General features: G+C 44.4%; 18 protein-coding genes and 1 pseudogene across 42 annotated transcripts in view; 15 read left to right on the top strand and 4 right to left on the bottom strand.

Moving 5' to 3' along the window:
* The window catches only part of psmd3 (proteasome 26S subunit, non-ATPase 3), a 5483-nt gene extending 3100 nt beyond the window's left edge, over positions 1–2383 (top strand). Inside the window, exons 9-12 of the mRNA XM_029158634.3 lie at positions 27–130; positions 1055–1210; positions 1595–1645; positions 2147–2383. Coding sequence (XP_029014467.1) covers positions 27–130; positions 1055–1210; positions 1595–1645; positions 2147–2224 — 389 coding nt within the window. The 3' untranslated portion in view covers positions 2225–2383. The remainder of the gene's footprint in view (positions 1–26; positions 131–1054; positions 1211–1594; positions 1646–2146) is intronic.
* A 4279-nt stretch (positions 2384–6662) lies between these two features.
* Positions 6663–9278, top strand: LOC114859856 (uncharacterized). 2 transcript variants are annotated; one of them, XM_029157894.3, is made up of 5 exons: positions 6664–6901; positions 7276–7415; positions 7489–7599; positions 7842–7973; positions 8045–9278. In XM_029157894.3, exons 1-5 carry the CDS (start codon positions 6886–6888, stop codon positions 8246–8248), a joined length of 603 nt encoding a protein of 200 aa, XP_029013727.1. In that variant the 5' UTR covers positions 6664–6885; the 3' UTR covers positions 8249–9278. The 2 variants fall into 2 exon arrangements, with proteins under 2 accessions (XP_029013725.1, XP_029013727.1); XM_029157892.3 differs by having other exon boundaries at positions 6663–7415.
* A 258-nt stretch (positions 9279–9536) lies between these two features.
* On the bottom strand, positions 9537–16438 carry samd14 (sterile alpha motif domain containing 14). 2 transcript variants are annotated; one of them, XM_029157890.3, is made up of 11 exons: positions 16168–16436; positions 14236–14279; positions 13348–13505; positions 13155–13271; positions 12890–13076; positions 11254–11353; positions 11096–11164; positions 10865–11018; positions 10604–10723; positions 10374–10529; positions 9537–10284 (listed from the first exon to the last, which is right to left on the bottom strand). In XM_029157890.3, exons 2-11 carry the CDS (start codon positions 14264–14266, stop codon positions 10129–10131), a joined length of 1248 nt encoding a protein of 415 aa, XP_029013723.1. In that variant the 5' UTR covers positions 14267–14279; positions 16168–16436; the 3' UTR covers positions 9537–10128. The 2 variants fall into 2 exon arrangements, with proteins under 2 accessions (XP_029013723.1, XP_055367030.1); XM_055511055.1 differs by having other exon boundaries at positions 10126–10284; positions 10374–10551; positions 16168–16438.
* On the top strand, positions 13505–21937 carry LOC129604510 (uncharacterized). Of its 3 annotated transcripts, none has more exons than XM_055511059.1 (4): positions 13505–14003; positions 18088–18190; positions 18271–20157; positions 21003–21937. In XM_055511059.1, exons 2-3 carry the CDS (start codon positions 18156–18158, stop codon positions 19109–19111), a joined length of 876 nt encoding a protein of 291 aa, XP_055367034.1. In that variant the 5' UTR covers positions 13505–14003; positions 18088–18155; the 3' UTR covers positions 19112–20157; positions 21003–21937. The 3 variants fall into 3 exon arrangements, with proteins under 3 accessions (XP_055367034.1, XP_055367033.1, XP_055367031.1); XM_055511058.1 differs by lacking the exon at positions 13505–14003 and adding an exon at positions 17011–17637; XM_055511056.1 differs by lacking the exons at positions 13505–14003; positions 18088–18190 and having other exon boundaries at positions 18233–20157.
* Positions 21001–37270, top strand: LOC114859852 (rho GTPase-activating protein 27-like). Its single transcript, XM_055511053.1, has 22 exons — positions 21001–21134; positions 25575–25656; positions 25944–26932; positions 28730–28948; positions 30551–30706; positions 30861–30992; positions 31147–31212; positions 31291–31356; positions 31534–31626; positions 31704–31781; positions 31871–31936; positions 32811–32878; positions 32959–33046; positions 33126–33227; positions 33309–33407; positions 33488–33554; positions 33799–33918; positions 34126–34224; positions 34297–34374; positions 34765–34899; positions 35021–35126; positions 35502–37270. The coding sequence occupies exons 2-22, from the start codon at positions 25626–25628 to the stop codon at positions 35677–35679; spliced, it is 3036 nt and encodes a 1011-aa protein (XP_055367028.1). The 5' UTR covers positions 21001–21134; positions 25575–25625; the 3' UTR covers positions 35680–37270.
* A 484-nt stretch (positions 37271–37754) lies between these two features.
* Positions 37755–38689, top strand: ccdc103 (coiled-coil domain containing 103). 3 transcript variants are annotated; one of them, XM_029157896.3, is made up of 3 exons: positions 37755–37903; positions 38149–38307; positions 38454–38689. In XM_029157896.3, exons 2-3 carry the CDS (start codon positions 38159–38161, stop codon positions 38554–38556), a joined length of 252 nt encoding a protein of 83 aa, XP_029013729.1. In that variant the 5' UTR covers positions 37755–37903; positions 38149–38158; the 3' UTR covers positions 38557–38689. The 3 variants fall into 3 exon arrangements, with proteins under 3 accessions (XP_029013729.1, XP_029013728.1, XP_029013730.1); XM_029157895.3 differs by having other exon boundaries at positions 37793–37916; XM_029157897.3 differs by having other exon boundaries at positions 37817–37888.
* A 146-nt stretch (positions 38690–38835) lies between these two features.
* abi3a (ABI family, member 3a) lies at positions 38836–44973 on the top strand. Of its 3 annotated transcripts, XM_029157887.3 has the most exons (12): positions 38836–39383; positions 39598–39738; positions 39821–39991; positions 40211–40393; positions 41164–41222; positions 41298–41351; positions 41537–41853; positions 41942–42076; positions 42349–42483; positions 43118–43258; positions 43373–43501; positions 43744–44973. In XM_029157887.3, the coding sequence occupies exons 2-12, from the start codon at positions 39607–39609 to the stop codon at positions 43905–43907; spliced, it is 1620 nt and encodes a 539-aa protein (XP_029013720.1). In that variant the 5' UTR covers positions 38836–39383; positions 39598–39606; the 3' UTR covers positions 43908–44973. The 3 variants fall into 3 exon arrangements, with proteins under 3 accessions (XP_029013720.1, XP_029013721.1, XP_029013722.1); XM_029157888.3 differs by lacking the exon at positions 43118–43258; XM_029157889.3 differs by lacking the exons at positions 42349–42483; positions 43118–43258.
* A 141-nt stretch (positions 44974–45114) lies between these two features.
* LOC114860627 (phospholipid transfer protein-like) lies at positions 45115–50925 on the top strand. The gene is made up of 14 exons (XM_029159343.3): positions 45115–46461; positions 47414–47533; positions 47691–47787; positions 47874–48020; positions 48219–48371; positions 48457–48508; positions 48579–48764; positions 48838–49008; positions 49221–49343; positions 49437–49504; positions 49722–49761; positions 49926–49977; positions 50115–50191; positions 50307–50925. Exons 2-14 carry the CDS (start codon positions 47422–47424, stop codon positions 50349–50351), a joined length of 1323 nt encoding a protein of 440 aa, XP_029015176.1. The 5' UTR covers positions 45115–46461; positions 47414–47421; the 3' UTR covers positions 50352–50925.
* A 3647-nt stretch (positions 50926–54572) lies between these two features.
* On the top strand, positions 54573–56330 carry LOC114860678 (DELTA-actitoxin-Aeq1c-like). The gene is made up of 3 exons (XM_029159440.2): positions 54573–54717; positions 54899–55006; positions 55724–56330. Exons 2-3 carry the CDS (start codon positions 54930–54932, stop codon positions 56139–56141), a joined length of 495 nt encoding a protein of 164 aa, XP_029015273.1. The 5' UTR covers positions 54573–54717; positions 54899–54929; the 3' UTR covers positions 56142–56330.
* Positions 56331–56469: 139 nt separating this feature from the next.
* On the bottom strand, positions 56470–58723 carry LOC114860679 (interferon a3-like; annotated as a pseudogene).
* Positions 58724–59389: 666 nt separating this feature from the next.
* On the top strand, positions 59390–63724 carry rdm1 (RAD52 motif containing 1). Of its 5 annotated transcripts, none has more exons than XM_029159439.3 (8): positions 59728–59881; positions 60396–60499; positions 60697–60747; positions 60817–60876; positions 61250–61375; positions 61451–61619; positions 61791–61889; positions 62531–63724. In XM_029159439.3, exons 2-8 carry the CDS (start codon positions 60401–60403, stop codon positions 62716–62718), a joined length of 792 nt encoding a protein of 263 aa, XP_029015272.1. In that variant the 5' UTR covers positions 59728–59881; positions 60396–60400; the 3' UTR covers positions 62719–63724. The 5 variants fall into 5 exon arrangements, with proteins under 5 accessions (XP_029015269.1, XP_055367036.1, XP_029015272.1 ...); XM_029159438.3 differs by having other exon boundaries at positions 59729–59881; positions 60697–60876; positions 62531–62607; positions 63008–63724; XM_029159436.3 differs by lacking the exon at positions 59728–59881 and adding an exon at positions 59390–59528 and having other exon boundaries at positions 60697–60876.
* Positions 63725–63876: 152 nt separating this feature from the next.
* LOC114860676 (macrophage mannose receptor 1-like) lies at positions 63877–66693 on the top strand. The gene is made up of 6 exons (XM_029159434.3): positions 63877–64097; positions 64339–64403; positions 64475–64855; positions 65388–65720; positions 65815–65909; positions 66367–66693. The coding sequence occupies exons 2-6, from the start codon at positions 64367–64369 to the stop codon at positions 66460–66462; spliced, it is 942 nt and encodes a 313-aa protein (XP_029015267.1). The 5' UTR covers positions 63877–64097; positions 64339–64366; the 3' UTR covers positions 66463–66693.
* A 297-nt stretch (positions 66694–66990) lies between these two features.
* Positions 66991–89510, bottom strand: LOC114860765 (integrin alpha-3-like). 8 transcript variants are annotated; one of them, XM_055511049.1, is made up of 29 exons: positions 89366–89510; positions 88415–88582; positions 85896–86023; positions 85399–85484; positions 85117–85256; positions 84363–84469; positions 84184–84279; positions 83979–84038; positions 83739–83892; positions 83418–83611; positions 83245–83333; positions 83002–83135; positions 82770–82847; positions 82198–82265; positions 81200–81336; positions 79971–80114; positions 76725–76822; positions 75997–76204; positions 73710–73796; positions 73543–73619; positions 73382–73459; positions 73210–73312; positions 72968–73141; positions 69486–69608; positions 69124–69234; positions 68643–68741; positions 68176–68301; positions 67904–68027; positions 67504–67646 (listed from the first exon to the last, which is right to left on the bottom strand). In XM_055511049.1, exons 2-28 carry the CDS (start codon positions 88570–88572, stop codon positions 67917–67919), a joined length of 3168 nt encoding a protein of 1055 aa, XP_055367024.1. In that variant the 5' UTR covers positions 88573–88582; positions 89366–89510; the 3' UTR covers positions 67504–67646; positions 67904–67916. The 8 variants fall into 8 exon arrangements, with proteins under 8 accessions (XP_029015436.1, XP_055367023.1, XP_029015438.1 ...); XM_029159608.3 differs by having other exon boundaries at positions 69486–69605; positions 76036–76204; XM_029159603.3 differs by lacking the exon at positions 67904–68027 and having other exon boundaries at positions 66991–67646.
* Positions 89511–101716: 12206 nt separating this feature from the next.
* LOC114860876 (globoside alpha-1,3-N-acetylgalactosaminyltransferase 1-like) lies at positions 101717–109457 on the bottom strand. Its single transcript, XM_029159788.3, has 10 exons — positions 109296–109457; positions 107679–107711; positions 107372–107410; positions 106506–106640; positions 105974–106006; positions 105759–105893; positions 105543–105675; positions 105264–105459; positions 104312–104531; positions 101717–102172 (listed from the first exon to the last, which is right to left on the bottom strand). Exons 1-10 carry the CDS (start codon positions 109349–109351, stop codon positions 102031–102033), a joined length of 1122 nt encoding a protein of 373 aa, XP_029015621.1. The 5' UTR covers positions 109352–109457; the 3' UTR covers positions 101717–102030.
* Positions 109458–122579: 13122 nt separating this feature from the next.
* Positions 122580–125907, top strand: ifnphi2 (interferon phi 2). Its single transcript, XM_029159316.3, has 7 exons — positions 122580–123312; positions 124073–124152; positions 124226–124388; positions 124536–124628; positions 124712–124873; positions 124948–125016; positions 125093–125907. The coding sequence occupies exons 1-7, from the start codon at positions 123211–123213 to the stop codon at positions 125198–125200; spliced, it is 777 nt and encodes a 258-aa protein (XP_029015149.3). The 5' UTR covers positions 122580–123210; the 3' UTR covers positions 125201–125907.
* Positions 125908–155324: 29417 nt separating this feature from the next.
* Positions 155325–194411, top strand: crhr1 (corticotropin releasing hormone receptor 1). 6 transcript variants are annotated; one of them, XM_055511087.1, is made up of 15 exons: positions 155331–155612; positions 162515–162605; positions 162711–162761; positions 162834–162988; positions 164436–164539; positions 164848–164930; positions 167045–167151; positions 184055–184175; positions 184362–184515; positions 184607–184667; positions 184786–184858; positions 184934–185019; positions 185283–185421; positions 192449–192490; positions 192580–194411. In XM_055511087.1, exons 7-15 carry the CDS (start codon positions 167141–167143, stop codon positions 192718–192720), a joined length of 828 nt encoding a protein of 275 aa, XP_055367062.1. In that variant the 5' UTR covers positions 155331–155612; positions 162515–162605; positions 162711–162761; positions 162834–162988; positions 164436–164539; positions 164848–164930; positions 167045–167140; the 3' UTR covers positions 192721–194411. The 6 variants fall into 6 exon arrangements, with proteins under 6 accessions (XP_055367061.1, XP_055367062.1, XP_055367063.1 ...); XM_055511086.1 differs by lacking the exon at positions 164436–164539 and having other exon boundaries at positions 155325–155647; positions 162834–162953; XM_055511088.1 differs by lacking the exon at positions 164436–164539.
* An 18247-nt stretch (positions 194412–212658) lies between these two features.
* scn4ab (sodium channel, voltage-gated, type IV, alpha, b) lies at positions 212659–251635 on the top strand. The gene is given in 32 exon segments (XM_029159222.3): positions 212659–212814; positions 216557–216743; positions 217130–217267; positions 225503–225621; positions 225834–225923; positions 226244–226372; positions 228131–228222; positions 228308–228571; positions 228646–228709; positions 228778–228919; positions 229246–229261; positions 229334–229446; positions 229522–229624; positions 230116–230354; positions 243490–243561; positions 243646–243747; positions 243859–244215; positions 244400–244598; positions 244845–245092; positions 245306–245417; positions 245683–245837; positions 246251–246424; positions 246521–246643; positions 246725–247009; positions 247155–247208; positions 247399–247536; positions 247625–247729; positions 247822–248092; positions 248298–248919; positions 249010–249154; positions 249242–249319; positions 249584–251635. Coding segments are annotated over 31 exon segments (5259 nt in total). The 5' UTR covers positions 212659–212814; positions 216557–216608; the 3' UTR covers positions 249959–251635.
* A 1344-nt stretch (positions 251636–252979) lies between these two features.
* On the top strand, positions 252980–254847 carry gh1 (growth hormone 1). Its single transcript, XM_029160044.3, has 6 exons — positions 252980–253131; positions 253387–253520; positions 253858–253974; positions 254182–254325; positions 254402–254548; positions 254625–254847. The coding sequence occupies exons 1-6, from the start codon at positions 253122–253124 to the stop codon at positions 254685–254687; spliced, it is 615 nt and encodes a 204-aa protein (XP_029015877.1). The 5' UTR covers positions 252980–253121; the 3' UTR covers positions 254688–254847.
* A 2662-nt stretch (positions 254848–257509) lies between these two features.
* cdc27 (cell division cycle 27) lies at positions 257510–272004 on the top strand. The gene is made up of 20 exons (XM_029159403.3): positions 257510–257685; positions 259980–260055; positions 260222–260369; positions 260608–260733; positions 260849–260946; positions 261025–261170; positions 261272–261489; positions 261964–262063; positions 264722–264831; positions 264904–265003; positions 265090–265270; positions 266921–267093; positions 267686–267838; positions 267944–268024; positions 268112–268239; positions 268314–268431; positions 268542–268670; positions 268915–268989; positions 269389–269518; positions 271693–272004. Exons 1-20 carry the CDS (start codon positions 257659–257661, stop codon positions 271782–271784), a joined length of 2409 nt encoding a protein of 802 aa, XP_029015236.1. The 5' UTR covers positions 257510–257658; the 3' UTR covers positions 271785–272004.
* Positions 272005–283364: the final 11360 nt, after the last annotated feature.

Below are 283364 nucleotides of genomic sequence, written 5' to 3'. Positions count from 1 at the left end.
GTTAAATACCTCATGTTTGTGTTTAGGTGTACGTATGATCAGCCTGTCTTACTCTCGTATCTCTCTGGCGGACATCGCTCAGAAGCTGCAACTCGACAGCCCAGAGGATGCAGAGTTCATTGTTGCCAAGGTAACCATAAAACCGCTATTTAGTTGTATGAACAACTCGCTCGCTTCTAGACTCAGTGCTGATTTAAGAATCTGATCGGTCACAATTTGACAGCTGTTGAAGGTTTGAAGTAGTTGGTTATCAGCTTCACTGTTAAGATAACAATAATTTACTTTGTCCAAAGTTAGAGCAGGAGCTTATCAGTAGATGCCACTGTGACTGTATGAGATGTTTGGAAATGCTGAATGGATTTCAGCATTCAATAGTTATTGTAGGAAAAATTCAAGAATAAAAAGGATCAAGCTCTCTTTGTTCTGGTCTGAAGACAGAGCCCAGAACACTGGTAACTCAGTCCGTGCTGCTTCTGTCTGTCAGTTGGTGATTGATGGTCTCCATTAATACGCTTCAGTCTTATAGACACTCTGTGATTGACAGCTCACTTTCACTGGTTCTACTGTGACTGTGTTTCCTTTTTCGCATTCTCTGAGAAAACTTGTTTTAAACCCAAAAACAATTGCAGCTCAGTGTGGTTAACTGAGCCCTTGAGTTGTTCAAAGACCAGTTTTACAGGTTGTTCATTTAGAACATGTGCTGAGTGCCCGATTAATAGACAAGTAATGGTTTATATGAAATCTGTGCACAGATTAAGCACAGCATGAAATCTGTGTGCTCAGATCATTACGTCACAGCTGTCTAAGGTGCTGTTGACCAAGTATAAAACCAATATTTGTTGCTGTGCACTGACGCGGGGCTCCTCTTGATAAATCTGTGTTGTCTGGCTGCTTCTCCCAGCCCAATTCCAGTTGTTGGGAGGGTAGCACACATGTACAACATGCTCACAAAGGCTGCACACAAACATTTACTAGTGTTGAAATGACACAAGAAGCAAGATACAGTGTGAGGTGGTGTTGACCCGTTACTTGAAGAAGCGTGTGTGTGCTTCAGGCAATCCGCGACGGAGTGATCGAGGCCAGCATCAACCACGAGAAGGGCTTCGTCCAGTCCAAGGAGACCATGGACATCTATGGGACTAGAGAGCCCCAGCTGGCTTTTCACCAGAGAATCTCCTTCTGCCTGGACATACACAACATGTCCGTCAAGGTACCAGCTTTCGTGTGACCTGGTGATAAATACTGCTGTCCGAACCGAGACATTTCCTTGTTAAAAGGGGGTGAAGCACTTGAATAAAGAGTTTAGAGGTAACTGATTTGGTTCAGAGTTGGAGGAAACGTCTTTTACATTAAATAATCATTTCATGTTAATCCAATTCTGTTCAATTCAGTTTTTTTACGTTGCACCAGATCCCCCTTAAACACTTAAGCCCTTACACAAATAATACACAACTAATTCTAGATAGATAATTAATGATAAATTGCTAGGTGTTTATAGTGGAGAAGCAAAAGTCCTTTTTTATAAAGGAATGAACCAGGCTCCACATGGGCAACCTTTAATCTCAGTCTCATGTCTGTCTGTTTCGTTCTACAGGCCATGAGGTTCCCTCCTAAAGCCTACAACAAAGACCTGGAGTCAGCAGAGGTAAAACGCATCAAAGTGGCCTGATGCTGTGATCAGTTGTGATGGCAACGTGTCCTTATCCAGGCAGGGCAGCTTGTTCACTCACAAGATCAATTGTGACACAATACTGAATGTATTAAAAGTGAAGGTTAGTGTTGAGCAGCTGTTCAGTGATGTGTAACTGCATCTGAAGCAAAGGGACAGTAGGTGTCAGTTGTGGTTGGAGCTCAGTTACTGAACCTCTGATTTCTAGAGAACCGTGTTGCATGTTGCACAGCATTAAGCTACATTGCATGGCATTGTTTCTGTGGGAAGCTTCCATCATTGGAATGGGAGATGTGACAAAGCTCAGCATTCAAACGTATTATTTTGATGCATCACTATTTTTTCAGGATTCAAGCTCCAACAGGAACAGTGTTTGATTAGATATCTAATGCAACCATTCTACTGGCGATATGTCACTTTCCCATCGCTGTGAACTCTGATCTCTTTTTATTTTCTTTGTTTGTGTGATGCGTCCAGGAACGCCGTGAACGTGAGCAACAGGATTTGGAATTTGCCAAAGAAATGGCTGAAGATGATGACGACAGCTTCCCATGATCCTCTCGCTGACTTCTCGTGTGCTCATCTTCACTGTGCTGTTAATAGATCAGTTATTACCCATAATCCCGCTCCCCCCAGTTGTTCATCTCTGCTGTGTAATCCCTGCAGATCTCTTAACTGTCACTCACAGGCCAATAAACTCAAACTTTGTTTATACACACTTGTTTCTGTGGGTTTCTGGGTAATGTAGTCTGAGGCACACAGGCCTGACTCCAAACCTCACCCATGTTTTGTGATAGACAAAGTCTTTCTGGGAAGCTCCTTGCTTTGGAACTATGTGAAACAGGTCTGGAGAAGTATAAGAGGAGGTGACTGAGTAAAGGTTTGACTGCTCTAGTAGTTAGGCTAGAAGCTGTGGAGCCTTTAGGCTGTACTTTCTTTGCTGTGCCAGGTTCAAGTCTTTGAGTTGTTTTTGTCAAAAGGCCTTAGCAAACTTAAGACAACAGCTCAGCAGCACTCTCTGACTTTTTGGGTTGCATGGGCGGTAAATTGGTCTTGGTCTCATTCAAAAATAAGGTAAACTTTATTTATCCCACAGAGGGAAATTACCAAAGTCTAATTTCACCAAGTGTGTCTTTGAGTAAAACAATTTGTTGAAAACCTCCTTACTATGGGACTAATAAGAATGTACTTCCGTTTCCTCACAGTACAGTTCATAAAATGTCTGTAAACTGCATTTAAACTGCAGATTCAGTGGATGAGAGAGATTGTCCACAATGGATGTCAGCTTGGTCAACATCCTCCTCCAGAGTCCAGTGGACAGTCGGGGACAGAGTTGGCATTCCTCACCAGCTGGTTCAGTTTTTTCCTGCGTCCACCTCTGCAGACCACAGCGTAGTGGATAACAGCCTACCACTACTTCGTAGAAAATGCTTAACATGGGCGTGCACACTGAAAGGACACCAGTCTTCTCAAAAGGTGGAGGCGTCTATCAGTGTAGTCAGTCCAGTCCAGTTTAAGGTTCAGGTAAACACTCAGGTACTTAGAACTGTGCACATGAAACCATCGCAGCTGTTGTTGTGCTTGCAGGCTCTTTATTGCCACCAGGACTCAACTCCTGTCTTCCTTGGGTGTAGTTTTTGATGCTGCGTAAAGACAATGCAGAGTTCAATCAAAGAAGCAGACCCCAGTCCTTACCCCGAAAATACAAGGTTTAGCTTTACCTCAAGCTCTGTTCAAACAGTAACAGTTCTTTACTGTCACATGTACAAGTTTAGAAAATCCACGCTCATCGTTTGGTCCTGAAGCAGCAGCTGTTTCTTGCGGTTTGATGACATCGCTGTTGTGATCCAGCTGATGTTACTGTTGAGTTAAACATGCGGAGGAAGGACAACACAGCTGCTGCTTTAGGTTTACAAACACACAGACCACGACCCTCCCATAAACCACAGAACCAGAGGCTCATGGAACACCATCGCATGTTGGGGTGTGGAGGCTTCAAAGCCAAGTCCAAGGCGGTTTCCAGGACAACGGTGTCATTAAATACAAAGAGGTCCTGCTTCACACGCGAATGACCTTTGGCAGATGTAAATTCCTCTATTTTTCATTGGCTCCCCTCTAAATGAGCCCTGTGTCATTGTTTGCCAGCAGCCTCTTCTTCCTGAGCTCATCCATCTGGAAACACGTCACTGTGTGAGCCGAGAAGTGATCGGCTGCAAAGAATTCAGTGGAAAAGCACAGAATAATGTAAAGTCGATGTTTAAGGTTTTCTCCTCCATCAGGGGCTGAAACCTGTTTATATACGACACAAAGCAAAAATGAGCTTTGACCAAGTACATTCTGGGAAGGCTTTGTATTAAAATAAGATTTCATTCATACGTTTCTTTTATTCATAACATTCATAACTATTGTTTTGTTGATCTGTGAAGCTGGAGGTGTGTTTGGTTGTTCCTTTCCTGTGCTCCTCACTCCCTCCCCCCCACACACCTCCCAATTAGCAGATGTTGTAGAAAAAGCCACAATGTCAGCACAGAGTCATCAGTAAATATGACAATGGCTTATCCACACCTCATTTGATGACATATACAAGACTCAGTATTGCATAGTATTCATTTGTTGTACTGAAAACTAGTTAGTATGTGAGGCTGGGGAAGCTTTTCTCTGATTCCCGGACCATCAGCATCGGATCCCCCCAAGGCTGTGTTCTTTCTCCCGTTATTCTCCCTGTATATAAACTTCTGCACATCTGGACACCGGTCTGTCAAACTCCTGAAGTTTGCTGACGACACCACCCTCGTCGGCTTCATCTCTAATGGAGATGAGTCGACCTAGTGAGATAGCCAGTCTGGTGTCATGGTACGGCGCTAACAACCTGGAGCTCAATGCTCTGAAGACAGTGAAGATGACAGTGGACTTCAGGAAGGACCCAGCCCCCATCCTTGCTTCTGTCCAGTCTCTGGTCCAACCATCCCGCCTGTGTTCAGTCCCTGGTCCAACCATCCTGTCTGTGTCCAGTCTCTGGTCCAACCATCCTGCCGGGTGTCCAGTCCCTGGTCCAACCACCCTGTCTGTGTCCAGTCTCTGGTCCAATCATCCTGTGTCCAGCCCCTGATTCAACCATCCTGTCTGTGGCCAGTCTCTGGTCCAACTATCCCTTCAGAACTAGGAATAATGAGCTTACCTGCTCTGGTTCATTGCGTTTTATACTTGTTCATAATGAGCCAATCCATCATTCTCCCACCGTAGTAAATGTTGTTGCCATGACAACTTCATTTTACTAATTTATTCACTTCCATCTCACTTAAAGCCATGTCGGATCCGTCTGACAACAGCACAACCTTCCAGGAGGTTGACTTTTACTTTTGATGTTACTGTAACTTTAGTTAAATACCTTTAGTATTTCTTTATTTTATATATTGTAAAACATGGTAATTAAGTTGCTTGGCATTGTCATTTGTTCACAACATTAGTTCCTACATTACCTTGTTGACAGGGGAGACAGGTTAGGTGTGATACGCCTGATGTTGAAGTGTACTGTGTTTGACTGTCTTGCCGTGTTGGATAATTAAGTTCCACAACTAAAGAAACTTGTAGCCCACTTCATATGCAGCCAGAAAAGATAGAGAGTGCTATTAACAGCGCTAAATAAGGGTTACATTACTCTGAACTTGGCATTTTTCTTTTGTTTTACACCAGTTGTGATCTCTTTTGCTTCCTCCGAAATTTTTGTTTTTTTTATTATTACTATGTAACTATTTATTGTCACGTTTCAACGAGTATTAATCCCAGAGGGAGATAACTGTGATTACTCTCACAGATAGAAAGGGAACTAATGAGAACCACAACAAAACAACAGAAAGACGACTGTGTGTGTACTGTATTACATAATGTTACACAGATACACAGTATAGATAAGTTATATTATGCAAGTGTATAAAGAATTGTCCTAGGTGGATTGGCTACTGATTTACTCCAGTGGATCAGCAGGTCGACCCGTACAGAGGGGGAAGAAATTGTACAATTTATTTACAAAATGCACTGAGAAGCTTAGTCACATAAAACTGACTCATCTCTTCTGTTCTGCCAGTAGATCATCTGTAGAAACGTTAACAGTTCAATCAGCGCTCATTTATTTCCTCAATTGTGTTTTTTTTTATTGTACATAGACTGATGAGATTTGACCATCAGCACAGAACCCAATTACTCAGTTACCTCTGAGGAAGTAAATCACAGCGTGTTTTTTTCTGACTCACACTTTTCCAAGATTTCTTAAAGGGAACAAGAGACTGAAACCTGACAACACATAGAAAAGAGGAAGGAAGAGGTGGTGGATGATTAACACACGCTGTTTCTTTCTGTCAATAGCCATTAGCCTGGGAACGTCAACACCGAGCTTTACATGGGAAATGTGTCACAAAAATGAGGCAACAATAATGAAATGTAATGACAATAGATTTTTAAAATAGTATATATATTACCTCTCCGGGTTCTCCGGCTTCCTCCCACAGTCCAAAGACGTGCATTAGGTTGATTGGCCTCTCTCCATTGCCCGTAGGTGTGAGTGTGTGAGTGAATGGTTGTCTGTCTATGTGTTGCCCTGCGATGGACTTGCGACCTGTCCAGGGTGGACCCTGCCTCTCGCCCGTAGCCAGCTGGGATAGGCTCCAGCACCCCCGTGACCCCACACTAGGGAGTAAGCGGTTAAGAAAATGGATGGATGGATGGATATATATATTACACACACACACACACACACACACACACACACACACACACACACACACACACACACACACACACACACACACACACACACACACACACACACACACGTGTAATCGAGTTCTATTTATATACACACATATAGTATGTATATATGTACATATAGATATATTTGTATGTGTTGGTCTGTGTAATGGGAGCTGAGGAAGTCGCGCGCTCGTTGTTGCGCTTCCGCAGTCTCGGCGTCACGTGGCTCACCGGCCCAGGTGACCCTGCAGGTCTTCGCATGTCAGCTCCGCCGTGTGATGCAACGAGCTTTTCCCGAGCTTCGTCACTCAGGATGACTCTGAGCTTGATTTGTGTTTCGTAAACGGGAATTACCCACAGGAGCCACATAAATATTCCAACGTGCTGTAAATGGAAGCCCAAAGCGACCGCAGCGAGTTGACCGGCGGACGGACCCCGACCCAGAGAGACGCGCAGCCGCCTTGACAGACATGAACCCTCTGCCCGGTAAGAGCTCCACGGCTTAGGTCTGCAGGAACGAACCCGCAGCTGGACCCACCTGGCGCTGGTCAGCTGTGGGGGTCAGGTGCCGCCAGAGACACGGACATTCGGCTCACTGCTGCCAAAACTAAGCTCAGCTGAGCGCTGCAGATTCACAATGAACATACTGTAACTATACTGTAATAATATGAGAAGCAGCAAGTAGCTACACTGGCGGCCTTTGGTTACACTGGATCACACTAACTTCATGATCTGGAAAGAGAGAAAGAGTCTATCATTCATTCACGTTTTTGTTCAGGTGTTAATCATGTCAATGAACAAATCCATGTCTTTAATGTTTCCTGGCAGAGTCACTGAGTTTCTGTTTGTTGTCCCTCCAGTCTTAGTTCTGTTCAACTGGTTCTTGCCAGCGTTGGTTCTAACAGCACCGGCTTCCCCCCAGAATCAGGGCCTCAAAAAGGCCGTGGAGCAAACCAAGATGGTGCTGGACAAAGTCCTGGAGACCACCGCCACCATTCCAGTAAAGCTCCTGTCTGATCTGCTGTCTGTCATCGTCTTCTTCACGTGTTTTCACAGCTTCCTGTTTTTCCCAGGGTTTGACCCTCACCCCCCCCAGTCAGAGCACAGACCTGGACAGGATGCGGAAGGAGTTGGACATTCCCAACCCGCCCACCATCGAACCGCTGTCACCCAACTTCACACTGGTTAGATCACATGCAGAAGGGGCCCATGGGTAACCTGGAGGTGGGGGGTTAATCTAGAGGGGGGGTCACCTAGGTGCTGCACATGGAGATACTCTGTAATCTGGAGGAGAAGGGTAACCTGGTGGGGGGGGGGGGGGTATGGGGGTTAACCTGGGGGGATTAATTTGGAGTAGGAGGGTACTTTGAAGCGGGTCTGACTTTGACTCTTCAGTTGGGACATGTTTGTGTGTCACCCCCTGCAGGACATGTGTATGAGTCATATGTTGGCTGGAATCCAGCTGCATCAGAGTCTGGTCTCGGTTCTGTCGGGAAAACTCAGTGGGCTCAGCAACTTGAACAGCGACCTCAGAGACCTGAAGCTACGCATCGACAAGGTAACATCCTGTCGCTGCTGAGCTGCTACTGATTGCTCGTGTTGCTTTGCTTACTGGTGACTGGGTTTCAGATGAAGGAGGCGGCACATCTTAGTGATACCAGTGGCTTGGATCAGAACTCTAGCTCCGACCTTGTCAGTCATCTTGATACTGACTACAATGTCCAGGTGGCGGTTCACCTGACGCTGACGCAGCTCCAGACCTTATGCCAAGACATGATCCGCAGCCTCAGAAACATCAACAGCTACTACAGGCTTGGAGCAGCGTTGCACTAAGCCCGAATCAGCGCTGCATTCAGGGACATACATGTGGATGTGAAACAGACTGAACCATGTGGAGGCGTGGACGCTCAGACGGCTGTACTGTTAGAACGCAGCACTGAACATAATTAGTTCTTTATATTTATTTATTTATATTCTATTTATTCTATTTATTCCGATACAGTTGATGCTAACAGAGCGATGAGCTGAGTCGACTGCAACGTCCAGCAACAGAATAAGCACAAAAGCCAGTGGAGACAAACATTAATCTAAAAAAATGTATTTAGAACTTTTATTCAGTTGGAATCTGAAGAGAAACATTTGTTTCTGTGAAACGCAAACATTTTATACCTGGTTTTGACATGACAAGATGCCTTTTATGGAACCAGAGCCCAAGACATACCTGTGTGCTCTTACAGGTTTACATTAGTCGGAACTATATATCTAAGACCAGATTCAAATAGAGCATCTACTCTGACCTCGTTCAGCCTGAGGATCAGGGACTCGTCTGGAAAACAAGCAGCAGGCAAAACCCCAACATGCAAGTCTGAACGTGCTGCTGTCGTCTCTTCACTTGCTGCATAATGTTCAGGAACATTGTTCAACGGGTCTATGTTAAAATGCTCTTATCAATAATATTATTACTCTTATTAATTCAGTATTTATTTGGGAGCTTTGCTCTAAACAGCTTTGCTCTAATAACATTAGTTTTTTCACTTGTTAATTTGCTCATGTGTAGCTTTGTGAATGTTGTTAGAGTGAGGTTGACAATAAAGAGAGAGAGAGAGCTGCTGATTAACTCGAGGTTTGATCAACAGCAACAATGATAACGAACATTTGACTTTAAGTCATGACGTCAAGTTGTTATTTACTGAAATGTGTGAAACCTGATACTTTATTACTTATACTTTATTTATACTAAATGTTTCTCTGCTATTTTTATAATGAAATTTCTATTTTTATATTTCATTTTTTATATGCTCACAGTCTGTTTTGTGTCACAGTCTTTGTTCATTCATTTTCCAAATAAAGATAATTCACTTTGCCTCATTTAGTCGTCATTTTAACAAGCTGTTAATGTAGTGAGCATCACAACACCCCCTGATCTGCAGCCATGTGATTGAGGCTGTTCCCAGCTTCAGCTGCAGGACTTTTCCTTTAGATTTAGTTTCAAACACACTGAAGCTCTGAAACTTTGAAATGTAAACGTAATATTTAAAGCACGTGTTTCTGGTCTCCTCATGGTTCAGTAGAGTATTCAGGGACCAAAGGTGGGACTCATGATGAAAACAAATCAGACAGGTGCTTTTCACAGTCTTTTAATGTCCTCACATGGACAGCGATTCATATTCAGTAGAGGATGGATTCCAGTTTACTTCAGCCTCTCACCAACCCACGTTTCTGACACACTTCCCCTGGAGGCACCATCTCCCGGCTGCTGGGGATGGTGACACCCGAAGTCTTGTTTTTAGAAATTAAATTTAAAGCCAAAACACACTTGTTTCTCAACGGAAGTTTTCTTTAAATATTTTCTCATCTCATTAGATGATGGTGTTAAAGTTTTTTTTCAACAGGTTGGATGTTTATTTTTTATCTTAAAAAGTAATTACTTAATGTGTGTAATGTAGGTTTTGAGTTTCAAAAGATAAATAATTGATTAAATATTAATAAATAAAAACCTAATGTGAATGTACGTCTATTGTGATTAATCTGACTCCAGGTTTTGTTCATTAAGAACCTGAAACATGTCATCATGTCAACTTTATTTTTTATCAGCCGCTTTTTTGAGAATTCTTCTTTTGTGGTGCTGCTTTGAACTGGATTTCCAGAATATTTTTTGGGTTTTCCAGGTTTTTCAGGTCTGTAAACCAGTGTCAGACTTTCCAGGATGGGCTTCAGTTCCTACGCTGCTCCTGGTCTTTCCTTCGCTGCTTTTCTTTTTGTTTCTCCAATTTGTCCAAAGCTTTTCTTTCTTTCTCTGCTGCACTTTGAATTTCCTTGATGCGACGCTTCAACGTGCTGCGGTCCGACGAACTAAACACGCCCAGGCCCTGCAACGGCATCCACAACTGATGTGTGTCTGTACCAAAGAATAATGTAAAGACAAGTAAATATGAGCCTCCAGGAAGCTCCTCCTCACCTTCAGCTTGCTGCCGTCCAGCTGCAGCAGTTGTTCCCCATCCACATCTCTTGCACTGAATTCTGGGATGTACTGCTCCATGTTGAGGCCTCGCAGCCACTGACAGACCTGCTGGGTCGTCCATGACGACACAATGCAGGTGGGTTCGTCGCAAGGCTAGAGGAGGGGAGACAGTCACCTGTTGCCTTTAGTTAAGCATAGCGGCCTTTTTGTCAGGTGCGTGTCGTTACCTCGTCCGAGGACTGGGACAGGGTGTGATATGGATGGGAGGATGTGGAGGACGAGTCAATCGGAGGAGAGGTGGAGGAGGAAGTGTGAGCAGGAGAAAACTCCTCGCTGAGCACAGACTCCTGCAGGACACAAGCACACTGTGTGAGTCCTGTTTTTTAGCATTCTCTGATTTTTTTTATTTTGGTGGCAAATCATTTGATTGGCTGACTACATACGCTGCCATCATAGCACAGGCATGATGAGCTGCGTTAGTTCCATACCTGGGAGTGGGACTTGCGAGGTCTTGGCGAGCCCAGTGGGGGGATTTTGGGGGAGCAGGGGGGAGTCCCAGAGGAGGAGAATCCCCGTCCCTCATTGAACCAGGAGAATGGGACAAAGGATCCAGAGGAGCGAGACGGACTGTCAGATGGTTCTCTGATGACACAGGAGAACACAGGTTGGTGCTGGTGAGATGTTATATGCTGAACCTGCTAAATGAAGAGCTCACCCACCTGCTGCCTACAGACAGCCTGTTCGATTTGTCCTTCCTCACCCTGATGTATGAACGTCTAAGAGTCACCCTGAGACATAGAGACATCACTTCAGAAGACAACTCTAAGTACAGTAACCTCAAACTAATTGAAAGATGCTACAGCAGGTTGTGTCTCACCCCAGGTCCAGGAAGCGTCTCTTGGTTTTCTTGTCAAATATGACGGTCGGACTTCTGGGATCTGCTGGACTGGTATCACGGCTCATATCAGACACCAGCACTGAAACACACACAATCACACATTAACACGAGATGATGGTGTCAGCTGTTCAGAGAACAAGCGTGAGTGTGTCTGTCAGGGTTTAAATATGTCAGGATCCTGGGCTGGCTCTGCCAGCCATTCTGTTTGTTTGTTTTTTCACCCTGGACCACGCCTTCTCCCTCACTATGCCACGCCTCAGCTCTGGACCATTCCCACTCCCTCTCCTTCCCTCTGTAGACATAGTAATCAGTTCAACTTGCCACACCTGCACTTGCCCTCTGGATCCCTTCAAAGACTCCTGCAGCACAGCACTCTGTGCTGGGTCATTGTCATACGTCACTCTGTCCTTGTTTACCCATTGCACCATGCCATTCGTGTCAGGTTGGTCCATGTGTTAGTTCATTGTTGTTGCCATGCCATGTATTAGTTAGTCTTGTTGCCATGTCTTAGTTAGCCTTATTGCCATGCATTAGTTAGCCTTGTCACCATGTCTGAGTTAGCCTTGTCACCCTGCCATGTATTAGTTAGTCTTGTTGCCATGTCTTAGTTAGCCTTATTGCCATGCATTAGTTAGCCTTGTCACCATGTCTGAGTTAGCCTTGTCACCCTGCCATGTATTAGTTAGTCTTGTTGCCATGTGTTAGTTAGCCTTGTTGCCATGCCATTTGTCAGTTCGCCTTGTTGCCTTGCCATGTTTTAGCTCAGTCATGTTCATGCCAGGTATTAGTTCCTCGTTCTTGCTGTGTGTGTTTTGCTAGCTTGTTAAGTTTACCATGTTGCTAGCTCGTTAAGGTTGCCAAGTGGCTAGCTTGCTATGTTTGCTTGTTGCTAGTTCTGTTAAGTTTGCCTTGTGTATTGGTTTAGCCTCCTGTTATATTTTGTTTTTCTAAAGGAGTGTTTTGTGTTTCTGCGTGTTGGGTGTTTAACATAAATAAACGGTTTAAAATGTATTCCTGGTCATCACGGCTCTTTGACTTGGCCCAGACCGACTTCCATGATCTGCCATCTTGCGTGGCGGACCATGACAAAATATGGTTAGGTGTTATCAGGCATACTACATTAATGTTATCAGGTATATTACAGGAGATGCATGTTATCACTTGTGTTACAGGCATGTTACAAGCATGTTGTCAGGTGTGTTAAATGAATGTTACGAGCATGTTATCAGGTGGGTTACAGACATGATACAGGGATGTTACAAGCATGTTTTCAGGTGTATTACAGGTGTTAGAAGCATGTTTTCAGGTGTGTTACATGCATGTTACAGGTGTGAAACAGGCATGTTACAAGCATGTTTTCAGGTGTGTTAGAGGCATGTTTCAAGCATGCTATCATGTGTATTACTGTACATGCATGTTACAAGCATCTTTTCAGGTATGTTACAGGCATGTTACGAGCATGTTATCAGGTGGGTTACAGGCGTGTTACAGGCATTTTGCAAGCATATTATCACATGTGTTACAGGCATGTTTTCAGGTGTGTTACAGGCATGTTATGAGCATGTTACCAGGTGTGTGACAGGAATGTTTTCAGGTGTGTTACAGGCATGTGTACCTTCGCTATCTGGCCTCCTGTTCCTCCTCATGTACACTGGTGAGCAGTCAGAGGAGGGACAGGACTTGGAGGGTGAGCTGGTGGGCGTCACCAGAGTTTCCTGTGATGTGGCATTGGTCAGCTGGCGGTACCGCCCCCTTGGAGGAGCAGTCAATGATGTGCCTCCATCCTCTGGAGAGCGTCGCACCTGAGGAGTCAAATACTACTTTTTCAGATTTGTTTTGTAGTGATGTTCCCACCTGTCTTGATCTGAGATTGGCCTCACAAGTGAAGTGTCAAAGGTGAATCCAGGGCTTCGGACCAACAGCAATGTATCAGGGGAGGGGGAGGAACCTCGCATGGTCAAGTGAAGAGGTGAGCGAGCAGATTGTGTTATACTGTCCTGAAAACACACACACAGGCTGATGGAAACAAGTCTGTTCCCCCTGCTCCACACGTGACCTTAAACAATCCCCCACCTTTCTGTCGAGACTGTCATCTCCCTCTGTGGAGCTCACGCTGTCACGATAATGAGACCTGGAGGGTCGGTGCCGCCTGGTCTTGACGGACAGTTGAGCTCTGCCCTTCTGGATGCTGTTATCCAGCAGCTCAGTCTCTGGTACCGCCTCGTTCAGGTCTGAAAGTCACACAAACTTTTACTTTTATTGCAGCAGATTAAAGAGGAATAAACTTTGACCCTGTAGGTGAATAATACACATGGATCGATAAGGTGAGAGCTCCTCCTTTGTTGTGTAACTGAAGAGAAACTATGGAACCTATGGTAATGGACACTTCTCTCTAGTCTGCCAGACAAAAGTTGTCATTATAGCGGTTTTACAGTAATTGTTTCAGGTAAGATTACTTCAGAGTTTCAGTTCTTTACGGGATTTATTCGCTTTACATTTGGATGACAGACCAATGGATGTAGGTCCTTTACTGGATACCAGATGCAACTTAAACACAGTGAAAGTGGAACGTGTATCATAATGGTTAAATGTACAGTACAAATATCTAAGTTTGATTTATTCCCCTAATTTATTCCCCTTTTTTATTTCTCTCTACAGTTGGGGTCAAAGGCCTGAAGGAGGAGGAGAGACGGAAGTTGGGTGGAAGAGGAGGAGGAAGGGTGGCACAGGTCAGATATTGCCTGGTTCTGGCTTCTGAGGCTTAACCTGACCTCTGACCAGGTTCATGTGTAGTTCATCTGTTCTCTGTCTTATTGGAACCAGCAGAGTGGATGTCTCAATAGGTTCTGGTGCTCAGTAGAATCTCTGCTATTCCAATTACTTAGTTTTTTTCATGAGGTGTTAACACTTCAGATTTGTCCTTATTTGTGTCAGTGTACTTGTGATTTGTCAAACACTCACCAAACACGTCGCCATCATCGAGGCCTGACATGCTTCTTCAGTTACTGCAGAGACACAAATTGTTGCATTAAACCTCACATTTGGATGAGGTCTGGTTATAACACAAACAGTCCCAGCACCAAATTTATGAAGTTCATTTCCAACAGCCATCCATTCAGGAAGGAGCTCTTAGCTCCTGATGTTCACACACACAAAACATTTACTTCTGAACCAAAATCAACGATAGTTAAATCTTTTTGTCACTGATGATGCTTGATCTGCTGTTTTGAAGTGTTCTGGTTGTGTGTTGCTTACGTTAATACTGCTACTATTAGTGCTACGTGTGGGGGGAGCTCTTGTTTTGGTTTTCTCCACATCCTTGGTTTTGTTTCCTTTTCTGTTTGTAGTTTAATGTGCACCTGTGGAGTCTGGTATTTAAGTCCTGCTTTTGTTTTCAGTCGTTGCTTGTGTGGTATAAGCTTGTAAGCTATGCCGTAAAGTTACCTATAGATTGTATTAATTTAGAAAGTTTAGTTAATTTGTTCTTCTCCTGCTAGGCATCAATAGGTTTTAAGTTTGCTTTTGCTTGCCCAAGCAAATAATTTGTTTGATTATTACTTACCTGTGTTTTATTATCGTTCCTATTTTTTTTTTTTTTTTTTTTTTGTTTATTTAATAAGTCATTTTGAGTTAACTCTTCCTGTATGTTGGGTCGTGCGATTTGAGTCATTCCCTCCTTGCGGATGCAGCCAGGGAAATGTGTAAGGTTTAGATTAAACAGAGTTCTACTAACGCGACGCAGTCGCAGCTGTGTGAGTGCACTTAGGCCACAGCGTCGTTATTCCTCCGCTCAGTTGTGGGCGTCGTATTCAAGCTCTGAGAGCAGTAGTTCTCCGCTCGGAGCGAGCGTAAAGTATTGTCACTCACTCCTCTGCATCTCCTCTCCTGTGCCATGTCAAGCCCCGCCGATTGGGAACCGATGGGGGGAGTTCATAACAAGGGCCAAGCCTCAGTAGGGGGAGCCCAGCCCCCCCGCTGGTTCCGCTGAACCACTTTACAGGGGCCTTCTGCTGCTGGCTTGGGTTTGCTTCGACCAGCCGAAGCAGTCATCATCATGTCGTCATCATGCCTCAGCATAACTGGAACAATTCACTTGTTCAATTTAAAATATGAAATCCTGTTTAAAATCTGAATGCATCCATATGTTTTCTACCACTTAGTCCCATGCAGGGGTACTGGACCCTATCCCAGCTATCTATGGGCGAGAGGCAGGGTACACCCTGGAACACAGAAAGGCAACCGGTTCGCCTTGGGAATCGAACCCAGGACCTGTGTGCTACCCTACTGTGCCGCCCTAAACTCAGAATCCAAGCTGTAAAACAGAATAAAAGGAAGCAGACTAGAATTGTGGCTGAGGTGGCAGGTGGCCCAGGAGAGAGGCCATCTGCTGCTCACTGGGTCAGCCAGTGTTTGGGTTCATATCATGCTGAGTCTGCTCACGTCTTTGTCTTCTGCTTGTTTCATTCTGTCACATCCGATTGTGGCTGCGGTGTTAGTTCCTGTGATGTCATGTTGTTTGTGCTGCATTTTTCTGTCTATGCTGTTGATGAGGTTGAAATGTGTGATGGTGTCCACCCAGTCTGTGGAGGTAGACACATCTACGCACACACGCATGCACACACGCACACATGCACCTAATCAGACAAACACTCTCAACACAGCTCCATTTGTTCCCAAGAGAGCAGCAAGAAAATGCAGCATCAGACCGATGAGGAGCATGTTGGACACAGGGACAGACAAGAGAAGATGGAGGATGGAAAAGATAATAAATCAGGGACGAAAGAGAGACAGATGGGGAGATCTGTTGACAACCACGTTGTGAAAGATGAAATCAGAGAGAGAGCGCGGCTGAAATATCAGGAAGGCAAACACGACACAAAGTGATAAACTCACCTTTCTCTCCCTCTAATGCTTGTCATGACACGTCACCCTGTGCCTGTCTCTGGCTAGTGGTGGATGCTGAGACAGTTAGTGAGGACCGCGACTCCCAAGGTTCCACAGGACGCCAGTCTAGGCCAGTCAACAGTCTGAGCTCAGCAGGAGGATTATGGAGGCTGTAGTTCTCACTTCAGGACTCACAGGCAAATGCTGGCTCACTGCTACTCAGCAGAATACTGCAGCCTCCATCTGAAGCACAGCGATGGCTGAGACAGACTGAGGAGGAGTAGGACGGAAGGGGAGGGAGTGAATGTGCAGGGAGGAGAGAGAGGAAGAGACGAGGGATGAAGGGAAACAAAAGCAAACTGTGTTTACTACCCTGGATGCCACTAATACCTGATGCTCTTATTTGTGGAGGTGACGAAGGGCTGTCTGATGCATGATTGCAGCAGTCAGCAGACGTGAAACATTGTCAGGCTTTTTTTTTAGCTTCACTGATTATTTATGAGCTTACCAAATCCAACCAGATGGACTCGGCTTTGACTCAAGGTTTCATGGTTGTGCTATGTTGTTGTCATGTTGTTGGCAATTGGTAGTATGTTGCCAGTAGCTGCTGTGGAACACAAACATCTCATTACTATGTCACTTCTGCAGTGGACAGGTCCTAAGACTTTACAGGTGAAACCTGTGAATCAGATGTTTAACAAACAAGCCTCTGGACAGGAGAGAAACGTCTTCATATGCCACCAAACCAAACCTAGAACCTTGTATCAAACACCAGATGGCAGCAGAGGTCCAGGTGTGTGACACACGTGCAAAAAGAATGTAAAGGCAGATCTACTGATATATATGATTTTGTGTGATAGAAACCAAAATTGATTATGTTTGTATTGATACATTTGTTTGCATCTTGCAAACCCCAATCTCCATTTCAACAACTAAACAGGTTTTCGGGGGAACTGCTGCTCAGGCGAGAAGCTCCGGGTCCCACCAGTTCCCAGCAGGTCTAGCAGTAGACCGACCTACTGGGCCTCCCCGAGGTTTGTGCGCCTTCAACCAGGGCGCCGCTCGCCTGCCTGGGGGGGGGGGTTTCGAGTGAAGAGACCTCAGTGGGGTTGTTGGAGGTGACACACTGGGGATAACGGCTGCCATTCGTGCGGTGAAAGCTGGTGGTAGGGCAGCATCACGCTGCCCATTGATGTAGGGCTCAGGCGGGACTTGTCTCTACCTGAGCATCAACATACCACCCAAGGAACAGCAGAACCTGTTCAGCCACATGTTTCTGATCTGTCAGTGGAGCTTCCTCATTCTGCTCTGTGAGGCCGGATGGCGTTGCAGTTTGTGTCATGTGCCGGTTGATCCATCTGGAACATTCCAGTAGCAGCTTCTCTGTCAGACCTGGTTCTGAATGAGCCATAGAACAACCGGAGCTGGGGTCAGGGCACTGATTAATGCTACAGCTGAACATAATCTGATCTGGAGGAGGTGAGTGACACTGATCAGGTTTCTAAATTTATGGAGAAAGTAGTTGTTGTACTGTGGCCTGTAGCAAGAAGGACATGGGCTAAAGTGCCGCCTAAGTGCCAGGTGTTTTCTGAATCACCATGTTATTTTGTGGAAGCCGTCGTTCTCTGCTACCTCATTGTGCCCAGGCAGTGATGAAAGAAAACACTGTGTTGACAATCAAGGTTCTCATCGTCCAGTCGAGGTTGTCTAGAACATTTCACTACCATTCTATGTTCTTCCTGCATCAATTGAGAAACATTGGCTTTAGACCATACATTTACTGTATCCTCCAGGTTGATTTCACTTCACACCTGAAAAAAATGACTATAATGTGAATTATTTAAAAGGAAATAATTCTGCTTCATGTGTATTTGCATACATTGTGTTACTGGAGAATAATCAGGTTCTGACAGTTACACTGTGCTGCAGGAAGCCGACCTGGACCTGATTCTCACCAGTAAAGTCAGACTGAAGACAAGTGGAGGTCTGCTGAGATCATGGCTGCTTCAGAAGAAGACACTAAAACATTTGCGTGAGTTTCTGAAAATGAACAAACTGATACGACAAGTCTGAAATGCTGACAGTGATTATTTATGATTTTCACTCTTTCAGTCCTTCTAACAAAACCGTCTTACAGAGGTTGAACATTAGTGAAAACAGCCGCAGGAGTCTGGACATAAGAATGTCATTAATAGGGAAAGCAACAGAAAACTGTCAATGCAAAACTGTTCATCAGTGGCTGAGGGACAACTCCCAGTCTGACTCTTTCTCCAGACTGGTGGACATGGTCGATTTTCTGCAAAAACACATCCATGAGGCAGAGAGGAAGAGCCATGGTGCCTGCGTTGACATCACCTTTTGGGCTCATGGGTCTATAGGACTCCCTCTGATCCCAGCCAGCTGCCTGATGCCTCTGCCCACCGTCAGGGACGTGGTGTTGTACGCTCCCTGGAACTGTATCACGATCACTGATGTAACGTACGGTGTCGCTACAGGAAGAATTCAGCCTCAGCGCAGAGTGTTTTACTGTAGGGACCACGACAAGTGTCCAGTTCCTGATGGAAAGCACCGACCCACCAACCTGCCAGATCGCTGGAACTCGTTGAAGGAAGCTGATGGATGGAAAATCCCCACCATTGTGGTCAGTCCTTTAGAGCATGAGGATGGTGCATGGAACAGGTTGAAGCACCTCATTAAACAACATGGATCAGTAGGAAGGAACCGCATCCTCATCCCGTTCATCCTCCCAGGTCAAAGTGGCGTCACTGTCCCGTTCCCTGTGGTCACCCTGGCCCTGTCTCTGGTTCTGCTTTCCTCCAGGTTCAAAGCCACCATCCATCTGGCTGCTTGCCTGAGAGATCCAACTGGAGAACTGACAGGGTATCAAGAATATCTGAAGCGGCAGTACGCCTACGCTACGGACAACACAGGAATGGAAGTGGTTTTCAGTTGAACCCTGATGTCGGGGCCTCTTTGTGAACAGGGTTCTGGACCTGCCAGTTGATAAAACATGTCACTGTATGTCAATCAAGATGAGAGCTTCTTCCCAAGGGCTGTGTCTTGCAATTCCTCGCTTGTCCTGTGCAAACCTGGCGAATAAAGCTGACTTTGACTTTAACACAATCATGAGCGGACGGAAGAGACAAAAACTCACCATGCATTTATCAGAAACTTAATCACAGATGAGTTTAGTCACTGATTAAACTCGGGTACAGATCATAAACAACAATGAAACAACTGTGAACGTCAACACACCTTGTTTTGTCATAACCCTCTGCTGTAGTGTCTTTCAGTCACCAGCAGGGGTCAGTCTGTGACCACACTTTGGTGCCAAGAACACCAGCAAACACTCAAACTCGAACTCATAGTCCTGTAGAAGGGTAGGACTCGCCTCAACAGCCTCCAGTGTGTCCAACCTCATTCCATTCAGCGAATGAGTCTGTTGCATCCCTCTGTTTTATGCTGTCTCCCCAGCGTGCAGCATCAAACAGACAGGTTGCTACATGCCACAGAGGGCCTGGTGCTCTGTAGGGGGCTGGGTTGGATCTTATCAGGCATCTGTTCTCCTCTTCCTGCCCATTTCTGAAGCATTCAACATTCACAGTATCGTCAGGGTACACTGGAATGTGGCAGAACTCAGGAGTTGTATACTGCTGTGTTTAAGACTGGAGCCTGGTCCCTGTGCTGCTTGGGGTTCTGTCCAGTTATCCAGTTCCAGTCCCATCTAGTTAAACTCTAAAAATGATTGGTTGGATGGGGTTGAATGCTCTCATGCCAATGTGAAACACGTGCAGAACAGCATCTTGTTCAGGTGGACACTGGAACCATTGGGAACAAATGCAGGCATGTAATTGGTCACATCTGGTGCCAAGGGGAAGAAACCCCGCTATGCTATTGGCTGATATTGGAACAGCCCCTGAAGTTTGGCGTCGGGTCGGAAACAGCTGATCAAGCTGCCCTGGACTCAATCAGTCACAATGTGGTTGAAGCTACACAAAGGTAATTGTCTCAATGTTACTGAAGCTCACTTACGAGCTCCTCTGCAGTTTTAGATCATGGTTGTTTCATACTACGAGGTTCTTTTTTTTACTTTTATAAAACTTAAATTCAAAAGTTGAAAATTGTCGGACACCTTTTGAGGTCACGTGTCCAGGGCCTGCACAGGTTGCACAGCCCTAAAGTTGACCGAGATGTGTTCCTTCTCCTGGCATTCATTATGCATAGTTTTTTTTCCTTGGTGCTGTATAATATCAGCAGCCCAAAATCGCCAAATGTAGTAATCAAACCAGAATTCTGTTCATCTAAGTTGTCTGTTGTTGGTAATGATGGTAGTTGTGATCAGCTAGGTGGTAAAATTAAATGGAAATCTGAGTGTGTGTGTGAAATGGCCAGCTTTTTATATTAACGGTACGTTATAAACAAAAACACACACACGTAACGACCCCCGTTGTAAAGTAGCTAGCTGGCTAGCTTCAGCTTTAGCGTACTAATGTTAGCGCCACCATCTTTCTAAACACAGACGTTCTGTTAGAATGTTGACCTAAAATCAAGCTAACTCGCGTGTTATCTACACGTTACCGAATACAAAGCAAGCTGACGCATAGATCGTTTAAAAATAGAAACGAATGTGACCTTGTTTCTACGTTAAGACCTGCGCTACTAATTACAGGAGAGGTTACAGGAGAAGAGCTGGGAAGCAGCCTCGGCTTTTTCTTTCCTCATACGGTTCATTGATCGTTTGATACACGTCTTTTTGGGCTGCGGTGCTGCACCACCGGCAGACACCGGCCAGGGGCGTCTTTGAGCAGCGGGCGGTGCTCACCCGCCTCTGATCCGTTCAACAGGATGTAAACGGGAGAAGGGGCAAGTCGAGGCAGGCACGTCGGGGAGAGAGAGCCGGGGCCACGGACCCGGAGCAACCTGTTTGTGTGATTTGGACTCAAGAACAGGATGGTCGGACCAGACTTTAACTGCAGGTACAAGTAGCTGTCGGTTTTGGATTGATTCTCATTGAAGCGTGTCCCTTTTTTTGTTTTTTTTTCTAATTTCTTTTTTGTGTTTTGTTGGTTTGCACTTTGGACTCTACTGTAAAAGTGTTTGTTAAGCCAAAGTTGCAGCGTGCTGCATCTCAGACTCTGGTTTAGGACTCAACGTTTGGCTTTATGTTGTTGTTTTGCTGAGTTCTTGGCTCCAGTGTGTCGCTGGCTGTGACAGAGACTGGGCCCTGATTGCAGACACTTGTGAACAATGCAGGTTTTGCAAAATGACAAGAATGCGAGAGTGTGAACGTATTTTTGTGTTTGCTGTATTTAAAACCTGGGGACATTCATGAGCAGTGAAACCGGTGGGGATCAGCATGCGTTCGAGGTGTTGTTTAAAACTAGAATCTGTCATTAAGCCAGAAATATTTAAAAAATGGTGGACCAGAGGAATTGTCTTAGCTACTGAACATTTGCATCAAATATAAAAGCTTTAGATATGGTCATTAGCAGTAAATATGTTACACGTTGGAATCTACAGTTCACTTTCAATTTGCTTTTTAAACCACTTAGTGTTTTGTTCTTTGTACTATAAGACAGTCAGTTTAATTTTTATGTCCTAATACGTCCCTAAGAAAAAAACCCTACTGTTTATTACTTGATGGTCAATCACAGACCAGGACTAACATCAACATTTCTGAATGTTGAAGATCTGATATAGTTGGTATACAGCTCATGTGTTGCTCACATGTCCTGCCTTGAATTGCCCCTTGAGAATAAATAAAGTTTCTTTGATTTGATTTATTGATTGATATTGTTTTGTTTACTTGCAGGCTAGATTAGAGATAAGTTACTTTAGTTTTGACAGTTGAGGAAGAAGCTGGAGGTTCTAGAACTAGTTACCCTAACTGGAAATCGAAATCCTTGTGGTCTGAGAGTTCAGCTTTTGGCACAATACAAAAGTGCTGCTTGATGTCTAATTGAAACTGGGAATGTGATAAAATGCTGAGTTTGGTTCGATTGGTTAGGATGGTCAGGTTTGTTAAAGATTATAGTTTGGCCTGAAATTACTACTAACAGACCATTTAGGTATGTCTAGTGACATCATGGTTAACTGTTCTAGGTCCAAACAACCGATGAAGTTATATTTTGCATTTATATCATCTAAATCGTGGCTGACAAGATCTTTTAAAGAGCTGCGGATGTTAGGAATGACACCACTGAGCCAGCAGGAAGGTTCTTCAGAGGAGGATCTGGGGAACCTTGAGATTGAGGAGGTGCTGAATGGGAGGGGTGTCTCTGAGCAGGCCCAGTTTTGGAGAAGGTTTCAGGCTACTTTAGAAGATTCTAGAGGTGATACATGATGTTGCACTTGTTCCTTGCAAGGTTGTCCAGATACCTGGTGCCAGATCCTTGACTTTCTCAAGCTTGTTCGGTCACAGTGTCATTGGATACAATCTGAAGGTCCTTGATTTGGGTGAAGAAATCATTAAGGGATTTTTTTCAGACCTTGTACTCAGGTTGGAGAGGTGTGACCTTCACAGAACCTGTAGAGAAAGTGGAGCTTTGTGTGTGGGGATACCAGAACCAGGTTCTTGAATAGATTTTACAGGTCTTCAAAAAGATGAAAGCAGCTTTTGATCAATTTGCAGGTAGATCCAGAAGTTGCTGAGGACTTTACTGAGCCAATAGAACTTTGACCATGACCTTTTTTACAGAACATGTACAGTTCATTATGCTTCATGATACCAGTCAATGCAGAAATGTATAGAGTCGATAATCACTTTACACTTTACATTCCTAAGTCTGTTTGGCTTTCCAAGCCCTGCGAAGGCAGGATCAGCTGATGGCAGTTGCAGTTATTCGTGTGTAGTGCTTCCTCTGATTGCTCACACAGAGGCTAAAGGTTTACTTGGTTCAGATCTAATTCAGCTGTGATTGGATGGTGGTTTGTGATGTCACTTAAGCAGTTTGTGCCTCTGTTTTAAAGTTGGATCCTTTCACCCAGAGATGTTTCCTACTGGAATTTGTCTTTACGATCTTCCTGGCATCTGATTGGTTGCTGGGGCGTGTCCTGCAACAAACCCCAGTCCTTTGGTTGATGATTGACAGCTCTGTTTGAGTCTTCAGTCCTGCGGTTGCAGGGTGTGTGCACATTTCTGTAGCTTCATGTTTTTATGTGAACAAACGTTTTATCACCAGTAGGAGGACCTTTACTGGGCTGAGTGGTGCTTCAGGCTGGGTTTTAAAGAGCTCTAAGCCGTGGGGTTAATGTTAAAGCCGGGAACGCCTTATTTTAAGGAATGTCCCAGCAGCTAGAGCAGCACAAGCCTGTGGGGGTGGGGCGCCCTTGTTACACACCTGACGCGGTTTACCTGAGCACAGTCTGTGTGTTTGTGTGTGAACAGATCTGCTGATGATGATAATAATAAATATTAAAGCCATATAACAATAAAGCTTCAGTTCATTGTAGAGCAGCTTTATCAGTAATACTGATTAAATGGCTCCTCCCTTTACTAACCTATTTTGCATGGTTGATAAACCCTGATGCTCATGTCCAGTTGGGCCATAAAACATGTACCTGCTGACATAGTAAATCTTCTGTTTTGCCCTATGCTGAGGTTAGACCCAACTTCCCGGAGGAGGTCTCTGGTATCGAGCATCATGATTTGCTCGATGAAGTTTGTGACCATGTCAGATGAGCCGTCATAGGAATGGGCCCTTACTAGCGAAACTCTGGCTGTTGTTTCTGTTGGGGAACTAGAGACGTGGAGTTTGGATGAGTGTGACAAACCGTGAACATCCAGCTTCACTCAGACGTATCAACTGCAGACTCACTATTGTTTCTGCACAAAGGCAGGAAACGCGGTGACGTGGCTGAGGGGCGGGTCTACACTGCTGTGAGGCGGGATTAATGTTCACAGGAAGAGGTGACACTTCCCTGTGTAAACAGAACAGGCCTGGGACCAGCTCTTTCAATTGTTTGTGGGGGTGGGGGTGGTGACTTCCTTACTCACAGATTATTTTTTTAAATGATGGACTTTTATTTAATTTTTTTTCAGTGACTGGATCAATATCAGGTTCTGATGTTTTGACCTGTATAGTGATTACGTAGCTGGTTCCTCACAGGCAGACAGAGCTGGCTTAATATCCTTAGTATCCTTACACCCACCGGGAACCTTTCTTTGTTATTTGTGAACGGTTGATCTACAGCTCTTTGCTAGAAAGATTCCTCCGTATAAAAACATGCAAAGCATTCGTTCCCTATCTCCTGGCTCAAAACCACAGCTTGCTTATGTAAATGGGTTACTTGATAGTTTGTACCATTCAATAAAGGTGAGTCAGGTGATGTTTGACTGCTCTGTAGCATCACGGTCGTCCTGAAGGCTCAGCCCCATCTCTAAGCGCCTGTGCCTTCAGCTCCACTTCTAGCAATAAGAGGTTTCACTGTCTCAGCAATGCACTGGTCAAATAAGCTGCGTTTGTAGCCATGAAAAGAGCAGCAGGCCCTTAGAGCCGTAACAATAAGCATCACTTCACTCACCACTGTAAGTACTTGTCTCACAGCTAAAAGTACCCAGTAAACACTGCAGCAGGTGTTGTGCTTCTTCAAGAAGCGTCAAGAAGAGTCAAGTGGGACAAAGAGAAAACATGCGAACAATAAATGAGATAAAAAATGAAAATGAATTGCCGCTGATAGTGGGAGGTCCCACTGTGGGACAAGGGACACAATGGAGCATCTCTGATGCCAAGAAGAGAAAGAGAAGAAGTTCTGTAAGCCTGCGCACATGAAGGTAAGGACACACCAAAGCTGGGTGTTCCTGGTCCCAGAGAAGCTTACTGATGGTTTTATCTTAAAGGGAACGTGGCAGAGCAGATCTTTGAGATGTCCGGTACAAAGCTGCTGCTCAAAAAGTTAATATGAATGCAAAGGTTGTGATTTGGTCGCAGACCACAAGGGGGCGACGCCTAAAAGGTGTTTGCCAACAGCAGAAGCAGGGCAGGGTGTGGTTTACAGGTCCGATCACATTCCAGCACCCTTCCCTGGAAGAAACACAGATCGGTGCAAGAACAGTTTTAGCCGAAGGTTGAGCTCAACAGAAGGGTGAGTTCAGCTCATCTGGAACATGCTGTAACTCCAGTTGTGGGTTAGGTCTGGACTTCCTGGATGCTGGTCGTGTAGCACAGGAGAGGAAACCAACTCTGAGCAGGAGGCTCAGAGTCCAGATCCGATCTTGGGATGTGTTCTGACACGACCCATGTAACAGTTGTTCCTGTGTGAGCTGCACTTGTTATTATGTGATCACCCAGAACCCAAATGCCTGTCTAGCTTTTGTTAGGGATCCAGACTGTGGGTTCCTGTTCTGAAGCTCAGATCATTTTGTTGTGCACCTCAGAAAATGATGTTTGTTTGATTTAACCTGCGTTTACTCTCAGGGAGCTGATGAGCTGGTGTGACCTCTGACCTCCATCATCAGGGTCATCACCATGGCCAAGACCCCATCCCTGCTTGGTGGAGGTGAGTTCAGCTTTTGGACACAAGTGTAATACATTTTAAAATTCTGGCTCTGTTGAACCATTTTAAGTTAAGTAACTTTCACAATAAACTTAACTAATGTAACTTCATCTAAATATGGAGCAGTGTTTATGAATGTAAGCAGTTATTTTATTTGTGTCTTCTGTCCTGACATGAATACTGAGCTGACAGTTACTAGGAGGTGACAGAAGTTTGCATCAGCAGTGCAGTGGAAGTTTGAGTTTCACCTGGTTTCTAAAGAAAAAACTCTAAAAACCTTCCCTTTGTAGGCCTGGGCCTGGTTTTGGTAGAGTTTCAGTACGAGTACGAAGATCGGGATGGAACACTGGTCTCTATTAAACCCAACGAGCGATATGTCCTGCTGGCTAAGACCAACAGCCACTGGTGGCAGGTCCGGAGTGACCACGTTTCTAAGCCTTTCTACATTCCAGCAAAATATGTCAAGGAGCTGCCCACTGACTTACCTTTGCCCCTGGACTTTGCTGATTCACACATTACTGAGCCTGTACTGGTTCCTCTGGCTGTTCCAGTCCCTGTTCCTGTTCCAAAGACTCTGGAGGAGCCCACTGGAACCCGGATCAAAGCAGGGGATGAGATGACAATACGGCTTAGACCAGATGGGCAGCGCAAGACTGAGAACCGTATGTCAACATTTGGTGTCCCTCTAGACTTTCACGACCTGTCCCATCTAGCTCTGCCTGCACCACGGCACCCTGCCAACTCTCTTGCTGGTTCTGTGGACACCGGCACAGCACTAACATGCAGGACTGCAAACATGGCTGATGCTGGGCTAAGTAAAAAGCAGCCATGTCTGCCAGGGGTCCTAGACAACGGCAAGGACTCTGGGAAAGCCAGACTTCCCAATTTCAGTGCTTCTAACCCGCATTCGATGCACCGGTCTCAGACCCAACCCATCCCAGTGGTGGCCCCTGCTGCTCCTGTAGGACCAGTGTGCCCTGTAACCCTGGCAGCCCCTGTGAAACCAGCAGCTCCTGTTGTTTCAAATGTAAATGTGGAGATGCACGACACATCTGGATCCAAGGGTTGCAATGAGACCATATCCCCTGTTGGGCTAGAGGAGGAGGACTTGCTGGAAGAGATGAGTGTGGAGGAAAGTGATGAAGAGGAGGCACATTCCCTGAAAGATGAAGATTCAACCCACATCTATGAATCCATTCAGGACCTGAACCTGGACCTGGAAGCTCTGGCTGGAGGACGAGGGAGTCCAGGATTACCACCTGCACCGCCCCCCACAAAGGTAAGACACCCAGAGCCTTTTAAAGTCAGTTGCTGCAGAGAAGGTTTCACATGCAGAATCTCTGTGTGGATCAGAACATGTCCTAACAGCCGCTGCATTGTTTGTCATGAGTGAGACCGAACTTTGAACAAATGCAAGCAAAAAAAATTTTATTGTAATGAATTTCTCCTGAACTGATTCCAGTGTTTTCATATTAACAATTCAGGATCTTGTCTTTGGACTAACTTCTGTTAGATGCCAGAGATGTGAAGGTGTGTCATCTCAGGTTGACGTGTGGTGGGAAATACAAATCCACTGACAGTTTAACGTCTGGTGACTGTTGGATATGCTCTAGAGGTTTATAATGAAGTTATGTTCCAGTTATTCGCGTGTGTGTGTGAGTGACGCCAGGCCTTTTTATAAAATAAAAGCCTTCTGCAGAATGTCTGGACAAAGGAAGCTCAGCAGAGTAAAAGCTGTTAGCTATTTTTGTGATCAGAGACGACCGGGAACCTCTCAGTAAACTGATCCTAGATCATCATATTCAAGTAAAGTAAAAGCTGCCATTTGAACCTGCACCATATTTTCATGTTCATATATAGTTTCTGGGGTCGGAGAGGATGTTAAGGTCCTGTGAGGTGATGTCACAGCAGGATATGATGTCAGGAGGATGTAGTGGTGTCGCAGCCTGCAGGATGCATTCAAGGACAGACAGGAAACTGTGAGGCTGCAGCGACGTCTGCAGGACAAGGCAGGAAATGCCTCCACAACCAGCTGACACCTGAGATGGAGGGAACTGGTCTGACTGGTTTGAAACTGAGCCTGAACCCGTCTCACATACTGTAACAGCTCTGACAGCACAGAAATAAAAACAGCACAGTGAATGTCTTAATGTAGCACAGTGTATGAAGGTGAGAACTGTTGACTTGATGTTATGTTCAGTGTTTCCTCCAGGCTTTGACAGAAATGTATTGTTGGACTGGTTTGTGTTGATGCTTCATCTGTTTCTTTGCTTCCTGATCCCAGTTCAGTTCTGTTTTCTCTTTGGCTAAGAAACACGTTGGTTTGTTTTTTTCTGTGTCCAGTAGTTTCTCTAGTTGAAGGTGCATTTTGCACAAACACGCTTAAATTCTCAACTTGCTTTTTATGTTGTAGAAGAGTCCAGAGTTTCCAGGAGTCCTAAAAAGGTGTTGAGAATCTCAGTAAAAATGTTATGTAAACTTAAGAAGGTTTATGAGCAGGATGCTTGAGTTGTAGAGTCCCGCAGGTGTTCATGGCAGACGAGTAATTCAGAATGAGATGATGATGATGAGGAGGAGAAATTATTGTTGTTAGAACTGTATGAAGTTAAGCAACCATTGAGTCTGTAGAGCAGGGGTGTGAAACTGCAGTCCTCGAGGGCTGGTGTCCCTGCTGGTTTTCCAACTCTTACTGCTGATCACCTTGAACAGGTGTATTAGTTGGCTCATCCAGCTGCTGATTGACTTAACACACCTGATCAAGGTAATGAGCTGGCTCTGCGGAAGGGAGAGTTGGAAACCAGCAAGGGACTGGTTTGGGGTTGACACACCTGCTGTAGAGCATCACTGGGAACTTCCTCTGCCGGGAGGGGATGGGGCCACAGCTTGCCGGGGTCTGCACACCTACCACGATGACAAGACTTGTCCTGCTCATTCATGTGACATTTAGAATATCAGCTTGATATTTTATCAGGCTAAGAGACAAAGTCTTTAATGTGTTAACCAAACTACTGGTACAGACATTTAGAGAGAGGCTAAACTAAAGCCAAAGCTAACAGCCTGTCCATGTGGTTGGTAGAACCACAGCTCTCCAGGTCCAGTCGCTGCCATCTATGCCAACGTCTCCAGCCTGAAGAAAAGCTCGCTCCCTCAGCTCTCTGTCTCCAGCCCCATCTCTCCACCTCCTCCACCTTCAGAGCCAGCACCTTCACCTCCACACCACAACCCCTCTTCCTCAGTGTCCTCCTCCAGCATGATGGGCCCCGCCTCCCCCCTGAGCCCACAGGATGGGTGGCAGGTAGGATGACCTCTGATAGGCCTGCATTGCAGCTGATGGTGAAACAATCGAAAATATGTCCTATTCTAGACCACCTTTTGCCTTGATTACTGCTTTGCACACTCTTTGCATTCTCTTGATGAGCTTCAAGAGGTCGTCACCTGAAATAGTCTTCCAACAGTCTTGAAGGAGTTCCCAGAGATGCTTAGCACCTTTTGCCTTCATTCTGCGGTCCAGCTCACCCCAAACCATCTCTTGGTTCAGGTCCGGTGACTGTGGAGGCCAGGTCATCTGGCGCAACACCCTATCAATCTCCTTGGTCAAGTAGCCCTTACACAGACTGGAGGTGTGTTTGTGGTTATTGTCCTGGTGAAAAATAATGATGGTCCAACTAAACGCAAACCGGATGGAATAGCATGCCGTTGCTACAGTTGTTCTAGAGATGTGTCTGCTGCTAGAACTCTGTCGCATTGACCTGGTGATTTCTTAAAGTAATGATGGCCACTACTTTCTTTACTTGGCTGTGTTTTTCTTGCCATAATACAAATTCTAACAGTCTATTCAGAAGGACTATCAGCCCGGTATCTACCTGACTTCTGCACAACACAACTGATGGTCCCAACCCCCTTTTATAAGGCAAGAAATCCCACTTTTTAAATCTGACAGGGCACACCTGTGAAGTGACAGTGTCTTGAAGTTCATCAAGAGAATGCCAAGAGTGTGCAAAGCAGTAATCAAAACAAAAGGTGGCCTAGAATATGACATTTTCAGTTGTTTCACACTTTTTTATGTATTTAATTCCGCATGTGTTAATTCTTAATTTTGATGGCCTCTGTGTATCTACAATTTTCCTTCTCATTCAAAGTGCTACTGTATTATTAAATTAGACCCTAAAGCTCTGATAAATTAAAAAAAAATAAAAATAAATTTTAGAACTATACTTAAAAGCATCCATAGTCTGTGGCCCTCAATGGAATTGGTTTGCAGCTGAGCAAAAAGCCAAATCTCCCATAGCATGAAGCTTGGTCTTTAAAGGTTTTAAAAGATGTGCTGACACAGAGCGAAGATTGCGAGCATCACCTTAAATGGACTGGTGGGTAAGAAGGACAACCTTGCGTCCACTCGTTAGGATTCTAGCAGCACTTTTTTGATTAGACTGCAGCTTTTGGAGGGTTCTCCCAGTAGTCTGATAAGGAGTGCGCTGCAGAAATCCAGCTTGGAGGAGACAAACGCAGGCTAACTTTTCTGCATCTGCAAAAGTGCTTATAGGACTTTGCAATGTTCCTGAGGTGGAAATTAGACATCTTACACAGATTTTTGACTTCAGCCTCATACTTCAAATGAACCCTCGGAACCGTCCACTGTTCACCTCGGGAAATGGGGAGAGCACCACCCGTCACATTTATTGGACTTTACCTTGGAGGTTTGTGGGACCTCATGAGATCTGCTTGTGTTGTGCTCCAGCTGACGCTGCTCATTAACATTTAATCGGACCCGGTCAGGTTTCAATGACACCTCACAGCTGAAAGCAGAAGCATACTGTTTTACCACAAACTGAAGGCACCATCAGAACTGACCTACAGAAAGTAGAACTGGACTTTACTGTGCTGTCTCCTTGTTCAGGTGCACACGGACCAGGACAGTGGGAAGATGTTTTATTACAATCCTGGAACCAACCAAACCACCTGGTCCGACCCACACGGCCCCCCGGCACCTCCTGGAGAACCAGACCAGTGCGGGGGGGGGGGAGGCTCCTATCTGTGCTCCACCTCCTCCCAGGTATCAGTGTTTGTTCATTTAACATAAAATCATTTTACGGCTGCAACCAAATCTTTTTATTAGGAAATCCAGAATCTGTCCCGTCCTGTAATCCAAACTTCTGTATGAAAGATGAATGTGACCATAACCTTGTCTGACCCAACCTTCTCCTTAGGGATCCTGTGACTGGGAGCAGCTGGTGGATGAAGTGTCAGGAAGAGTTTACTATCACAACCGCAACACCAGAGACACATCATGGACTTCACCAGAGTCCCTCTCAGCAAACACCAAGCAGGAGCACAGCCCGGTACCATAACGCATACTGACATGAGTCTGTTTAAACACTGCTTGTAGGTCAAAGACAGGACAGAACATTTTGAAAGTCTCTCAACTTACTGTGGGTTTAAACAATGTAAATCCAAATTGCATTACAAATAAATTAAGCATTGGTTTTACTGCAGCCGCCGCTGCCAGAGGAGGATTATCCTGTAGATGGGCCCAGCGACAACGATGCTGTCTTCACAATGGTACCACACACACGCGCAACACACCTGAATCCCTTGATGTTTCTGCCCTTGAATCTATTTCTGCTGTATTTCTCTCAGCAGCATGTGGGTGTGATTCCCAGACCACCTGCAGACCTGAAAGAAGGAAAGAGGCAGCTGCAGGAGGTACGGTAGGAGTTGGTCTGGCTCTGGATCAGGAAGCTTCTAGATCAGCATTATTGCTGAGCTCACACTTTTTTTTTTAACCCTTGCTGTGTCAGGGCTGCTTTTGTTGCTGCAGCTTGTTGCTGTTCTTTGCTTGACTGGACACATTTTTTTGTTTTATTTTATTCTTTCCTCCAGGTCCCACATTTGCCTCAAAGATCGATGGGAAATGGCCTTTCTGAGGAGGGAACGCTACCACTGAAGAACTGGAGGCACAGTGTGGCTGAAGATGTGCGTCATACCGACGTGATCTGTGCAAACGGATAAGAACCATGTCTAAAACCCTGGTGTTTAAAAATGTTTTGCAGACGTTTGCTCTGGGCCACAGGCGAAACGTGTCCGACCTCACAGAGGTGACCAGAAGGCACTCCCCTGACAGCCCTCAGGTAAGAACATCTGGGTCACTGCTTCACCTCCACCCATCCCAGTCCTTCAGCTGTTCATTTGTGACGTCATCCTATTTTCCTGCATTAAGTTCTACGATAGGCACAAACTGAAGAGGAACTTGTCTAATCGGAGCACAGGCTTCCATCAGGTACACGTAGGTCCTCCACTCTGAATGGCTACTGAGTTGGGTGCGCTGTCTGATCTGTGGTTGTTTCCGTGGCGGTAACATTCGAGGTTCTTCAGTTGCCTGGGAAACGAGATAGAGTGCACAGAAATCAAACTCCAGGTTCTAGTGGGAACAATGTCCTGGTGCACATTAAATCTGTGGGTGTGAGCTGCCCAGCGGGTTGCCTGGTGTTTTTCCACTAACTCCACTGTCACTGTCTGTGCTGCTGAGGAACTTATGGTCAGTTTGTGAACATTTCAATGTTGATATTTGGGTTGTAGGTGTTGGCTGTCCTCTAACATGGAAATTACTAGTCTAATTTTTTATTAGAAGAAAACTACCTACATGGGACCCCAACTGTGGCTTTTGTCCTTTTTTAATTGGTGCTTAATGGTCCAGGTTGGTTCATCAGGAAGGACTGGGGGTTTTAAAGGATAGGTGAACTTTATCAGGTTGTCAGGGATGTTCAGGTCAGATCTAAAATTATTTTAAGTCTACCTAAAAGACGCTGTATGAGCTCTTACTTGTGTTGATTACCTGAACATCATAAGGGAGTACCTGCAGTGACACTCTAACAGCTGATCATGCTGAGGGTTTGACATTTCAGTAGCTGGAACCCTCGGCTGGAACCTTCATCAGGTTTCAGGGTTCTTAGAACCTAAAAAGGCTTCAGTCAATCAGAAAGTTTTTAGGTCGTTTCTCCCTGAGAATGTTTTAAATGACAACAGTGCATGTGTCAGCTTGTCGTCTGCGGAGTATGTGCCTGCAGGGAAGTAAAACGGGAGCTGGACTGTACACACCACACCCATGTTTACACAGGAGCTGGAGCTTTAAGAAGTGTCTCACCTGTGTGTCTATGCAGGGCCATCTGCTGGAGAAAGCAGGAATAATCAACAAGACCAAAGTAGCAGATCACGGTAAAAAGATGAGGTGCGTGTTGAGATGCCACTTTTCTGTTCCCTGTATTTTTCAGCCCTGTCATGATAATCTGTGTCTCTGTTGCTGGACAGAAAGAACTGGGGCCAGTCCTGGACCGTTCTCCATGGAGGGATCCTCACCTTCCACAAAGATCCTAAATCTGCTCCAGCTGGGACTACTGTAAGATCAGCAAGGGTGTCATTTCAATGTCAACAGACTGTGGTTAGTGGAGAGACAATAGTGCATCCTTCTTCCACAGATGAAGTCTTCACAGATTGTTCCAGAATACACTGTGGAGCTGAAGGGAGCTTCAGTCAGTTGGGCCTCAAAAGACAAGTCCTCCAAGAAGAACGTTCTTGAGGTTAGTTATGAACAGTCTGGTTTAGAGGTTCCACCTGTGACCAACAGAGCGTCTTCCTGACTTCCTGTTGGTGTCTCGCAGCTGAAGACCCGTCAGGCCTGTGAGTACCTGTTGCAGTATGACACCGAGAGCGTCATCGCTGACTGGCACAGAGTGATCCAGGATGCCATCAAACAGCTGGTAACTATCACAAACACGTCAGTAGGATTTCCCAGGGAAATGGGAGAAGCTGCTGAGATGTTTGCTCTAAACCCTTCCAGGAATATGATCATCTTACAGAGGATGAGGATGAAGAGTTCTCGGAAAAAGAGGGCAGGAAGAAGACACGTGAGTTAACCATGACAGATTAACACATTCTCTATAAAATGAGGGTCCCACAATGACTCATCTTATTTAATTAAGCCAAGCTGTGTTTCACATCACTAGATCAATCCCAGTTTTTGTTCTGGTTTTAGACCAGCGGTCTGCACCAGCACCAAACCAACTCCTGAACTGTTTTTGGTACAACACCGTCTGTTACGTCTGGGGAACCTCTTGAGAACTTCTAACACCTTCTTTATTCCTAATTTAGCAAATGCAGCTTCATCAGGTTCAGCTGATTCTGAGCAGAGACAGGTCCGGACCAAACTAAGACGATTCCTGCAGCGCAGACCAACACTGCAGAATGTTAAAGACAAAGGCTACATCAGAGGTGACACACTGGCAGAAACAAGACACATTCCTGAAATATTAATGGTTCATATTTTAGGGAGGTAAAAGTATTTTGCTAAATAAATACACTAAAAGATAAAATAACTATTAAGAGAGTAGGAGAGCCTGAACAGGTAGGTTTTAAGATTTGAGGCCATTTTACTTGAAGGTAGACCACTGTTTACATGTAACCCTGTCCTCACTGCAGATAACATCTTTGGGTGTCACCTGGACACACTCTGTCATAGAGAGAACACCACTGTCCCCAAATTTGTGGAGAAGTGTATCCGATCAGTGGAGAGGAGAGGTAACGGCAATGAATCGTCTTAACCTAATGCGAGAGTCTGCTGTGAGCTTTAACGCAACTCTGTGTCTGTAGGTCTGGATGCTGATGGGATTTACAGAGTGAATGGAAATCTGGCCGTCATCCAGAAGCTACGATACAAAGTGGATCGCGGTAATGAGCTGTTAAATCCTCTGTCTCTAAACACTTCAGTTTGTTACCAAGAGGAAAACTACAAGTATTCTTAATTTAAAAAAGCATGATTTTGCATGAATGAATGCATTATTGAAAAGATTTAATGAAATATAAACGTGATCATTAGCCAGAGTACAAGCTGATACTTCAGTATCTAATATGCTTGGATCAGGTGCTTCCTTCTCACCATGGCTTGAGTCCTGGTGCTCATGGTCTCCTCTGCACTCACCTTCCGTCACCTGATGTTGGGTCAAATGCTCCTAACTGAACTAGTCAACCTTGACCTTAGTTTGAGGCAAAACGTCAAATTTGTATGAGGACTTGCATAAAATAAGTGGGGGTTAGGTGATGTGCTTTTCATCTTTGCAGAGGAGCAGCTGGACCTGGAGGATGGACAGTGGGAGGAGATCCACGTGGTAACTGGAGCTCTGAAGCTTTTCCTGCGTGAACTTCCAGAACCGCTGTTTCCCTTCAGCTTCTTCGACAAGTTCATCGCTGCCATTCGTCAGTACTCAGTTGAACACGCTTCATCTCCAGTTTGAGCTAATGGAACATCTTTCCATTAGAACATTTCAGTGTTAAATAATCTTCATTTCGACAACTGACATCTTTTATTTCCATGCAGAGGTTGCAAACTACAACCTGAGAGTTTCCTACATGAAGGACCTGGTTCGCTCTCTGCCTCTGCCAAACCACGACACCATGGAGGTTCTCTTCAAACACCTGCGCAGGTGAGGTTTCCTCAGCCTGAACCAGGCTGTAGACGACCAGTCGGCTGGACTCAAGCATCACACTGCAAACAGGAGCCCAGCTTAAAAACTATACAAAGCTTCTCCTGATACCAACTAAGCAGCTCCTCACGTGATATGACAGCTGCTTCAAGTCTTAATGCGGTTCCTACCTGGTGGGATTTATGTTTTAGACCTGTCAGCCACGATTTCACAGGAATAAAGTTGGAACAATCATAAATAATTAAGTTACACATGAATTAATACCAAAGCTTTAAACTTGAGTGGTTGTTTCGTGCAGTGAAGCCTTGTGTCTGTGGCTTCGGTAATGATAACATGCTGAAGGGAATCTTATCATGTCAATGTCTCTGTCCCCAGGGTTATTGAGCACAAGGACTCCAACAGAATGTCGGTTCAAAGTGTGGCTATTGTGTTCGGACCCACATTGCTTCGGCCTGAGACCGAATCTGCTGACATGACTATCCACATGGTTTTCCAGAGCCAGATAGTAGAGCTCATACTCAAGGAGTTTCAGAACATCTTCTCTCAGACGTAGGGGTATGGAGATACCGACGCTGCTCTGGAGCTCAGCACTTTCTGAGAACTGCCAAAACGCCTTCATGCTGGACATTTACAGGACGTTAACCTTTAGTACTGCACACTGGAGATGTTTGGAACTTTGACATCTCAAATCACAGAACACAGAGACACAGTAGTGCAACACAACAGACCTGGACATCCAGCTGACTGGGCCCCTCGAGTGCTGCTGTATATAGGTCTGATCCTCCTGTTCTCCGTTTGAGCACTAGTCTTGATCAGCGCCACTTAAGACCAGCTCCCTTACTTTTAATCTAAACCCTGTTTTGTTGGTCAGTTCCTTTTTTATTTTAGCCAGGATTTTTAAAATTACTGTTAATCAAATTACTGCAAATTGTTAAAAAGACCAAATAATGAAAATGTTTACAAGAAAAACTCAATGGTGTGAAACAGTAACACCAGGATGTGTTGCATTCACTGATGGCAGGAACAGAAGTCCTTTTGAGTTAGTTTATGTCCAAGTGTTAACCATAAGATCAAAATAGAGTGTTGCCCATGTACAGTATGAAACAAAAGGGACAGATATTTGAGTGTTTATTCCCAAAGTGGACATACTTTGATCATGCATTGCTTCTAGAGCATCGACCACATTGGCTCCTGTCCAGAGCTAAGCTAGGCAAATAGACGGAACAAAATAATAATCTAATGCAGTGTTTATGTACGTTCCATGTTTTGGAACGTCTTTGGGACTGTTTCCTGATGGACTCCATCTTGTTAAAAATGGACCTGGAATTTAACTCTACATTCTACATGATGAATTCTAGAAATTATAATGAGTTTATACGTAGTATAGACACAGAACAACTAAGATAACAAACATCCTGTGTACATAAGAAGGTATTTTACTATAATAGAAATAAAACTGTTCTATATATGACAGTGTTGAGGTGCAATTTGTTATGCTTAACAAGAAAACCCAGACAATCTAAATCCCTAATTCACTAATGCACCTTTTTATAAAGAACCTATAAAGATGTCTTTATGGAATCACTCCAGGCCTAGAATTGTAGAAATGAACGATGTCACGAACATCTGAGATCTATGCCTGCAAGGTTCACTCCAACTTGTTTGTGTGTGTGTTTGCAGCTGTTTATTTTAGGACCAATCATCTAAAGGGAGGAGTGTGTGACACGTCAGGTGTTTGAAACATGCCACGAAAAAACAATGAAGTGCGTCTAATGGACAGGAACTCGAAATGTAGTCAGGACATATTCTGTCAACTTTTGCTTAGGAGAATAGTAAAAAAAATCTTAATGAGTTGTGATTTAAATATTTGAATTAAAATGTATTGCCTGTTCAAGTGGGACTTGTTGGGTTTTCTATATAGTTGTTAGGTCTTTGTAAAGTGCCTTGAGCAGGCAGAGTGTTTTGTTTGGCTGACATTATATCAGCACAATGTTCAGAGTCCTACTGTTTTTGCATCCCAGTCAAACAAGAATCAAGAGAATCCAAGACTTTCTATCCTGTTTCTGTTGTTTTGTTCAGTGTTGTACTGCTGCTGCAAACAAAAGAATTTCCCCATTGTGGGATTAATAAATACTTATCAAATATATGATGTACTGTCATATTTGGGGGTTGGAACCTTTACTTTGAAAAGTTTTAGCTAGTACTAGAAGAAAAGAAGTAATTTGTAATTTGTCACGTTGCTGTCCTCTGCATCTGACCCATCCTCGTGGGGAGGCAGCGGGCGGCGCGTGCGTCGCCGTCTCCCTCTAGTGGTGGTGACGTGTCCGGGCTGAAGGTTTGAGCGTGTCGACTTCTTGTGCTGCAGTCATGCCGACCAGTGTTTAGGTAGTCGGACTTCGGGTTTAGGGCCTTGAACAGCACATCAAGGTTTCACGGGTGGGTTCTGTACCCTAGTGCTCTGCAAATAGTTTAGATCCTATGTACAATTAAACGTTTTTTTTTCAGTTGGCTTGCAATTTAATCGTGTCCTTATCAATAAATAAATGTTGAACATAGACTAGTTCAGAGTTGCTGAGTGTAGTAATGCTAATGTTTTACTCCCTTTTAGTAACTAGGGCAGAGAACACGACGTAAACACTCACTTTTGACAGCTCGTGGCTCACTTTTGACAGTCTCTATGACGACTGTCCGCGCCTGCGCGGACAGTCGTCATAGAGACGGTTAGTTGATCGGATACAAACAACAGAGAAGCACGAGGATTTGTGAGTGCATCTAAGGTCCTGAAAAAAGGTTGTACTAGAAGTCTCAATAGTGGTTGTAGTTTGGATATCAGTAGTAGTAGCAACAGTAACAATATTAGTAGCTTTTGTTTTTTTCATTAACTGACAGATTTAATGTTTTTCTTTTCTGTTGCAATTAAACTATTGAAGTGAGATTAATTTTCAATTGACAACTGGCTTGATTCTGTTCAAATTGTTCATCAGACTGTTTGACATTTTTCCATAATGTGTGATGTCATCAGCCAATGGCAGATGGCGACATCACAGCATGATGTCATTGACTTTCCTGCTTTGGAGCAAGAGCTGCAGGCAGCGCTGGAGTTGGAGCGAAAGTACGTCCGTGAGAATGAGGCCAAACTGAGGGCTGTCAGTCAGAGGGTTGGCTCCTACAGCGAGTTCAGGTAAGGTCCAGGTCCTGGAAACTCCTCCAGGAGTCTGTAGACGAGTCACAGCTCCTGGAAACTCCCCTAGGTGTTTTTAGACCGGTCTGAACTTTGGGAAACTAACCAAAATGTTTAGTTAAAGTCTGTTTGCGGCCTCTCCTCAGAGACCTGATCCTTACGTGTCACCTGAAGCCAATGGGGAAGAAGGACAAGGGCGGAACTATATGGAAACAACCTTGGAACCCTGTTGTCCCAAGCGATAAGTGATGCTGAGTTGTCATAGCAATGCAACCATGCAAACCTGTGGCTGTATTGGTTTTGAAATGTGATGTTTTGAGCTGTTTCACAGTGGATACAATTTAGGTGACACGATGGGAATAAAATAGCTTCTGTATTTGTAGTTTGAGTTCTTCTTTAAAACACGATCCTGGTTTTTGTGCGTCAGTGATCCAAACAGCTGCAGTGACCTGCTGTCACCAGCAGGTGGAGCTAAATTCTGAGCTCTGACTTGGCTTGGTGTCTTTTGACTGCAGACATTAAAACATGAGAAACCAATGCTAAATATTCAAAACGTCATGCAATTCCATTCAGTTTCACCATACAGCGCTCAGATGGAAGCAGAGCCACAGAAACATACTAACACCGCTTTAACTCTTCTGATGTACAGGGTTAATTTTGGTAGTGTTTAAGTCGAGTCTGCTGAATAATTGTATTTAGTTTGTAACAAACACTGATGTGAAAGAGGAAGTGGTCTAAGCTGAGCAGGTTCACAGCAGAGGAGGATCCACAGACAGGAGGTGTCACTCTCATCCTACAGTGTTCAATAAAGCCCATCATTCTATCTGCCTGTTGAATGTTGTTAATCCTGCATCAGAAACAAAGCAGCTGCTTCAGGAAGGGGGTTGTGTCTCTTCAGTACAGTCGTGGGTCTGACAGTTTTTCTGGAAGCCTCTGAGGTCCAGTTTTGTTATTTGTGAGGAGTGAGTGCTCTGGAGTGCAGAGAAGATCTTTAGCTACAGAAAAAACACCATCAGAGCTGCAAAACTCCCTACTGTCCTGTTCCTGGGCTTTCATCAGTTCTTCTGCAGCTCCTGGTGAGTTCTCACACTTTCACTTAGTTTCTTCTTTAGATTCTTTGATTTGATTTCAGATTCAGAGTGTTTTCAGACAAGTTCAGCTTTATGTCGTCATGTGGGAGGAAGTACCCGGACTCCTGCACTCAGCAGTTTTTGAATACATTTATTTCTAAAATCACAGTATGAAATGAAGCTGTATCACAATAAACTGTTATGTCTTTGATGAACGCAGCTTGTAATCATGAAGCATCAGAATCACAAAGACAAGGTCATAAAGATTCTGGAAGAGGCTCCGAACGCCAGGAAAGCTCTGCTGGAGAACTACACCAACCTGCTGCAGGTGTCTGAGTACTGCCAGGAGAACTACCTAAAGGTTGGTTTGAAGTCAAACAACGGGTTCTTGCGTCCAAGATGCTTTCAATCTGCTAAACTAACCTAAACGCGGTGTGCCTCAGGCAGGCAATGACAGCACCCAGGCCCTGGAGGCAACCAAGAAGTTCACCACTCAGTCCCTGGCCAGCGTCACCTACCAGATCAGCAGCCTGGCCAGCAGCGTGCTGAGTCTGCTGGACGCTCAGACCAACCAGCTACGTCACGTGGAGGCTTCCATCAACGTGATCGCGCAGGTGAGGCCTGGACCGTTCATGTTACTTTTAAAAAAGGTTCACTGTGAAACTGCTGCCCAGAGACCACGAAAACATGAGGGGCTGCTTTGAGTGACTCGGAGTAAAACTGTTGAGCAGTTGATGAGGAGCACATCCAGCCTCATCATGGGTGGAGCCTCTGGGCCCAGTGTGCTGGTGCAGATTCTTTCTCTGTTGTAATGCAGCTGTTGTGTCTCTCAGACGGTGGAGATGCACAAAGAGAAAGTGTCTCGGCGAGAGATTGGTGTCTTCACAACCGTTAGACGGGTCCCACGCAGCCACAAGATCATCTCCCCTCAGCCTGCAAATGCACAGGCCCGGCCTCCCTACAGCCGCCGACCCATCAGCTACCAGCAGCTGGACGGACTGGGCCATGGCGTGAAGGTACTGTTCAGCCTGTTCCAGCTCTGTTTCCTCTGGGCTGCTTTCACCAGAACAAGCTGAGGTGACGCTGCAGGAAGCATTGGTGGCTGCGCTGAACCACAGAAGCAGAAGTGACGCTGTAGTAAAACTTCCTGATTCTGGTGCTGGAGGCAGACGCTCCGACTCAATTATCAGCTTCATTTCCTCCCGTGACTCTGTGAGCAGCAAAATGAGTGCAGTCCAGGAGCTGCTTCCCGGACTTAACAGGCAGCACTGCTGTCTATACTGTAGTATTGCTCACTATGCTGCAGTCAGTTCTGCCTCTTGTTGTAGTGAAATAGTTTCAAAAGTAGTTTCCTGTGAACCGGTGCAGACCTCTGCTCTACACAGTTTAAAGTTTATTGTCACAATCCAACCTGTGCTTCACCTTGTGGTACTACAGAACCACAGTAGTTGATAGCAGCTGCCATCACTGGTTCTGTAGAACCATGAGCTGAATCTCAGCATCTCTGTGTGAGGTCGGTTTAGAATTAGCTTCTTTTGTTTGTTTGTTGACTTCATTCTGAGGTTCGGCCCTTGTGAAGGACCGCTGCATAAGGTTTCCAGGTGGTTTATAAAGCAAGTAAACCCAGTTCAGCTGCAGCAGAATGTGGTGTGAGGCGGTTCGGTGTCAGTGAAGTAGTGGCTTTAAACACTGGGTCTTTGTTGAGCGTGGGAAACTGTTCAGACACTCATTAATGCTGCTGAGGCCCAAGAGGCTCTATTGATGCTCCCCCTCTCCCCCTTCACAGGTCTCTGGGAAACAGTCGGACAGGACAGGAACCATCCGAAAACACGGTGCCTCTGTCAGGTTTGTTGGATTCTACTGGTTCTACTTCCTCCTCTTTTCCAGCGACATGACTCACTGAAGTTCCATGTGTTTTAGGTCCAACAAGCCTCCAGAACCAGTCCAGTGCCCAGTGCCCCCTCCTGTCAGCGGGTAACACTCCTGAATGAGGACTCAGGTTCCTCACCTCATCTTCATGTCCCCGGTTCTGTAGGCCCTCAGAGTCACAGGATGTTTTGTGGCTCAGTAATCCAACATGCCACGAATCGTGTGATGGACGATGACTTTTAGATGTTGCTGTTGAATTGAGCTTTAAATCACTGATTTTCTTCTTTCAGTTCCAGTTTTGGAAAAAATGTTGCTCCGCCCACCATCCCCTCCTCCTGGCAGGCCGCATCTGAGTGTGACATCATCACTGCACTCCTGGAGGACGCCCCGCCTCCACAGGCTAGTGAGGCCCAGGCCCAGAATGATGAGGTCATGACTGATTCTCTCCCACCACCTGATGTGTCTGCAGAGATGGTGGCGCCCCAGCCCCTGCCTCCTCCTCCTCCTCCTCCTCCTCCTCCTCTTCCTCCTCTTTCTGATCCACCTTTAAAAGTGGTGACTAATGCTCCAGCCCCATCCTTGCCTCCACCAGTCAGCCTAGAGACAGGTGAAGATGGATAGGTCTACTCATCTTAAATTGGTTAAAGCACTCGTGTCTGTTTGAACTATGTGATATAAGTGATGTTTGTCTGCAGTGGTTGAGGAGAACAGCCTGCCCCCTCCGCCCCCTCCTCCTCCCTCTGATGATGACCTCCTCCCTTGTTTGGCCAATGACAGCTCAGATCTGCCAGCACCGCCCCCTCCACCTCCAACCATTCAGGAAGTAGACGGTACCACAAGCTCCATTGCAACTGACCTTTTGATGCTGTGATGATTTATTATCTACATTCTATAGGTCTATAGTTCTAAAGACCAGACTGTTTAGTTTCACCATAGCACATAGAACATAGAGAACACAACATATAGAACAGCTCGGCTCTCAGCCACAGTCAGAGACATCCAGGTCTAGGGGGACTGTCAAACGCTACTGCTTGGTCTGGCTCTACCACAGCTTGATGACATAATTGCTGCATCTGCTTGCTAATTGGTCTTGTGTCTGCAGTGACCCTCCCACCTCAGAGGAGTCGCCGCCACCGCTCGCCCCCTGCCAGTCGCTCTCTCTCGCTGAGGGTCCGCTCAGGCCCCGCTTCCCGCGCCCGCTACACTCGCTCTGTCTTTCTGCCTGCTGTCCAGTCATGTAAGCAGAGCAGAACCTCATCCAGCTGCTTCGTAACTCACTAGTTAGAGGCTGCTGGAGTCAGGAAGGTAGACAAATGTTGAAAGTTTGGGGAATTTGGGGATGAAGGCTTGAGCGGTAGTTGAAGATGTTTAGATGGCCTTAGGGTAAAACCTAGTCCAGGATCCTTAATCAATCCAATCCAGGGTCTGCTTCATTTGAAAAGCAGAAGCCAGCTCTGTCTGCACAGGAGTTTTGAGTAAACGAGGTTTAGCCAGGAGGCCGGATCCAAATGTTTGAAGCCTCGTCGCTGGTTCTGACAGTATTGATGGCAAATGTACGCGCTGAAACCGACTGGGAGAATCTGGGCATCAGATCCTAGTCTGCCTTAGAGATCAGGAAGCGCAGCTTTTAGACTTTCTGAGCGATTTTCTTTCATAACTGCTCTTAATCTTCACAAATTTTTCTGCTCCGTCCATGTTTGTTCTGAAAACAGAGGAGTTTCTGTGCATCTTGGAAGGTGTCAACCTTTTTTTGTGCTTTAAAAGAGGTTGTTTTTGTTCCATTTCTACATGACATGTACGTCCTGAGGGTCCAATCAGGAGGTTCCTGCTTTTAAACAGTGTTTGTCTCTGCTTCTGTGTGTGTGTGTCAGTAACGGTCCCCCCTCCTCCCCCATACCCTCCCCCCTGTGCCCCTACCTCCCCTCTCTCTCCTTCCTTATTTTCCCTACTCCCCTGCTACGCCTCCTCTTCCTCATCTCGACTTTGCTTACCTGCTCGTCTTCAACATCTAGGTAAGAAAGCCAGTAGTAGGCGTAGTGAATACATTGCTGTACTGTCCATAGAGCTGCAGCGATACTATGCACACGCATAGCTTCCTTAAAGGTGAATGGTTTGATCCGTTACAGATCTGGAGATTCCAGCTCCGCCTCCTCCTCCGCTCGTAGACCATGACGCTGGCTTTGAGGACATGATTCCCCCCCTCCCTCCACCAGTGGACTACGACACCGCTGCCCCCCCTGACTACCTGGAAAAAGGTACAAATCCATCACGTGTTGAGACTGTGCAGCTGTTTGTGGCGATGGTGAGATGGAGGATTAACTCAAACAAACAAAATGTCATTGCAAAGATCCAAGAGATGAATGGTCATAAAAAGGGCCAAAGAGATTCACTGTGATGATCTGTCATCATTCCGTTCAGTAGAATCCTAGTAGCTGCTTAAACGCTGCGTTTGCTGCTCTACGTACTACTACAATTCTCTCTCTCTCTCTCTGTCAAGTGGTGGCGCTCTACTCCTACGAAGCCACAAAGCCTGACGACCTGTCCATCACCGAGGGCGACATCATCTACCTGACGCGTCGTCATGATGATGGTTGGTGTCAGGGTGTTCTCAACGGTATAAGAGGCTTCTTTCCTGAAAACTATGTCGAGTCATGCAGCTAGATTGTTGCCATGGAGATGGTTGGTTGGCTTTCATTAACATTGCTATGTTCTAAAACAAACACGTTCTAAGTTTAACATGTTACAAAATGTCTTTTAGGTTGCGTCATCAGGGCCTTGTTCATCTGCCATCTTCAAATAATATACATGAAAATATACTAATATAAAGCAGAATCTGTTCTTTTTTATCTGTGTGTAAAATATGTGACTTTTATTAGTGAAGCTCAGTTTTATTTTATCCACAAACTGATTTCACGGCTCAAAAATATCAGCTTATTTCACTTTAAAATGTCCAATTGACAGTTCGGCATGCACTGAAGTATTGCTGCATGTACTGAAGTGTTTTTACTACAGTTCTGCTCTGCCTTTTTCAGGTCAAATGTAGGTAGTGCCACCTGCAGGTCACAGACTTGATATGATATGATATATTGAATGAAACCACTGATATTGACAATAACCCAATAAACGTGTGAGCTGATTATTTAGTCATAACTTGTTTAACTCGCAGGGTAGAGCTTGTTTTTTTCTTTTTATTTATAAATTTTTGTTTATAAACTGCTTCATCTGCTCAGGTTTACATTTGACTGCGCTTTTATGCTTCCTCTACTGTTCACCGTATGTCTGCGCAGGGGGGAAGTACAACAATCACTCACCAATGTCCCAATCTCACTGTTGACACGCACAAATCACCACATAGAGCTGGATGCTGAGCTGCTGTGCTCCTCCCAGTCCTTCCACCTGTAGTCGGTGGTCGATTCTGCAAGCTTGGGGGCGATTCGATAAGTAAATACTGGACCAGTATTGTCGATACCGACACCGATACACTTTGACAATTAATGCATTATCAAATATAAATTTATTTTTATGACTTTAGGGTGTTTTGTTTTGTTTAAAATAGTATTATTAACCCAGACATAGTTCAACAGTAATTATATAAAAAAATAAATTGGTGGTGTTGCCACGGTATTTAACATATTGTATTTAGCATTAACATGTATTTTTTGCAGATTGTACAAATTGCCGTTGTTTCATTTTCGGCTTCAAAATATAAACACACGCTGCCACTCTTTCTTGCTTCCATTCTTCTTTGTCTGTGTACTCATGCTTGTTTGTTTGTTGGCCCGAGTCCCTGAGTCACATGAGATCTCGAAGCTGGAGGGAGGGGGGGGTTGGTGCGTGTCTGCTTCGCTCTGGCATACAGGAGCAGGCACACTGCTTATACACAGTATGGGTGGGCGATACTGCAAACTTTGGAGTCGATCCGATACCAAGTAAATACTGGACCAGTACTGCTGATATCAATACCAATACTTTTTGACAATAATTTAATTATTTATATAAATACATTTTCATGACTTTAAGGTGTTTTGTTTTAAATGGTATTCATTTAATAAAGCCCAGACAAAGTTCAACAGTAAATTCAAATATATAACATAAATTGGTGGTGTTGCACTGTATTTAACAGCCTTTTTGCAAATTGTACAGGCTGCCATTGTGTTCTTCTTCGTCTGTGTCCTCCGCCTGCTTGTTTGTTTGCTGACCCGCGTCGCTGAGTCACGTGAGACCTCAAAGCAAGAGGGAGGAGTGTCAGTGTGTGTCTGACAAGATAGTTAGGTCACAGCTGAAGAAAATGGCAGCAGTGCGAAGGAGTAAAAATTCAACCAAAGTATGGATATTTTTGTTGGGGTATCGGTCGACATCAATACTAGCGTTGATATCAATATTATCAATATTAGAATCGACACCCCCCACCCCTAGAAGTCAAGCTGTGTTGTCCACGCCCTGGATGTTCCAACACTCAGCAACTCAAGGTTGTTTTCTTGTGCTTGACCTCAAACACATCAGAGTCGTGATACATCATCATAGGCTCATGGACCTTTGGTGTATTCCAAACAGCTACATGCTGCTGGGGCCTAGTTTGCACTGATATCTAACTTCAGCATCAGTGGGAGCAGATTCCAACTTCACAGACAAGCACAGATGAACCAGGGGACAGACACCAGGCTGAACCCCGAGCCTTTGTTTGGTCCAGAGGACTCCACTGTAAATACACACACAAAAACAGGTGGGGTGTTATACCAGTACTAGTAGAAACAGCAGTATCAGAGGTATCTGTAGTCCAAACACCTGTACCACTGCCACCGGTAGTAGCTGTAGCAGCTCTGCTTAGAACATTCATTGTCAGGATGCAAATGTGAGAGTTAATGGTCGAAGTTTATCTTAATCATGAAAATCCAGCGGCAGCGTGTTAAGATAGAAGCTAACGGCTGCTTTCACACATGGATGCACAGTGGAGACGCTGGTGAACCGGATGTATGCTGCTCGAGAAGAGGCACTGAGCTGCTTCACTGACCTCCATTGGTCCAGACTCTTGGATGAGATTAATTTCACTTTGAATATTCGGAATTCTCCTCTTCAGACTGAAGACTGACTAAACCACGTGAGAACAGATAATCTGAGCAAATTTGAATTTACTGCAGTGACAGCAGCAGGAATGAATCCACCTTTAAGGCTGAATGTATCCTGTGGAACCGCAGTCACACGTCAGACACCACAGGTAAGAGCTGCGTTTCTGAACAGGGGAAACAGACCCCTAATTAGTTTAACTTCAAAATGTGAATAGTAATTATTAGATTTTTGTAATTTAGCCAGGATTTGAAAACACCTGTTACAACTGTTTTTGATCATCAGGCTCTGGACTGAACCTTTGGTTCTGAGAGTTTCAGCATCTGGTTCTAGTTTTTAACGTGGTGTTTTCCAAGCTTGAAAACTAACGGTGCTAACACCAGAAGCCTGACCCATGGACACGCTGGTTCTGTTTAGCTGCTGCCAGAAGGACTTTGTCTGGGTTCATGTAGCTGTGGTCAACAGGTTTGAGGTACATGTGCAGAATTTTATCAGAGCTGATGAGCTGCAGACACTGAATGTGGCAAGGGCCACTGGACTCTACCGCATCAATACTGTTTTATCATGTAGGACAATGATCCACCCACATCAGCTGATGTTCTTGTTTCTACAGCAACGTAATCCTGGGCAATCCTGGTCCTTGAGGACCAAGTTTGCCCACCCCTGGTTTAAACCATGGGTTTAAACCATGAATTGGAGCTTAAACTGGAGCTTGAGCTGAAAGATGATGAATGAAAGATGCAGGAAATGCAGCATTGCTCCCTTGGTTAAATTTATGGCTGTGATCCTTCCAAGAGTAAAGAGTTCATTTACATTTAACACAGAATTTACGTCAGCTTACACTTTCGAGTTAAAGACTGCACTTAGGCACTTTAGCAGTAAAAATGCTGACTAAAAAAATGAAATCCTGCTGAAGAGGGGGTGTCAAACTCAGGCCACTCGCTTCCTGGTCTTCCAGCTCCTACTGATTACCTGGATCAGATGTGTTCAGTCAGTCAAGAGCTGGATGAGCCAACTGATGCACACCGGGCCTCCAGGACGGCAGTTTGAAACGTGCGCTAAAGTGAATGCTGCTGCCAACGTGTTGTGATTCTGTGTTTCAGGGCAAAGGATGAAGTCCTGTTCACTCTCCATTGTCCTTCTGGTCTCCACCTTGTCCTCCATCAGTGCCACTGATCAAACCGGCCTCAAGATTCGAATCACTGACCGAGCACTGGACGTCTGTACGAGCCTCACTCTGTGACTGTAACACACTTACCTTGAATGTGTTACTGAGTGAAGAGAATAGTTCAGTTTGAAGGGAAGCGTAACTGTGCTCTGGATTCAGTTTTTACTAGTGTCTCTGAACGAATCCTGTACTTCTGCCTCTCTGTGTTGCAGTGAAAGACTTTGGTCTGAAAGCTTTGAAGCAGCTGGTTAACAAACAATTTCCAGACTTTTCTTTGCTATGTGGATGCAACATGTGCAGAATCAAAGGGTATCGTTAGGATTATTAGGATTCACCTTTGTTTGTCTCTTTCTAATATGGCTGACGTTTGCATATGATCATTCTTCTCCCCTCAGGTTTACCTTAACTAACCTGACTGTGGATCCAGAGCAGGTTGTTCTTGGATTTCAGGAGAAGTCTGGCCTCCAGCTGGAAATCAGAGATCTGTACTTCACAGGGAAACTGGAACAGGAGCTGCCTGTCTATTGGTTTCAAGAGTTTATGTACGTATGACGCGAGTGGCCACAGGCCTCAGGAACCAATCAGATGGGTCACGTCATTCAAGGGTCTGAGGAACCTGTACAAGTGTGAGGAGGGGGCACAGGAGCAGCTGACTAAAGCTTCTGTAATAGTTGTGTGGAGCAGCACACAACGCACGTGGACACCGCTTAAACGCTTAATGTGTGATGTTTGTGTTGCAGGCACACAGGGACTGTTGCTTTCGAAGGGAAAGATGTGAGCGCCACCATCGGCCTGAAGCTGAGGAGAACCCAGCGAGGACGCCTGCGTGTGGAAATCCCCACCTGTGAGGTCCGAGCGGAATTTGGCGCCACAGCCTCTGGACGTGTTGTTGGGTAACGTCAGTCAAAGGAGACAGATGAAGCTGAGACCTGAGCGGCTGTGCTTTGCTACTCCTCACATCATGTCTTTCCATCTCAGGCCTGTGTGGGATTTGCTGAGGTTCCTCATCCATGACTTCATTAACACCAAGGTCTGTTCAGGACAACGCACACGAAGCAGAGCAGCGTTTTCTCAGGGAACTGACTAACGTGTGTGTGCAGCTCTGTTCCACCGTCCAGATGACGCTGGTCAACATCGTTAACTTCATGCTGGACGACGTCTCCATGCAGCTGCACAAGGTCCTGAACATGAGCTTCCTGAGCCGCATCGTCCCTGACGTCAGCGTGGACCTGTCTCTGAGTGCCGACGTGTCCGTCAGCTCCTGCAGCTTGGACCTGCCGCTCAGAGTAAGAGACGCTGCGTGTGACGTGACCCGACCCGCGAGCCTCGCTGCCACTGCTGCTGTGTGCTGTGTTGCAGGGTTTGGTCTGGCAGGGCGTCGCCGTGGACGTCGGCGCTGTGCCCGTGGGCCCGGACCCGGTGTTCAGTGAAGCCAAAAAGATGGCCTACGTTGGCATCTCGGAGCTGTTCTTCAACAGCGCCGCCTCGCTGGCCCACAGACTTGGCCCGTTCCAGCTCAGCATCCCAGAGGTGAGTGTGTGCAGATCAGTGGTCGCCACGAGAGTCCGATCCAAGCAGCTAAACCAATTCCGGTTCTTGTTACTGCTGCGTGTTTGTTCTGTGCTTGGTCTCTGTCTTACGTTTGGACACATCTGTCATTCCTCCGTCTGGCTCAAGTGATGCTCTTTCATCTCCTGCTGTGCTATGTGAACCTGCTGCGTGTGTCTGTGCCTTCACTGAAGGGTCCAGTGGAGGTGAACCTGACTCAGGCTCCCGTCGTCAGTATCAGTCAGAGCGGACTCTGCGTCGACCTAAAGGCCACAGCTTGGTCTTTGAGAGACGCACCGGGAGCACCTGTAGCAGCGGTGTGCACGCACGCACACACGCACACACACACACAATCATGCACATGCGATCCCCTGCCCTGGCCTCATCTTGTCGAACTGTGTGGGTTCCAGGACTGTCGGCTGCAGCTGAAGGTGGAGCTGAAGGGAAACCGCCTGACGCTGGTCATCCAAAGCAGCAAGTAACAAACCCTCACCTCATCCTGCTCTGTACTGCGTTAGTGTAGTACCGCGAAGTGTTCTTTGTATTGCGTTCAGTGAAGTACTGTGAAGAGTACTTTGTATTGCGTTTAGTGTAGTACTGTGAAGTGTACTTTGTATTGCATTCAGTGAAGTACTGTGAAGTACTTTGTACTGCGTCAGTGTGCCTTAGTTTTGTTGCATGTAAACTGTTTTCAGGTGTAACATCCAACCTGAAACACTGAAGGGACGAGTCATGGTAAGAACAAACCCAAATACAGTATATATATATATATATATATATATATATATATATATATATATATATATATATATATATATATATATATCCATGGATATATATATATATATATCCATACTATCACTAGTACTTCGTCCAAACACTGTGTCACTGTGTTGCAGAAGCCGATTGTTAACTACTTCATTAAGTGCAAAACCAAAGGCTTCTTAAAGAGTGAGAACCAACACACAGAATCATAACGGCTCATTAATTAGCATGTATTCTGAACTGAACTGTAACTGTGTGTGTGTGTGTGTGTGTGTGTGTGTGTGTGTGTGTGTGTGTGTGTGTGTGTGTGTGTGTGCGTGCAGGCTGGTTTGATGAAGGACTACCCATCCCTCTACCCGAGGGACTTCATTTCACTCGGGGAAAGATTGTTTATCACACAGTGAGTGTACTACAGTTCTACAGTACTACAGTACTTGTCCTCTTTCAGAATGCAGCCACTGGCTCCACAGGTGGTTGCTGGTATCACCCTGATGCCGCTGTGTTGTGTGGTGCAGGGTTTCCTGGTGGTTGGAGGAAACCTGGACTTTACACCCAACTGAATGACGGAAACACAATTAACAGGAAATGTAACAAATCAGGTTAAAGACAAACTGCTTTTTTGTTTTTTATATTGGATCCGAGAGCATTTTACATTTCAGTCGTTTCAGATGTAATGCTGTATGACCAGTACCAGTACAAGTACCAGTCCTGGGTTCCTGGTCGTCATTATAAAATGCTCCAACCTGGCAGAGTCTGTTGTTTTGTGTCTGGATTCATGAATTTTACCACTACTACTACTATCAACTACTAACTACAACAACTACTATCACTACCAGTACCACTACTACTAACTATGATTACTAGTATTACTACTAGTACTAGTACTACTACTACCTACAACTACTACTGTACTACTGGTACTACTACTACTAACTACAACCACTAGTACTACTACTAACTAAAATTACTACTTGCTAGACTAGTACTAGTACTACCACTACTACTTATAACTACTACTACTACTACTAGTACTACTTATAACTACTAGCATTCACTCCTACTACAACTACTACCAACCACTGCATGTACTGCTACTGCATGATACTTTTCCAGTCTTTTCACAGCCGCCACCCACTCTTAGTCTTAGTTATCGCATAGAGTCTGTGTCTGCTCCCTGACCACCTAAACTATACAAGTCACAAACAAATCAAAGAGGAGTGACTTACCAGAATTTAATAAACATCAAAACAGTTCCTCTTACAGAACAAAATAAAAGTAAGTTAATAAAGTGTGGTTTATAAATATCAGATCTCTCTCATCTAAATCCTTGTTAATAAATGACCTGATAAGTGACCATCACATAGATCTGTTCTGTCTCATTAAAACCTGGCTGCAGCAGGATGAATATGTTAGTTTAAATGAGTCGACTCCAATGAGTCACATACTGTTAACTATCGTTTCTAGAAGTACAGGTAGAGGTGGAGGAGTTGCAGCAATTTATAGATCAGATTTATTAATTACTCCTAAACCTAAATATAGTTATAACTCATTTGAGAGCCTCACTCTAAGCCTTTCTCACCCAGACTCTAAAACTCAATGTCTTGTAGATACACAGAAGAGAACAGTCATCTTAATCCTTATGAACAGGTTGACTGTTTTGTAGATGATGCTGCAGCTTCTCTACATACAATGTTAGACACAGTGGCTCCTCTGAAGAAGAAGGCAGTGAATCAGAGGAGGTTAGCTCTGTGGTATAACTCAGGGATCCGCAACCTAAAGCACAGGACCAGACAACTAGAAAGGCAGTGGCGTTCCAACAAAATAAATGTAAACTGCATTGCATAGAAGGACAGTCTAATAATATATAAAAAAGGACTTTGTGCTGCTAGAAAAACATATCATTCCTACCTAATTGAGGAAAAGAAAAAAAAAACCCCAGGTTTCTTTTCAGCACTGTAGCCAGGCTGACTAAGAGTCATACTGTAGCTGTGTTGAATCTACTATCACCTTAAATCTCAGCAGCATGGACTTTATGAACTACTTTATTAATAAAATTATCACCATTAGAAAGAACATTCAGCAGCGAATTCTTTCAAATGACAGAAAGCACTGTCTAGATCCATCAACTTTAAATTTATGAAATCCACTGTCTTACCTAGACAGCTTCTTTCCCATAATATGGAGTTCACCTCAATAATCAACTCTTCCAAGTCGTCCACTTGTCTTTAAGATCCAATCCCAACCAGATTACTCAAAGAAGTTCTACCTTTAATCAGCTCGTCCATATTAAATCAAATCAACCAATCTTTATATTTAGGCTATGTACCACAGGCTTTTAAGGTGGCTGTGGTCAAACCTCTTTTGAAAAAAACAACCCTGGACCCTGGAGAACTAGCCAACTATACGCCCATGTCAAATTTACCCTTTATTTCCAAGATTCTTGAAAAAATCGTACCTGAGTGTATGAAGATTTTCAGTCAGGATTTAGAAAACATCATAGCACAGAAACAGCTCTGGTTAGAGTCACTAATGATCTTCTATTAGCTTCGGACAATGGTCTAGTTTCTGTCCTTGTCCTGTTAGATCTTAGTGCTGCATTTGATACAATTGATCATAACATTCTATTACAGACACTAGAACATAGAATCGGTATTAAAGGAACAGCATTGGGATGGTTTAACTCCTATTTGTTGAACAGATTCCAGTTTGTTTATGTTAATGAGGAATTCTCTACATGCACAAGGATTAGCTATGGAGTACCACAGGGTTCTGTGCTTGGTCCAATTTTGTTTAGCTTATACATGTCTCCTCTAGGTGAGATTATTAGAAAGCATTCTATTAATTTTCATTGTTTCGCAGATGATACTTAGCTAACCATTTGGAACCAAATGAAACAGATCAACTAGTCATAAAATTCAGGGATGTTTAAAAGACATCAAATCCTATATGTCCCAAAACTTCCTTCAAATAAATTCAGATAAAACTGAAATTCTTATTGTTGGGCCTAAAAATCCGAGAGAGACACTATTGAGTCAGATAACCACCTGGATGGCATAACATTAGCTTCAGATTTTACTGTGAGGAACCTTGGTGTCATCTTTGACCAGGATCTCTCGTTTACATCATACATTAAACAAATCTCCAGAACCGCCTACTTTCATCTTAGAAATAGAGCGATGCAGAGAAACTGATCCATGCATTTGTTACCTCTAGGCTGGACTACTGTAACTGCTTTCTCATAGGATGTCCTAACAGCTCCTTAAAAAGCCTACAGCTTATTCAAAATGCTGCGGCCAGAGTTCTGACAGGACTTAGAAAGAGAGATCACATTTCTCCTACATTAGCTTCTCGGCACTGGCTGCCTGTAAAATGTAGGATAGAATTTAAAATTCTCCTACTTACCTACAAAGTACTCAATGATAAAGCTCCTTCTTATCTTAAAGACCTCATAGTTCCTCATGCTCCCAGCAGAACGCTTCGTTCTCAGAGCGCTGGGCTACTTGTGGTTCCTAGAGTGTTTAAATGTAGAACGGGGGGCAGAGCTTTCAGCTACCAAGCTCCTCTCCTCTGGAACCAGCTCCCTCTTCAGGTTCGAGAAGCTGACACACTCTCCACCTTTAAGATTAGGCTTAAAACCTTCCTTTTTGATCAAGCTTATAGTTAGAGATGGTTCAGGTAACTGGCAATGATTGTTAGTCACAGGAACCATGTCTTAATTAAGCTGCAATAGACATAGACTGCTGGGACTTAATATATACACTGAGCTCCTCTGTTTCCTTCTACCTCTTCTGTCCAATAACCTCCCATCGTTGTTCTATGTTCAACCAACCTGTCTCTTTCTCTCCAGTAGTTGTGCTTCTCTACCTCTCTCTCTCTCTCTCTCTCTCTCCTCCACTCTGTCCTCACCTACAGGTATCATACCCTGAAAGTTACCTCCGTTTTTGGAACCGAAAGCTGAGGTTAATCACTAACATACCCTCAAACTTACCTGGGTATGTCACATAACCCGGGGCCTGTTTCAAGAAGGAGGTTTAAAAAACTCAAAGTTTCAACAAAACCTCCTTCTTGAAATGGGCCCCTGACAGGTCAATAAAGCCGCTTGTTTGCGTATTGCTTTTTGACGCGATGTTGGATGAACGGTGCCACTGTGAAAACAAACACGAGCAACTAATTGAACCAATCAGCAGCTGCTGGTGTGATTAACAGAGAGAAGGAGCCAACCAGGTATGACAGAAAACATTTTTTGGTCATGTGCGTGTCACAGAATTATGAACGGTACTGTCAAAAACATCTATAAAAACTATCATATATATTGGCTCTACAATATCGTAGATCGTACAGAGACCACCACCAGAGACTATCATACGATCATGATAATTATCGTATATCTGGCAACACTGGTGGAAGTAAAAGTTTTTTTATTCCTCCATTTCAGCGCCCTTAGCATTTGCCTATACTGCCTATGCCACCGGCCGGCCTTGTCACGTCAAAGGACTTCCACAACTTCCTTGTTCATTAGCCAATCAGAGCGGGGAGGCAAATTAATGTCACGTTATTTTACTTGTAAATTTGGCCACAGTTTGTGCGTAATTTTTACACCCCAAAGTGTAGGCATGGTACAGTATAGCCCCACTAAGTCTACAAATACTGTACAAATCTGGTTACGCACGCACAGATGGTTTATGCACACACAGATTTGATTACGCACGCACAGATCTAATCTGACCCTAATATTGCAATATTCCATATTGCAGGTTTCCGTGTGTGTGTTTGCATATGTGTGCGTCTGTGTGTGCGCACGCACGCACACACGCACAGAAAACCCGCAGAGCTGCAGGTTTCCTGTGTTTCCTCTCACGCCCTTTATAAGAACAACTCAGCAGCTGCAGCCTCACATCTCTGGCGGCGCCAACTTCACCCACTGCTGTAAGTCCAACACGCGTACACGCGTTTTCATTACTCCGATGTGAACAGGTTTTACAATTGTCAAAGGCATAAAGGTCAGGGACTAAATGGTGCTAACGCATTTTATTGTGAAGCATTTGAAGCATTGTTGCCTCAGCTGTGTATCTAAAGATTATGATGTCACTGATTGTGCTGCTTCCAGGTGTCCTCACCCCTCTCCAGGTCCAGACACCATGTCCATCCCAACCCATCGTCAGTGCACCATTGAGATCCAGAACAAATGCTCGGTGTACGTGCTGTGTAACCCACAGTGAGTAGCTCCATCCAGCTGGGGGCCTCAGCTTATATAGACACATATTAGGGAAGACATCAGCATGTCACTGAGCTTATTTGGAGGTTGGGACAACATTAAAGATGGGCTCACACTTGTTCCTTAGTAGCTAGAAGTGGAACATCTTGGAGATTTGGTGGACCAATGTCCTCCAAAGACCTTCAGCTACAGTAATTATATAATGTTGAGCCTTTGTGAGACAACTCGACCATCCGATTGTCTCTGTCACTTCCTGTTTGGTTCCAGTGTTTTCTAAAGTGTGTGATTATTACCTCCTGTGTTTAGTTGTGTATCTTTAAGTCCTGACTTGTGTTCAGTCCTTTGTCAAATGGTCTGTCAGGACGTTTGTGGGTCATGGCCACAGCCTCAGAGTGGAGCAGACCAGAACAGTGTGACGCCTATAGAAGACATTTGTCCCAGCTCATAGTGAGGCACCCCTGAAAGCAACATCCTGTTGATCCGACATACAGTCTCTCTGCTCTGAGAAGCAGGAAGTCACAGTGACGCCTGCTCTCTTCCTGCAGGGCTGCTGGTTCAACTCACAGGCCTCTGTGATGGTTGACACCCTGTGTAAAGCTGATGTGGAAACTAAAACACGTTAGCGGGGTTCAGAAAACCGAGCCCCCAAATTCACCTGCACAACTACTGAGCCAAGTCTGTCTGAACCTTGGATGTCTGTTGCCTCTCTGGTTGCAGCGTTCACACCGTCAGCGGATCCTGTGAGAAACCTCTGGCACCAACGCTCAGCCCCTCTGAGTCTGGCAGCGCTCTGTTCATCAAGACTCCTCACACTGCCTGTGGATCTGTGGGCGTGTTCACTTACGATCTGCACAACATTTCTGCAGACACGTTTGGTGGCAGAATCGCTGTGATGTTCTCAGTTCCTTACGACTTCAACTTCTACTCCAATTGGTACGGTGTAGGCGTGTTTGGGCTGGACAGGCAGTGTGGGAAACAACTGTTTGAACAGATGTACAACAATGCGGAGAGAGGCTTTGTCAGGGGCAAAGCCAAAGGGCCCAGCTTGACCCACAAAGGCAGCGGTGTCACCGTCAGAGCCACCATGTCTGACAGTTACCAGCCAGTCATGAAGGTCCAGGTGTCTGACAACTGAAACAAGACACAGGCTGCAACTGACTACATTACCACAACCAGTATATACACATGAAAGCGCATTCTAATCAGTCACTTTGTTTTATACTTGTCATATTAATGGTGGTGTTATTAAGTCATTTGGAACAGAAATACATTTCCTGAACATCTTTGTAATGCAAAGAAATAAACTGAGAAAACATGGTCTGAATCGTTGGACAAACTGTCATCGTCCTCAAGGTGATCAACTAGACAAATGAGACTACACAACAATACATTAGCAGAAAGTGATTCGTTTGATAAAGATATGCAGCCTGATCTCATTTAATATTTAAATACTGTAATTATCTTTTTGATAACTCTACCTACTAAATACAGCACTGGGTACAGTGAAGTTCTTTTGAATTACATTAACATATGCCTCTTCAGGGCTGTCAGTGGGTCAAAGGTCACACTTTACTGTGTGTGGTCAACAAACACAAATCCTGAGGGTCAAGTCTTAATTGTGCTCATGCACTGTAACTTAGCAAAAATAACATCAGTCAATACAAAAACACAAGTTATCAAATAAATAAAATAAATAAATACATAGAAAACCTTTCTAAACAAATACAGTAAATAGAAGCTACAGTATGGACAGGTAGAACTGAGAAACAGTAGAACGACTGCGTGCTGGTTGGTCACAGAGAGCGAAGACTTGTTGCAGAGCGCCCCCTACTGGCAGCAGATGACGCTCTGATAGAGTTTACCAGCAGATCCAACAGGTCCAGGTGTCGCTTGGCTAAGCTCCCAGGAAGAAGGACTAAAACCCTGTACACACAGTGCTGCACTTACTACTACTACAACTACTACTACTACTACTACCCCAGTATACACAGTGCTGTACTTACTACTACTACTACTACTACTACCCCAGTACACACCGTGCTGTACTTACTACTACTACTACTACCCCACTATACACAGTGTTGTACTTATTACTACCACCCCTGCACACAGTGTGGCTCTGTAATGAATACCAGCTCATCAGTAGGAAGTATTTGTACTTACAGCGGCGTACAGAGTATGTCTGGCTAGTCTCCTGTAGTACTGCCTCAGTTTACCACCAACTCGCTTGGCACTCGACACCTGGAGAGAAATCATACTTAAAGACTCAGTGAAGTTCTCTTCAGCTGATATCACACCAGGCTTTAATGATCGTTTGGTTGTTCACACATTTGCTGAGTTCATCCATATGTCTGTGGATGCTCATCAGGAAGTGATCTGTATGGTCAGGATCCCAGGTGATGGAGGTGTTACCACGGTGGTAAAGTTTGAAGATCTGCTTCAGACCGTCTCTGATGAAAAGCAGCTGGATCTCTACCTGTACAGAGACACGCGGCTGCTGATTCATGTATTGCTATGGAAAAGCAAATGAATGTGAAAAATACTGATATGTAGAAGATGATCATACACAAGTCATTGTCCATTTGTTGATGGTTACCTCAGCACTTTAATCTTTACATCTTTATAGAGTTTATATGGGAAGGAAATTGGACTCCTGTCTTGGGTCAGTGGTCCTCCCTAAAACCAGGACACCACCTCATTTAAACTCCACAATATATACTGTAAATGTAAATATCTAGGTAGTAACTAGGTTAATTATTAATTATTTTCTTCATGGAAAAGATGTCTCTTATTGGGATGCAATCCACATTTGTCTACACTGACTCTGTAATACAAAAATATTCAGTCTGTCAGTACCGTTTAGAAGGTCTCAGAAGGCTCACACATTCTATCTCTAACAGGTGAACGGATGCTACAGCTGGTGCTTTCTTCTTCTATTTAAAGGAGCATTTATTTGGTAGAAATAAGAAAGTTCCAGTTCTTTTTTCATTTCAATTACAATAATTTTAAATATACTGTAGATTGACTGGTGTTCCGGGCATGTCCCACCGGTAGGAGGCCCCGAGGAAGACCCAGGACACGCTGGAGAGACTATGTCTCTCGGCTGGCCTGGGAACGCCTTGGGGTCCCAACGGAAGAGCTGCAGGAAGTGTCCGGGGAGAGGGAAGTCTGGAACTCTCTGCTCAGACTGCTGCCCCCGCGACCCGGCCCCGGATAAGCGGATGAAAAGCGGTTGGCTGGATGGATGGATGGATGGATGGATAGATTGACTGGAGGTTTGTATAAGCTGTTTGTTACAGTTCATAAAACAACATAGCACTTAATGTATTTACATCTAATGTATAAACACCTTTACTGTGTAAGTACATACATTAATTATTCATCAAGCACCTACGTGTCTAAAGGATGGTTAAAGTCCTGTCACTTTGAGTAGAACCCTGTCATAACCTCTTCCAGAACCTGGGTCAGTAATACACTTACCATGATGCGGATGAGACTTAGGGAGATGTTGCTGTGGTGGCCATAGTGCATTAGCCATTTACAGCAACATGCAGGAGTCAGGGCGCTACGGAGGAGGAGCAGACTGGTCCACATCATGATGAAGATGGAAATGTAATCAGTACTGAGGGTTAGCGTCTCTAACATGCTTCTGGTCACACTTTATTACTGCAAACAGGAAAGAGAAAACTGAGCCCTGAGCAAAAAGTCACAAATTTAACTTTCCACCTCTTCAATGACTGGTGTATGTACAGTAGTACATATATAATACCACTATACTTTAGGAACTTTACTGAATAATGTTGCTTCCTTCCAATATAAATGTCAACATTTAATTCACTTTTAAAGTGAGTTTGAAAGATGAATAAATCAGACAGGCATCAGATGTCTTAAATATTTTTCTTAACATATAACAAATAAACAGAAAAAAATGATTGATGAAAATGATGATTCATTTTCCAAAAACGTATCACAGGAAGTCATGCTCTGCTCTTCACAATAATAGCTAAAACTTGTCTTTGACAAGTCAACAGCACAAAACTGAATTCTTGCTAAACACATACTGACTTCTTCGTGTGATCCTCAGTAATATGAAAATGATACAGATGCAGTAATTAGGGCTGATGGGGTTTCTATCGTGCTTTTATTTTGACTTTGGCGTCTTAACTGTTAACTTTCGAAAGGACCAAAAGTGAGATCAGCCTCGTTTTCACTTTCTGTCCATAGAGGATATTTCACATATGATGCAACAATGTGACATCACATGTCATATCATCATCAATTACAAATAACAAGTTATGTTTTACATAAGTTTTAGCTGAATTTGAAGGAATTCGGTTTCTGAACTGTTGTGTTACTGAGTTTGTCCAGAAATTACTTATGTTACATTTTTGTACGAGCCTTATTTATTGGACACATGAACACCAGTGTACAGTGGACGTCTTCTTCCTGCCTCCTCTTCTCCTCCTGTTTCGCACCGGATGGACGCACGCACCGCCTGTCTTTGACTGGTCATTATAAAAAGGTATGTTAAATTTTAGGATATTGGGATTAAACGAGGACAGATTTGATATACTGCAACAGGGGTATATCACGGTGTGAACAGCGTTTAAAGACTGTTTCTAAAGGTGTGAGGTCCATGTACCTGAACAGCGGTTTAGGTTGTTTATTCGAGAAAAGAATTTGGTTCTCAGTTTAGCGTTTGGCAAAGACAGTAAACTAAAGCGTTTACCAGTTTCTTAGAGGACATCGGGATTGGTCAATTGGCTATGTCGTCATTATTATTAGGTGCTCTCATTGGTTGACATAGCAGCACGTCCGCTTTCTTAGCGGAAGCGCGGGAATCCAGCGTTGTTTTGTCAAAGCTGAAAAGTGACGGTGAGTAAAACGAACTTTGATTTAACTTCGATTTAATTTCTAGCATGCACTTGGCGTTTAACGAACTAGCGGCTGATCACGACTCTTGTTGTGGTCTTTACCCCCACCGCCTTGAGCCAACTCAGAGGCTCGTGTTAATAAAATTAGTAAAAAATACAACTGGTTCAGCTTCAACCGTCTGCAAAATCTGTAACACCCATATGTTTATGTGACAGAATCCCAAAAACTAACCCCGGTGTGAGCGCCTAATTACAGTATCAGTCAGCAGTGGGCGCAGTGGAAGTTTTTTTTTAGTAATAAAGCAGTGTTAGCTTAGTTAGCTCCCCGTATCTGCGTCTTACATAGTCGAAAGCAAACTGACAGCGGGTCACTTCATGTCCAATTCGCGCTGACACCTGCTTCCAGCGTCCAGTGCGTAGTCCAGTCAGTAGTTAGTCAGAGTTGAAAGGTCATGTGTGTCCTTTGAGGTTTTGGGGGGGTTGGTGCTGATTTATTCACCTGTTGTGTCCCGCAGGTAATATGGAGGTGGACATATTGGAGTTTGTGGTTCCTGTGGAAAACAATAAGAGTTTGTTTGTGTGGGATATCCAGCCGACGCTCACTGAGGCTCAGATCTATGTGAGTTCTGCTAGGACCTCGGTCCAGGCACGTTGACTTGTGTGCAGAATATTATTCGTACAGTAACAGCTGCCTGATCACAGTCAGCATTCTCTTAGACGAACTGAGTTTCTTATTGAACCTCTTTTGTTGTCCGAATGAAATATGAAATTCGAATAATAAAACACAGGAATTAATCCTGAACTTGTATTTTTCAGGACAGCTTGTTTAAGGTGTTCTCCTCTTTCGGCCCTCTTTACCTGGTCAAGGTGAGTCCAAATTCCCTGGTCCACCCGCCCGGATTCTATGCCCTCATCAAGTTCTACTCTGCTGCTCAGGCCTCGAAGGCTCAGCAGCTTACAGATGGCCGCTCACTTTTCCAGAGCTCTCCCCTCAAGGTCCATGTTCTTCTTCTTCTTGCAGTTATTAGGTATAAGGCTGCCATTAATTTGTAATGTCAATTTCTTAGTTGGTGAACTGATTTAAAAATGATTTGAAAGATTAATCAATTCACTTTTACTAAATTTCTATGCTTTACTTGTCTTTATCCATCTTTTTTTAAAATTTTCCCTGTAAAGCCTGAGAATTGATGAAGCAGTAGAGACACTGTAAAATACATGATGGTCTCTATCACCAACACATCACAGCTCTTCACTCTTACTGTACAGTTAGTTAAGCATTGCAGCTGTTTCCGGGATGATGTTGCTTCTTTTACCTGTAATTTGGCCAACACATGTCACAGATAACTCAGCTGTGCATTCATGTTCACAGGTGAGACTCAGCTCCAAACAGACTCCTCACTTCCTATCTCAGAGCAGACCACTGAGCCATGCCCGATGTTTGGAGCTGGCCAATCACTGCCTCGGATTCAATGGCTGGGCATCTGACATCATCACAGTGGGGCACATATCTCATCAGGTCATATCCAGTTAAGGTAGTGACAGTACATGACTTCTTATTTTTTGTCCTCAGCTGAAGGAGCTTCCCAGTGAAGGAGGAGGATGTGGGGATGAGGAGGGTGTAAATGAGAGGAGGAGGGGGAGAAGTCTGAAATTTGGCTGTCTGGTGCAGGTCTCCTTTCCCCATCACGGACAGACAACCAGAGGAGCAGCTGTGACAGAAGAGAGCTTAACCTTTACAGGTGAGTATGATCCAGCCAGACCGAGCTTTTGAAGTCACAATCTTTTGGACCTGTTCTTAGTGTTAATGTGTCGTGTCAACTTTAACCCTAAAGTTACAAATTCAGTAAAACTGTCCTTTACTCAATGTGTAAACAGAATCTGCATAAAGATGTGTTGATGTGTTGGGGCAGGTCCAGATGTTCTGCTGCAGAAACGCTGTAAGCTACAAAGGATGGTCAGAGAGAAAGCTCTGGTTCATGCCTTCTCTACTGTAGTCCTTATACTACTAGGTAATATTATACCTACATACAGTATGTGCCTCATTCACAGATGTTAAAACAAGAAGGGGATGATGATGATGATGATGATGATGATGATGAAGATGATTTTTGATCTTTGTCTGTAGACTAGAGTCTGTCATCACACTGCACCACCTCGGGGTCAACCCCAACACTGCCCAAAAACAGGTTTTTGTCATTGCTGCTCTGTTCAGCAAAGAGGTGTGACCAGGTAATTTACACACCAAGTGAAAACCACTTGCTGTGTTGGTCACACATTTTCAGACAGGCCAGTGAAAGTGACCTACAGGTTGGCTGGCATGAAAATGTCCTGATACATCCAGCTCCAATATTCTTCAACTTGAAAAACAACATGGGTAACCCTTAAATGACCGTGGCCTTTGCACTGTATTAATAACAGACATAAGTACAGTACCATTGGGAAAACCACAGTCTTCCATCGTGGCTTCATTTACAAATACAAGGCAAAACATTATCATTCAGAAAATCAGCTGAAGAGGAATCTGTCCTTCTGCTCTGACTACATCGAATCCAAATATTTACCACTAAACCAGTTTTTGAGTTTTGAAGTTTTATTTGTCTTTGTTTGAATAATTGTCTAATCACACCGCATCACCTGTTTTTCTCTGCAGGAAACGGAAAAGTAATGGTGGAGCTGAAACAGACCCCACATCGGTTTGTGCCTGAACATAGTGAAGGGGTTATCCGGGTAAACTCACCTGTTGTCAGTTGTATTTGTGTGGTTTCTTTACTTACTTTATTGTCCCCAAGGGGAAATTCTCGTTCACAAACAAGGTGTCCAAAACGAGGACAGACCTAGATCTTCATTGTGTGGAATCCTGTTTTATTGATAGTGAAACGGGTTTATTGGCATTATTATTTTGTTCATCTAGGTTGTGTGTGGGGAGACCCATTATTTTTGCTGTAATCCTGGTTATCCCTTGAGTTTGTTCTGATTTTTCATAGTATGTTAACAAAGCAACTTGAGCAATACATTAGAATTGGCTGAATAAGACTTATATAGAGTCACAGTAGCAGATGGGGAACAGTTTCGAGAAGTGAACGTACTGCTGTCAGCTGTTCTTGTTCTTTTCTGTGCCTAATTTCAGGTTAATGAGTTTTCCTGGAGCGAACTTCCAGGTCATGAAGATGGGGGTGATGAGGAAAACTGGCATTCAACTGTCTAATAAATGTCCGGTGGATTGTTAGTAAACCATTGATATGTGATGGGAGTAATGAGCAGGATCCACTCCAATCCGTGTTGGTACATGTACAAATCTGAAGCACTGGGCCCTTCAGGCTGCAAACCTAGACCCTTCACCTGGACACTGACCAGCCGATGTCTAGCTCAGTGAACACATGTTGAGTTCAGACCTTGGTCCATAGTGTAAAAAGACAGAGCACAGGTTTTTTGATTTCAGTTTGCGACGATGAAGGTTTGATTAAACATTCTGTAAACATGGACACCACTGGTAACGTGACCTGTTAATCAACATTGCACAGGTTCATCACTTAAACCTTAGTTTAGATGAATTTTGAGTGAGTCCTCCTTTGCATCATTGCCAAAACATCAATAATTTAGGTCTCATTCAAAAAAGTAAACGACTTCGATGATGCCTGCTCGGCCTGAGTTGGTAAGGTCATCGCCATGGAAACCACAGACGTGAACACCAGTTTGACTCTCATCTGAGGAATTCCTTTACGATATGATGAGTGATCCAAGCAAAACTAATAAGATACATAAGATGAACCATAACAATACTGTTCAGAAGTCTTGGTCTTTGGAATTCTCAATTTATCTAATAAAGAAAAAGCTTAAAACCTGACTGGAGGAAAGCATTTTGTGAAATGTGATCTGCAACATTACCTAACTTACCCAAACTGCATGTTTTAATTTGTTGATGATAACCTTCTGTTCCATTTTTCTAATGCCTACAACTGATAAAAATGTTTCAGATTACATGTTTATTCTGATGATGCACCAATATTTCTAAGATCTTATCATTTGCATTTTGAATTAGTCAAATGTTTTTAACTAACAAATAAGCATAATGCGTAATTCATTTGAATAATGTGTCTAGGAAGATGGCACCGACTGATGGGAGTTTACTGATCTAACCTGTCTTCCTGATGGGAAACTGATGGGGGGGTCCAGATAAAGTCGATCACTCTGGTGGAGTAGCAGGGGAAAGTAGGACGGTAAGAACAACTAATATTAACGAGTCGTTTTTCAGCTCTTTCAAAACAGGGTGTATAACTAAACCATTCTGATGAGAATCTGAGCTGCTTTGTGTTTTAGGGGCCGAAGGTTTGTAGGTAATGATTCATCTATGGTCTTGTAGAAGAAGTTGGGCTTTTTCTAAAAAGTTAAAATTGTTCAATTATTTTCCTGACTTATTAAATAAAATGAACTAAACTGGAAAACGCTCTCCACTTTAAGGGTGAGGTGCTTCGTCCAGCATTTGGTCATGAAGTCGAGTCTAGTCCTAATTATGGTCTTATCTGGTCAGTATCAGAACGATGCAATGACTTCAGTTAATTCTGTTGTTGTAAATATATCTCTATCTTTTCCACAGGACTGGGGTTTCTGCCGTCCTCATTTTCAAAGTTCTACATCTATGTTAAGCAGTACATGAGCTGGTTTAATGCTCAGACCTATTGCAGGACACAGTACACCGACTTGGCCTCCGTTCAGAATGGACAAGAACTGTCTCAGCTCAGTCAGCTTATTGACAGCCGGCTGCACGTCTGGATTGGGCTGTGTCCTGACCCAGACTCTTGGAGGTGGTCTCTGCAGAACCCGGTATACTATGGTGTTGGAGAGATTGGCTTTAGGTTGTGGGCTGCTGGAGAACCTAATGAGGCCTATTATCATAAAGCCTGTGTGGCGATGGGGAGCAGCGGCGAATGGGTTGACCTATTTTGCGACAGTATCTACCCCTTTGTTTGCTACGATGGTAAGTACCACAAATCCACACTCACTAGGACCATGTCCTTAATGAATAGATCATAGCAGTGAACACTTCTTTTTTTATCTTTTATTTCTTTGACCAGGTAAGTTAATTGAGAACTAATTCTCATTTACAATAACGACCTAGCCAAGAGGCAGCATGAACCTTAATGCTATTTGTCCCTTTTTATTTTTACAAATTCTTCGCCATAAATCAGGTACTGTACTTTCTAGCATCAGTGATACAGCTTAATGTGGAATTCTTTCATGGGTCAGAGGTGGATAAGAAACTATTCCATATACTGTTAAGCCTGTGGAGTGTGTCCGACCACCATGGAGGAAAGGTGGACTGTGCGAGTATGAACCCGGTCCTATTTGTCTAGATCCGTTCTGGTCTGAGGCGTCTAAAGTCATAGTTCCTACTGCTTTGCTGAAGGCATTGCGGCTGATTCAGTCTGGTGTTGGTACAGCACAACTGGTGAAACAAAAGGCGTCGCTGCTCAGATATGAGACCATTGACCTCCACACTATCTTTTTAGGCACAACAGGAACATTTGTCTTTGTGAATCAGGCTAAGTCCTGGATAAATGCTCAGAGCTACTGTCGGCAGAACTACACTGACCTGGCTAGTGTGAGGAACCAGGCTGACAATGATCAGCTGGTGATGCTGGCCAGTGGAAACCCATGGAGCACCCACATCGGACTGTACAGGGACTCATGGAAGTGGTCGGATGGGAGCAGCGCTCCTTTCACTAACTGGGATCCTGGAGTTACACCAACCGCTGCATATGTCGACATGTGTGTGGCTTCTTACCAGGGCAAATGGATCAATATCGCCTGTAACGCCCAAATGTACTTTGTGTGTTTTGTAGGTGAGTTGTTTTCTAATCTGGATGTAAGGAAATCATCAGTGTCAATTGTCATTAGAAGTCTAAGCTGTCTCACACTGTGTTTAAAATAAAACAGATTTGGCCATGAGGAAGCACGTTGTACGGGTGGTGATGAAAAATAACGACTCTTCAGTGGAGATGGAGGAGCTGAAAGACGACATCCTGCAGAAGGTACTGACGTTAGTTATTTACGTTATTTACAGACGTATCCCACCACCATGTCTTCCACATGCTCTGGTACCCAGTGACATCACTGGTGAAGTCCAAGCTGCAGCTGATGTTTGAGCACACGCAGCATCACTTATCAGATGGACACAAAGCGTTCTGATTTGGAATAAGGAAGCTTATCAGTGCAGCTGCTTCATTTCCTCTTTCAAACTTAAAGAGTAGTTGATTGGTCTCTAACCGATGCAAAATACAGTCATGCAAACAAAGTATAAACCGTCCTTGTGTCTTTGTGCCTCAACAGAGATGTTTTACATGTCCAGGGGACATCGACTCACCAGTGCCATCATTATTAAATTTCGTTATATATTAAGATTTGGTTATTGTGAGATCAGTTCGATCACTCGGTTTTGACATTTCACCAATATTTAAACTTTACGAATTCAGCCTGTGTTTGTCCCAGTTTGCTCAGGCCCTGCAGGACCAAGGACTGACTGTGGACCTTCATCTGGGATGGGTGACGCTGCCCAATGAAAACGTTTTCTATGCAGCCAGTTAGTGTTACTAATGCCGCTGTTTGTTGTCTGGGGTCAGGGTGCTTCAGTTTCTACCCTTGGTTTTTAGAGCTTTTCCAGTGCTCTTGGTCCTGTGTGTAGTTGCTTTAATTCGACTGGCTGCTATTACTTTCTAGTTAAACTTCTATCATTTATCATCAATATTATATTTTACTCTGATACTTCACTTTGATGTTTCAGCTAATCAATAAATGTTAATGATGGGAAAACTGTTAGTATTTGTCATAATTTGACAGATTTTCTTAACCTCTTTGTAGATCTGTTTGTATTTATCCTGCAAAGCTGCTTTTAGTGGTGACAAACATGCAGAAAGTACATAAAGGTGTTTATTGTTAGCTGGTCGCAAAATGAGAAAGGAAACATTTAAAACTAAGCTTCTTTTACTGTATCAACTAAACCACCTCTGATAAAATTGTTAACCATGACAGTCAACTGTGCTGTCAAGACCTGGAAGTGATTGACATATTCTTTAACCAAGTAATGTACAGCTACTTCAAAATTCTAGAAAAAACTTATTTGAAATAAAAAACTTTAATAGCATCAGCATACAGAAAAACAGTTCACCAGTCACATGACCTGAACAGTAAGTCAGGAAAAAGACCTACACACAAAACTCTTTAGTATAGAATTTGACAGTTTTCTGCTTTTACTCTGGTAAGGAAACGAGGCTTATGTACTTACAGTACTTGGAGGCAGCATTTGATTATTACATCATAATGTTCTGGCTTTACAATTCGACTCTTTTCAAATCATTTAACTTTGGGCTGGTTGCGTTTTTTTTTTTCCAGTGTTGGAGCACTGCTTGTAATGACAGTTGGTGGATTGATATTGTATACAAACTTATAGTCCCTTGACGCAGGCGTTTTTTACAACCTACAGGTAGACACCTGAATCTGATTAAATGCATTGTCTGTGTGAGAGTATTAAGTTATATCAGGTGCAGCAGAGAAAGCTTCTTGTCCTCAGGACATCAAAGCATCTCAAACTCCTCAGTCCAGGAGGTGATCCAGTGTTTTGGGTTTGTCTTTTTGTTTCGACACGAAGAAACCTGCTCCTGGATAAGGAAACCATCAGGGTCCATGTACTGCTGCTGCTTGTCTCTACCCAGAATGCGCCGCTGGTGGAGAACCGCGGTTTGCCATGATGTCCGATGCACAAAGAAACCGCACTGTGGAAAATAAGAAAAGACAGTGGGACAGGGTTACCGCATCACAGATGATCTTGCAGTACTCTGGGTGCTCTGTATTGTACACTATTTGTGGCTTTATTGCAGTTCGTAAGTTAACAATCAACAAACTGGGCAGCAGGAAGGAGAGAATTGATTTGATGCAGGAACAGGTGGGAAAGCTAAAAGAAGAACAAGGTAAAGACGTTTCCCTGTCATGAAATACAGCACCAGCTCTGGAGCTGAGGGGGAAATCTTACAGTGGGCCCAGTCTCACAGCTCCTGGGTCAGCTCCTTGGTCTCCGACGGCTGGCTCTTTATGTGGGCCTTGTGGGACTTTGCCTTGTACAGCTCTCTAGTGCTGGCTCTTCTGAAGAACCCACACTGAACAGCAGGAGGTGACATGACAGCATTTTACCAAAGAAAATACAATGTGATGATTTGATGGAGATGAGATGTTAAAACATAGAAACCTATCCTTCTGGACTCAGAACCATAACAGTTTTGAACAACACGGTTTAGTTCAGTTTACCTTCCAGAGCAGCAGGCAGATCAATGCCAGCAGCAAGACTCCAGCCAGCACAGAGACCACGATGATCCATACAGGGATGCTTGCATCCGCTTGCTGACCCAGATCTGGGTAAATGTAGACCTCAATCTGCAGAAGACACCAATCTATCAAAACACAGGGATCAGATAAAAGCTACTATTGTCAGAGGGGTTGTTGTGGTAGCAACACAGCCTGTAAGGCAGTGATTCTCAACTGGCGTGTCCCGACCCACAACCCTACCCCTAACACTAAACTGAACTGAGTCTGTTAAAAATGATTAGACTTGCCACAAAAATGTGACTGAGATCGTCTGATTGTCATGTCAGCCTTATGATTAAATGCATTTGAGAAGTTTCCCCGATTTGGGTTCAGGGTGAGATGGAGGGTCCCGAAGCCAGGCCAGTTGATAACCACAGCTGTAGGGGACGCCAGCGGCTTTCAGTCATTACCTTTGCAGCGTGAGACACTATGTTGACAGTTGGTTTCTCAGTCTGCAATTTCAGGGATGCGGAGCCTTGAATTAGGACTGTCCTTGCGTCACTATAGTCCTGAAACACAAGGAACAGACTTTGAGATTTTGCATTTTCCAGTAAATGCACAACAACCAGACTGAGCTAGAAATCCTCCCTTTAAGGCAGCAGATGACTGACCGTGCTTGAACTTCACATTTCCTTGTACAAACTCATGTTCAAAATGAGCTTAATAACACAACGGTGACTGTGTCTCCTCAGTGAACAGCAAACACCTGGTAAATCTAACCCATCTCTGTTATCTCTTTAATCCCCTGATACCACTCAGTTGTACATCAATGTCCCAAGGTGAGCCACATCCCTCTAACAAGATGGTAAAGCCAAGCTGTATGGTTTCTGGAATCAAGGCCGTGCAACAGGAGGTGTGTCTTTAAAGTCAGACTCCTCAACCTCAATGTACCTCAATCATGGTGGAGTTCCACAGTCTGGCTCTGACAGTAAGAGTTGCTGTGTTGTTCATGTTGGTCAACGGACAGACAAACTTCACACAGTTGGCCCCAAGTTCACAATTCTGTAAGGAAACACAGTTCAGATAAACAGATCAGGTCTGCATGCACTTCTCCCGTGTTTTGCATCAAGCTCACAACAACAACAGCCTGTTTGACAAACAATTAATCACAGGAAGTAGCTACACCACAGTGTTGAATTACTTCACATGGCTCAGTCAAATAGACCAAAAATTTAGATTGAACATGTATGAACAGGGATGTGTTGGCACCAGAACAAACAGAATGTAGAAGTTGTAGGTTTGCTTGTTTGTACCAGAGAATAGAACTTCTTCCTCTGTCCCTGCAGATGGAGGACTGGTAAAACCTTTTTAGTCTGCTTTGTCTCTTCCTTCACCTCCTCAAGACTCTTCCTCCTCCTCTCGCCCTCTTGTGACTGCTGAGCAAACAGAAAGGAAAAGGTTGTGTGACTAGGTTATTTGGTTATTTACTATTATATCTATATCTATCTATCTATCTATCTATCTATCTATCTATCTATCTATCTATCTATCTATCTATCTATCTATCTATCTATCTATCTATCTATCTATCTATCTATCTATCTATCTATCTATCTATCTATCTATCTATCTATCTATCTATCTATCTATCTATCTATCTATCTATCTATATATATATATATATATATATATATATATATATATATATATATAAATATAAAACCCCCCGGGAACCCCCTGCATGCAAGTCCTGCGCCTTTACCGACAGCGACTGACCTGAAAGATAAGATCATGGCGAGATTGAACAGGCAACCCCGAACCCCACTACAACGGCTAAGTGAAATACCATCAGAAAGTCTCATGGAAGATGTGAATGCAGCATTGAGAGCGATCCCTACCACAACAATCACAGAAACCAATGAGCTGATATACGCTTCAGCATCAGTGATCCTAGAGGTGCTTGGCTATAAGAGCAACCATGGGAGCCATGAGAAACAATACCCACCATGGAAACGAAGGTTGGAGGCAAAAATCAAGGCAGCTCGGAGGGAAGTGAGCCAAATGACAGAGGCCCAGAGAGGTGCAATGAAAAGACCAATGCCTAAGAGGTACAGCCAGATGACCATACCTGAAGCACTCGAAACTGCCAAGCAAAGGCTACAAGCCTTGGCCAGCCGCCTAAAGAGATACACCAGAGATAACGAAGCCAGACGAATAAACCGGCTGTTCGCAACACAACCTGCGAAAGTGTACTCTCAATGGCAGGGTAATAACAGCAGAGCAGACCCACCAAGGCTGGAAACTGAACAGTACTGGAAGGGTATACGGGAGAGGGAGGCATCACACAACAGTAATGCACAGTGGCTGGTGGATCTGAGGGAAGACCACAGCAACCTCCCTGAACAGAATCCAGTGACTACCACAGTGGCAGACATCCAATAAAGAGTCTCAGGTATGAAAAACTGGACAGCACCTGGCCCTGACATGATCCACGCCTACTGGCTAAAGAAGCTCACTGCAATCCATGAGCGCCTGGCAGCACAAATGAACCAGCTGCTAAGGGATGGGACTCACCCTGAATGGCTAACCGAAGGGCGAACGATCCTGATAATGAAGGATCCCTCAAAGGGCACAGTCCCATCCAACTACCGGCCAATAACCTGTCTCTCCACAACATGGAAGCTCATGTCAGGCATCATCGCAGCTAAGATAAGTGGGCACATGAGTCAATACATGAGCGAAGCACAGAAGGGCATTGGTAAGGATACCAGAGGAGCCAAACACCAACTCCTGGTAGACAGAACAGTCGCCCAAGACTGCAGAATGCGACACACCAACCTGTGCACAGCCTGGATCGACTACAAGAAAGCCTATGACTCAATGCCACACACATGGATCACTGAATGCTTGGAGCTGTACAACATCAACAGAACTCTAAGGGCCTTCATTGCAAACTCGATGAGGTTGTGGAGAACCACCCTTGAAGCCAATGGGAAGCCACTTGCCCAAGTATCCATCAAATGTGGCATATACCAAGGAGATGCACTGTCCCCACTGCTGTTCTGCATAGGTCTGAACCCCCTCAGCCAAAAAATAAACAAGACTGGCTATGGATACAGACTCCGGAACGGGGCCACCATAAGTCACCTCCTCTACATGGATGACATCAAGCTGTATGCCAAGAGTGAGCGAGACATCGACTCGCTGATCCACACCACCAGGATCTACAGCTCGGACATTGGGATGTCATTCGGGCTTGAGAAATGTGGGAGGATGGTGACAAAGAGAGGCAAGGTAATCCACACAGAAGGGGTCTCACTCCCAGAAGGAACAATAGCAGACATTGAGGACAATTAAAAGTACCTTGGAATACCACAGGCAAACGGCAACCTTGAACAGGCAACAAGGAATGCGGCAAAAGCCAAATACCTCCAATGAGTAAGGCAAGTCCTAAGAAGCCAGCTCAATGGCAAGAACAAATCCCGGGCAATAAACAGCTACGCCCTGCCAGTGATCAGATACCCTGCGGGAATAATAAGGTGGCCAAAAGAAGAGATACAGACCACAGATGTTAAGACACGAAAGCTCCTCACCATGCATGGAGGGTTCCACCCCAAATCCAGCACCCTGAGACTGTATGCTAGCTGCAAGGAAGGAGGCCGAGGACTAGTGAGCGTGAGAGCCACTATCCAGGATGAAACATCCAAGATCCATAAGTACATCAAGGATAAGGCCCCGACAGATGACGTGCTGAGTGAATGCCTCAGGTAGTGGAGAACAGAGGATGAGATGCTGGAAGAGGGACCATCATGGGAGGACAAGCCCTTGCACGGGATGTACCACCGGAACATAACTGAAGTGGCTGATCTCAACAAATCCTACCAATGGCTTGAAAGGGCTGGGCTGAAGGACAGCACAGAGGCACTCATCCTGGCTGCACAGGAGCAGGCCCTGAGCACCAGAGCAATAGAGGCCCAGATCTACCACACCAGACAAGACCCAAGGTGTAGACTGTGCAAAGAGGCCCCTGAGACGGTCCAGCACATAACTGCAGGGTGTAAGATGCTGGCAGGCAAAGCATACATGGAACGCCACAACCAAGTGGCTGGCATAGTATACAGAAACATCTGAGTATGGACTGGAAACCCCAAGGTCAAAGTGGGAAACACCTCCCAAGGTAGTAGAGAACGAGCAAGCCAAGATCCTGTGGGACTTCCAGATCCAGACTGACAGAATGGTAATGGCGAACCAACCAGACATTGTGGTGGTGGATAAAGAGCAGAGGAAAGCCGTAGTGGTGGATGTGGCAATACCAAGCGATGGCAACATTAGGAAAAAGGAACATGAGAAACTAGAGAAATACCAAGGGCTCAGAGAAGAACTGGAGAAGGTTTGGAAGGTGAAGGCCACAGTGGTGCCTGTGGTGATCGGAGCACTGGAGGAGTGGCTACAACAGATCCCTGGAAAAACATCCGAAATCTCAGTCCAGAAAAGTGCAGTCCTAGGAACAGCAAGGATACTGCGCAGAACCCTCAAGCTCTCTGGCCTCTGGTAGAGGACCCGAGCTTGGAAGGTGGATGAGACCACCCGCGGAGGGTGAGAATAGTGTGTATATATATATATATATATATATAACATTAGTCTGTGAGACGATTTCACCATGTGTCTTTATTCAGTACAGGTTCTGTTGCGATGTGCCCTGTGACTGCAGTAATAGATGGACTCGTTATAGGACAGAAATCTAGAAATCTACAGTATGTTGGAACGAGCGTGAGGGTTATATTGCCATGGTTACCCTGAGCTTCAGAGGGTTGATGATGTTTGGCAGATTACAGTGAGAGTGGGAGGTTCCGTTCACTTGGATCTCTGTGAGGTACAGTAGCCACTTCCCATTGGAGACCTCGCTTGGCCAATGGAACTCCACCAGCAGGTTTCCCAGCCCCCCCATCGGCTTGCCCTCAATGTGCACCTATCAGGGATGGGTGTAGGTTACACTTGGAGTCATGCCCTTTAACAGTCACACAGTTCATGGCAGACCTGAAGAGTTAAGAGCAGCAGACTGCCAATGTCCTTTGTCTTCTTTATGGCGGACTCACCAATGACCTGACCACCGAAGAAGGTGGGACCCGGTGGATTTATGCTGTGAGGGCATCAACAAGTCAGCCAATACAATCATCACATCCAAATATTTTGTTGTGTTTGTTCTTACATTGTGAGGGACGTCTGCAGTGAATACTCCACCAACATGGACACCAACACAGGAGGCAGGTCAGGCTGTTCGCTGAGGCTAAGGACACAGAAACATGACTACTTTAAGCATGGAGTTTGATAAGACAGACTTAGACATGTGAGGGGTTGAAGAAGTCCTACGTTGACAGCTTTAGCACAGACTGGATCTCTCTGGTGTCCAAACTGATAGACGACTGAAACGTGATTGACACCTGTAGCTGAAATGAAAAAAGAGGCTCAGTTGGTGAATGAGCATCTCAGACAGTTCTACGGTGAACAGTTCAAGTGTTACCACAGCTATTCTGTACCTTGTGGTTGCTCTTAAATGGGTTCCCCAGCTCACACAGAAGAACAGCTTCCTCCACAGAGCACCCCACTAGCCCTGTGACATCACCCTAAGATAAGCAAACGGGAACAGTTTGACTGTTTGAGGACTGGTCCAGTCCCAAGTCTGTGGTCCATCATGACAAGTGTGATTAAAATGTCTGGTCCACTATGAAGGCGTGCCTTTGTTTTAGATCGATGTTGCTGTTTATTTTAGCTTAGACTGATTATAAGCAAATCACCACACTGATTGCTGGTCGTCACCTGTGTCTTACTGCAATCTGCAGTCGTTTGCCAGTTTTTATTAGTGGGAGAGCTGGCAACAACTCTCACACTATTGATATCTTCGCTCTTTATTTTTCTTTTTCTTATTATTGCGCCCCGTTTTTCGATTGCTTTCATCGTCTCAACGTTTCATCGTAGGATCGCCGTTTAACTTTCTAAACGTGTGTCGTCTTTAGGAGATGGGGGGTATTACTTTTCACGTTTTCAGCTTTTCACGTTTTCAGCTTTTCAACTTTTAACGTTATTCAACGTTTTACATAGTTTTGGCTCTTTTCATCAGCTCTTTTCATCAGCTTTTTTATTTAAACTTCAAAAGCATCCATCATCATTCAACTTTCTACTTGTAAATCAGCATCCTCCTATCTTTTATAGTTTTCAACTTGTGAGCGCAGCGCAGCGAGATCCTGAATTTCCTATATAGACTCTAATGATAATTTATGGCAGACGTCTGGGGAAAAACGATGAACGAGACACATTTTGAAATTGTGACTGTGGCCACAATCTTTGGTCCTCAAGCATAAAATTCACAACAGTTGTTCAGTAAAGCCTTGGGAGTCATAAAGTAAAAACATTTTTGTAATAACTATTATGGTTTTGCTTCAACAAGTCTGTTTATAAAGGGTGAAACTCTGCTTTCACAGAGCAGAGTGAGCCTGATTTTCCCGCCTTTCGTGTCTATGGCAACGTCGCAACTGCAGATTTGACTAACAGGTCAAACTCTTGATGCTCAGTGTACACAGCAGTTCCATGCTTATTACTGATTAGTCAACTACAACATTGTATTGTATAGTAATTAAGTACACACCTCCTCTAAATCCTTTCAAAATAAAAGCACCAAGACAAATAATTAGCTTAATAGCAATTTGTGCTTTTGGTTGGGTAATTTTGACTATTTAAAGATAGATTAACAGTTTAGTAATTACCCACACACCCCTACGTCCCTTCAAAATAAAAACACCAATGCAATTCATTAGCTTTAATTGCATTGTTTTTGTCTTTGAATGGTTAATTATGACTATTTAAAGACTAATTGACAGTTACGTAATTACCCCCACAAATTTCCTCTAAATCCTTTCAAAATAAAATCACCAATGCAATTTATTTGCTTTAAGTTTCTGGTTCTGGCTGAATAATTACCAATCATTAATGAGACTATTTTACAGTTCAGTAAATAAACAAACACACTTATTATGGTGCTTTTATTCTGAAAGGGCATGATAAGTTATGACTATTTAACAACTCTTTTAGTAAGCACTCAAACACAACCTCTAAATCCCTTCAAAATAAAATCACAATGTAATTTATTACCTTAAATGGCATGATTTTTGGCTCTGACTGGTTAATTATGACTATTTATTAAACTATTACACAGTTAAGAAATTAACTACAAATACTTCCTCAAATCCTTTCAAATTAAAAAGCTAGTCAGCTTTTTCATGATTGTCAACAATGCTTTGGTCAACTTTTATCTTTGACATCTTTTCACCTTGGTCAACTGTTTAATCATTTTCATCTTTTTAATCTTATCATCGTTTCACCTTGGTTATCTTTTTCATCGTCATCTTTTAAATCGCCATATTTTTAATCGCTGTCATGGTTTTAATCTTTGTCAACGTTTTGTCGTTTTCATCGTTTTGTAATAGTCAACTTTTTGATGTTAGCAGCTTAATCAGCGTTTGCCATTGTTGCGGCAGCAGATCAGCTCTCCCACGTAATTTCTGAGAAATTACTTTTTCTAGTTATATTCTGACATTAACATCACTGACTGAGAATCTTCACCAGCAGACATGACTATAGTTTGAGTGCGGGAGTATTACAGTGTCTATGATAGCGGTGTTGTAGCTACTCTCGTGAACAAATTACAAAGCTAAGTTAGATACATCAAGTAGATCAGAGAACCCATCTAATCCTTATTAACAGTGTTGTTGTTGTTGCCATTTGTAAAACTCACATTTTTTCTCATGTACAGATGAATGTTTCTCATACCTGGTAAAAGGTGGAGGACAAGACTCTTAGGTTCAGTACCTTGGTTCGAACTTTGGAATAAATAAGAGAGGGGGGGAAGGTAACGTTTAACAAAGCGACGTGAGCATCCTCTGCAAGTTGGCCTGGGGCTGGCGTGTTGCTAATGTTAACCTCTAGGAGTACTTCACCAATAGTGGCGTTGTAGTGCAACACCTGATGTCCATTCTGCCTGGAGACAGACAATATACACAACCAAACAAACAAACAAATTAAGATTAAATAGATAAATTATATCATCATCTTGAATTGTCACTTGAATACAGGGCCCTAGTTATCTTTAGTCAGGATCCCAGTTATTTATAGTCAGGAACCCAGTTATGGGTTCCAAGGCCAGGTTGTGGTGCATCTCAGGCTAGGTTTCAGAAAACATTCAGGTCAATTGTCTGTCATCCAGGTGAAAGTATCGAACACACGACACAGCTCACAGATATCAAGTCAAGTGACAAATACATATAAAGTCTTAATACTTTATTAATACTAATAATGTAACTTCCATGTCTCTGGTTAAGTCCCAGTTCCTTTAAAGAAACAAAATTGTGAACTCACAAAAAAGTCTCAGAGCATTAGGTCTATGGAGAAATGCTATTAAAGTCAATTTCAGATTAAAGAAACCACATGTAACCACAGTCTTTACTCAACTGGCCCAGTGCTGGAGCGACCAGCTCACAGTAGAATAAGTATTCACTTACACAGGGAAAGGTCTCTGGTGGTCATCAGTGAACTGGGCTGTCATCTTTAGATTACTGTGGCAACGGTTATCAGAACCACAGGCCTTCTGGATATGAATCTAACAGATACAGAAAGTTAGCGTTCTGTAACAGACATTTAATGTCTGTGTGTTTTGTTTAACTTAATTAAAATCATATCAATATCATGTCAATAATATCATGTCTTGTTCACACATTATGGCCTGGGTTCTGTCCAGGACTCTTGCATTCTAATATGAATTTTTTTAGTGAACTTTTTCCATGTGATATTATGACAATCCAGGCCTCAAGCCATTGGAGGTGCTGTTGTTCTTGTTCTGCCTGGTGTGTGTGGTGTGGGTTTAGAAAGGGTAGAAGTACTTTAGATTCAGATTTGACATATATATATATATCTAAAGTATATCTAGTGTGGGTAATGAGGCAGGCTGTACAGGTCGATCAAAGATTTTTTAACGAATCGGAAAATAGTGCTAATGGTAGAGAAGGAAATGAGTGGGGGTTGTTCAGTAGATAATGGGACACCACAGGGTAGTATCATCAGCCTGGTGCTTTTGTCTTTTATGATAAAGAATATATTTTAGAAAGTAGACAAATTAGTGGGGGTAGCATTATTTTCAGATTATGGTGTGATGTGGAAGAGAGGGAGAAATGAGAAGTACATTAACAGGAAGCTGCAAGAGACGATAAATGAGGTGGCGAAATAGGCCATGAAATGGTGATTTAGATTTTCTGTAGGGAAGACAAAAGTAACAGGTAAATAGGATAGGATAGGATACGACTTTATTAATCCCACAATGGGGAAATCTTTGTTTTACAGCAGCATGACGGACAAAAAAGAAAAAGTAAACACCAACAGTAGATAGGTTGTGCAAAAGGAAATAACGGTAATAATAGTGCAAAAAAAACCCAACAACAATAAACAACAGTAATACCAGTTAAACACCAACAGAAAAGGAAACAACAGGTCGTGACATTTGTGTGTCACTGCAGTGATGCATTGTCCAGTCTGATGTCTGTGGGAAGGAATAGCCTGCGGTAGCTCCTTCCTGCACTGTGGGTGTAACAGTCTGGTGCTGAAGGAGCTGCTCAGAGCCTCTACAGTGTGGTGCAGGGGGTGGAGGGATTCTCCATGATGGATGTTAGTTTACCAACATCCTTCTGTCCATCACCTCCTTTATGGACTCAAGTGTTCCTCCTGTATCCGAGGTTCGACTATTGGCCGAATTATTCTCTCCAGTACTCTGGCATAGACTTTCCCAGGGAGGCTGAGAAGTGTGATTCCCCTATAGTTGGAACACACTCTCCTGTCCCCCTTTTTGTGAAGATGGACAACCGCCCCAGTTGTCCAGTCCAGAGGAACTGTCCCCCTCGTCCATGCGATGTTGCAGAGGCATGTCACCCAAGACAGACCCACAACATCAAGAGACTTGAGGTACTTAGGACGGATCTCATCTACCCCCGCTGCCCTGCCACCGACACCCTCAAAGTACTCCTTCCACCATCCAATAATGTCCCCAGTAGAGGTCAACAGCTCCCCACCTCCACTGAAAACAGAGTTGGTGAAGGACTGCTTCCCCCTCCTGAGGCGTCGAATTGTTTGCCAGAATCAGTTTGAAGCTGAGCGATAGTCCTCCTCCATGGCCTCCCCAAACTCCTCCCGTTCCTACCAATCACACCTCTCCAGGTGTCACTGTCGTTGCCCACGTGGGCATTAAATTCTCTGAGGTGAACAATAGGGTCCCCATTTGGAGCACTTTCCAACACTACCTCCAGAGACCCCAAGAAGGCTGGGTACTCCACACTACCGTTTGGCCCGTAAACACAAACGACAGTGAGTGAGCCTGCTAAGAAGAAAAGGAGAGGGGGGAATTAGAGAGCATGAGGTGGAAAAATACATTGATTTATAGTATAGAGGGTATGAAAAAATATACACAGATGCATCTAGGTGGGCAAATAGGCACGGCGTTTGTGGCACCAGAGATTGAGGTAGAGCACAAAGAATTAGTGATGGGTTATCTGTGTTTACAGGGTAATTAGTGGCAATATTGTATGCACTTAGGTAGGTAGAGGTATGCAGGCCACAAAGGGTGGTAATAGGGTCAGACTCAAGTAGCTCACTGATAAGTATTAGACAGACGAATCAGATGCTAGACAAGATGTGGTGGTGGAAATATTAAACACAGTGCATAGAATAAGGAGGACAGGGGTGGTGGTGCAGTTTGTATGGATACCAGCACATAAAAGAATAGAGGGAATAGAGCAGAAGAAAGCAGCGGCAACATACTGTAAGATGTGGATATTGAAATAAAGTATAGGAAAGGAGAAATAAAGACTATAGTTAAAGAAAGAGCAAAAATGACTTGGCAGGAAGAATAGGATAGAGGAAGTAAAGGAAGAAGTTACTACAACATACAGTACAAAGGAAAATGGGAACACTAGTAGGATGTAGTGGGAATAGGAGGAGGGATGATCTGATTAGCAGTATGAGGTTTGGAAATACAGGTCTTATTAGCACAAAGAAGATACTTAAAAAGCATGAGACAGAAGAATGTGAATGTGGAGCAGAAGAAACAGCAGAGCACGTAATAGTCCATTGCCCAAAATATACGATTCAAGGAAAAAGGATGATATAGTGCTTGAAAGTACAAAAAAACAGAGTTGAATATAATATTTAATTTGAAAGCAGGTGATATTGGATATAGAGCTGTTTTTAAGTTTTTGGAGGAGACAGAGCTGCATAAGCAAATAATGCAGTGTTAGTTCACTAAAATTTGGCCGTCATAGTTTTTTTTTTGTGCGGTTAGGAAAGAGAGTTAGTTTTTACATACAGTAGGTGGCGGTAATGCACTGTAGTATGCAAGCTGCCATAAAAAAAGAAAAAGAAGAAGTTCGTCATGCGCTGTCTGTTGTGTTCCTGGGTGTACTTTGTATAAGGTTTGTGCTGTCACGTTACTGTTTGTCAGTTCTTTGTGTTTTATGCTTTTCCTGCATAGCACTGATTTTAGTTACTTAGTTCGTTTTTGTTTTGAGGTTAAACTAAATCATGTGTGTGTGTGTGTCATAAGGATGTGCATTTGGGTCTTCCCCTCCTGTCTCGTTGTTGTCATATGTTGTACATAGTCAAGTATTTTTCTTGTATGGGATTTTGTTTGGTCACTCTGGTCTGGGCTCTAAGAGAGCCAGGACTAGTAGATTTGTTGGGTTTGATGAGTACTTTTAGGTTCTGACCTGAGTTTGGATGGATTGTGGTTTCTGGCTCAGCACAGGGAGGTGTTTTAAGTCCTGTACAACATCTGTCTTCTTTGGAAGCTTCTGGTACAGAGAGGCATTTAGGGAGAACACCAGAGGCTGCACTTTGTCCCGGATCTGACCCTGAACAAGAGACAAAACCAAAGGTGTCATATGAAGAACTGTTCTTGTTCCTACCTAAGATGAGGTTTCCAGCTTTAATCTAACGCTCTCAGTTCTGACTCATGCTGTTTGTGTAACAGCCTTTGTCTCGTGTGACATTACTTCCTCTCTTTCTTGTCTAATTGTGTTCCTTAACTACTCCTCTGTCCAAAGCCACACGTTTTCACGGAAAAAACGTCATCAGCGCAATTGTGGTGTAATGTCTTTAAGTGACCCCTTAATTTAATTGGCTTCATGCTGTCCGCTGCCAACACTTTTACACACAGTAGACATAGCGGTCTTTCCTTGTCTCCCACCGTAGTCACAGTGAAGCCAAATGCCACATACTGTAGGTCATATTTCCTCGTCTTAACTTTCGAGAGACTTTCGTGTCTTATTATCTCCCTGTGTTTCCGCCTTTCTTTTTATCCCAGTTAAATACTTTTCCGTGGTTTGCTATCTGCACTTTATATGTCCGGCTCTGTGCTGTGTCAGTGCTGAAAAACTACCTACATCAAATAAGACTGTTCCACATGGTCACACATGCAACCCCCCTGGCACTGTCCCACTGTTTGAGAAACACTGAGCTAAGGACACACTTGTCCTCCAATAAATTATTAATATTATATGTTCGGTCTTGTGTGGTGGTGAAGGGCGACTGAGTCATCGCACATCCGCTAAGAAGCAGCAACTACCTCTCAGTCAGTTAAGCACTGGCACTCAGCTCAGCATCAAACAGCCTCAGAAAGAACAGAGACCTCAAACTCAGCGGTTCTTGGTTCTTTGGTTTCTGTCTGACTCAGGAAACTGTACAAAGCTCTGCTCTGTGTTTTATTAAACACAGCAGGACTTCCTTTGATCAAACTGTTTCTGCTCAAATTTAAAAAAACATCTGAAATTGTTTGCTTAAAACCCATCAGATCTTCAAATTTTTCTTCATAGCGGTTAGAAAAGCTGTTAGTTTATTCAGACATGGTGGAGAATGAGTAAACTGTATTTTGTCTCCTGATCCTGAAGAACCATTTAGATCCAAATGTCATTCATGTATCTGTATGAATGTGTCTCACCATAAAGCCGGCTTTCAGGGTTTCACATCGTTTTCCTGGCATCGACAAGTAACCGGAGTACACACTCTGTCCATTCTCATAGAAACGGAGACGGGATATGAGGCTGGTGACATCAGCAGTCACGATGTAGTGGACAGCTAACAGATGGAGAAACAACCCTAATGTTAGCATTAGCTACAAGCAGCTTCCTTTTTTTTACAGCTTCCGTCTTGATACAGCTCTAAATGAGAAGGTTCTGTGTTCTTTACTCTGAGCTTTACATACTGTACATAAAGAGAATTCACCATTTCAGTATAAAGGATTGTCAGTCACATTTACAATGTGTCCTGGCAACAGATTAACCTTGTCTCTGATTGGTCAAAGTAACAAAACAGAATCAGGACCCCGCATGCACGCACACACACTCCTCCAGGAACAAGTGCATGTCTCAGATGTAATAACACCAGTAACGTAATATATCATCAGAGACTCACACTGAGGACATAAGGACACACAAGGACACGGTATGATGTCACCCACAATAATGCGCGTGTCTTGGGTTGTTGATTAATAGCAAACATTGATTGACGGCTTCATCCTGTCAATCAATCAGGGCACCAAATGAATTGCGAGGCCACACAGGAAGCATGTGAGTTATAAACAGACTTCTTAGCATCTGTTTTGCTGGGCATGTGTTTCACAGCTATCCTCAAGTCAGTCCATTTGTATTCATGAAGAACTGTTCATGTGTTAATGCTGGGTCAACTGGGCATGGCAAGGCAAGGCACCTAATTGTCCAAAAGAAAAACTGAATGAAAACGTCATGAGCACAGGCAACTCAGTGGTGCTCTGCACTTTTAATTTTTAAAATTTAATTAGCAAAACATGAAGGTGAAATCTAAAATCACTTGCACCTCAAATTTATTCAGTTACAGTGTTCTCGTGTTCTGACACAAGGGCAGGCGTGAATCAATGCTGAACCTTAGTGGATCATAGAATGCTTAATGTGAGTTACTCACTGATGTTGTCTTGGTCGCTTGCCTGTCCAATGCTGAAGTTGTAGGAGAAACACACCCGTACCTGAATACTGGGACACACACGCACACGTGTCATGGATCCAGGTTCATAGTGATTATGCATTCTAGTTCCAGTTCTATTTTGTTAGTTCCTGTCTGCCTTCTGCTTGTTTTTGTTTCTGTCTAGCTTTATAGTCACAGGTCCCAGCTGCAACCTGTTAATCATCTTGCTTGCATTTGAGCTTTAATCTGGCACTAAACAAGAAGAATACTATTCTTCTTGTTTAGTGCCAGATTGTTTGTGTTTTCATGCCAGCATTCCAGTGTTCGGTTCTCGGAAGTCTCGCCTGTGTATTGTCCTCTGATCTTGCTCTGACCTTGCTTACACCGTGTTTTGACCTGTGCTTGTTCCTGAGCACCACCTGCCACTCCCAGGCGGTACCTTCACTAGAGACTTACTGTGTACTGACCATTGTCTGTTTGACCAGCCTTTGCCTACCATCAAATCCTTAAACTTAACTCAGCCTCAGTGCTGACACACCGCATGGCTGTCATCTCACTGGTTTGAATCTTACCAGAAGTCGCAGATGTTTGGGTCAATGATGTCCGGAAGAACTCTGAGTGTTTTATTGAGGTGGACGACTGGACGGGTTCTGCAGATTCAATCAAACTGATCAGTCATTTTATTAACCAGTCCCTGTGTGCTGAAACACAGAAGACTCTATTGCAGAGTCTGAGGTGGAGACACGTTAACATCATAACGTTAGACTAAGTCCAGTGGTTACAGGTTCAGCAGGTCTTACGTACCTGAGCAGAGCGACCATGTCGTCCAAAGAACCAACCAGTAGGTCCGGATACAGGTTCCCATCAACGTCCAGTCCTGCAGACAGGGAGTAGCCAAACGTCCTGAATCCTGAAGAGATGCTGCTGCCACAGATCACCTGCAGACGCAGAAGGACACAGGACAGATTGAAGGTGTTGTGGGTCATGGTTACACACAAGGTTTGTTGTTTGAAGTTTGAATCAGGTTGAGGTTAGGGTGTCACAAACCTGGGTTGGTTCTCCAGAGACCCCTTTACTGCTCCCGGTCCAGATCATCACACTTCCTGATTCATGGAAAGGAGCTCCAACTACAAAGTCTGGAACACAACAGCTGATTGATCACTGTGCCTGGTTATTGATTATCAATAACATGAGATCACAGTGTAGCTCTGCTGTCTCACCCTGGAAGCCATCTTGGTTAAGGTCTCCTGCTGCAGCTACAGCCATGCCAAATCCAGATCTAGTGGAGCCCTTCAACACCACACTGGGATGAGGTAGAAACCATCCTCCGGAGTTCATATAGACATAAACGGCCCCACCGACGTCCTGCTGGCGGCTGAAGTAAAACGGTGCTCCCACCAGCAGGTCGCTCCACCTGCAGACAAAGCTACGTGTTTGTGATGTAAATCACTCAGTGAGATGCTCTTTGACAAAATTGTACATTGTTCCCAGTATCCAAGTTGATAACCCTGAAGCTATGACACCTGGAAATCTTTCATTACCCATCGCCGTTGAGGTCTGTGGTTGCCACAGCGTTGCCAAAGTATGATCCTGTCTGTTCACCGCGAAGAGTTTGGTTGATGTGCAGCTTCTTTGCCTGTTTCACCACCAAGAACACGGAGCCACGAGCATCATCCTTACAGTCTCTAGGAGCTCCTGTTTAGTAATACAGATATGAATGGAAATACTTCAGTCACCAGTCCACTGATCCACAGAATGTCAGAAAGAGAGAAGTCCATTACCTGTTACTATGGTTTCATCATCTTTAGAGAGAAGACAGGGAGCCTGAACAACTGCGTAACCTGGACAAACACACTTAATATGAATGTTAGCAACAGCCAGCCAGTCTACATGTTGTAAAAAGTAAGTCTTTGCTTTGCAGACTATCATGGACGTACAGACCAAGAACAAGCTTAGTGGTGAGCCGTACTGTAAGGGATAGATTACCCATATAAACGTGTCTGTTCTTCTTGGTTGGGGGTAAAGAACTTTTTTGAGTTTCAAAGACATCGTCTGGATTCATCCAGGAGACATGAACATTTCCTACAACATAGTAAAATAATATTGGAGAAATGAGTTCTGAAACCCTGATGGTGCGTTTCCAGAGCAGGGGAGCATAATCTCACCTTGCCATTCAAAACTCCCAGGTGATCCGACTATGATTTCAGTCTGGGTGATGAAGGCGGAAATTCCCATGGTACACATGGCCTCACCCCTAAAGTCTCCCTGGTAACTGAACACAAACAGAAACCAGGAGATAGTTCGAGACGTGTTTTTGTACACCACGTGCAAGTCATGGACTCTAATTCTTAAACACTGTTCATACCATCTTCCTGTTTTAGTTTGTCAACTTCCTGTTTATTTGCCGTTTACACTGGTTCCAGCTTTACTTCCGGTTCTCATTAGTCACTTCCTGCAAACTGTTAGTAATCACTTCCCTGCATTTAGGTCTAGTAATCACCTCATCTAGTTGCCAGATTGTCTGCGTCGTAAGCCAGCATTCTTTTCGTGAGCCCAGTTTGTGTTTGACCGTAGCCTACCGACTGCCTGAGCCTGTATCTGTTTGCTACCCGCTGTGTACTGACCCTTGCCTATCTGACCACAATCTGATTAAAACATCATAACCATTCGAGTTTCGTCTCCACTGTGCATGTGGGTCCATCGACTTGAGCCTCGTGATAACAATCCCATCTCTAGTTTCAACTTGCATTCACAACTAAAGATGATAAGCTTAGTAGCTCCAGACAAAGTCCAATTCAGAAGGAGTTCACTAGGTCACAGACTAATGACTTTGTGAATGAGGCTCTGAAGTAACCAATGCAATAAGTCTGACTGGAACCAGAACCTCAGTCCCAGTAGTTGTTGTGAAGTGGTACCTACTTGCACTGCTCATCTGGTTTCTGCCAGTTCAGAAAATCATTGTCGTTGTACTGCAGGTCATTTCCAAGGAGATAACATCGACCAATCATGCTCCTCAATTTATGGGCTCCATAGAGTTTAATGAAGCGATGACCACATGCCTGCAGACAGATAATAAATTAAACTGGAGGTACTTTACTGACACTTACTGGCTCAGTTTAGAAAAATAAACATATTAAAACCTATAAGCTTGCAAATGACAATAGCTTTTGTTGGACTTGATGAACCAGTGAGATCAAGTACCAGAACCCGGCCCCCAGGCCGGCCCTGACTGGCTACAGAAACGCCCAGCCACATGTCTTCAATCAGGTCCTGGGACAGGTCCACGTCTGAAACAGAAGGACCAAAGTGACAAGAGTTTTATGATTTACCTTTGTTTTTACAGCCTCACAATAAATAATTAACCACTTTAAATGGTTGTCTCCATGGTTACTGCTGATTACAGCCCACTCAGGAAGAAGCTGTGTCATATCTGAGATAAAAGCTCACAAACAGACGGAGCTCTTCATGTTCATAATGCAGCAGGAGACAGATAAGATCAGGCTGCAGCAGCTTCTCCTCCAGTCCCATCAGACCTTCAGGTCTGGATGAACTAAGTCTAAGACTAAGACTAAGCATGTGCACAGAATCTTCAAATCTTGCCTCTGAGCTGTTGTGTGTTAACTTATCTAAGAGTACAGAGGAAATGTTGGACACCACCTCTGAATGTTCTTGTCTGTAAAAAAAGTCACAAGTCTTACCTGGATCGATGAGCTTTACCCTGCTGCATTCTGACTGGTTAAGGCTAATTTGGCAGCTGTACACGCCCCCTGTTTGATTGACTGGAATGTTTGGCTCCGCCTTGTCCCTTGGAGCTCCAACCAAAAGCCTGCCAGGATGGGACGGGTGAAAAGGGGAAACAGGTGAGAAGCTATTCAGGCCACCTCAGTACTCTTAGTTCCTTTTTGTGCTCTGTTTATTTTAGGCTCTCATTTCTGCTGCATGTTTGGCATGTTCACAACCTCAAGGTGATGTTTTAGTCTAACAGAACAGAACTAGATCACAGTCAGCCTGTTGAAACTGGACCTCTGCTTGGAGGAAAACCTTCCACCTGTTTATCAGAGTTGCAATGGTTTGTTGCTGTGATGAGGAGGAGGATGAATTACATTACAGCCAATGAGACAAGTCCCCAGTCTGTTGGTGTCTGGTTCCTGTCTGTGGGTGTGTCCCACATCCTGCTGAGGACATGAGATGGGCAAAATGTGCTCTGTGACAACTGAGCTCACTCAGGCTTTTAGTGCATGTCTGTAGCTGTGTTTGTAGATATTTCATAAAAATTCATCGGCTCAAAGGTAGCTACACTGTACTAAGCAATAGCAAACACTAGAAATATTCACCAGTCCTCAGTAAGTAAGCTGAGTTCAGTTCACTTTAGCTTCAGTTCTACACTTGCACACTACAGCACTTGAGACCTCCTCAAGGAGCCTGAGGTTTTCATTTATTTTATTTTTACTTTTGCTCTTCCTAATTAGCATCCATGCTATTGCATGCAAGAACCCTGCAAACCCTTCAGAGGCTGTAGAGAATCCGACAGACTTCAGTCAATGATACTGTGATGATTAATAAATGTTTCTGTTGGGATTATCATGGTTAAGTAGGTGTCTGATGGGCCTCTGAACAAATCAGAGGAGAAATGACCTTCTGACCCCAGAACTCCCTAAGGAATCTGTGTGTGTGGTCTATAGGCAACCAATCCAATTAGGGAAAATAAAAAGACAGTTGTCATGGTAACCGTGCAGAGAGCTGGATGACCTCTGAGTGACTTTAGCATTCCGACCCAATCAGGAGCCTCCTTGGACTAATCACGTGTGTGGGTAGGATCCTCGTCATAGGTTAACAGTGATGAACACAGGGATTCAGTTGCAGTTTGAGATTTTATATCCTACACAATAATACACAGTACACGCACAGTATTATATTCTTATACTGTATACTACTATACTATACTACTATACTACTATATTGTACCATAATGTACTACACTGCAATATTACACAGTACTGATGTAGCTTTACATACATACATACATCCATCCATCCATTTTCATCCGCTTATCCGAGGCCAGACTGAACAGCTGCAGAATCTCAGTCTGAACTGATACGAGTTCTCCTCCCTAACAGCTAACGGATTAATCAGGCGGCACCAAGAGACGATGTCGTCCCAACATGTCTGAAAGGCCAGAAGCCAAAATGATCCGCAGACCCTCCATTTTCTCCACCTTCAGCTACAAGGAAGTTTTCTCAGGAGGAGCTTCAGGAGAATCTAAGCCCTTGAAGCTGCAGGGCGGGGGGGGGGGGGGGAATTCCTCTTGTTCAGGTATTTTTCATTTGCAGAACACATGCAACACATTATCACACCACACCACACACTAACACTCGCCTGTTTTTCTGAACCTGTGGGGACTTTTACTAAAACATTTTCAGTGATTCTTTTGTGTTAGTTTGCTCATTTTGTTTTGAGAGACTTTATTTTTATTTTTTCAACATTTTGCCTTTCATAGATTAGATAGAAGCTGCATGTTTAATTGTCCTAAATGAAGGATCCTGTATTTGTTTACATGTCAGTGTTTTAACCTTTGAATAAATTTCACTTTGTATTTTCCTTTAAATTATGTCATTATATTCATTTTAGTACCTTATAGTACTAACAGTGAGGTGCAGAGAGGCACAGGGGAAGACAGCACGCACCCGCACAATAGTAACGTTGTTTAATGAGACTTTAGTCCAATAAGTAAAAGAAACAAAGTACACCGTCAATCATTTACCTGGACACACCTGAGAACATGTGGGGCCGACCTGCAGACGGCCAGGTCTGTATCTTTGCCTTTTAGCCCCAGTCAGACTACACCTTCCCGACCCTGCTGAACCCAGTATGTTAACCTGTTGCTGCCTTTTCCTCCTGAACCATGGAGGTCTTCTGACCTGTCCGTAACACTTGAACTCTGATTGGTTTCTGTCTCAACCAACCATCAGTTTGTTTATGCTGATGAACTGATCAGTTGTAGGTAAACCCGACACTTCTTCATTAAAAGACATTTAAATTTCTTCCATCCGCTGCTGACTGTTAACCTGCTATGCTATGCTATGCTATGCTATACTACAATGTCAGGTGCAACACATCACATGAAAGAACTGATTGGCTGAGAGAGAATTAGAAACATAACCTTCTGTCAGGGTGACTGAGGTAACAGACGGGTGGATGTAGGCAGTTGTGTACTCACTGGTAAGCGTCTGTCCTCAGGTCCTGGTGCAGAGCCACGGACAGGCCAAAAAGACTCCCCTCCCTTCCTGTCTTTAGCAGTGGGAATGTGGTGTCGAGGTTAAAGGTCACACACGCAGCAACACACAGGCTGAGCAACACACACACCTGTGTTGCCATGGAGACACACCTGAGGGATCAAAAGGAGCACACAGGAAAATGTGAGTTAAGAAAACTAGACCGTTTGTCGAGGTGATGTGACCCACTGAGCTGGTTTTACCCGTTCAGGTGCCAATGCCTGTTTGACTGACTGACGAGCAGTACCACAGGCTCCTCACACAACTAAATATTTAACTAGTTGAGCTGCTGCAGACGTTTGGGTCCAGCTGGTCTATGTTTAGCTGGACAAGTAGTCTCTCCTCATTTTCCCGCAGATGAACAACTGTTGCTCTTTGGTTCTGAGATGATTTAGATAAAAACAGCTAACTGTAGCAGAACATATAAGTCTGCTGCTGCTACATTCAGGCTTTTTCTCCTGACTGGTAGTCTGACTGGTGGAACTGCGTGATCTGGACCAGACTTGTCCCACCTGCTCTGGGAACAGCTGGTGAGGGGATTTCTGGCCTTACCTGCTCAAGTGTCAGCAGGCTATGAATCAGGTCACAGAGTCGTCCACAGGTTGTGGAGATGCTGGTTCTAATCCCAGCTTCCCAATTAATGCTAGCAAGATGCTAGGTGTCTCCAGCTGGGCGTAGAGAACATGGTGGTACTCTACAAGAACTTGTTCTAGTAAACCATGTTTCACTGGGACAAACCACAATGCCGATTCAACTGATAAATTTAAGAAGTTCTGTGTTTAAAGAGGACTACGCCTCTGACTGACAATTGTATACCTCACCTTAAGGAAAAGACGAGGATGTGGGTTTGAGGCAGAGCCAAAGACATAAAAACAAAGCAAAAGTGAATTTCAAACCTTGGTCTGAGCAGCTTTAGCAGCTTCTCCTGGTCCTGGCTGGTCGACAGGTTGATTCCCGCTGTGCTCCACCTGACTGACTTGTGCTCTGTCTGCAAGGGACTGAGCTGTACATGCTCAGATGCCTCACCCTCTCTCTCTCTCTCTCTCTTTCTCTCTCTCTATCCACCTCCCTCTCTCTCATTCTTATTCTTCAGTAGTGCTCGCTTGCCCTGAAATGAAATCATGTCTGTTAACACACACACACACACACACACACACACACACACACACACACACACACACACACACACACACACACACACACACACACACACACACACACACACACACACCTTGTGAAAGTGAGGACCTCCATTGACATAATGCCTTCACTAGCCCCTAACCCTAACCACCACAACTAAAGGCAGATGTCTCACCTTTGCTCTAATCTGAATCAAAACTCTATTCTAAACTCAACGGGCCTTCAAAGAAGTGAGGACCAGCCAAAATGTCCTTACTTTGTCAAAATGTCCTCACTTAGGTAGGAAAGTATAAAGTTTTACTAACATTATGAGGTCTGAACTTTGCTTTCACACGCACACTTCCTGTCTTTGTAGTCACTTACACACCACACATCAAATCTGGAGATATCTAGAGATCTAGAGATCTAGAGACTTATCTACAAAGAAGATACTGTGAGTTTCCTTGAATAAAATGAAAACGAGTCTGGTATAAGACTAAATGTTTATTAAAATGACTCATGATGGTGAAAGAGTAACATTCACATATGTAGACAACTTAATTGGAGGAAGATGACATTCAAACATTATTTGAATAAATAATCACCAAAACTATTGAGAGAATATTGTACAGTATGAAGCATTGTGTTTAACGTAAGCGTAGAAATTTTGACCGGAGCCTGGTCTGGTGCTGACAAAACAAGCAGCTAGATGATGAACAAAGTGCTCAGGTTTAATGAGAAGGTAGATGGAAGTGATGATAGTTTGGTGGTTTTAAAGGCTTTCTTTCAGGATCCCTGGGCTGCCTCTGCCATTCTCTCTCTTCTTCCTTTTACCAATTACCAGTCAATGATTTTTTGATTTGTATATATTTTGCCCTCCTGGGTTTTGGTTCATGTCTTTTGTTAAAGTTAATTTTTCAATGTATTAGTTGTGTCATCTGATTATTTATCACTTACAGCATGGGCCCAAAGATACTCAGACCTGTTCCAGTGTGAGACTAACCCACCAGCTAATGGTGCACCAGTGCAAGTGATGCTCACTGCCTATCGAATTATTGTAAATACGTTATCTGTGGGACAAACCACCATCCATCCTGTCCCCATAAATGAAATCTCGCATACAAAATGGAGGCTTCTCCTGAGGATCTAGTGCCCTCTACTGATGCCACATGTTTTCAGTGAAACGTTCTTTCTTTTACCTTGTCCTCTTAAGGGTCATGGTGTGGTCCAATCCCAGCTGTTATTTGGGTATGGGCACTTAGACAACCACTCACTGTCACAACGTACTATTTCTCAGTTTTCACATTATTTTATATCAGAACAAGAAACCGATGCTTTATAGACCATACATTTCTAACATTATTAATGTGTTAAATGTAGGAGTGTCACCTAGGATTCTCCAGAGAGAGCTGTCAGACAAAATCAGAGAGGGGAAGAAGGCTTACTGAACAGGAGGAAACTGGAACACAGACTTCACAACAACACCAGGGAAGTGTGGAGGGACATGAGGACCATCACCAGCTAGTCCAGCAGCCAGGTGACGGAGGGGTCTGTGGACAGGGATAACGAACTTAATAACTTCAAAATAATAATTAATAACTTTAAAAATAGATTATATAGATTAGGTTGGGCATCTGAATCCTTCGCTGCTCACAACAGGGCCCCCATCACATCCCCCAGATGACTCGACCCCCGGATGAGACAAAGGCTACAAGGCCTGATGGAATCAGCCCAAGGGTTCTAAAAGTCTGTGCTCCAACACATATTCAACCTGAGCCTGCAGCTGGAGAGAGTTCCTCTTGGGTGTAAAGAGTCCTGCAGATCCGTGGCTTTTGAGAGGCTGATCCTGGACTCCCTGTGTTCTCTGGTCAAACCCTCAGTCAACCCCTCCAGTTTGCTCCATCGCATCTACAACCATCTGAACAACCCTGGCGCCTCAGTGGAACTGTGTGTCTGACACCGTGGTCTGCAGCACAGGTGCTCCACATGGGACAGTCCTATCTCATCTTCATCCTGTACACCTCAGAGTCCTGTCATCTCCGGAAGATCTCTGATTACTATTGTAGGATGATGGAGTTAAGGAAATCTGGGAATGCTGTCACCCTTCTCACTATTAAAAAGGAAGCGGTGGTCCGGATCCGACAGACAACCCTCCGTCTCCACCAAACAGAAAACCCACCAGAAGTGAGGAGACGTGAGAAGGACGACCCTCGCTGTACTCACACACGCACTGAGGCGAGGCTGCGTTGACCATTCAGCTAAAGGTGTGAGTCAAGTGCCACCTGAAGCTGCGCCGGTGAATCACAGTGTCAGACCATACATCTACACACACGTTCCTGAGAAAACACACACACAAGCAGCCTTGAGTTGCTGACGCTTCACATCACAGGAGTGACAGTGACTCAGGCAACATTGGGAGGAAACCTGGCGGTGAAAACAAATCCCAAGTGTCTCTGTGATCAGCTGATCACAACCTGAAGAATCACAACGGACAATTAATGCGTCAACACAAGGGTTAGAAACAATCTAACGTTACTGTTCAACAGGACGAAGCATTATTGGATTTGGATATGGATTATTGCCTTAATCATATATGTTTCTATATAACTTTACACACTATTTTTGAATGAGAAAATTTCACAACAACACTGAGTTTAAATATCCTGAAGTTGATTTGGTGTTTAATTTGCTCACAATCCCTTTATTTACTGCTACAATAAGTTTTTGTCCTTCATCTACAGATGACAGACAACACAAGCGGAAATATGCATCATCATTCTGGTTAAATCCCTGGATCTCCTATTCAGTGCTCCGATCACCACAAGCACCACTGTGGCCTTCACCTTCCAAGCCTTCTCCAGTTCTTCTCTGAGCCCTTGGTATTTCTCTAGTTTCTCATGTTCCTTTTTCCTGATGTTGCCACCGCTTGGTATTGCCACATCCACCACTACGGCTTTCCTCTGCTCTTTATCCACCACCACAATGTCTGGTTGGTTCGCCATTACCATTCTGTCAGTCTGGATCTGGAAGTCCCACAGGATCTTGGCTCGCTCGTTCTCTACCACCTTGGGAGGTGTTTCCCACTTTGACCTTGGGGTTTCCAGTCCATACTTCGCGCAGATGTTCCTGTATACTATGCCAGCCACTTGGTTATGGCGTTCCATGTATGCTTTGCCTGCCAGCATCTTACACCCTGCAGTTATGTGCTGGACCGTCTCTGGGGCCTCTTTGCACAGTCTACACCTTGGGTCTTGTCTGGTGTGGTAGATCTGGGCCTCTATGGCTCTGGTGCTCAGGGCCTGCTCCTGTGCAGCCAGGATGAGTGCCTCTGTGCTGTCCTTCAGCCCAGCCCTTTCAAGCCATTGGTAGGATTTGTTGAGATCAGCCACTTCAGTTATGTTCCGGTGGTACATCCCGTGTAAGGGCTTGTCCTCCCATGATGGTCCCTCTTCCAGCATCTCATCCTCTGTTCTCCACTGCCTGAGACATTCACTCAGCACGTCATCTGTCGGGGCCTTCTCCTTGATGTACTTATGGATCTTGGATGTTTCATCCTGGATAGTGGCTCTCACGCTCACTAGTCCTCGGCCTCCTTCCTTGCGGCTAGCGTACAGTCTCAGGGTGCTGGATTTGGGGTGGAACCCTCCATGCATGGTGAGGAGCTTTTCGTGCTGATAAGTTGTGATCAGCCCAATTATTATGGCTGATAACATCCAAAGCGGGTGAATCAAAAGGGGGGAGTGTAATGGGAAAATTTGTGCCTTTGTGCTTTTTCTTATTCAACACAGTCGTCATGTGCTGGTTAGGTGCAATACTGAACATTCTTACACAAACAACTACTCTCTTGTGCCCTGTCGTAAATCAAGTCTAAACATCTGATGTTCCATTTGACTGACTAATAGTTTATGATATGTGTTTGTCTTTTACACCCGGTCTCTGGCTCCATCCTATCTGACTCCCCACCATACCCAAGGCTGTAAAACCAAATGCATCTTGTCCTTCCTTTGGATAACAAGACACGATGATGCAGGTGGTGAGATAAGATGGCACAACAACAACAACAACTCTATTGGTCCAGAGAGAGAAAGGGCAGAGACAACTTGAGGATCGTGGACTTTTTGCATCACACCTTTATGGTGTATGCACTGATCTACCCAGCTGGTTTTTGGTTTGTTAATGTGCATGATCAACATCCATGTTTTTGAGCAACACATTATTTTTTATTTTCCTTTATTTTATAATAAATCTCACAAAAGAAAACTCTCTCATCTGCCTTTATGGGAAATTTCCTCCACAACCGAGTACAAATATCTGGGAGTGTACTTGAACAATAAACTGACTGTAAAAAGAACTCCTCAGCTGTGAACAAGAAGGCTCAGAGCAGGATGTACTTCCTGAGGAGGCTCAGGTCCTTTAACGTCTGCAGCACCATGCTGAGGATGTTCTATGAGTCTGTGGTGGCCAGTGTTTTATGCTGTGGTCTGTTGGGGCAGCAGCATGAATGTAGCAGAAAGTAACAGATGTTGAAATACTGTAATTTCACCTATAGGGACAGTGTGTGTTTTAACGTTGTTGTTCTGTTTCAAAGAAGAAGTAATAAAGTGAACGGTGAGACCTGTGTTGAAAATTCACCAGGTTATGGGCCCAAAGGACGCTAAAAAGGCTGTTTTCACTGTATTGTGTGGACTAAACAGTGTTGTGGGTTTTCACAATGGAAGATAAGCTGTTTATAGACAAGCTGAGCAGACCGGAAAATTAGGCGACATGGAAGTTTCAGATGGAGCACATGCTCTGCACAACGGAGATGGAGACGCTAGCTGCGGATGCTAACGCACAAGCACAAGCGGAGTTTAGTAAATGGAGAGAGAAGGCATTCTCCATGTTAGTGCTGAACGTGAGTACACCCCAGCTGTACCTGGTAACAAGCTGCCAGACTCCCAAAGAAGCATGGACTACACTTAAAGGCCATTTTGAGAGAGATACATTGGCGAATAAACTGTTCCTTAAGAAAAAATATTTTCGATGTGAAATGAAGGAAGGATGTCAATTAACTGAGCATCTGAAGCAAATGAAGGAATTGACTGATCAGCTATAGGAGCTGATATTAAAGAAGATCAGATCGTAACACTTTTGGGTAGTTTGTCACCTAGTTATGCTACTATTGTCACTGCATTAGAAACCAAGATGGACAATCTGACGCTGCAGTTTGTTCAACAAGCTTTAATAATTGAAGAGCAAAAGCGGGTTAATGCACATGAAAGTTACAGTGGAGCTACTTCAGGTGGTTCATCAGCGATGCCATCTCAGTGTTTGGGAACTGTCCCAGACAACTCCAGGACAGTAGGAAAAGAAAGACCAACCACGTGGCGGTTTTACAAATGTGGAAAATAAGGTCACATTAAACGTGACTGTCCAAGTTTGAAGTATAAAGCAAAAAAGAAAACTCATAAGGCTAAAAGCATGATGTGTGAAGATGCAAAAGGTGGAAGTGCCTTTGTCAGCAAAGAGGCAAATCCAACTGACTCACCACAGGTTGAATGGTTGATAGATTCAGGAGCATCAAAGCACATGACATTTGATAACAACATTCTTCAAAATTACCAGGAGTTCACGGAAGCACAGTCTGTAAAGCTTGGTGATGGCAGGGTGGTTGATGCCCTAGGAATGGGAAATGTAAAGTTGAACATGACAAACAAGTGATGCAAAAAATGCCACAATGTATGATGTGTTGGATGTTCCAAAGCTGTCAGGGAATTTATTTTCAGTGGGAGCAGTGTGGTGGAAACTTTCCATAAAGAGGCAGAAGAGAGAGTTGTCCTTTTGTGCGATTTATTGAAATAATAAAGAAAATAAAAATAATGGGGAAAGCAAATAAAAAGCATGGATGTTGATCGTGCACATCAACAAACCAAAAAACAGCTGGGGAGATCAGTGCACACACCACGAAGGTGTGATGCAAAGAGCCCACGATCCTCAAGTTGTCTCTGCCTTTTAACCCCTTTCTCTGGCTCTGGTGGAATGTCTCTCTGCATCAATGGAATTGTTTGCGCCACCTTATCTCGCTGTGAGTGAGAATGTTTGCTTTCTCACTTCTGCATCATCATGTCATGTTATCCAAAGGAAGGAACACCAAGCTTCCAAGACAAGATGCATTCGCTTTAACAGCCTTGGGTCTGGTGGGGAGTCAGGAAGGAGCCAGAGTCTGGGTGTAAAAGACAAAAACATATATCATAAACTATTAGTCAGTCAAATGGAACATCAGATGTTTAGACTTTATGTACGACAGGGCACAAGAGATTAGTTGTTTGTGTGAGAATGCTCAGTATTGCACCTAACCATTTTCCATTACATTCCCCCCTTTTGAGTACACATTAATCAAACACTAAAATAATAAAAATTGTCAAACATTGCATTTTGTAATAATAACGGTCCCTACGAATGAAACAGTGAGTGTATTAAGTCAAAATTCAAAAATACACCTTCACATAAAATGCAAGTAACTTAGGGATAAAAGGTTGGGAGCTGTTTTGGTGGGTAGTCATACAAGAATAACCTCTGTATAAGCATGCGAAGAAAATAAGCCAATAATCATATTTGTATCAGAATAATGTGATCAGATAGCCTAAGACCATGGTCAAAGTCATTAAGTGAATTACAGTTGGGGTTTTTGAACATAATGCATTGTGTCATTTGATACAAGAGTGTTGCTGAGGTCGCACGCATGATGAGACCTCTAACCAGTGGGATAACTTTCGGATCTTTAATTGTACATTTGGGTCTAGAATGAATAGGAGAATCAGGGATTTAACAAGAATGATGATGCATATTTCCACTTGTGTTGTCTGTCATCTGTAGATGAAGGACAAAAACTTATTGTAGCTGTGAATAAAGTGATTGTGAGCAAATTAAACACCAAATCAACTTCAGGATATTTAAACTCAGTGTTGTTGTGAAATTTTCTCATTCAAAAATAGTGTGTGAAGTTACATAGAAACATATATGATTAAGGCAATAATCCATGTTGTGTTGATGTATTGACAGTTAGTTGGGGTTCTTCAGGTGTTAGCTTCAGGCGGCGCTTGGCTCACACCTTTAGCTGAATGGTCAACGCAGCCCCGCCTCAGTGCATGTGTGAGCACAGCGAGGGTCGTCCTTCTCAGTTCTTTTCGTTAGTGGTGGTTTTCTTCGTGTATAAAGATGGAGGGTTGTCTGTTGGGTCCAGGACCTTCCCGGATGGAGTGGATCCAAGTCGCTCTCTCCGTGACCTTCACAGCCGTGTGGGTCGTCAGAAGGACCTGGAAGGGGCATCGCCACCGTTTGGAGTTCCAGTGCTTCCTCCTGACCTCTTTTCACCTGTTGGAAAATCTGAATTGTGGGGAAAAAAGTGTTTGGGCCGCATGGCTTGTCATCAGGCCCAACCCAGACTCCATGGCTACAGGTGGAACCATTCATCTGCCAGAGTCTGCGTTCCTGTGAGGTAGAAAATGTTTAAAGCACAGGGAGAGAGAGGAAGGAGAGGGTAGAGAGGAAAGGAGGAGAGGAAACAAGGATCAGGGGGAGGGAGGGGTTGTTGGGCAGTGACCTTCGCAGCAGCGTCTGCAGCTGCATGTCGGCAGAAACAAAGTTGTCACTGAGGGTGTGAGTTGGACAGTTACAAATAGCATTAGCTGTAGGTGGCAGGACAGCGTCCAGCAAAGCAGCAACCTTATCATGATGTAAGATAGGTTTGCAATCAGATTTCAAAAGCTTCCTACAGTATGCTTAAATTTTTCCTTTACAGCAGCTATCAGGAAAGGCGACACAGTGCAGTTCAGAAAGTCTCACTGTTACATACGTGGAAGAAATGGAACCCTTCAAGGAATGGGAACACAAAGAGCTGATGGACTTTATCAGCTGGATGTGAAGAAGGACGTACCTGTTTGTCATCAGCATCACTAGCAACCAGCTTATGGCACCAGCGGTTGGGTCACACTACCAAGCTTAAAAAACTGAAAGATCTGGTGAAAGGAGTGGACTTCTCCACAGACACAGATGTTTCTTTCTGTGAGGCATGTGTGGAAGGTAAACTGTCTAAACACCCATACAAGTCAATTGGAGGAATTCGTTCCAAACACAGAATGCAGCTGATTCATAGTGACGTCTGTGGGCCCATGCAGACTGAATCTATTGGTGGAGCTAAATATTTTGTGACTTTTATTGACGATTACTCTAGATGCTGCAAAGTGTATTTCCTGAAACACAAGAATGAGGTGTTAAACAAATTCAAAGAATTTGAAAGAACATTAACAAATTAGTGTGGACAAGCCGTTAAAAGACTCAGAACAGACAATGGGGGTGAGTACACATCAAGAGAGATTCAAGAATATTTGAAAGGTCAAGGCATTCAACATGAAGTGACTGTTCCTCACTCACCACAGCAAAATGGTGTTGCAGAGAGAAAAAACAGGACATTAGTTGAAGTTGAAGTATGCTGTCACATGCTAAGTTGCCAAAAATGTACTGGGCGGAAGCTGTAGCTACTCTTACATTCAGAACAGACTGCCTACATCTGTACTTAAGCAAGAGACACCCTATGAGAGATGGTGTGGAAAAAAACCTGACATGAGTCACATGAGGGTTTTTGGATGCATTGCTTATGCACATATTTCAGGTGAGAAGAGACAGAAACTGGACAAAAAGGCTATAAAGCTACATTTTATGTTATTTTACGTTTTTTGCAAGCAACACTAGGGGTTATCGTCTATATGATGAAGAGAAAAGGAGGATTTTAATCCGCCGGGATGTTGTTTTTAATGAAACAAACTTTGGCTGGAAACAGAAAGCAGAAGAGTCTCATCTTGAGAATGAGGTAACTGTGGACACAAATGAGAATGAAACACATGAAGTCACTGCTGATGACACAATCAGAAGAAGCGACAGAATAAGAAAGGCTCCAAAGCAATTTGGATACGACGAGTTTGCTGAAACAGTTGTTGTTGATCATCATGCAAATATGTGTTGTGTGACATAGCCACTCACAATGACAGAAGCTCTGAAGAGTCCTAATGCAAAGGAATGGCAGGAAGCAGCTGATCTGGAATATGAGTCGCTGCTGGAAAATGAGACATGGGATCTAGTGAATTTACCAAAAGATAGAAAAGCTGTGGGTTCAAGGTGGGTGTTCAAAGTCAAGCATCATAGTGATGGACAAGTGGAGAGATACAAGTGCAGACTTGTTGCCAAAGGCTACTCACAGTTGTATGGTACTGACTATGATGAGACATTTTCACCAGTGGTGCGTTTCAGCTCCATTCGTGCACTACTAGCTTTTGCAAATCAAAACAATCTGCATGTACATCAGATGGATGTTGTAACTGCATTTCTAAATGGACACTTGGAAGAAGAAATCTATATGGAGCAACCAGAAGGATATGTCCAACCAGGACAAGAAAACCTGGTGTGCAAACTAAAAAAAAAATCAATCTATGGACTGAAGCAATCTTCTCGTTGCTGGAGCAAAGCCTTCACAGAGTTCATGATGGAACTTGGTTTTAAACAGAGCACATTAGATCCCTGTGTGTTTGTGAGATCAAGACATGAGCTTGAGATACTTGCAGTTTATGTGGATGATCTCTTTCTGATAACTTTCAGGGTCGTCTGAAAGCATGAACGTGCTGAAAGCAGCGCTCAAGAAGCGCTACAAGATGAAAGACATGGGTGAGTTGTCCTACATCCTGGGCATCTCTGTGGTCCAAAGCAAAGAGAAGAACTGTGTCTTTCTACATCAGAAGAACTATATTGAAGCCATGCTTAAGAAATACGGGATGGAAAATGCTAATCCTGTAGCAACTCCTGCTGATACCAGTGTGAGATTGAAAAAGAATGATGGTGTTAGTAAACCAACAGAACTATCAGTCAATGGTAGGAAGTCTGCTGTATGCGTCAATAGCTACATGACCAGACATACAGTAGCTCAAGCTGTGAATGCTGTATCAAAATTCAATGCAGATCCCAATACTGCTCATTTGACTGCTGTGAAGAGGATATTTCGCTACTTGAAAGGGACAGTGAATCTTGCCCTGAAATATGAGTGGTCAGAGTCTGGATCCTTAGTTGGATTTTCAGATGCAGACTGGGCTGGTGACCAAGATGACCGACGCTCAACAACAGGCAACATGTTTCTACTGAGTGGAGGAGCAGTGAGCTGGCTGAGCAAGAAACAGGCGACAGTTGCACTATCAACGGTAGAAGCTGAGTATGTTGGACTTAGTCAAGCTGCTCAAGAAGGAGTTTGGCTGGGACGTTTACTCTGTGATTTTGGAATGGAGGATACACCAACAGTGATCCTGGAAGACAACCAAAATGCCATTGCAATCGCAAAAAATCCAGTGGATCACTGGAGGACTAAACACATAGACATTCGATATCACTACATACGTGAATGTGTGCAAAATTGACAAATAAAACTACAATACTGTCCAACACAGGATATGAAAGCAGACATTCTGACCAAACCGTTGACCAAACAGAGGTTTGAAATTCTCAGAGGACAGATTGGACTTTGTTTCATGTGAGAATGGTTTAATATTTTTGACAGGTGAATGCTGAATACAACCTGATCATATAAAGATGTTTCCTTGTTCAGTAAAATCATTATATGGATAAGAAATGTAAAAGAACGGAAATGAGCTTCTCAGGGTTACTGAATACAGATAATTGAGGTTAAAGACAGTCTGGAATTTAAGTTATTCTTGTCTTTTGAAAAAGGGAGAGTAGCCAACTTGTGAAAAAGAGAAGGATTCAGAATTCTTTAAAGTCCTAAATATTGTGAAATTAACTGGGAGTGTTGAAATACTGTAATTTCACCAATAGGGGCAGTGTGTGTTGTAACGTTGTTGTTCTGTTTCAAAGAAGAAGTAATAAAGTGAACGGTGAGACCTGTGTTTAAAATTCATCAACAGACTGGACAAACTGATCAGGAGAGCTGGATCTGTTCTGGGGGTGGAGCTGGACCCCCTAGATGCTGTAGCTGAGAGGAGGATGCTGCTCAAACTCCTCTCTATCCTAAACAACACCTCCCACCCGCAACACAGTGTGCTGACTGGACAGAGGAGCACCTTCAGCCAGAGGCTGATCAGTATTAGGTGCTCCACAGAACGCCACTGGAGATCCTTCCTACCGGCCACCAGTCTGTACAACTCCTTAGCTCAATGTTTAGCTTGATGTGGAAAAGTTAGATGAACCTGTAGAGTTGAGTCCCCACATTGAAGCATTGCATGACGTAAACTGATGCCAGTGTCACTGTGAATGGGAGTCAGGGCAGATCCTCTCAACCTCCTGTCAGCAGAGTGACTGCAACAACACAGAGCTGGAGACACTACCAGGCCCTGATCCGACAGATCGAAAGACTGAATGTCACTGGACCTGAAACATGCATTGGTCATTGCATTGCACAGGCCATTAGTTTTATCTTACAGCAGGACACAGCTAAAGCTTCAAACTGATCCATTCTGTCTGCTGTTTGCCCACTGTCTTGTGAAGGTTCTAGTGACGTCTAGTGGCACGATTGCAGCCAAGGCCAGACAGAAGTAGCCTGAGCCACCTACCACACTGCTGCTTCATGTCAACCACTGCATCCTTCATCCCACTGCCCCTTTAGTCGCCCTACAGAACCCATAGCAACACAGCCCTTCAAACCAGGTGAGAGTCGGCCTGTGTGCAGTCCACCTGACAAATACACAATACTGTACTTACTTTAGTTTCAGTCTTTGCAACTGCAAGAGCAGCTACTACAGTAGATGCTACTACTATAGATGGAGACCAGGTGGGAACACCTTGCCTCAATTCAGCACTTTTATATATTTTTATATATTTATATTTATTAATATTTACATGAAATCAAACTTGATTCATCTGAAGTAACACAAGGGTTCGTTTCTGGTTGAGGAACCTGAATATACACAAAGGGCAGAAGTGACTACTTAGACCATTCAACACATTGTGTGTCACCAGCACCGTGTGGGCCAAAGCTCCAGTTTAGTCTGCAGACTTAATCTGGAATTCTCAACCTGAACTATTGAACTTATTTCTTCAATCTTCCTGAGACACACATTCATTCAACTAAACCTGTAAAATCACGAGGAAAAATAAAAGATTAAGGGGTTGGCCTTTAATAAACAAATGCATGATATCCTTTTTTTCTGTTATTAAAACATTACACATTTACTAATAATTATTTGTCTGACCTTATTTTATAGCAAAACAAATAGCATCAGTTCTTTTTATGTCCGATAAATACTAGTTGTTTACAAGTGACAATCTGAAATATTACAGTGAATTTAAACTGCTGTACAAAGTAAAGCTCTGTAACAGGTCAAATTCTAGTCATCCCATGTGTGCAGATGAGCAAATATGATTTTACAAAGCTTTTGGGACTTTCAGCTGTTGAGTTGAGAACAGAACATCATGCATTGGGTCGAATCTCTGCATAGTTCTTGGTGACTCCCGAAAATCTGATGATGCGGACTTCGGGGTTTATGGGTTTGAAATCCTGCCATAGGTACTCAGGTGAAAGAACCTTACTGGGCTTGTTGATCCACATGTACCTGAACACAAACACAAAGGAAATTGAATAATCAAAAATGGAATTTTAGAAGAAGAAGAATAGAAGAATGCCTTTATTAGTCCCACAGCGGGGTAAAATCCCATCAGCAGTCAGCTTGACCGGCGCTAGTCCGACAATGGAAGCAATTGCAGTACAAACAATAAAAAACACACGCACATACAATGGCACACAGTACAAGTGGAAACCTTGCTGGAATTTTTTCTTGGGTTCATCAGGACAGATAGATAAGGTCGGAGAGCAGACATTGAGACTGTAAGGTGGGGTGGGAGGGGGTGTATCTGTATCAGTGTAGTGAGGTGTTGTTTATAGAAGTATGACCGAGGCCGACCAAGATGTTTACATGTCTGTCCAACAGTTGTCCTTGAAGGGAGTCACAACAGGGGAAGAGGATAGATAGAGGCACAGCTGGTGAGCTAGATTGGACCCGGGAAGGGAGGGGTGAGGGAGAAGGGACAGAGTAATACACAGCCAATTGTAATACATTTTAACAATCCATGACTAATTTGTCTAGATCAATACTCCAATCGGTCAGAACTCAGGGCTTCGTCGCCTCTTGTGGGACCATGGGTCACCCGTGACATCTCCTCAAGCCTGTCAGACAAGGCTGTCATCATATTCACCAAGTGTTCAGTCTGTCTGCAGATGTTATCAGTCTGTCTCTTGTCTTCCTCCGAACAAGCTGAGATGTTACTGATCAGTCCCTCAATCCAGGTGTGGTAAATTCTGTTCCTCCTATGGAGTTATTTCTGTCCATTGCAACAAATGTCAAGTGGACCGTGGTGTCAGCTTGGCCACTAAAACAAATAAACTTCTGCAGCTGAGTAAACATGGACTTTCGATGGACACTTAGGCACTCGCTGGTTGCATAAACAACACAGCTTTAAAAAGTGGGCATTGGGAGATGTTTCTTAGAGTGCTTCGCAGAGGGTCTGCTGCAGACACCCAGCTGACCTTTTTCGACCTCTCAGTTCTTTCTGCAGAAGAACAAGCGGGTGAATTCGGCCACCACCTCTCTCATAATTATTCTGTGATGGTACTATTTCATTCTATGTAATAAATTCATGTGTTAATTTGAGCATAAAAGTTGAGTCTGTGTGAACTCTCTAACAATGTCGGAACAAGAAATACACGACACAGGTCATCCTCTGATGCAAATCATCCGAACGAGCTGAGATGTTACTTATCAGTCCTTCAATCCGGGCCATCCTCTGGTGTAATTCCGTCAGCCGAGTAACAATGGCCCCCATCGGCGTTTGCAGCTCCAAGACCGGTGGACACACCAATGAACCGGCCGCAGATTTTCCAATCTTTCGATAAAGCAGGGCACCACCAAAGCCAATCATGAGTAGCCCTGTTTTTAAAGTCCAAAATATGAATAGATCCTCTGCATCCTCGATGGACAGAGGCTCCAGACACACGGGGCACCGGGAATCCCACGCGTCCCGCACGTAGCCGCAGGCAAAAGTCCCCAAGGGGCACAGGGGTTCTCCCCGAGATTCTTTCCTTTGTGAAAACATTTTGTCCAATGCGCTGAGTGACCAGTTGATTAGCTCCATGTTCAAAAATGTTATTCCAGAATAGCAGATCAGGGTGCTCAGAAAAAGACAAGACAAGGACACTGCAAGCAAAAGCAGAGTGGGAGCAGAGAGAAAACACGTCTGCACTCCTCGAGAGGCGGAGGTAGAAATTAACCCGCCCTTGGCAAAAAAAATGTATATTGTATAAAATGTTTATTTGATCAGGTATACTGAAGTATATTTCGAAAGTATACTTTGTAAGTATGTACACTTATGTAAATCTACTTCTAGTGTACTTAAGAGTTTACTCATTTAATACTTCTTGGGACTAAACTGACCCACTTTTCAGTCCCCAAAAGTTCACCTGAAGCATATTTGATGCAATTTCTTGTAATTACTTAAATATACTTTGGTTTGCTATATCTTCTAGTTCTAGTATCTAGTGCCTAAAAGTGAACTTAAAGGATACTTTTTCTTTTTTAATTAAAAACAAGTATACTAACAGTATACTTGTACTGTATGTTCTACTTTTTGCCAAGGGCGGTCAGCTCACTGTGTCTTCCTGTTTAGGTGTTTCTACTCTGTCAGCTGTCTCTGCCTACCTGTTTAGGTGACTTTCCTCTTGCCAAGCTGCCTCAATGTTGTTCTTTGCATCATCCAAGAAGTTGCTGTGACAGATTTTTACGAGTTGGTGGACTTCCTGCAGGAGGCCTCCAAACGCGCCCCCGCAGTAATAGAAGTCCCCCTCCCCAGGGGCCACGTAGGCTCTTGATTCTGGTCTCCGTTCATACGGGAACTTGCTACGGTCATCTCTGTAGTAACCTGCAGACACACAAAGATTTCATACTGCATTTAGCCTGGGACTAAGTTGAACCCACATTATGTCAACCACCAACAAACAAAAACACCAACAAAGAAACTGAGGGTGTTTGTTGACTACAGCTCAGTATTTAATGCCAGAATTACCTTCAACCTTAGTATGAAATTAAAGGCCCTGGAACTCAACAGTGTTCAAGACTGGATGACCAGACAGTACAAGTGGGTCGAGACATTGAGGAAGAAGCATCACTGCTTTGTACTTATGTACTGTATTTTCAGGGGTGCCATTGGGACATCTAGCCTACCCTGTATTGTACTTTGTAGGGAGGAATCACCATTTAGGCTTGGACTTGTGTGTGTGTGTGTGTGTACAATACCCACACCTCCAACTAGTTCACCACTGTTCTTTGTCAAAGTCACAAAGTGTATTTCACTGCTTATGCAGGTCTATCAGGTTGAGCTCTGGATTCTGACCAAGTTCTGACCAGAAGGTGGATTCAGTGTGTAGGTCATAGCCTGGCTGCATCTCCCAACATCTACCCTGACACACATTGCAGATCTAGTTTCAGAGGCAGCTTGGGCACAAGCCATCATGCTTTACTGTTGGAATTTCTTTTTTCCACTTCTAGCATGGTCTAAGCTTCTTTTCTGTCTCATCTGGATATCTACAGCCACTGATAGTCAGTCACTGTGTGATGACTGGCGATGGCTGGGATGACTACGTTCTGCACTGACCAGGATGTATGACAGCAACCAGTCCACCCAACGACTCTGTTCCCCAGCGGCCGTGGAACTGAGAGTCAACGTCCAGACAGAAGATGTAGTCTACGTGGTCACGAAGCTTCTCCTCTATCAGAGTTCGGACAAGCTCCATCCTGCGAGCTGATATCTCCTGCCAACGATTGGAGCTGGGTACTGAAATCACCATCAGCTGGAGATGGAGTCATGATTATTTTTCTAGTAACGATGACTTAAAGTCTGAAAACCTAGAGTCAGTAATGCTACTTTGAATACCTGTCGGCCAGGGGCCATTTGGACATGGGGCACCTCATCGACACGGTCTGTGAACACATAAATGTGTACCCCAAAGCCAGTAAAGAAGTGCTTCTCTGCCGTTACCAGGAAGTCTTTCAAGAACCTAATGTACCTGTGAATGAAGTCAAAGGGTCATTTCCCAGTCAAAGGTCAAATGACAACAAGCTGCAGTAAAGGTGGACACTTCAGTCGTACTTTCCAACAGCAAACACTGTGGCAGCAATAGTGATGTTCTTGAGTTTGTAAATGCTGTCAAGCAGAAGAGGGTTAAAGGTCCCCTCCCAGATGACAGGAGCCAACCAAGGCGTCACCGTCACCACGTCAGTACGACTATGATCAAAGAAACACGAGTGTCAGTGTCAAACAGAGTTCAAACAGCCACATTTACAACTATAGCAGCAGTTACTCACCCCTGAACAATGCTGGGCTGTTTGTACAGCAGACTGAAACACAAATGGGTTGTATGTTACACATAGCAACACACAACACCAACATGAACACATGCCATCATTTCTACAGCCACACAATACGAAGCATGAATTTAGTCTGTCTAGGGCTCAGGGGAGAGTTGTTTTACGAAAGACTCATGCTTAAAGATTTTTCTGTTTTCTTTGAACCAGAAGATAAAATCACAGATCATTGAAAACAAATGAATTTGTATTTTACTTTATTCATCCCAAAGGCAAGTTAAAAGCTAAAAACCTTGTTTGTGCCAAAGTATATTTTTATCAATCTATTTACAGTAGGATTTTCAGGATAAGGGCAACCGAAAAAGTGCAGAGACTAGAACCGACAAACACTTAAGAAGCGGGACACCACCACCATCTGCAGAGTCAGGATTCATGACATAGGAAAACCCAACCCAAGACAGACGAAACTGGATGAGTTTAGAGTGGGTGAGACTAAAGTGAAGGGTTAAAGGAGGCTGTGGATATGACTTACTGGTCAGGAGCAACAAGATGAAAGTCACTGTTTGAAAGGTTGTCTAGAGGGGCACATCTACACAGGGCCTCTGGGCATAGGCGAACCAGGCGGTTGCCTAAGGCACCACCTGCTCGGGGGGGCGCCACTCCAAGCCTTCAGAAAAAAACATGTGTGTAAACGTGCCCAGAGCTGAGGAGAAGGATGCAAAACCACGATTTGAGTTGAGCAACTCACACCACACTAGTGCCGCGTGTGTCCTGTGTGTGGCTGCTCACTGCTACTCCTTGTGTGTGTATGGGTCAAATGCAGAGAAAACAATTTCCCCATACAGTATTTGTTGTATATGGGAAATATATTATATTTAGATGATCCTAATTACCCTGCAGGTACCAGGGGATCAACTTCTAATCCCAGTGGACGGCTCTTCATTTATTAAAACTTTTTTGACCTATGCATTCTGGGAAGCCAAGTTGCAGTTACCAGGGTTAGAAGTGATTTGCTCAAGAACACACATGGCTCCAGAGGCAGGAATCAGGCCTTTTTGGGACCTTCTGCTTCCTAGACCAACGCTTTACCTATTTAGGCCACTAAATTCTGCATCTAACCCATCCATAGGAGATGGGGCCGATGCCCAACAACACAAACACGTGGTCTGGTAAGTAATTTTAAAACTGGTCCTTTGCCAGTAGGTAGGTACCACTGGGCTGATCAGCTGGTACTGACTAAGGCTTCAGTATTTTCATTCCTGAACAAAGTTTCTGCTGCTTTCATGTTTAATACCACAAAAGCTGCTGTGTGCAAAGGTCAGAGACTTAGTGGAGCCGATAAGCCTATCAGACCACACCCAGGGAGGAATCAAACATAGCACAGTCCAAGGTACTGACCCATTGTCTGGTGCCAGCTGTGTCCTTTCAGGCACCAGTCTGCAAAACAGAAGCACACAAAGACCAGATCACTGTGTGGACAGAAGATCTGCTCAGCTGAAACACATGCATCAATTAACAGCCCTGGTATAATTAAAACCTTGTATCAGGGTAGAAGAACTTTTTAATTTTTTTATGTTTTTCATTTTTTTTCCAAATCAAACAAGGTTTTTATTTAGATAGAAATTATGGAGAATTGGGTTTCAAACCTGATCTGAAACCATATGATATTATTTTGTGCAGCCTGGGGGGTGAGTGTGACCATTACCTGAAGGGCTGGAACAGGTACCAGTACAGCACTCTGTGGGTTCATAAATAGGGATCATGTTAGTAATAATGGATCAGAACAGCATCTGGTTTTCAACATCATGAAATAAACCAGTAAATATTATTGGATCCACTTAGGAATCCAGCCGTGTTTTGGAAACACAGCAGAGGATGAGTCACAGACACACTAGATCCGTGAATAAGCTGCCAACCGGCAGCACGACAGTCGCTCCCCAAGCTGAATTTGAGTTTCTTCAGTACAAGTCTGGGCTGGAAATCACTATGGTCATATCTTTAGCAGCTTTTCACTGACTGGCTGACAACACCCAAACTCTTCCATCCAACAAAATGCAGACGAGCAGGTTCCAACATGCAGAAGTCACAAGACACAGCACACCTGTGAAGGACAACGCAGACACCCTGTTCTGACTGGTGGCAGAAGCTAATCAGGCTCCAGAACCAACTCAAGAATTTGATTAAATATATTTAATGGTAGATCAGCTGGGTGTAAACACTTGAATGCAGACTGTATACAGCACATACCTTTGCACTGACGTTCCACCCTGCAAACCGGAACCACAGGCTCGGTCTTATCACCATCTGCCGACTTGCAGCTTCACTTCATTATCAGCTAAGTTCATTATTTGATTTAGTTTGACAGCAAAATTAGTCAAGATGAGGAAGAACTGAAAATCCACTAAATGAGGAAGTTGTCATAAAGTAGTAAACCAGCAACAACGTCTAAAGACAAAAAGAAAGTCAATTGTGAGTTTTTTCTTTAACTGAAAAACCTCAACAACCACCAGGATCAAAAAAAAATACCCAAACAAATGTTCGTAAAAGCACTGAGGAAAAAAGACTGAAGCTGCTGCAGCAAACCGAAGTCTGAGAAGAACATCTGAGTAGAATAGACTACAACAAATGTCATCTATGTTCAGCATAGATGACATTACATTGAACAGTGATCTAAATCACATATGATTTTGTTTAAAATACTGACCACAGAGAAAATGACCACAGCACATAAAGACGGCCTCTGAAATCATAGCATCAACAAAGAGTTCAAGCCCTAAAGGTTCTAACTAAAGTCTGTGGCTGTGAACTGTGTAAGTAACAGCTGCTGTTCAGTTAAAACTATGATTCGACACATTCGGGTTCTGTAGGCGCTATTGGCTATGTGGGATTACCTCAGTTTGATCAAGTAATCCTACTGCCTTGTTCCTCTTTTCCATTTCCCAGCAACAGACACACCTTAACTCTGACGCATTTGATGCACATTCATCTTAATTCTGGTTTCATATTTTCTTTTGCTCACTTTTATACTGTGTAAACAGGACCTCAGAGTTTGAACTGCTGAAGAAATGCAGATTACATTCATCACGTACAGGTCCTGGGTGAAAGAAGCTGAAAGAACAAAGCTTGTTTCACACCTGGATTCTATCAAACACTGTAGGAAAGCATCAGACTGACAATATCAAACTAGTTTTTATTTTATAACTAACTGATAATAGTAGGTCAATGTTGGTGTGTTTGTGCACTGTAGTTCTTGAACACATGTACTATTACTACTGTAGTAACATTAACAGCCATAGTGTTAGTATTAGAGATATGCACTCACCCCAGAATTAGCACCGTTAGCAGGACCCCAGTCACAGTTTTACTATTCAGCTGCATCTCAGTCTTAACCACAACAGGACAATTCTGATCCTCAGGGTAAAGCTCGGTCCACTGTGTATCAGAAGGTTCAGGTGTTCAGTGACTCATGTTCCACTAGCACAAACTGGAAAACAGCCAGGTAACCAGGAAGTGGGGGAGGGAGGGAGGGAGGGAGAGAGAGAGAGAGTGAGAGAGAGAGAGAGAGAGAGAGAGAACAGCGATGCTACAATGAATCTGAGCCCAGGACTGTATATTGAAAGTAGAATGACTAAAACATTCTTTGACCTCTTCTACTGATCTACCACAGTAAATGAGAATAAAAGAGGATAGCTACACCAAGCCTGGGCAAAGCCTGGTGGTGTTTGTAAATAATGCATGTGAATTAAAAATTACATAAAGGAATTTAATAATTGTCAATTTAAAAATTGTTTGGTTATTTGAAAATATGTATTTAAAGCAATGTATGTAATGCAGACTGACTAAAATAAGGCAACACATTTGCAGAAAATATTTTTTTTTAATAGAACAGGAGAACAGGACAAGATAAATATGGAGCAAAATATGACCCATATGTCACCATACAAAATAAAATGATTTGAAACCTAAAGCTTAGTGTATGCAAAGATTTTCAATTTAAATATATTATTTTATGATGAACATTTTATCTATGGAGTTTTGCAGGTGACCTGGACTGACTCCTCCCTGAATCCCTGGCAGATTGGTGTCACCTGGAGGCTGGTGTTTAAAATCACTGCTAATCTCCTCCACTTCATTGCAGGAGCTACTGTATCTTGTCAGCAGCCTTACCCAGTCATGTGTCGTCGTTTTTTTAATAAATCACCATTGTGGAATCCATGTTTTTTGGTTGATGTTGCTTCCTGCGAGCCAGGGTTGTAACATGCTGTATTTTCAGCTTCTGTTTTTGTGTTTCAAGTTCAAAGTCTTGGCTTTGGCTTTCAACGTTTTTTCGGTTACAGTTATTTTTTTCAGGTTCAGCTCTTTTTTTTTAGAGGGGGCTGCCCCCCCCCTCAAGCCATGTAGGCCCAAAAGTCCAAACCTTTTAATGAGAAATTTTGATAGGTCCTCCGTGTTAGTCGCGGGACCTATCAAAATTTGATATGGAATGGACATGTTGCCCTTAGGAACTACCCACTTAAGTGACAGTAACAAATTTGGCATTAAAGACAAGAAAATGCCCTTTTAACATCTTCAAATCTCCCGTTAATATAAAAACTAGAGATAAAGTAAACAATGAGTAGATCACTGGATTATCTCTCAGGCTTAGCTCGGCCATCCTTGTTTTGACCATGCCCCTTGCATCCAGCCACTTCCACCTTCTTGCTTTCCCCTCTGCTCCCCACTGTCATTAATCAGTGAACTCTACTCACCTGTGCCTGCCACCCTGCACCACTTTGCCAGTTTGTTTGCTTACCATGCCTCACACTGGAGCTCATAAAACAGTTCACCACCCTTCTGCCTTTAATAAATATTCTGCAAAGGTTTTCCGTGGGGGCGCGCTGCAACATGTCTGAAGCCACTTGTTCTACTGTTTCTCAGATCTACCTGCCCATAACTACTGTTTAGTGTATTTATTTAGAAAGGTTTATATATATATATATATATATATATATATATATATATATATATATATATATATATATATATATATACCCGCGGAGGGTGAGAATAGAGTGTGTGTATATATACACACACACACACACACTCTATTCTCACCCTCCGCGGGTGGTCTCATCCACTTTCCAAGCTCGGGTCCTCTACCAGAGGCCAGGGAGCTTGAGGGTTCTGCGCAGTATCCTTGCTGTTCCTAGGACTGCACTTTTCTGGACTGAGATTTCGGATGTTTTTCCAGGGATCTGTCGTAGCCACTCCTCTAGTTTGGGGGTCACGGCCCCTAGTGCTCCGATCACCACAGGCACCACTGTGGCCTTCACCTTCCAAGCCTTCTCCAGTTCTTCTCTGAGCCCTTGGTATTTCTCTAGTTTCTCATGTTCCTTTTTCCTGATGTTGCCATCGCTTGGTATTGCCACATCCACCACTACGGCTTTCCTCTGCTCTTTATCCACCACCACAATGTCTGGTTGGTTCGCCATTACCATTCTGTCAGTCTGGATCTGGAAGTCCCACAGGATCTTGGCTCGCTCGTTCTCTACCACCTTGGGAGGTGTTTCCCACTTTGACCTTGGGGTTTCCAGTCCATACTCTGTGCAGATGTTCCTGTATACTATGCCAGCCACTTGGTTATGGCGTTCCATGTATGCTTTGCCTGCCAGCATCTTACACCCTGCAGTTATGTGCTGGACCGTCTCTGGGGCCTCTTTGCACAGTCTACACCTTGGGTCTTGTCTGGTGTGGTAGATCTGGGCCTCTATGGCTCTGGTGCTCAGGGCCTGCTCCTGTGCAGCCAGGATGAGTGCCTCTGTGCTGTCCTTCAGCCCAGCCCTTTCAAGCCATTGGTAGGATTTGTTGAGATCAGCCACTTCAGTTATGTTCCGGTGGTACATCCCGTGTAAGGGCTTGTCCTCCCATGATGGTCCCTCTTCCAGCATCTCATCCTCTGTTCTCCACTGCCTGAGACATTCACTCAGCACGTCATCTGTCGGGGCCTTCTCCTTGATGTACTTATGGATCTTGGATGTTTCATCCTGGATAGTGGCTCTCACGCTCACTAGTCCTCGGCCTCCTTCCTTGCGGCTAGCGTACAGTCTCAGGGTGCTGGATTTGGGGTGGAACCCTCCATGCATGGTGAGGAGCTTTCGTGTCTTAACATCTGTGGTCTGTATCTCTTCCTTTGGCCACCTTATTATTCCTGCAGGGTATCTGATCACTGGCAGAGCCTGGCTGTTTATTGCCCGGGATTTGTTCTTGCCATTGAGCTGGCTTCTTAGGACTTGCCTTACTCGTTGGAGGTATTTGGCTGTTGCCGCATTCCTTGTTGCCTGTTCAAGGTTGCCGTTTGCCTGTGGTATTCCAAGGTACTTGTAATTGTCCTCAATGTCTGCTATTGTTCCTTCTGGGAGTGAGACCCCTTCTGTGTGGATTACCTTGCCTCTCTTTGTCACCATCCTCCCACATTTCTCGAGTCCGAATGACATCCCGATGTCCGAGCTGTAGATCCTGGTGGTGTGGATCAGCGAGTCGATGTCTCGCTCACTCTTGGCGTAGAGCTTGATGTCATCCATGTAGAGGAGGTGACTTATGGTGGCCCCGTTCCGGAGTCGGTATCCATAGCCAGTCTTGTTTATTATTTGGCTGAGGGGGTTCAGACCTATGCAGAACAGCAGTGGGGACAGTGCATCTCCTTGGTATATGCCACATTTGATGGATACTTGGGCAAGTGGCTTCCCATTGGCTTCAAGGGTGGTTCTCCACAACCTCATCGAGTTTGCAATGAAGGCCCTTAGAGTTCTGTTGATGTTGTACAGCTCCAAGCATTCAGTGATCCATGTGTGTGGCATTGAGTCATAGGCTTTCTTGTAGTCGATCCAGGCTGTGCACAGGTTGGTGTGTCGCACTCTGCAGTCTTGGGCGACTGTTCTGTCTACCAGGAGTTGGTGTTTGGCTCCTCTGGTATCCTTACCAATGCCCTTCTGTGCTTCGCTCATGTATTGACTCATGTGCCCACTTATCTTAGCTGCGATGATGCCTGACATGAGCTTCCATGTTGTGGAGAGACAGGTTATTGGCCGGTAGTTGGATGGGACTGTACCCTTTGAGGGATCCTTCATTATCAGGATCGTTCGCCCTTCGGTTAGCCATTCAGGGTGAGTCCCATCCCTTAGCAGCTGGTTCATTTGTGCTGCTATGCGCTCATGGATTGCAGTGAGCTTCTTTAGCCAGTAGGCGTGGATCATGTCAGGGCCAGGTGCTGTCCAGTTTTTCATACCTGAGACTCTATGTTGGATGTCTGCCACTGTGATAGTCACTGGATTCTGTTCAGGGAGGTTGCTGTGGTCTTCCCTCATATCCACCAGCCACTGTGCATCACTGTTGTGTGATGCCTCCCTTTCCCATATGCCTTTCCAGTACTGTTCAGTTTCCAGCCTTGGTGGGTCTGCTCTGTTGTTATTACCCTGCCATTGAGAGTACACTTTCGCAGGTTGTGTTGCGAACAGCCGGTTTATTCGTCTGGCTTCGTTATCTCTGGTGTATCTCTTTAGGCGGCTGGCCAAGGCTTGTAGCCTTTGCTTGGCAGTTTCGAGTGCTTCAGGTATGGTCATCTGGCTGTACCTCTTAGGCATTGGTCTTTTCATTGCACCTCTCTGGGCCTCTGTCATTTGGCTCACTTCCCTCCGAGCTGCCTTGATTTTTGCCTCCAACCTTCGTTTCCATGGTGGGTATTGGTTCTCATGGCTCCCATGGTTGCTCTTATAGCCAAGCACCTCTAGGATCACTGATGCTGAAGCGTATATCAGCTCATTGGTTTCTGTGATTGTTGTGGTAGGGACACTAACCCCCATGCTCTCGTGATAGCAATCAGTTTCTATGACCAGTAGCACATACGCTGTTTTTTTAGACATTTAGAACACAGCTGAACCAAAAGACAAAGAGAACATGACCTGGTGCCCCGTTTTGGAGGTAAGCAGCTTCATTGGGATAGGGGGTGGGCACATTTACATGCAAAAGCAGCTTTCCAGCCCTGGAAAGAAGCCCTGGCTTGGTGGCTCAGTTGTTAGAGCATTTTTGATATCAAAGCTATCCTTAATGAAAGGAAGAAAGCATTCAGGTCAGGGGACATCTCTAAGTTCTATGATGACTCTGCAATTGTAGGATGTATCCAGGGTGGTGATGTCATAGAGTATCAGGGATTAGTGGACAGCTTGTAGGATATAATAATACATAATATTAATATTATATAATTTAAAATACTCCTACTCACCTACAAAGCACCTAATGATAAAGCTCCTTCTTATCTTAAAGACCTAATCGTTGCTTATGCTGCCAGCAGAACACTTCGTTTTTAATAAGGATTAAGGTGACTGTTCTCTTCTGTGTAGCTACATGACAATGAGGCAAAAGATGATTCCATCATCTGCTTCAATCTGGCAACAGCATCGTCTGATAAAAATCTAAACATCAAAATTTCTCTCCGGCTGCTGCAAGGTCAATTATGGTAAATTCAAAAGTTAATAAGAAATGGTCCGATAACAGAGGGTTTTGGGGAAGACCTATTAAATGATCAATTTCAACCCCATATGTCAGGACATACAATAAGGGGGTATAATTAAAACAATGGTTCATTTACCTGCTGACACAGTTAATCACAGGATTCCTTTGATTCCTCTAGACAGACTTCACAAACAGGTTGGCCTCTTTGGTACTGTTCTTAATTAATTGGTTCTAATCATACCAGTTAGACAGAACTTTCTCTGTAAGAATGAATGAATGCTCATCCGAAAAAATATAAGGTACTGTATGAGTGTGGAGTGCCCTAAGATGTTTAAGTGCTCCCTCTTGGTGATGTCATCGGCAGACACAGCATATTCTTTATAGCTATGCCAATGACATTCAACCTTTCATTGGCGTGTTAAAATGTGTCACAGATATCATAGAATGGATGTCAGAGAACTTTCTCCAGCTCAACCAAGACAAAACTGAGGTCATATTTATTGGACCTATAACACACAGAGATAAATTATGTCACAACTTCAAACATTTTCATTTAATCTTAGTACACAGGTACCGGGTGTGAGTACAAAGGTGTGATTTTTGACTCTTATACTAATTTTAAACCACATATCAGCACCGCAAGCAAAAATGCATTCTACGGCCTTAAAACGTTGCAAGACTTCGCCCATTTTTCCCTCGAGCCAACACAGAGACTCTTATACTGTATATGCTTATATCACCAGCAGAATTGACTACTGCAATGCTCTTCTTTGTACTCTCCCTAAGAGGAGCATTGGTGAGCTAAACTGCTACAAAATTCAGCAGCCAGAGTACTGGCAAGGACCAGAAAGACAGAACACATCACTCCAATTTTAAAGTCTCTACATTAGCTACCCGTGTTTCGGAAATAATTTTAGGATTCTTTTGCTGGTTTTCAAAGCTCTTAATTATTAGATTTTACGTTTTGCTTCTATATACTTTGAAATTTTGAGCTGTATTTTACCTAAATTTAAATAAATCTATTCTTCTTTTATTAATATTTTACTAACTTTTATTAGGTTTTACTTTTTTTTAATTCTATATATTTCTAAACCTCTTGTGTAGTGTCTCTTAACCTGGGTTCGAATGAACCCTAGGGGTTCTGTGAGTCAGTCTCAGCTGTTAGGTCTAGACAAATACGAAGCCCCTGACTCATATGATTTGTGATGACACGCCCCGCTTGGCGATCATAAACTACTGCAGCTATCTGGGGTTGTTTTTGTTTTCCTCAATTAGGGAGGAATAATATTTTTTTCTAGCAGCACAAAGTGCTTTTTTTATATTTTATTAGACTGTCCTTCCATGCAATGCAGTTTACATTCATTTTGTTGGAACGCCACTGTCTTTCTAATTGTCTGGTCCTGTGCTTTAGGCTGCGGAAAATCTCCAGAACCGCCTACTTCCACCTTAGAAATATAGGTAAAATCAGAAGCATCCTCTCTCAGAGCGATGCAGAGAAACTTATCCATGCATTTGTTACCTCTAGGCTGGACTACTGTAACTCCTTACTCATAGGATGTCCTACCAGCTCCTTAAAAAGCCTACAGCTTATTCAAAATGCTGCAGCCAGAGTTCTGACAGGACTTAGAAAGAGAGATCACATTTCTCCTACATTAGCTTCTCTGCACTGGCTGCCTGTAAAATGTAGGATAGAAGTCTAACATTGTACGTAGAGAAGCTGCAGCATCATCTACAAGACAGTCAACCTGTTCATAAGGATTAAGGTGACTGTTCTCTGTGTAGCTACAAGACAATGAGGCAAAAGATGATGGAATCATCTGCTTGAATCTGGCAACAGCGATGTCAGATAAACATCTGCTATAGTAACATTTCTTTCCAGCTATTGTAAGGTCAATTATGCTAAATTCAAAAGTTAATAAGAAATGGTCAGATAACAGAGGGTTTTGGGGAAGAACTATTAAATTATCAATTTCAACCCCATATGTCAGGACAAGATCGAGGGTATGGTTAAAACAATGAGTGGGTTCATTTACCTGCTGTGTAAAACCAATAGTGTCTATTAAGGAGTTAAAAGCAGTGCTGAGACAGTTGCTGTCAACATCTACATGAATGTTAAAGTCTCCCACTACAATGACTTTATCTGTGCTAAGAACTAAGTCAGATAAGAATTCAGAGAATTCAGTTAAGAACTCTGAATATGGAGCAGAAGGACGGTAAACAATACAAAACACAACTGGCTTCTGAGTCTAGGTGAGAAAGGCTCAGAGTGAGGCTCTCAAATGAGTTATAACTATGTTTAGGTTTAGGAGTAATTAATAAGTCTGATTTTTAAATTGCTGCTACTCCTCCACCTCTACCCGCACTTCTTGGAACGATAGTTTACAGTATGTGACTCATTGAAGTCGACTCATTTAAAGTAACATATTCATCCTGCTGCAGCCAGGTTTCAGTGAGACAGAACAGTTCTATGTGATGGTCACTTATCAGGTCATTTATTAACAAGGATTTAGATGAGTTGAGATGAGAGCTCTGATATTTAATAAACCACACTTTATTAACCTACTGTTACTTTGTTCTGTAAGAGGAACTGTTTTACTGCTCTGGCCCCAGGCAAACACTTAACTATGACCGCTGGATTCTCTAACTTCACGTTTTGGACTATGGAGTCACCAATGATCAGAGTGGGTTTCTCAGCGGGTGTGTCGCTGAGTGGGGAAAATCTGTTTGAAACGTGAAGCGGTTGGTGGTGAACCGTGGGCGCCTGCCTAAAGCTACGTTTCTTACGAGCCGTGACCCAGTCGTTACCCAGCTGCCTGGGACCTGCCGGGGGACTGGTAGCAGCTAAGCTAGGAGGCTCCGCACCGGCTAAAGGGACCTGGCTAGCTGGCCTGTTTTCTAAAGTGCGAAGCCGAGACTCTAACTCTAACAACCTCGCCTCCAACCCTGCAACTAGCGTACACCTATTACAGATACCATTACCATCACTAAAGGAGGCAGAGGATAAGCTAAACATAAGACACACCGAGCTCCGAACAGAGCGAGAGGGAGAGGAAAAGGGGGAAGCCATAGCAGGAAAGTAAGCTAGGAGCTACGCTAGCGGAGAAAACACTTAGATAACAGTGAAAATTAGCAGAACGTTTAATGAAAGGAAAGAATGCTTGAGTGTTACAAGCTTGTTTTGCAACTTTTAACAGTCGCTACCAGATATAAAACGATAATATTTAGAAAATAGCGGAGAGTAACGCCGTACACACGTAGCGGCAGCAAACCTCAATAACCGGAAGTGACGCGATACGCTTACCGTCAGTCAGCCAATCCAACACAGAGCCAATGATTCAATGAGCCATTGGATCATTGAGGTGATAAGTTCATTATTGAAATACATAAAGTAAAAAAATGTAATTTGTGAGTTCATACATTGTATTGGTTTTCATTCAAAGTGCTTTATAGATAAAGGTTGATTGATTAATCAGCCTGTACATTTCCTCCTCTGTCTGTAAGCGTCAACCTCCAGTCTTGTAATAAATAGTAAGTTAGTAAATTTCATGTGACTGTGTGTGTATGTGTATATGTGTTACCCTTTCTTAATTTTTTAATTTCCCATACTTCCTTGTGTGTACCTTTGACAGCCATCAATGTGCGCAAACTTTCCCTCTGGGATGAATAAAGTTTTTTGAATATTAAAACAAGTTCAGTTTAGCTCAATTTGAAGATAGTGTGTTTAACTGTAGTTTGTGGGTCTGAGGATTTTTCTAAACTTTGTTGTCAGTCTGTACAACCTGTTAACGAAGGGCAGTGAATTACTTTGACTTACTCCAATGTGAAACAAATTTCACTTTCCACCACATCCAAGATTGATCTTCATCTCTGCAATAACATTGATAATAGAACTTTAGCTAGTAATTAATTGTGAGTGAGTGTAGATGTATTAACATTCTTATTTTTAATCTCCCTATCTTCTTGTGTGTACCTGCAACTGTGACAGCGATCAAAATGTGCAAAATATCTTTTTAATTTTTTGAATCTTGAATGAATAGAACCCCAGCCTGTAGCTGCCTGTGAAATAAATGTAAATGTAAATGTTAAATGATCGCCGAGTGGAAGACTGAATATTCATGAATGTGCAAGTAGACTCCACCCCTACCCTCAAACAGCACTGGGGTGTGTGTCCAAAAAGCAGGGTTGATTAACCTTCTGCTAAACCCTGAACTCCGGGTCGATTAACCCAGAACCTGCTTACCCTGAGTATGTCCGTTCCAAAATCCCTGATGAGAGTTAGGTTAATCTACCTCCTGTCGGTAACCTAGAGTTAACGCACGTGCACGGCGTATATATAAAGACATTGTCAATGGATCGCCGAATTCACAAGTCACCATGGAAATCCGAAGCGACACTATAATGGCAGCGTATTTCAACGGCGGAGTTGGAGGTTTTAATGCAGAGAATGAAGAATTTAAGCCGATTATTAATAGAAAAAGCAACACAGCTGCATCGGCGAAGGAAAAAAAAGAAAAATAAAGTAAATTGAGTTATTCAATTACCGTTATGTTGCCCTCTCCTATTTTATTATAAAAGGAAATTGAACAAAACTTCCACATCGTTTTGTACTATTAATTCCATGAGATTCGAATAATATTAGATAATACTAATATTCTTATTTAATAAGGTGTAATCCTTCTGGAGCAAGAGGAACTCTGTCCCAAGTCAAAATGAAACACAAAATCCTACAGAAAGGTAAGATTTGATTACACAATTACAGGATCTATATCTTGCATAGGCTTCTACAATGTTTTAGTACTCTGACTTTATTTCACTTTGATTTTATGGTTGCATTGTCTTGCATGTGGGTATGTCACATAACCCGCTTTCTGGAACACACCCCAGGTCTCAGATCAGAGACGCAAACTCAAACACCTCAAACAGTGCACGCAAACCCCCCTCACATCTGATCTGGAAACTTTTGTTCATAACGTGGACGTAACTTGGGCTAGCTGGTAAAGGTAACTACCTAAAATATTCTATTTAAACCTACTTAATAGAATAGAATAGAATAGAATAGAATAGAATAGAATAGAATAGAATGCCTTTATTAGTCCCACAGCGGGGAAGTTCCCATCAGCAGCCAGCTTGACCGTCGCTAGTCCGACAGTGGAAGCAATTGCAGTACAAACAATAAAAAACACACGCACATACAGTGGCACACAGTACAAGTGGAAACCTTGCTGGAATTTTTTTTTTGGGTTCATCAGGACAGATACTGTAGGTAAGGTCGGAGAGCAGACAGTGAGACTGTAAGGTGGGGTGGGAGGGGGTGTATCTGCATCAGTGTAGTGAAGTGTTGTTTATAGAAGTATGACCGAGGCCGACCAAGATGTTTACATGTCAGTCCAACAGTTGTCCTTGAAGGGAGTCACAACAGGGGAAGAGGATAGATAGACGCACAGCTGGTGAGCTAGATTGGACCCGGGAAGGGAGGGGTGAGGGAGAAGGGACAGAGTAATACACAGCCAATTGTAATACATTTTAACAATCCATGACTAATTTGTCTAGATCAATACTCCAATCGGTCAGAACTCAGGGCTTCATCGCCTCTTGTGGGACCATGGGTCACCCGTGACATCTCCTCAAGCCTGTCAGACAAGGCTGTCACCATATTCACCAAGTGTTCAGTCTGTCTGCAGATGTTATCAGTCTGTCTCTTGTCTTCCTCCGAACGGGCTGAGGTCTTATTAGTCAGTCCTGCAATCCGGGTAATCCTCTGATGCAAATCATCCGAACGAGCTGAGATGTTAATTGTCAGTCCTTCAATCCGGGCCATCCTCTGGTGTAATTTTGCAGCCGAGTAACCATGGCCCCCGTCGGCGTTTGTAGCTCCACGGCCGGAGGACATGCCAATGAGCCGGCCGCAGATGTCAAAGTCCAAAATATGAATAGATCCTCTGCATCCTCGATGGACAGAGGCTCCAGACACACGGGGCACCAGGAATCACACGCGTCCCGCACGTAGCCGGAGGCAAAAGTCCCCAAGGGGCAGAGTGGTTCTCCCGGAGATTCTTTCCTTTGTGAAAACGTCTTGTTCAATGCGCTGAGTGACCAGTTGATTAGCTCCATGTTCAAAAATGTTATTCCAGAATAGCAGATCAGGGTGCTCAGAAAAAGACAAGACAAGGACACTGCAACCAAAAGCAGAGTGGGAGCAGAGAGAAAACATGTCTGCACTCCTCGAGAGGCGAAAGTAACTCTCCATTAATGGTGTTTACGACAGAACAGCAGTTTGAAGCGGAGCCTCAGCCCGCACACCTGCTGTTACAGTCCGTTCCATCTCTGCTAACGGGACGAATTCTGAGCTGACGGCCATGATGGCTTCGACTTCAGTATTTTCTCCAGTATTTTCGTCCACCGATCCAGACTCAGATTTGGGCGGAGCTATGCATACTGTTTGAGGTGTTAGAGTCTGCGTCACTGATCTAGGATCATAGGGGGTGGAGTCTACTTACTGTAAATATTAATTTCGATCATTTAACATTTACATTTAAAATTTACATTTAACATTTAACATTTACATTTACATTTACATTTAGACTTATGTACATTTAACTAAATGTGAGAAAACATGTTGTGTCATTTAGTTCAATGTGAGAAAACATTTACATTTACATTTAACATTTACATTTTACATTCATATTTAACATTTACATTTAGACTTATGTACATTTAACTAAATGTGAGAAAACATGTTGTGTCATTTAGTTAAATGTGAGAAAACAACTTATAGGTGCTCCTTTTACATTTGGTACCCCATAGGTAAAGCGAACAATGACAAAATGCTGACTCATCTGCTGCAGTTTCCTTGAAGTGGAAAGCGAGTAAATAAAGGAGGACTTTTCCCTTTGTGTGTCTGCGATGACACATTTCTGTCCCTGATTATTCAGGAACTGACAAAAACATTGAGAGAGGTTACATTTCCTGCTAAGATGCAGTGAGCCTGAACTTCCTGTTTTCAGCTTCAGTTTTTCTTTCCTCCGTTTCTTCAGTGTAAATGTAAACTGATGAGCTTGTGTTAAACCGCATCCTGAGCTGAGATGACTCAGACGAGTTGTAGACTTACAACATGGAATCTAACGCACTCTGTGGCCTAAAGTGAACGGACAGCTCTACCTTAATGCTTTGTGTGGAAACATTAATGCTGCAGTGATCCGTGATGGTTAGTTTCCACCTCGTTTGTTGGTGAAGCATGACATGAAGCTGAGTCACAAAAGTAATGATGACACCAAACATTTAACTGACAAAGTAACAATTCAGACAAATGTTATTTTTTAATAATTGTAGTAATAATAATTTTTACTAATTTTATTTGTTTTTGGAGTAAAAGCCCTTAAATTGTGCATGACCTTAAATTATTAATATGCATGTATTTAATCAATATTAAATAATATTAATTACTAATAAATATTAATAATGTTAATAATTATATCTTTTAAATATAAAACATATTAAGAATAAATCTTGTGTTCATTTTAGTTCTTTTGACTTTTTCATTTTTTAAATAAATCTCTTAAATCAGTTTTTCGTCTCAAAAGCCCCTAATGCTATTTAATTTTTTTATATAGCACAAATTGACTTAGGGCGCTACACAACTATTTAGACAACCCATTTGAGCCAGCTTTTTAATTCAAAACATTACAAATACATTTTATTTAGAAATATAAATTATTTTGTTTTTGAAAAATGCCCTCATTGTGGGTGGAATTTCCCAATTTACAATTGAGTGAATTGTGAATTCTTGAAAGTTTCATTTTCTCACCTTTAAGCTATTATTTAAACCACAGCAGGACTGATGCTCACCAGAACTAAAACAAGCAGCAGCCAGTGAGTGACCCAGATCAGGACCAGAACCAGCTCACATCTAGGACCTGCAGCAACCTGGTGAGTTCATCTGACAGGTTTCTGACAAAATCTTATACTTGTTAAAAATGAGGTTTAGAAGAAACCTGACAACAACAACTTTAGGCACCACATATTACTTGGTAGAGCTGTCTTCCATCATTTTCTGTGATTGGTGGTTCAATTCAATTCCTCTGGGTCATGTGCCGAAATGTCCTTGGGCAGAACACTGAACCTTAAGTTGCCCTCAATGTCAGCTAATATTACAACATTGTTGCTGGTGTATGAATGGATGAATTTAAATGCAGTGTTGAATACCAGCATGGTATTCAACCAAAGGTCCATCGAGGTCCATCAAATACACAACGTTTGGCCAAAACAGGTAAAGGTTGATTATTGATATTGGTTTATCCTAGTCATGAACTTATTGCGTGGCTAAATGATTAACTGATAATTCGTCCACTAAAGGAACTGCAGCCAGAAAAGGAACCACCAGTGTCTGAACCTGGCTGAACGTCATCAGGAGTGACATGTTTTTAGACTCAAACATTTACTGATGAAAACACAAGGACTTAAGTTTCATTTCAGACCTGAGTGACAGTTCAGAGTGGAAGCTTCTGAAGAGCCTGTCCTGGTCTTCTGCAGTTTGGGAATCACTGATTGACATGACTAAGCAGCTTTTTCACTTTCAGTCCAGATCATTTGTAAGTTAAACGCTCACTCTGAGGTTTATAGCCGACTTCAGGTTCGAACTTTGGCAGCAAAGTGAAACCTCCATCTATGCATTCACGTTGACAAGCCTCTTCGTTTCCATGTGACGTTTGATGTTTCTGACCACTGGAAAATCTGCTACGTTATTATGACAAATGGCAACTGTGTCACATCACACGCCTGCCGCTCCGATAAATATTACTGCACCCGTGACGGAGCTTCTGCTGGACCCTGAAGTCTGCACTGAAGTCGCTCAGGTCAGAACCTCTGTCTCCAAATTAATGCTACACGTTTCAGCACCCGATCGCTTTTCGTTACCAGGCTTTGTTGTGTTGGAAGGTTACATTTAGTAGACGGCTCTGAGTCCTGGCAGTAGAGGTGCAGTAGATGTTATTTTATGACACTGGATGAATTTACTTCGCAAACTAAAGCTGAAGGTCCACATTATGTTTCAACATAAACACAAATATGCTTCACGTTTAATGGGCTGGACTCATGTTCTCTCTCAAAAACCAGGCGCTTTGATAATGACGGTTGATGCTCGAGTTCAGGAGGGACCCAGATCCCACATTTACTCTGCTCCTGAAATTATTGCAAGTTGTGATAATTCCTTTTCAGACACTGCTGAATATGATCAGACCTGCAGATCTCACATGGTCCTGGTCCTGGTCCAGGTCTGGCTGAAGGTCCTCATTATGTTTCAACATAAACACAAATATGCTTCACGTTTAATGGGCTGGACTCGTGTTCTCTCTCAAAAACCAGGCGCTTTGATAATGACGGTTGATGCTCGAGTTCAGGAGGGACCCAGATCCCACATTTACTCTGCTCCTGAAGTTGTTGCAAGTTGTGATAATTCCTTTTCAGACGCTGCTGAACATGATCAGACCTGCAGATCTCACATGGTCCTGGTCCTGGTCCAGGTCTGGCTGCTGTGCTCTGAATCAGACTCAGTGGTTTGATGACTGACACATGTAGTTTCAGATTGGCTGATTGGCCTGTCTCTGTTTAATCCAGGTTGCAGCACACCTGAAGCATCTCGGGCTACCTTGGACCACTTCAACAGATTCCCAGAATCAGAATCACATTGACTTCAGGTGACAATTTATGAACTTTGAAATTGTCTTTATTCTTTTGTGTAAAGATTAACCCAGGTTGATTTCCTTTAAGAGAGACCAGATCTGGGACCATGTGGCACAGATCCGTTGTGCAGCCTTCAGTGCTCTTCATAATCCTGCAGCTCTGCGGCCTCCCTATGTCGGTTGTGAACAGTCCAGTGTGTTCGCTGCAGGGAATCCTCCTGGAATCATCCCACCACCTGCTCAGAGATGTGGTACGACCCTGATCTCAGCAGAGCATGCCTTTTACCTGTGAAACAAGATTTAAGTTTTTGGTCTAAGTGTTCATGTCTGTATAATCAGTAATTTGTTTTAATGTGACCTGGTGTGTTCAAAAGTTACATTTGACTGTTTCCTGACAGGGGGGACCATTTCCTGTTCCCTGTGTTCAGTACAACGCTAACATCTCCTTCCCCAAATCTGTACTCCGTGCTGCCACAGACAACCTGTCTGAGGTACCTTACATTACCTTCCAGTACCTTAAGACTTTTTTTACACAGGACTGCCTAACATGCTGACATGCGGTTGCTCCCTACAGTGCCGCCAGGTATCATGGCTGGTATTTGAGTCACTGCAAGGAGCATGGAATGTGTTTGAGGACTACAACGTAACTTTTGGGGAGGATGGGCTCAACTGGAATGAAGTCAACTTCGATAACTTCCAGAACCTGCAGTACCAAGTGCTGGAGGACGGCAGCTGTGTGAGTGTCCATCCCTTTATTCAGTCTTTGATGTTTTAATGGGATTTATTCATTTAGTTCTTTTCTCTTTTCAGTTGTCTGGTTTCAGGAGTTCACACCTTTTGTCTTTGTACTTCGATGACGTGAGAACCGTCCTGCAGCAGGTAAACGCTGTTCTATACACACAATGTGATCAGATGCTGTCGGAGCTGAACCCGGTTCTGTCTGTGCGTTACGCAGGGCAGTGCAGCCTGTGGATGGGAGGCTCTGCGCAGAGATTTACTTTGGGTCCTAAAAATCGCCCTGCAGAAATACCACACCTGCTTCACTTGGAGACAAGCCAAATGAAGATAGAGGCCATGCCCCATTTCAGCTCACTGTTCATGAATATTTATTTATTTATTGTTATATTTATAAAAAAGCATGTTAATTTTAATATATATTTATATATTTATTCTTACTAAATTATATGTTTTGTGTTGCTGTTTTTTTTTGTTTTTTTAATTTTGGATTAAAGAGGCATTTACTGATTTCTGACCAGTCTGTAGACTTTATATACATCATGTATAATAACCTGTGATGGGGAGGAGCTTAATGACTAGTAAGGTAGTTTATCCAGTTGTCTAACAAAGGTCACAGCCCAGCTACAGATGACAGGAGCTATGCTAAATGCTAACTGTAGCTGAGCTGAGTATCAACCGCATATTAAACACCTCCAGCTGTTTTTCAAAGTGTTTTTTCACTGCTGAAAAGCAAGTTGTGCTATAAGACAAGGCTACATTTTACCAGCTAAAATGTGCAAAAACTATTAACGTTGATGGTTTATGTCCAGAGAAAACAGGAAAAACTGTAGTATTATGGTAGTTGTGGATGTAAATAGTCATATCCTACAACACCCAGAATGCATTGCACTAATCTCTCTCGAGCTACAATGATTGGGCCTACCTGATCCTGGACGGTGTGTTACTCCTCCGGTTTACAGACAAACGCTGGGACATTGCTTTTTAACAAAAGGTTATATTTTAACAGTGTGCATAAATAAAGACATTGTTTCTTAGTCGTTTTATTTTGAATCAAAGCAGACAGCAGAAAGCCACAGATTCTTCATTTAGCCATAGGCCTCTTCAAACACTGTAGTGGGTGATAGTCATGGTTCATCACAGATGTAAGTTTTGCCAGAACCCTTCTGTCTTCCACTTCCCTCACTGTGTCACTGAGCACAGACCAGGACAAGAGCTGGACTTCTTGACCTTTACCACCTTCTTCCTCTCCCTCTTTGTGATGCTGCTCGGACAACACAGAGTCATAGAAAATCAACAGGAGTGGCCCCTTCACTCCAAACGACATCAGTTTCCTTAGGAGGTAAAGACAGCCCTTCTTGTACAGTGTGTCTTTGTTGTTACTCCAGGCTAATTTGTTGTTGTAAGAGTCCACTCTCTGGATGTTCATTTCCTGGATGTTCACTAGTTGGGGGAGGGGGGTAGGTTGACATCTGTGGCAGTCCACCAGCATCTCCCCGGTCTTCACCGCGCTGATCATGAGGTGGTTCTGCTGACACCAGTCCACAAAGTTCTGCATCATCATAGTCAGTGATGGTGTCCTCTACTCCGATGCCAGACGCGTAGGCAAACCGTAGCAGGTATGGCACTGAGCTCAGCACGGGATGTAGTTCATGCAGGACCAGTCTCTCCGCGTTTCTTTATCGGGTGAGGTGTCAGAGCCACCGGGCTGAAACTTTTGAGGTCTTGTGCATTGTCTCTGGTACTGGTACAACAAAGAAGGTCTTCCAGAGCTGTGGTACCCTCAGCTTGAAGCTCTGGTTGAAGACATTCTCCATAACTCCACACAGATCATTTGCACAGAACTTACAGTAAGAGAGAGACTGGTAGAGAAAGTGCAACCAGCTCCTGAAAACAAACAAATCTATTAGGCAAAACAACAAGATATAAATAGGCACAAAACAAATAAATAACTAAATTAAAAACTGCCTAGGGATTTCATGTTTGGGTTTCAAACTGTTCCTGTTTTATTTTGTAGTACTTCCGGTTTCTGTCCTCATATTCACTTCCGGTTCTCATTACACACACCTGTCTTAGATTAGTCATTACTCACCTGTGTATTTAACCACCACCAGTCACCAAAGCCAGTTGCCAGATCGTTGTATGAAAGTCATCACTTTCCAGCAGTTTCTAAGTCCAGCTTACCTTGTTTTGATCCTGTTTCATGTTCCTGACCACCGACTTCTGCCTACTCCCGAACGGTACTGTTTCCTAGAAAGAACCTTTGATACTAACCGGATTGTCTGACCTTGAGATTGCCTGTTCCCTGTCGGTACTGTAGCCGTGTTGATTCTGTTACCAAACCATTGCCTGCTCTTAGACCTGACCCAACCTGCTCCCTTGTGCTGTGCTTGGACCATTTTTATACTAAGATTTCTATTATTATTAATAGAATAATATAATAATTTCTATTATTACAAGTATTAATCCTTGATTTTTACCATCTATCTTGTGTCCTCACACTGTGCATGTGGGTCCGATAAGATGTGGGCTACGGTACGAAGCCCCAATGAGCACAGATACGCTGAGCGAGGCAGCGACTGACTTGAAAGTTAAGATCATGGCAAGATTGAACAGGCAACCCCGAACCCCACTACAACGACTAAGTGAAGTACCATCAGAAAGTCTCATGGAAGATGTGAATGCAGCACTGAGAGCAATCCCTACCACAACAATCACTGAAACCAATGAGCTGATGTACACTTCAGCAGCAGTGATCCTAGAGGTGCTTGGCTATAAAAGCAACCATGGGAGCCGTGAGAAACAATACCCACCATGGAAACGAAGGTTGGAGGAGAAAATCAAGGCAGCTCGGAGGGAAGTGAGCCAAATAACAGAGGCCCAGAGAGGTGCAATGAAAAGACCGATGCCCAAGAGGTACAGCCAGATGCCCATACCTGAAGCACTCGAAACTGCCAAGCAAAGGCTACAAGCCTTGGCCAGCCGCCTAAAGAGATACACCAGAGACAACGAAGCCAGACAAATAAACCGGCTGTTCGCAACACAACCTGCGAAAATGTACTCTCAATGGCAGGGTAATAACAGCAGAGCAGACCCACCAAGGCTGGAAACTGAACAGTACTGGAAAGGTATATGGGAAAGGGAGGCAGTCCACCAGCCACTGTGCATCACACAACAGTGATGCACAGTGGCTGGTGGACCTGAGGGAAGACTACAGCAACCGCCCTGAACAGAATCCAGTAACTATCACAGTGGCAGACATCCAACAGAAAGTCTCAGGTATGAAAAACTGGACCGCACCCAGCCCTGACATGATCCATGCCTACTGGCTAAAGAAGCTCACTGCAATCCATGAGCGCCTGGCTGTCACGGCGCCCTAGGTAGCGGACCCCACATGCAACAGCGGAGACAAGACTGGGTGGGAAATTCAGTTTACTGGTTCTCGTAGTCAGGCAGGCAAGGGTCAGTACACAAAGGCGGCAGTTACAGTACAGGCAGGGATTAGACAGTCGATGGTCAAGAGACAGGCTGGGGTCAAACTTACGACAGGACAGGATCAAAGGCAAGGCAAAAGGCAAGGTCAGAAGAAGCAGGGTCATTCACGGTTCAGGATACAAGATACAACGCTGGACTGCTGGCTAGTACACACAGACAATCTGGCAACTGGGCAGGGCTAGAGCTGGTGCTTAAATGCAGAGTGATGATGACTAGATGGGTAGCAGGTTAGTTGATTAGAACCGGAAGTAAAGCTGGCTGAAACTAACAATGACTGAGACAGGAAGTGGCAAGAACATAAAACCGGAAATAACATAAAACAGTGGTGTAATGACTGAGTCCATGACAGAACCCCCCCGTCTAGGGCGGATTCCTAGACGGCCCAGGGAGGTCCGGGTGGGCCTGATGGAACTCCTGGATGAGGCTGGGGTCCAGGATGTCCCGTGCCGGGATCCATGATCTCTGCAGGCTGCAGCCCACGACCCCGCCGCCGACTGTTGAACAATGCCCGGACCGTGTAAGCCGGACCCCTATCGATGAGTCGTGGTGGAGGAGGTAGGGGCGTGGGGGGAACCAGAGTGCTTGAGACGAAGGGCTTGAGCCGACTGACGTGGAAAGTAGGGTGGATCCGCATGGTTCTAGGTAAGGAGAGTCTGACAGATTATAAGTTAATGATACGTTCTATGGCGAAAGGTCCAATGAATCTCTGAGACAGCTTACGTGACTGGACTTTGATGGGTAGATTCTTGGTGGAGAGCCACACCTGCTGGCCCACCGCATATCTGGGTGCCTGTGACCGATGGCAATCTGCTGCCCTCTTGTGGCGCTCCTGGCTTGCGATCATAGCTCGTCGAGCTCGTAACCATGTGAGACGACAGCGGCGAAAGAGGGCATGAGCGGATGGAATTATGGTCTCCTTCTCCAGTGATGGAAAGAGTGGTGGCTGATATCCGGTCTCCAGCTGCTGGTTTATCCTCTCGGTCTGGCCGTTTGACTCCAGGTGGTATCCGGAGGTCAGGCTGACCTGGGCGCCGAGCAGGGAACAAATCTCATGCCAGAACCGAGAGACGAACTGGGGCCCTCTATCGGACACCACATCCTTGGGGAAACCATGGAGCCAAAACACATGCTCGAGCACTGCCTGAGCCGTCTGCTTGGCTTACGGGAGTCTGGGCAAAGGGATGAAATGGGTCAGGCGGGAAAAACGATCAATAACCGTGAGGACCACTGTGTTACCCCTGGAGGGGGGCAACCCCGTGACGAAATCCAGTGCGATGTGAGACCAGGGTCGATGAGGCACGGGCAGAAGCTGGAGGAGCCCCGGAGGACGCTGTTTTGAGGTCTTATGGGTCGAACAGATTGGGCAGGCTGCCACATACTCCCTGATATCTTTGAGGACTGATGGCCACCAGAAACGCCGTCCGTTGGACTCCCGGGTGGCAGCTAAAAGTGGAGGTGTGGGCCCAGTGGATCACCTCCCCCCGAAACCCCTGGGTGGCCTCCTTCACCCGAAACCTCAACAGACCATGTGACCGCTTCTACCAGGCAAGATGCGGGCAGAATCGTTCATGGCGTCTCCACTTCCTAGCTCATAATGTTGTTAGAGCAGATAATTTATGTATTTATTTTGCTTATATGAGTACCATAGTGATTCTCCGCCCTGAAGTGACCACTGCCCCTAGAGTATTTTAACCAGTGAGACCCTAGTGGAAACATACTTTTCCTACTATGTCTTCTACTTCTGTTAGGAATTCCCTCTATCTTTAAACTTGTTTCACCTTTCTTTTGCGTCCCATTACTTTTCACCACGAAACTCCAACAAAACTGAAACCATAACCAACCGTCCTTAATTAACTAGGTAATTTTGATATAATTAATTAAATTCGATTCCAGCCCGTTTTCCTTTTTGGCTAGTCGTAGTAAGTCACTTTGAAACACCTTGGAAAATTCAACAAGCTGGTTGACTGTAACTTTGCTGACCCAGAGCCATCTTCATCACCGTGGGCGACGATTCCTGGCCCAGAGGCTTTGGCATCTGGATCAGAGAGGGCACAACTTGCTCAACCAAGCCGGGAACAGGAGACGCTGCACAGTGGGCTACCGCTCCAAACTAAGGCAAGACAAACACACCCTCTCACTCACCGTGAACAGACGAGCACGGCAGCGCCCAAGTCCTCCCATAGAAATAGTTCGTTCTTAGGTGTTCTAACCAACACCAAAGTCTATTCACTTTACCAAGGGATCAACAAGTGAGGCCTTTGTGGGTCACTTTTATTTTTAACGGACCAGTGCCAGAAACACTGCCTCAGCATTTATACGTATGTGCATTTCAAACGAGGGTGCGTCCAATGCTAGATTTGTTTCACGGCTCCGGTTGGAAAAAAAGGATCTATTCCTACAGTCCGTCATCCACTCACTGAAGTAAGTACATGCTTGATAATTATTTTAAAATTTTAGTTTGTCTGTTTAAAATGTAGTAACCTATGTGTGAGGCAAGTTACTAGCTAGCTATGCTAACGGCTACAGCCAGTCGACCAAGCCTTTGTCCCCTTCAAATGTGCTCGTGTGGGCTCCTGCAGCCACACACCTGTGTGGAGAAAAGCTAATGATTATCGTAACGGCATCGAGCGGCTACGGGCAGGGAGCGGTGGGTCTAGCGTTTGTCCTTTTTCTGTAATCGCATACACCTGGGGGGGAACAGCTGATCGTTACCGCCCTTCCAGCGGCAACAGGCAGGGAGCGGTGGATCTAACTCGCTGTAGTAAGTTTGTGCTTGATACTTGTGATATCTAAATATTAGTGATGGGTCCGGCAACGCTGATGCGTCGGCGCCTGCATCGAGCTCTTAGAGCGAAACACTGTGTCGGTGCGCGTATCGCGTTGGGAAAGCAGTTCCCACATACAGTTCCTGTATCGGTCACTGTCTGACGCGCCAGACTGTGTTTATAAGGAAGCGCATGTGTCGGGATGCATCTGCCGAATGGAATCCATGAGCGTTTGCTGTTCATCGTCAAATTCATCTATAATTCATCTCATATCGGAAAAGAAGGTTTCTTTTATGATTTAATTTTATGATAAAGTTAAAGTGTAGTATTAAAATAATAAATAATTTTAAAAAGTTTTCACTTGATCTATTTGAATTCAGATTAATTTCCAAAGTGACTCTTTACTAATCATATTGTTTTATGCAGGTTAAATTTCGTATTTGTTTGACAGAACTTTCCTATTTAAACAAAACCACCTCAGTGTGTTGACCCCAGCAACACTTCTAGACCCCAGATTTAAATCACTCTGGTTCCGCAGTTCCTTCAAGTGCAATGAGGCCGTCAGTAGACTGCAGTCAGAACAGCAGCTGTCTACACCCACTTCAGGCATGTTATTCAGCATTATTTGTTTCTTGTTGTTTTGAAATGGTGTACTAAAATGGCAGTGTGTTGTTTCTAGATAACCTTTGGCAAGATCTCCTCATTGCAATGGGCAAAGAGACCAAATTTGTTTAAAAAAAAAAAGGCATCTTCATTCACAGCATGTTCACTTAGATTTTTACGTTATGATACATATCCACTTTATCGACTGTATCTAAAAATATAAATTTTAAATGTAAATGAAGATATGAAATAATACAATATAACATACAATAGCTTAAATTATATTATTGTATATATTAAGTCACAAAATCAGTGATAACAAAATCAAGTGAGTCTGTCAACTAGGTTGCCTGTAGGGAGTTTTAATGTCCAGCAGGTGTCAGTATTCAGTGACACAGTATCGACACAGTATCAATACAGTTTTGCAATGTGTCGAAACGTTTCATGACGCCTCATCTACTCATCACTACTAAATATGTTAGTTGGGTCTTTAAAATGTAGTAACCCACATGTGAGACAAGCTAATCGCTAGCGTTGCTGACGGCTACAGCGAGTCAATCGAGCCTTTGTCCCTTTCAAATGTGCTACTCTGAGTTGGCGCAATCACACACCTGTGTGGGAAACAGTTAATAGCAATGGGCCTTCGATCGGCGACAGGCAGGAAGCGGTGGATCGAGCTTTTGTCCTGCTGAAGTGCTGCCGCTCCTGTTTGTGTGTTGCGTTAGCTGTTAGCATGCCTTTAGGACTTTGCACTTTAGAGCTACAGCTGGTCGATCGCTACAAAAAGAAACTGCAGATGAACGCGGTTATGTTTGTTATTTCCCCGTCCTGTGTCACAGCCTAAATATACTTGTGATTTGGGGATATGTCATTGTTTTATCAAATTCTAACATGATAGGTTGAAATGATTACTGTGTTGTGTTGCAAGCTTAGTTGCTAATTAGTCACATCTCTACAATAACTGCTGCTTATCTGGTCAGTAACCTATAGCTTGTACCATAGCCAATACAATTTACAGTAAATTTAACATTGTCTTTTCTATACTGTAGGGGGCACATCCCAGTTGCCCACATGCAAGGAGGCTGTCAAACAGAGAAATCACTGCAGACTGTTGGTACACGGGCATCTGCTGCTGTAATGGAAAAATTGTACTTTAATGCTTCTTGTGTTCATTTCTGACTCTGCATAGTGACCATGCATTCTGTACTTGTTGATTAGACCCAGAACTGAACATTCTCAGACAGACAATCTATCTCCCTCTCAAGGTGACCGATTGTTCATGGCCTGAGTCTGCCTTTTAACCCTGGGCTCTGGCTCCTTTCTGTCTGATGCCTCACCAGACCCAAGGCTGTAGCCTTGTTTATTCCCTGTGTAATATGAACATCTTCACCCACAGTGTGATAAGGAGATTCCACCAGGTCCAGGGAAAAAGGTTAAAAGGCAGAAGCAACTTGAGGATCGTGGGCTCTTTGCATCACACCTTCGTGGTGTGTGCACTGATCTCCCCAGCTGGTTTTTGGTTTGTTGATGTGCACGATCAACATCCATGCTTTTTATTTGCTTTCCCCATTATTTTTATTTTCTTTATTATTTCAATAAATCGCACAAAAAGGACAACTCTCTCTCATCTACTTCTTTATGGAAAATTTCCACCACAGAAATTGGCGTCTACGAACAGGATCCCGCGGCAGGTCGTCTGGACGGTGTGATCAGGGACGGCGGTCCTGAGGACTAGGTTCGCTCAGCCTCCAAACCTCTGCAGCTGTTCTGAGTGGGAGGACTGCTCACCCGTCTGGATCGCCTCTGACGAGATCCAACGAACTCAAAAATCCAACGAACTCAAAATCCAACCTCTACTCGGCCCGGTGAGAGAGATTCCGTTTTGTTGCGACTTGTTGAAAAAAAAAAAAAAAAAAAAAAAAGAAACGGGTTTGAAATTGGTTTTGGTTATTCGGGGTTTACTTGGCTCTGATCATTTGGTTTAGGGAAAGTAAGGCAAATAACAATTAATTCTAAGCATCCCCTACTAGGCTAAAACAAACAACGATAAAGGAAAAATATAACTAGGACTAGAGATAATAATATTTCTAAAACGACTATTTGGCTCAAAACATCCAAAAATAATATATATATATATATTTTTTTTTTAAATTTTAAATTCAATATTCGGGTAAAATTAATTAGGTCAAAGTCTGCCCTGGTGGTCGAGACGGTGGTTGCTAAGGGTTGGCTCGTGGGACCGAGCTTGTTTTGTCTGTACTGAGGATACAGACCAGTGTGCAGATCTGAGCGCAGTCCAGAGGGAGTGGACAAGGAAATAAAAGACGGCTTCTGTAAGACGGAGCGCGTTTGCAGGGGGAAGTGGTTTTGAGATACGAGGGACCCGGGTCTTAGAGGGGCCTGACGGTGAGGGACCACTTCCGAGAACCCTGTCGCTGATCTGAGCGGTTCCCTTTCTACGGAGACGTCCGTGGAAGAGAAATTTCGAAAAAAGGTTCCGGCCGGAACACATAAAAATCTAAGGCAGGAAACCGCCGGGACTCTGAAAGATGGGTTCGGGGCGATCTAAGTCTCCACCACCAGACTGCAGCATTACAAAATTAATGAGACGTAAATATGGTGATGAGTGCGTGTCATGTCTTCACGACTGGACAAAACATTATGGGTTTAAAGAAGGTGGATCACTCAGTGTGAAGGACATACGCGCTTTAAAAGAAAAATTAGAAGAGAAGGAGAAACAGCTCCGTAAAAGTAGAACGATCAAAGTTAAAACTTTAGAAGAAATTGAATTAAACAACAGATGCCTTGAAATTTGGGTTAAAGAATCAGAACGCAGGGAAAGACTGAAATGCCAAAAAGAGAAATGCCAAAAGGAGGGAGAAAGGATGAGAGTGGTGACGTAGCTGGCAGAAAAGATAACAACTCTGTGGAAGCTCACACACCGCCACTATACACACATACACACACACAGCATGATGAGAAACAGAGCGCTCCCACTGTTTCTGCTTTGTATCCTTTTGCAGAGCTGAGCGCGATGAGGGTAAATCCGGATCTGGACTCCTTTCCCACCATCAGCAGAAGAACCGAAGGAGAAGAAGCGCCTGATCAACAACCAGAACAGGGTGGAAGCTCTGATACCACAGCAGCTGGAGGACACAGACCACAGCAAGGACGCCTCACAGACTGCACAACGTCTGCAGCCATCACGTTCTGGGCTCATCAGATGAACCAGCTACTACAAGCGTGTGTGTCCGACACAGACACCTGCTTATGACAATCAGCAAAGGAAAACAAGGACAGAGCAACAGCAGAGAAGATGTGCTCTGACACAGACACTGGTTGAAACAACAGGAGAGGCTTCAGACGTGATCGGCCCAAAAGAGCTGCATCTGAGGATCCAGAAAAGGTCTGTCATCGAGGAACAACTGTCCCATCGAAAGGCTTCACCCACTGGCGCTCACATCAGACTGATGGTTGGGGAAGGAGGAAGGTGACGGTTCCTTTTCACGTGACGTACAAGACGGTACCGCAAACACACACACACATTCATACATGCAATGAAGAAACACGCTTACAGCTGATACACGCTCAAATTCATGTTCATGCTTATCTGCTTATTGCAATGAAGAATCGCTTTCTGCTCAAAAGAAATCCCACAGAGTGATTTTAAGATGATGACAAACAGCTAAATGACAACTGCTGCATGACTTTACAGTCTGATGGGTTTAAACTATTTCAATTTACAACAACTTCAGTAATAAAATCCTCCATGTTTCTAAAAAGATTTGTGCACAATATAGGTTTGTCTGGCCAGACTATAGGAAAACAAAAACAAAACCATAGGAAGACTGAAACTGACTGAAACAGACTATCAATGACTATTAAAGGGAAGACGACTATTAGAGAGAACAAATAATAATTACTGTACGTACCAGACAATAAAAGAAAAACTTACTGTGCCTCTGTCTTGCACAACATCAGACGGCAAGACACTCAAACATTCATTTTTGCTTTCAAACTTATGCCCAGTTAATTTATTAGGAAGAGATCTCATGTGTAGTTTAGGTATTTCACTGATTTCCACTCCGGAGGGAGTGCAGGTCACAACCACGGACAATGTGAATAATTATTCCTTCGTTTGTGTTAATTTCAGCTCAGAGCCGCTGCTCTACTCTTATCAGTGGCTGCTGAAGGGAGGGGCTGTAACTGAGGCCCTCATACAGGCTGCTCGACAGCTTGTTTCCTCACAGAATACGACCTTTAGAGACGCATCTGACCTGTCTTGTACAGCACATGTGTCCACTGGTCCTGATGAGGAGTTTGAAAAATCATGGTTACGCACACATGCGGACAAACTGACCTCAACCTCTCTTTTTTGGGATGAACATAGGTCTGCGCTTGCGATTTCTCTCACTAACGAACAAGAGAGATTTGTTGATGCTTATTCTGCAGATCCACATGTCCTTCTGTCAAAACATGACGGAGACAGATGGCAGGACTTGGGTCCTTTCGTGGACAGATGTCAACGGGAAGGAGACTGGCAAACGACTTCCGACCCGAATGTGATGTATTCACCTACTTTGCATGCTTACAAAAAACTTTTTCAGTCTATCTTTCATGCGCAGCGTACAGTGCACTTGGTACCTCAACATTCCACACACACTCCACACCACGTGTTTTTGTCAGAGGACGCTCTGACGCAGTATCCAGCCTTACAGGAAGTTCCGGCTTCCCTGTGGGCCACACACAAATATGATGTAGGTTTGATCAAAGGGTGTGACCCAGTGGTCATCACGCCAAAATCTGACTACAGACCATGCAAACAGCAATACCCTTTAAAGAGAGAAGCAAGTGAAGGAATAACACCGGTGTTTAACTCTCTTTTGAAAGCAGGAGTCGTTGTCCCATGTGACAACTCTCCAGTGAGGACTCCACTCTTCCCAGTTAAGAAAATCAGAGACAAAGGACAGCCAACAGAATGGAGGTTTGTCCAGGATCTGCAAGCAGTAAATGCGGCGGTCCAACCACGCGCGCCTACGGTACCGAACCCCTACACAATTCTTTCTCAGGTTCCGCCCAAGGCTAGATTTTTTTCAGTAATTGATTTGGCCAATGCTTTTTTCAGCGTGCCCATCCACAAAGACAGTCAATTCTGGTTTGCTTTTGAATTCAACGGAAAGTCATACACCTTTACCAGACTGTGCCAGGGGTATTCAGAAAGCCCTACAATCTACAATATGGCACTGAAAGAAAGCCTGGATGATCTTGTCTTGTCCCCAGGCACCGCCCTGCTGCAGTACGTTGACGACTTGATGATCTGCACTGAGGATCAGGAAACTTGCAAAGCAGATACGATCAAGCTGCTGAAACACCTGCATGGTGCAGGACACAAAGCAAGTCTGTCTAAATTACAGTTTGTTCAGACTGAAGTTACCTTCTTAGGTCACATCATCACCGCTGAAGGGAAATCCATTTCACCTAAAAGAGCTGAAGCTATTCAGAACCTGCCTAAACCGTGCACATACAAACAGCTTATGTCCTTTTTAGGCATGTGCTCTTATTGCAGGAATTTCATTCCTAACTGCGCCGTCTTGGAGGCTCCGCTTAGAGCTCTGATGCAGACGTCTTCTGCATCCACCACCCGCCTCACGTGGACATCTGAGGCTGAACAGGCGTTCACCGACCTCAAACTAGCTCTTCAGTCGGCTCCTACTTTGGGTCTGCCTGACCCTACGCGACCTTTCACCCAAACAGTGGATGAGAAATCAGGTTGTATGACCTCTGTCCTTCTACAGGATCACGGAGGGCGTCCACGCCCTGTAGCCTATTTCTCTGCTAAGCTTGACCCAGTCGCTGCGGGGCTCCCACGATGCCTCCGAGCAGTGGCTGCGGCAGAGAAAGCCGTGCTGGCATCACGTGACATTGTTGGCTATTCTGATGTCACCCTGCTGGTTCCTCATGCCGTGTCTTTGATCCTTTTGGAACAAAAAACATCGCATCTTTCTACAGCCCGATGGCTTAGATACAACACCATCCTACTGGAAATGCCAAACATCACTGTCAAAAGGTGCAATGTGCTTAACCCAGCCACTTTGTTTCCAGGCCCTGACGATGGCGAGCCTCACAACTGTGTTTCGGTCTTGAACCAGGTCTGCACTCCGCGCCCAGATCTGTCGGAGGTGCCAATTCCTAACTGTGACCTCGTTCTCTTTGTTGATGGCTCCGCCTCTAGAGACCCTGCTTCGGGCCACTGTCAGGTTGGATATGCAGTCTGCACCTCTCATACTGTTTTACAGTCTGGCCCTTTGCCAGGACATTACTCTGCTCAGGCTGCGGAGTTGATTGCACTGACCGAAGCCTGTAAATTGGCTGAAGGGAAGTCTGTTACTATCTATACAGACTCCAGATACGCTTTTGGCGTCACACATGACTTTGGTGCTCTGTGGAAACACAGAAAGTTTTTGAAATCTGATGGCAAACCTATCTTGCATCATGATAAGGTTGCTGATCTGCTCGACGCAATTCTGTTACCAGCTGCAATTGCTGTATGTAAGTGCCCCGCACACACTGGGGGCACTGATCCCATCTCTGCTGGAAACGCACGCGCTGATGCTGCTGCGAAGGCAGCTGCCCGACTTCCCCTTCCCTTTGTTCCCTGCCTCTTATCCTCCACCTCTACCCAACCTCCCTCTCCTCCCTCTGCTCTCCCTGATCTTCAGACGTTCTCTACCCCACAGGAACGCAAGCTCTGGCTGACGAATGGCGCCACCAGTAGCCATGGCGTTTGGTATGGGCCCGACGGCAAACCTTGCCTACCTAAACACTTTTTCCCTCATTTCGCGAAGTTGACACATGGATTAGACCATGTATCAAAGGGGGGAATGTTAGATGCTCTTACAAAACATTGGTACACTAAGGGATTTTCAATCTATGCACAAAAATACTGTGAAGCATGTATGACATGCGCCCAACACAACCCAGGTAAGACGACTGCCAAATCACTGGCAGCTCATCCACCACCGGAACAGGCGTTTGACCATTTAATGCTGGACTTCATCGAACTAACGCCAGCAGAAGGTGAAAGCGGCTCTGCCCAAACAGGCGACAGAACCACTGCACATCATTCAACCAGGAGACTGGGTGATCATTAAGGAGCTTCGCAGGAAGCACTGGAACTCAAAGCGGTGGCAAGGTCCCTTCCAAGTCCTTCTGACGACCAACACGGCTGTGAAGATCGCAGAAAGAGCGACTTGAATCCACTCCAGCCACTGCAGGAAGGTCCCGGATCCGACAGACGACCCTCCATCTCCATCTACACCACACGAGAAAACCACCACTGTCGAAAAGAATTGAGAAGGATGACCCTCGCTGTGCTCACACACACACTGAGGCGAGGCTGCGTTGACCATACAGCTGAAGGTGTGAGCCAAGCGCCGCCTGAAGCTGCGCCAGTGAATCACACTATCAGACCATACATCTACACACGCGCTCCTGAGAAAACACACACACGAGCAGCCTTGAGTTGCCGACGCTGGACGACGTGTAGACTCTTCACATCACGGGAGTGACAGTGACTCAGACGACATTGGAAGGAAACCTGGAGGTGATAACGAATCCCAGGTGTCTCTGTGATCAGCTGATCACAACCTGAAGAACCCCAACGAACTGTCAAGGTGTCAACAAACAGGTTGGAAACAATCTAACGCTACTGTTCAACAGGAAGAAGAAGACATTGATTGTGACCCTGTTGTTTTTGATATGTTACTCTAATATTTGCTCTAAATTATGTGATTGATTTACATGTATACCTCTCTGTGATTTTCATCCAATATTCTTAAACAAAGCATTTTATGCTCCCACTTGATTCACACTTTCACACAAATTTTTATCTTCCACTGACACAAAATGACATTCACCAGACGAAACACGATAAAAATGATTGTCATATCGACGATGACAGCAATATGCGTGGTCACTCTGACATTCGCATCAACCGAAGACACTCTTATCCACCGCACACCGGAGTCACCCACAAATCGATCATGCTTAGTTTGTGCCATTAGAGACCTGATGACCATGACGGAACAATTGGAAAAGAGACAACATGGCAGAATAGAATGGCCTTAGAGATGTTGTTAACAAAGATGGGAAGTGTTTGTGTCAAGTTTGGTAAAACATGCTGTACCTTTATTCAGGATGATTGAACATGAACTGATTGGAATCAATTATAGGCTTATGTCCCTGTCTTTCCAAAGCTCATACACAAGGGTTATTCTAGTATAACTACCCACAAAAACAGCTCACAATCTTTTATCCCTACGCCATTTACATTTTTATAAGCAATACATTTAATTCATTTTTAAAGAATGCTTTATTACTATAGAATGAATGCCACGATTGACAATTTTTACTGTTTTAATGTTTGATTAATGTGTAATCAAAAGGGGGGAAATGTAATGGAAAAATTGTACTTTAATGCTTCTTGTGTTCATTTCTGACTCTGCATAGTGACCATGCATTCTGTACTTGTTGATTAGACCCAGAACTGAACATTCTCAGACAGACAATCTATCTCCCTCTCAAGGTGACCGATTGTTCATGGCCTGAGTCTGCCTTTTAACCCTGGGCTCTGGCTCCTTTCTGTCTGATGCCTCACCAGACCCAAGGCTGTAGCCTTGTTTATTCCCTGTGTAATATGAACATCTTCACCCACAGTGTGATAAGGAGATTCCACCAGGTCCAGGGAAAAAGGTTAAAAGGCAGAAGCAACTTGAGGATCGTGGGCTCTTTGCATCACACCTTCGTGGTGTGTGCACTGATCTCCCCAGCTGGTTTTTGGTTTGTTGATGTGCACGATCAACATCCATGCTTTTTATTTGCTTTCCCCATTATTTTTATTTTCTTTATTATTTCAATAAATCGCACAAAAAGGACAACTCTCTCTCATCTACTTCTTTATGGAAAATTTCCACCACAGCTGCCCAGCTCAGGAGTGAAGGTATGTAAGTTTGTATGTACCAACAGTAAGATAGGCAATAGAAGATTTTAATTGGTATATACTGTTTAGATTTTATATTTGAATTGTAACAACTGTTTATCTGTTGTTTTAGCACAGACAGGCCTGTCTTCTTGTTTGGTTTAATTTTTTGTCTGGTATTGTGTGTTCTTACATTAGAAAAGGTTTTGACCTACATAATAATGAACATTTCACTAATCTACAATTCTGATTGCAGTACCTTTTTGTTTTGATGAGGTGATGGTGAGGACAGCCACAGCTTCCATCTGGTAGAGGACTGCTTCCGCTCAGTCTTCCAAATAGTGATGAGAACAAGGATCACCACATCTCCCTGTTTACCCTACAGAGGCAGCCGGTAAAAGTGTCTACCCCCACCGTGTTTGGGTTTCAAATTTGCCGCGTCAGTGCCGGGTTTGTACTGCGGGAGGAGTGTGTTACGTCCTTCTGGCCTGTAGGTGGCGATTGACTCCCACTTTTGGTCCTAAAACATCGTAGTTGCTTCCGTCATATAGCCTCTTGTAGAACGACCAATGATCAGGTCTTGGGTGGCCTAGTGGTTAACGTGCATGGCCACAATGTTTTTTTTTTGTCCGGGGTTCGAGTCTGGGTGGAAGCAGTTTTTTTTATTTTAATTATTGGAAAAACAGCGTCTCATCATCATCATGTGATCACGAGATGACAACGTTGTATTACTTAGTGCATGTATCGCCAAGACCATGAACCGCTGGTCGCGTTATAGTATGAAGTTATGAACGTAAGTAAATTATAGCAAATTATGGCAGTTTAAAACCGAAAATAGGAAGCTGAACGGTGCGCCCTCCTGCGTGCAGCGTTCGATTTGTAGCAGACAAGCTACTGTAACCCTGATTTCTTGCTGTTGGTACGGGCAATTTTCTTTACGTGGAATGCTTCTTTAATGCACCACACGGCAAGACAGTACAGCACATGTACACTTTTTTCTTTACGCCGCTCTTATCCAACGCGCGTCACCTTTTTCCTGTCCCCCGTCAACAAGGACAGGTAGGAACTAATGTTGATGACAAATAAAATCACAGTAGCTGAAATGTCACGTTTCCCAAACATAAAATAAAAAAAATAAAAAGGAATACTAACTAAGGTTACACTACTACAATTTAAAAAAGTGAATAAGGATGATCTAGACCAGAGGTCTGCCACCGGTAACACCCACTTTTTAAATGAAAAAAACAAACACTGGGTGCCGCGGAGGGCGGCAATATTATATTATTTGAGAACATTCAACATTTGTTTTTTAATCCAAAGAAGACATAAAAGTCGGGGCTCAGAGATCTAGCCGATGATAAAACATTGTCAAGGCATCGACAAGGACAGCTAACTCGCTTTTCCCTGCTTCAAACAGCTGTTTTAACTGAGAGCAACCGGCATCACCGGTCAATCTGTAAACGTATTAATTTTTTTTTGTAAATAAAAATAATGTTTGCCCTGTTCAAACCTGCACTTCCATTCAACAGACGGACATGAAAGAGGGAATAACGAAATAAACAGCTGGTTAACTTTGTGGGAACATGGCTGTAGCTCTGCAATGACTTTATGTGGTACAGGTGAAAGCAGTAATAACGAAATAAACAGCTGGTTAACTTCGTAGGAACACCTTGTAGTAGGAACTGGTATATTTAGAAAACCCAGTAGTCCTAGTGTTAAGGTGTGTGAACTGGGGAGGAGACGGCAACAGCGACGGAAGAGCGACTGAATAGAGTTGATGTCTTCCCCACCGACAGGCGCATTCATTTGATAATGCACGTATCTTGGCTGACAGTTCAGTTAAAAACCACACTGAATCTTTATTAAACCGTCCCTGAATAACAAATATGAACTGCAGTTTCTTCCTTGATTATCCATGATTATTATGAAAGAAGCGCAAATCTTCGCCAGTCCAAATTGTGCAATTAATACTGTGTTTACAATAAAGGTAATAAATAATAATATTAGTATTTTCATTTTAAAAAGCACTGCATATTTTAAACGAATGTCGAAGTGCTACAAATAACTTAGACCAGAAAGCTACGATAAATACATACGTTTTTTTTTTGCAGAGTAAACATGTAGAACAAACTATTTGCTGCATTAATGAGTCTTAGACCTGCAGCTGATCACGCCGCCCGATGCTGCCCAGTCTCCTACGGAGCTTTGTCCCAGAGCTGAAGTATTTCTCACCTGCTGATCGAGTAGTAGCAACACATTAGCATGTCTATGCGCCTCTACGAAGGAGGGGGAGGGGTGTGTAGATTTCCTTTGCGACTGTGAGCAAACATGAGACAAACAAAAGCTTGGTCGAACTCAGATCCAAGTCATCGGAGTACGAAACACATCACATTTCATTCGATCTCGTGTTTCATTCGAGCGGCAGTCTGGAGCTCTCTGCTAAGACTGCTGCCCCGCGACCCGTCCACGGATGAGCTTCCATTAAAAATTAAAAGCAGTTTTAGCAGTTTGTTTTTCGTTTTTCTCTAAACGAAAAAAACAGCTTAAAATTCAAGTCCGTGTGTTTTTGTTAAAAAATATTTTTGTTCGGTTTATTGGTTTGTAATGCGGTGCTTTTATTCGGGATAGATAGACGGATGGGAAATCAAAGTTTTGAAACATAACACGGGCCGAATAAGTCTCATCAGCCACTCATTCAGTTACAATGACACGCACAGTCAAAACAAATTCTCGCTACATCTAGTGCGCCACTGCCCCGTTCCTCTCGTAGCCCGCATTTGCACATCCATACATTTGTGTATTGGTCACTCTCTGTCTGGACACATGACTCCGAAACACGTCACGTGTTTGTGTAAGAGATTGATGTCTCCACCAAATTATATGCAGAGGTAACGAGAGAACGACTTTTTGTTTTCCGTTTGTCTCTAAACAATAAAACATATTAACTCCAATTCCGTGTCTTTTTGTAAAAAGCAAATATTTTTGCCTGTTTTATTGGTTTGTAAGGCGGTGCTTTCATTAAAATCCGTTTGCAGCTCAACGAAAGAGAAACGAAAACGCCGGTGAAAGTGGCTGGATGGACGGATGGGAAATGAAAATGTTGAAACGTACACGGGTCGAATAAGTGCTCTCAGCCTGACACGCACAGTCAAAACAAGTCAAACTGCAGTTCTGCAGACACCGAGTAAACGCGTAGGAACAAACATGTTGCTGTAATGCGTCGCTGTAGATCTGCTGATTTCTGGCGTCCTGTCAAAATTACGACCGACAACTGCTGTAAAACAAATTCCTATGATTATTACGGTTATTTACGTAAAATCTACGACTATTGGAAAACATTCATTAACAAGTTGTGGAAGTGTAAAACCTAAATAAGCGGCTGTAGTCGCAGATGGACTGCGCTCTACGTCTTTACTTGCGCATTCAAATTATATTAAATAAACCGCGACGCATAATCATGGTATTATGTGAAGTCAATGTGTTGTATCGGATGTTAGAGCGGTGGGTGTGTACATATTTTTAAGAGACGCCTTCTATTTAAAGACACGAAAAAGCTGAGGAGAATAAAAACAAGAATGTGTTGCTGCAGTGGCGCTGCCTGTTTTAAGCCACACAACGATTATAACTTTGCAGTGAACAGAAAATAACTAAGCCATCAACAAGTTGTTGCCCTTCATACTCCCCATGTTTTAGCACACAACAGATACTTAATAGTAAAATAGGTCTGGTGTAATATGTGTGTGTTACAGGTAGAAATGAACAGTCGGACCTCAGTTACGCTGTAGTGCTTTGGAGGCTTCTAATCAACGCTGCGCCACCTGGTGGTGAAAATGAGACTAGCGTCCTGATTTTTTCCGGCCGGCTGCAGGATTAAAAATCTTTAGTCAGCGACGCACTCGCTGCGCCGTGGCGACGCGGCGGTACTGCAGTAAAAACCCTAGTCACTTTGAACCGCTGCCACTGTACTTTCATGCATTTCGTCTGCAAGGCCCTGCAAAAGCTTCTGTCCTCAAACCCCCAGACTTCTTAATTAACTCAGTAACCTATACATTGCACATTGGAGTGTGAAGGTAACAGTTTGTTCTAGCTTTGGAGTGGTGGTGAATTTTTCTGGTTGACAATAAAGTTGACTTTAAATATTACGTATTTCACTGAACTCTGAAGGGAAAACACTTTTATTCAGGAAATTATAGTATTGAAATTACATGTTTTTCTCTTTCTAATATGGTAAGCTGTAAAGTTGAAGCGGCCATAAATAAAAAGCTTATAAATTATATATAAATTTTAAAAAATTCTTAATGAGTATTGCACTCACAAAAAACACATTTTTACTCAAATGGTAAAGGAGTTTTTCCACAGGTGGCCTACATCCATCATACAATGAGTGTTTTAGTGATTTATCCATCAGGAAACTCTGCCTTCATCTACAACCCAAGCATGAAGTGATGGCAACTCAGATTCTTCACCCCAGGAATCCTCAGCACCAGCTCACTAGCCTCTGTAGACTAGATACCTGTAACAACTTCAGATACAGAGACATATTACTGTCAGGTTTATAAAGAATGACAAAATGCTTTTTGTTCCCAGGTAGGTCATGCAGTGATTAAATATTAATGCACATTTTTAAAATAAAATTATGTCAGCAGCAGCACAAGTAAGACAAAAACAGTGAAATGTGTAAATGTAAAATGTATTTATATTATTTCAGTTATGCTCTCAAACTTATTTATTTGTATAATGTAAGCTAAAGTAGTGTTTTCTATTAACGAGAGTTTTCCAGGTAAGTCGTGTTGTGAATATTCAAGCTGCACAGGCCATTTAGCATACGCATTAGCAACCGCTAGTCGCTTTGCAAGTTACATAAATCAATTAAATTGAAGTAAATGTGACATTACCAATGAGACACATCTTGCATCAGCCGAAATGTGGCGACTTCAACAGCCTCCTCTTCAGCTTCAGGGTCAGATTCAGGATCGTAGATGTATGGTTCTACTACGCTACGAACCAGCTGGCTAATGTCGTGCAGTCCTGTAGTGGGTCTTCTTCTGTGGAGGATTGCGGTGGATTGCATTCTCAATGTCGCACTACTGCCACCTATTGTATCAGATTCTTCACCCCAGGAATCCCCAGCACCAGCTCAATAGCCTCTGTAGACTAGATACCTGTAACAACTTTAGATACAGAGACATATTACTACCACATTTATCAAGAATGATCAAAAAACATAATTAAAAGGAGTAATAATACATTAGGTCAATATATAATTTTAACCAATGCTTTTTGTTCCCAGGTAGTCATACAGTGATTGCTCTGAATATTAATACACTTTTTAAATAGAATTATGTCAGAGCAGCAGCACAAAGAAGAAAAAAAACAGTGTAAAATGTATTTATATTTCAATGCTCTGAAACTCCTATTTTTTTGTATAATGTAAGGTAAAGTAGTGTTTTCTATTAGCGAGAGTTTTCCAGGTAAGTCGTGTTGTGAATATTTAAGCGGCATAGGCATTTAGCATAAGCATTAGCAACCGCAAATTACATAAATTAAAATAAATTGAAGTAAATGCGACATTACCAATGAGACACATCTCGCATCAGCCGAAATGTGGTGACTTTAACAGCCTCCTCTTCAGATTTAGGGTCAGATTCGGGATTGTAGATGTATGGTTGTACTACACTACTGGCTATTGTCGTGCAGTCTTGTAGTGGGCCTTCTTCTGTGGAGGATTTGTTGGATTGCATTCTCAATGTCGCACTACTGCCACCTATTGTATCCTAACAGTGCAGTGGCTTGTATCCATTAAGCCAAAAAAAAAAAAAAGGTATGCGCTTCTGCACAGAGATGTAGCGAGCGGCTTCGCTTGCAACACGCCCAGAAAACAGAGCGTTTACTGATGGGGAGTGAAAACCACACATTGACAGGGGCAATGTGGATGAAAGGGTTTTAAGGACTGAAAATTTACAGAGACATTACTGAGACATTGAAGTCCAATATTCTTTAGAGTGAAAAGCTGTATGATCAGCGGATGCGGCCAGGTGAGCGTTAAGGCTCAGCGTAGACCCGTGTTTTTTAGGTAGCGCGACATGATCGCAGCTGTGTGCAAGTGTGCATGTAGGCCGTAGCGCCGTAGTTCCCCGCTCTGTCACGAGTGTCCTCCGAGCTCTGTGAGAGCTACAGCTCCCCGCTCAGAGCGGGTGTTAATTCAGTCCTCTGCCTCCACTGCATCTCCTCTCCTGCCCCCAGTTCCCTGTCAAGCCCTGGTAGTTCGAACCGTACGGGAGAGTTCGTAACATTACCTGCACATACGTCCTCAAATGCTCCAACTTTTCCAAATTTAAAATCATCTCTTGGACTCTACCTATTTTTGATACATTCAGCTATTTGAATTTTTGAAAAATTTGAATTTCTGCAGATCTCTTTGGTCTTTCCTTAATTTGAAATTCAACAGATTCAGCTTCTTTTGAAAATATTCAGCTCTGTTCAATCAACACTCAGTTCCGTTCAGATACATTCATCTAAACTTTGTGCTTAAGCTACTTTCAGATATGTTTTAAATGTTTCAGCTATTTTCAGCAATACATTCAGCATGGAAGCATTCACTGTGCATTTTCCTATGGAAATGCTTTTTCTAGTTTTACTTCTTTTTTTCTCAACGTTCTCTGTCTAAATTTCTCTGTGTAAATTGTCATCATATCTTCCATACTTTTCAACTTGTGAGCATTTAAATATTGTGTGTTTTTGTTAAATTTTCAGCTTTTCCATTAGTGTGTATTGCGTGAGCTAGAGTTTGTGCTGTCACAGCTAGAGTGCGAGGGCTTGTTTTTTTAGGACAGAACTTCTGTCTTTAACTCATCACTACAGCCACACTTTTCACTCTATAAATGTAATTTTTACTAAATCGTAGTCTTCTAATACTTGTCTTCTTTCTAATGATGTGTCTGGCTGAGCCATCAGACCCACACTTCAGTCGCAATCAGTCTTAAAGTGCAGAAAGATCCTGAATTTTCTCCAATGACTCTAATGACATTCTTTGGCAGACGTTTGGGACACACACTTCCTCTCAATCCTTTCAATTAAAAGCACCAATGCAATTTATTAGCTTTAATAGCATTATTTATGAATTTGAATGGTTAATTATGACTATTTAAAGACTAATTGACAGTTTAGTAAATACACGCACACGGCCTCTAAATCCTTTTAAAATAATAGCAATAATGTAAGGCATGACCTTAAATTGCAAGATTTTTGGTAATTACTGGTTATCCATCCATCCATCCATCCATTTTCATCTGCTTATCCGGGGCCAGGTCGCGGGGGCAGCAGTCTAAGCAGAGAGTTCCAGACTTCCCTCTCCCCGGACACTTCCTCCAGCTCTTCCGGTGGGACCCCAAGACGTTTCCAGGCCAGCCGAGAAACGTAGTCTCTCCAGCAAGTCCTGGGTCTTCCTCTGGGCCTCCTACCGGTGGGACATGCCAAGAACACCTCCCCAGGGAGGCGTCCAGGAGGCATCCGAACCAGATGCCCGAGCCACCTCAACTGGCTCCTCTCGATGTGGAGGAGCAGCGACTCTACTCTGAGCTCCTCCCGGGTGACAGAGCTCCTCACCTTATCTCTAAGGGAGCGCCCAGCCACCCTGCGGAGGTAGCTCATTTCAGCTGCTTGTATCCGTGACCTTGCCCTTTCGGTCATGACCCAAAGCTCATGACCATAGGTGAGGGTAGGAACGTAGATTGACCGGTAAATTGAGAGCTTTGCCTTTTGGCTCAGCTCCCTCTTCACCACGACAGACCAATACACCGACGGCATTACTGCAGCCGCCGCACCGATCCATCTGTCAAACTCACGCTCCTTCCTTCCCTCACTCGTGAACAAGACCCCAAGATACTTAAACTCCTCCACTTGGGGCAGGAACTCTTCTCCAACCTAGAGAGAGAAAACCACCTTTTTCCGGTCGAGAACCATGGCCTCAGATTTGGAGGAACTGATTCTCATCCCAGTCACTTCACACTCAGCTGCAAACCGCACCAGCGCACGCTGGAGGTCCTGGCCTGATGAAGCCAACAAGATCCCCCAACCCCTAGACATCTGCAAAAAGCAGAGATGCTATCCTGTGGTCCCCAAACCAGACCCCCTCCGGCCCCTGGCTGCGCCTAGAAATTCTGTCCATAAAAATAATGAACAGAACCGGTGACAAAGGGCAGCCCTGCCGAAGTCCAACATGCACCGGGAACAGGTCTGACTTATTGCTGGCAATGCGAACCAAGCTCCTGCTCCGGTTGTACAGAGACCGAACAGGCCTTAGCAAAGGGCCCTGGACTCCATACTCCCGGAGCACCCCCCACAGGATGTCACGAGGGACGCGGTCAAATGCCTTCTCCAGATCCACAAAGCACATGTAGACTGGTTGGGCAAACTCCCACAAACCCTCAAACACCCTGCTGAGGGTATAAAGCTGGTCCAGCGTTCCACGACCAGGCCGAAAACCACATTGTTCCTCCTGTATCCGAGGTTCGACTATCGGCTGAATTCTCCTCTCCAGTACCCTGGCATAGACTTTCCCAGGGAGGCTGAGAAGTGTGATCCCCCTATAGTTGGAACACACTCTCCTGTCCCCCTTTTTGTGAAGAGGGACAACCAGCCCGGTTGTCCAGTCAAGAGGAACTGTCCCCCTCGCGATGTTGCAGAGGCGTGTCACCCAAGACAGATCCACAACATCCAGAGACTTGAGGTACTCAGGACGGATCTCATCCACCCCCGCTGCTCTGCCACCGAGGAGCTTACTAACTACCTCGGTGACCTCAGCCTGGGTGATGGGCGAGTCCGCCTCTTAGTCCCCTGCCTCTGCTTCCTCAGCAGAAGGCATGTCGGAGGGGTTGAGGAGATCCTCAAAGTACTCCTTCCACCGTCCAATAACATCCCCAGTTGAGGTCAACAGCTCCCCACCTTCACTGAAAACACAGTTGGTAAAGAACTGCTTCCCCCTCCTGAGGCGCCGAACAGTTTGCCAGAATCTCTTTGAGGCCGAGCGATAGTCCTCCTCCATGGCCTCTCCGAACTCCTCCCAATCCCGAGTTTTTGCCTCCGCAACGGCACGGGTTGCAGCACGCTTGGCCTGCCGGTTCCTATCAGCTGCCTCAGAAGTCCTACAGGTCAACCCTACCTGATAGGACTTCTTCTTCAGCTTGATGGCGTCCCTTACCTCCGGCGTCCACCACCGGGTTCGGGGATTACCACCACGACAGGCACCGGAGACCCTGCGTCCACAGCTCCGAACGGCCGCGTTGACGATGGAGACGGAGAACATGGTCCACTCGGACTCTATGTCTCCCACCTTCCTCGGAATCTGGTCGAAGCTCTCCCGGAGGTGTGAGTTAAAGGTCCGTCTGACAGAGGGTTCAGCCAGGCGTTCCCAAAAGACCCTCACAATACGTTTGGGCCTGCCAAGTTGTTCCAGCCTCTTTCCCTGCCAGCGGATTCTACTCACCACCAGGTGGTGATCAGTTGACAGCTCAGCCCATCTCTTCACCGAGTGTCCAAAACATGTGGCCTAAGGTCAGGTGAAGTGACTACAAAGTCTATCATTGACCTCCGGCCTAGGGTGTCCTGGTGCCATGTGCACCGATGGACACCCTTATGTTCGAACATGGTGTTTGTTATGGCCAAACTGTGCCTAGCACAGAAGTCCAATAACATAACACCATTCGGGTTCAGATCAGGGAGGCCGTTCCTCCCAGTCACGCCTCTCCAGGTATCACTGTCGTCACCTACGTGGGCATTGAAATCTCCCAGAAGAACGATGGGGTCCCCAGTTGGAGCGCTTTCCAACATTCCCTCCAGGGACCCCAAGAAGGCTGGGTACTCCACACTGCCATTTGGCCCGTAAGCACAAATGATGGTGAGTGACCTATCCCCCACCCGAAGGCGCAGGGAAGCGACCCTCTCGTCCACCGGGGAAAACTCCAACACATGGCGACTAAGCTGGGGAGCTATGAGCAAGCCCACACCAGCCCGCCGCCTCTCACCGCAGGCAACTCAAGCCCAGGCTGTGTGTGGAGGTGAGCCCGACTATTTCAAGCCGGTACCGCTCAACCTCCTGCACAAGCTCAGGCTCCTTTCCCCCCAGTGACGTGACATTCCATGTCCCAATAGCCAGATTGGTTATCCAGGCATTGGGTCGCCTAGGCTCCCGCCTTCGACTGCTGCCCAATCCACTCTGCACCGGCCCCCTACGGTTCCTCCTGCAGATTGTGGGTCCACTTGAGGACGGCCCCAAGTCGCTCTTTCGGGCTGTGCCCGGCCACCAGGCGCTCGCATACGAGCCCCAACCCCTAGCCTGGCTCCAGGGTGAGGCCCCGGCTGCGCCATACCGGGCGACGTCTCTGGCCTTGGTGGTTTGCCTTTCACAGGGGGGTTGTGAACCGCTCTTAGTCTGGCCCGTCGCCCAGGACTTGTTTGCCTTGAGAGACCGTACCAGGGGCATTTAGCCCCCGACAACGTAGCTCCCGGGGTCATTCGGGCACACAAACTCCTCCACTACGGTAAGGCGGCGGTTCAGGGAGGAGAATTACTGGTTAATTATGACTAATTACAATTAACCAGTCACAATTACTGGTTAATTATGACTAATTATTAAACCTTTTAACAGTTAAGCAATGAACCACCCTACTTCCTTCAGTCTTTTTAAAATAGCCTTTTCATGATCGTCAACGATGCACCCTGGTCACTCTGTCATCTTTTTATGTTGGTGAACTTTATTCACTTTTTTAATTCACATCATTCACTTTAATCCTTGTCTTTTTTTACCTTGGTCAACTTTTTTATCTTTGTCATCTTTTTACCTTTGTCAACTTTGCAATCTTTATCATCTTCTTACCTTGGTCAGCATTTTAAACAGAAACAGAACACCTCTTCCACATTGTTTGCAATTATTAATTGTGTATGTTTTTATTGTTACTTAGTGTTACATAGGGACAAGACCACTCATCATGGAATAACTTTGCATTTGTTAATTTCAATTCAATTTATTTATATAGCGCCAAATCACAACAAAGTTATCTCAAGGCACTTTACAAAGTAAGGTTTAAAACCTCACACAATAAACCCAACAAATCCCACATACAGCAAGCATTTAATTTGACAGCAACAGTGGAGAGGAAAAACTCCCTCTCTAACGAGGAAGAAACCTGCAGCAGAACTAGGCTGGATGTGGGCGGCCATCTGCCTTGGAGTGAGAGGATAGAGAGATAGAAAAGCACAGCAACAACAACAAGCAACAACAAGCAACAACAGAGCACAGGCAGGATGGTTGGACCAGGGACTGGATACAGGCAGGATGGTTGGATCCGCAGCTGCCTATCACAGAGACCAAACTTTGAGTTCAATGATACCTGTAGGTGAGGACAGAGTAGAGGAGAGAGAGAGGGGGAGAGCGGGAGAGAAGCACAACTAGAGAAAGAAAGAAAGAGACAAGGTTAGTTAAACATGGGACAATGATGGGAGGTTACTGGACAGAAGAGGTAGAAGGAAACAGAGGAGCTCAGGGTATAAATTAAGTCCCCCAGCAGTCTATGTCTATTGCAGCTTAACTAAGACATGGTTCCTGTGACTAACAATCATTGCCAGTGACCTGAACCATCTCTAACTATAAGCTTTATCAAAAAGGAAGGTTTTAAGCCTAATCTTAAAGGTGGAGAGTGTGTCAGCTTCTCGAACCTGAAGAGGGAGCTGGTTCCAGAGGAGAGGAGCTTGGTAGCTAAAAGCTCTGCCCCCCGTTCTACATTTAAACACTCTAGGAACCACAAGTAGCCCAGTGCTCTGAGAACGAAGCGTTCTGCTGGGAGCATAAGGAACTATGAGGTCTTTAAGATAAGAAGGCGCTTTATCATTGAGGACTTTGTAGGTGAGTCGGAGAATTTAAAATTCTATCCTACATTTTACAGGCAGCCAGTGCAGAGAAGCTAATGTAGGAGAAATGTGATCTCTCTTTCTAAATCCTGTCAGGACTCTGGCTGCAGCATTTTGAATAAGCTGTAGGCTTTTTAAGGAGCTGTTAGGACATCCTATGAGTAAGAAGTTACAGTAGTCCAGCCTAGAGGTAACAAATGCATGGATCAGTTTCTCTGCATCACTCTGAGAGAGGATGCTTCTGATTTTAGCTATATTTCTAAGATGGAAGTAGGCGGTTCTGGAGATTTGTTGGATGTATGATGTAAAACAGAGATCCTGGTCAAAGATGACATCAAGGTTTTGTTACAGCTCATAATGTTGTTAGAGCAGATAATTTATGTATTTATTTTGCTTATATGAGTGCCATAGTGATTCTCCGTCCTGAAGTGACCACTGCCCCTAGAGTATTTTAACCAGTGACACCCTAGTGGAAACATACTTTTCCTACTATGTCTTCTACTTCTGTTAGGAATTCCCTCTATCTTTAAACTTGTTTCACCTTTCTTTTGCGTCCCATTACTTTTCTTTACTCTACTTTGTTCTTGAACTTTGTAAACTTAGACATACAAACGAACAGCGATTTTGTTACTTTAGAAGTCACCAAGAAACTCCAACGAAACTGAAACCATAACCAACCGTCCTTAATTAACTAGGTAATTTTGATATAATTAATTAAATTCGATTCCAGCCCGTTTTGCTTTTTGGCTAGTAGTAGTAAGTCACTTTGAAACACCTTGGAAAATTCAACAAGCTTGTTGACTGTAACTTTGCTGACCCAGAGCCATCTTCATCACCGTGGGCGACGATTCCTGGCCCAGAGGCTTTGGCATCTAGATCAGAGAGGGCACAACTTGCTCAACCAAGCCGGGAACAGGAGACGTTGCACAGTGGGCTACCGCTCCAAACTAAGGCAAGACAAACATCTGTGTTTCTCAAAGCGATAAAATTAAATATTCCAAATTCAATAGTTATCCGTAGGTTTCATTAGTTAGAAACAATTACTCTATTCTCTTGATCAAAGCCATCACACACTTCGGTACCGACCATCATTTATCTTTTTTTTCAATTATTCATTCATTGCAGATTGCTGTGTTTACTGTGATTGTGTTTACCACATGTTCATTAATTGCCATTAACATTGCTTTCGAAACACAAACACCCTCATTCACCAACATTCTGTTCTCTGTTCATCCATTACTGATCATTTCATGCTGAATGTTTGCTGATTTTATTTGAGTATTTTCATATTATTCTATTCACATATCCAGTAATATTAGATTAATAAAACGTTAAAAGAAATCTGGTTTTGTGTGCATTGTTCTTCAGATTTAAGCAGAGGTCACTGAACTGTGACAAGAATTCATGACATTAGAGACTGATTTGGTTCTATGAAGGAAATTTGTTATTGTTAATAATCATAATTATCAACTAATTAAATTGACATCTGGTGTTTGACTAAACTAATAAAAACATGGTTTCAGCTTTAAAACAAACCTGGTGCCCCAATTTTGAGGAATGTTATTGTTTATGCATTAATATGAAACTATTAATGTGAACCTGCTACATTATTCTTTCTTGAAGCCAAGTTTTAGGAATAGTGCAAGTTACACTTTTTTCTTCCTCCATGTCTGGCGCCCACTGGATGTGTGGGGCCCTTAGCATTTGCCTACTGTATACTGCCTATGCCATGGGCCATTGCGCCTCCAGATCAATGATCAGTTTTTGGATTACTCCTCATGTTGTTAATGATTATTATTTATATTAGTGAATGCTAATTCTAAAACGAATGGCCGATTTTTCTCTAATGAGCTACCTCAATCTAAAATATATAAAAGAAAGACATATGTCATTGATTTAAAAAAAGAGTTTGAATAAGCTGTGTGTTTCAACCTGTGTTTTCTCCAACTTAAATGTTGGAAGTTGCCACTGACAATGAATTGACCAACACAAGGTTTACCTGTAGTCAGCAGTAATGCCAGCTGCTGCTCCAGCGATCATGTGTTGATCATTCACAGTTGAAGTCACTTAAAGGAACGTTTTGAAATATGGTTTAAGACCTCTCAAACATCTACAGAAAAAATAACAAACCCCATAACGTACATTTAATTTAACAACTCAATCAATACATTTTATTTTAACTTTTAAGAGCGGAGAGGAAAAAACACCAGTAGAACTAGGCTTAAGATGGGCAGCCATCTGCCTTGAATGGTTGGTGTGAGTGAGACACAAGAATGACAACAGTCTAATGAGCACAGAGGGAGGACAGACCAATGACAATACAGTGGTGGCAGGTTAGTCGACAAAGGATGGGGGGGAGAGGAGCTCCAGCAGCAATCTGCAGTGTAATAGTCCAGTTTACCGCAAATGCACTGCACCTAGCCATAATTGGGTCAGAATAGATGTCTTATGTACGCCACCAACACATCCACTCACCCCAGTTACTCAAAAAATGAAAATGAAAGTCTGAAAAGGGATCAGAGCAGCAATCAGCTCACTATTGATGAAACAGCCTAGCAGCCAAGTGCATTCACTGTGTTCGTGGTTCTGCTCTGACACACCTCCGGCGTGGCAGGTGAAAAATGTAAAGCGAGATGTATGTGTGTAGATGTGTAGAACCACGGTCCGGTCCAGACACCCCCGCCCCCTTAGTCGCCCCCCCTCCTTTCTGATTGGACCGTGCTCTGCAGCATCTGCTGCTCCGGCTCCTCGTTTCCCGGCGTCTGCAGGACCAGGACCGGGAGAGACTCGTGTGCCCATAGGTTATTTTGTGTTTCGTCTGTCTGCTGCTCGTGTTCTGGATTGAACCAGACGCGGATCTCATCGCATGTTCGCGGCGGCATGACGCGGAATCTACACCGGACGAAATGCGACTCGATGAGGTTGTGAACGGAAGCTTCGGCGCAGCGCGCGCAACCCATGAATGAACGAAAGAGATGGAGAAAGTACTGAGTCAGGTAGAAGCGTGCTCGTGCGTGTTAATTTGTTTGAGGTATGAGTGGGGGTTCGTTTTTACAGATTTTTGTACTATAACGCATGCACATGTAAATATATGTATACGAAGACAAGAAACATTAAGATAACACAACAACATTATTTCGTCTGTTGTCAACAAGCCTGTTTCTGATTTGGTTCTGTGTGTCCTAATAGGGGTTTCTCTTAGGTTGTGTTTGGTTTCTGTTCTGTAGGGTTCACAGCTACTGGTTTAGAAAACAAACGCACCATTTAATTTCAAGCACACAGTAAATCCTCAAACAGATGCTAAACTGATTTATCAACATCTGAAGAATCAGGGGCTGGTGAGATTTGTCATTGGGCCGTGATTAATCATTAGCTCCACATTTACATAAGCCCATCTGCCTCATGGACCTGGTCTGAAATCCCACTGAGCAGTTCCATGTTGGCGATTGGCTGTACTCTGGAAATAAAATCATCTCCATGCGAATTTGTATGTTGAGTCCTTCTTCACAAGGAAATGACTCTAGCAACTATCAGAACCAGAACCCAGCCTTAGTGTTTATCCATCTACTTTCCCTGCAGGTTTTATTTGATTGGGTGGGTCATTCATTTCATTTCACTTCATTTCATTTCAATTCAATTCAATTTTATTTATATAGCGCCAAATCAAAACAAAGTTATCTCAAGGCACTTAACAAGTTAAGGTTTAAGACCTTTACACAACTAAAGCCAACAATCCCACATACAGCAACCCTTTAATTGTAATAATTTAACAGCATCACTGGAGAGGAAAAAATAATATGGGTGGCCAACTGCCTCAACCGTGGTTAAAACAACAAGTGTGTTCATTTACCTGTTAAGTAAAACCAATAGTGTCTATTAATGAGTTAAAAGCAGTGCTCAGACAGTTGCTGTCAACATCTACATGAATGTTAAAGTCTCCCTCTACAATTACTTTATCTGTGCTAAGAACTAAGTCAAATAATAATTCAGAGAATTCAGTTAAGAACTCTGAATATGGAGCAGGAGGACAGTAAACATAAAATATATATATATATATATATATATATATATAGCGCATATATATATATATAGCGCATATATATATATAGCGCATATATATATATATATATATATATATATATATATATATATATATATATATATATATATATATATATATATATATATATATATATATATATATATATATATATATATATATATGCGCTTGGAAGGTGAAGGCCACAGTGGTGCCTGTGGTGACTCGATGAGTATATATATTTATATTTTTATATGTATTTCTGCCTGTGGTGATCGGAGCACTGGGGGCTGTGACCCCCAAACTTGAGGAGTGGCTACAACAGATCCCTGGAAAAACATCCGACATCTCAGTCCAGAAAAGTGCAGTCCTAGGAACAGCAAGGATACTGCGCAGAACCCTCAAGCTCCCTGGCCTCTGGTAGAGGACCCGAGCTTGGAAAGTGGATGAGACCACCCGCGGAGGGTGAGAATAGAGTGGGATATATATATATATATATATATATATACAAAACACAACTGACTTCTGGGTTTTAGAGTCTGGGTGAGAAAGGCTCAGAGCGATAAATGAGTTATAGCTATGTATAGCTAAGTGTCACGATCTGGGTTTTTGTTTCTTGTTTCTAGTATCATTCTGAAGGACTCTCTGTCTTCACTTGTCATGTTTTGGTTTCCTGTTTTATTTTGTAGTACTTCCGGATTCTGTTTTCATCTGGTTAGTTCCCGTTTCATGTCCGGGTCTCATTACACACACCTGCCTGTTATTAGTAATCACCGCCAGCATTTAACTGCCACCAGTCACATCAGTCGTTGTCAGATCATCTTGTGAGAACACCGTCGCGCCACGTTTCATCACCAGCCTAGTAAGCTTCTGTTTTGCTTTGTACTCACCTGTGTTACCCGCTCTTTGTCGTGACTGCTGTAAGAGTTCCTGATTCCCGGTACCTGACCGGGCGATTATTCTTGCTTTTGGTTTGGACATTTACCGATCTGTTATTAAACGAATTACCAGACTGAGTTGGTTCTCCGGCTGTGCATTTGGGTCCTGCATCACGATCACGTCCCGTCGGTCCTTGACATTAAGTAGTAATTAATAAATCTGAGTTATAAATTGCTGCTACTCCTCCACCTCTACCTGTATTTCTAGGAACATAAAAGTTGATGTTACTCATTGGAGTCAATTCATTTAAACTAACATATTCATCCTGCTGCAGCCAGGTTTCAGTGAGACAGAACAGATCTATGTGATGGTCACTTATCAAGTCATTTATTAACAAGGATTTAGATGAGAGATCTGATATTTAATAAACCACACTTTATTAACTTACTGTTACTTTGTTCTGTAACAGGTTCTGATGTTTATTAAATTCTGGTTAGTCACTCCTTTGATTTGTTTGTGACCACTAGCTTAGGTGGTCGGGGTTTTTGCCAAATTATTGTTTCTGTGTGGAACCCTTGAATCTTTGTTGGGCGTGAAACTTAGGATAAACTTAGCTTTGTCCAACTTGCCATCGGAACTAGCAGAATCCCTAAGACTGCTGCTTTCGGCCAGATCTAATTTTAGCTGCAGTGTCCACAGTGAATCTCTGCCAACTGTAAAGCTGTTGCATTGTTGTGAGGATTGTTTGGTTTGTCATTGCGGCAGCGTAGCAGGTGTAACTTGCTTGGGGCCTCATGTATGAAGGGTACCCACACACGAAAGCCTGGCGTAAGCACAAATCAGCCTGTATCAAAAACTACTCAAAGTAGAAATGTGCGTAGATCTATGATAGCTCCCTGGCTGGCTCGCTATTGGTTCGATGGCGACACTAAGAGGTGAAACTGGGAAACTGTTAATCACTTGTTAAGGCGATAAACAATTAGTGTCTGCAATTACATGAGAGGATATAAAATATGGGCAAAATGGTGTAAACATATTCTATACATATTCAGATATATTCTGATTGGTGGCTCCTTGATCAGTAAATCAACAGCCCTATATTTATATTTTATATTCTATATATCATATTAATAATATATATTAAAATATATAATATTACACACTCTATTGCCACCCTGCAGTTATGTGCTGGATCGTCTCAGGGGCCCCTTTGCACAGTCTACACCTTGGGTCTTGTCTGGTGTGGTAGATCTGGGCTTCTATGGCTCTGGTGCTCAGGGCCTGCTCCTGTGCAGCCAGGATGAGTGCCTCTGTGCTGTCCTTCAGCCCAGCCCTTTCAAGCCATTGGTAGGATTTGTTGAGATCAGCCACTTCAGTTATGTTCTGGTGGTACATCCCGTGTAAGGGCTTGTCCTCCCATGATGGTCCCTCTTCCAGCATCTCATCCTCTGTTCTCCACTGCCTGAGACATTCACTCAGCACGTCATCTGTCGGGGCCTTATCCTTGATGTACTTATGGATCTTGGATGTTTCATCCTGGATAGTGGCTCTCACGCTCACTAGTCCTCGGCCTCCTTCCTTGCGGCTAGCATACAGTCTCAGGGTGCTGGATTTGGGGTGGAAGCCTCCATGCATGGTGAGGAGCTTTCGTGTCTTAACATCTTTGGTCTGTATCTCTTCCTTTGGCCACCTTATTATTCCTGCAGGGTATCTGATCACTGGCAGGGCATAACTGTTTATTGCCCGGGATTTGTTCTTGCCCTTGAGCTGGCTTCTTAGGACTTGCCTTACTCGTTGGAGGTATTTGGCTGTTGCCACATTCTTTGTTGCCTGTTCAAGGTTGCCGTTCGTCAGTGGTATCCCAAGGTACTTGTAATTGTCCTCAATGTCTGCTATTGTTCCTTCTGGGAGTGAGACCCCTTCTGTGTGGATTACCTTGCCTCTCTTTGTCACCATCCTCCCACATTTCTCGAGCCCGAATGACATCCCGATGTCTGAGCTGTAGATCCTTGTGGTGTGGATCAGCGAGTCGATGTCTCGCTCATTCTTAGTGTACAGCTTGATGTCATCCATGTAGAGGAGGTGACTTATAGTGGCCCCGTTCCGGAGTCGGTATCCATAGCCAGTCTTGTTTATTATTTGGCTGAGGGGGTTCAGACCTATGCAGAACAGCAGTGGGGACAGTGCATCTTCTTGGTATATGCCACATTTGATGGATACTTGGGCAAGTGGCTTCCCATTGGCTTCAAGAGTGGTTCTCCACAACCTCATCGAGTTTGCAATGAAGGCCCTTAGAGTTCTGTTGATGTTGTACAGCTCAAAGCATTCAGTGATCCATGTGTGTGGCATTGAGTCATAGGCTTTCTTGTAGTCGATCCAGGCTGTGCACAGGTTGGTGTGTCGCACTCTGCAGTCTTGGGCAACTGTTCTGTCAACCAGGAGTTGGTGTTTGGCTCCTCTGGTATCCTTACCAATGCCCTTCTGTGCTTCGCTCATGTATTGACCCATGTGCCCACTTATCTTAGCTGCGATGATGCCTGACATGAGCTTCCATGTTGTGGAGAGACAGGTTATTGGCCGGTAGTTGGATGGGACTGTACCCTTTGAGGGATCCTTCATTATCAGGATCGTTCGCCCTTCGGTTAGCCATTCAGGGTGAGTCCCATCCCTTAGCAGCTGGTTCATTTGTGCTGCCAGGCGCTCATGGATTGCAGTGAGCTTTTTTAGCCAGTAGGCGTGGATCATGTCAGGGCCAGGTGCTGTCCAGTTTTTCATACCTGAGACTCTTTGTTGGATGTCTGCCACTGTGATAGTCACTGGGTTCTGTTCAGGGAGGTTGCTGTGGGCTTTCCTCAGATCCACCAGCCACTGTGCATCACTGTTGTGTGATGCCTCCCTTTCCCATATACCCTTCCAGTACTGTTCAGTTTCCAGCCTTGGTGGGTCTGCTCTGTTGTTATTACCCTGCCATTGAGAGTACACTTTCGCAGGTTGTGTTGCGAACAGCCGGTTTATTCGTCTGGCTTCATTGTCTCTGGTGTATCTCTTTAGGCGGCTGGCCAAGGCTTGTAGCCTTTGCTTGGCAGTTTCGAGTGCTTCAGGTATGGTCATCTGGCTGTACCTCTTAGGCATTGGTCTTTTCATTGCACCTCTCTGGGCCTCTGTCATTTGGCTCACTTCCCTCCGAGCTGCCTTGATTTTTGCCTCCAACTTTCGTTTCCATGGTGGGTATTGTTTCTCATGGCTCCCATGGTTGCTCTTATAACCAAGCACCTCTAGGATCACTGCTGCTGAAGCGTATACCAGCTCATTGGTTTCTGTGATTGTTGTGGTAGGGATCGCTCTCAATGCTGCATTCACATCTTCCATGAGACTTTCTGATGGTACTTCACTTAGCCGTTGTAGTGGGGTTTGGGGTTGCCTGTTCAATCTCGCCATGATCTTATCTTTCAGGTCAGTCGCTGCCTCGCTCAGTGTATCTGTGCTCATTGTGGCTTCGTACCCAATTTCCGGTTGGGGAGATGGTGAAAACCTCCCCTCTGACCTGGCGTCCTGGCTCCCCCTTGCCGTAGCATTTGTGTTGTATCTCGTCAATCTCAAGTTGTGATAGCAGTTGCCGTTTGTGGATGTTGGAACACTGAGCTACTAGTTGCTTCGCCGTCAGCCTTGAATGTGGGTTTCTCCGTTCCCATTTGCCACACATTCTTTGCATGTAACCCCTCTGACTAGGGTTACTTGAGTAGTAGTATATATATATATATATATATATATATATATACATATATATATATATATATATATGAATATAAATAAATTCTTCTTGTGCATCACCTATATCATCCTGTCTTCAACGTCAATACCGTCAATACTAGTGGGGGGTTTAATGTAAAAACCTTCTATTAGCTGCTGAATACAGTGTCAGAAGGTTTGCTTCACCTTCACATCAACCTGTATGTCAGATCACTTTTACTTTTTTATTTCCGTCATGTGCGGAACCTGCAGCATTGATACCTGACACATGGTCCCGCTCGGCGTACTGCCCAGTCACAGACCATATTTAAATTTATTAACATATTTATATAGAGGCGTGTCAGGGGAGGAGTTTGCTACTACAATTCCACGTTGATTGGGATGTACGAAGGAAACGTACATTTATACTTAGTAGAGGTTGAAACATTGCTCCTCCTTAGTTTTCTGGATTTGAACTTAAGCAAAGTTTAGTAGGAAAACTGTGGCATTATTGGAACTATCACAGCCTGAGGTGACGACTAATAACTGGTTCAAATCACAGAGGACTGACTCAGGAGAATCAATCACATGTCTCAAGCACTCAGCCTCCACCCTACAATACTGAATATAAGAACTCTCTGCAGTTAATTTAGGATCAGATTTAGGTCCTGAACCCACATAAGTCCATATTACTGGCTAAAGTCAATAGTACTGGCGAACAATCCCATTCTTTGTTATTTCTATGTTCTGTTACCCGATCACTGTTACTTTCTAATCCTCCCACAGAGCGTTTGAGCCAATAAAGTGTTTTATTGGTCCGTCACATTTTTATTGCACCGAGGCCATAAAACGCAATGGCTGACTCTCACTGGCTGACATTTTGTCAATCCCAGGTTGGTGTTTTTAGGTCAATTGCATAGCTTCTACCAAGTAAAACGACACCCCATTAGCCATAGTCAGTTGTTGCTAGGTAGAGATATAGCCGCACAGAAATAGGCCAGTGGATAACAGTCCTCTGTTCTTTACTGGATGTGGTGGCCGATGCTCAGCCAGAACCTCTAATGTTCCACTGTTTACACTCAGGCTCCACTTATTGGCTTTTTCTTGGTTCAGTAGTTAGAGTCACTTTGACCGACCCTGCATGTCTACATTTGATTTCTGTGCAGGTCTAACCTGGCAAAACCTGTATACCTGTTGAACCAAATAGTGCAGCAGAACCTGCTTAATCGTAGGTCTGCCATTGTTTTCCAGGTTGTTTACACGTGCATGTTTCTGACTGGACAAGTGTCTTCAGAAGAGTTAAACTGTGACACTCTGATCCTGCTGTCAACCAACCTGACAGGTAAGCTCTTGAGTCTACTGCTACTCAATACATTGACTGCAGAGATGGATGCATTCTGGCCTCTTCTCTTTCTTCCTTCCTTCCTGCACATCGTCTCTGTCCCAGCGAGGACTTTGGCTCTGTTAAACCAGACGTTCACCGTCACAAACTCTTCAGGTTTGTACAGATGTAGTTGTTGTTGACTTTGGAGCAGCAAACAAGCATGATCACTGTTTGGTGTGTCTACAGGCCTGTCCTGTGACCTGTCTGTGGATGGCATCGGGACCTGTTGGCCTCGCAGCTCCGCAGGAGAACTGATCTCTAGACCCTGTCCTGAACAATTCAACGGCATCCACTACAACACCAGCAGTCAGTGCCTGCTTGCCTGTCTGTCTGTCCATACTGTATGTCAGCCTAATTCCACACCACAACACCCCTTTCTTTGACCTCCAGCATGTTAACACTGTATAAATCAGGGATGGCCAACCCTGGTCATTGAAAGCCACAGTCCTGATGGTTTTCCAATTATCCCTTTCCCAGCTAATACTGATTACCTTCACCAGGTGTGTTCAGTCAATCAGCAGCTAACTGACAACACCTGATCAAGGTAATCAGCAGGGAGAATTGGAAAACCAGCATCCTGGTATAAATTAATACTTGACTTTAAAAGGTTCTCAACCAACCTTTATTGTATGTTCATCAAAATACCTGTTAGACACAAAAATTTGGGTGTGTGATTTTTAATCAATCTCCAACTTCTAAAATTGGGGAATTTTCAATTCAACCACAACCACCACAGTGATTCACTTAAACTCACTGATTATATACGGTGGCATTTCTATAGAAAAAAACTGCTAACAAAGTCCACTGAACAGCACAGGAACCAGGACAGGACCAGACAGTTGTCTTCTAAAGCACTGAAGTCCCAGTCAACATAAAATGTAACATGTTTAGTTCTGAACCTTAACTGTGATCATTAGGTCCTACTGTAGTAGTGACCATATCACTGAAGGAAAGACGGGTTAGAGCTCAGGTTCTATTTCAAAAAAGAAAGAAGAACCAGTTCAAGCCAACAGCCTGATTCCACTAGAAACAAGAGCAGCAGCAGTGAGGACTCACTTCACAGCTCTCCCCAGAACCTGTTCTCTTCCCTAGAAACTGCAGTTGAATTGAGCCTAGGTTAAATCATATTGTACAGACAGAACCTATAGAACCCTGCAACTCTCTAACCCTAACCCTAGAAATAGTGTAAAGTCTCATAATTACCTAAATAAATTTCCTCAGCCATTCGGTTGCTGCCAATTATGTGTTGGCCAATCCCAAATGAGTATTTTGTGGTTTCACTGACATCCAACAACAGGAGGAGACGCTGAGGACCTACTGACTTTTATTCGGTGCCAGCTGGACGGATCACTGCCGTCCACAGTGTGAGTGGGCGGGTGGCAAGAACCGTCCTGTATAATTAGAGATTCAGTTGTTGATCTGACTTTCTAACATGAGTCATTTGTGTGTGTGTGTGTGTGTGTGTGTGTGTGTGTGTGTGTGTGTGTGTGTGTGTGTGTGTGTGTGTGTGTGTGTGTGTGTGTGTGTGTGTGTCAGTGACGATGGAATCACAGCTGTGGTGTTGCCATGGTTATGTGCTTCAGTGGCACAGATCTACAGTATGATCACACTTACATGTACTTTGATGCTAAACTTTTTTATTTGTGACAATGTTGACAACAGAACATGAGACTTCAGTTCAGTTTAATTTAATTTATATAGAACCAAAAATCGACTGAAGTCACAGTTATGACCCAACAGGACGTTTAGCTTGGCCTGTTTGTAATCTACCTTGACTCTTTACCCAAGGACAAGGTGAAGATGAAGAAGTGTCATGATTCAGGCAGTGAGCTGTGAACCGTGAGGACCCCAGCTGAATGCAGCTACAGATGAAACCAATATTGTATGTGAAGGTGTGTCTGCACTGCTTCACTAATGAGTCAAACAGTGTTGGCAAAAAACCACACAGTCACCACCTGTGTGAGGATTTTCATTTTACATAACATGTTCCTTCATGGTTTGATTTAAATGAATAATGATGAGAATTACAGTATAAAGACAAAACACAGAAGATGAAGGTGGGTCCAAACTTGAAGATCACTAGCAGCCAAACATTAAATGAGAGGGGTTGACACATTTCCTTTGTTATTTATAATTTGTTTAAAGCACAGAACTCACTAATATTAAATATTGATCCTTTACTGTTCTGCTGCTTCTCTAGACCGTGTTTATAGAGAGTGTCAGCCCAATGGCAGCTGGGCTCTTCGAGGAAACTACAGTCAATGCACCGAGATCATCGTCCTGGTAGGAGTCATCAATTCTAATATCAAAACAATGGTCGGGGGGGGTAGCTTAGGTAGTAAGGTTAGTTAGTAAGGTTAGAATTAGCTAACAAAATACAGATAGCTAGTTCTTAAGTTATGCTCGCTAATATAATAAAAATCCAAACCAGTTGATCCTCCCCTCTGAACAACAACCACTCGAAAGTACCCTTACTAATTTAGTTAGTTTAAACGTCCGAGCTGTGATCTACCTTACAAATAGATGACGATGACCTACTGCACCTACTCACGGCTGCTAGTAGGTAGCGCAGGTACCTACTGGCCCATACGCTGCTGCATGCTGTTTTCTGCCGGCCACCATAGGCACAAGTTTGGCCAAGCCCGTCAGACTAACAAACGATAAGTGGGGAATATAGGCCAGGTGTAGTTTGTCAGGTGATGAGTAATAGTAGACTCTTCGACGAATTGGTTGTGGTGGATTCGTGGCAGTGACGACACTGACTGGATGAATTAGGTCTGCCATAATATGAAATTGTTATTAGCTCTTACTATCCTTAGATGTGTGCGCTTTAATAAATAGTTATTTATTACAAGGTTGTAGTATTTTAAATAGAATAGTCAATTATTTAAACAGATTATCTTTTTGAATGTAACACCAGTGTCTTGTCTCCTCCCTTTGACTGTTGGGTTTATCACAACCACGGGTGGCATATGGGTGCGTACGTCACATTTGTTGTCTCCTCCATGACAACAACAAATCAGAACCATCAGAACTGCTCTTGATGTTGTCTGTGAGAGTTGAACATATAGCATCAGCTGTTGCCCTGACAACCCTCACAGCAGGGACTCCTTCACTACAGTCTCGGTTTTGGCTTAGTGGACTTTTTTAAATCAGCTCACACACACACACACACACACACACACACACACACACACACACACACACACACACACACACACACACACACACAGAGTGAGTGAAGGTCCAGATGGTTCACACTGGTTTTTGCTCTTCATCACACTGACGTTTTCATCTGTGCTTGTTTTGGATTGAATAAAACAAACTTAAAGGAAGCAATACCATGGCATTACCCTGGTAACACAAACCAGGTGATAATAGATAATAGAACAACGTCTGTCTGTCTGAATCTGCACAGAACTTGAAATTGTTTGGTCTAGTTTTCAAACAACACCATTTTAAAATAGATAAAGCTTTTTCATAGGAAAATGCACAGTGACTGCTGAAATACTGAATGTATTCCTGGAGAATTGCTGAAAGTAGCTGAAACATTTAAGACAGCTGAAAATTGCTAAAGCATGTAAAGCACAGATAAATGTATTGGAAGAGAATACGTTGTTTAGAGAGCTAAATTTTTGCAGAAGAAGCTGAATCAGTTGAATTTCAACTTGAGGAAACTTGAAAACAATGTGCAAAAATTAAAGAACTGCTGAAAATGAAGGAAGTGTATAAAGGTTTGCTTAATTTGATGGAATATAGCTAAATGTATCAAAAGGTTAAATATTATAATCAACTAGTTTTGATTTCAAGAGCTGAAAGAAAAGCTCAAAGTTGTGGAAATATTTAATACAGCTGAAATTTGCTACAAAATAAGTAGTTGAATTTTAAATTGAGAAAAGTTGGAGCTTTGAAGAAAGTGTGTATAGGTAATTGCTAAACAGTAAAATAATCGCATTAATTTCTCAAAAGCTGAAAAGGGTGCTATTTAGGAGTAGATCTAGAGTAGCAGGATTTTATAATTTTATTTCGTCTCCTCCTGTTTTTTAGTTAAAGATCTGAATTGGTGCTTTTATTTTGAAAGGATTTGGAGGAGGGTGTGTGCTTAATAGCTAAAATAGTCTCATTAACTAGTCATAATAACCCATTAAAAAGCTAAAATAGTGCTATTAAAGCTAAAGATTTGGAGTGGTGCTTTTATTTTGAAAGTATTCGGAGGAGCTGTGTTTGCTTAATAGCTAAACTGTAAAATAGCTGGAAGCATTCACATAATGATGATCCCCATCCCCTGATGCTCTAGAAGCTGTAGATGTAAAATGTTTGTCTGTATATGCGGCTCCGTTCAGAACCTGCCTCAGACCGGTGCTTGGCTGATGCTTATTTCTTTCTTCTATTTTCAGAGGAAGACCAAAATCCACTATCAGGTTGCTTTCATCATCAATTACCTCGGTCACTGCATCTCTCTGGGAGCTTTACTGCTGGCGTTCACTCTCTTCATGAGACTCAGGTAGGACACCTGTTTGTCTACCTGGTTACACTACGGGCCTCATGTACAGATGCTATTTGCACACAAAAATATGGCATGACTCCTTATCTACATAGAAAGTTTAGATATGTCATTAACTACGTATTATCCACTTCCGCCTCTTGAGGAGTGCAGACGTGTTTTTTCTCTGCTCCCACTCTACTTTGCTTGCAGTGTCCTTGTCCTGTCTTTTCTGTGCACCCTAATCTGCTATTCTGGAATAACAATTTTTGAACATGGAGCTAATCAACTGGTCACTCAGCACATTGGATAAAGTTCTCTCACAAAGAAAAGAATCTCCGGGAGAACCACTCTGCCCCTCAGGGACTCTTGCCTCTGGCTACGTGCGAGACGCTTGGAATTCCTGGTGCCCCGTGTGTCTGGAGCCACTGTCTATCGAGGACACGGAGGATCTATTCATATTTTGGACTTTGGGCTAATCATAATTGGCTTTGGTGGTGCCCTGCTTTATCGTAAGATTGGAAAATCTGTGGTAGGCTTATTGGCATAACCCTGAGTTACAAACGCCCCTGGGGGCCATGGTTACTTGGCTAATAGAATTACACCAAAGGATGGCCTGGATTGATGGACTGACAAGTAACATCCCATCTCGTTCGGATGATTTGCGTCAGAGGATGACCCAGATTGAGAAACTGATCTCAGCCCGTTCGGACGATGACAGGAAACAGATGGATAACATCTGCAGACAGACTGAATATGGTGACAGCCTTGTCTGACAGGCTTGAGGAGATGTTGCGGGTACCCCATGGACCCACAAGAGGCGATGAAGCCCTGAGTTCTGACCGATTGGACTCTTGATCCAGACAAATTAGTCATGGATTGTTAAAATGTACTAGAATTGGCTGTGTATTATTCTGTCCCTTCTCCCTTTCCCCCCTCCCTTCCCGGGTCCAATCTAGCTCACCCGCTGTGCCTCTATCTTCTTTCCATAATTGTGTCTCCCTTCAAGGACAACTATTGGACAAGCTTGTAAACATATTGGTCAGCCTTGGTCATACATGTGTAAACAACACTTCACTATACAGTACTGATGCAGAGACACCCCCTGCACACACACCTCGGCCTGATGTGTCCATAAAAAAATCCCAGCAAGTTTCCACTTGTACTGGTTATTGTGTACTTGTTTCGGGAATGTAAAGGTAGCTGGGTGGATCAGGTGGTTGAGCATTTGCTCGCACCCAGCTGATCCCACCAGCAGTGTCAGCCCCAAGTGTTTAATTGTTCTCGTGGTCAGGCAGGCAAGGGTCGATACACAGTGGTAGCAGCAAGAGAACAGGTAAGGATCAGGCAGTCTGTGGGTTTAGGTGTGTGAACTGAATAGAGTTGATGTCTTACCTGTTGACAGGCTCACTCATTTGATAATACACTTACCTTGGCTGACAGTTCAGTTGAAAAACTGTCCTTGAATAACATCTATAAACTGCAGTTTTTTCCTTGATTATCCATGATTATTGTGAAAGAAGCACAAATGATTACGGTTATTTACGTAAAATCTACGACTATTGAAAAAACATTCATTAACAAGTTGTGGAAGTTTAAAACCTAAATAAGTGGCTGTAGTCGCAGATGGACTGTGCTCTACGTCTTTACTTGGCCATGCACATTCAAATTATATGAATTAAACCGCGACCCATAATCATGGAATTATGTGAAGCCAATTGATTGTATCAGATGTTAGAGCGATGAGGGTGTACATATTTGTAAGAGACGCCTGCTATTTAAAAGACACGAAAAAGCTGAGGAGAATGAAAACAAGAACGTTTTGCTGCTGTGGCGCAGGTCTGTTCTAAACAAGACGGAACAATTATAACTTTGCAGTGAACAGAAAATAACTAAGCCATCAACAAGGTGTTGCCCTTCATACTCCCCACATTTGAGCACACAAGAGATACTTAATAGTAAAAACTTAATAGTAAAATAGGTTTGGTGTAATATGTGTGTTACAGGTAGAAATGAACAGTCGGACCTCAGTTACGCTGTAGTGCATCGGAGGCTTCTAATCAACACTTTTCAACCCGCTGCAGGATTAACAATTTTTAGTCAGCGACGCACCCGCAGTGAAAACGCTAGTCACTTTGAACTGATACCACTGTAATTTCCCTTGGGGGATCCATAAAGTATGTCTAATCTAATCAAATTTATATAGAGGCATGTCACGCGAGGAGTCTGCTACTCAATCACCTGCGCTCAATTCTACGTTTATTACAGTAGGATGTACGAAGGAAACATGCGTAGAATAGTAGCCAAATTGATTTAACTTAAAATCTCTATAGTGTTAACTGTTATTCAATGGCTTCACTACGTGTAGCACTAATTTCTACTTCAGTTTAAATGATTAAGACAGACGACTGAAATGATAAAAACACAAAACACACAAAAGGCGATGCATTCTTCAAATCAAATTAATATTTCAATATCAGAATTTACAAAACTGATCCAATACTGTTTATAAAAGACTGTAGAATATGGTTTCATATGGAATATTATGACATGCAGGGTTGACACTTGTCACAGGCAGTCTAACGTGCTATACTGGCTAACTACCCTAGCTCTGATTCCCATTTTGTATTGTTTACCATCCTCCTGCTCCATATTCAGAGTTCTTAACTGAATTCTCTGAATTCTTATCTGACTTATTCTTAGCACAGATAAAGTCATTGTAATGGGAGACTTTAACATTCATGTAGATGTTGACAGCAACAGTCTCAGCACTGCTTTTAACTCCTTAATAGACACTATTGGTCTTACTCAGCAGGTAAATGAACCCACTCATCGTTTTTACCATTCCCTCGATCTTGTCATGACATATGGGGTTGAAATTGATAATTTAATTAATTTTAATTCTTCCCCAAAACCCTCTGTTATCTGACCATTTCTTATTAACTTTTGAATTTAGCATAATTGACCTTACAGCAGCTGGAAAGAAATCTTACTATAGCAGATGTTTATCTGGCAACAGCGTTGTCAGATTTAAGCAGATGATTCCATCATCTTTTGCCTCAATGTCTTGTAGACACACAGAGGAGAACAGTCACCTTAATCCTTGTAAACAGGTTGACTGTCTTGTAGATGATGCTGCAGCTTCTCTACGTACAATGTTAGACACAATGGCTCCTCCTCTGAAGAAGGCAGTAAATCAGAGGAGGTTAGCTCCATGGTATAACCTAAAGCCTAAAGTACAGGACCAGACAACTAGAAAGGCAGTGATGTTCCAACAAAATAAATGTAAACTGCATTGCATGGAAAGACAGTCTAATAATATATAAAAAAACACTTTGTGCTGCTAGGAAAACATTCTCCTTAATTGAGGAAAACAAAAACAACCCCAGGTTTCTTTTCAGCACTGTAGCCAGGCTGACTAAGAGTCATAGCTGTGTTGAGCCTACTATCCCCTTAAATCTCAGCAGCAATGACTTTATTAACTAATTTACTAATAAAATTATCACCATTAGAGAAGACATTCAGCAGCAACTTCCTCCAAATGACATAAAGCACTGTCTAGATCCATCAACTTTAAATTTACCAAATCCTGTCTTACTTAAACAGCTTCTTCCCCATAACTCATATGGAGTTAACCTCAATAATCAACTCTTCCAAGTCGTCCACTTGTCTTTTAGATCCAATCCTAACCAGATTACTCAAAGAAGTTCTACCTTTAATCAGCTCGTCCATATTAAATCAAATCAACCAATCTGTACATTTAGGCTATGTACCACAAGCTTTTAAGGTGGCTGTGGTCAAACCTTGATTGAAAAAACCTACTCTGGACCCTGGAGAACTAGCCAACTCTAGACCCATTTCAAATTTACCCTTCTTGAAAAAAAATGTGGCTAAACAATTATCTGACCACCTGAGTGGGAATAACCTGTACAAAGATTTTCAGTCGGGATTTAAAAAACATGATAGCACAGAAACAGCTCTGGTTAGAGTCACTAATGATCTTCTATTAGCTTCAGACAATGGTCTAGTTTCTGTCCTTGTTCTGTTAGGTCTTAACGCTGCATTTGATACAATTGATCATAACATTCTATTACAGAGACTAGAACATAAAATCGGAATTAAAGGAACAGCACTGGGATGCTTTAAATCCTATTTGTTGAACAGATTCTACTGTAGTTTGTTCATGTTAATGATAAATTCTCCACACGCACAAGTATTAGATATGGAGTACCACTGGGTTCTGTACTTGGTCCAATTCTGTTCAGCCTATACATGTCTCCTCTAGGTGAGATTATTAGGAAGTATTCTATTAATTTTCGTTGTTATGCAGATGATACTCAGCCATATATGTCTTTAGAACCAAATAAAACAGATCACTAGTCAAAATTAAAAGTTCTTTAAAAGACATCAAATCCTGGATGTCCCAAAACTTCCTTCAAGTAAATTCAGATAAAACTGAAATTCTCATTGTTGAGCCTAAAAATCTGAGAAAGACACTATTGAGTCGGATAGCCATCCTGGATGGCAAAACATTAGCTTCAGATTCTACTGTGAGGAACCTTGGTTTCATCTTTGACCAGGATCTCTCTTTTACATCATTTATTAAACAAATATCTAGAACCGCCTACTTTCATCTTAGAAATATAGCTAAAATCAGAAGCATCCTCTTTCAGAGTGATGCAGAGAAACTGATCCATGCATTTGTTACCTCTAGGCTGGACTACTGTAACTTCTTACTCATAGGATGTCCTAACAGCTCCTTAAAAAGCCTACAGCTTATTCAAAATGCTGCAGCCAGAGTCCTGACAGGATTTAGAAAGAGAGATCACATTTCTCCTACATTAGCTTCTCTGCACTGGCTGCCTGTAAAATGTAGGATAGAATTTAAAATTCTCCGACTCACCTACAAAGTACTCAATGATAAAGCTCCTTCTTATCTTAAAGACCTCATAGTTCCTTATGCTCCCAGTAGAACGCTTTGTTCTCAGAGCACTGGGCTACTTGTGGTTCCTAGAGTCTTTAAATGTAGAACGGGAGGCAGAGCTTTTAGCTACCAAGCTCCTCTCCTGTGGAACCAGCTCCCTCTTCAGGTTTGAGAAGCTGACACACTCTCCACCTTTAAAGATCCATGCACACGCTTTTTTCATGCTCCACATTGCTAAAGAATTGGACCTTGATGTCTCAGTAAAGTGTCTGTAACTTTTCATGCCAAAAAGCGCTGTAGATCGCCCACACGGCCCGTCTGAAAATGTGTGTTTTAAGCTCTCGTCCATAACGCTCTATTTTCGGAGTGTGTCGGAAGCTAAACTGATCGCCACACCCCTTTGAGGAAGCGTATAGCCGTGATCTGCCGCGGGAATCAAACGTCACGGTCACTGAATCCATTGTAACAGTGACACTGTCTAACTCGTCCTCGTAGTGGAGTTCAACCATACATTTGATCCAAAATCTGACTCTGAAGTCGAATGGGAGGCTGTTGAAGTGGTTACACTTGGACTGGCGCAAGGTACGTCTAACTGGCAGATTCACGTTTCATTTAATTTGATTTATATAATACGCAACTTGATTAGCTGCTAACGCTAATACTAATGGTTGCAAATTAGCAGCCTGAATTAATACAACAGAATATTCATAGCACGACTACAGCTTGTTTGGGAGCATAGCTTGATAAACTAATATAAACTCATTTTTACATGTTTTTTTATTTCTCGTTCTGCTGCTGTGTGAAAATATTTTTTCTATAATGGGATCTGCAGCTGCAGCTTATATTTTGCCGTATTTGTCTGTAAGTGCCAATGTAGGAACAGTGAATGCCTACAGAGGCATGGTGTGACAGCAACTATTGCTTTCAAGATATTGCATGTGTTTATTACTTTTATTAATAAATTAAAATGTCAATAAATCTTACCTCAAGATGCCTGAACTAGTTGCCAAACCTACTGTCATGTATGGTTGATGATTCAGGACTAGAGCCAGTATGATTGAATGTTTATTCATTACAGAACACATTTAATATACAGTATATCAGACAATTACACATGCAAGGAATAAATCAGTATCTCAGAAATTCATAAACTTTAGAACATTTTACTATTTACAGATTAATCATAATGTACCTGGGAACTCTGGTTTACAAACATAGTTTTGTTTCTAAATATATATTGACCTAATATTTTTTAATTGCTTTTAGTAAGGTGTATGATATATCCAGTGCTAATATATAACTAATAGAAATTTTTCAATACTATTTCTGTGTGTATCTCAAGTTGTTGCAGGTATCTAGCCTAGAAGTCTTGTCAGCTGGTGCTGGGGACTTCTAGGGCAAAGAGTCCAAGTCATCCCACCTTCCCTGGTCCCTGGATCAGGGCAGGGTTTCCTTAGGGACAAGGCACCTATGTTGGACTTAGACCACCTGTGAAATACCTAAATTATTGTTTTTTGGCAATACCTGAATAAAAGCTGAAATATTATAAAACATTTGTCTGTTTTCCCTCATTAGGTATATACATACAAAAATAGTTCAGTGAAACAGCAATAGTCAAAGCCAACTTTATTTTTAACCACCAGCACTATAATGCTGGATAAGTTACCATCACAGTTTAATTTGCAGACCACAAAATGAACGGGTAGGATTCATAGTTATGTTGAAAGCATAGTTTCTGGAGTGGAACAGGTATAGTCATGGGCAGTTGGCTGGGGAGATGTAAGGATCTTTTTTGTCTTCACGTGTTGGAAGACATCGGAAGCAGTGCAGCTGCTGTACAGATGGAGGATGCAGCTGTTTTCCTTGACACCACTCTAGAAGGTATAAAGAATAGAATAGCAGATTAATGAAATGACCAGTATTACCTATGTATCTCACAACCTTTACAGTTCTAAACAATAAATAGAGGTAGTTAGATCAGTTTTAATGGTGTGTGGAGCAAAAACATTTTCAACTTATTTTATAGTGCTGGTTTGTTAAATCTTAGCATGACATTAATGACCTCCTTTCTGTCAGGTTGCTCAAATTCTGCTCAGAGGGCCGGTGGGACAGGGATGTTTACAAGGTCCTCCATAGAACAACCTGAGTCCAGCAGGACTTTATTGAAGATGGTCTCCATCACATTTTCCACATAATCTGCACCATAACACTAAAACAGACTAAAATATCAAAATAAACTGACCAACTGCATACAGAGTAAATACATAGACAATAATATAGATTAGATTATGAATACCACAACTACTGAAATGTGAAATGCAAAATCTTCGTCAAATAAAACTGCATATTGGCCAACAAATGATTATACTGCTGTTAAATGTACATACCTTTGCTCCTGAGGTGAACACTCTTCTACTCTTCTACAAGGTAGCCGCGTGTCAGTTTGAGAAGCAACCTCCTCGCGTTTCGGTAGCTGGCATGCGTCAGCCTGTATAAAAAAACATGTCACGTTTACAGCTAAAGTAGCTGACTAGATAAGCAACAACACAGGTTAGACTTAGATAGAACTTGCAATAACCCAAATTCACGGGTCTACTAGGGCTACAACATACACACGTCAGGCTCGGTATTAATTAGAAACACAGCTGACTCTCACAACTTACTAGCGCTAGCCGCTAATGCTAGCCGCTAACGCTAGCCGCTAAAGCTGCGCTACTATCGCGCTAGCAGCTATAAAGTGAGTGAATGACTTCAGTACCATACTATATTTCACGAATAGAACCGGACAAATGCTGGAGAAGCTTGGACTCATCCAAATTGCGTGTCAGCACCTTGGAACACTGTCTCTACCTGTCGCTGTAGCTGTTAGATTCAACGGTTCGAGCAATTAGCATTCCTTACACAGGAGGGAAGCTACATTATAAACAGAGAAACTTCTGGAGTACATACATCAAATAAGTATCAAGCATGTACTTACGTTTGGGGAAGCAGCAAGTGGGCGCTTCTTCAACCTGAGTGACTACTTCTTTTTGTCTTTTTAATGACAGGTGGCAACCAACTAAAGGGTGCATTAGCGCCACCTCCTATGGTAGACTGCGCAGTGAGTGACTTCTTGTCTAAGACTGGAGTGACTGAAACGAAATGTTTCAGGTACATTTAGGGGTTAGTTAGGGGTTCTGTGATTGGTCAAGTGAATGCAGACGTATCCAGGCCGCCAAATTTGAAACAATGGTTCTTTAACCGGATTGGATAAAGTCTCAAAAATGTGAAATAAGTAGGGGGCATACTTCTAACACACCAGGAGTGTCTTAATGTGACCCTGGGAGTCAAATAAACGTACCAGAATGTCCAAAAAGTGAATTTTGCATGTGCATGGACCTTTAAGATCAGGCTTAAAACCTTCCTTTTTGATAAAGCTTATAGTTAGAGATGGTTCAGGTCACCGGCAATGATTGTTAGTCACAGAAACCATCTCTTAGTTAGGCTGCAATAGACATAGACTGCTGGGGGACTTAATTTATACCCTGAGCTCCTCTGTTTCCTTCTACAGTTGTAGCCAGTTGTAACCACCTTTTTTACTGCAGTACGTGCACGTTGCCAGCGCGCAATGGGTTAAGGATTTTTAATCCTGCAGCAAGCTCAAAGCAAGCTGAAAAAAATCAGGGTGCTAGTCTCATTGTAACCACCAGGTGCCGCAAAGATGTGAGGTCCATCTGTTTATTTCTATCTGTGTCTGCTCATTAAGCACAAAAAACTATGTCATGTTATTGTATCATTAAATGTAGAGTAGTTTTTTAAAATATTATAGATTATTATGCGTCTTTGCTCGCTAGTGCACGCTAGTGTTTGTTTTCAATTGCAGAAGCTGCTGATGTCTTTACACAGTTCCCAGGCCAGACAAAGTCCCTCCTCCAGCCTATCCAATGCGACAATATAAGTATAATAACAAAATAGGAATGAAATAGGACAAATGGCATTTATTCAAAGCAGCGTGTTAAAAACGAATAAACGAGCTGAAAATGGTGTTTTCAAAACCAGACAAATAAATGGATTTAGAGCCGTTTCCCGTTTTCTCGTTTTGCCAAAAACGAGTCGACTGTGGCATTGAAGCATTTTGCCAGAATGAGCTTTGCAAAGAAAGGACACTTGGTTTCCAAACCGCGACCTAAACATCCCCTCAAACTGCACGTTTGGGGAATGATTTCTAGGTGGGGACCAGGACGATGATTATTTTCGAGGGGATTATGGATAGACAGTCCATAATCAAACGCACAGTGGTAAAAGTATTTGGGAACACGGCATCGTTTTTTCCAGGACAATCAACCCAAACATGTCGCTGCAAGAGCCTGTCTGGAGGTGGAAGGAATCAACTGGGTGCGCACACCGGCAGAGTCCCCTGATCTGAACCCCATAGAGCTAGTATGGCATCTGCTGAAACACTTTATTCGCAGAGAAGCCAAGCCCAGCACCAAGGAGCATAAGGAGGAACTTATATCAGCCATGAGGTTTTACTGGAGGAACAGACTCACAGCAAAGCTATGCAACACTCTAATTTCCGGTCTAGAGAAAGTCCTTCCAATAATTGTTGAAAGACAAGGAGGGCATAGCGGACGGTGATGTTGTACACTACAGTAATAGTCCATCATGTAAAAATACAATATTCATATGATGTGTCTTGTGTGTACTACTAATTAGAAACCATCTGGCTTATAAAAGCAATGGTCTTTTTCTTATACTCCTGACATAAAACCTTTCACTTCACTGCTTTTAAACGCGGTTCTTATGGACGTTCACTTAAAATCTGTAAGAGGATTTTATTTAATATAATTAAACACATTGTATTAAATCTTTCTCTATGGCGTGTCAGAACGTCAGGACTCAGCAGATCAACAACGCATTAATGCAGCAGCTTGTTTGTTTTACATGTGCTTATTACGCACGATAAATGTTAACGTTTTGAACTGAATGAAAACGAAAATAACTCCTGCTTTGCAGCATAAACACCTTTGGTGGTCAAGTTAAACAGTTAAACCAGTAAGACATAGTCAATGTGTCCTTTAAACGGAAGCGTTTTACTTTACCGTGATGACATTTACCACAATATCTGAAGAAAAACAAACTTTTATTACACAGGCAACACAGTGGATTTGAAACTCGCTCTGCACCGTGGACACGCGTCTGATGTTGGTTCAGTCGCAAAAGCAAACTTCACATCCCTTCCCCCTACTCCGTATTGCCACAGAGACATTAACATATTGTCTCCACTCGGTCAATAGGTGTAAAATACTTTAGCTCTGAGACAAAGAAAAAGCTCCATGGGAGATCGGGCAGCATGATCCGCTGCGCCTACATAGGCTGTGGGATGCCAAAACCTTTCACTTCACTTTTTTTAAACGGTATTTCACACAAGTCTGGCAGACTACCACTGCTAACTTGTAGAGAATATTATATAATAACAATAAATAAATTGTAATAAACTCTCTCTATGGTATGCCAGAACGCCACGAGTCCGCAGATCTCTGACTCATTAATGCAGCAAGTTGTTTGTCCTGCACATATTGATTCTGCATGAGTAATAAGGACTGTTTTACACTTATTTAGCCGAAGACAAAACTCGAGAAGATCTGACAATATGCTCAGCTGTACCTAGTCTCTGGAACACTCTCTCAGAGCACATGAGAATGCCTGTGGACGCTTCGTAAAATGTATTTATTTACCGGAGCTTTCAAAGTCAGCAAAATACAGAGTCGCTCAGATTTATTTGCGACATCTGATTCTCACGCAGGAATAATATCATAATAAAAGCGAACGCTGTACGTGGGAGCGCGCACTCTGTCTGTCTAAGCATACAGTACAGCTGCTTATTTTGGTTTTCAACTGCCATAACTTGGAAATACTACTGTACTAAATACTATAATTGTCTGCTAAATAATAGAGGCAGCCAGCCCTATTAGTCAGCTGTTATTATCTTGTATGCCAAAATATAAAAATGTTCAGTAATTACAACTTCTGCTTCCACCAAGATTAGAATCCGGGACAAAACACTGACACATCAAGGGTGTTAAATAATACACAAACCATTACACCACGGAGACGTTGATACGTAATTCTACATGGGCCTATATAACATGAGTATAGGATAGCGTCATAGGGGCCAGTGTGGGGGCTGATTGCCACCTACAGGCCAAAAAGACGTTACACGTTACGCGCTGCAAATGAAAACAGATTGTGGTAAAGGCTGACACTTTTAAGTGCTACGACTGTACCTCTTCTGTCCAAAAACCTCCCATCATTGTTCTATGTTCAACCAACCTTGTCTCTTTCTCTCCAGTAGTTGTGCTTCTCCACTCTGTCCTCACCTACAGGTATCATTGGACTCTTAACCATCCTGCCTGTGTCCAGTCCCTGGTCCAACCATCCTGCCTGTGCTCTGTTGTTGCTGTGTTTTTCTCTCTGTCTATCCCCTCACCTCAACCGGTCGAGGCAGATGGCTGCCCACATTCAGCCTGGTTCTGCTGGAGGTTTCTTCCTCGTTAGAAAGGGAGTTTTTCCTCTCCACTTTTGCTGTCAAATTGAATGCTTGCTGTATGTGGGATTTGTTGGGTTTAGTTGTGTGAGGTCTTAAACCTTACTTTGTAAAGTGCCTTGAGATAACTTTGTTGTGATTTGGCGCTATATAAATAAAATTGAATTGAATATTAGTGAGAGGTTGGTATTGTCATGATCTGATCTTGTGTGCCATTTCCTGTGTTTATTTTGACATTTCCTGTTTTGTTTCTTCCTGGTTTTGGTTCTCTCTTTACTTTTCTAGTCACGTGCCCCGTCAGCTGTTTCTGTTTAGTAATTATCTCTGTGTATTTAGTTCCCAGCTCATACCTCAGTTATCTGCCAGATCGTAGCGTGTTGTCACCTCAATTCAGCATGTGCTGTACCAACCAACGTAAGATCCTGCTTTGTGTCATGCTTTACCTGTCTTTGCCTGTTCCCTGTCGGTATCGTCGCCTGTGTCTTTTGATCTTTTGTGTATGACCATTGCCTGCCTGACGCTGAGCCTTTTTGCTGTTTTTGAGGATTTTGTTCGCCATTAAAACCGTCGTACTATTCAGTACTGTCTCTGGCTGTGCTTGTGGGTCCTGCATCACACGCTCTCTGACAGTACAATCTAGCCAAACCTGGACCCAGCCAGTGCCCTGTTTTGTTTTTCAGGCTAGTTTTATTCGAGACTAGTTTTTTTGTTTTCCTAGATTATTTTGTGCTTTCGGACATTTTTGTTTGCCATGGATTTCGTTCTCACTGACTTACCCGCGGATCTCCACTTTTTTTGCCTGGAGCTTGCAAAGACTTGAGGCATCTGACCTGGAAGTGCAACTGCAGGTAGTGGAGGAGGTGATTGCCATATTAGAGGAGCAATGTTGGTGGCTGGACTGCCCCAGTGTGAGAGAAACTCTTTGACTGGGCAATCGTCGGCTCTGGCTTCACCGCCCGCTCATGCTTCTGCTCCTGTTTCGTCCTGGTCCCCTGTTAGAGGTGCAGCTCCGGCTTCTCAGCGGCCTCTGGGCTGCGCTCTGGCTCCACCAGCTGGAGAGGGGTTGCCATCAGATTCTGGGGTGTTTCTGGACTCAGTTTCCCTGTGTGTCCTGACTCTGGTCACCCCGGCCCCAATGGCTCAAGCCCAAGTTCCTGTCGCTGCTCCGTCGGCTCAAGCCCACGTTCCTGTTGCCGCTCCGTCGGCTCAAGCCCACGTTCGCCGCTTTACCGGGTCCTGTCACAGCCCCTGCCTCTATTCTCGAATCGAGCGGCAGGCTACCAGCAGTCGCCAGAGCCTGACTACTGCCTGCCCCCCGCATTGTTCCTCTTGAAGGAGTACCTGGGAGTATTCGCCACTACCACAGACCCACGGGTCAAGGCGGGTATCCGCAAGGAGGTGGTGGCGCTGTGTCGTACGCCTGGCCTCAGTGAGACAGTGGGATTCTCTGCGTTATTCCCTGAACTGAATGGTGTTGGACCTCTCCCCGAGCCCGCCCTGGTGATGGGTGTCCTAGTTTTGGGCATTGGGTCCCAGCCCGCATCAACCCTAATATCTCAGCTTGCCCCAGGCCCTGCATCGCAGCCTGCATTTGCCACACTTCCCTTGCTGGCCCTGGTCTCTACTGTTCGGCCCTGGTCTCTACTGTTTCTATCACCAGGCCACATCCAGCACCAGCGCAGCAGTTATCGTGCACCGCTCAAGCTCCAGCTCTGCCACAGTCAACGCATGTCGCGCTTCAGCCTTACCGTGTCCCTGCCTTGGTTACTGACCGGCCAAGCCCTGCTTCTGCATCGTTCTGCCATTCTGTCCCGTGTTGGCCCTGAAGAAGCGGCCATTCTGCCTTTCCGTCCCCCGTCGGCCCGTCATCTTCCCCGGAGGTCCTGGTGTTCCCTGAAGAAGCGCAGTGGCTCTCGCCCCTGGTGGTCCTAGGGAGGCCACGCCAGCCAGTGTCTCCAGGGGTCCGAAGACGATTGCACCAGCTGGGGTCCCTGCGCCCTTTGCTTCTCTGTGTGCAGGCGCAGCCTACGGGGATCCTGGTGGTCTGGCACGGACAAGGTCTGTCTCGGTTCCTGGTAATCCGTCACCGACCACGCCTGTCTTGGTTCCTTGTGGTCCGGCTTCGACCACGCCTGCCTCGGTTCCTCTGACCACGTCTCGTCTGTCTTCGTCTCTGGCTCGTCTCTGGCTCTGCTGTCTTGTCTGCCAGCCTGTTCCTCGTCGCCTCTTCTCTCTGGCTCCGGTGCCTCGTCTGGCTCTGGTTCTGGGTCCACGTCGATCCCCGTTTCTCGTTCTGGCTACACATCAGTCCCGGTCTCTGGTTCTGGCTCCACGCCAATCCCCGTCTCTGGTTTGGGCTTCACGTCTGTCCTCGTCGCGGGGTCGTCGCTCATCCCTGGTTCTGAGGTCTTGTCGGCCTGACAGGGCCTTACGCTGGTGTCGTCTGCTGGATTGGGTTGGCGCTGCCTCCTTAGTTGGCGACCTCCTCAATGCCTCGGCTTCCTGGATTGGCGCCTGCCGGGAGGATGTCACCATTCCTTATGGGCCACTGGACGCGCCCTGTTCTGTCGCCGGCCCCCGCGACTCCCCTGCATCCAGGGCAGCTCCTCGTCTGAAGGACGCGGTTGTTCCCTGTGGGGTTCTGGAGGTGGCTGGGTTGACACTCTCTTTGTCACCACCCTCCATGAGAGGGTGATTTGGACCTTGTGTTGCTCTCTTGTTTGAACTGTGTTTTGGACTCTCTGCTATGGACTTCTGGCATGGACCCTTTGCAGTGGGTGACCGTCATGTGCCTTTGTTCAGCCGTTTTTGTTTTTTTTAATCTCTTGCGTATGAACATTGCCTGTCTGACGCTGAGTCTGCTTGCTGTTTTTGAGGATTTTGTTTGCCAAAATCTGTTGTACTATCCAGTACTGTCTCTGGCTGTGCTTGTGGGTCCTGCATCACGTACTCCCTGACAGGTATCTCTGTCCCATACACCGCACAATTCCAGACACATTGCAGCAGCAGCTGAAAGAGAGCGAGAGCAAATGGTCTTTCAGCGATTGTGCAGATGCTTCAGCATTGACAGCTGCACACAATACAAAAGTCCAGGTCATCCAAGACAAGAGTGAAAGGTTCTTTGTAAGAGAGAAACAAAGTCCAACCAGTCCACAATATGGCAGACCATGTCTACAACGGTCTGCCATAAACAACCAGGATACATACAACCAGAAACAAGCAATATAACAGGGCTAAAAGAGTCTAACATGGCTAAATAGAACTTAACAGACATGACCAAAACGAGAAGTAGTGATAAGCTGGTTGAAGCGAAAGCTCTGGAGCACGTATCAAAAAAAAAACAAAACAATGTGCTGATGCTTGTTTCGTTTGGCAAAAATCACGTGATCAGTGAAGTGCGATAGATCACGTCCATACGTCACCGCTTCAATACGAGTTTCAAACTTTTACAAGGAGGAGTAGCCTCAGCAGCATGCAAGAAAAGAGAAGACGTTCTGTCGTGTTGCAACACTTACTTCAAATTGAATTGATTGCAGTCTCAGCCCTTGCATTGTTGAACAAATTCTATAGCTAAATAATTACCTAATTAAATAACTTAAGTTAGATAGATAGATAGATAGATAGATAGATAGATAGATAGATAGATAGATAGATAGATAGATAGATAGATAGATAGATAGATAGATAGATAGATAGATAGATAGATAGATAGATGAACTTTATTGATCCCACAGCATCTCAGTGGGCGGTTGTTTTCTATATATTTATATATATACTAGATATCTACTATTTTTATGAATGTCAAGAAGGCACAACAAAATCACATAACAGGACATTTACACAAGGAAAGGTTATTTAATTAAATTAATTTAATTAATTATTTAATCACACAAAAGTGTATTTTGCTCAAAGCATCACAATGCTATTAAATGAAAATGTCAAATGCTATTAATATGAAGGTGTCAACTTGAGCTGTACCATAATGAAGCAGTTTATTACAGTAACTTCAAGCTGTAATTAGTTTGAAGTTGTGCCACCAGATGTCACTAAAGACACAAAAGCTTCGAGTATTTTCAATTTCAATTTTTTTTTATATAGCGCCAAATCACAACAAATTTATCTAAAGGCACTTTACAAAGTAAGGTTTAATACCTTACACAACTAAACCCAACAGATCCCACATACAACAAGCCTTTAATTTGACAGCAACAGTGAAGAGGAAAAACGAGGAAGAGACCTCCAGCAGACCCAGATCCTTATAATCTCACCTAGAGGAGACATGTATAGGCTAAACAAAATTGGACCAAGCACAGAACCCTGTGGTACTCCATACCTAATATTTGTGTATTTTGGAGAATCTAACAGGACAAGAACAGAGACTAGACCATTGTCTGAAGCTAATAGTCTTTTAATAATCATTAGTGACTCTAACCAGAGCTTTTTCTGTGCTATGATGTTTTCGAAATCCTGACTGAAAATCTTCGTACAGGTTATTCCCACTGAGGTGGTCAGAAAATTGTTTAGCCACAATTTTTTCAAGAAGGGTAAATTTGAAATGGGTCTAGAGTTGGCTAGTTCTCCAGGGTCTAAAGTAGTTTTTTTCAATAAAGGTTTGACCACAGCCACATTAAAAGTCTGTGGTACATACTGTAGCCTAAATGTAAAGAGTAATGAACCCTTTTTCAATACAAGCTTTAGTGCTTCAAAAAAAGCTTCATTTGGCCATCACTAACAAGAAATGCCAAAACCTGGTAGTATGCTGGATACGGTGGGCAGGAGACTCCGGTCTGGTAACATTGACAGAAAAAAAAGGTGGAGTATATGAGCAGATTCAGAGGGGAAAGCAGAGGTGAGTGGAATCAATCAGTGAAGCAACAGATGGCAGAGGGGAAGATCAGTGAGGAGGTGTGGCCAGAATCAGGAGGACAGGTGGAGTGAAACAGGCAGAGACGGGCTGAGGACCATGACAAGAATCCCTGGAGAAATATTTACATCAAACACAATCTCAGCTTCTAAATATAATTCAGTTCTGCTTGGTGTATTCTTTTAATTCAAAACAAGGTACAGTGTCGATTCAAAATAACATAAGACAATGTGGAAATTCCAGTGTTACATATAAAGTAAAGTATGTTGTATGTGCTTATTTATAGTGGTTCTTCATGTAGGAGGTGCTCCACTACCAAGTTCACATGTGTGACGGCTGATGCTACGGCTCTGTCTTCTGTAGCTGTCTGGCTATCTTGCCTGAATTCAACATATTTAATAAACCCAACATATCCTGTCTGAATCATAAATTAATTAATACATTATTTTCACAAATTGTTTTAAACTTTGAACATGAGGTACTGTATCTCAAAAAACATAGAACAGTCATAAAACATAAAACATTACAGCAGCACAGAAGATCAGTTAGTCCCGCTTCTCTTTAACAGAGCAGTACATCGGTGACAGACTCATGACACTACTCTGTACAGGAGCATCCGCTGCCTGAGGAACATCATCCACTGGAACCTGATCTCTGCGTTCATCCTGAGGAATGCAACCTGGTTTATTGTCCAGTTAACCATGAACCCTGTTGTGACAGAGAGCAACCAGGTAACGTGACCATGAACACAATCATTGTTCATGTTTTGACCTTTTGTACTCAGATCCACTGGATCAGGTGTCTGATTTACACCGACACCTAGTGTGCTTAAACCCCAGATAAGGACCCCTCCTAAGACCCTGGTAGCGTGGTCCAGGATTGACAGCGTAATTGAAACTGCTCTCCCCAATCCCTAGGCGTGGTGCAGGTTTGTGACAGCAGCCTACAACTATTTCCATGTGACCAACTTCTTCTGGATGTTTGGTGAAGGTTGCTACCTGCACACAGCTGTTGTTCTCACATACTCCACTGACAAACTCCGCAAGTGGATGTTCGTCTGCATTGGCTGGGGTCAGCACCGCCTGTCTGTCTGCTGCTGCACCTGCTTCCCAACTTCATTTGTCTGCCCGCCTTACCTGTCTGTTTGTCCGCCTGTTTGCAGGTATTCCTTTCCCAATCATCCTGGCATGGGCCTTTGGAAAACTTTACAATGACAATGAGAAGTGAGTCTGTCCAGGTCGCATTTATTCAAAATACTGTAGATAATAATATGCAAACAAATGGGTGTTTAATGTGGAGGAATAAAAAGTCTCTCTTTAATGCTTGACCTTTGATTGGCAGGTGCTGGTTTGGAAAAAGGGCTGGAGTTTACACAGACTACATCTACCAGGGCCCCATGATCTTAGTCCTGCTGGTATGCACACAGATTAAAAAGTGTTGTGCAATGAGGACCAGGCCTGTTTACACCTTCTGTATAAACTGTCCTCAGATAAACTTTGTCTTCCTGTTTAACATTGTCCGGATCCTGATGACCAAACTGAGGGCGTCCACCACCTCAGAGACCATCCAGTACAGGTATGTCCCTCATCCTGATGGCTGGGAACAGGCCTAAACCAGAATCAGAGCTGGAGATGAAAGCATCCACTTGTTTGGGGTCTACAGGTGGAGTCAGAGTTGTCTCATATTACTTTTTGGCTGTAAATATGCAGCCAGCAGCTCCTGGAGGAGTCAGGCACAAGCACACATGAAGAAAGACATGTAGTAACATGATTATGCATTTATGGTCTTAGAAAGTTCTCTAGTCGACCTGGTTAAGTAATCCCGTGTTTTACTTGCAGGAAGGCGGTGAAGGCGACTCTGGTGCTACTACCTCTGCTGGGAATCACCTATATGTTGTTCTTTGTGAATCCTGGAGGAGAAGATGACGTCGCTCAGATTGTCTTCATCTACTTTAACTCCATCCTTGAGTCTTTCCAGGTGCACCTCATTATGGTTTTTACACTTACAGGTTTTTTCAATTTCACAATTGAACTGGTTTAACTGGTTTAAGATGAGCAGACCTTCGAACTTAGAAAGACACAAGCACAATGCTCTTTCACTAAACAGCTGCACCGGAAAAAACAGCATAAAACTAACTGAATGTTACTGAAAGAATAAATCATAATCACATAATCTGAGTTACTGAAAGATTAAATCAAACATTTAGATCAACACAGGTTTTGGACAGGGCAGCATCAAATTGAATGGTACCCAGTACTTGTACTTGGTACAGTGACAATAAACTGTCTTGAGTCTTAAATTTTGAATGGTGTCAGCACTTGTGCCTCACACTTTAAGAAACAATAAAGTACAAATTGTATAATTTTATATTACAGTATGTGTATGTAAATTATAAATGGTCTGCACTTTTAGCACTTGGATCCAAAGCGCTTGGCATGAATTCTCATTCACACTCACATTCACAAACTGATGCCAGTATTATATTTCAGGGTTCATTAATAACCTATTAAGCTTATATATTAACCTCATATATTTATAGTTATATTTATTTTATACTTATACTTTTTAAAACATCACGATTTATAAGTAGTCCTGGTTGCTTAGTGGCTATAGCAATCGGACTGGGAGACATAAGGTTGCCTGTCCTGATTATTTTTTTGATTGTAGGGACAAGCTGTGTCGAGCCCAGAGGGAATTAATGATGGAACCTATGGGGTGCCGAATGTAAAAGGAGCACCTATAACTAGTTTTCTCACATTTAACTAAATGACACAACATGTTTTCTCACATGTGCAAAAGTCTAAATGTAAATGTTAAATATAAATGTAAATGTAAATGTAAATGTAAATGTTAAATGTAAATGTAAATGTAAATGTAAATGTAAATGTTAAATGTTAAATCTAAATGTAAATGTTAAATGTAAATGTTAAATGATCGAACTGAATATTTAAGTAGACTCCACCCCCTATTATCCTAGATCAGTGACACGGACTCAAACACGTCAAACAGTACGCATAGCTCCGCCCACATCTGACTCTGGATCAGGGCACGAAAATACTGGAGAGAAGCCTGAAGTCGAAGCCATCATGGCCGCCAGCTCCGACTCCTTCCTGTTGGGGGAGATTGAACGGGCTGTAACGGCGGGTGTGTGGGCTGAGGCTCCGCTTCAAACTGCTGTTCTGTCGTAAACACCATTAATGGGGAGTTAAGTAGATTTAAATAGGATATTTCTGTTGCGCCGGTGAAGAATTAGTTGGCTAACTATACTAGCTAGCCGAAGTTACGTCCAGGCTAAAAACAAAAGTTTCCAGATCAGATGTGGGCGGGGTTTGAGGTGATTCGCGCAGAGTTCGCGTCTCTGATCTGAGACCAACGCTGTTTGAGGGTAGGGGTGGAGTCTACTTGCACATTCATGAATATTCAGTTTACACTCGGCGAACATTTAACATTTACATTTAACATTTACATTTAACATTTAACATTTACATTTAACATTTACATTTAGACTTTTGCACATTTAACTAAATGTGAGAAAACATGTTGTGTCATTTAGTTAAATGTGAGAAAACTAGTTATAGGTGCTCCTTTTACATTCGGCACCCCATAGGAACCTGGCACCACTCTGACAAAGGACACATTCCTCAGATGGAAGCATGCATGTCTTTGATTTCAGTAGTATTAGCACGGTGGTAACAGCTTGTTAGCTTGTTATCCTGTTTTATTGCATAGCAGTTCCGGTTTCCTGTCACATCTCATTAGCTCCAGCCTTACTTCCGGTTCTCATTAGTGGCACCTGCTCAGAATCAGTAATCACTCACCTGCATACTTAAGCACCACCAGTTCCATAGCCCGTTGCCAGATCGTTGTATGCTAGTCATCACCTTCCAGCGCTTCATTATCCTGCCTGTATGTTCCTCGATCCTGTTTCGTTTTCTTGACTCCCGATCCTGCCTGCTCCTGAACTGTACTGTCGCCTGGAAAGCTCTAGTGATACCGACCTGACCGCCTGACATCGAGATAGCCTGCTCCTGCCGGTACAGTTAACCTCGTCATCCTGTTACCGATACTCTGCCTGTTCCTGGACCTGATTCAGCCTGCTCCCTCTGTACCGAAATCTGAGATCTCTTGTGTATGACCCGGACTGTCTGTTATAACGAGAACTGCATTAAACCTTTAAACTCTACCATCTGTCCGCGATCTCTGTGCTGTGCATGTGGGTCCGAGCTCTGCCAAAACCTGACAGAACGATCTGGCCAGACATGGACCCAGCCTGCGTAGAGACCCTCCGTGCGGCGCTGCTCGCTCAGGGACAGCGACTCAGCGAGCAGGAGGAGAAGACCCATGACGCGCCGCAGAAGCTGGCGGACTGCGCTCTGCGGCAAGAGGCACCAATGACCAACCTGGCGGAGGCGGTGAGTCGGCTAGCTCAGAACACAGCTGGTGAGGAGACGCCGATTCAGGTTCCCGTAGCCGTCGGTGCGGCAAGTGCGATCGCTGCGGTTCCCGTGGTTGCCACTCCGGCCCCCGACGCTCGTCTGGGGGCTCCTACACGCTTCTCGGGCGAGACTGGAGATTGTCGAGCGTTAATCACCCAGTGCAAGATCCATTTCGAGTTGCACTGACCTGCTTTCCCCACGGAGAGATCGCGCGTAGCTTATGCCATTTCCCACCTGACAGGAGAGGCTGAGGCGTGGGCGACAGCCGAGTGGCAGAATAATTCCCCCTGTGTGGCCACGTTCTCCTCCTTTTCGGGGGCTTTAAATCAGATCTTTCAAGAAATCATTCCGGGCCGCGAGGCGGCACAGAGACTGGTGAACATCCGACAGGGGAAGAGAACGACGGCTAAGTACGCCATTGAGTTCCGGACCCTGGCGGCGGAGGCCGGCTGGGACGCCACAGCTCTGCGGGATGTTTTCATCCGTGGACTATCTCGCCGAGTTAAAGACTGTCTGGCAAGCCGTGGCCATACACATCAATCGTCGGCTAGCGAACAGCAAACGTGAGCATCACAGTGAGGAGAGGGCAAGGGGATCGCCTCATTACCGGGTCCAGAGTCCGAGGAGACCGCCGAGGGAGATGGTTGACCAGCCGGTCCAGAGGAGCACAGGAGCACCTCCAAGCACGGAGGAGCCGATGCAGATCGGCCGCACGCGGCTCACCGAGGAGGAAAGACGCAGACGCCGCACCCAACAGTTGTGCATGTACTGTGGACAGGCAGGACATTTTGCTGCAGGATGTCCGCTAAAAGACCAGGCTCATCGCTAGCACGGAGGATAGCGATGAGCCGAACCATGCTCGGCAGTGCCTCCGCACGGTCCTTTCCAACCGTGACACTAGTCTGCAATGCTCGTTCGATCCAGCAGGGGGTGCTGATAGACTCTGGTGCGGATGCCAGCCTGATGGACGCGGGGCTGGTTGATCGCATGGGCATCCACACGGCACCGTTGGCGTTGCCAGTGGAAACAGCGGCGTTGGATGGTCGCAGATTGTGGAGAGTCACGCATCACACTGCCCCTGTCTCCATGTCATTTGCTGATGGACACTCAGAGAGAATCACGTTTTTAGTTGTGGAGTCTTGTTATCATCCTATTGTTTTAGGCCACACCTGGTTGAGGAGACAACCCCACGCTGGATTGAAGGAGTGGAGAGGTGCGCGAATGGGACCCGGAATCCGGAGTCCATCACTGAGCCAGAGGACCCTCAGAGTCGGTTGTGTACGGAAGGAGGAGAGGAGGCTGACCTTAATGGCGTTCCTGAGTGCTACCATGACCTCCGCATGGTCTTTAGTAAGGTCAGAGCCACATCTCTTCCACCGCACAGGAAACATGACTGTGCGATCAATCTGAGACCAAGTACGGCGCCACCCAAGGGCAGGCTTTTCCACCTGTCACCAAAGTAACGGATGGCCATGAAAGAATACTTGGATTCAGCACTCGCATCCGGAATCATACGGCCTTCCTCGTCACCCGCCGGAGCGGGGTTCTTCTTCGTGAGTAAAAAAGATGGATCATTGAGACCCTGCATAGACTATCGGGGACTGAATGATATAACCATCAGAGACTCTTATCCATTACCCCTGTTGTCATCCGCCTTGAGTTACTTTCAGGAGCCACCTGTTTTACCAAGCTAGACCTCCGCAACGCATACCACTTGGTGCGTATTCGTGAAGGCAATGAGTGGAAGACGGCCTTCAATACGCCCAACGGGCACTATGAATACCTGGTTATGTCATTTGGGCTCACAAATGCACCAGCGGTCTTCCAAGCATTCGTCAATGAGATACTGGGCCCTATGATCAACAGCTTCGTTTTTGTTTATCTGGATGACATCCTCCCTCCCAGCAGCATCGCGGCCCCACTACACGCCTTAACCTCTGTTAAATCTCCTTTTCAGTGGATGGCGGACGCAGAAGCCGCCTTTCGACTACTAAAGGAGAGCTTCACGTCAACTCCCATTCTGAACATGCCGGACCCAGGAAGACAGTTCATCGTGGAGGTGGATGCCTCCAACACGGGGGTTGGAGCAGTTCTCTCGCAGAGAGATCCGGCCGGAGGTAGGCTCCACCCGTGTGCCTTTATGTCTAGAAAACTGTGACCAGCGGAGAGAAATTATAGCATCGGGGACTGTGAACTGCTGGCAGTCAAAGTGGCGCTCGAGGAGTGGAGGCATTGGTTGGAGGTAGCAGAACAACCATTCATGGTGTATACGGACCACAAAAACCTGGAGTACCTGAGGACCGCCAGACGACTGAATTCACGCCAGGCCAGGTGGGCTCTGTTTTTCAGCCGGTTCAACTTCCATCTCTCTTATAGACCAGGGTCCAAGAATACCAAGCCCGACGCGCTGTCCCGACTTCATGAGGCACCAGAAGAATCCACGGAACCTGAGACAATTCTGCCGGCAAAGTGCCTACTGGGGGCGGTTTCCTGGCCGGTGGAGCGCTACGTCTGAGAAGCGGTAAGGGATCTCCCGGTTCCTCCAGCATGTCCTCCGAATCGTCTGTTCGTCCCACCTGAGCTCCGGGGAGAGGTTATTCAGTGGGCACACGATTCCTGGGTCAGCGGCCATCCAGGTGCTCCACGGACGACGTTCAGGGTGGGAGAACGGTTCTGGTGGCCGTCCATGAAGCAGGACGTGCTGGAGTACGTCACCGCCTGTCCAACCTGTGCCATGGGCAAGGCCTCTCACCAGCGTCCAGCCGGGTTGTTACACCCTCTGCCAGTCCCGGGCCATGGTCACACATTGCACTGGACTCTGTAACTGGTCTGCCCCCATCTCAGGGGAAGACAGTAGTAATGACAGTGGTGGACCGGTTCTCAAGATGTGTGCATTTTATCCCTTTGCTCAAGCTGCCCACCGCGAAGCAGACAGCCCAGGTCATGATGGAGCAGGTCTTCCGCCTCCACGGGTTCCCCAGTGACATTGTGTCTGATCAGGGTCCCCAATTTGTCTCCCGGTTTTGGAGGGAGTTCTGCTCGTTGGTGGGGGCAGAGGTCAGTCTGTCATCGGGGGAACCATCCGGAGTCCAATGGACAGACGGAGTGGGTCAACCAACAGCTGGAGGTGGGGTTGCGCTTTTTGGCGTCCAAGAGTCCAGGCTCCTGGGTACAAAAGCTGGTTTGGATCGAGTTCGCACACAATACCCTGCCGTGCGCATCGACCGGCCTAACTCCTTTCCAGTGTGCGTATGGTTTTCAACCTCCCCTATTCCCTGCCTTAGAGGAAGTCCCTTCAGCCCACGCCTTGGTCCGCAGATGTCGGCATACGTGGTTGCGAGCCAGGAGGACCATGATGCAGGCTCAGGCCCGCTACAAGGCGTCGGCGGACCGTAAGAGAGCCCCGGGATCAAGGTACAAGGTTGGGGACCAGGTCTGGCTCTCGACCAGGGACCTTAAGTTGCAGGGCCAACCATGTAAGTTGGCACCGAGATTCATTGGCCCTTATACCATTTCCAAGATACTTAATCCCGTATCGGTGAGGTTATCATTACCCAGGTCCCTGAAGATCCATCTGACGTTCCATATCAGTCACCTCAAGCCATTCCGTTCCTGCCCCATGGTGCCTCCCCATCAACCACCTCTACCCCCCCGAGTGGTGGATGGTGCCCCAGCATACGCGGTCCTGGAGCTCCTGGACTGCAGACGACATGGCAGGGGGTTCCAGTACCTCGTGGACTGGGAAGGGTACGGTCCTGAGGAACGTTCCTGGGTCCCTGCCAGGGACATCCTGGACAAGTCCCTCATTCGGGATTTTCACGCAGCACATCCCGTGGTTCCTGCTCCGGGAGGGGCGCCGCAGCTCGGCCAGGCCGCCACTGGGGGGTCTGGTTCCGGTCCCTCCTCCTGAGGCCTCCCTCCGCCCGCCCTGGCTGGGGGGGGGGGTTTCCGTGGGCGCCGTGGTCGACGCCCTAGGAGGGGGGGTACTGTCACGTTCTGAAAGCCACATCCTGTTTTATTGCATAGCAGTTCCGGTTTTCTGTCACATCTCATTAGCTCCAGCCTTACTTCCGGTTCTCATTAGTTGCACCTGCTCAGAATCAGTAATCACTCACCTGCATACTTAAGCACCACCAGTTCCATAGCCCGTTGCCAGATCGTTGTATGCTAGTCATCACCTTCCAGCGCTTATTATCAGCGCATTATCCTGCCTGTATGTTCGTCGATCCTGTTTCGTTTTCTTGACTCCTGATTCCCGCCTGCTCCTGAACTGTACTGTCGTCTGGAAAGCTCTAGTGATACCGACCTGACCGCCTGACATCGAGATAGCCTGCTCCTGCCGGTACAGTTAACCTCGTCATCCTGTTACCGATACTCTGCCTGTTCCTGGACCTGATTCAGCCTGCTCCTTCTGTACCAAAATCTGAGATCTCTTGTGTATGACCCGGACTGTCTGTTATAACGAGAACTGCATTAAACCTTTAAACTCTACCATCTGTCCACGATCTCTGTGCTGTGCATGTGGGTCCGAGCTCTGCCAAAACCTGACATCCTCTGTGTCTCTCCAGGGATTCTTTGTCTCAGTTTTCTACTGTTTTCTCAACAGTGAGGTAAGTTAGTGTTTTTGTTTATCATTAATAAGGACTAGCAGCTCTTTCTAACACACACCACCTTTATCTGCTTGTCTATCTGTGAGCAGGTGCGCTCTGCTGTCAGGAAGCGCTGGATTCGCTGGCAGGACCGTCATTCTATCCGCAGCCGGGTGGTGCGAGCCACGTCACTGCCCACTTCACCAAGCAGAGTATCCTTCCACAGTATTAAACAGTCCTCCAACCTCTAACAGACTGTCTCATACCGTCACAGTCAGTTTTAATCAGTGGAGGGGCCAGGTTGACCACTGCAGTGCTGGACTGAGTGTCTGAGTGTGTCATTACTAACCATTCGCTTAGGTTGCTTTCATGGGGGATAACCTGCTGGCAGCTGGACAGGGTGTGGATTTATGAATAAGCACTGTGTTCATACTGATAAAAAAAAGGGTTTTTTACCAGAAACAAGATTTGTATTGCAGCACAGCTTTAGTCGACATATAGTACCTTCAGAAAAACAAAATAAAAATAAAATAAAAGAAGAAGAATGAAATATCTTTTATCTGCCTGGATGAAACGATTTACCCTCAAATTAAACATAAAGTAATAAAACATAAAATAGTTTCAAATTAATGCAAATCTGTCAGAGCAAACTGTTAACACAGAAGCTTGGATTATGTTTCAAGCATTAATTTTGAATCCAAACATATCAATATGAAAGTTAAATCTAACTCCAAATGTTAATAAATAAAAATAAAGTATCCTAATATAAGTCAGGGGACACCCAGTTAAGCTTTTGTCTTAAAAGGAAAACATCAAAAACTCAATCGTAGAAATTGGTGTTCTTACCATATATTAAAACTTCCAATAGATGTAAAACACGTCACATCTGTTGAGGTCAATGAACACCTTTTCATTCTCATTTTCTTAATGTGTGAGAGGTAGCGTTAAAGTGCTTCCATTTGGAGTTGACGGGTTTGTCAGTCTGCACATTTTACAGCTCAGTAGCAGAAGTATTTGGGTTGTTACAACACAGACCTGGATCATTAGTAAGTGAAATATATGACAAACATATATGTATAAGCAGCTCAAAGGAAAAACAGAAAGGCCTTCTAGAACAAATGATTGATGATACACAGAATTAAACCACTTCTGCATCAAACTTAATTTATCAAAAATGCATTTTTAAGCTTCAAGGTTGAATTATTTACTTTTACTAACACTAAAACTGGCTTAATCGATTAATAAATGATTGCATTGTTTTTTTAAAACACCTCAACTGTAAATATAAAGAGATATAAATATAAAGAGAATTTCCAGAACTGCAACTTCAGTTGCTTTATAACTGTTTTTGTACATTAACATAGGTACAAATCTGACTCTGTTTGATCAAAAGGTGCACTGTAGTTCTGCAAATATGGAAATTACACCAACAAATTAAGATGTAAGCTGGGTGTGTTTCAAAGAGATATGGACGTGAATCAAATGACACGTGACATTACAACTTAATTAATCTATTATACTAAAATTTGTATCTCATCTAAAAAAGCGGATCGCCTTCAACTCCAAGTTACAGCAAAGGACCAGCAAGTCATTGATCACTCTCAGACTGGTCTGAAGTAGTACCAAGCAGAACCAGCAGTATCCACACTAAATGTTGTATTCAGAGTAGTTACTGTAGCTTAGTGTAAGTACATTTACAGTTCTGTGTGGAGGGAAACACTCCGGATAAAATAAATTTATTACTGTGCCTCGATGTGTGTGATTAACAAGTTTTAAATTGAATCACCTAGAAAACACTTTTGAAACAGCACTTTTGTATATAATGAATTTATAGTAATCTCAGATTGTGATGAACACTTAAAGTTGAATAAACATGGAGTTAATCCTGAACATATTTGTCTGTATTTGCTGATATTGATAATCAATAAATTCATCAACAGAACTAATGTTGTTTCTCTTCAGTCAGACTCCCAAACTGTTTTTTCTTTCAGCTGTATAACAGCTGATCACGACTCAAACTCTACTATGGCTTCCATCACTGCATCATGCACCCAAGGAATATTCAGTAGCAGATACTGTATCTGACAATGCATGCTTACAATATAATTGTACAATAAGGTGTATCTTAGAGCTATTTTTTAGTTGTTTATTTTTTGGGACTCCTCCTTCTTCCATCAAACAAGGGGAAGAAATCTGCTGTTCATAATTCTGACAATGTGAAGACAGGGAGGTTGGCATGAAAATTATGTGTCACAATGGCACAATGATGGAAGGACCCAAATGCACATCGAGGCTTGAGTAAATGAGTGTTTTAATAAGAACGTAGTCAGGCAGGCAATGGTCATACACAGGTTGGCAAAAACAAGATCCGACAAGGCATGGGCAAAAGACGTGGTCAAAAAACAGGCAGAGGTCAAACACACTAGACTGAACCATCAGAGACTGGGCTAGAATCAAAACGGTATTGCCAAACTGGGTCATGCACGGGAACTGGAGACTCGACAATGCTGGAAGGCCGGTCATGGAATGAACGCAGACAATCTGTCAAGGTGCTGGGGTGAGAGGTGGTGCTTAAGTACTGAACTACTGATTACTGATGATGTGCAGGTGAGGTTAACAAGGGCCGGAAGTAAAGCTGGTCTGACTGGATATGGGAGCTAAACAGGAAGTGGAGACAAAATAAAACCGGAAATGACAAAGACAGTGGTCTTAGTAGTTGACTGAGGTTGTGGCAAAATGTCTATCTAGACGTTAGGGTTTATACAAAATGTATAAACTTAAAATCAGAATCATTTTTATTTGTTGGTTTTGCACAAGACAAAAATGGAATTGCATCTGTCCTGACTCCGTAATATAATATTAATATTAATTTGAGGTATAAACATAATCTATATCATAATATATCATAATCGACTTCTGTGCCGGTACCAAGCCCGGATAAAAAGGAAGGGGTGCGTCTGGAAGGGCATCTGCCAAAAACAAATAAACAAATATGCAGATCGTTCGTAAGAATTTCATTCGTTAACAACGCCCGCCACCGATGCTGTTAACCGATACGGTGCCGGTGGAAATTGGACTATAGTTGTTTGAATAAGGAAAGGAGCCAGAAGGGTATGTGTACAAAGAGAGAAGAGGAAAGAAAGGAGTATAGATCTGAGAACAGGAACCCTTAATGTTGGTAAAAATGACAGGGAAAGGCATAGAGCTGGCAGACATGATGGAGAGAAGTAAGGTGGATGTACTAAGTGTGCAGGAAATGAGGTGGAAAGCATGTTGCATTGGAGGAGGATACAAACTGTTCTACCATGGTGTAGATAGGAAGAGAAACGAGGCAGGAGTGATCCTGAAGGGGAGTTTGTGAACAATGTTCTAGAGGTGAAAAGAGTCTCAGACAGGGTGATTACCTTAAATCTAGAAATTGAAGGGGCGAAGGTGAGTGTAGTCAGTGGGTGTGCTCCACAGGTTGGCTGTGAGTTAAAAGAGAAGCTGAGATTCTGGAGTGAGTTGGACGAGGTCATCGAGAGTATCTCCAGAGGAGAGAGGGTAGTGGTTGGAGCAGACTTTATTGGGCATGTTGGTGAGGGGAACAGAGGTGATGAGGGGGTGATGGGCAGGTTTGGTGTAAAGGATAGGAATCTAGAAGGACAGATGGTGGTGGACTTTGCTAAGAGGATGGAAATGGTTGTAGTCAACACTTACTTCCAGAAGAGAGAGGAACACAGAGTGACATACTGTACAAGAGTGGAGGTAGCAGCAGGTGGACTACATCCTATGTAGACAAGGTCAATCGAGGGAGGTTAGTGACTGCAAAGTGGTGGTAGGAGAGAGTATAGCCAGACAGCACAGCATGGTGGTGTGTAAGATGACTGGTGGTCAGGAAGAAGAAGAGAGGAAAGACAGAAAAGAAAAAAAGTAGTGAAAACTAAAAAATGAAGACACTTTCAAGTTGAGACAGGCTCTGGGTGTTCAGGAAGAGCTTGAGATGAGGAGTTTCTAACTTACTTGTTTAACAATATTCTAGAGTGCGAGAAGATCCCTGAGGAATGGAGGAAAAGCACTATGGTGCCAATCTTCAAGAACAAGGGCGTATGACAGGGTGCCGAGGGAGGAGCTGTGGACAAAATCAGGAACAAGCTCATCAGAGGGACAGCTCACATTGCCTGTGTTAGCAACAAAGTCAGAGAGGCCAGACTGAGATGGTTTGGACATGTGCAGAGGAGGGATAGTGAATATATCAGTAGAAGGATGTTGGAGACGAAGCTGCCAGGCAAGAGGGTAAGAGGATGACCAAGGAGGAGATATATGGATGTGCTAACAGAGGACATGAGGTTGGCTGGTGTGAGTGTAGAAGAAGCCCAGGATAGAGTGAGATGGAGGAGGATGCCCAGCCTCACCTGCTGCCTCTTGTCAGTCAGGAAGCTCCAGATCCACTGGCACATGGAATTGGGGACGGTGCGCTGGGTCAAATATTCAAGTAATGTTTGGTTTGCTGTTTTATTGTTACAAAATAATTACTAAATTGTACTTATTCTACCTTGGTATGTTTTATTTAGTATGTATTTGCGACAATACCATCTCATGTTTACTTATGTGAATAAATTATAGATTAAAAAACACAATACTGACAATAAAACAGTAAAACAAAAAAGACAAGACAGCAGCACCTTTATTATGTGCTTCAAACATTAGTTCAGTTCACATAGACAAACAAGGTCGTTTGGTGAAAACTGGTACTGTACTGTACCAGGGTCGAGCTGGGTCTCGGTCGCCGCTGGGTCTCGTCTTCGCTTTGCTTGGTTGGCTGACTGACGTTAAGCGTATCGCGTCACTTCCGGTTACTGAGGTTTGCTGCCGCTGTGTGTGTACAGCGTTACTCTCCGCTCTTTTCTAAATATTATCGTTTTATATCTGATAGCGACTGCTAAAAGTTGCAAAACAAGCTTGTAACACTCAAGCATCTTTTCCTTTCATTAAACGTCCTGCTAATTTACACTGTTATTTAAGTGTTTTCTCCGCTAGCGTAGCTCCTAGCTTACTTTCCTGCTATGGCTTCCCCCTTTTCCTCTCCCTCTCGCTCTGTTCGGTGCTTGTGTGTGTTGTTTAGCTTATCCTCTGCCTCCTTTAGTGATGGTAATTGTATCTGTAATAGGTATACGCTAGTTGCAGGGTTGGAGGCGAGGTTGTTAGACTTAGAGTCTCGGCTTCGCACTTTAGAAAACAGGCCAGCTACCCAGGTCCCTTTAGCCGGTGCGGAGCCTCCTAGCTTAGCTGCTACCAGTCCCCCGGCCCAGGTCCCAGGCAGCTGGGTAATGACTGGGTCACGGCTCGTAAGAAACGTAGCTTTAGGCAGGCGCCCACGGTTAACCACCAACCGCTTCACGTTTCAAACAGATTTTCCCCACTCAGCGACACACCCGCTGAGAAACCCACTCTGATCATTGGTGACTCCATAGTCCGAAACGTGAAGTTAGAGAATCCAGCGGTCATAGTTAAGTGTTTGCCTGGGGCCAGAGCGGGCAACATTGAGTCTTATCTTAAGCTCCTGTCTAAGGATAAACGTAAGTACGCTACGATCGTAATACACGCAGGAGCTAATGACGCCCGGTTACGCCAATCGGAAGTCACTAAAGCTTTGAGTCAGTGTGTTCGTTCGCCAAAACAATGTCGGACTCCGTAGTTTTCTCTGGACCCCTCCCCAATGTGACCAGCGATGACATGTATAGCCGGCTGTCATCGCTCCACCGCTGGTTGTCTAGGTGGTGTCCTGCAAACGGTGTGGGCTTTGTGGCTAATTGGAGCACTTTTTGGGGAAAACCTGGGCTGATTAGAAGAGACGGCGTCCATCCCACGTTGAACGGAGCCTCTCTGCTTTCTAGTAACATGGCCATGTTGCTTAGCCTCCCCACTCCGTGACAACTCAGAGTGGAGCCCAGGACGCAGAGTCGCAGTCTTACACGCCTCTCTGCATGTTCTCTACAGCCGCGACCCACTCTTAGTCTTAGTTATCGCATAGAGACTGTGTCTGCTTCTCGACCACCTAAACTATACAAGTCACAAACAAATCAAAGAGGAGTGACTTACCAGAATTTAATAAACATCAAAACAGCTCCTCTTACGGAACAAAGTAACAGTAAGCTAATAAAGTGTGGTTTATTAAATATCAGATCTCTCTCATCTAAATCCTTTTTAATAACTGACTTGATAAGTGACCATCACATAGATCTGTTCTGTCTCACTGAAACCTGGCTGCAGCAGGATGAATATGTTACTTTAAATGAGTCGACTCCAATGATTCACATCAACTATCATGTTCCAAGAAGTACAGGTAGAGGTGGAGGAGTAGCAGCAATTTATAAATCAGATTTATTAATTACTCCTAAACCAAACAATAGTTATAACTCATTTGAGAGCCTCACTCTGAGCCTTTCTCACCCAGACTCTAAAACTCAGAAGCCAGTTGTGTTTTGTATTGTTTACCATCCTCCTGCTCCATATTCGGAGTTCTTAACTGAATTCTCTGAATTCTTATCTGACTTAGTTCTTAGCACAGATAAAGTCATTGTAGTGGGAGACTTTAACATTCATGTAGATGTTGACAGCAACTGTCTCAGCACTGCTTTTAACTCCTTAATAGACACTATTGGTTTTACACAGCAGGTACCACCACATCGTTTTAACCACACCCTAGATCTTGTCCTGACATATGGGGTTGAAATTGATAATTTAATAGTTCTTCCCCAAAACCCTCTGTTATCTGACCATTTTTTATTAACTTTTGAATTTAGCACAACTGACCCTATAACAGCTGGAAAGAAATGTTACTATAGCAGATGTTTATCTGACAACGCTGTTGCCTGTTACGGGCGAGGGTCAAACTGGACTGAACTGTATTTTAAAACACACTCACTATGAGTGGGGAACAGGCTACAAAGGCCTTCAAACTAAACTGGAGGGAGGACCCAAATGCACGACCCACAGACAGGACTGACAATAAGTGATTTAATAAATAAATAGAACGTACAGACTGAGAACAATACAAACTAAGGACGCTGCGAGTGCAGGATAAGCCAGAAACAAAAAATGCAAACTAACACATATAACTCACAGGTAAAACAAAAGATCACTGCAGAGCAGGAAACTAAGTAGCCATACTAAAACACAAAACATGCAAACAACAGTATCCAACACAAACAGTGAACAAACACACAAACCTGGACAGAGCACAAGAGCACGACGACACTGCAACACGTAACAAGTAACCCATAACCAGTAACACGTAACGAGTAACGAGTAATGCACCAACAAAGACTGTACCCAAACCAGAAACTTAAATACCTACTAAAACAGGTGACTCTAACTAACCTAATAACAGGACATGACATGACAGGAAATGAAAAAACAAAGAACCAACCAAGAGGGCCTTAATGCCACGTGAGCCAGAGTGCCCTCTGGCTGTCTGGAAGCTGACTCACAACATTGCCAGATTCAAGCAGATGATTCCATCATCTTTTGCCTCAATGTCTTGTAGATACACAGAGAACAGTCACCTTAATCCTTATGAACAGGTTGACTGTCTTGTAGATGATGCTGCAGCTTCTCTACGTACAATGTTAGACACAGTGGCTCCTCTGAAGAAGAAGGCAGTGAATCAGAGGAGGTTAGCTCCGTGGTATAACTCAGAGATCCGCAGCCTAAAGCAAAGGACTAGACAACTAGAAAGACAGTGGCGTTCCAACAAAATAAATGTAAACTGCATTGCATGGAAGCACAGTCTAATGAAATATAAAAAAGCACTTTGTGCTGCTAGAAAAACATATTATTCCTCCCTAATTGAGAAAAACAAAAACAACCCCAGGTTTCTTTTCAGCACTGTAGCCAGGCTGACAAACAGTCATAGCTGTATTGAGTCTACTATCCCCTTAAATCTCAGCAGCAATGACTTTATGAACTATTTTACTAATAAAATTATCATCATTAGAAAAAACATTCAGCAGCGACTTCTTCCAAATGAGAGAAAGCACTGTCTAGATCCATCAACTTTAAATTTATTAAATCCTCTGTCTTACCTAGACAGCTTCTCCCCCATAACTCATATGGAGTTAACCTCAATAATTAACTCTTCCAAGTCGTCCACTTGTCTTTTAGATCCAATCCCAACCAGATTACTCAAAAAAGTTCTACCTTTAATCAGCTCATCCATATTAAATCAAATCAACCAATCTTTACAACTAGGCTATCTACCACCGGCTTTTAAGGTGGCTGTGGTCAAACCTCTATTGAAAAAGACAACCCTTGACCCTGGACAACTAGCCAACTATAGGTCCATTTCAAATTTACCCTTTATTTCCAAGATTCTGGAAAAAATCGTGGCTAAACAATTATCTGACCACCTGAGTGGGAATAACCTGTACGAAGATTTTCAGTCAGGATTTAGAAAACATCATAGCACAGAAACAGCTCTGGTTAGAGTCACTAATGATCTTCTATTAGCTTCGGACAATTGTCTAGTTTCTGTCCTTGTCCTGTTAGATCTTAGTGCTGCATTTGATACAATTGATCATAACATTCTATTACAGACACTAGAACATAGAATCGGGATTAATGGAACAGCATTGGGATGGTTTAAATCCTATTTGTTGAACAGATTCCAGTTTGTTCATGTTAATGATGAATTCTCCACACGCACAAGGATTAGCTATGGAGTTCCACAGGGTTCTGTGCTGGGTCCAATTCTGTTTAGCCTATACATGTCTCCTCTAGGTGAGATTATTAGAAAGCATTCTATTAATTTTCATTTTTACGCAGATGATACTCAGCTATATATGTCCTTGGAACCAAATGAAACAGATCAACTAGTCAAAATTCAGGGTTGTTTAAAAGACATCAAATCCTGGATGTCCCAAAACTTCCTTCAACTAAACTCAGATAAAACCGAGATTCTTTTTGTTGGGCCTAAAAATCTGAGAGAGACACTATTGAGTCAGATAGCCTCCCTGGATGGCATAACATTAGCTTCAGATTCTACTGTGAGGAACCTTGGTGTCATGTTTGACCAGGATCTCTGTTTTACATCATACATTAAACAAATCTCCAGAACCGCCTACTTCCACCTTAGAAATATAGTTAAAATCAGAAGCATCCTCTCTCAGAGCGATGCAGAGAAACTGATCCATGCATTTGTTATCTCTAGGCTGGACTACTGTAACTCCTTACTCATAGGATGTCCTAACAGCTCCTTAAAAAGCCTACAGCTTATTCAAAATGCTGCAGCCAGAGTCCTGACAGGATTTAGAAAGAGAGATCACATTTCTCCTACATTAGCTTCTCTGCACTGGCTGCCTGTAAAATGTAGGATAGAATTTAAAATTCTCCGACTCACCTACAAAGTACTCAATGATAAAGCTCCTTCTTATCTTAAAGACCTCATAGTTCCTTATGCTCCCAGCAGAACACTTCGTTCTCAGAGCGCTGGGCTACTTGTGGTTCCTAGAGTGTTTAAATGTAGAACAGGGGGCAGAGCTTTTAGCTACCAAGCTCCTCTCCTCTGGAACCAGCTCCCTCTTCAGGTTCGAGAAGCTGACACACTCTCCACCTTTAAGATTAGGCTTAAAACCTTCCTTTTTGATAAAGCTTATAGTTAGAGATGGTTCAGGTCACTGGCAATTATTGTTAGTCACAGGAACCATCTCTTAGTTAAGCTGCAATAGACATAGACTGCTGGGGGACTTAACTTAATTTATACACTGAGCTCCTCTGTTTCCTTCTACCTCCTCTGTCCAATAATCTCCCATCATTGTCCCATGTTTAACTAACCTTGTCTCTTTCTGTCCAGTAGTTGTGCTTCTCTCCCCCCCCCCACTCTCTCTCCCTCTCTGTCCTCACCTACAGGTATCATTGGACTCAAAGTTTGGTGTCTGTGATGGGCAGCTGTGGATCCAACCATCCTGCCTGCATCCAGTCCCTGGTCCTACCATCCTGCCTGTGCTCTGTTGTTGCTTGTTGTTGCTTGTTGCTGTTGCTGTTGCTGTGCTTTTCTATCTCTCTATCCTCTCACCCCAACCGGTCGAGGCAGATGGCTGCCCGCATCCAGCCTGGTTCTGCTGGAGGTTTCTTCCTCGTTAGAGAGTTTTTCCTCTCCACTGTTGCTGTCAAATTAAATGCTTGCTGTATGTGGGATTTGTTGGGTTTAGTTGTGTGAGGTTTTAAACCTTACTTTGTAAAGTTCCTTGAAATAACTTTGTTGTGATTTGGCGCTATATAAATAAAATTGAATTGAATTTGCTACAGCTGGACATGTAACACAGAAGTAAGGAGCAAAGGCCAAGCTAACTGGCTAAACTGCTACAGCTAACCATATTGAGAATATCTGTGTCTCATACACCACAAAACCCCAGATACTGTATCTCTGTAAGCAACAGAAAAAGACAGTCTTTAGTGCGCAGGTGTGCAGCCTTCCTGCAACACTCTCCGATCGCTCTGTCTTACCGTCTTGTCTTTTCTGTATTTTTCCTCATTTTTTTTGTCTACTTCTTTAACTAGTCTTAAGGCGTACCCTCTCTGATCCTGTTAAATCAGAGAGGGTACGCCTTAAGACTAGTTTAAGAGTTTTTTGCTACGTTTTTTCACTTAGATTTATACTTCCAAAGCTGGTGCGCAAGAGCACCAACTTTGTTTACACACGGCACGAGCTGATCTCACTAAGATCGGCAGCAAAATACCTGACTCAGTCATGTCAAGCTTCCTTGAAGAAATAAGGAGGAAAAGGTCACTGGATAATAAAATGGACGAACTGAGAGCTCTAGTGAGAGAGGAAAACATCTTTGCTAAGTGCAGTTTGATGTGTTCCTGCCGTTAATGCCCCTGTCAACCCTGGAGAGGCCGTTCCTGCCCCTGTCGACCCTGGAGAGGCCGTTCCTGCTCTTGTCGGCCCTGGGAGTCACTGCCTCAGTTCCGCGTTGGCCCAGAAGAAGCGGCCATTCTGTCCCGCGTTGGCCCGAAAGAAGTGGCCATTCTTTTCCGCGTTGGCCAGGAAGAAGCGACCATTCTGTCCCGCTGTAGTATATTTATGTATCATATCATATATTATTATATAGGTAGTGAACAATACGTTCTGGTCAGGTTAAGATGCAGTGACTGTTCCTCAACCCTTGCAGTTTGGCAGGGTCGTTGTCTGGGGAGCATCTGGGATAGACTCCAGGAAACAGACATTTACATTTACTTTTAGGAGTAAAATTCATCATTGCTTATGAGAGAAGTACAGAGAGTAGATGGGTTCGTGTGTCCTCAGTGACTGGGGCGTGAACTGGGTTCGCAGAATCTGTGTTCGCAGAATCTGTTGTTGTTAAAAATGTTTATCCGAGCTGTTCCTAAGGAAATATTCAAAATGTCACACCGACCTGGGAAAGGAACAGAGAGGTTGAAGCTGGGCCAGATGGATCTGGGAGCCGGACAGATAACATGGCCCAGCGCTAGGACTTTCCAAGTAGCCTTATTTGGACATTTGGAAAGACTTTAGGTGGTGGTTATAAGCAGACCTTCACAGGCTGGGGTTTTCAGAGCGCTTCGCAGAGGGTCCGCTGGTAGAACCCAGCGGGCCTTTTCCGACCTCTCAGTTCTCTCTGCAGAGGAACAAGCAGGTGAATTTGGTCTCTGCCTCTCTTGTTATTACTCTTTTGTAATCATTATCTGATTGATTTAATTTGTCATGTATAATAAATTTGTATGCTATTGATTTAAACTTCAAAGTTGAGTTCTTGTGAAATCTCTGTTGTGGTTGAATAAAAGAGAAAATACACGACACCGCGTTGGCCCTGAGAAAGCGACCATTCTGTTCCGCGTTGGCCCTGAGGCAGCGGTTATTCTGTTCCGCGTTGGCCCTGAGGAAGCAGCCACTCTGTCCTCTGTTGGCCCTGAAGAAGCGACATTTCTGTCCCCTGTTGGCCCCGAGGAAGCAGCCATTCTGTCCCCTGTTGGCCCTGAGGAAGCGGCCATTCTGTCCCCTGTTGGCCTTGAATTAGAGGTCGTTCCTGCCCTTGTCGGCTCCGAAGCGGAGGCTGTTCCTGCCCTTGTCGGTCCCAAAGGGGAGGTCGTTCCTGCCCCTGTCGACCCTGGAGAGGCCGTTCCTGCTCTTGTTGGCCCTGGAGAGTCCCTGCCTCAGTTCCCGTTGGCCATGAAGTTCCCGTTCCCTTTCCTGGTGGTTCAGGCTGGTTTGCATCGGTCCTGGACCTGGTGCCTTCTGCTCTCTTGTGTGCAGGTGTCTTCCTTAGAGGTCCTGGTAGCTCCCGGGGTAGCATATTTGCTCTTGCCTCTGGTGGTCCAAGGGAGGCCACACCAGGGGTCTCCAGGAGCTCAAAGATGATCGTTCCAGTTGTGGTCCCTGTGTTCTCTGCTTTGTGTGCTGCTTCCGGGGATCCTGGTGGCCCGGCCCTGACAACGTGTGCCTCAGCTCCTGGTGGTCTGGCACCGACCGCGTCTGCTCCAGCTCCTGGTAGTCCTGCACCGACTGCGTCTGCCTCAGCTCCTGGTGGTCTATCGCCGAATGCGTCTGCCTCAGATCCTGGTGGTCCGGCACCGAGCACGTCTGCCTCAGTTTCTGGTGGTCTGGCACCGACTGCATCTGTCTCAGTTCCTGGTGGTCTGGCACTAAACACGTCTGCTTTGGTTCCTTTTGGTCCAGCACTGACTACGTCTGCTTCGGTTCCTGGTGGTCTGGCTTCGACCGCGTCTTCTTCAGTTCTTTGTGGTCCGGCTTTGACCTCGTCTTTCTCAGTCCCTGGTGGTCTGGTACCATCCACGTCTGTTCCGGCTCCAGATAATTCAGCGAGGATTACGTCCGCCCTGGCTCCACGTCTGGGTTCATCTCTGGTTCTGGCTCCTGCACTTTGTCGTCCCTCATCTCTGGTTCCAGTGCTTCGTCCCTCATCCCTAGTTCCGGCGCTTCGTCTTCCCTTAGCTCTGGTTCCGGCTCTTTGTCGTCCCTCGTCTCTGGTTACAATACCCTAGGGCCCTGCCCTACGCTCGTATTGTCTGCCGGGCTGGTGGTCTTGCCGCCAGCTCCTTCTGCCTTCCTTCTGGGAATTCGCCCTTGAGGGGGCGGGGTTCTGTCATGACATGGACTTTTGTTTGTTAGTTCCGGTTTTATTTTGACACATCCTATTTGTATCCTGTCGGCCTGAGTTCTGGTTTTACCTATCTTCTCTTGTACCTGCCTGTTAGTTTCCGTCTAGCTTCTCCCCCGGTCATATGTTCAGCCCACCTGCATCTAGTCACTAATCAACCCCAGCATTTAAGCACCATGTCTGCGTGTCACCTCTTGCCAGATTGTTTGACCACGCACCTGTGTCGACTCCCCTTGCTTTACCGGTTCCTGATCTTCGCCTGTCTGACTCTGAGTGTGCTTAATGTTTCTTGGTTTGCCTGCCATTTAAGCTCTGTCTCCTGGCTGTGCATTTGGGTCCTTCATTCCCTGCCTCCCTGCCAGTGCATGACAGATTCCACTGTAATGATTCATGTCTGATTGTTGAAGAACCAACAATCAAACATGAATGGGCATGGCCGCTGGCAACATGGCTGCTGCAATGAAGTGCAGCGCTGGAGAGAAAGAGAGGAAGTAGCTTTGCAGGGCTTTTAAACATCAGCCTCCAGGTGACACCAATCAGCCAGGGATTCAGGGAGGAGTCAGTCCAGGTCATCTGCAAAACTCTTTAGAGAAACTGTTCAGCACGTAACACCCTTACGCATAAGCACTTTGATCCATGGCTTCATGTCATAGAACAAATGCACAACACACAAAAGTACAAGAACATTACACCCTTAAAAAGCCATCTACTGCAATAGTTCTCCGATGCAGCATCCCAATACTGTGAGGGTAGAATTCCATCCTTTTTCTGCTCCAGTTCGAGGTCTTTGGGTGACAGAAAAACTTCACCAAATCTTTACACCTTGCCACAAGCCAGAAAGGTATCCAGCTGAGATGTAACCCTTTGGCCTCTGGATATGGCACTGGTTGTGACACATCCAGGTGTCTCTGGATACTGCTTTTCAACACTCTTCACACAGTGTCTCAATCCTCTCTAGGTTTCTAAATCTAATTTCTCTATTATCTGTTCAGCTCCAACAACAAACACAACCTTAAATAGAAAATATCATCTGTTGAGGCTACTGATGTCTTCACATCTGAAGCCTCACACCTCTAAAGGCTAAACCCGCCTTTTCCTTCTAGAGCTCAGCTATTGTCATCACTCAGTCAACAGCAGGTTTAATAAGGCAGTAAATTCTGTGTTGGGCTCAGGTTTTGTTCAATCAACCAAAGTTTACTGACCTTACCTTTGTTCCTGTATCAAAACTGATGTAGGAGCCACATTCTATATTACTGTATTTATTGCTTATTTATTGGTTTAGTTTGATCACATGATACCATACCATAAATAGCCCCCGCTCATCTGTGCTCAGGTGGAAAGTGGGAGGAGATAAAGTTGGGTAGCTGTAATTTACTCTAAACACTTTCACTAACACACGTGTAATAGGAACAATTTCTCTTTTAGTATTCTATACACTCCTCCCTGAACCGCCGCCTTACCGTGGTGGAGGAGTTTGTGTGCCCGAATGACCCCGGGAGCTATGTTGTCGGGGGCTAAATGCCCCTGGTAGGGTCTCCCAAGGCAAACAGGTCCTGGCGACGGGCCAGACTAAGAGCGGTTCACAACCCCCCTATGAAAGACAAACCACCAAGGCCAGAGACGTCGCCCGGTATGGCGCAGCCGGGGCCCCGCCCTGGAGCCAGGCCCGGGGTTGGGGCTCGTATGCGAGCGCCTGGTGGCCGGGCCTATTCCCACGGGGCCCGGTCGGGCACAGCCCGAAAGAGCGACGTGGGGCCGTCCTCAAGTGGACCCACCATCCGCGGGAGGAACCGTAGGGGGCTGGTGCAGAGTGGATTGGGCAGCAGTCGAAGGAGGGAGCCTGGGCGCCCCAATCCCTGGATAACCAATCTGGTTATTGGGACATGGAATGTCACGTCACTGGGGGGAAAGGAGCCTGAGCTTGTGCAGGAGGTCGAGCGGTACCGGCTAGAAATAGTCGGGCTCACCTCCACACACAGCCTGGGCTCTGGAACCCAATTCCTTGAGAGGGGCTGGACCCTTTTCTACTCTGGAGTTGCCTGCGGTGAGAGGCGGCGGGCTGGTGTGGGCTTGCTCATAGCTCCCCAGCTTAGTTGCCATGTGTTGGAGTTTTCCCCGGTGGACGAGAGGGTCGCTTCCCTGCGCCTTCGGGTGGGGGATAGGTCACTCACCGTCATTTGTGCTTACGGGCCGAATGGCAGTGTGGAGTACCCGGCCTTCTTGGGGTCCCTGGAGGGAGTGTTGGAAAGCGCTCCAACTGGGGACCCCATCGTTCTTCTGGGAGATTTCAATGCCCACGTAGGTAACGACAGTGATACCTGGAGAGGCGTGATTGGGAGGAACGGCCTCCCTGATCTGAACCCGAATGGTGTTATGTTATTGGACTTCTGTGCTAGGCACAGTTTGGCCATAACTAACACCATGTTCGAACATAAGGGTGTCCATCGGTGCACATGGCACCAGGACACCCTAGGCCGGAGGTCGATGATAGACTTTGTAGTCGTTTCACCTGACCTTCGGCCATATGTTTTGGACACTCGGGTGAAGAGAGGGGCTGAACTGTCAACTGATCACCACCTGGTGGTGAGTAGGATCCGCTGGCAGAGAAGGAGGCTGGAACGACTTGGCAGGCCCAAACGTATTGTGAGGGTCTGTTGGGAACGCCTGGCTGAACCCTCTGTCAGACGGACCTTTAACTCACACCTCCGGGAGAGCTTCGACCAGATTCCGAGGGAGGTGGGAGACATAGAGTCCGAGTGGACCATGTTCTCCGTCTCCATTGTCAACGTGGCCGTTCGGAGCTGTGGACGCAGGGTCTCCGGTGCCTGTCGTGGTGGTAATCCCCGAACCCGGTGGTGGACGCCGGAGGTAAGGGACGCCATCAAGCTGAAGAAGGAGTCCTACCAGGTATGGTTGACCTGTAGGACTCCTGAGGCAGCTGATGGGTACCGGCAGGCCAAGCGTGCTGCAGCCCGTGCCGTTGCGGAGGCAAAAACTCGGGCTTGGGAGGAGTTCGGGGAGGCCATGGAGGAGGACTATCGCTCGGCCTCAAAGAGATTCTGGCAAACCGTCCGGCGCCTCAGGAGGGGGAAGCAGTTCTTTACCAACTCTGTTTTCAGTGGAGGTGGGGAGCTGTTGACCTCAACTGGGGATGTTATCGGACGGTGGAAGGAGTACTTTGAGGATCTCCTCAACCCCTCCGACATGCCTTCTGCTGAGGAAGCAGAGGCAGGGGACTCAGAGGCGGACTTGCCCATCACCCAGGCTGAGGTCACCGAGGTAGTTAGTAAGCTCCTCGGTGGCAGAGCAGCGGGGGTGGATGAGATCCGTCCTGAGTACCTCAAGTCTCTGGATGTTGTGGGGCTGTCTTGGGTGACACGCCTCTGCAACATCGCGTGGAGGAGGGGGACAGTTCCTCTGGACTGGACAACCGGGGTGGTTGTCCCTCTTTACAAAAAGGGGGACAGGAGAGTGTGTTCCAACTATAGGGGGATCACACTTCTCAGCCTCCCTGGGAAAGTCTATGCCAGGGTACTGGAGAGGAGAATTCGGCCGATAGTCGAACCTCGGATACAGGAGGAACAATGTGGTTTTCGGCCTGGTCGTGGAACGCTGGACCAGCTTTATACCCTCAGCAGGGTGCTTGAGGGTTTGTGGGAGTTTGCCCAACCAGTCTACATGTGCTTTGTGGATCTGGAGAAGGCATTCGACCGTGTCCCTCGTGACATCCTGTGGGGGGTGCTCCGGGAGTATGGAGTCCAGGGCCCTTTGCTAAGGGCTGTTCGGTCTCTGTACAACCGGAGCAGGAGCTTGGTTCGCATTGCCAGCAATAAGTCAGACCTGTTCCCGGTGCATGTTGGACTTCGGCAGGGCTGCCCTTTGTCACCGGTTCTGTTCATTATTTTTATGGACAGAATTTCTAGGCGCAGCCAGGGGCCGGAGGAGGTCTGGTTTGGGGACCACAGGATTGCATCTCTGCTTTTTGCAGATGATGTTGTCCTGTTGGCTTCATCAGGCCAGGACCTCCAGCGTGCGCTGGTGCGGTTTGCAGCTGAGTGTGAAGCGGCTGGGATGAGAATCAGTTCCTCCAAATCTGAGGCCATGGTTCTCGACCGGAAAAAGGTGGTTTGCTCTCTCCAGGTTGGAGAAGAGTTCCTGCCTCAAGTGGAGGAGTTTAAGTATCTTGGGGTCTTGTTCACGAGTGAGGGAAGGAAGGAGCGTGAGTTTGACAGACGGATCGGTGCGGCGGCTGCAGTAATGCGGTCGGTGTATCGGCCCGTCGTGGTGAAGAGGGAGCTGAGCCGAAAGGCAAAGCTCTCAATTTACTGGTCAATCTACGTTCCTACCCTCACCTATGGTCATGAGCTTTGGGTCTTGACCGAAAGGGCAAGGTCACGGATACAAGCGGCTGAAATGAGCTTCCTCCGCAGGGTGGCTGGGCGCTCCCTTAGAGAGGAGTAGAGTCGCTGCTCCTCCACATCGAGAGGAGCCAGCTGAGGTGGCTCGGGCATCTAGTTCGGATGCCTCCTGGACGCCTCCCTGGGGAGGTGTTCCGGGCATGTCCCACCGGTAGGAGGCCCCGAGGAAGACCTAGGACTCGCTGGAGAGACTACGTCTCTCGGCTGGCCTGGGAACGTCTTGGGGTCCCACCGGAAGAGCTGGAGGAAGTGTCCGGGGAGAGGGAAGTCTGGAACTCTCTGCTTAGACTGCTGCCCCCGCGACCCGGCCCCGGATAAGCGGATGAAAATGGATGGATGGATGGATGGATGGTATTCTATACAGTTATTATATGGTCTATGACAATGTTCAGCATGACTGTTCTTTTTTTTCTTTTTATGTAAGCAATTCATTTCTTTTTTTGTCTTACATCTTTTTATGTACTTGCCATTTCTCTTAGATTGTTCTATGGTTCTCTCTGCCTGGTACACCATGAAACTTGCTCCAATATAGTTTCCAAAACGATGGCTGTGGAGCTGTGTCTCTCTTTGTCTGCTGAGATTGAGCATTCCTTCCTCTCTGATAGTCAGATGTCAGTGATACAGGTGGTAGAATATAAACATCTCCACACACGGTGACAGAGATAAAGTGGTACAGTACAGTACATGCAATTTGATTGGCCCTAGAGGGTTAAAAAAGCAGGTGACATCCGGAAGACTTGCATTATACCTCCATTGTGTATGTCCTGAACTCCCCAGCTGGCTTTTGATTTTCTTTTCCCATTATCTTTTATTTTTCCCTTTTATTACCATAAATTGTACAAAAGACAACACTCTCATCAGCTTCTTTATTACATAATTTCCATCACATCATGTTAATGCCATCCCCGTCACTTTCTGATAATGCATTCTCTCTGTACAGACCGAGCTCCTCCCATCACCCTGGCTTTCACAAGTGTTATTTACCTCGTCTACCTCACCCTTTTGGTGAATAATTTTATTTTATAGCTTAAATAACCTTGTAGTGAGACACACAACACACAACAGATCTGATAAATAGGCTTCTTAACCTTAGCTGTAAGTACTGCTGCCACCACTACTATTATTAATGCCTGCCATGCCATTGTTAAATTAATAATGCCTGATTATATACAGTTGAGATATTGTATGTAAGTATTATGTGATTATGTACAATTATATATGCACAAGTGTATGTACATTAGTATATGCACACGCCTTTATAATTATTAGCAGTATTAGTGTTAACATAGTGAATAACAACAATATTGCAGTTGTTGACTTACTAAGGTGTTAAATGTTTACGTTTAATAATATATTTATTTGGATAAATAGCTGACTTTGTTACAAACCAACGATGGAGGAAGGACCCAATTGCACAGCGTTGACTTGAGTATGATAAGAAGGTTATTAGCAAGGTCAGGCAGGCAGAGGTCATACACGGTGGAGTAGCAATCAGGATCCGACAAGGAGCAGGCAGAGACGCGGACAAGGTACAAGCAGAGGTCGACTTACAGTACAGGACGGTCATAGGCTAGGCAAGAGTAGGGTCGAGGACAAAGCACGCTCAGTAACACAAGGCAAGAGGTCAAGGAATGCTGGAATGCTAGTGAGGAATCAACGTAGACAATCTGGCAGGGAACTATGGCTAGAGGTGGAGCTTAAATACTACATGGCTAATGACTGATGAGATGCAGGTGATGATAACAACAGGAAGTAAAGCTGGGTAGACTGGGTGTGGACTAAACAGGAAATGATAACAAAATAAAACCGGACATGACTAGACAAACGTATCTAAGAAACATGAATTGTGACAGACTTTGTGGTTCTGTTGGGTTATTGGTGGATTTGATTTTTGCAATTACACAAAGTCATGAAGTGCATTTTTTTGTTGTCTTGTTAAATTCACAACCAATTTTACACAGCAAAATTAGACATTGTTAAGTTTGTGAACAGCTGTTTATTAGCATACTTCTGCCTCCACAGCGCAGGTGGTTAGAATGTATGGTGAGTGGACCGAGGGAGACCAGACCTTAATGTGTAACAGTCCCAACTGGGGCGATTAGAGTCAGCTCTTGCAGTGGTTGGAGCAATATGAATATGCATTATGAATATCATAATCTCTCTATAAGTGAGCAAACCAACCAAACCAAACAGCTTCTCAGCTCTTGACAGTGAATACTGTGATGTGAGGGGGATGACAGTTAATGTTTCAACCAGCTCTGTAAATTTTTAATAGTTGTGCTACATCATGACAATGATAAATATTGGGCTTGTGTTTGCACCTGTTTCATGTCCCACCCTCTCCCCCCACCAGTGGGCGCCGCCATAACACCTCAGTCTGCTCAGGTAAGGAAGACTTGCTACATTCCCAGGACTGGGTTATTGAATGTGTGAATCCTAGTTCCTTCTTCACAGTTTCAAGTATATTTCTGTTTAAAATTCTTCAACTTCCAAAACCTAAATACCTATGTATCTATAATTTTAAATGTTCAGATGATCTCAATAATTAACATATGAACTGAAAAGAGCATGGATGAACATGTGACCTTTTGTGTGCGTGCATGCGTGCGTTCGTGCATGTGTGAGATGAAACCGTACCTGAGATCTCAGGTTTCAGTCCAAGAGAGAGACACGAGGCAAAGCCAGAACACACCATACAGATTGAGTCAGATAGACTAAGGCTGAGCGAGAGACAAGTAGAGAGAGACAAGTCCTGAGACAAATAGACTGCTGTTTATTGGGCATTTCCTGGACAAACCAACAGAACCAGGTAAGAGTTAACCACTGTTCCGCTTATACCTACAGCTACACATTTGTTGTGTCAACATATAAAGGATGTTTTCAAACCATGTAATCAAACCATCCTCAACTGACTTCAGATTTCACCACACCATTTCAAAGTCAGGTTGAAACAGGAACCAGAACATCCGTAATCTTTCATCTATGTTATCAATCCATGGGCAAACCAAAAATAAGGTAAAGGACTTATTTATAAGGGAGGGGTCTAGATTTGCTAAATCTGGTCCCAGGTCTGCAATGATCATAAGTTATTTCACCTGTAGAACTGACTAACATTCAATTTCTGTATCATCTAAATGTGACCCTGAAACAACAGAACCAAAGTCGTATCCAGTCCAGTATATTTAATGAAGATAAGGCCTGTCAATCTACAGGTACATGAAAAAAGGTTTAAATACACACAGAGATGAACTGGGAGCTTCAAGTGTTTCATCTGTGCACATTTTGGGCTGAGCAGCTGTGAGATGATGGGGACAATCTAACGACCAGTACTTACTGGCAGATGTGATGTCACACTGGTCACAGACATGTTGTTTACCTGGATATGACTCTTGCTCGGAATAGCTTTACGAAGTGGCTCTTTAGCTCAACGACCAGGCTCAGGTTTGGTTTTATGCAGCACAATGCTGACTCTGAGTTCAGGTTTAACATAAACCGACTCCCTCAGTATTTATAGGTCGGCTGAACAAGCTGATCAGGGATCAGATATTAACAACTGCTGCAGTCTAATTTAGCTCAGAGTGAACAGGCTAATGCTAACTGAGCAGGGTCACACCGAAAGGTTGACTGATTTTTAGAGACCTAGCATGTAGAGTAACAATTTTGCATCAAGAATGTTATTACGTGGTTGCTGACAGAAGTGTGGCACAATGTGTCCTTTTTTATATTAGTTTAAATTTCCTAGACACAAATGTATAGTTCACACATGTACAGTACAGTACAGCTCATAGTTTTCATATATTGTTGTTGTCATGTGATGCTGTGTTGCTAAGCAACAGGGCTGTCATGTTTCTTGCATTTAGCATATTAATACAGTTCCAGTTCAGGGTTAAGCCTGGAGTCCAGGATCAGATTGTGGGATGGTTCAAAGAGACACTGAATGAAGCATCAGAGTATCACTCTCACTCACATGTGATGGCTGCGCATTTGGTGGTTTTCGAGTTACTTGGCATGTGCATCGCAATGTGATCCCTACAAAACACACACTCAGCAGCCCCTTCCCTGACGCTCTCTCTCTCTCTCTCACACACACACACGCACGCACGCACGCACGCACGCACGCACGCACGCACGCACGCACGCACACACACACACACACACACACACACACACACACACACACACACACACACACACACTGGCTTCAACATAAGTGTGTGATTAAGATCTGGCAGCAAGTCTGGACTGGAGCCGTTTCCAGTCCACAGAGATTTCCAAGAGAAACTGGAGAAATGTCTGTAGTCAACTGTCAGAGACTCTCTGTCTCAATCACAGTCTCAGAAGACCTTAATTTATACTGGGAAAATAGAAACACTAACCTGTAATTAGTTCAGTCTGACCAGTATAGTTTATTGTAGAAAGCTACAAGTTGACATAGTTCATCATCCACCATCATAAATCATTGGTGCTTAAGTATGTTGTTTGAAGTTTATTGGCTCACAGTTTTACTAGCTTATGATTTTGAGGACCATTGGTTCATCAAGAATCAGGAGCGCGAAAATGGTGTTAGTTCATTAATAGTCATGAGGCAGTGTGAACAGTGTCTGCAGCACCCCCTGTCTGCAGGAGGACCTGGTCAGCTGTAGTCTGTCATTCACACACACGGAGAAACAGTCACATCGTTTTATTTTAGCGTGTGGAGCTGAGAGGAAATGCCAAGCGTCGCTGACTGCATCCAACAACATTCTGTGGTCTACAGTTACACACACATGCACAGAGTCAGTGAGGTGCATTAACCCAGAATGATACAACGGAACAACGCTGATAACAGCTGAGCATGTATGCGTATCTGTATGTGTGTGTGTGGGGGGAATTCAACCTTCAGGAGGCCTGAACCTGGTTCTTCAACTGTGTTCATCGTCATCATCCAAATTACAGCTCCATAAGATTTCTCTGTGGCCGAACTGCAGTGAAAAGGCCATGAATGCAGTTTGGATCTGATACTTTGTAGTGGCGCTGGTCATCACACAGATGAAAGCTGAATGACATCTTAGTAAAGGAAGCACACAGTTGAACTGACGCACACTGTCACAATCAGAGCAAATGATGAGGTCTGTTATGTCTGTACTTACAGATTGTTGTTTCGTAGACACAACATGAATCTCCAGAATAAATCTCCACCAAGCCAGCAGTGACATATATCAGTGACAACGTACTAATACTAACCATAAATCAGCTGCTGTCACTGATTCAGTTCACTTCACAGATTTGTATCAGGTCAAAAGTGATTTTACAATGTAAAGACCTTTACACACTAATACCTCTGCTGTGACCTGGTGCTACATTGGAGAGGAAACACTATCTCAAGACATTTACTATAGATTTTAAAAAAATAAATAAAAACCTGTGTTGCAACTATCTGCTTCTGTCTGTGTGACTCTCAGATCATCTGTCCCAGAGTCCCAGAGACTGTTGGTTCGTTGGTTCCCACAAATATTAAAGTACAGCTAAATACAGCAATATGCACTCACACACACACACACACACACACACACACACACACACACACACACACACACACACACACACACACACACACACACACACCACGCTGACAGTTCTTGTATCATTTAAGGCTGATGACAGACAACAAACATCTTCTAGGTTAGTTAGTTATTATAAGCTTTTGTCAGTTGTGGTCGTGTCTTTCAATGTTGCCAATTTAGTTTTCATCATTGCATTGCAGATTTCCCAGACAGATTTTTTGACAGAGACAGAGGTTTTGCTGTTTGTATGTTTTTTGATGAATATGAAACATGTCTACAAGAGGACATGTGTGGACAGTTAGAGGCCCATCCTTAGCCTCGTGAACTTAAGGTTTCCTCTCAACTGTACTGTTGATTGAGTACAAATTAAATGATAAATAATCAATACATGAACCACTTAGATCAAGTCAAAAAGAAGTATTTTAAAAAAAAGTGTAACAAACTCTGGACTTACTTGCTTACAACATTTTACACAACCCACTTTTTTAAACCCAGTATATGTGTTGTCTAGATCTGAGTGAACCTCACAATCTTTACACAAAAAACTGAGGAAACAGAGGAGGTCAGCGGCTGATCAGAGGGACGAACACGAAAAGTGTGGGGCTGGGTGGGGGGCGGTTGAGCTGGATCATCATCCTCTCTGTAATTTAACACTTGAGGGTTAAACTGATGATTCGCAACAGCTGCTGCTTCCATGACAACGAAAGGGCGAGGTCAACTCTGGCAACTCTGAAGAGCAGACACCAGTGAGGGTTAAACTGTGTGTCCAGTGTGTCCTCACAATAATAGTCCTTGATAAATGCTGAGAGTGTTTACAGAAACAAATATGAAAGTCATTAAGGGATGTCCACAGGTGGAACCTTCATCCATGACAGTGAACGTGAAGCCATGTGAATCAGATGAAACTGATGGAAAGGACGAGTCATCACATTAGATGTTTGTAGTTCAGATTAGGTTTAAAATGTGTTTTGTGTGCCTTTGCTAAGTTTTCTCAACTGTTCCCTGCAGGAGCTGGTTGGGTTGTAATTGGGGAGTTTGGGTGGTGCTGCATGATGCCAACATGGCACCGCTGCAGCTGCCCCCTGTTGGTTCGGAGATTTTCAGACATTTTACATCCGCCTCGCTGGAGGAGATCCAACAGCGACGTGAGGTGGAGGAAAAGGAGCAACAGAGGAGGAAGGAGAAGAACATTGAGGTATATATCTAGAATCTAAGTGTTTAATTTGCCCTCGATGTTAGTGTAACACCTTGATACTGATTAGCTGTCACAGTTTCAGTCCCTCCAACCCTGACTTCCAAGGACCCTGTTCTCTAGAAACCAGTCAGTCCTGTTGTTTCTGGTTGGAAGCTTGCACTACAGCACACAGGTTTCCTCCATTTCCTTTGTGTCCACTGAGCGTCCTCCTCCTCCCCCTAATGAGCCTGGCCCTAAATATGCCCTCACCTTAATGCTAGATTGGCTACAGTTCATGGAACAACTTCACAGTTGTTCCCAGTGAGCAGAACCGACTGCCCAGATGTAGCTCTTCTCCATGTCAGACACTTCTAACAAACTGTTTGATTCCTTAATCTGATTGGCAGATAGCAGAGGAAGATCTTCCTAAACCAGCCAGTGACTTGGAGGCTGGAAAACCTCTTCCCTTCATCTATGGAGACCCACCCTCCGAGTTTATTAACACCCCACTGGAGGACCTGGATCCCTTCTACCAATCTCAGAAGGTTGCCTGCCAATACAGAGCCAATACAATCAGTGCTAATGCAAATACATTTTTAATTATAATAAAAGAAATAAAAATTAATAAAACCTAATTGCAAACAAAATTCTACATCAAGATTTTTCTGTTCCAATCTCATTTGAAACATTGTAGGAACGTTTTAAGCTTCAAAGAAGCACAGAAAATCTGACTGATGAATGTATTCGAAGAGAAGGAGTTGTTTAAATACAGCTGATGTCAGGGTGGCGTAGATGACGGACCCACATGCACAGCACAAGACGAGGTTTACTGGTGTTACAGAATGACGTTTATTCCACAATGCAGAATCAAATCCAGGCAGGGTCATACACAGGAGATCTAGCCGGTTAAACAGGATCAGGCAGAAGCGTAGTCAGGGACAGGCACGGGTCAGACACGAGAGGTGAGTACAATACCAAAACGGCAGGCGAAGAATCGGGGTGAGGCAGGCGAGGTCGGTAACAAGCAGAAGCAACAATCAAGGCAGACAAGGATCAGGCAGGCTCAGAATCGGAGGTCAGAACTGGAACACGGTACACAACAAGGCAGAACTAGAAACGCTGGAAAGTGGTGATCTCACGCACAATCTGGCAACTGGAGTCTGTGATGGGTGAATGCTAAATACCGGTGTTGATTAGTAAACTGCTAACAGGTGTGCTGAGTGATCCGGGGACTGAACGGAGAAACAGGAAGTATACAAAATAAAACCGGAAGTCCTTTCCGTGTGAAGGGCGGGTGACAAGCCCGGATGTGACAGTACCCCCCCCCCCCAGGGCGTCTACCACGGCGCCCACGGGAAGTCCCCCCCCGACCAGGGCGGGCGGAGGGCGGATCAGGAGGAGGGACCGGATCCTGGCGCTGTCCTCGTCGCCGCTTCAGCCTCCCGGCGGAGCCCGTCCGGGGCGGGAGCCTCCGGATGTGCCCGATGGAAGTCCCGGATGAGCGAGCGGTCCAGGATGTCCCGAGCCGGGACCCAGGACCTCTCGTCCGCCCCGTAGCCTTCCCAGTCGACCAGGTATTGGAACCCGCGGCCCCGGCGGCTGCAGTCGAGAAGGTCCCGCACCGAGTAGACCGGGTGGCCGTCCACCACCCGAGGCGGGGGTGGAGGCTGGGACGGCGGGACCAGAGGGCAGGAGCGGTGGGGCTTGAGCCGACTGACGTGGAAGGTCGGGTGCACTTTCATGGACCTGGGCAACGAGAGTCTCACGGCCACGGGGTTAATCACTCGAGCGATACTGTATGGACCGATGAACCGTGGAGTCAACTTACGTGGGGAGCCCGGGAGCCGCAGGTCCTTCGTGGATAGCCAGACCTGGTCGCCCACTTCATACGAGGGTCCTGGGGACCTCTTGCGGTCTGCTGCCTCCTTGTAGCGGGCCTGGGCCTGGAGCATCGTCCTCCGGGCTCTGAGCCACGTCTGTCTGCACCGCCGCAACAAAGCATGGGCCGAGGGCACGTGGACCTCCTTTTCTAAGGACGGAAACATAGGGGGCTGGAAGCCATAAGCACACTGGAAAGGTGTCAGACCCGTGGAGGCGCAGGGCAGGGTGTTGTGGGCGAACTCGACCCATATCAACTTCCGGGACCACGTCCCGGGGCTCCTCGACGCCAGCAGTCGTAGTCCCACTTCCAACTGTTGGTTGGCCCTCTCCGTCTGGCCGTTGGACTCCGGGTGGTATCCGGAGGAGAGGCTGACCTCTGCCCCCAGCAGAGCGCAGAACTCCCTCCAGAAACGGGACACGAACTGGGGTCCACGGTCCGACACAATGTCCTGCGGAAATCCATGTAGGCGGAAGACATGGTCCAGCATGGCTTGGGCCGTCTGCCTGGCTGAAGGAAGTCTGGCCAGAGGAATGAAATGCGCGCACTTAGAGAACCGGTCCACCACGGTCATGACAACCCGGTTACCTGCCGAGAGGGGTAATCCGGTGACGAAATCCAGCGCCACGTGCGACCACGGCCGATGTGGGACTGGCAACGGTCGCAGGAGGCCGGCGGGTCGCTGGTGGGACGGTTTATGCATCGAGCATGTGGAGCATCCGGCCACGTACTCCCGGACGTCCGATTTCATAGAGGGCCACCAGAACCGTCTGCCCACCCTGAACGCGGTGCGGGGTGCCCCGGGGTGGCAGCTGATGGCAGACGCGTGGGCCCAATGGATCACCTCCCCTCTAAGACCTGGGGGAACAAACAGACGGTTGGGACATGCAGGAGGTCTGGGGGAGACCCTGGGTGGCCTCCTGGACCCGTCTCTCCACCGGCCACGTAACTGCCCCCACCAGGCACCCCGCCGGTAGGATGTGCTCCGGCTCCACCGGGGTGTCCAGGTGATCATGAAGCCGGGAGAGAGCGTCTGGTTTCGTGTTCTTCGAGCCTGGGCGATATGACAGGTGGAAATGGAAGCGGCTGAAGAACAGCGCCCAGCGGGCCTGGCGGGAGTTCAGCCTCTTTGCGGTCTTTATGTATTCCAGATTTTTGTGGTCGGTGTAGACCAAGAAAGGCTGCGCCGCTCCCTCCAGCCAGTGCCTCCACTCCTCCAGTGCTGTCTTAACCGCTAGCAGCTCCCGGTTCCCGATATCATAGTTCCGTTCTGCGGGGGATAATTTGCGGGACATGAATGCGCAGGGATGTAGCCTACCTCCGGCTGGGTCGCGCTGGGAGAGCACCGCTCCTACCCCCGAATCCGAGGCGTCGACCTCCACCACAAACTGGCATTCTGGGTCCGGCATGCGAAGCACAGGAGCGGTGGTGAAACTCTGTTTAAGGTGCTGGAAGGCCGACTCTGCTTCTTCCGACCACTGGAACGGAGCCTTCAGAGAGGTGAGTCTGTGCAAGGGGGCTGCGATACTACTGAACCGCCGGATGAAGCGGCGGTAGAAATTGGCGAACCCGAGGAAGCGCTGCACGTCCCTCCGACATTGGGGCGTCGGCCAATCCTCTACTGCCTTGGTTTTGGCCGGGTCCATCTGGATCCGGCCCTGTGACACGATGAAACCCAGAAATGACACGGTGCTGACATGAAATTCACACTTCTCGGCCTTTACGAAGAGCCGATGTTCCAAGAGTTTCTTCAGGACCTGGCGGACGTGACTCTGGTGTTCCTCCTCAGTGCTAGAAAAAATCAAGATGTCGTCAAGATACACGAATGCAAATCTGTTAATCATTTGGCCCAATACTTCGTTAACAAATCCCTGGAAGATGGCAGGGGCGTTGGTGAGGCCGAACGGCATCACCAGGTACTCATAGTGGCCGTTCGGGGTGTTGAATGCCGTCTTCCACTCGTCCCCTTCCCTGATGCGAACCAAGTGGTATGCGTTCCGTAGATCCAGTTTTGTGAACCACTTGGCTCCCGACAGTAGTTCAAACGCAGAGTGGAGGAGGGGAAGAGGGTAGGAGTCCCGAATGGTAATGTCGTTGAGGCCTCTATAGTCTATACATGGTCGGAGGGTGCCATCCTTCTTTCCCACGAAGAAAAACCCGGCCCCTGCTGGAGAGGAGGATGGCCGGATGATGCCTGTAGCCAAGGCTGAGTCCAGATATTCCTTCATTGCCTGTCTTTCGGCTGGTGCCAGCTGGAACAGTCTCCCCTTGGGGGGGTTGGAGCCGGGCCGCAGGTTTATGGCACAGTCGTGGGTCCTGTGGGGTGGCAGGGACATGGCCCTGGATTTACTGAATACCGCAGCGAGGTCATGGTAGCAGGCCGGCACCCCGGTCAGGTCCACCTCTTCCTGCCCAGTCCCGATCGGTGGCTCCTCCGTCTTCGTCGAGGTCTGAAAACAAGTGCTCTTACAGTCAATGTCCCACTCGCTTACCTCACCGCTTCTCCAGTCCAGCCTGGGGTTGTGCCGACGCAGCCACGTGTGGCCCAACACCACCGGGTGGTAGCATGCCTCCACCACCAAGAAATGGATGCGTTCCGTGTGTCCGTCAGCAAACTCCATGGTGACGGCCTCTGTGTGGTGGGTCACCTTCCATAGTTTGCGGCCGTCCAATGCTGTGGTTTCCACCGGCGTCGCGAGCGGGGAGGTGGCGACGCCCATCCTCTCCACCAACCTGGCATCCATCAGGCTAGCATCGGCCCCTGAATCGATGAGGACCGCCTGCTGGAGGGAATGGGAGCTGGTCGAGAGCGTGACTGTAGGCAGTGAGCGTGCGGAGGCGCTACCAAACATGGCTCGGCCCACCACGATCCTCCGTGCTCGTGGTGAGCCAGGTCTTTTAGCGGACATTTATTAGCGAAATGCCCGTGCTGTCCACAGTACAAACATAACCCCTGGGAGCGGCGTCGTCGTTTCTCTGACTCCGTGAGACGCGCGCGTCCCAGCTGCATGGGTTCTTCTGGTGATGGCGGCGTACCTGAGCTCCGCGAGGGAGAACCTCCGTCGGTGAAACACTGACCTCTGGTGGTGATTTCCGCTTTTCCACGGTGCTCTCGCTCTCTGCTTCCCAGTCGTCGGTCGATCTGGATGGCCAGCGAGATCAGTGCATTCAGGTCGTTCGGCAGGTCCCGAGCCGCTAGACAGTCCTTCACGCGCCGAGAGAGGCCGCGGATGAACACATCGCCCAAGGCGGTCGCGTCCCATCCGGCCTCCGCCGCTAGGGTCCTAAACTCGATCGCGTACTTGGCCGTGGTCCTCCCTCCTTGCCGAATGTTCACGAGTTTCTGCGCTGCTTCTCTTCCAGGCGTGATCTCCTGGAAGATCTGCTTCAACGCCGTTGAAAAGGCTCTGAAAGACGACATGCAGATCGACCCGTTCTGCCATTCTGCCGTTGCCCACGCCTCCGCTTCTCCGGTCAGGTGCGAAACCGCGTACGCCACCTTAGCTCTCTCGGTGGGAAACGCGGGAGCGTGTAGTTCATAGTGGATCTCACACTGTGTGAGAAATGCCCGGCAGTCGCCTGACTCACCGGAAAAGCGGGTTGGCGCGCCGAGGCGTGCGTCGGGTGCCGGAGGGAGAGCCGGCGGAGTCGCCGCGGGTGCACTTGCCGCTGCGGTCGCTGAAACCTGGATCGGCGCGGTGTCACCGGAGTTTCCTGACGCGAGGCGACCCACCGCCTCCACGAGTCCCGCCACTGCGTTCTCCTGACGGCGGGCGCACTCCACCAGATTCAGGAGCGCCGCGTTGGTCTTTTCCTCCTGCTCGCTGAGCCGTTGCTCCTGGGCGGCGAGCGCAGCGCGGAGGTTCTCGATGCTGGCTGGGTCCATTTCTGGCCAGATTGTTCTGTCAGGGCGGCGTAGATGACGGACCCACATGCACAGCACAAGACGAGGTTTACTGGTGTTACAGAATGACGTTTATTCCACAATGCAGAATCAAATCCAGGCAGGGTCATACACAGGAGATCTAGCCGGTTAAACAGGATCAGGCAGAAGCGTAGTCAGGGACAGGCACGGGTCAGACACGAGAGGTGAGTACAATACCAAAACGGCAGGCGAAGAATCGGGGTGAGGCAGGCGAGGTCGGTAACAAGCAGAAGCAACAATCAAGGCAGACAAGGATCAGGCAGGCTCAGAATCGGAGGTCAGAACTGGAACACGGTACACAACAAGGCAGAACTAGAAACGCTGGAAAGTGGTGATCTCACGCACAATCTGGCAACTGGAGTCTGTGATGGGTGAATGCTAAATACCGGTGTTGATTAGTAAACTGCTAACAGGTGTGCTGAGTGATCCGGGGACTGAACGGAGAAACGGGAAGTATACAAAATAAAACCGGAAGTCCTTTCCGTGTGAAGGGCGGGTGACAAGCCCGGATGTGACAGCTGAATGTTTGCAGAAGAAGCTGAAACAGTTGAATTTTAAATTGAAAAAAGATTTGCTGAAATTGAAACTAAAAGAACTGCTGAAAATACAGAGATACACAATATACCTAAATGTAAGAAAAACAAAACTCATAAATAAATAGTCCAAGAAACAAAATAACAAAATAGCTTAAAGTTATGGAAACATTTAATACACCTGAAAGTAGCTGCAGAGGAAAACGTTGCAGCTTTGGAGGAAACGTTTGCAGGTAATTGCTAGTCATAATAAACCAGTTGAAAACAGAAATACTTTATTTATTTATAAATTATTTTTAGCTAAGGATTTGGATTGGTCCTTTTATTTTGAAAGTATATGGAGTAAGACGGTGTGGGTAATTGCTCAATTGTATAATAGACTCATTAACTACTCACAATACACCAGTTGAAAGCAGAAATATTGCTATATTTAGCTAAAGATTTAGATTGGTGGTCTAATTTTGAAAGGATATGGACAAAACATGCAGGTAATATAACTAAATTATAAAGTGGTCTCATTAAGTAGTCATATTTAACCAGTCAAAACCAAGATTTAAAACTTTTATTTTGTAAGTATTTGGAAAAGGTGTGTGGACAATTGCTGAACTGTAAAACAGTCTTATTAATTAGCAGTCATTACCCATTCAGAGGCATAAAAATGACTAAAGGGACTGATAAATAACATTGGTGCCTTTATTTTGAAAGGATATGGAAGAAGCATGTGTAAGTAATTGTTAAATTGTAAAATAGTCTCATTAAATACTCATAATAAACCAATTGAAAGCAGAAATATTGTATTGTTAGCTAAAGATCCAGATTGGTTCTTTTATTTTGAAAGGATTTGGAGGATGGGTGTGTGCTTAATGGCTAAACTGTAAAGGAGTCTTATTAACTAGTCACAATTACCCATTAAAAAGCTAAAATGGTGCTATTAAAGCTAATGATTTATATTGGTGCTTTTATTTTGAAAGGATATGGGGGAAGCCTGTGCAGGTAATTGCTAAACAGTATATTAGTCTAATTAACTAGTCATAACAAACCAGTTGAAAGCAAAAGTATTGCTATTTGTTGCGAAAAATCAGAATTTGGGCTTTTATTTTGAAAGGATTCGGAGGAGCTGCGTGTGCTTAATAGCTAAACTGTAAAATAGCCCCATTAACTAGTCACAGTTACCCATTCAAAAGCAAAAATAGTGCTATTAAAGCTAACAATTTGGATTGGTTCTTTTATTTGAAGAATTCAGAGGCAGTGTCTAATTAATTACTAAACAATCAAACAGTGTAATGAACTAATCAGTAATATGCATAATGCTGCTACACTGAGCATCAGGAGTTTGAGCTGTCACTCAAAGCTGCAGTTGCGCCGTTGTCATGGAGATGAAAGGCAGAAAAATCAGGATGATTCGGCTCTGAGAAAGCAGAGTTTCACCCCTGCTTAACAGGATTCTTACAGCAAAACCACAATAACTATCATAAGTCAAGTTTTTGAATGCCAAGGCTTTAATAAGCAACTGGTTTGAGATTTATGTTTGAAGACTGGCCACAGTCAGGATTTCAAAATGTTGTACTTCTGCGTTTCTCTGAAAAAGTCTTGCAGCCTAATGCATTAGAGTCCATGTCTACAGACGTTCTGTCCTAAAAAAACGAGCCCTCACACATCGCACAATCACAGAGAGGACGGTTGGACCTCACACATCGCGCAGTCTAGCTCACGCAATACACACTAATGGAAAAGTTGAAAACCACCCAATATTTAAACTGCTATAGATCAGAAGGTATTAAAGATATAAAAAAGCTGAACGGAAGATTAATAGTTGAATAGCTAAAGACTGTTTCAAAGTTTAAACAGTGTCTGTAACTTACAGTATGTTGAAGTAGTTACAGCCTAAAGAAGACAAAGCTGAAGAGTATTTGAAAATTGTTTTCCATTCATTTTAATGAAGACATTTTGATAACTTGAAAAATATGAAAGATATTAAAAAGTTAAATGGCAGAGGGGCAGAGGCAGAGGGAGAGGCAGAGGGAGAAGCAGAGAGTTAAGGATCAGCCAGAGGAAGAAGTTACAGGTGAGATAATTGCTTGACAAAAACTTGAATGTGACTGGACAATAGACACATTTATAACTAGAAAGTTGAGGTTTGGAAGGTAAAAATTTCATAGAAGGCCTGTAGGGTGTTGGCCTACAAAGGGGGAAGGTCTGAGGTTCAATCCCCCACCTCACTACTGTTAGTTTAGTTTATACTGTCTTTTATTTGGCATTGTAACACAAATGTAAATGCTATAATCTGATGTTAATAAACCATTAAATTTGGATGAATGCATTGCTCAGACACATGAAAAATTAAAGGGAAAGTAGCAGCATCATTGTGAAAAATAGATAGTAATTATTAGACGTCCTTATAGATCTGTTGGTCTTGCTCTAAGTCACTGACTTGTCTCTGCAGACGTTCATCGTCCTCAGTAAAGGAAACACCATCTACAGGTTTAATGCAGAACCAGCCTGTTACCTGCTGAGTCCATTCAGTCATCTGAGGAGAATTGCTGTGAAGATTCTCATCCATTCATATCTTTTATAATGTCACTGTTGTTAGCACTAGGAAAAAACCTTAGATGAACAAAAAAAACAAGCAGATTCAGTCCAATATCTTGTTTCCATGTTAGTGATCCTAAGAAAGCAGACAGACAGAAAATAGTTGAACATTATGTAGGGCTAAAAAAGTCTAAATATGATTGCTTGTTTTCTGATGCTTCTTGATGCTTCCTTAAACCAAAAACTTTTTTCAGTTTGTTTATCATGGTGACGATTCTGACCAACTGTGTGTTCATGACCATGAGTGACCCTCCATCGTGGAACAAGGTGGTAGAGTGAGTCAACCAACACATGTAGACACAGCACTAAACCCTGTGACACTAGAGGAGGGGCATTAACATGCAGAACATTTGATATTCCCTGTTATTCATTAACTGTGATGGTTTGACTGAATGAACCAAACATCAAGACACCAGCATGTCTCCTCCCACTGCCACCTCAGTAATAAACAGACAATAGACTTGCATCAAGTGGAAAAGTGAGAAGTCCGACTTCGATTAAGAAGAATACATCACTATGCTTTTGTAGAAATTAAATGAGTTCTTTCTGTTTCTCTCACACTTTCTATTTCTCTCTTTTGTTTCTGGTGGAACAGATATGTATTTACAGGCATCTACACATTTGAAGCAATGATCAAAGTTTTATCTCGAGGATTCTGTATTGGAGATTTCACCTTCCTCAGAGACCCCTGGAACTGGCTGGACTTCATGGTCATCAGCATGGCGTAATAATCATTTGATAATAATCAACACACTCATACACATTATACAACATTAATTTACAAGAATTTTCATTTCAATTCAAATTGTTTTTATGGCAATAAAATTCAGAACTGACTTATTTCATTGCAATTCCCAAGGTTTAAGACTTGACACAACTTCACTCAACAAATCCCACATAAAGCAAACTTTAATTATAGCCACATAGCCACAGGTATATTCACATTTATAATAGTAGTTAGCAGTAAAAGCTATCATAATTTGACAGCAACATTAGAGGAAAAGACTTCAGAACAACTAGACTTAGACACAGACAGGATGGTTGGACCAGTAACTGAAGCAAACAGGACGGTTGGACCAGTAACTTCACACAGACAGGATGAGTGGACCAGTAAACAATCACAGAGAGGACAGTTGGACCAATAACTGAACACAGACAGGACAGTTAGACCAGTAACCAAACACAGAGAGGATGGTTGGACCAGTAACTAGTGGTGGGCGATACTGCAAGCTTTACCAGTATCGCCGATATCTATACCAATACCAATACCTTTTGATAATGAATGCTTTATTAAATATGAATACATTTTGATGACTTTCAGGTGTTTTCTGTTTTGTTTTAAATTTTGTTATTAATTTAATACATAAAATAATAAACAGTAAATATAAACATATAACATAAATTGGTGGTCTTGCCACTGTTTTTAATTGCCTTTTTTCAGATTGTACAGGTTGTCATTGTTTCATTTTTGGCTTGTCCTCCTCATGCTTGTTTGTTTGCTGACCTGAGTCGCTGAGTCACGTGAGACCTCAAAGCAAGAGGGAGGGGTGAGGAGGAGGGGAGGGGTGTTAGTGTGTGTCCGCTTTGCTCTGGCATACAGACACAGGCATAGCACTTACACTCAGGCACTTAGAGACGCAGGCAGACAAGACAGTTAGGTCACCGCTGAAGAAAATGGCAGCAGTGCGGACGGGTAAAGATTTAACCAAATTATCGATATTTTTGTTGGGGTATCAAACACTATCAATACTACGGTTGGTATAAATATTATTGATATAAGAATCAATCCGCCCAACCCTACAAGTAACTACATACAGACAGGACAGTATGCCAGTAACTGACCATACTGTAGAGAGGATGGTTGGACCAGAAACTAAACACAGACACAATGGTTGGACCAGTAACTGAACACAGACAGGACAGTTGGACCAGTAACTAAACACAGGCAGGAGGGTTGGACAAGTAAAGAAAGCCTTTATTGGTCATTATCACATACAATGTAACAACAGAATTTATATATTGCATTTAACCCATTCCCTGGGGGAGCAGTGGGCTGCCATGCAAGGTGCCGAGGGAGCTACAGTAGTGTCTTACTCAAGAACATACTTAGTGCCACCTAATTAACTGAACATGGAGGATGGTTGGACTAGTAACTACATACAGACAGGACAGTTGGACCAGTAACTAACGGTTAACGGTTGAATCAGTAAACAATCACAGACAGGAAGGATGAAGCAAGGTAATGCGTCATTTTCTTTCAAAAGTGAGAATTGACCAGAAGCAGTGTATCAGTAACAGATTACATTTGTAATCAGGATTGTGTTAGTTCTGGCTCAACCTGGACATATCGTGATTCCTAGGAATGATGCTTTAGTTTAGTTTAGAGTTGTATTCAGTATTTAACCACAGAAATTCTGCTGTTTATTATTGTGGTTTATTATCTTTGGCTAATCTTCACGTGAAATGTGATAATCTGTCCCAGATACCTTACAGAGTTTGTAGATTTGGGGAATGTTTCTGCACTGAGGACATTCAGAGTTCTACGAGCTCTAAAGACCATCACTGTTATTCCGGGTGAGTTTCTCCTTTCTAACTGCACAATCAAATTTTAACAGCCAGTGACTTAGTGTCTATACATCTGATTGGTTTCCACCCCCAGGGTTAAAAACCATTGTTGGAGCTCTCATCCAGTCAGTGAAGAAGCTGAGTGATGTCATGATCCTGACTGTGTTCTGCCTCAGTGTCTTTGCTCTGATTGGTTTGCAACTCTTCATGGGAAACCTGAGGCAGAAATGTGTCCTGGTTCCCCCTCAGTTGAGCAACCACACATCTGGCACAAACCATGATGCTGCTCACAACAACACCTACAGCAATAGCACAGGAAGCAATGACTTTCATTTCCATGACTACATTAACAACCCAGGTATGAGCTTTTCTTATGTTTGTTATGTGAACTGGACCAGCCTGAAAGTCTGACGTTGCTCCATCGGCTCACAGAAAACTACTACTACCTGCCAGGTCAGCTGGATGCTCTGCTTTGTGGAAACAGCTCTGATGCTGGGTATGTTCACGAAACAGATACTGCTGTAGTTAATATATGACAACGATGATGATAATAGTACTCTGCAGTGTCTGTCCGGAGGGTTACATCTGTCTGAAGGCTGGAAGAAATCCAAACTATGGCTACACCAGCTACGACACTTTCGGTTGGGCATTCCTGGCTCTTTTCAGGCTGATGACCCAGGACTTCTGGGAAAACCTCTTCCAGCTGGTCAGCAACTTACTGGGCCCAGTCCAGACATTGGTCTCTTCTGGTTTTGTGTCACGATTTCCTTGCTCCATGTGTGTATGTGTGTGTGTGTGTGTGTGCAAAGGCCAAACCTTTGACCTTTGCACGACCTTTAGTTGTTATCCTTTCCCAGTAAAGTTTTAGGTTGTTTGAAACACTGAATCCATATTTGGTGTCCGTGTTGCTGCTCAGTGTTAATTTAACATTTTAGGGGGGTAATGGACACCTTGATGTTACTTGTCTCTTTCTCTTTGCCCATCTCTCCCCACCTTCGTTTTCTTGTATGTCTCTCCACATGTTTTCTGCAGACATTGAGGGCAGCAGGTAAAACCTACATGATCTTTTTTGTGGTCGTCATCTTTCTCGGTTCTTTCTACCTCATTAACCTTATCCTAGCCGTGGTTGCGATGGCGTACGCTGAGCAAGAGGAAGCTACCTCAATTGAGGTCAAACAGAAGGAGGAGGAGTATGCTCAGATTCTAGAGGCACTGAAGAAGAGAAATGAGGAGGTCAGACTTCACAGAATGCAGACTTAATGGCTATGAACTTCTGTTTTAACCTTACTACCACTGCTTTCACAACAGGCAGCCTGCAGAGAGGCGCTCTTAGAGAATAGAGACTCAGCAAATCAGCCTAATTCATCTGCAGAAATACAAAGGCCAGAGCAAGACCACACGGACATAGATGGTAAAGAAACACTTAGTTTGTTGTATTCAGTAATTTTTTTAGTCATAATGGACAAAACTGTGAATCACTAAACATAATTATTAACGGTTAATGGATGAACTGAATCAAGGGAACAATCAATAATTCATTCATTATACATTGTTATCTGTTTATATATCATACTTTCAAATGCAGTTACCTTGAGTTACCCATGTAGGGAACAAAAAAATCACTTGATTTTAAAGCTGGGTTTTTCAACCAACAGGACACTGGCTCTCAAGGACCAGGATTGCCTTGGTTTAGAGGCTTGATAATCTGTCCTTAGATGTTTGAATGAGTGAACATTAGAGTGAATTCTAGCATGTTAATGGAAGCTTGAAACCTGGTAGTTTTTTCTTCTCCAGGACCTGTAGTTCATACTAGCTGGTGGTCAAGCTATAGGGATGGATAAAGATAGGATTGTTTTTAGTAAATTGTGTCCTCCAAGCTTGCTTAACCACTATGTGTTCCAGGAATTGATGAGGAGCGGAGGCCATGTCCCCCATGTTGGTATTCCTTTGCCAACATCTTTCTGAAGTGGAACTGTTGTGAATGCTGGCGGGGGCTAAAACAGTTGCTCTACACCATTGTCATGGATCCATTTGTAGACCTTGGCATCACTATATGTATTGTACTAAACACAGTCTTCATGGCCATGGAACATTATCCAATGACGGAGCAGTTTGAGGAGTTGCTGAGTGTTGGAAATCTGGTGAGTAACAGAAAGAAGGCAAGTGCTACTGATCCCCGGTGAGTTTGCAGTATTAGGAAACAAATTTTTCATGTGCAGTTAGAAGCACACAAGCTCCTGTTAAATGTAAATAATTTCGATTAGCTTATTCATGTTTCGCAACAAATCATTTCAAAGCACTTTAAAAAGTAAGATGTGAGATCTTACACAATTATTAAGAAAACCCAACATATCATACTTAAGGAATATCCATCCATCCATCCATCCATCCATCCATCCATCCATTTTCATCCGCTTATCCGGGGCCGGGTCGCGGGGGCAACAGTCTAAGCAGAGAGTTCCAGACTTCCCTCTCCCCGGACACTTCCTCCAGCTCTTCCGGTGGGACCCCAAGACGTTCCCAGGCCAGCCAAGAGACATAGTCTCTCCAGCGAGTCCTGGGTCTTCCTCGGGGCCTCCTACCGGTGGGACATGCCCGGAACACCTCCCCAGGGAGGCGTCCAGGAGGCATCCGAACCAGATGCCCGAACCACCTCAACTGGCTCCTCTCGATGTGGAGGAGCAGCGACTCTACTCCGAGCTCCTCCCGGGTGACAGAGCTCCTCACCTTATCTCTAAGGGAGCGCCCAGCCACCCTGCGGAGGAAGCTCATTTCAGACGCTTGTATCCGTGACCTTGCCCTTTCGGTCATGACCCAAAGCTCATGACCATAGGTGAGGGTAGGAACGTAGATTGACCGGTAAATTGAGAGCTTTGCCTTTCGGCTCAGCTCCCTCTTCACCACGACGGACCGATACACCGACCGCATTACTGCAGCCGCCGCACCGATCCGTCTGTCAAACTCATGCTCCTTCCTTCCCTCACTCGTGAACAAGACCCCAAGATACTTAAACTCCTCCACTTGGGGCAGGAACTCTTCTCCAACCTGGAGAGAGCAAACCACCTTTTTCCGGTTGAGAACCATGGCCTCAGATTTGGAGGAACTGATTCTCATCCCAGCCGCTTCACACTCAGCTGCAAACCGCACCAGCGCACGCTGGAGGTCCTGGCCTGATGAAGCCAACAGGACAACATCATCTGCAAAAAGCAGAGATGCTATCCTGTGGTCCCCAAACCAGACCCCCTCTGGCCCCTGGCTGCGCCTAGAAATTCTGTCCATAAAAATAATGAACAGAACCGGTGACAAAGGGCAGCCCTGCCAAAGTCCAACATGCACCAGGAACAGGTCTGACTTATTGCTGGCAATGCGAACCAAGCTCCTGCTCCGGTTGTACAGAGACCGAACAGCCCTTAGCAAAGGGCCCTGGACTCCATACTCCTGGAGCACCCCCCAGAGGATGTCACGAGGGACGCGGTCGAATGCCTTCTCCAGATCCACAAAGCACATGTAGACTGGTTGGGCAAACTCCCACAAACCCTCAAGAATCCTGCTGAGGGTATATAGCTGGTCCAGTGTTCCACGACCAGGCCGAAAACCACATTGTTCCTCCTGTATCCGAGGTTCGACTATCGGCCGAATTCTCCTCTCCAGTACCCTGGCATAGACTTTCCCAGGGAGGCTGAGAAGTGTGATACCCCTATAGTTGGAACACACTCTCCTGTCCCCCTTTTTGTAAAGAGGGGCAACCACCCCGGTTGTCCGGTCCAGAGGAACTGTCCCCCTCCTCCACGCGATGTTGCAGAGGCGTGTCACCCAAGACAGCCCCACAACATCCAGAGACTTGAGGTACTCAGGACGGATCTCATCCACCCCCGCTGCTCTGCCACCGAGGAGCTTACTAACTACCTCGGTGACCTCAGCCTGGATGATGGGCGAGTCCGCCTCTGAGTCCCCTGCCTCTGCTTCCTCAGCAGAAGGCATGTCGGAGGGGTTGAGGAGATCCTCAAAGTACTCCTTCCACCGTCCGATAACATCCCCAGTTGAGGTCAACAGTTCCCCACCTCCACTGAAAACAGAGTTGGTAAAGAACTGCTTCCCCCTCCTGAGGCGCCGAACAGTTTGCCAGAATCTCTTTGAGGCCGAGCGATAGTCCTCCTCCATGGCCTCCCCGAACTCCTCCCAAGCCCGAGTTTTTGCCTCCGCAACGGCACGGGCAGCAGCACGCTTGGCCTGTCGGTACCCATCAGCTGCCTCAGGAGTCCCACAGGTCAACCATACCTGGTAGGACTCCTTCTTCAGCTTGATGGCGTCCCTTACCTCCGGCGTCCACCATCGGGTTTGGGAAATACCACCACGACAGGCACCGGAGACCCTGCGTCCACAGCTCTGAACGGCCGCGTTGACGATGGAGACGGAGAACATGGTCCACTCGGACTCTATGTCTCCCACCTCCCTCAGAATCTGGTCGAAGCTCTCCCGGAGGTGTGAGTTAAAGGTCCGTCTGTCAGAGGGTTCAGCCAGGCGTTCCCAACAGACCCTCACAATACGTTTGGGCCTGCCAAGTCGTTCCAGCCTCCTTCTCTGCCAGCGGATCCTACTCACCACCAGGTGGTGATCAGTTGACAGCTCAGCCCCTCTCTTCACCCGAGTGTCCAAAAAAAATCCTGAAAAAAATCAGGGTGCTAGTCTCGTGTTAACCACCAGGTGGCGCAAAGATGGGAGGTCCGACTGTACATTTCTATCTGTGTCTACACATTAAGCACAAAAAACCATGTCATGGTATTGTATCATTAAATGTAGAGTAGTTAATTTTTAAATATTATAGATTATTATGCGCCTTTGCTCGCTAGTGCGCTAGTGTTTGTTGCCAATTGCCGAAGCTGCTGATGTTTTTACAGTTTCCAGGCCAGCCGAGACACCCAGTCCCTCCTCCAGCCAATCCAATAGAATAATATAAGTATAATAACATAAAATAGGAATCTATATTTATTCATCAATCTGTGTTATAAATGTATTTTATATGTATATTTATACTCGTCTTCTGGTTTGTTGATCATGAGGAAAAAAATACAAAACAAACTTGGTTTTCGTTTCAGCTCGTAATATTAATTAACGGAATTCAAGTGTTTTTTTCGCACGGAGTTGGATTTAAAGCTGATTTTTCGTTTTGAGAAAAAAGCAGAGAACGAAAAACTAATTCTATAATGACCTATAGTTTGCTCTGATTCTGAATGAAACGTAAGAGCCCGAATGACAGATGATGTGTCCAGGTAGAGCTTAACCGGAAATGTATGCTTGTCAAATGCAGGCAACGAGAGAATCGGGGAAGTGGCGTCACCGTCTGAAGCAGACAGTTATGTGATGTTCCAACGATGGTGCTGAGGAGCCGCTTATTCATGGGCAGATCACTTGGATCAAGTTGTCAATACGCGCTAGTGTTTGTTGTCAGTTGCTGATGTCGCTGCTGTCTTTATACAGTATGTCCTCGTGTTTAAGTGTCGGGTCCGTGTACGTTTTAACGGTTTGATTTTCCCCTCCAGAATAAAAGCTGGGAAGACGAGAAAACAAGTCGTTTTAGAACGTTTTAAACCCGGAGGACCTGTTAATGTGTCTGAACAGGCTCCCAGTAAGTCCAGTAACTTCGTATTGTAACGAGAAACCCCCAGCATCTCGTTTAAAAGAAAAAACGGCATTTATTCAAAGCAGCGTGTTAAAAACGAATAAACGAGTTTTAAACGAGTGCTTTCACAAGCGGCTGATCAAAGGAACACATTTCATATGGTACAGGTGAAAGGGACACTAACAACCCAACGCAGCCGAGGCTGTAGCAGCAGAGAAACGAAGATCTTTGTCCTGCGTGTTGATGCGTGTTTCCCCTTCCCCCAGTGTCCCCGCTCTGGGACGTGGATGGCCCCGCCCACTTTCATTCACCAGACGGACATGAAAGAGGGAATAACGAAACAAACAGCTGGTTAACTTTGTAAGAACATGGCTGTAGCTCTGCAATGACTTTATGTGGTACAGGTGAAAGGAATAATAACGAAATAAACGGAATGTAAAACGGAAATGCTTTCAAGCGTTTTCTGTTCACCCAAACTAGATGGGTGTACTGTCATCTTTTCAGTAATTTTTAGCATTTGCATGTTGTTGTATATGAATAACGAAATTAACAAAATCTATGTTTGAAAAAACTGTGCAGAGTTCCGTGTTTACATGAAAGCGGGCAGAACAACGTCCGTCTATGACTCACTGCCGAAACCGGCTGGTAAACCTCTTGGGAACATGGCTGTAGCTCTGCTAAATACTACAGGCAGCCAGCCCTATTAATCATTTGTTATTTTCTTGTATGCCAAAATATAAAAATGTTCAGTAATTACAACTTCTGCTTCCACCAGGATTCGAACCCGGGGTAAAAAATTGACACATCAAGGCTGTTAAACAATAAACAAACCATTACACCACGGAGGCGTTGATCCAGGGCTCTACATGGGCCTATATAACATAAGTATAGGACAGCGTCATAAAGGTCAGTGTGGGGGCTGATCGCCACCTATAGGCCAAATAGACGTAACACAGCTTCAACGCGCTAAAAACCCGGGGATACCGCGCTGAGAATGCAAACAGATTGCCGTAAAGGCTGACACTTTTAAGTGCTACGACTGTATGGCCGAAGGTCAGGTGAAACGACTACAAAGTCTATCATCGACCTCCGGCCTAGGGTGTCCTGGTGCCATGTGCACCGATGGACACCCTTATGTTCGAACATAACATTTGTTATGGCCAAACTGTGCCTAGCACAGAAGTCCAATAACATAACACCATTCGGGTTCAGATCAGGGAGGCCGTTCCTCCCAATCACGCCTCTCCAGGTATCACTGTCGTTACCTACGTGGGCATTGAAATCTCCCAGAAGAACAATAGGGTCCCCAGTTGGAGCGCTTTCCAACACTCCCTCCAGGGACCCCAAGAAGGCTGGGTACTCAACACTGCCATTTGGCCCGTAAGCACAAATGACGGTGAGTGACCTATCCCCCACCCGAAGGCGCAGGGAAACGACCCTCTCGTCCACCGGGAAAACTCCAACACATGGCGACTAAGCTGGGGAGCTATGAGCAAGCCCACACCAGCCCGCCGCCTCTCACCGCAGGCAACTCCAGAGTAGAAAAGGGTCCAGCCCCTCTCAAGGAGTTGGGTTCCAGAGCCCAGGCTGTGTGTGGAGGTGAGCCCGACTATTTCTAGCCGGTACCGCTCGACCTCCTGCACAAGCTCAGGCTCCTTTCCCCCCAGTGACGTGACATTCCACGTCCCAATAGCCAGATTGGTTATCCAGGGATTGGGTCGCCTAGGCTCCCGCCTTCGACTGCTGCCCAATCCACTCTGCACTGGCCCCCTACGGTTCCTCCTGCGGATGGTGGGTCCACTTGAGGACGGCCCCACGTTGTTCTTTCGGGCTGTGCCCGGCCGGGCCCCGTGGGAATAGGCCCGGCCACCAGGCGCTCGCATGCGAGCCCCAACCCCGGGCCTGGCTCCAGGGTGGGGCCCCGGCTGCGCCATACCGGGCGTTGTCTCTGGCCTTTTTGGTTTGCCTTTCATAGGGAGGTTGTGAACTACTTAAGGAATATTTATAATTAAAAAAAAATCAATACCTAATTTAGACTGTATATAGAGTGAAAATATCAACAGCAGCTAGAGCCTATTCCAGCTATCTACAGGCGAAAGGCAGGGTACATGGGAAATCTAGAGTGACCAACTGTTACAACGCTGTGCAGAACTGGTACCCAATTGCAGAAAAGCAGGCAGACTAATGAATATATCCACAGTCTTTAATAAAACAAGGGCGCGTAACAAAAAACGGCTTGCAATGGCAAGGTACTGAACAAATTGTGCTTAACAAAAAGAGCGTGCCAAGGCACGGAAAGAACCAAGCAGTTGGAACTACACTAGTAACGGTTCCTCTTAAACTAGAAGTCTAAGAACAACAAAAAAGAACAAAAAGCACATGAAGCATGGCAGCAGGTTCAAAAAGGCAACTTACAAACATACAGGACAACATACTTGCTCCTCATAGACGCAAATGCAGCGATAAGGCTTCCGCTCATGGAGTAACACACCAGCGACTGGAGCGCGCCTCCGTCGTGGCTTAAATGCCAGACCCCTGATTACCCACATAAGGAACACCTGCTACACATTAGCACCTCCCAGCAATGGGTGGTGACACCAGGTGTCACAGAGCCCCCCCCTCTACGTCGCCTCCAGGCGACCTAGGAAGGATCCTCCGGATGAGCGCGGTGAAAGTCCCAAATGAGCGACTTGTCCAGGATCAGCCGGGACGCCACCCAGCTGCGATCCTCCGGTCCGTACCCCTCCCAGTCCACTAGGTAAGATAGACCCCTGCCCCCACGTCAGGAGCGCAGGATGCGACGGACCGTGTAGGCCGGGGCGCCGTCGATGATGCGGGGAGGAGGTGGACCGTCAGATGAATCTTCATCGGCCCCCAGCGCCGGCTTCAGCTGAGAGACGTGGAACACGGGGTGAACCTTCATGGAGACAGGTAAGGTGAGCCGCACCGCTACAGGGTTAATTATCCGCTTGACCTCGAAAGGACCAACAAAATGGGGAGACATCTTCCTGTTAACGTCTTTCAGCTTCAAATTGGCTGTGGACAACCAAACCTTATCTCCCACCTTATACCTCGGAGCAACAGACCTCTTACGGTTGGCATACCGCGATGCGCGCTCCTGCCCCCGCAGCAGGGAAGCGCGCACGCGTCGCCAAGTACTGCGACATCTGGCAACCAACCCCCGTATGGACGAGACGGAAGCTTTCTCTCGTTGCTCCTGGAACAGCGGAGGTTGGTACCCATAGGCGGCCTCGAACGGTGAGCATCCCAGAGCGAAAGAGGGCAGGGAGTTATGGGCATACTCCACCCAGGGCAGCTGCTGAGCCCAAGTGGAAGGATCCGCCGAAGCCATACAGCGTAGCATGGACTCGACCTCCTGATTCATGCGCTCCGTTTGACCATTCGTCTGTGGGTGGAACCCTGAAGAGAGAGACACAGAGCACCCGAAAGCAGCACAAAACTCTGCCCATACTGCAGACACAAACTGAGGACCCCTGTGGACCTGTGGACCATCAGAGAGAACGTCCTCGGGGAACCCGTGCAGTCTAAATACATGGTCCACTAATAGCAAAGCCGTCTCCTTTGCAGTAAGCAACTTAGCGAGGGGAATCACATGAATCATTTTAGAAAAACGGTCAACAATAGTCATAATGGTTGTCATGCCCTTAGACACCGGTAGTCCTGTTATAAAGTCCAGGGCTATGTGCGACCATGGCCGCGAAGGCACGGGTAGAGAGCGCAGCAGGCCGGCCGGTGGCCTGTGAGGGGTCTTGCTCCGTGCACAAATCCTGCAGGCCTTGACATACCTCTCGACGTCCCCCCGCATAGAAGGCCACCAGTACCGTTGCGTGATGAACGCCAGAGTCCGAGAAATGCCAGGGTGACACGCCAGACGAGAGTCGTGTCCCCACTGTAGCACCTGCCGACGGAGACATACTGGCACAAAAAGACACCTGTCAGGATCCTGGGCTGGCTCTGCCTGTCAGGATCCTGGCCTGGCTCTGCCAGCCATTCTGTTTGATCTTTTTTTCGCCCTGGACCATGCCTTCTCCCTCACTAGGCCACGCCTCAGCTCTGGACCATCCCCACTCCCTCTCCTTTCCTCTGTAGACAGTAATCAGTTCAACTTGCCACACCTGGACTTGCCCTTTGGATCCCTTCAAGGACTCCTGCAGCACAGCACTCTGTGCTGGGTCATTGTCATACGTCATTGCCATACACCACTGTCGTACACCACTCTGTCCTTGTTTCACCATGCCGTTCGTGTCAGGTTGGTCCATGTATTAGTTAGTCTTGTTGCCATGTCATGTTTGAGTTAGCCTTGTTACCATGTTTGAGTTAGCCTTGCCATGTCTGAGTTTGTCTGAGTTAGTCTTGTTGCCATGCCATGTTTGAGTTAGCCTTGTTACCATGTTTGAGTTAGCCTTGCCATGTCTGAGTTAGTCTTGTTACCATGCCATGTTTGAGTTAGCCTTGTTACCATGTTTGAGTTAGCCTTGCCATGTCTGAGTTAGTCTTGTTGCCATGCCATGTTTGAGTTAGCCTTGTTGCCATGCCATGTGTGAATTTGCCTCGGTGCCATGCCAGGTGTTAGTTCTACCATGTTTTAGTCTCTCGCCAGAGTAGTGTGGTTTTGTTTCCTAGGTCTGTTAAATTTGCCCTGTGTGTGTGTGTGTGGGGGGCTCGCCCCTGCTGTATTGTTTTTTTATAAGGGAGTGTTTTGTGTTGTACGGTTTGGGGGTACTGAACTTAAAATAAACGGGTTAAAATGCATGCCTGGTCCTCTCGGCTCTCTGACTTGGCCCAGACCGACTCCCATGATCCGCCATCTTGCGTGGCGGACCATGACAACACCGTTCCGGCACGCCAGTAGGTACCGGATGGGAGTGGCGATACGTCCGTACACGCTCTTCTAGATCCCACCGCACAGCTCCGACCACCATCCGAGGTAAAATGGTGTCATCAGCGGGAACCAGACCGGGTTCCGCTGGGTCGTCAAACTGCCGGGAAAGCGCGTCCGACTTGCCGTTTTGGGCTCCAGGTCTGTAGGACAAAGTAAAGTTAAAACGGGCAAAAAACAAGGCCCAGCGGGACTGTCGAGCATTCAGTCTGCGAGCGGTCCTAACAAACTCCAAATTCCGGTGGTCAGTCCAAACTACAAAAGGCTGATGCGCCCCTTCCAACCAGTGACGCCATTCTTCAAGGGCCCACTTCACTGCTAACAGTTCTCGGTTGCCCACATCATAATTTCTCTCTGCCGGCGAGAACCGCCGGGAGAAAAAGGCGCAAGGGTGAATCTTCCCATCGCTGGCCTGCCGCTGAGACAAAACCGCACCCGCTCCCGCACTAGATGCGTCTACCTCCACGATAAACTGCCTTTGGGGGTCAGGCAGACGCAGGATGGGGGCAGTGGTGAACAGTACTCTCAGTCTAGTGAAGGCTGACCGCGCCTCCTCCGTCCACTGGTACTGGGTCTTGGTGGATGTGAGTGCGTGTAGTGGCACCGCCACCTTGCTGAAACCCCAAATGAACCTCCTGTAAAAATTTGCGAACCCCAAGAACCGTTGGAGCTGCTTGCGGTCCTCAGGTTCGGGCCATTCGGCCACCGCTGCCACCTTGGCTGGGTCCATAGCGAGGCGTCCTGGCTGCAACAGGAACCCTAGGAATGAGGTCTTAACGGTGTGAAACTCGCATTTCTCAACCTTGACAAACAGTCTGTTTTCCAGAAGTCGTTGTAGCACAGCACGGACGTGGCTAACATGCTCCTGCATGTCTCTGGAGAATATTAAAATATCATCCAGATAGACAAACACAAAACGGTTTACCATGTCCCTTAGTACATCATTCACCATGGCCTGGAATACAGCTGGGGCGTTAGTGAGGCCGAATGGCATTACCAGATACTCGTAATGTCCAGTGGGAGTATTAAATGCCGTCTTCCATTCATCCCCTTCTTTTATGCGCACCAAGTGGTACGCATTCCTGAGGTCCAGCCTGGTGAAGATGGTCGCCCCCTGCAACAGCTCAAAAGCAGAGGACATTAGTGGCAAAGGGTATTTATTGCGAATGGTAACGCTGTTGAGCCCTCTGTAATCAATACACGGCCTAAGGCCTCCGTCTTTCTTGGCCACAAAAAAAAACCCAGCCCCCGCAGGGGACGAGGGCGGTCGAATGATACCCGCCTGGAGGGATTCTGCGATGTATCTCTCCATCGCTTCCCTCTCCGGCTGGGATAAGGAGAAGATCCGCCCACTAGGTGGGGCTGCCCCGGAGATGAGGTCGATGGCGCAATCATAAGGGCGGTGTGGAGGTAATGCAGTAGCCTTTGCCTTACTGAAGACTTCGCGAAGGTCATGGTATGTGGTTGGCACCTTGCCCAGCTCTGCGTCGTCCACCTGCCTCTCCGTCTCGCCGACCAATTCACCTCCTGCACTCCGCAGACAGTTCTGTAGGCAGTACGGACTCCACTCCAGAACCTTCTCCGCCCAGCTTAGCCGTGGGTCGTGCAAGCGAAGCCATGGCAAACCCAATAACACCGGCACATCAGGACAGTCATAAACATTAAACACAAGTGACTCCCTATGATTACCTGACACTAGCAGGTCCACAGTTCCTGTGCGCTGGGTAATTTGATGGAGCACCTGATTGTCCAGTGCCTGAACAGTAACAGGGTCCTCAAGCCTATGAAGGTCCAATCCTAACCCCTGTGCAAACCCTATGTCCATAAAGTTCCCCTGCGACCCAGAGTCAATGAAAGCCAATACCGGCCACACAGCTCCGGGCACCACTACCGTCGCTTCAAGGACAGGCTGGTTCAGAGAGAGAACGGTGGCCCTTCTTCTTGGCGGCGTCCCTCCTCCCGCCGCCGAGCCCTGAGGTTTAACGGACAGTTCCTTACGCGATGGTCCTTCTGGCCGCAATAGAGACAGAGCCCCCCACGCCAACGTCGTTGTCTCTCCTCCTGGCTGATACGTTGCTGCCCCAGTTCCATGGGCTCAACAAAACTCTGGGTTGGGGCAAGCTCCGGGACTGGCCCCGTCCGCTGAAACCCTGACGCTGCTGCTAGAGTACGAGGTCCCTCCGGAGTCCCGCTGTGCGCAACGCGCTGTGGTGACCCTGAAACCTGGCCTTCCCTGGGTCCAAAACCCCACCGCGGGGAAGAGGGTCTATGAGACGAGCATTCCGATGCCCGTACTCTAAGTCTCTGGCCGAGTCCTGAAGCCAGCTCCATTAACTCGCGGAGTCTAGAGGGGAGCTTCTGGCCAACCAGTGCGTCCTTGATGTGCTCAGAGAGTCCTTCATAAAACTTATCGCACTGGACACCCTCCGCATAGTTCAATCTGGCAGCCAGAGTACGAAACTCCAGGATGTAATCGGAAACCGCCCTGGAGCCTTGGGACAAGCGGAACCATCTAGCTGCTACTATCCGGCGTAAAGCAGCCGTGTTAAACATTAACACAAGCTCCTCCGAAAACTTCTCAAATGTGGAGCAACAGTCAGCCTGACTCTTGAACTCTGCCATGCCCCACACAAAAGCATCCCCTCCCATACACGACAAACAAAAAGAAACTTTATCCCTTTCTGTTAAGAACCTAGTTGGCTCAGTTTCAAATATGAGACTGATGTGGTTTAAGAAGCCGTCAAGGCGATCAGTTTCACCAAAAAACCTCTCCGGAGCCGCTAACCTCACGGACGGATGGGTGGACGCTAAACGGTGAGCTTCTTGAGCTAACGTGTTAACAGCAAGCAGAGACCTTGACGTTTCATCAAGCTACTGCATGGCTCGCCCAAGGGTAGCTCCTTGTGTACGAACAGCCGAAACTAAATTACCCTGCTCTGCTGGGTCCATAGTGGCTGGTGTGTTCTGTTACAACGCTGTGCAGAACTGGTACCCAATTGCAGAAAAGCAGGCAGACTAATGAATATATCCACAGTCTTTAATAAAACAAGGGCGCGTAACAAAAAACGGCTTGCAATGGCAAGGTACTGAACAAATTGTGCTTAACAAAAAGAGCGTGCCAAGGCACGGAAAGAACCAAGCAGTTGGAACTACACTAGTAACGGTTCCTCTTAAACTAGAAGTCTAAGAACAACAAAAAAGAACAAAAAGCACATGAAGCATGGCAGCAGGTTCAAAAAGGCAACTTACAAACGTACAGGACAACATACTTGCTCCTCATAGACGCAAATGCAGCGATAAGGCTTCCGCTCATGGAGTAACACACCAGCGACTGGAGCGCACCTCACACCAACGATCCCACGTAAAGCAAAGTTTAATTGGAGCAATCAGTGTTAAAGTTTGTGCCTTCAGCCTGCTGGTGGCACTTTGGGTTTTAGTTCTGTATGTATGATGTCACCCCCTGTTTTTTTTACTGTCTTGTAATTAGCATTATTATTTCCACCTGTGTATTGCTAAGTTCCTAGTTTTGAGGCCAGTGTTTGTCGGTTCATATTTTCATTATAGTTATATAGTTAGGCTGTTTATCAAGGTTTCTTACTTGTTTGTGTTGTCAATCAATAATTTCAGTTTATCTATTCTGGTTCGAGGCCTTTGGTTGCTCTCTCTAGTTTTGTTCGTGGGTCTTAGGAGCCCTTCTCCAGGTCCTGTGAGCGGGGCACTAGCTCTTGTTTTCCCATTTCGTAACAATCTGAGTTGTGAATATGAAATTATGACGGTAACAATACAAAACACAACTGGTTTCTGAGTTTTATAGTCTGGATGAGGAAAAATATTAAATGCATTATAACTATGTTTAGGTCTACGAGTATTTAATAGGTCTGAGTTGTAGGTGCTGCTACTCCTTCTCATCGACTTGTGCTCTGACTCAGTGGAGTTAGACTAACTAATTAGACTAGTGGGGGTTTGGTGGCTCAGTGGTAGAGCGTTGGTTTTGGGAGCAAAATGTCCCAGGTGTGTCCTTAAATAGGAAACTTCACAGTAGCTCCCCGGGTGCCTTGCATGGCAACCCAGTGCTCCCCAAGGGAATGGGGGAGGAATTATTTTTGATTTGGTGAAGGTGTTTGGTTTGATTTTCCTCTTGATGAATGATGAATTACGTAATAATTATTATTATGATGATATGTGTCAGGAACACCCGGCTGAGGACCCAAATGCACAGCGCACTCTCGGAACGGGTGAATTTGAGCAGGGTTTATTGTGTCAACGTAGTCAAACAGTCCAGGTCATACACAGGATATCTCAGCGTAAGGTACAGATGAGGAGTAGGCGAAATCAGGTCCAGGAGGCAGCAGTGGTTCGGTACACGGACAGACTCAGCAACGATACAGATAAGGGCTAGACAAACTCACTGGTCAGACGGTCGGGCATATGTCACAATCCAGGCGAAAGTACAGAGGAGGATCAGGCAGGAATCGGCGGTCAAAAGCAGGCAAGATCAACAACATGAAACTACAAGACTAGAACGCTGGATAGTGGTGCTATGACTCAACAATCTGGCGTCTGACTGTTTTCTGAGGTGGTGCTTAAGTACTGAGTATTTTAATTGCTAATTATTATCAGGTGTGCATAGTGAACCGGGATGAGAACAGCTGAGATGAAAACAGGAAGTCCTTTCAGACTAAAACAGGAATTGACATGAAACGTGACAATATGCCAGGTACAGCACAGTTAGTCAACATTCTTCATCCCTCTGCAGGTCTTTACAGGGATCTTCACAGCTGAGATGGTCCTTAAACTTTTGGCCATGGATCCATATTACTATTTCCAGGTCAGTTTACCTTTTTGTTACCCACTTTGTTAAGACAGCTATTTACATGATAACCTTTGTCTCTTCCTGTTGCTATGGTTCCAGGTGGGCTGGAACATTTTTGATAGCATCATTGTGACCATGAGTCTTGTGGAATTGGGATTGGCCAACGTGCAGGGTCTGTCTGTGCTGCGTTCATTCCGACTGGTCAGTGAGTTCTTATAAAAAGCAGAAGGATATTATCCTCACCTGACCTTTCTGTGGAATTTAGTGTTATTTGTTTGCCCATTTATCTTTTTTAACTCTTTCTTTGTCCAGATGCGAGTTTTTAAGCTGGCCAAGTCGTGGCCAACGCTTAACATGCTGATAAAGATCATTGGGAACTCGGTGGGGGCTCTGGGGAACCTGACTCTAGTTCTGGCCATCATAGTCTTTATCTTTGCTGTGGTTGGAATGCAGCTCTTCGGGAAGAACTACAAAGACTGTGTTTGTCGTATCGCAGAAGACTGTGAGCTTCCACGATGGCACATGAACGACTTCTTTCACTCCTTTCTCATCATCTTCAGGGTTTTATGTGGAGAGTGGATCGAGACCATGTGGGACTGCATGGAGGTCTCCGGTCAGGTCATGTGTCTGATTGTTTTTATGATGGTGCTGGTCATCGGAAATCTGGTGGTGAGTAGCTACAGGTGGACACTTTCTGGATGAAACTTGTTTCATCATGTTCCTTCCCTCCCAATAGATACAACAACTAATAAAACAATCACCTCTGGTATTTAATCTTGTCAGAGTAAGATCAAAGTTGCTCACACTGTTCCTGATTAATCTGTTCCTAAACATGTTCCTGGTTTTCGTTCAGGTCCTGAATCTGTTCTTGGCATTGTTGTTGAGCTCATTCAGTGGTGGTAATCTAGCTGCTTCTGAGGAGGAAGGAGAAAACAACTTGCAGATTGCCATAAACCGAATAAACAGGGCTATTGCCTGGATCAAGTCCTGGATCCTAGAACTTATTGGGACTTTTATAGGAAATAAAAACCATGTCAACCAAAACCCAACTGGTAGGACCAGACTGAATGGTAGACCATAACTGAATGTTCATGATTTTATTCATTTGTTAATTGAGTCTCGGGGTCTTTGTTGACTTTCCTATGGACTATCTTTACATTTTTTCAGTGTGTATGTTCCTCTTATAGTATTAGTATCTGTGTTATTTACAATTTTATAGCAGTTCATTAGTTTCTATTTGGTTATTGTATGATGAAAGCATTTTAGCTGATTTATTGATTTTCCTATTTTATTATTAGAGATCAACAATCAGAAAGACAAGACAACAAAGGAGTCTTTGGCTTTGACTGTTGTGACGTCAGATAAGCCAGCATCAGAGCTTGACACCCTTAGCTGTAACTATGGCAACGTGACCAGCAACTACCACAACATTACCTTCCTCAGGGTCCCCATAGCTGAGGCAGAGTCTGACTTTGAGAAGCCTGAAACAGAAGACGACGAGGATGAAGATGATTCAGAGGATGAGCCAAGTGAAATTCACTCTGAAGTAAAGCCTAACCCTTTGTATTAAGTTTTTCCCACTCTGTCTGACCTTTGTGCTGTTTACAACAATTTAAACTTTTCTACCACTGTACCTACATTTATTGGGATTTCACTAAATATGTAGTTTAGTTTTAACAGAGAAAGGAATGGGTTTAGTGGCAAATTCAATATACAGTAATAATAGTTTCAGTGAAAAATGTCTAATTTGTTTGCTTAGTGTGTGGAATCGTCAGTCTGTAGTACTGTACAGAAACTTAATGACATCCAGGAGGGTGAAGAAGATGAAGCTGGAAATGAAGTGAACACACCTGAGAACTGCTACACTGATGGTAGGAAGATGCACACTTGGTCTGCTTCTCATCCAGTCACTAGTTGTCCCATCGCGGTCATCTAAATAACCTCCCACCACCTTCCCCATTTGGTAATCAACCCTTCCATATACAAGCCTGTCAGATGCTTACAGTTGTTCTAGGCCTGTATCTACCTAACTGCCTTACCAGATTCCAGTTGCCTCCATCTTGTATTTATTTTTTATTGTATTATATATGTAGAAGCTCAGTCCAATAAACATTTGTTTGTATGTGTTTATTTCAGAGTGTTATCTTCGTTGTCCGTTCTTGGACATAGACACGTCCCAGGGCAGAGGGAAGTACTGGTCTAACTTCAGGGGGACCTGTTTCACAATTGTAGAACACAACTACTTTGAGACATTCATCATCTTTATGATCCTGCTCAGTAGTGGAGCTCTGGTAAATGTATTTATTAATAAACATTTTAACCCTAGACTCGCTGACAGGGACCTTGAACCCCTGCTCATTGTCATCTGCCTTCTGATCATGTTTGTTTTTCATTTTGCAGTTTTACTTTGAACATCAAAGTAATATTTTTTAGCACTACAAAAGTCAGGCTGCTGCTAAAATTAATCCTGGCTACTGGTTTGGCTGTTGATCTGCTATATGTACGATGTGAGTACTAACATGTGGAGACAACACTGGTAACTGTTTAGCACAGACTTGGCTGATGTTCTACCACTACTAACATGACTGGTGAGAGGATTTTTTGCTAAGTCTGAGCATAGCTGGACAAATGCTGGATCCTAGTTCGTCATCTGTTTTTGCACTCAAAAAGGATCAGGTGTTACTTTCAGTTTCCATGTGAACAGGCATTTGAGGACATCTATCTGGAACAACGTCAGGTCATAAAGATAATCCTGGAGTATTCAGACCAGGTGTTCACCTATGTGTTTGTGGTGGAGATGATTCTTAAGTGGGTCGCCTATGGATTCAAGACCTACTTTACCAACGCCTGGTGCTGGCTCGACTTTCTGATTGTAGATGTAAGAACACAGGGACCCAACCTTCTATTGCTTTAAATACCTGGAGAAGGAGGGTTTTGAAAAAAGTTGGGTTTTTTTTCATTTTGTGTCTTGCAGGTGTCCCTGGTCTCGCTAACAGCAAACCTAATGGGATACTCAGAGCTGGGAGCCATCAAGTCCCTGAGGACTCTGAGAGCTCTAAGACCACTAAGGGCCCTTTCACGCTTTGAGGGCATGAGGGTGAGACAGGGTTTTTTAGAGAATTAAAGGTTTGTCAGTACACTGGTTAAACTGAACCTGTTTACTTGTCTCTTTGTACAGGTGGTGGTTAACGCACTTGTTGGAGCAATCCCATCAATCTTCAATGTGCTGCTGGTCTGTCTCATCTTCTGGCTGATTTTTAGCATCATGGGAGTCAATCTCTTTGCTGGGAAGTTTTATTACTGTTTCAATGAAACGTCAGAGGAAATGTTCAACCCTGAGCAGGTTGACAACAAGACACAGTGTTTGTCGTTGATAGAAGAAAACTTCACTGAGGTCCGCTGGAAGAACGTTAAGGTCAACTATGACAATGTTGGAATGGGCTACCTGTCGCTGCTACAAGTGGTCAGTCTCCTGTATCCATGAGCAAACCCACTGTCAATACATGACACAGTTGATTTTCAGTGTATTGGTATAATGTTGCAGTTTTAAGTATGTACAAAGTACTTTTTGTTTCCATCTTGTCCAAAATCCATCTTGTCTCTTTCAGGCCACTTTTAAAGGCTGGATGGACATCATGTATGCAGCTGTGGACTCCAGAGAGGTCAGTACAGCTGCTGGTGTTACACCTACCGCTGCTATGATTGAACTTAGTTCAGCTGTGACTACAGTGTACTGGGAATGGTAGTTATACATTGTCCCCACTGTAACAACTGGACTTGAGTATCAATTGTATGGGTAATCTGTGATTTTGGCTTGTATAAATCAAGCAAATGGATTTTTGAACTGTTTAGGTGGAGTCTCAGCCAAAGTATGAAGACAACCTGTATATGTACCTTTACTTTGTCTGCTTCATCATCTTCGGCTCCTTCTTCACCCTGAACCTGTTTATTGGAGTCATCATCGACAACTTTAACCAGCAGAAAGCCAAGATATGTCTCTAACACCGAATCACATCTGCTCAGCATTATATACCCCATTATGTGTTAGTGAGTTAACTTTTTGTTCTCTGTGGTTTACTTGGGAGGAGCAGATCTTTTTATGACAGAGGAGCAGAAGAAATATTATAATGCCATGAAGAAACTGGGCTCCAAGAAACCTCAGAAACCTGTTCCACGACCTGAGGTTAGTTTTATTAAGTCCCCTTTGACCAGAACAATTCCAAACAGTAAATACAGATGAGAGCTTACATGTCTTCACAATTCCTGGCTCTGCAGAATAGGTTCCAGGCTCTGGTCTTTGACCTGGTGTCCACACAATTTTTTGACATTTTCATCATGGTGCTGATCTGTCTCAATATGGTGACCATGATGGTGGAGACAGATGAGCAAAGCTCAGAAAAGGAAATCCTCCTGTATTGGATTAACCTCGTGTTTATCATCATCTTCACTACCGAATGCTCTCTGAAGATCATCGCCCTCCGACAGCACTACTTTGCTGTTGGTTGGAATATCTTTGACTTTGTGGTCGTCATCCTGTCCATCGTAGGTCCGTTGTGTGTACTTGTCTCAGATATTGGGAAAACATAAGATCTTAACTTTTTATATTTTATATAAAAAAAAGTTTAATATCTTTATATCTTGTGGTGTCTCTGTTTAAGATTAAGACTATACAGAAAACTAAATAGAAAGCTTAACAAACTTTATAAAATTATCATGTTTCTTCACATTGTTTTCTCATTCTCTTCCACCAGGTCTCCTGCTCGCTGACATCATAGAGAAGTATTTTGTTTCCCCCACCCTCTTTCGTGTAATCCGATTGGCTCGTATTGGACGCATCCTCCGTCTCATTCGTGGAGCTAAAGGGATTCGGACATTGTTGTTTGCTCTCATGATGTCACTTCCTGCTCTCTTTAACATAGGCCTTCTTCTCTTTCTAATAATGTTTATCTTTTCCATTTTCGGCATGTCAAATTTTGCCTATGTGAAGAAGGAGGCCATGATTGATGACATGTTTAACTTTGAGAACTTTGGGAACAGTATGATCTGTTTGTTCATGATCACCACATCAGCTGGATGGGATGGTCTGCTGAGTCCTATTATGAACTCACCACCAGACTGTGACCCAGACTTTGAGAACCCTGGAACAATGGTACGAGGGAACTGTGGTACCTCTGCCGTGGGCATGGTCTTCTTCACCTCCTACATCATCATGTCCTTCCTGGTGGTGGTCAACATGTACATTGCTATTATCCTAGAAAACTTTAACGTGGCCACAGAGGAGAGCAGTGAGCCACTCTGTGAGGATGACTTTGAGATGTTCTATGAAACATGGGAGAAGTTTGACCCCGATGTCTCACAGTTCATACAGTACAGGTGAGTCCTACTTGCATTAGAAGAGCTTGAATTTCGGTAGGACTGGACGTGTTGAAAAATAAACCTGATGGATTCTTGGTTCTTCCACAGTCAGTTATCGGATTTCTGCGACACACTACAGGATCCTCTGAGGATTCCTAAACCCAACACTATCAAACTGATCCACATGGATTTGCCCCTGGTTCCCGGAGATAAAATTCATTGCCTGGACATATTGCTGGCTCTCACTGCACAGGTAACATTGCTGTATATACATGTACCATCATGTGAGGTAACAATGCACGATACTCTGTATGATTTGATGCGACATTTTCATGTACAGGTGCTGGGTGATTCGGAAGCAATCGATACTCTCAAAGCCACCATGGAGGAGAAATTCATGGCTAACAATCCTTCCAAGGTTGGAAACATGTCGTAACCTTTACTTCCTACTCATTCATATGTATTTTTCAATCATTTGATCACATCCCCTGAGTTTGTGCCTACAATAAAAATGTTAAATAGATAAAATTAAACTGAATTGAAATAAGTGTTCTAAGATTTCCTGGAATCAAATAATGAGTCATTAGTGTTGGTTAGGTAACACTGCCACCAAATGGATGAGTAGTATGTCAAGGCTACTGTAGAGAGCTGTGCCTTAATGGTAAATCCTGTTTTCCTGCAGGTGTCATATGAACCAATCAGCAGCACCTTGCGGAGAAAACAGGAGGAGGTAGCAGCCATAGTGATCCAGCGGGCTTATAGGAGACACCTGCTACAGCGCACAGTCAAGCTTGCATCCTACAAATACCGCGAAAAGACAGAGCAAAGGCAAGAAGAGCAGACACCGCCAGAGACTGAAGGACTTCTTTATAAACAAATCAGTCATCTGTATGGGGATGCAGAAATTATGGAGCACACTGACTCAGTTGAATAAGGTGAGGACAGACTTCCGCCTGCTTGCGTGGCACTTCAGAGTGAGTTTCTTCTCCATGCTGCTCCTCCCCTTTTTGCCCCCAACTGCCTGCAAAAGAAAGAACTCAAAGACTCTACCATGTGACAGTGGGTTAGGGTTAGCTAACCCTGTATCCACCCATCTGTTGAGTGTTATCAGTGGAGGAGCAGCAGACAAACACCTGGCTTGTAATGTTCACAGCAGATGCCACGAGTCAAAAGGCAGCACACAATGTTTGAGGACTCAATGTCAACTTTTACCTAACCCATGTTTTTTGTCTTTGATATCTGATTATTTCCAAACATGAAATTAGATCTATGACAAAAATACTTCAGGTTAATAAAGATAAAGCTGGACATCGTCACCATTGACTTGTGATTGCTGACTAAGCAGGATCAGACAGTCCAGCAAGGTCACAGACTTTACCACATTATGACCTCTGATGATGAATGACACAAACAATTAATCATTCATAAGGAGGAAATGAATTTTTTTTCTTCACTTGATGAGGGCGGCACGGTGGTGCGGTGGGTAGCACCGTCGCCTCACAGCAAGAAGGCTCTGGGTTCAATTCCCGGGGCCAGCCCTGGTGCCTTTCTGTGTGGAGTTTGCACGTTCTCCCGTGCTTGCGTGGGTTCTCTCATGGTTCTCCGGCTTCCTCCCACAGTCCAAAGACGTGCATTAGGTTGATTGGCCTCTCTCCATTGCCCGTGGGTGTGATTGTGTGTGTGTGAATGGTTGTACAGTATGTCTCTGGCAACCCGTCCAGGGTGTGCCCGTAGCCAGCTGGGTTAGGCTCCAGCACCTCCGTGACCCTGCATATGGGAATAAGCCGCTTGGAAAATGGATGGATATTCACTTGATCAAACAAATAACTTTCTTTTTAGTTTATTGGACAAAGTTTGTTAGAGAGGCTCAAGAAAGGTAACTACATTTTCTTGAGTACTATTAAGTATAATTTTTAGGTTCTTGTACTCAAGTATTTTCACTTAATTCTACTTCTACTTGTTTATTTTAGAAGAATTTGTTTTACAATTTGATAGTTACTTGTGAAAAACAGAAAGTCTCAAACTCAGAATTTTTAGCTTTTAAGATATACTGTATTTTAACATTTAAACAAACTGTCAAAGATGTTTCATTATAACCATTATCAAAATGTTAATGATCAATCATCAACATTTTGTTTTTTACACTGAGACTCCACATCGTGACATCAACAAAGTCTGTCTCTGTGCAGGTATTGTAGCTTCTTATTGGATGATACTGCTGCAGGTAAACCTGTGCCAGATGTAGTGTTGCTGTAAACCAACCAACGGGAAAATATAAAGAGCCAGAGCGGACTCACACTAATAAAATTACAAAAGTAAAATACTGGACTAATTCATCGGGTGCCTGATCATAAAGTCATCCAATAAGAAAAAGCAAAGATCTGAAAACACAGAATCTACACATTTCTGATATTAGTCTACAAATCAGCTCCCACTGTCTGTGGCTCGTCTTTCTCCAACAGTAGATTTTGTTCCTGGGAATTTATATAGAGCATTATATTAATGAGCTTTAATTTAATGCTCCCTTTCTCATTGCTACTTTTGGTAGAGTATCTGTCATCAGCCAATTGGTATTTTTAGGGTGAAGATGATGATGATGATGATGATGATGATGATGATGATGATGATGATGATGATGATGATGATGATGACGATGATGATGATGATGAATTGGCAGCTATGAGCTGTAGACAACCAACAAAATCAAGTCAAAATTATTAAAATTTCAAAGTCAGTTTGTGCTGTTGTCTTTACGATTGATTTTCTTGTGAAAACTAAGGGATGTCCACGTCCTACTGGGACTTTAATCATCAGTTGATATTGTGGACAGATGAATCCGTTGTTTCACTGTCACAGTAGTGTGAATATGTAAAGTGAGACACGTTATCACACACACACTTCATTAATACACAGCAACAGGTTCATAGCCCGGTGTTAATAAACAACAGGGACATCATTAGTCACACAGGTCCAATAACACAACAATGACGCTGTATCTTCTTTACTGAAAACACCTCTTTACTTTATTACAGTTTTACTTTAACAACAGAGTCAAACACCTTTTTTCTTATTTCTGATGGGTTTACCGCCATCATAGGTGCTGGAGGCAGTTCAGATCTTTCTGTCTCTTTCCCTGAGGGTCTATACCTGAACCCACAAACCTGAAGGTGGTTTAAAAAGAATTATCTTAATCTTAATTAAGAAAATCAACAAATGTGAGGAGTTTAAGTTTATCATGAATCAAATATTAATCATCTTAATAATCTCTTACTTCCAGTAAAGTTTGCAGGTTTTCGAAGTAATTAAGTCAAAGTGGGGCTAGACATTTTTTTTCAGCTGTTCCAATCTATCCAATCTCTAATCAATTTAATGTGTTATTCCAGAGAAACAGAGGTGTGGAATCAGCTCCAGTTCAGGTTCTGAAGGCAGATGCAATCTTTGCTTTAACCATCCATTTTCAGGAAGCCGGAGAGCTGGAGAGACGCGAACATGGGGAGAACATGCAAACTCCACACACAGTGGGACCCGGGCCGACCCAGAAATCGAACCCACACTGCTGTTGTCTCTGCAGCCTTGCTGCGAGACAACAGCGCTACCCACTGCACCACTGTGCTTCTTCTTTGCTTTAACACCAGGTTTGAAATGTTTTTGATGGAGCTTATCCATTCCATTTCAATATCCATTTAAATACTGGGACCTTCAGTACAGTACCACGGTCCATAACTGCTCTATCCCAGTTAGTCAAGGCAGATGGCCTCCCACCCTGAGCCTGGTTCTCCTGGAGGTATCTGTTCACTCTGCCGCTGGAAATGTATAAAGTTTAAAATTTTCTTGTGTTGTATACGGTCTTTAAACTATACCTTGCAATGGATTTGTTGTGAATTGGTGATAGATGAAAAAACTCATATGTTAAAACCACACTCTAATGTTGTTCCTTCTTAACTTCTAAGTTAAGATACTTAAGCTAAGTTAAAGTAGGTTTTTTTAAAACAAAGCTGACTTTAAATGTTTCCACTGATTTTACTGCTGCGTTGACCTCACGCTTTCCAGGTGTCACTAACAAATATTAATCAGTCAATTATTAAGGGTGTTCGGCACACAGAGTCTGTTTGTTGGTTTTATGTTTCGCTTGAATTAAACAGGACATTTCCTGCTATAAAACCGTCATACCTAGAGCTAAAAACATCAGAACTGAACCTGAATCTGATTCCACACCAGCTATGGACAAAGGTAAAACACAAAGATTAATGATTACATTTGTTGTGCTACCATGAGAAAACCATACTTGTTTTACTATATTAATCGACTGTATCACATTTTAAAGTCAAAACGTATTGAATCTGTGAGTTAATTATTTAAAACCTATGAACAATGGGTTCACCTGGTGAAGACCTGAGATCTGAGTTCCTCCTGTTTGTGACTGCTCTCGGCTGTTTAAGCTCTGTACGCAGAGAACTGCAAATTTCTCTCTCACCTGTCTGTTAGTTGTGTTCCTGCTCTCCATCCTGTCGCTGGGTGTCTCCTCTCAGTCCATCACAGACAGCCAGCGTCTCTTCACCATTGCTGTGAGCAGAGTTCAACACCTGCACCTGCTGGCCCAGAGACTCTTCGCTGACTTTGTACGGTCACTCACCTTAGGCATTCATAGCATCACAGTATCAATAAAGCTGACTGTGGTACTGTACAGATATTGTTTGTTATTTATATTGGTCTATTATTGGGTTTTACTTAATATATTTGTTTATTACTAAATGTTATTTAATATTTATTGTTTATAGATTATAAACAAAATTGCTTTGGCAATAAATGTATAAATCTGAATTAAATTGAATTAGTACTGTATATCACTATTTACCTCAGAATATTATTGAATATTGTTTTGTATTACTAAGCATTACTGAATTTACTGTTTTACCGAGTATTACTTCTTATTGCCAAATAATATTGTGTTGCCAGGAAAGCTCTTTGCAGACGGAGGAGCAGCGTCAGCTCAATAAAATCTTCCTGCAGGACTTTTGTAACTCAGATTACATTATCAGCCCCATTGACAAACATGAGACCCAGCGCAGCTCTGTGAGTACTGTGTGCACTGCAGTCTTTCAAGATTCAAGATTCTTCATTGTCACTGTACCAAGGAGTCTGTATTCTAGTAATACTTCATTGTTTTCTAACATGCTTTCTTAGCAGCGTCTGGCTTTACAAATATTTAATGTTATCTGATCCACAAACACTTATAGTATACAGTAGTACTGGGTATAAAAAAGGCTGAACTGGTTCCAGGTGCTGAAGCTGTTATCAATTTCCTATCGGCTGATTGAATCTTGGGAGTTTCCCAGCCGGTCTCTGTATGGAGGTTCTGCTCAAAGATACCAAATTCCCCCCAAACTTTCGGAGCTGATGAGAGGGATCCAGCTACTCATCAAGGTGAGAACATGGCCATAAGTGTAAATGTAATCGTACTATTCGCAGCACTACATGACCAATCATGTGGACACTGTAGGCCAATGAGGATGGTGTAGAGATGTTCTCTGACAGCGTGGTACCACAGCTAGCGCCGTATGGAAATTACTACCAAAGCCTGGGAGAAGATGAGTCTCTGAGACGCAGCTATGAACTTCTGGCTTGCTTCAAGAAGGACATGCATAAGGTGGGAGTGCTGAAACAATGTGATGTGGTGTGAGCAAATTGTTTTTTTTATGTAATATTGATGTTTGTGTTGGTAGGTGGAGACCTACCTGACTGTGGCTAAATGTCGACTCTCGACCGAAGCTAATTGCACTTTGTAGTCCCCTACGTCGAGAAGGTGACGTTACTGTGTGTGTTCTGTAGCCCTCTGCCGGACTCTGTTAATTAGCATTACACTCTTTCTAATGGTTTATTGTTGCAGGTTTAACAAAAATATGTTAAACTGTCAGCACATGAAATAAAGTTTGGTTGTTCCTGAAACTTTTATTCGTTTATTTTGTCTCGTTAACATTTAAACAACATCCAGTGATGATATACTGTAGTACAGTCGCTAATTAAAAACTTTATTTATGAAGGAGTGATATATGTCACAAATGTGGAAGAAAAACAAAACAGAGAATAATAATAATGTTTTATTTTATCTGGGTCTTAGGGGCACATAGAGTTGCAGATAATTAGATTAGATTAAAAGTAACTCTTTTCAACTTCATCCCATCAGGTGTCGTCACAGCAAATAATTTGCATGGTTCATTTGGCATGTTTTTACACCAGATGCCCTTCCTGACGCAACCCCTCACTAAAGGAATTGAATTAAATTAGGTTAGATTACACTATAGATTCAACTTTATTGTCACAATAAAGTACAAAGTACACAGCAACAAAATGCAGTTTAGGGTCTAACCAGATGAGTTATAAGCAGTAAGTGTAGGATATAGATATGTGCAGGAGAAATATGATGATATGTACAGATAGTATGCAACAGACACAATATACATGTTGATACTATCTAATTCAGGGATTTACAATAGATGAACATAGGTTTGTATATATGCTGTTGCTCTAGTAATCAAGGATATGTGTCACAGCCTGGACTCACTTCCTGCTTTATTTTCTTATACTTCTGGTTTTGTCTTGTCACTTTTAGTTTAGCTTTACTTTGCAGTCACAGGATATCACCAGCTGTATTCCATCATTATTCTCCTAGTTTAAGCACCATGTCTTGCCATAGCACCTGGCCAGATTGTTGTTGCTCTCATGACCCAGCATAGCCGTGTATCCAGTCCTGTGCATGATCCCGCTTGGTAACCCCGTCTTGTCTATTGTCCAGCCTCTGATATTCCCGTGCTTGTGTTTTTGACCTCTGCTTGTTTTTTTGACCCCGCTTTTGCCTACGCCTTGTCGGCCCGTGTTTTGCTAATCCTGTGTATGACCATTACCTGCCTGACCACGTCTTTATTAAACACGATTTTTATCCAAGCCACGCTGTGTATTTGGTTCCTTCCCTCATTGTGCCATTGTGACAGAACAATCTGGCCAAACTTGGACCCAGCCGGCGCCCTGCTTTCTGCCTAAGGTCAGTGATCTGGTTTTTTGTGTGCGTGAAATAACGGAAGGCAATGGCGTTTACCTGCTCGGGCTTGCCAGCGGACCTCCGCTGGTGCTTCAGGGAGCTCACCAAGCAGTACGCAGAGGCATCCAGTCCAAGGGTTTGGCTCCGCACTGTAAAGATGGCGATCGCTGTCCTGGAGGAGAAGTTTTGGTGGCGTGATTATCCTGGAGTACAGGCGAAGATAAGATAAGATAAGATAAGATAAGATAAGATAAGATAAGATAAGATAAGATAAGATAAGATAAGATAAGATAAGATAAGATAAGATAAGATAAGATAAGATAAGATCAGTCTGCTACTGAAGCTGCTCTCCAGAGCAGACAGTGAATTCTCCAGTGGGTGAGAGTCCTGGTCCATGATGGATGTCAGTTTAGCCAGGACCCGTCTCTCACCCACCTCCTGCACTGTGTCCAGAGTGCAGCCCAGGACAGAGCTGGACTTCTTGATGATTCTGTCCAGTTTCCTCCTGTCGCTCACTGTGATGCTGCTGCAGACCACACCGTACCGAATGGCTGATGCCACCACAGAGTCATAGAAGGTCTTCAGAAGTGGCCCCCTCGCTCCAAAAGACCACAGTCTCCTCAGCAGGTAGAGTGTGCTCTGACCCTTCATGTACAGTACATCATTGTTATGAATCCAGTCCAGTTTATTGTTCAGATGCACACCCAGGTACTTGTAAGAGTCCACTCTCTCAATGTCCCTTCCCTGGATGTGCATAGGTGGGATGACAGCAGATTGCTATCTGCGGAAATCCACCACCATCTCCTATATTTTCAGGGTTAGGGTTAATTAATCAAATATAAATGTACAATGGCGCAATGTGCATTACAGATGAGTATGGGGTGAGGTGAGGATGTAGGGGTGTATGGGTGGGAAAAAGGAGTCAGTTGCATCAGTGGGGGGCAGAGTTCAGTAAGGAGACTGCTCTAGGAGAGAAAGTGTTTCTCAATCTGGAACCTGAAGCGCCTGTCTGAAATAGGTGTGTAAAAGAAAAAAAAGTAAATGAGTCATAAATGCATATGAAAAAGAAAATAGAGTTAAGGCAGTGTAATTAAGGCATACTTTATTGATCCCCATACTTTATTGTGTGTATGCATTTGACCCATCCCCTCACTGGGGAAGCAGGGGGCTGTCACACTTCACCCACAATTAAACTAGGAATTAAAAAGTATTGGCAGATAGAAACAAAGAAGGAGATTAAAAGTAGATATGACTATATTATTGAAAGTAAAAGAGAAGAAAATAGAGTTACCAGCAGATATTTCTTTACAGAATGACATTAGAAAGCAACATTGAAAACAAAACATGTATGTACTGTGAAAACAGAAAATAAAAACAAACAAACAAGCATATTTATTCAGGACAGACTTAGTCAGGAGTGTTCACATATGGCACAATTATCAGACAGGTAAAACGTTCTCATAGGTTCTTCGTCACATGCGATGAAACGTATGCGTTACGTCAATTTCAACAGTTGCGGTCACAGCGAATATTTCGGCCCTTCCTCGTCTATAGTCGTTCTTTTCCGTGCAGGCCTGCGACCCTCCTCGGCATTGTTCGGCTAACCTCGGTCATTAACGGTCAGCGTATTCAAATCTTCGGCTGCATTTCCTCTTGGAGATTGAAGTAGCGAAAGAGGGAAGACAAACAACAGGAACAGATTAACGGAGCGTCGAAGCGGAATGACGGTGCTGCAGGAACCCGTCCAGGTAAAAACACACCGGCAGTTCGTTGTCACGAGCCAGGAGCAGAGTGGTTATCATCCCCGTGCTCCCGACTTCGTCCTGGCCTCGGCAACTGATCCACTCCGCGGCGTGGAAGACTGGCGACAGGCCTCACGGCTGACAAGACGGCGTGTTGTCGTGTTTTGTGTTAAAAACAGCCTGTGTCGCGACGTGTTGCGGTGTACAACGTCAGTTTTACAGTATTTTTGTCGGCCGTTCGAATCCTTTTGAGCTTTGTAACATTTCGTTTGTGGCAGCGTCTGATTAAAAATAGAGTGTGGAAACCTACTTGGGCCGCGCTTTCTTGTCGCTCTCACTAGTTTTGTAGAGATAATGTAATAAAATTGATTTGCTTAAAGATAAAACTATACAGAATTGACACATTAGTCTCAATTTGTTCCATTCTGACTGAGGTCACAAATCGCCGTAACGGACAAGTTTAAGCACAACCCATTAATAAACTTAATTTTTCATCGAAACAGAGTGTGTTGATGGCGTAGGTTTTTGTTACAGAGTTGTGATGTTTGCTGAAAAACAGAGACATGGGAATTTATTACATTTCATATTGATTTTGGTATAATGGTTATTGCTAATCGTGTCATGCTAACAGTATAGTATGTTAGCCGTTTAGCGCTAACGTGTATCCGGGTGGTTTCCGGCCCACGTTATTTACAAGTAAGCCTGATTTGGTTAACGTAGGTTTTGTTTTGTAACGTCTGACAACGGACTTTAACTCCCTATGGTTGAGGTGAAGCTAAGTAAAGCCTAGTTAGCACTTATGCTACAGCTAGCTAACTTCTGCTATCTTGCCTGACAGCCTTCAGCTGACAAACCGTCCTGTCAAGGCGGTTGGATTGTTGCAATCTCAATCATAGGATCGGGATGTATCAGCACATCATCATTGTAATGCATAAATAATAATCATGGCAATGTATTATTTATGTTATGGTCAGTTTGTCATTTTTATTAACCAAACAATAACAAGATCAAATACTTGTGGGAACTCCATTCCTGATCTGCTCCATCTATGCTAGTATCCTCCTGTTCCCTGCATTGAGAGATTATCTTTATGATCTGCTTTGTTCCATGGCCGAAATGTGGAAATAAACTCTTGAAATATTTTTATGTCTACAACTCTTCTTTTCTTCTCCATTTGGCTTTTCCCATCAGGGGTCGCCACAGCGAGTCATCCTTCTCCATATCACTCTTTTCTGGGCTTCTTCTACACTCACACCAGCCAACCTCATGTCCTCTGTCAGGACATCCATATATCTCCTCCTTGGTTGTCCTCTTACCCTCTTGCTTGCCAGCTCCATCTCCAACATCCTTCTACTATTGTATTCACTATCCCTCCTCTGTACATGTCCAAACCATCTTAGTCTGGCTTCTGACTTTGTTGGTAACACAGGCAATGTGACCCGTCCCTCTGATGAGCTCGTTCCTGATTCTGTCCAATCTCGTCACTCCTAAGGAGAACCTCAGCATCTTCATATCTGCTGCCTCCATCTCAGCCTCTTGTCTCTTTCTCAATGCTACCGTTTCTAACCCATAGAGCAGAGCTGCTCTCAACACTATCTTGTCCATCTTTTCTTTGAGTCTTGCTGACACATTTCTCTTACATAACAATCCTTATACTTTCCTGCACCCGCTCTAACCCACCTGCAAAGCCTCTTCACCTCTTTTCCACACTCCCCGTAACTAATGTACAGTAAAAACTTTATACAAATAAAACACATAAAAACACACACATTTTGAAAAATAGAAACCACATATTGCTGCTATTTAATTACGAGTCTGGGTGTGTGTGTACTTGCATCGAAGTAAGAACCAAAAACGTATTTTCCTACTAAAGTGAGGACATTTTGGCTGGTCCTCACTTCCTTGAAGGTCTGTTTGAGGGTTAAGATGTGATTTTAAGGCTGAGGTTAGAATTGACTTTTAGTTCGGATTAGAGGAAGGGTTAGACGTCTACCATTTAATGATTCTAACAGCCAGTTATCTACTTTGTCCTACATGTTTATTTCATGCAAAGTGGTGTCATCCTTCTCTAACTCTTCATGGTACCATGGCTTGAGAAAAGTAATTATCAGAGGGGCACTGTTTTACTGCACAAACTGCTCACCACCAGGGAATGTGACATGGTGATATTTACATAGTTAGATTGGTACAAACCTTTCTGATCAACTTGAACAATTCCTTTTTTTAATTGGCAGAAGATCTTTTAAAAGGTTTTTGTGCCACGCAAGCACATGCTCTTAAAATGTCTCTCTGTTTGGCAGGCTGCAGTGTGGCAGGCTCTGAACCACTATGCCTACCTTGATGCTGTCTTCCTTGCTGAGAGACTCTACGCTGAAGGTAATGTATATCTTTTTAGTTGCAGATATTATAGTTTTTTTTATCATTTAAGCTACCATATTTGACCATCCCTGGTTGTGTTTAGGTGTCAGACTGCGTTTGCTGGGTTGTCTTGTAACATTTTATGTTAACAATTAAAACATGTCTTTCCACCTGTCTGTCCCAGTGAGGTCAGAGGAGGCTCTTTACCTGTTGGCTACCTGTTACTACCGCTCAGGAAAGCCATATAAAGCATACCGTCTGCTGAAGGCTCACAGCTGCTGCACGCCACAGGTTCGATATCTGTTGGCCAAATGTTGCGTGGACCTCAGCAAGTAAGAACACACCAACACAGAACTACTGTTAGAGTAGAACAGCCTTTTTCACGAGTAAGCAGAACTAATACCTTAAGACAACTCACAGTTTCACATGAGTAAACATAAAACTGATTGGCTATGGTAACCAAATTGTGACATAAGAGCACACCAAGGCCCGTTTTTAAATTGAACTGGGACTTTGCCGCACTTATCTATTTATCTGTTTTTCCTCCCCTTCCACTTGTCTGTGTCTCAGGCTCGCTGAAGGAGAACAGGTTCTTATTGGTGGGGTGCTGAACAAACAGAAAAGTCAAGATGACATCATCACAGAGTTTGGAGACTCTGCGTCCTTCACACTGTCCTTACTGGGACACATCTACTGGTAAATGTCCAGTTTCTGCAGTCTTTTACTACAAGACTAGGTTTGCCCAATTTCTTACTGGTGATTAAAATTTAGATTTTTTTTTCCCGTGTTTATTTATTTTTTCTTTGAGCAGTAAGACCGACCGTGTTGCAAAAGGTGCTGAGTGTTTCCAGAGAAGCTTAACACTGAACCCATTCCTGTGGTCACCTTTCCAGAATTTGTGTCACCTAGGTAACACACTTATACACACTTTTTCAGTCTCAGCACTGACCAGATCACTCAAGTAAGTATTATGGTCTGTCTTTTTAGGAGAGAAACCAGATCCAGATCAGGTCTTCAGGTTGTCTTCTCTACAGAATTCTTCTATAGGCGCATCTCCTCAATCTATTAGCCCTGCCCAGAACTCCTCACACCGTCTAGACACCGCTCTCATGGAGACGCCTCAGGACACACTGGTATTTACTTGTTCAACAAAAAAGTTATAGCTATAGTCTTGTTATGAGATCAAAAGGTCAGAAAATATAATCCAATTACTGAAAAGTGTGTTTTTCTTCAGGAGTTAAATCGTTTGAATCTGGAGTCGAATGGGAAGCTGACGTCTGATTTGTCAGTTTCCTACATTGACTCCTCTATCATCTCTCCGGATACTGGCTCCCTATTGGGTAACACTGTTTCCATGGCATCAGCAGGCTCCTTATTGGGGAAACAGAACAAGCCTAAGAGTGGGAGGAGTTTACTGGGTGGACCTACCACACTCAGCCCACTGACACCTAGGTGAGTGTTAGTTTACCTGCACAGTGTAGATTGTTACATGTGTAGGCAGGTCTGGTAGTTTATGATCACCATGTCTTAGCTTTGCTGCTGTATATTAAGAATCTAGCAGCTAAATTAAAATGTGACAAATGTGTATCTTAATATAAAACAAATGGAAGCCATATTTTGGTTATCTGATGTTTTAACATGTAAGGCCACATAACAGCCATCTTTTTAAGACACGATCCTCATATTTGTTTGTGACACATTCAAAGCAATTCCACAGTTTTAATTTAGTATATTTCTTTGGGGGGGGGGGCTCGAGATGTGATATTAGGGATACGGCATTATCTTGTAATAAGCAAATATATATGGCACAACATCATAAAGTCTGTGTGGTTACCTGCTTGCGCGCGTGTGTGTGTGTGTGTGTGTGTGTGTGTGTGTGTGTGTGTGTGTGTGTGCGTGCGTGTGCGTGTGCGTGCGTGTGTGTAGCTTTGGCATCCTGCCCCTGGAGCCTAGCCCTGGAGACCCCACATATCTACAAAACTATTCAGCTACCATGGAAACACAAACCACAGCACCCAGCAAGAAGGTAAACAAATTAATTCATTAGATGTGTGATTCCCGCACTAACAACATAATAAACAATTAGCTTATGTTTTGTTATATTAGTCAACAATCTTAAGTTTGTTACATTTTGCACACCTCAATTAAACAGTTTCAGTTCCAAACGCAGTTTCCTTCCATTTGATATTGCGCACAACTCAGACAATCTCTTGTTGTGCATTTACGAAAGCACAACACAATGTCTGAAACTAACAACTGCTTTAGAGAATTTATGTTTCTCTAATTTAACAGCTTTGCCAGCAATAACCTGTGTGATACGCTTCCTATAAATTAGAACTGCATCACCATGGTTTAAGACGTTTTTTATCAACTGTGAACAGCACTGTGTTCTAGATATTTCCCGACTTCTCTGTTGTGTTGCGTGCCAAAACAACAACAACAAGAAAACAACAAAACAATTTCTCCATGTTGTATAAGCTTAATAAAGTAAACTATGCTTGTGTCTGTTCAGTTTAGTAATACCATCTTGTTGTCTGGGAGATGGCAAGGCCGTGGATGATGATGGTTATTATTATTATTATTATTATTATTATTATTATTATTATTATTATTATTATTATTATTATTATTATTATTATTATTATTATTATTATTATTATTATTATTATTATTATTATACAAACTTGATTAATTCCAGCAGTTTGGAAAATGTATTTCTGCATTTGATCCATTCCCGTGGGGGAGCAGGCAGCCACATGGTGGCTACCACGCTACATGATACATGATATTTAATAGTTTGCCTCAGAGAGATTCTGACAAACTGCTGGCTGCCTCAAGAAGAGGAAACACTTCTCTATCAACACTGGAGATGGTTTAGGACAGTGGCATGATTACGATGAAATGGTAGGCCTTATGTTAAAGCATACAGTCAGGACCATAAATATTTGGACACAGACATTTTTTTTTTCTAATTTTGTTTTTGTACATTACCACAGTGAATTTTAAATAAAACAACTCAGATACTGTTGCAGTGCAGACTTTCAGCTTTAATTCTGTGGGTTGAACAAAAACATTACATAAAAATGTGAAAAACTAAAGCATTTTTTAAACACAACCCCTTCATTTCATGGGCTGGTAAGTAATTGGACAAATGAAATAACTGGAAATAAAATGTTCATTACTAATATTTGATTGAAAACCCTTTATTGGCATTGACAGCCTGAAGTCTTAAACTCATGGACATCACCAGATGCTGGGTTTTCTCCTTTTGAATGCTCTGCCAGGCCTTTACTGCAGCGGCTTTCAGCTTCTGTTTGTTTGTGATCTTTTCTGTCTGAAGTTTAGTCTTCAACCACTGAAATGCATGTTCAATTGGATTACGTTCAGGTTACTGATTTGGGCATTCGAGAATATTCCACTTCTTCAATAAATTCCTAAGTTGCTTTGACTGTATGTTTCAGGTCCTATGTCACGTCATCAATAAACACTAGTGGCCCAGTGCCACTGGCAGCCATGCACGGCCAGACCATCCCACTGCCTCCACAGTGTTTTACTGGTGATGTGGTATGCTTTTTATCATGAGCTTCTCCACACCTTCATACTTTTCTCTTGCCATCATTCTGGTAGAGGATGATTTTTGTTTCATCTGTCCAAAGAATGGTTTTCCAAACCTGTGCAGGCTTTTTTAGATGTTTTTTAGCAAAGTCCAATTTAGCCTTTTTGTTCTCAAAGCATATGAGTGGCTTGCACCTTGCATTGTGCCGTCTGTATTTACTTTCATGCAGTCTTCTCTTTAGGGTAGATTTGGACATTGCTACGCCTACCTCCTGGAGAGTGTTGTTCACTTGGTTGGCTGTTGTGAAGGGGTTTCTCTTTGCCTCTTTGCCATGGAAATGATTCTGCGATCATCCAGCACTGTTGTCTTAAGTGGACGTCCAGGTGGACTTCAACAGTGCTTTCTTTTTTTCTCAGAATGTACCACACTATTGATTTTGCCACTCCAAACATTGTAGCAATTTCTCGCATGGCTTGTTTCACCTGCATGGAAAGTTCCATTGAATGCATGTTTTTTTGTTCACAGCAAAATCTTCAAAATGCAAGCACAACTACTCTAATCAACTCCAGGCTTTTTTAGTTGCTTCATTGATAATGACATAACAAGGGAATTGCCCACACCTGACCATGCAATTACATGGAGGTCAATTGTCCAAATACGTACAAGCCCATGAAATTAAGGGATTGTGTTTAAAAAATGCTTTAGTTTTTCACATTTTTATGCAATCTTTTTGTTCAACCCACAGAATTACAGCTGAAGTCTTTAAAGATGTTATAATTATATTATTATAGCAAACAACAAATAGGGCAAAATAAAAAAAGTCAATGCCTCTTTCCTAGGTGTTTCATTCTCTGGGGCCTTTAAAAAAATGTGTGTATATGTAATGACAGATCATGTGACATTTAGACTGAACACAGTTTGACATCATTTTAATCGTTTTTTTTGAGTCGCGTGACACCACACTCGTAGCTGTGGTGCTCTTTGTTGAACCAGTATGATCTCTAGTATTGAAGCAGACAGGTTAGATGTAAACCCATTACCGATTTGTGTTGGTTTTCTTGCCTTTTTTTTGGATACTTACATCTCACTTTGCATTTGTTTTCTCTCCTATCCCTGCCCGTGTCTCAGTCTGTCTCCAGGATTAGTCAGTCCAAATCTGTCTTTAGTCAGAGTGGCAACAGCAGAGATGTTCTCCCCATTCCATTTAACCAATCACAGACCTCAGCACCTCACACCAGGTAAACTCGTCCACCAATTCCTAGTACCTGTCTTTTATTTATTATCTGTTTGATGACCTTTTCCTTTTTCAGTGGCTCCCCTCAGGTTCTCAGTCCCAGTATGTCTGGTCCTCCAAACGTTCAACCTAGAAGAAGTTCCAGACTGTTCACAAGTGCAAGCTCTACCGCCAAGGTACTCCACTGCTACAGTACCCCTGCAGTATACTGTCATAATAATGTAATATAAAATACCACTGTACTGCCCGACTGTCTCTGCAGGAGAACAGTAAGAAACTGAAGATGAAGTTTCCCACAAAGATCCCTAACAGGAAAACAAAGTGTAAATCAGCCAAGACCTCAAATAGCACCAACCTAAACGAGAGTCTGGATATCCTGAGACTGGATCCCTGCTTAAGCCTACCTGACACCAAGATACCCCAGTATCAAAGAGCTGCTGCAGGTAAACCTAACACTGCTTTCTCATTATAATGGTCGGTTACAGTAGCAATAGGATCAGCCAGGAAACCCATAATCTTTCTCTTGACACTCGAGGCCTTTTAAGGTTGATGGAAAACCCTATTTCTTTAGAATAGAATAGAATGCCTTTATTAGTCCCACAGCGGGGAAATTCCCATCAGCAGCCAGGTTACCCGGCGCTAGTCCGACAGTGGAAGCAATTGCAGTACAAACAATAAAAAACACGCACATACAGTGAGTGGCACACAGTACAAGTGGAAACCTTGCTGGAATTTTTTCTTGGGATCATCAGTACAGATAGATAAGGTCAGAGAGCAGACAGTGAGACTGTAAGGTGGGGTGGGAGGGGGTTTATCTGCATCAGTGTAGTGAGGTGTTGTTTATAGAAGTATGACCGAGGCCGACCAAGATGTTTACATGTCAGTCCAACTGTTGTCCTTGAAGGGAGTCACAACAGGGGAAGAGGATAGATAGAGGCACAGCTGGTGAGCTAGATTGGACCCGGGAAGGGAGGGGTGAGGGAGAAGGGACAGAGTAATACACAGCCAAATTTAATACATTTTAACAATCCATGACTAATTTGTCTAGATCAATACTCCAATCGGTCAGAACTCAGGGCTTCGTCGCCTCTTGTGGGACCATGGGTCACCCGTGACATCTCCTCAAGCCTGTCAGACAAGGCTGTCACCATATTCACCAAGTGTTCAGTCTGTCTGCAGATGTTATCCGTCTGTCTCTTGTCTTCCTCCGAACGGGCTGAGGTCTTATTAGTCAGTCCTGCAATCCGGGCATCCGAAGGAGCTGAGATGTTACTGATCAGTCCCTCAATCCGGGTCATCCTCTGATGCAAATCATCCGAACGAGCTGAGATGTTAATTGTCAGTCCTTCAATCCGGGCCATCCTCTGGTGTAATTTTGCAGCCGAGTAACCATGGCCCCCATCGGCGTTTGTAGCTCCACGGCCGGTGGACACGCCAATGAGCCGGCCGCAGATTTTCCATGAGTAGCCCTGTTATCAAAGTCCAAAATATGAATAGATCCTCTGCATCCTCGATGGACAGAGGCTCCAGACACACGGGGCACCAGGAATCCCACGCGTCCCGCACGTAGCCGGAGGCAAAAGTCCCCAAGGGGCAGAGTGGTTCTCCTGGCGATTCTTTCCTTTGTGAAAACATTTTGTCCAATGCGCTGAGTGTCCAGTCGATTAGCTCCATGTTCAAAAATGTTATTCCAGAATAGCAGATCAGGGTGCTCAGAAAAAGACAAGACAAGGACACTGCAAGCAAAAGCAGAGTGGGAGCAGAGAGAAAACATGTCTGCACTCCTCAAGAGGCGGAAGTAGAAGTCCTTCTTTACAGTAGCATGCCCTGAATGATCAGGTTCATCTCCCTGTAGCTGGCAGACTTTATCCTTATCTGGCTAGGGTCTCTTCAATTCACCACCACATCCTAATAGTTGACCCCATTAAAGTCTGTTAGTTCTATCCCAAGCCCAACCTCCTTCAGAGATAATAGGCAGTTACCCTATTGTGCCCTCCAGCATCTCATAGTGACAACCGTAACATTATCGGTCAAACTGATAAGATGTGTTTAGATATTTTGTTTACATATAATACGTTTCTCTCTGTGTTCAGACAGTGTGATGGTGTTACTACGGGAGCTGGGCCGTGGGTACCAGGCGCTGTGCTCATACAACTGCAGAGATGCCATCAATATCTTGACCTCCCTCCCTCCCCAGCACTACAACACTGGCTGGGTCCTCACGCATATCGGCAGAGCTTACTTCGAACTGGCCGAGTACACACAGGTAACTATTACCTGCCTAGCAGGTAGACCTTGAGTAACATACAGTTGGATCTTCACGTATGTGTTTGGGCACCAAAGTACATTGGTAGAATTTATTACTCAAAGGCCTTGTGATGAGTGGTCACAGCTGTAAAGATTAGCACGGTTAGCATTAGATGCAGCCGGTGAAGGTTATCTTTAGGCAGTTTTATTTTACATCAGTTACATGCCATGTCTGAACTGATAGCAAGTTGTATCATGTACGATATGTGTCATATCTACTGCTGTCCACTTGCAAACATTGCATGTAAACATGTCAAAATATAATGTGGTGAACTGCTACTTTTTGCTCTGTATATTGTTATTGATTAGTCTGCTTTCCCCTGGTTGTACAGGGGAGTGGTCAAGCCTGTAAAAAATCTTTCTAAGGCTGAGGTGTTTATTTGTCCCCAAAAGTGGAGTTTGCATGTGCTAGGATCTTTTAAAAAATGTTACAGGCTTCGAAACATTACACAGTTACCATTTAAAATCTGTCTGACAGACCTCAAAGTCAGCCTTTCATCAAATTTGTACATTTACAGTGAAAGGCAATACAATTTTCTATATTTTTTTAGGCAGAACGTCTGTTCAGTGAGGTTCGCAGGATTGAGTCCTACAGAGTTGAAGGGATGGAGATATACTCGACAACACTTTGGCACCTACAAAAAGATGTGGCTCTGTCAGCCCTGTCCAAAGACCTGACAGACATGGACAAGAACTGTCCTGAGGTGAGCCCACTTGGCCGGCGTTCCCAGACGCAGCACTGCCTCTGTCCAGAGTATCCCACAGTTTTTCTCATGCTCCCATCTTTGTCACTGACTTTCTGTGTACAGGCTTGGTGTGTAGCTGGAAATTGTTTCAGTTTGCAGAGGGAGCATGATATTGCCATAAAATTCTTTCAGAGAGCCATCCAGGTGAAGTGCTGTTACCATAGCAACTGGATATAAACAGACAAGGGCATCTGTCTACTGGCTCATCTGTCTCATCTCTCTGACTTCCAGGTGGACTCAGGCTTTGCCTATGCGTACACTCTGCTGGGTCATGAGTTTGTCCTGACAGAGGAGTTGGACCGAGCCCTTGCCTGCTTTAGAAATGCTATTCGAGTTAACAACAGACACTACAATGCATGGTGTGCAATCAGCACATTGAGCAAAACCCATACTGGCAGCTGCACACTGATATAAATGCATTTTGTCTTTACAGGTATGGTCTGGGCATGATCTACTACAAACAGGAGAAATTCAACTTGGCAGAAATTCACTTCAAAAAAGCTCTAAGCATTAACCCCCAGAGCTCTGTTCTGCTGTGTCATATTGGCGTGGTACATTGTCATCTAGCCTTGTCATTTCTTTCGGGTTGTTATCACTGACGATCTACTGTTTGTAGTTGTTACAGATGATCACAGTTTTTTGTCTGTTTGTTTGTTTGCAGGTGCAGCATGCACTCAAAAAGTCTGATGCAGCATTGGAAACTTTGAACAGAGCAATCAGAATCGATCCCAAAAACCCACTCTGCAAGTTTCACAGAGCTTCCATCTTGTTTGCCAATGACAAGTACAAGGTGAGTAATATTGATTTATAATGATCCATTACATGCATACAGACATTTTTAATACAATAAAACCAATACTCTGGCAGGTTTTGCTACATTTGTCCTCACTGCATTGTCACAGCAGTTTTACCTAAGCTGTAATAACCTGTGTCATGCTTCCTCAGACTCCTTGCTTAACCTGCAGCTGAGAATAAAGAATTACATTTTCTACCTTAACACATAAACCCTGACCCTCTGACTTGTCTGTCCACAGGCAGCTCTTCAGGAGCTTGAGGAGCTAAAGCAGATTGTACCTAAAGAGTCTCTGGTGTATTTCCTCATTGGAAAGGTAAAAGCAGCTCAAAACAGGACATTTCCAACTGTTTTCTAAGTCAACAAAAAGTCCTGATATTTGGTCTGTCCAATCCTGGTCTTTGAGGGCCACATCTGTGCTGCCGCTTCTATTAACCTTTCCATAACTTCCTCTGATTACCTGGATCAGGTGTGCTTATTCAATGAGATGGCAACTGTGCAGTAATAGTGGAGAAATGACAGTGACCTGCAGATTCGCAAAGCAAATATCATTTCTGTTCAAGGCGATGTAATGTGTTTTTCTGTGTTTGTTGTGAAATCAAGGCCATTTCTCAGTGTATTAAAAGCAGGTAACAAAGTATGAAATCTGAACTTGCTTACATACATTATGATTGATGCTTCCCAAACACCTGTCTGATCTGCCACCCATCCATAGGTGTATAAGAAGCTGGGGCAGACTCACCTGGCGCTGATGAACTTCAGCTGGGCGATGGATCTGGATCCTAAAGGAGCAAACAACCAGATCAAAGAAGCAATTGATAAGCGATATCTGCCAGAGGACGAAGGTAATTAGCCTGATTTTTGGGTCGTAGCGTCATTAGATGTTCATCTTCATTGATAGCTGGGTCTACTTGTAAAATTGTAACTAGTGCCAGTTACATGTAGATGTGCAGACGAATAAAGTCATAGAAACAATCAGCCTTGTGGATTTTTTCCTGTGACTTAATTCTTCTGCTTATCTGGAGTCACCTCAGTGGTAATAGGTAGGAAGTTGGTTAACTAGGCTTGTTTTAGCAGGGAGTTCTGTCAGTCTCCAGTTAAATGCATCCCTGAAATATCCTGATTTACCTTAAGACAATCTTTGAATAACTCAGCTCCAACTTAAATTCCAATTCAAGCCAATTCAGAGCAGAGCGTTCCACAGTAGAGGATTTGGGCCTGTAACCTCCCCCAGTATGCCGTAAAATGTTTCAACAACAATCACATGTTAGTTAAATTAAAAACTTGAAATTTGTTGTCCTACAGTCTGAAATGACATATGGGCAGATGATGAACATAAAATTTAACTGCCTTATGTACAATGTTCACTTAGGGACTGTATGTTCGTCGAATATCTTGTAACTGTTAGTCTTAACAGTCTTATCTCCTATAGGAGATAGGAAGAACAATGTATCATCGTAAAGCTAAGCTTATGCAGTTTATTTTCAGAGATGCCACAGATTGTGAATATGCTGTACCTCTAAATTCAAGCAAGCTTTAGTAGGTCTGTGTTGGACTTGCTTGGTTAATATTTAATAGAAAGATGTGCATGCCTACATTAAAAGCCAGTGTAGGATTGTAAAATGAGAACCTTAAATCAGCATTGTTGTTTTTCATCATCAATCTAAAACACTCTAACAGTATAAGCAATACAATAGTATACAGATGGGAGCCACAGCCAGTCAGCCCCAATGCACTTTTGAGGGACCTTCATGATATTCTGCTTCAACCTATTTGTTTGTTTGTTAATAGTAAAACATAAAAGGATGCATTTCATAGTGCTCTATTAAGCTGTTAGTACTCCTTTAGCTGTATCACACATGCTCTTACTTTTTGGGTTAGAGAAGGCTGGTCATTTGAGGGTTAATGTGAGACAAGTATGCTGTCAAACGTGTTTTTTTTTTTTCCATTGTAGCAGCACAATTGTATATGGTTAAAAACAAGTTTTTGAACTTTATAAACCCCACTTCCATGACAGTTCCATACAATTCAACAGCATGGTAAATGTTTTTTTGGTATTTAATTCTAATTTTGTGCTGTGGACTACAGAAAACGTGAAGTAAGTCTTTGGACAATATCTGCTCAGTCCGACAGTACCTGCACGGTCAGTGTACCTGGCCCTTGATTGGGTTAGTTAAATGTCTTGGCCTCTGGGTGATGTTTCAGAGGCAGAACAGATTTTCACATTTACTTATGCAAACTATTGCAATTCAATTACAGCTTTAGTTTGTGTATGTAGATCAAATGTAAGTAGACTAAGAATACCTTTTATTAGTCCCACAGCTAGGAATGTACCCTACAAAAGCTCAGTATTAGGAATGAAGATAGAAGAAAAACACAACATAGATGCAAATCTAGAGGGGGATGTTGAATATTGCACATTATGAATATAGTGCAGATATGTGTGTAGATAATGCACAGGATTACAAAATGTAATGCTTATTCTAGAGTCGGATTGCAGCAGGAAGGAAAGGCCTGCAGAATGTCTTTTTTTACATGCGTACGTGTGTTCACAAAGTCCTGTGTAGGTTCTCTTGTGTAGTTGATCAGGCCGACAATCAGTGTCATCAGAGAATGTGTCTATAAAACAGCTGTCAGTGTTGTCTGACGTCTGCAGTGATGAGGAAAGGAACCAAGTGAGTTCCCTGGGGGGTGCCCACACTGCAGGCTCAGCGTGTCAGACATGGTCCTTGGCTGTCTTAAATTGTGGCCTATTTTTGAGAAATCCAGTATCCCCTGGTGATGGCACAGAGTGTGATTGGCATGAAGGACCAAGAAAAAAAAACGTAAAGATTTATTTTGGAATCTGCATAAATAAAGGCTTCTCAACAATAAAATTCATCAGGAGGATTCATTAGTCCATAAAGCTGTAGGAGCAGGTTATCTCTGATTTTACTTGAACGCTAACAAATGTCTACAAACAGAAATCATGTTTATTTCTGTCCCACACTCCTGTCTTTGTTTTTTTATGTATTTGTAGGAGCAGAGCTTGATGACAGCCAGGACAGCAGTATCATGACAGATGCGGATGACACCCAGCTCCACACAGCTGAGAGTGATGACGTTCTTTAACCCCACCCTTTTGTGTAGCCTCTATGCTGATATGCTGGTGGAGTGCTGTTGCTAGGCAATATCCTCCCCAGCCCTCATTCATATACTTTAGGGTTATAATAACAGACTGCTGGCCTGAAGCCTTGCCCCCTGCCTTTTTTTCCTTGTATGACATCACAGGTGTTTTTTTATGTTCTTTTTATTGTTATGGTAACAAATCAATAAAAACATGTAAAGGTCATCTATCTAGTTCTCCAGTTGTGTTTATTATTATTATTATTATTCATTGGTCAGTGACAAACATCTATTTCCTAAGTGTGTCAGATGAAACAAATAAATGCTTGCTCACAGGTGAACCACATGTACACTGATAAATCTCTTTGTTTATTTAAGAGATTAAAAATTGTTTCTTGTGCAGTCGTATGTAAATGACCTACATGCACCTAACTGTTGACATGATGACAAAAATTTGTTTTTATCGGGCTAGGTTAGCTTTTATTTCTCCATGGTCCAGTTGTTCTGGTTATTTTTGTTTCAGGTAATTTCAGTCTTGGACAATCAGACCAAATGAGTCTAACCTTCACTATACTGCACTTGTACATTTCTACTGGAATCTAGTTTCTTTGAATCTCAATCTTTGTAACTAGACTAGTGACAGCAATGAGGAAACATTTTAACTTATTGGTGTTAACCCTCACACAGCCTTCGAGGGGGTCAGTCTGACCCCACGAGACAAACTATGAAACTTTTGATTCTTGTTTTTTTTTTGGTCATGAGGCACCTACGCGTCGCAGGATCCGCGGCGGCTCGGTCACCCCTCCCTTCTTCTTCGTCACAGGCCCGTCCCTCGTCCTCCCGGGGTCTGGCACGACCCCAGCCCACGGAATCTCCCCGCCAGGCGTCCTCCCGGGGTCAGGCGCGACCCCAGCCCCCTGTACCTTCCCGCCAGGCGTCCTCCCGGGGTCAGGCGCGACCCCAGCCCCCTGTACCTCCCCGTCCCTCGTCCTCCCGGGGTCCGGCGCGACCCCATTTTTTTTTTGTTTTTTATTTTTCCTTTTCCTTTCCTCCCTTCTACCTCCACCCGTGCCACAGGCCCACAAGCAGACAGCTGCGTGCAAGGGCTGACCATTTTAAACGAAGAATAAAACAGACCAAACAGGCAAAACATTTGATTAAATGCTAAAGGTTTATTTAATAATATAAAACAGTTATGAAAGAAAGGAGTACAAGGTGCATTCCGTACAGTATAATATAATTGGTACGTGTAAAGCAACAGAGGCAGGCGTAGAAAGAAATTGAATACGGCCCTTTTTTTTAATCTTCATCAACGGGATCCTCGGCTCATCAAAACTTGACGCGAAGCAACTATAGCCGCAGCGCCAGCGTCAGCGTCCCGCAGCGTCGGTCGTGGCTCTCGCTCCGCTGCGAGCTGCACATGACGCAGGGCATCTCGTAGCCCACGCCGACATAGCCTTCCACGGCCTCCTTCAGCATCAACTCAGGGAACGCCACGTAGCCCCTTCTGTAACGGGTTAGAAAATAAAAGATTGGATCCCAACATCCACAAAAGATGGAGGGATCAGATGCACGCTCCATCCAGGCGGGCAACGGGAGGCCCACATCCACCGGCCGCATCCCCAGCATCCCACACAGTATCATTCATGGACCTCATGACTACAAAAGCATGATTGAAAATGACCTTCATTATGGTAATTTAAATGAGCCTATGCAACTATATTCACACATATCTCAAACAGAAACATAAACCCATCTGTGTTCTCTTTCTTATTAATTTGTAAACATTTTATACACATATTTTGTATAAGTATCTTGGTTTTATGTTGACAGATGAGTTTGAAGGTGATTGAAATAAGACATGGGGTCATCGGGTGGTTATCATAGGCATGATTCTGAGGTCTGGGTCCAGAAACAAAAAAGGCTAATAACCAAGAATTGGGTTAGGGTTAGGATAGGGGCAAATAATTCTACAATTTCACCACGATGTGGATCTGTTTGCGCTGGCAACAGGGGTCTGCACTAACAGAGGCCTGAGGACTTGATCCCATCCATTTATGCTCTGTGGTTGAGCCTAATATTTTGTAATTTTATTTGTTTTAGATGTTTGTCCAGTGGTCATGAGAGGGAGAGAGAGGCAAGCATCTCAGCAGCATCTCCCTACCAGTCCGAGGGAGGAGTGTCTGGGTTTGAGGATCTCCACAATCAAAAGTGCCATCAGTGCGGAAAAAAGTGCATTAGTAAATAGAGGTCATGCATATACAGGAACACATAATAAATAATTAGATAAAAACCTCACAACATCATTGCAGATATCTAAAATTTTATAAAAAACACACCATGCATTAGTAAAAGGTAATTTCATTTCAAGAGAAATTCATGTAGGATACCTGGATTATGTGTGCACTCGACCACAAGCATTATATCCATCATTCATGCTTGCTGGCCCGCACACGCACACGCACACACACACGCACACGCACACACAGTAACATATGTACACACATACATATACACATATACACACACATCTCACAACTACATGCATACGTGTACACATAACCCAGGAGAATAAATATAGTAAAATAGTCAAAACTTGTTTAATAAGTGCCTGTGATGTATAGTGGAGATAATCATTTTGCTGTACTCCCTCATGGGTAAAGGACGTTCAACTACATAAAATTACGTACATCCCTTCCAGTGGCTGCTCTAATGTAGACAAATATGAATGGAAAAGAAGATGGGGGTTAGGAGGAGGGTGAGAACGGGGTCCCTGTTTTTTCCAGGGCCCCGGAGCTGCACAGTCCATCCCCCGGGCTCCTGTTCCCCTCCTGTACCCCCACTGTGGTTCACCCGAGGTCATGGGAGGACGGCGCCCCCTCTTCCCGTATCGGACCTCGGTCCACTCATTTTGAGCCCTGTGGCTCATCACTGGTGTCGCCTTTGATATATATTAATAAACCCAAAAAAAATTCAATGATGGAAATGAATGAAAATCCAAAACGTGCACCGTTTGTGCTTTTAATAGTTTTTAAATGAAAATAAAATAAAATCCAAAGCGTGCACTGTCTGTGCTTTTAATAGTTTTTAAACAAAAATAAACTAAACTCCAAAACGTACACGAGGTTTGTGTTTTTAATGTGTTTTTAATTGTTATTTAATGAATTTGTAATGAAAATAACTCAAAATAAAAACCGTGAAAATTATCCAGAGTTTTAATTAACTTTTAATTAAATCCAAAAACAAAAAGTGCCCAGTCGACGTTTCGACCAATAAAGGTCTTCTTCAGGATGGGCACAAATGAAAAAAAACCCTTTGAGCAGTGACCGGATAGATGTTGTCCCTTCGATGGTCAAAGCAGAAATGAGCTCTCTGTGTGCGCTCCGAGCTTTATAACCTCGCCTGTCGGCTTAAAAATGTGCTCCCTGTATTTAATTTCGTCTTTGCCCTTGAGTTTCGCTTCTGTTAACCCCTTACCTCCCGGTTACTTTTTAATGCTCCCACAATGTAATTTTAATGGCATCCCCACCCAAATTTAATTATTTTTACCATCCCAATTATTTATTTATTTGACCTTTTTCTATTTTTCCCTTTTTATGTATATGTATTTTATCCCAAATTAAATCCATGAATAATTGGTTAGGGTTAGGGCTGGCCACCGACACCCCCTTGGTTTTAGGGTCCCCCATGAACGGTTGGGTTTAGGGCCCAGAAAAGGTGGACGGTTGGGGTTAGGGCCAGAAATCAATGTTTGGGGTTAGAGCCAAAAATCAACGGTTAGGGTTAGGGCCAAACATTAAGGGTTGGGGTTAAGGTTAGAGCCAAAAAATCAAAACGGTTAAGGTTAGGGCCAAAAAACGAGAATGGTTAGGGTTAGGGCCAAAATATGAAAGTGGTTATGGTTAGGGCCAAAAAATGGAAATGGTTAGGGTTAGGGCCCTCCATATAATATTATCCCGCCCCCCTTGCGCGATCGTTTCTGCTCTGACCAGAATGGTATCTCAGACTTCCTCCCAAAACAATTAAGATGGATCCTTTTGATTACGTTGCCCAAAGTGTTACCTATTTTTTATTATATTTAATATTTAGGCCATTTGGCTCTTGCGTTTGTAACCTGTAAATCCATTGTCTCTCAAAACTTTTCCTCTCTTTGTCAGTCCAACATGAATTGCTTTGTAAGCCCGCTACTCTAAGTGCCTGTAAACCATGTAAAATAAAATGTTTAACTAATGGAGTGTTACTGTCTTTGTTATGTTTAATATTGTAATTATGTTGCCACATTCTCGTGCTTATTGAATTTCTCGATTCCCCGACATATTGTTTACCACATTTTGTACAAAAAATGACATATACACAATTTCGAACTTGTGGCGTGAATCTTTGATCCAATTTGTAAATTGTTCTATCCCTTCGATTCTTAACGTATTCCAGAACCACAAACGGACTTGCCTTATGATTGAGATTGTCCTGTAGAGGCTCCAATTTCGCCCTGACCAACAGGTCCCCTAGGCTTTTATTCTTTTTAAATGCAGATATGATCTGGTGATTTTTTAACAGACCCGCCTTATCCCTGAAATTGCTATAGTTATGTTTTATTATCCTATGCATGTTTTTATTGGTTGTTGAAAAAAATGTAATGAACGGAATTAATTTCTTCCTGGCTGTTCTTTTGGGCTCTTTGAAGGTTCTGAGGCATCGCCTCAAAAACGACCTCGAATACCCACGTTTCCTAAGGACCCCAAACAAAGTTTTTACTGCCTCCCAAAAACTATTGGGTTCTGTGCAAATTCTATCAAATCTTAATAACTGCGACTTAACTAACCCCCTGAAGGTATGTTTAGGATGAAAACTACTTTTATATAATAATGCGTGGGTATCGGTTTCTTTAAAAAATACCTTAATTTCCAATCGATTGGTTTTATCAAATTGTGGACCCTTATAAACTGTAGTATCCAGGAAATTGATGGACTGATGGTTTGTTACATGTTGTAGCTTTATCGAGGCATCGTGACCATTGAGAATCCCCATGAATTCCCCAAAATCCTCTTCCGAATGATCCCAGATCCCCCAAATGTCATCCAAGTACCTCAAATAGTGGAGAGGTTTCCTGGGACACTTGGCTAGGACTTCCTCCTCCCATTTAGCCATGAATATATTAGCGTACCTGTGCGAACCGCTTCCCCATCGCCGTACCTTTAATTTGTAGATAATATTCCCCATCAAATAAAAAATCATTCCTTTTTAAATTGATTTCCAATAATTGCAGGATTTCCGTATCCGGTCTGGTGGGGTCTGGCTGTTTTTGGAATATTCTTTTGACTGCTTCCAAACTGGCCTTTATATCAATATTGGTGTATAAGCTTTCGACATCTAAACTAAAAAACATAGAATTTGGAGGAATTTTTAAATTTTTAACGATTTCTATGAAATGATAAGTATCCTTAACATAGGAGGGATGACTTGTGGAAAGCGGATTGAGAAAATAATCAATGAACTCAGCCGTCTGATATGTTTCAGATCCGCAATCGGACACGATCGGCCTCCCTGGTGGCATTACATGGGGAACCGTCCATTTTCCGGGGTCCTTGTGGATTTTTGGTAAGATATAAAATCTACGTTCCCTGGGTTGATTCTCCCCTTTTAAATATTGCTGTTGTTTAGCGTTTATGAATTTTTTCTCCTTCAATCTATTTATAATTGCATGAACTATAGGAATTGTCTTTAAATAAATCGGTTCACTCAGTTTCCTATAATAGGTCTTGTCCCTTAATTGACGCCGGACCTCAAAAACATTATGATCCCTCCCCATAATCACTACCGAACTCCCCTGGTCGGCGGGTTTGGATGACAATGTGTTTATTGTTCCGTAATTCTTTCAACGCTTTAATCTCCCCTCTTAACAAATTCTGCTTTTCCCTATGGAACCTATACCTTTTGCAAAGTCCTCTTGATCCTTGGCTACCAACACGCGGACTGCCTCTGGTAGTTGGTCTTCCGGGGGTGTCCAATTCGATTTAGGCATAAATGGCATTATTTTTGTTCCCTCAATTTCTCCCTCCTCATCATTCTCGTCAAAGTATGCAGCCAATTTGATTTTCCTATGGTAATTTTGAATATCCAATTGTAATTGATTCCTCCAATTTCTGTCCAATTCCACTGTCGGGATAAAGGTCAAACCCTTGCCTAAAAGTGCTATCTGATCCTGGGTGGGACGAAATTGTTTAGCCAATACAATTACATTTTTATTGGGGAGGGATCCAATTCCTACCTGCCCCTCCTCTACGAGGCTTGCGGGGCCTTTAAGTTTAAAAATGACACCCAATGATCAAAAAGGGCCTGAGCTGTGTCTTTGGTCCAATGTATGTGGTCTCCCTCAGTCTGGAACCTTGCCCTGTTCAGGGGCTCAATGAACGGCATGTTCCTGGAGATGTGCGCATTCAACTTTCCGAGTGATTCCCGTTGTGGCAGGGGCAGAGAAGGTGAATAATTGATGATCGGTATCCAAATTTCAGCAAACGGGAAATGTCTTTTTGCTGACCTGACTGCTGCTTGCAGCTGCTTAACGGCTGTTTCCTTTGGTTTTTGCATTCTGCAATTTAAGCCAAAAGACAGAACCAACCTTCTCCACCGTGACTTCGGCTTGTAGCCCTTAGCTATAACGGCCTCGGCATGCCGAAAGTTAGCCCCGGGAAAACTGTCAATTTGTAAATCTGGAATGGAGTGCCCGGGAAAACGGGACACATTTGAATCCCCCAAAAAAATCCATTTCTTGGTAATTGTAAGACCCCAGTCTACCAGCTTCCGGTCTGTATTAATGTGTCTTGTCGGCTTGAAATTTAGGGCTCGTGGGGTCGAGGAGTGACCCCCCACTATCTCTGGAGAACTTGGATCCTGTAGATCCTGTCCAGACCCTGATTCAGCCCCCCTGTGCACTTGTACTCTATGTACAATCACACGTGGTTGAAGCGGAGGCGTACTATCTAAGTCTACCAATAGGCCCCCCTCCTCCAAAAGACTTGGCCTCTCCACCCTGCAAGAATCTGTTTGTTGCTGATTGGTTACGGGTGTGCTGTACTGTAAAATGTCCGTCAATCCTCCAGACAGACCCCCTCCCCTCGCACTTGGAACAAAGGTTCGCGGAGTCCTCTGTGCCTTCGGAGAACCCTGTCCAGGCGGTAAGGAGGCATCATCCCCCTGTTCATTGTCCCTGCCATTCTCATCCACCGAGTCCCCTGGTAAGTATGATGTCATAGTAGCCACAGTACGTCCAGACCGACCCGGAGTCCTCATGCGCTGCTGGTTTGGATCCCGTTGTTCCCCCAAACCCCTCGCCTGATGTATATGGCTTTGCATTCGCTGTTTTGCAACCACTGTTGTACGCTTCCTCTGTTCCAGAGGAACCTCCTGTACAACAGGTGAAGTCCCGGAATGTGTGGAGATTTCCACCATCTCCTCCACAAACTCCTCCTGGGGTTCTGGGAATCTTGCCCCACGACGTCTTTTGGACACGGGCACCTCCTCTTCCTGTACTCCGTCTCTCATAATGCCTTCTGTTTGTTGTTTCCCTCCATCGTCCTCACACGACACAATTACGGCCTCTGCCTGTTCCAAGACCTCCTGCGAAATCCGTGTGAGATTACGCCTAGCCCAACGTTTGGCCACCTCAAAGGCAGCCCTCCAGTTGGTATCCAACTCCTGGGGTAAAACCGTGAGTATCTCCTCCAGTCCCTCTCTATAATGATCCTGCAAAATGATCAAAGTATTGTAACCCCAGTTTTTAGCATTTCCCATGATCATGTCCAGAGTCTTGTGGCTTGGAACCGCCGGTTTAATCATGGATCCCAGGATGTCCACCATGCGAGCAATCATCCTAGGACCTGGCTCGTCCGGTTCTGGGGTAACATTCTGTAAGTGGTGCAGCATCTTTATCACTTTGTAGAGCACTCTCACCAACTTAGAAAATTTAGGGTCTGTAGGTGGACCCTGTGGAGCTCCAGCAGCTCTGTAGAACTGTTGCTGCCAGTATGTGCCCCCCGAGTTCTGACCACCATAGCCAGGCCTACGAACCTGCCTGCGGTCATTGTTGCGAACAACCTCTGCATATGTCCTTTTTTGGGGTCCTGGAAATGCAATCTGTACTTGGGGCCGGAAGGTTGCAGTGAGACCCAAGGGAGGCACAGGCCGGTTAGGAGGAGGGTGAGAACGGGGTCCCTGTTTTTTCCAGGGCCCCGGAGCTGCACAGTCCATCCCCCGGGCTCCTGTTCCCCTCCTGTACCCCCACTGTGGTTCACCCGAGGTCATGGGAGGACGGCGCCCCCTCTTCCCGTATCGGACCTCGGTCCACTCATTTTGAGCCCTGTGGCTCATCACTGGTGTCGCCTTTGATATATATTAATAAACCCAAAAAAAATTCAATGATGGAAATGAATGAAAATCCAAAACGTGCACCGTTTGTGCTTTTAATAGTTTTTAAATGAAAATAAAATAAAATCCAAAGCGTGCACTGTCTGTGCTTTTAATAGTTTTTAAACAAAAATAAACTAAACTCCAAAACGTACACGAGGTTTGTGTTTTTAATGTGTTTTTAATTGTTATTTAATGAATTTGTAATGAAAATAACTCAAAAATAAAAAAACCGTGAAAATTATCCAGAGTTTTAATTAACTTTTAATTAAATCCAAAAACAAAAAGTGCCCAGTCCGACGTTTCGACCAATAAAGGTCTTCTTCAGGATGGGCACAAATGAAAAAAACCCTTTGAGCAGTGACCGGATAGATGTTGTCCCTTCGATGGTCAAAGCAGAAATGAGCTCCTCTGTGTGCGCTCCGAGCTTTATAACCTCGCCTGTCGGCTTAAAAATGTGCTCCCTGTATTTAATTTCGTCTTTGCCCTTGAGTTTCGCTTCTGTTAACCCCTTACCTCCCGGTTACTTTTTAATGCTCCCACAATGTAATTTTAATGGCATCCCCACCCAAATTTAATTATTTTTACCATCCCAATTATTTATTTATTTGACCTTTTTCTATTTTTCCCTTTTTATGTATATGTATTTTATCCCAAATTAAATCCATGAATAATTGGTTAGGGTTAGGGCTGGCCACCGACACCCCCTTGGTTTTAGGGTCCCCCATGAACGGTTGGGTTTAGGGCCCAGAAAAGGTGGACGGTTGGGGTTAGGGCCAGAAATCAATGTTTGGGGTTAGAGCCAAAAATCAACGGTTAGGGTTAGGGCCAAACATTAAGGGTTGGGGTTAAGGTTAGAGCCAAAAAATCAAAACGGTTAAGGGGTTAGGGTTAGGGTTAGGGTTAGGGGGTTAGGGTTAGGGTTAGGGTTAGGGGGTTAGGGTTAGGGTTAGGGTTAGGGTTAGGGTTAGGGGGTTAGGGTTAGGTTAAGGGAAGATTTCGAAAAGTGTAGGGCTACACTTTTTGTAACAGAGGGCTGCAGCCTCAGTGACAAAGAGGTACCAGAGTGTTTTTGAAAAACCTTTAAAACACTGCGCTGTCCCTCCTGCAATGACATACAACTATCATTATGAAGAACAGTGTCCAGAAAGGAGCAGACGCGCATGTTCCGTCGTGGACAGTGTCCAGATCGGAGCAGACTCGCATGTTCCGTCGTGGACAGTGTCCAGAAAGGAGCAGACGCGCATGTTCCGTCGTGGACAGTGTCCAGATCGGAGCAGACTCGCATGTTCCGTCGTGGACAGTGTCCAGATCGGAGCAGACTCGCATGTTCCGTCGTGGACAGTGTCCAGATCGGAGCAGACTCGCATGTTCCGTCGTGGACAGTGTCCAGATCGGAGCAGACTCGCATGTTCCGTCGTGGACAGTGTCCAGATCGGAGCAGACCTCGCATGTTCCGTCGTGGACAAGCGAAGGAGCAGACTCGCATGTTCCGTCGTGGACAGAGTCCAGAAAGGAGCAGACGCGCATGTTCCGTCGTGGACAGTGTCCAGAAAGGAGCAGACTCGCATGTTCCGTCGTGGACAGTGTCCAGATCGGAGCAGACTCGCATGTTCCGTCGTGGACAGAGTCCGGAAAGGAGCAGACTCGCATGTTCCGTCGTGGACAGTGTCCAGAAAGGAGCAGACGCGCATGTTCCGTCGTGGACAGTGTCCAGATCGGAGCAGACTCGCATGTTCCGTCGTGGACAGTGTCCAGATCGGAGCAGACTCGCATGTTCCGTCGTGGACAGTGTCCAGATCGGAGCACGACTCGCATGTTCCGTCGTGGACAGAGTCCGGAAAAGGAGCAGACTCGCATGTTCCGTCGTGGACAGTGTCCAGAAAGGAGCAGACGCGCATGTTCCGTCGTGGACAGTGTCCAGATCGGAGCAGACTCGCATGTTCCGTCGTGGACAGTGTCCATATTGGAGCAGACTCGCATGTTCCGTCGTGGACAGTGTCCAGATCGGAGCAGACTCGCATGTTCCGTCGTGGACAGTGTCCAGATCGGAGCAGACTCGCATGTTCCGTCGTGGACAGTGTCCAGATCGGAGCAGACTCGCATGTTCCGTCGTGGACAGAGTCCGGAAAGGAGCAGACTCGCATGTTCCGTCGTGGACAGTGTCCAGAAAGGAGCAGACGCGCATGTTCCGTCGTGGACAGTGTCCAGATCGGAGCAGACTCGCATGTCCCCTTTTGGTCCGTGTCCACATGGGCACCAGACCATGCTTCCCAAGTGGGACATTAACCCTAACCGTGGTTTGGGAGCGCGGTTGGCTTCATCACAGTTGGGGTAGGCATGTGGGGGGGGGCTTAAAAGTGGGTTCCCGGGTTTGAATGGAGAGCCAGGTTCTAGGAGGGCGTCTGTTGGCAGGAGCGTCCCAGATTTTGTGAAGTTGCAAGCAGGCAGGTAGGGAGGCAGGCGAAGCGGAGGCTGTGTGCCCATTGGCTGGCGCTGCTGTCTGTCACTAGTCAGGGATATGAGTATGGGATGATCCAAGAGTGGGTATTGAGCCACATGCATCCCGAGTGTGATGTGTTTGTCTGAGGAGACGGGATGGAAGGATCCGTCACTCTGCATCCAGGTGAGCTCCAGGTGACCCGCCATCCACCGTCCACATCCCCACACGTATTGTCCTGGCCCTCGTAACAGCAGTGATGAAATAAAATACCTTCATTTTAAAACTGAATTCCAAGTAACATACATGAAATGCCTGTGGCACACGGTGCAACATATGCACAGACACGAGACCAACAGCACTCACGTGTCCCTTTTGTTGATAAAAGTAAAAACGTTTTTATACAGCAAGGGGGGGTGGCCCTTTCAAACAACTCTGCTGCTTGCCTCCTTCCAATGACATAACTGACAACACACACAACACACACACACACACACACACACACACACACACACACACACACAACACACACCACAACACACACAAACACCACAAACACACACACACACACACACACACACACACGTCCCCTTTGTTGAATGATGAACATTTTTAAATACAATTATAATACAAAGTTGTCCTGGTTTGGGGATGGGTGGTTTGAAGTGCTTATGGATTGAGGCGTTTGTTAAAAGTGGTTTATGATTAAGGCATATTACTAGTGTGGTTATGGTTATGTATGG

Source organism: Betta splendens, chromosome 8, assembly GCF_900634795.4.
Source record: "Betta splendens chromosome 8, fBetSpl5.4, whole genome shotgun sequence".
NCBI classification, from domain to species: Eukaryota; Metazoa; Chordata; class Actinopteri; order Anabantiformes; family Osphronemidae; genus Betta; species Betta splendens.
Note: the sequence above shows the minus strand (reverse complement) of the source record. Positions and strands in the feature narration are given on the sequence as shown.

Excerpts from the sequence above, each read along its gene's own strand:
- LOC114860678 (XM_029159440.2), top strand. The coding sequence starts at position 54,930 with ATGTCCATCCCAACCCATCGTCAGTGCACCATTGAGATCCAGAACAAA. Across the intron at positions 55,007-55,723 it reads TACGTGCTGTGTAACCCACA|CGTTCACACCGTCAGCGGAT; the intron begins GTGAGTAGCTCC and ends CTCTGGTTGCAG.
- crhr1 (XM_055511086.1), top strand. The coding sequence starts at position 155,579 with ATGAACGAAAGAGATGGAGAAAGTACTGAGTCAGGTAGAAGCGTGCTC. Across the intron at positions 184,516-184,606 it reads GTTCGTCTGCATTGGCTGGG|GTATTCCTTTCCCAATCATC; the intron begins GTCAGCACCGCC and ends GCCTGTTTGCAG. Across the intron at positions 184,668-184,785 it reads CTTTACAATGACAATGAGAA|GTGCTGGTTTGGAAAAAGGG; the intron begins GTGAGTCTGTCC and ends TTTGATTGGCAG.
- rdm1 (XM_029159436.3), top strand. The coding sequence starts at position 60,401 with ATGGAGGTGGACATATTGGAGTTTGTGGTTCCTGTGGAAAACAATAAG. Across the intron at positions 61,620-61,790 it reads AGAGAGCTTAACCTTTACAG|GTCCAGATGTTCTGCTGCAG; the intron begins GTGAGTATGATC and ends GTGTTGGGGCAG. Across the intron at positions 61,890-62,530 it reads TGTAGTCCTTATACTACTAG|GAAACGGAAAAGTAATGGTG; the intron begins GTAATATTATAC and ends TTTTCTCTGCAG.
- ifnphi2 (XM_029159316.3), top strand. The coding sequence starts at position 123,211 with ATGGCAACTGTGTCACATCACACGCCTGCCGCTCCGATAAATATTACT. Across the intron at positions 123,313-124,072 it reads TCTGCACTGAAGTCGCTCAG|GTTGCAGCACACCTGAAGCA; the intron begins GTCAGAACCTCT and ends TGTTTAATCCAG. Across the intron at positions 124,629-124,711 it reads CCACAGACAACCTGTCTGAG|TGCCGCCAGGTATCATGGCT; the intron begins GTACCTTACATT and ends TGCTCCCTACAG.
- LOC114860627 (XM_029159343.3), top strand. The coding sequence starts at position 47,422 with ATGAAGTCCTGTTCACTCTCCATTGTCCTTCTGGTCTCCACCTTGTCC. Across the intron at positions 48,372-48,456 it reads GCCTCTGGACGTGTTGTTGG|GCCTGTGTGGGATTTGCTGA; the intron begins GTAACGTCAGTC and ends TTTCCATCTCAG. Across the intron at positions 49,009-49,220 it reads TCCAGCTCAGCATCCCAGAG|GGTCCAGTGGAGGTGAACCT; the intron begins GTGAGTGTGTGC and ends CCTTCACTGAAG.
- LOC114860765 (XM_029159603.3), bottom strand. The coding sequence starts at position 88,572 with ATGGCAACACAGGTGTGTGTGTTGCTCAGCCTGTGTGTTGCTGCGTGT. Across the intron at positions 76,823-79,970 it reads CACAATCCATCCAAACTCAG|ATTCATATCCAGAAGGCCTG; the intron begins GTCAGAACCTAA and ends TGTATCTGTTAG. Across the intron at positions 73,313-73,381 it reads CTGCAGACGTCCCTCACAAT|CATAAATCCACCGGGTCCCA; the intron begins GTAAGAACAAAC and ends ATGCCCTCACAG.
- ccdc103 (XM_029157896.3), top strand. The coding sequence starts at position 38,159 with ATGGCGACATCACAGCATGATGTCATTGACTTTCCTGCTTTGGAGCAA. Across the intron at positions 38,308-38,453 it reads GGCTCCTACAGCGAGTTCAG|AGACCTGATCCTTACGTGTC; the intron begins GTAAGGTCCAGG and ends GCCTCTCCTCAG.
- cdc27 (XM_029159403.3), top strand. The coding sequence starts at position 257,659 with ATGACGGTGCTGCAGGAACCCGTCCAG. Across the intron at positions 267,094-267,685 it reads AACTGGCCGAGTACACACAG|GCAGAACGTCTGTTCAGTGA; the intron begins GTAACTATTACC and ends ATATTTTTTTAG. Across the intron at positions 268,025-268,111 it reads TCTTTCAGAGAGCCATCCAG|GTGGACTCAGGCTTTGCCTA; the intron begins GTGAAGTGCTGT and ends TCTGACTTCCAG.
- abi3a (XM_029157887.3), top strand. The coding sequence starts at position 39,607 with ATGAAGCATCAGAATCACAAAGACAAGGTCATAAAGATTCTGGAAGAG. Across the intron at positions 39,992-40,210 it reads CCATCAACGTGATCGCGCAG|ACGGTGGAGATGCACAAAGA; the intron begins GTGAGGCCTGGA and ends TGTGTCTCTCAG. Across the intron at positions 41,854-41,941 it reads ACCAGTCAGCCTAGAGACAG|TGGTTGAGGAGAACAGCCTG; the intron begins GTGAAGATGGAT and ends GTTTGTCTGCAG.
- LOC114860876 (XM_029159788.3), bottom strand. The coding sequence starts at position 109,351 with ATGCAGCTGAATAGTAAAACTGTGACTGGGGTCCTGCTAACGGTGCTA. Across the intron at positions 107,712-109,295 it reads CTAACGGTGCTAATTCTGGG|AGTGCTGTACTGGTACCTGT; the intron begins GTGAGTGCATAT and ends ATGAACCCACAG. Across the intron at positions 104,532-105,263 it reads GGTTGCTGTCATACATCCTG|GTTACTACAGAGATGACCGT; the intron begins GTCAGTGCAGAA and ends GTGTGTCTGCAG.
- LOC114860676 (XM_029159434.3), top strand. The coding sequence starts at position 64,367 with ATGAAGTCGAGTCTAGTCCTAATTATGGTCTTATCTG. Across the intron at positions 64,856-65,387 it reads CCCCTTTGTTTGCTACGATG|GCACAACAGGAACATTTGTC; the intron begins GTAAGTACCACA and ends CTATCTTTTTAG. Across the intron at positions 65,910-66,366 it reads AAGACGACATCCTGCAGAAG|TTTGCTCAGGCCCTGCAGGA; the intron begins GTACTGACGTTA and ends TGTTTGTCCCAG.
- LOC114859856 (XM_029157892.3), top strand. The coding sequence starts at position 7,143 with ATGATCTGGAAAGAGAGAAAGAGTCTATCATTCATTCACGTTTTTGTT. Across the intron at positions 7,416-7,488 it reads AGACCACCGCCACCATTCCA|GGTTTGACCCTCACCCCCCC; the intron begins GTAAAGCTCCTG and ends TGTTTTTCCCAG. Across the intron at positions 7,600-7,841 it reads TGTCACCCAACTTCACACTG|GACATGTGTATGAGTCATAT; the intron begins GTTAGATCACAT and ends CACCCCCTGCAG.
- LOC129604510 (XM_055511056.1), top strand. The coding sequence starts at position 18,233 with ATGCTGACAGTGATTATTTATGATTTTCACTCTTTCAGTCCTTCTAAC.
- LOC114859852 (XM_055511053.1), top strand. The coding sequence starts at position 25,626 with ATGGCCAAGACCCCATCCCTGCTTGGTGGAG. Across the intron at positions 30,707-30,860 it reads TGTGCTCCACCTCCTCCCAG|GGATCCTGTGACTGGGAGCA; the intron begins GTATCAGTGTTT and ends CCTTCTCCTTAG. Across the intron at positions 33,555-33,798 it reads AGAGGGCAGGAAGAAGACAC|CAAATGCAGCTTCATCAGGT; the intron begins GTGAGTTAACCA and ends TTCCTAATTTAG.
- samd14 (XM_029157890.3), bottom strand. The coding sequence starts at position 14,266 with ATGTCAGGCCTCGATGATGGCGACGTGTTTG. Across the intron at positions 11,165-11,253 it reads AGACGCTTCCTGGACCTGGG|GGTGACTCTTAGACGTTCAT; the intron begins GTGAGACACAAC and ends TCTATGTCTCAG. Across the intron at positions 10,724-10,864 it reads CTCGCAAGTCCCACTCCCAG|GAGTCTGTGCTCAGCGAGGA; the intron begins GTATGGAACTAA and ends TGTGTCCTGCAG.
- gh1 (XM_029160044.3), top strand. Across the intron at positions 253,975-254,181 it reads ATGAGACCCAGCGCAGCTCT|GTGCTGAAGCTGTTATCAAT; the intron begins GTGAGTACTGTG and ends AACTGGTTCCAG. Across the intron at positions 254,549-254,624 it reads TCAAGAAGGACATGCATAAG|GTGGAGACCTACCTGACTGT; the intron begins GTGGGAGTGCTG and ends TTGTGTTGGTAG.